This window comes from Blennius ocellaris (assembly GCF_963422515.1).
Source record: "Blennius ocellaris genome assembly, chromosome: 11".
NCBI classification, from domain to species: domain Eukaryota; kingdom Metazoa; phylum Chordata; class Actinopteri; order Blenniiformes; family Blenniidae; genus Blennius; species Blennius ocellaris.
In genome coordinates this window covers 21446854-21733309 of record NC_137660.1, presented here as the reverse complement: position 1 = coordinate 21733309, position 286456 = coordinate 21446854, and the positions used below count along the sequence as shown (strand labels likewise).

The 286456-nt window shown below is 41.0% G+C and overlaps 22 protein-coding genes across 37 annotated transcripts in view; 10 read left to right on the top strand and 12 right to left on the bottom strand.

The window, feature by feature from the left end:
* Positions 1–4496, top strand: part of LOC308136212 (uncharacterized protein) — a 12184-nt gene extending 7688 nt beyond the window's left edge. For 4 of the 5 annotated variants that reach the window (XM_080504464.1, XM_080504463.1, XM_080504462.1 and 1 more), the window contains 13 exons: positions 76–150; positions 232–306; positions 390–467; positions 579–653; positions 932–1015; positions 1103–1186; positions 1329–1412; positions 1500–1577; positions 1706–1786; positions 2027–2080; positions 2178–2303; positions 2386–2536; positions 3371–4496. In XM_080504464.1, the coding sequence (XP_080360590.1) occupies positions 76–150; positions 232–306; positions 390–467; positions 579–653; positions 932–1015; positions 1103–1186; positions 1329–1412; positions 1500–1577; positions 1706–1786; positions 2027–2080; positions 2178–2303; positions 2386–2536; positions 3371–3833 (1508 nt within the window). In that variant the 3' untranslated portion in view covers positions 3834–4496. The remainder of the gene's footprint in view (positions 1–75; positions 151–231; positions 307–389; positions 468–578; positions 654–931; positions 1016–1102; positions 1187–1328; positions 1413–1499; positions 1578–1705; positions 1787–2026; positions 2081–2177; positions 2304–2385; positions 2537–3370) is intronic. The other variant, XM_080504466.1, reaches the window with a different exon arrangement.
* A 1963-nt stretch (positions 4497–6459) lies between these two features.
* Positions 6460–17191, top strand: clpxb (caseinolytic mitochondrial matrix peptidase chaperone subunit Xb). 2 transcript variants are annotated; one of them, XM_080504473.1, is made up of 15 exons: positions 6460–6691; positions 7189–7264; positions 9118–9278; positions 9403–9517; positions 9928–10082; positions 10186–10345; positions 11446–11487; positions 12028–12204; positions 12297–12461; positions 13338–13426; positions 14008–14172; positions 14271–14570; positions 15359–15451; positions 15559–15665; positions 15755–17191. In XM_080504473.1, exons 2-15 carry the CDS (start codon positions 7210–7212, stop codon positions 15843–15845), a joined length of 1875 nt encoding a protein of 624 aa, XP_080360599.1. In that variant the 5' UTR covers positions 6460–6691; positions 7189–7209; the 3' UTR covers positions 15846–17191. The 2 variants fall into 2 exon arrangements, with proteins under 2 accessions (XP_080360599.1, XP_080360600.1); XM_080504474.1 differs by lacking the exon at positions 11446–11487.
* A 790-nt stretch (positions 17192–17981) lies between these two features.
* Positions 17982–21539, top strand: LOC308136221 (ubiquitin-associated protein 1-like; the record flags this gene model as incomplete). Its single annotated transcript, XM_080504478.1, has 5 exons — positions 17982–18104; positions 19488–20138; positions 20640–20810; positions 21230–21331; positions 21405–21539. 5 exons carry the CDS (start codon positions 17982–17984, stop codon positions 21537–21539), a joined length of 1182 nt encoding a protein of 393 aa, XP_080360604.1.
* A 127-nt stretch (positions 21540–21666) lies between these two features.
* Positions 21667–27240, bottom strand: LOC308136218 (protein regulator of cytokinesis 1-like). Its single transcript, XM_080504475.1, has 14 exons — positions 27182–27240; positions 26336–26468; positions 26129–26251; positions 25809–26042; positions 25559–25729; positions 25298–25447; positions 25064–25211; positions 24832–24968; positions 24646–24741; positions 24193–24339; positions 23999–24109; positions 23797–23901; positions 22998–23168; positions 21667–22105 (listed from the first exon to the last, which is right to left on the bottom strand). Exons 1-14 carry the CDS (start codon positions 27190–27192, stop codon positions 22034–22036), a joined length of 1809 nt encoding a protein of 602 aa, XP_080360601.1. The 5' UTR covers positions 27193–27240; the 3' UTR covers positions 21667–22033.
* Positions 27241–27835: 595 nt separating this feature from the next.
* On the bottom strand, positions 27836–30817 carry spi1a (Spi-1 proto-oncogene a; the record flags this gene model as incomplete). The annotated part of the gene is made up of 5 exons (XM_080504483.1): positions 27836–28863; positions 28972–29137; positions 30032–30216; positions 30299–30389; positions 30791–30817. The coding sequence occupies 5 exons, from the start codon at positions 30815–30817 to the stop codon at positions 28553–28555; spliced, it is 780 nt and encodes a 259-aa protein (XP_080360609.1). The 3' UTR covers positions 27836–28552.
* A 1476-nt stretch (positions 30818–32293) lies between these two features.
* On the top strand, positions 32294–33964 carry tmem276a (transmembrane protein 276a; the record flags this gene model as incomplete). Its single annotated transcript, XM_080504481.1, has 4 exons — positions 32294–32711; positions 33166–33279; positions 33421–33558; positions 33717–33964. The coding sequence occupies 4 exons, from the start codon at positions 32294–32296 to the stop codon at positions 33962–33964; spliced, it is 918 nt and encodes a 305-aa protein (XP_080360607.1).
* A 2677-nt stretch (positions 33965–36641) lies between these two features.
* Positions 36642–39729, bottom strand: fibina (fin bud initiation factor a). Its single transcript, XM_080504484.1, has one exon. It carries the CDS (start codon positions 39711–39713, stop codon positions 39081–39083), a length of 633 nt encoding a protein of 210 aa, XP_080360610.1. The 5' UTR covers positions 39714–39729; the 3' UTR covers positions 36642–39080.
* A 12816-nt stretch (positions 39730–52545) lies between these two features.
* On the bottom strand, positions 52546–86954 carry ano3 (anoctamin 3; the record flags this gene model as incomplete). Of its 2 annotated transcripts, none has more annotated exons than XM_080504472.1 (25): positions 52546–53052; positions 53549–53738; positions 53827–53977; positions 54822–54974; positions 55131–55285; positions 55550–55647; positions 55957–56014; positions 56250–56361; positions 56453–56489; positions 56625–56789; positions 57173–57313; positions 57460–57542; positions 59986–60046; positions 61072–61168; positions 61305–61439; positions 63116–63237; positions 63370–63425; positions 65820–65926; positions 66504–66638; positions 70994–71038; positions 71149–71249; positions 71348–71503; positions 71651–71781; positions 75206–75412; positions 86909–86954. In XM_080504472.1, 25 exons carry the CDS (start codon positions 86952–86954, stop codon positions 52870–52872), a joined length of 2925 nt encoding a protein of 974 aa, XP_080360598.1. In that variant the 3' UTR covers positions 52546–52869. The 2 variants fall into 2 exon arrangements, with proteins under 2 accessions (XP_080360598.1, XP_080360597.1); XM_080504471.1 differs by having other exon boundaries at positions 71651–71778.
* An 8789-nt stretch (positions 86955–95743) lies between these two features.
* On the top strand, positions 95744–100346 carry svip (small VCP interacting protein). Its single transcript, XM_080504488.1, has 4 exons — positions 95744–96163; positions 96411–96461; positions 98467–98580; positions 99285–100346. The coding sequence occupies exons 1-4, from the start codon at positions 96101–96103 to the stop codon at positions 99297–99299; spliced, it is 243 nt and encodes an 80-aa protein (XP_080360614.1). The 5' UTR covers positions 95744–96100; the 3' UTR covers positions 99300–100346.
* A 517-nt stretch (positions 100347–100863) lies between these two features.
* gas2a (growth arrest-specific 2a) lies at positions 100864–120362 on the bottom strand. The gene is made up of 8 exons (XM_080504480.1): positions 120222–120362; positions 115985–116146; positions 113116–113246; positions 108693–108837; positions 107508–107571; positions 106757–106967; positions 106554–106661; positions 100864–102585 (listed from the first exon to the last, which is right to left on the bottom strand). Exons 2-8 carry the CDS (start codon positions 116127–116129, stop codon positions 102376–102378), a joined length of 1014 nt encoding a protein of 337 aa, XP_080360606.1. The 5' UTR covers positions 116130–116146; positions 120222–120362; the 3' UTR covers positions 100864–102375.
* A 726-nt stretch (positions 120363–121088) lies between these two features.
* On the top strand, positions 121089–123144 carry fancf (FA complementation group F). The gene is made up of 2 exons (XM_080505119.1): positions 121089–121136; positions 121231–123144. The coding sequence occupies exon 2, from the start codon at positions 121404–121406 to the stop codon at positions 122433–122435; it is 1032 nt and encodes a 343-aa protein (XP_080361245.1). The 5' UTR covers positions 121089–121136; positions 121231–121403; the 3' UTR covers positions 122436–123144.
* Positions 123145–131129: 7985 nt separating this feature from the next.
* LOC308137022 (vesicular glutamate transporter 2.1-like) lies at positions 131130–141246 on the bottom strand (the record flags this gene model as incomplete). Its single annotated transcript, XM_080505579.1, has 12 exons — positions 131130–131459; positions 132074–132201; positions 132297–132407; positions 132493–132625; positions 134430–134579; positions 134669–134811; positions 135740–135826; positions 135959–136046; positions 137055–137169; positions 138103–138221; positions 139618–139873; positions 141161–141246. 12 exons carry the CDS (start codon positions 141244–141246, stop codon positions 131130–131132), a joined length of 1746 nt encoding a protein of 581 aa, XP_080361705.1.
* Positions 141247–142733: 1487 nt separating this feature from the next.
* ano5a (anoctamin 5a) lies at positions 142734–160716 on the bottom strand. 7 transcript variants are annotated; one of them, XM_080504682.1, is made up of 23 exons: positions 160536–160716; positions 157455–157522; positions 156810–156947; positions 156409–156460; positions 154164–154216; positions 153409–153516; positions 151295–151363; positions 150928–151212; positions 150626–150745; positions 150323–150438; positions 150091–150225; positions 149907–150012; positions 149759–149819; positions 149424–149575; positions 149014–149094; positions 147777–148005; positions 147497–147669; positions 147314–147411; positions 146442–146572; positions 145896–146101; positions 145612–145811; positions 144894–144999; positions 142734–144723 (listed from the first exon to the last, which is right to left on the bottom strand). In XM_080504682.1, exons 1-23 carry the CDS (start codon positions 160603–160605, stop codon positions 144493–144495), a joined length of 2988 nt encoding a protein of 995 aa, XP_080360808.1. In that variant the 5' UTR covers positions 160606–160716; the 3' UTR covers positions 142734–144492. The 7 variants fall into 7 exon arrangements, with proteins under 7 accessions (XP_080360808.1, XP_080360809.1, XP_080360810.1 ...); XM_080504683.1 differs by lacking the exon at positions 149014–149094 and adding an exon at positions 148517–148591; XM_080504684.1 differs by lacking the exon at positions 154164–154216 and having other exon boundaries at positions 156419–156460.
* A 3156-nt stretch (positions 160717–163872) lies between these two features.
* On the top strand, positions 163873–177897 carry LOC308136117 (anoctamin-9). Its single transcript, XM_080504344.1, has 24 exons — positions 163873–164178; positions 164882–164956; positions 165054–165176; positions 166203–166339; positions 166661–166710; positions 166805–166863; positions 167639–167718; positions 168986–169120; positions 169201–169294; positions 169379–169439; positions 170654–170736; positions 170853–170957; positions 171391–171555; positions 171634–171670; positions 172666–172777; positions 174031–174088; positions 174220–174317; positions 174411–174607; positions 174702–174854; positions 174934–175081; positions 175164–175280; positions 176071–176161; positions 176350–176462; positions 177364–177897. Exons 1-24 carry the CDS (start codon positions 164116–164118, stop codon positions 177377–177379), a joined length of 2370 nt encoding a protein of 789 aa, XP_080360470.1. The 5' UTR covers positions 163873–164115; the 3' UTR covers positions 177380–177897.
* Positions 177898–180017: 2120 nt separating this feature from the next.
* sigirr (single immunoglobulin and toll-interleukin 1 receptor (TIR) domain) lies at positions 180018–189266 on the top strand. 2 transcript variants are annotated; one of them, XM_080504917.1, is made up of 10 exons: positions 180018–180229; positions 181808–182086; positions 182368–182575; positions 183225–183352; positions 184079–184219; positions 184416–184559; positions 185242–185344; positions 185471–185621; positions 186028–186205; positions 188147–189266. In XM_080504917.1, the coding sequence occupies exons 1-10, from the start codon at positions 180160–180162 to the stop codon at positions 188317–188319; spliced, it is 1575 nt and encodes a 524-aa protein (XP_080361043.1). In that variant the 5' UTR covers positions 180018–180159; the 3' UTR covers positions 188320–189266. The 2 variants fall into 2 exon arrangements, with proteins under 2 accessions (XP_080361043.1, XP_080361042.1); XM_080504916.1 differs by having other exon boundaries at positions 182365–182575.
* Positions 189267–190101: 835 nt separating this feature from the next.
* pkp3a (plakophilin 3a) lies at positions 190102–207527 on the bottom strand. Of its 2 annotated transcripts, XM_080504856.1 has the most exons (14): positions 207411–207527; positions 204930–205107; positions 200519–200613; positions 199189–199961; positions 197861–197987; positions 197156–197360; positions 195717–195921; positions 194971–195088; positions 194729–194893; positions 194448–194630; positions 194207–194360; positions 193443–193638; positions 192427–192514; positions 190102–191127 (listed from the first exon to the last, which is right to left on the bottom strand). In XM_080504856.1, the coding sequence occupies exons 1-14, from the start codon at positions 207411–207413 to the stop codon at positions 191086–191088; spliced, it is 2532 nt and encodes an 843-aa protein (XP_080360982.1). In that variant the 5' UTR covers positions 207414–207527; the 3' UTR covers positions 190102–191085. The 2 variants fall into 2 exon arrangements, with proteins under 2 accessions (XP_080360982.1, XP_080360981.1); XM_080504855.1 differs by lacking the exon at positions 207411–207527 and having other exon boundaries at positions 204930–205268.
* Positions 207528–212255: 4728 nt separating this feature from the next.
* LOC308136896 (CD81 antigen-like) lies at positions 212256–221958 on the bottom strand. The gene is made up of 8 exons (XM_080505438.1): positions 221803–221958; positions 220224–220338; positions 215304–215401; positions 215111–215185; positions 214610–214723; positions 214364–214462; positions 213057–213140; positions 212256–212929 (listed from the first exon to the last, which is right to left on the bottom strand). The coding sequence occupies exons 1-8, from the start codon at positions 221866–221868 to the stop codon at positions 212870–212872; spliced, it is 711 nt and encodes a 236-aa protein (XP_080361564.1). The 5' UTR covers positions 221869–221958; the 3' UTR covers positions 212256–212869.
* A 2177-nt stretch (positions 221959–224135) lies between these two features.
* Positions 224136–230824, top strand: kcnc1b (potassium voltage-gated channel, Shaw-related subfamily, member 1b; the record flags this gene model as incomplete). Its single annotated transcript, XM_080505493.1, has 4 exons — positions 224136–224699; positions 227763–228678; positions 229311–229484; positions 230685–230824. 4 exons carry the CDS (start codon positions 224136–224138, stop codon positions 230822–230824), a joined length of 1794 nt encoding a protein of 597 aa, XP_080361619.1.
* A 4235-nt stretch (positions 230825–235059) lies between these two features.
* On the bottom strand, positions 235060–243402 carry sergef (secretion regulating guanine nucleotide exchange factor). Of its 2 annotated transcripts, XM_080505436.1 has the most exons (11): positions 243355–243402; positions 242987–243125; positions 242034–242186; positions 241799–241893; positions 241600–241660; positions 241401–241514; positions 241238–241300; positions 240707–240865; positions 240437–240603; positions 238529–238565; positions 235060–236128 (listed from the first exon to the last, which is right to left on the bottom strand). In XM_080505436.1, exons 1-11 carry the CDS (start codon positions 243394–243396, stop codon positions 235956–235958), a joined length of 1203 nt encoding a protein of 400 aa, XP_080361562.1. In that variant the 5' UTR covers positions 243397–243402; the 3' UTR covers positions 235060–235955. The 2 variants fall into 2 exon arrangements, with proteins under 2 accessions (XP_080361562.1, XP_080361563.1); XM_080505437.1 differs by lacking the exon at positions 238529–238565.
* A 2453-nt stretch (positions 243403–245855) lies between these two features.
* Positions 245856–250120, bottom strand: tph1a (tryptophan hydroxylase 1 (tryptophan 5-monooxygenase) a; the record flags this gene model as incomplete). Its single annotated transcript, XM_080505348.1, has 11 exons — positions 245856–246030; positions 246155–246288; positions 246513–246608; positions 246707–246833; positions 246919–247054; positions 247155–247351; positions 247433–247500; positions 247586–247686; positions 247772–247955; positions 248111–248245; positions 250031–250120. 11 exons carry the CDS (start codon positions 250118–250120, stop codon positions 245856–245858), a joined length of 1443 nt encoding a protein of 480 aa, XP_080361474.1.
* Positions 250121–258049: 7929 nt separating this feature from the next.
* On the bottom strand, positions 258050–263187 carry saal1 (serum amyloid A-like 1). The gene is made up of 13 exons (XM_080505261.1): positions 263078–263187; positions 262034–262233; positions 261810–261911; positions 261395–261478; positions 261209–261288; positions 261058–261117; positions 260864–260979; positions 260314–260479; positions 260109–260191; positions 259842–260027; positions 259459–259616; positions 259228–259320; positions 258050–258366 (listed from the first exon to the last, which is right to left on the bottom strand). Exons 1-13 carry the CDS (start codon positions 263079–263081, stop codon positions 258289–258291), a joined length of 1410 nt encoding a protein of 469 aa, XP_080361387.1. The 5' UTR covers positions 263082–263187; the 3' UTR covers positions 258050–258288.
* Positions 263188–267866: 4679 nt separating this feature from the next.
* Positions 267867–286025, top strand: LOC308136424 (mucin-5B-like; the record flags this gene model as incomplete). Its single annotated transcript, XM_080504761.1, has 39 exons — positions 267867–267942; positions 268020–268275; positions 268382–268496; positions 268718–268808; positions 268895–269028; positions 269271–269487; positions 269844–269969; positions 270073–270187; positions 270265–270415; positions 270519–270632; positions 270717–270786; positions 270896–271033; positions 271597–271761; positions 271846–271940; positions 272022–272148; positions 272255–272510; positions 273831–273891; positions 275038–275148; positions 275258–275437; positions 275620–275859; positions 275955–276111; positions 277151–277279; positions 277367–278089; positions 278237–279504; positions 280096–281019; positions 281145–281319; positions 281411–281658; positions 281818–282001; positions 282079–282289; positions 282407–282582; positions 283051–283120; positions 283392–283492; positions 283569–283600; positions 283702–283879; positions 283974–284078; positions 284171–284211; positions 284853–284975; positions 285060–285158; positions 285864–286025. 39 exons carry the CDS (start codon positions 267867–267869, stop codon positions 286023–286025), a joined length of 7944 nt encoding a protein of 2647 aa, XP_080360887.1.
* Between the last annotated feature and the right edge of the window lie 431 nt (positions 286026–286456).

The following is a 286456-nucleotide window of genomic DNA, read 5'->3' as shown; positions in this document are numbered from 1 at the left end:
TTGACATAAAACATGCGGTTTCTCTCACTAGTATTCAGACTGCAACAATTGAAATGTTTTAATTTGATTTTACAGTAAAACCTGATGCAGTCCAAGGCAGTGAAGACGTCAATGACAACAGAAATGTCATAAAAACAACCATGAAAAATGGTAAAAATCGATCATCAAATGGAAATGAAATAATGATATATATATACACTGGCCTTCAAACTGAATATTATCTTTGCGTAGATTCACAGACTCCTCGTCCAGCTGGAAATAGGTTTGTCGCTTCCCACTCAAGAAATGATGAAAGAGTGAAATCTGGTAAATCGTCGATATGGCACACAAACGTATCTATCATAAATTAGCACACATATTTTGGGCTTAACATTCAAATTGTTCTGCAGATTCGGCATCGTCTCATCCAGATGACACAATGACCGACAGAAAAGATGTTACAGAGAGGCCAGAAAGATTGTTACCAGGTAGGATGTGCAATACTTTGAATCATTAATGTTAAACTGCCAGCTGTTGTCACTTGTATCCACATTACAACAACCTATGTGTGACGTTTAATGTGTTATTTCACTCTACAGTCAAACCCCGTGAAAGACAAAGTGGTGACGAGATCAACAACAGCAGAAGCGTAATTAAAACAAACATGAAAAGCGGTAAAATTCCATCATCCTGTGTTTGATCTCAATAAGGCATCATCACACTTTTTTCATTTCTCAGGTTCAGTTGGGATATTCCTCCACAACTTTAATGATTCCAAAATATAAGAACTGCATGTGGAATGTTTGGCTTCAATAGTCAGTATTTTAGAAAAAAAAAACCCAGCTTAAGAACAACTCTTGAACATTTCTAGTAATAATCATCATATCTAAATGTAATAACGATACCATTTCAATGCATTCATCAGCTCTAAACTGAATCCTGTCTTCTGTAGAGTCACGAACTCCTCACCCAGCTGAGAACGGCACCGATGAGTTTGTTGCTTCCCACTCAGGAAATGACAAAAAAGCAAAATCTGGTCAATCATGAGTGCTCAACACAAATTCAATTTGCATCACAAATACAAGAAAAAACTGTTAGAATCTATACTTTATTTGTTCTCTAGAGCCGGCATCGTCTCACCCAGACGACTCCATGACTGATGGTCACAAGGAACATGTGACAGACGGGCCGGTAAAACTGTTGCCAGGTAGGAAATACAAAACTGACATTTTTTTTTTTTTTTTAAAAGAGCAGCAAACTAATCAAACAACACGTGTTAATTATTGAAACATTGCAAACATATTCTATGCAGACGGCAGCTCTTCAACTTAAATCAAATCTCTGTGTAGAATCAGCAACGGCGCGACCAGCTGAAAACACTCTGAACCAATCAGCTGCTCCTGAATCATTAGAAGACAAGGAAATCAAACCTGGTGAAAACAAACTACTCAAACTTTGACTTTGTGAAAACATGATCGCAACAGAAATACATAAAGCATGACTCTTCTTGTGCTCATTAGAGTCAAGATTGACGCATGAAGACGACACCTTGAATTTGACTGAAAACCCTACGAAAGCACCAATCACACTATCAGCAGGTGGGAAACTCTGTTCTCAATCATATGTACAAGTAACAGTAAAAGGTTAATTGATTTGTTTTGTTTCTAGCTAATTCTGCACTGACAGCCATTATTTCTATGTACTTGTGTATGTTCTTCCTTCACAGCATCTATATCTGTAAATCTGGATCAAAAGAGAAATACGGTCAATATCAGTGAAAACAATGATGACAAACCCATGAAAAGTGGTGAGTCATACATCCTTTATTTGATCATACTTCTCTATTTTTCCCACAATCAAAATTGCTACTTCACCATTCAAAAGTTCTGTGTTGATTTTGTTTCTATCACTGTTGACACTAAATATATTTGCTGTCGTACTTTTACAGTCACTTGATAAAGATCTGAGGCTTTTCATGTTGACCAACAATACAGGTAATCACACATCAGAGAATATCTATGAAAATATTATGCTTTTGTTTTTTCAGACTCCACCTTTAATGGAGCCAATTCGACAACCAGCGAGAGGTGGATAAATAGTGGTGAGAACATTTGTCAAAATCTTTATTTACATGTGTGTTGTCAGTGATTCCCGTTGTTTCGGTTGTAATATTCACTTCAGAGTTTCCCCACGTACAGATTGCTCCATTAGAACCATCAAATGTTCGGCGAAGTCCATCAAAATGCAAAGCACTTTCGGAGCTTGGATGTCCGATGCCTCTCAGCACGACGATGGTCGATTCTGGTTTGCTGAGCATTTCTCAGGTGATTCACTCGCTCATCCTGGAATTCCCACATCACGGGCAGAGCTTCGTTGTACGTCGACTCAAGTGTATTTGTTCCCTAGGTCGCACTGTGGTGGAGTCCAGGAACATTTCGTCATTTCACAGCCCGAACCAGAAAACTATAGACATCAGGATGTTCTACCAGGGCTGTGGTCACGTTGTTTATAAAGGCGCCTTTTACTTCCACAATGCAGGAACAAACAGAGTCGTGAAGTAAGTGACAAACAACTCGGTGTTCACTTCACAGACATCTTCATCTTACCACAGCAAATATATTCAAGCAAAATCACAGCCAACAGAAATTAAACTGAAAACCCCAAGTGTGCTTTTGTTGTCGGTGCAAATGTAATTTTCTTCCGCAACAACTACAAACTTGTGTATTAAGTGCAACATGAAGTTGCTCGACTGATATATTTCTGTGTTTCACAGATTTGATTGACATTTTTGAGTGTGTGAGGCATCATGCTCTCTGAATAAATTGATTGAATGGATTTTAAAATTTTTGATTGTTGATTTAAAGTGGGTGAGAGATATCCAGATATCCAACATCTGATGTTTCTCATTCTATGTCAAAAAAAAAAAATTGGAGAAGAAATAATAATCAAGAAAAGAATAAACAAAGGTTGAAATTGAGAACTGGATACAATTTTAGAAAATAAAGCCAATCTGTGAAATCAACAAAAGTGAAAAACCTCATGTTTAAAAGACAACTGGCAGTGAATCAAACATAAGTGAACATTCAAGTGTTGTTTCGAAATTCTTTCCTTTGCTTCAAAACATGTTATAAAATATACGAGGAACTGGTCTTAACTAAGGATTATATGAACATTTCCAGGATGCTCAATAAATGGCCAGATGTTGTTCCTTTAATTTCAACTTTGGATAAGTCACAGAACACAGAACCTTCCCACTCGGTGCAGAGTACTCCAGCAATACTGGGTCAATTAGTTAGCACCAAATAAACAGTTAGATATTGTATTATCATTTTATTTTCTTCTCGACTTTCCTCCTCAGCTTCTTCGTCATAAACAACGTTTTCTTTTCCAGACTGGATTTGAACACCGGCAGAACAAGTTCTTTGACGATGTCAAGCAGCAGATACAACAGCCTGACTTACCTGTTCCACAATTCAAAGACGTATTTCAAGTTCGCTCTCGATGAGAATGGACTGTGGGTCGTCTTCGCCTCAACAACAGACGACAACACGATGGTCGCCGAGCTGAATCCTGACAATTTCTCTGTGCGGTCTGTCGTCAACACTGGCTACCCAACAGCGAAAGCTGGGAACGCTTTCATTGTGTGTGGCGTGGTGTATTTCACAGATAACACTGACAGGAGGGTGACATACGCCTTCGATTTAAAGACGGAAACTCCTCTGGATGCAGCTTTTGACTTGAGATCAGCTAATGGCATCTTGGCTATGGTGTCATATTATCCACACAAGCAGCTTTTGTACTTGTGGCAGAACAGCGGTGTGAATATCTGCAGAGTTAAGCTCCGGAAAACCTAAAGTCAAACACTCCCTTGCTATTCCTGATGATGTGGTGTGCATTTTTTTTGGAAACACAGTGTATACAGTGTTCTGCAAAGGACAATATTTATTCTTATTTTTTTTTTCCAGTTCTCTGACATACAACTTGTTTCTATGCATCTATTTATCATTTGTTTTGCACATGCTGTGTGTTTGTGTTTACTGCTGTCTTGAATGTACAACATTTATGTGCACCTCAGGCAAATTCCAAAAATATAAAACCGATTTCAAGGTTGTTTTTTTCCTAGTCCTGTGCCGACCTGATTGAGCACAAGGCACAGAGAAAATTAACAAACCTATTTTTTTTCTACTTTTGCTTGAAAATTGTGCACCGGAATATTCCATTAGTCTGTGGCGTCTGTGCTTCAATCTACTCTATAGTTTGTGTGTGTGTGGCATTAAGTAGCAGAGCACTGGTACTTTATCTGGTTGGTGTTGTAGCTGTGTTTGGAATCTGTAAAAAAGGTATTTTTGTAACTGAATTAATCCTGGATTGTTTGGTGTGTAACTTCATTATATTTTAACACAACAAGTGGATTGTTTTGTGCGATTGTGCAAAGTTTTCTCGGGCCACTATGGAGTGCTGCAGAGGTTATGTGGTGTTACTAAAACAAGTCTATTAATAAAACTGAAATGTGAAGTTGATAAACTGTATTTGATATTCAGTGTTTCACTACAATCAACATTAACCAATGTAAAACTTCACAAGGAAGAAATTGGTGAAAAACATCCATACATTGCAAAAACACACTCGTAAGAACAACAGAGGGACCTGAATTCAATTGTTGATTATACCAAGTGAAGGACACATTTTCATCAAATCATAGCAGACTGATGAGACATTTTTTTTTAAGAATAGAAGACATAAAAAGCACAACAGTAGCTACACTCATTTCTATCACCCAAGATGAGGCCCATGACACAGTGAGGATGCAGGAAATCGGTCAACCGTCCAAAACAGTACAGTGTGAAAGAGAGTTTACAGGATTAGGAAGGAGTACATGAACAGGTCATATGATGATATCCATGAAGAGGAAAGGAGAACATGCAGGTGATTGGTGTGAGGAAGGGGGATACAGGCATGAGAAAAATATGACTCAAAACATTTAACTCTGTTAAACAGTTGACAAATGGAAACTGGAAACTAAATATAAAAAAAAGGTCTGTAAATGTTCAGTGAATACTTTAAACAAACTACACCAGATGGCCCAGATAGACAGAAGAAACTCTGTGACTTCATCAGTCATGGTGCAACGTTGATGACTGACTCGGTCATGGACATTCACCTCTATAATGCCTGGCCTGCTGTGGGAGCCGTTCCAAGTAGGGCAAGTAGTTTGTGTTATTCAGTAGCGTCACCACTTTCATCACACAGCACGAAGGAAGTCACATCCTCTTTTTGAAGCAGAAAATAGACTTTTTGTTTGTCGGCTTCTTGAAACCTTTTCATATATCAACATGTTTGATCCTATAGGCAGCTGAAAACTGACTAAAGAGCTTTGAAATTCTAGTCATAATATTCATTTTAACAAAGCACAATACTGCTATTCATGGAGTTTAACTTTCTTTCAGCTATCCACTGCTATTCAAAACACAAAGCATGGTCTCATATCCAGCAGGTATCCAGACAGAAATGTCAGTTAGACAGTTAGTTACTAGTAGCACTAACTAATTGTGTTACTGCTCATGTGCTGAATTGTCTGTTTGTACAGCATTCTCAATTCACTGTTACTGATACATCGCATTTATAACTAATTTACTTTAGAGTATGACTTAGGCAAAATGTTTTAAGACACTGCTGTTCAAACAATTTATGTAAATATTATAACCATTTCTTAATCTTTTACCATGAACCCCACATTTGTCTGCACCATCATTATCTGTGCAACAGCCTGAGGATTACGAGAATCAACATCCTATTGCCTCAATTATCATCTTGGGTAACTTAAAACTCATGTCACTGTGACCTCCACAATCTTCTTTAATATATTTGATATTGAGGACTCTGTACTGTATCTTTTTTTTTTTTTAGATTCTATAATACTGTTATAGAATATTACTCTCTGCGAAGCAACACAACTAAGAATTTTTCCTGGAATCCACAAAGTATTTTTTATTCCATTCTACTCTATTCTTTTCTATTATACAAGTAAAATCCCAATTTCAAAATAATTCAACAATGAGAAATAAAGCGTTTTGATCATTTTCAAACTTAATTAACTCTAAATCTGCTGGGTTTTTTAAATTTTTTTTACATACATTGTCTTCGCTGTTGGGGAATCTGGGTCGTATCCAAGTACCATTATGTATTTCAATAGTATTACAAACTATAATACAACCATTTGCACTCATTGACACCTAAGAATATTTACGACAACCACCTGAATGCAACATAACGTTTCACAATTCCATTTCAAGCGCTGCATTTTACGGGGCAGCTTGAACGCAGCCGCAGCATGAGCCTGCGTCTTCACAGATCTGTAATGATCCTGGATGGTACTGCGCTGCGTCACCGCGAACGGGGCGTCCATGTTGATAATACACTCCACACCTGCTCAAGCTCTTCTGCTAACCACGGTTACCCAAAGGGGGGAGGCTAGTTAGCTAGCAGAACACCCGACCTAGTTCATAACAGCAGGCGTTACATCACTTTGGGTCGCGTCCCACCTGGGAAATAACGGCCCGGAGCAGTAAACTCCTCCTGATTCATGTAACAGGCACTGTACCTCGAGCATGACACACTGACCTGTCGAGCTACGACAAGAGAGCCAGAGCTGTAGTGACTTAGCGAATTTGTGTGTGCGTGGTTAAGCTGTCAAGAAGCCACCGGTTTCACCGTGAGTATGAATTAGCCTGCGAACACGTTGTCCTCCCGCCGCCTGTTGCGTCGTTGCAGTGGAAACAACCGAATCCACCGCTGCCCCACTAATGCAGCAGTGTGAGGACGGCCTGCTTAACCTCTGTGTAACCATATGTAACACTGTCCGTCTGTGTGCCTGCTCGCAGCCTGCTACAGACGCTAGGTGGCTCTGACTCGGGCCTAGCTCAAGCAGCGAACAGGCACCTGTACGTCAACGCGAACCAGTCGTGCTAATTATTCTGTGTCATTGCAGCTCCGACAAGGACTGTTCAACAGCGGCGGCTCATTTAGTCTATATTTAATCAAGAGTTAATGCAGAGGTGTTGGCGCTACCTTGATTTAGGCAGTGACCTGCTAATGCTAACAGTGACGTTGGAGCGCTGACCGGCCTCTCCTGTTTGTCAGCGCGCTGACAGCCACTGATAATGTCATCAGCTCAGCGCGACGCTAAAAACTCTTGTGTTTTGCTTTCAGGATCGAGAGACAGACGAAGCTATGTCCTGTCCGTGCACCTCTGCCGCCCGGGTGTTGCTGAACACTGCCCACAGAGGTATGAAAGGGAAAGGGAAAGTACACTCTGTGCTCGCGGTGTAAATCTGCGTGACATTGCTGCGTGTGACAAGTGAACTGGGTCTAGCGCTAACCCAGATTACCGTTTGTTATGACAAGACGCGCAGATATTGTCAACAGCAGGTGGAAAAGTCATTGGAAGAGACCAGCGGCTATAGTTAGGCGCGGGGCTGTTGCGTCACATCAGCGTTCCGTAACTGGGATTGCTGTGGCTTTTGTGGGAGAAGTCCTTTAGAAAAAAACAAAAGTGGGAATTATGTAGCTTGGCTAACCTGTTGCTACAACCCCCCCTCCCCCGTAGCCCACAGAGTAGGCCCAGGCACAAGCTGTACTACAGTACATGTTTTCATACATTGTGCCCCTGGTTATAAGACGCAGCCTCTGACAATATCACTGTAATTAAGTGAAGTTGTCAATTACTTTTTGTCTTTTTCTGACACTCATCGTAAACACATGCATATTCTTTATATTCAAAATTGTTCTTTTATTTTAGTTTTAAATCTAATTGTTTGTAGCTCTCCGGACTGCTGCATGTATAAATGTACGATTTCCATTCATAATATGTGCCATTGAAAACCCACGATAGTGCTCAATAACTTGCAAATAATGAAAGTTGGAAAAGTGTAAAGGTTCAAAGGCGCTTGCTTATTACACAATTTTCTTTAAGTTTTACAGCTATAAAATCACAATGTCACAAGAGGGTAAAAAAAACCCATGTCAGACAAGCGATCACAGAAAGAAAGAGCCTGTTGAATAATATTGTGACCTGATAAACTTGAGCAACTTGTCTTTTGGGTATCTCTATAAGAGGCACTTGGAAATGACTGTGTTGTATTTGGCGCTATATAAATAAAGTTGAACTTAAAAAAAAAAAAAAAAAAAAAATTGTCCGAAATAGCACTGAGCCTGTATAGGCCCACTAAAAATGATCGGATTTCTGGACTTAATAAGATCATTCAAAGTGTTCAAGTCAATGTGATTTGCTTTTTCAGCAGTTATCTGATCATGAGAAGTTGAATTAACACACATACATTTCTCCTCAATATCGCCATCTCTGCCATTGATCTGATTACATTTGTTATTTAAATCTGCACATGTAAAACAAAAGAAAATCGTAGGAAATGGAAGTGGTGTGGTCACAAAATGAGTGGAAGACGAAGGGTGGTGCACGTGACTTCTGGCCTGAAGAGATTGTGTCCACAGACCCCCGGTAGCCTGACAGGACAGTGTGAGAAGAAATATTTAACTAATTATTCAATTAAAGTGAAGCCATTCGCCCTTGGTATGACTCAATACCCTTGTAAAAGTTCTCACTTTCAAAAAAGTTGATGACCTGTGTTTTTAAGCCCGTACTTTTAACTTGAAATCAATGAATTAAGTGTTTCTCAGTATGTGACTTTAGAAACGATAATGGTACCTATACTTAAGTGGACCACTATGTACTTCCTGTCTATTAAGTCCAGAAAGCACAGATTTTGCTGAAAGTTTACTATGTTTTGTGATTGAAGTCTTTTCCCTGATGCACTCAGCTGCACCAAAAGAGCAATTCTAGTCCGTTTGCTGAATAGTTACTCCATTCGATTTTTAAAGTAATAACATCAATCAGTCAAATTCTTTACAGTTATCAAAATGTTTTACAGAAAATGAGTTGTTCTTTAAATGAAAATTAAGTGTAAATGATCAAATTACCTAATGTTGCTGGTGAGGAACAGATGAATCAAGACATAAGAAAATCTATTCTAGGAATTGTTAGTCATTCAAGAAAATTATTAGGAGTTGTATTATGAGACATCTGATCGTAGTCATGATTGTTGTGTGTTGCTGTTGTTACAGGACTGTCATGCTCCAGGATTCAGCTGTTTTCTCTGAGTCGTCAGGGCTTTCGGGAAACTCATTTACCTTCCCGGGTACGTGTGAGGTCGTTTTCAGAGACCGCCGTCTGTTATGCCGCGAAAGATGGGACAACAAAAGACGGCGGAAGTGATACTGGGAAGGTAAACTTTGAAAGAAAAAAAACAAAAAAAACCTTATTTCATGAATTCACACCAACTTGTAAATGGATGGCAAGTTAAAACTTTTTTCTTTTTTTTTTTACACGTTAATGTTGTATTTACACAGAAAAGCATCAGCGAGGGGAAGAGACTGTCGGGATCCGGAGGGTCAGGCAAGGGTGGAAGCCAATTACGTTGCCCTAAATGTGGAGACCCCTGCACACATGTAGAGACCTTTGTATGTAAGTACAAGATACTCCCAACATTTCAGGTAACTTTATCATCCCAAACAAGCAGCAAGCCAAGAGTCTGAAGCACAGGCGAAAGAATTTTGAGGAAAAGGCACAAAAGACGACAATTAACAACTATTCCACTTTTGCTGTGAACATGAAGAAAGAACAATTGGGTTGAACAAGAGAAAGCACTGCTAATTTGAAGACTGAATCCCAAAAGAAAAACACATCAATATCTTAAGTGTTTCACCACAGGTCACATTGTGTGTTTCATTGATAATGTGCAGCCATGATTATCACTGCTTTGGGCTTCATCACCTGGACTTGAAGCCTGTCAAGATTATGTTCGAAAGTGTCTATAAAAGGTTGTTTTTCCTCCATATTTAGTGCCGATTGTTTTGTGCATTGTTCTTTTGTAGCATCGACACGATTTGTGAAATGTGAGAAGTGTCATCACTTCTTTGTGGTGCTGTCTGAGACGGACTCCAAGAAAGGGCTGAACAAAGAGCCAGAGTCTGCTGCAGAGGCTGTGAAGCTGGCGTTCGCACAGAAACCTCCACCTCCTCCGAAGAAGGTCACAACCAGGAACTAACTTATCAAAAAAAACAAAAACATTTTGCCACCATTTAGTGAACTGTGGAGATTAAATGGCTTTGTTGTTGTTTTCTTTCTTTTAGATATACGCTTATTTGGACAAGTATGTCGTTGGCCAGTCTTATGCAAAGAAGGTGTTGGCCGTGGCGGTGTACAATCACTACAAGCGCATCTACAACAACATCCCTGCTGGGAGCCGGCAGCAGGTGGAGGTGGAAAAGCAACCGTCTCTAACACCGCGTGGTCAGTATGACTGTCCTGCACCTGGGAAACACTGTTCACAGCATTTTTTTTTTTTTTTTTACATGCATTCACACCAGATATCCTTTGTACTCTGATGTGTACGATTGTGCAGTGCAGAAAAAAAAAAAGCAAAGTCCATATTGTGCAAATCAATTTGAAATCGCATACAAGGTACAGAGCGTTGAGCTGAATGGTTCAGACAGAGACGATTCATCAGATGACGAATAACTTTCTTTTAGGCTTAAGTCTTTTGTACGTATAATTTAAAGTATTTATTTCTGTCATGTAGTCAAGCTCTTGAATGAAAATACATTCACTATAGAGAACAATGGAAGAGCAGAAGCACATAATGCTGTGTTGAGTTTAACTCTGCCTTGGTGCATCTCAACAACTGCTGATATTTATCCCCAAAAAAAGAACGCTGAGTACGCAAGTCTGTTATTGATTTATTTCACCATCAACAGAGAAACATTGTTTGAGCCAACAACAGTTAGAATAAATCATTTGAGCTGTTTTAGTTTATGTCTTATCAGAATAAGAATCCAAAGCTGCAGCGCAGGTGCTGATAAAACAATAACATAAAATACAGTTGTTTTTGTTTCTTATAATTGAATTAAAATCGGGAAAACGCGTCGTTCGTTTAGATCCATGAAATATGAAGTGAAACTTTTCAAGAATTTTTTTCTTTCTGTTCTTTTATTGTGCTTCACATAATCTTTTGTCGTTTTCAGGGAGATTAGAATAATTTCCAACACACTTTCAATTAGCTGTGGTGTCGTTACCTTAACCTGAATAAATCAACTGCATGTCTAAAGCTAATGGACACAACCCCCCCTCAGTAAATCCAAACAAAGGATGCACCCATAAGGCACACGATGTGTACCACAGATTATAAACAGAGAGTTTCGTGATCTTTACACAAGCAACTGATGAAGGTCGCAGCTCAACTCCTTAGATCCAAATCTGTATTATTTGGCATTTGTTCAATGTTTACTCCACACAGTCGCACAAACTGTCTTCCATAGACTGTACTGCTAATGTCGTAAAGGTAATGTTAAGTGCTAATATTGATTGTCAGTACTTTCATCCTCTCCCTGTAGAGCTAGAGATGAGAAGACGAGAGGATGAATACAGATTCACAAGTAAGTGACTGGTCCACCTTACTGTCATGTCGTATCCAATCTGACATTTCAAGTCGCAACACTTGATCAGCAGTTTTCTGATTTGAGTTGCACAAATGCCAAAACGTACAGACCGCCGTGATTAATTTATTTTAGCCTTTTGCAGTGAGTGATTTCCGACAATATGATGTGTTATCGGACCTATTAGAGCCTTTCTATTGCAGATCCTGTAGAGGGACTATTCCACCGTAGAACAGTTTACAACTTGTGCAGAACCGAAGCAATGCGATTCATCTGACTGACGCCACAAATGATAAGATAGCCCTATGACCTACATTCAGACTTCAGCTATTTAAAATGTCGCCCTCCTCATGTAGTAACTCCACACTGTCGCTGATCAGAGCACATATATTTCTGGCCCGACGTTGGGAGGGGGGGGGTTGCACAAATGTCCACGAGCGCCAATTTGCTTTTTGCAACAGCGGCGGATTCATATGAACAGAAAGATGTAGGCTTTTCTAAGTCATAGCGGCAACGGTTATGTACGGTTTGTTGTTGCAGAGCTGCTGCAGATCGCGGGGATCAGTCCTCACGGCAACGCGCTCGGGGCGTCCATGCAGCAGCAGGCCAGCCAGCAGGCGCCTCAGGAGAGGAGGGGCGGCGAGATCCTGGACTCCACGCACACCGACATTAAACTGGAGAAGAGCAATATTATACTCCTCGGTCCAACTGGTTCAGGTTCGTGTTTCGTTGGGCGTTGCTCACGGTCGCTAACGGAACGCCACCCGCCAAGGCTCACTTCCAGATGGGTCTCTTTACATTTCTTCCAGGCAAAACCCTGTTGGCGCAGACACTGGCCCGCTGTCTGGATGTTCCTTTCGCTATCTGCGACTGTACCACACTGACTCAAGCGGGGTATGTGGGAGAAGACATCGAGTCCGTCATCGCCAAACTTCTGCAGGATGCCAACTACTCGGTGGACAAAGCGCAACAAGGTGGGCAGAGAGCCTATGTATAACAGCAGTGAGGTGTCGGCGTCGAAACCCTTCCATGTGTCTACCTCGATAAATATCTTGACTGTTTCACAAACAAGAATTCAAAAGAAGCCCCCTGTAACGGGGATCAAATCTCACCGTCAAGCAAAAGGAACCCTCTTCTTCCCATCCTCTCACTGCCGACACAATATCTGTGTATGAAAAACAAATATCAACAACTACCAGAGCATTTGTAATTCCGAGGAAATTTTAAGCGCAGCAAGAGCTTTTTTGCTTTACAGTAGTCTTCATCGCACGTATGGTAAAAAAAAACTGCAGTATTGAAAAGATGTGCCCCCCCCCAGATAACTTTCAACATCTGTCAAACTGTCACTCGTTAGGCTTTTTTGATATTTCTACAGCCAGAAAATTCTTTTTTTTTTTTTTTATCAAAGGAGAGTCAAATATTTGACAAGTTCACGACAAAGGTTTTTCTTGCATTTGAGTCATTTGAAATTCGTCCATGTCGTGTTGACGTAATGTTTGTAATTGATCTCGTCAACATTGGCTGAATTATCACATTTTGTAATAACATTTTCATATTGGATGAAATGGATCCAAAACCAGTTTCTCACCAGATTTATCTGCTGCTAATTATCTAAAATGTGCACACGAAGTATCATTTGAAGCGTTCCTGGCTGCACAGACAATGTTTGTACTCCATGTTTGCTTCTAGTGGAGATTTGTGTGACTGCATTAGGTCAAAAACTAAAGTAAACACTTCACATTCATGCAGACAAAAGTGTTTGCAAAACGGGGCCCGTTTGTGTCAGAGAGCGTTGCTACGAGCGTTGAACTTGCAACCAGACTGACTCTGGCCTCACGTTTCACCCTCAGGTATCGTTTTCCTGGACGAGGTCGACAAGATCGGCAGCGTACCTGGAATCCACCAGCTGCGAGACGTGGGTGGAGAAGGAGTCCAGCAGGTCAGTAATCAGCCACTAAATAAAATATAAGTAACATTATAATGAGGGTATTTGTGCCGGGATGTGCATTTCTAATCTGATCATCGTCAATCACCAGGTTTTGTTAGGGTTTTTTTTTTTTTTTTTTAATATATTTAGTCTTTAATGTTTCCACACATTAGGGAATAGTCCTAAACTGTGCTCACTGAAGTATTCCAGCTTTGTGACTTACCAGTGTGACGATTCCAACCTGCACATGTAGGAGAGCAGGTTTTATTGCTTTATCCATTTTTTAATAGTATTGGATAAGTTTAAATTAATAAAAAAAATATTTGGACACAAGAATCTTGCATACCACTGGTAGTACTTAGTTACTGTACTTAACAGTTACTGAGTCAATGTACTGATGGTCATATGTCTTCATCCAAAGCCCTCGATTCATATTCCAAAATGTGCTTTAATGAAACCAATGACAATAAAAAAAACAAAAAACTATTAAAAATGATACGCTGATAGTTTCATCATTCAAAACACAGTTTAACGATAACATGAGCATTGTTCTATTGCCTGTCTTGATATTGTGTTCTCTTCCTTTCTGTCAGGGTTTGCTTAAGCTGCTGGAGGGCACCATCGTCAATGTTCCCGAGAAGAACTCCAGGAAGCTGCGAGGAGAGACGGTGCAGGTTGACACCACAAACATCCTGTTTGTTGCTTCCGGTGCCTTCAATGGACTCGACAGAATCATCAGCCGGAGAAAGAATGAGAAGGTATTTCTTTTTCCACAGGCCGCGACGTGTGAAGGCTCAGGGCTCCTGCCCGTTGTCGCTCGAGCCTCTTAATTTGAGCGTGGTGCGTCTCTCTCCAGTACTTGGGTTTTGGGACTCCCTCTAACCTGGGGAAAGGGCGCCGTGCGGCCGCCGCCGCCGACTTGGCCAACACCAGCGGCGAGACGGACACGGTGGCAGAGATCGAGGAGAAGGACCGGCTGCTGAAGCACGTGGAAGCCAGGGACCTGATCGAGTTCGGCATGATCCCGGAGTTCGTGGGCCGCCTCCCCGTCGTCGTGCCCCTTCACAGCCTGGACGAAGAAACGCTGGTCCGGATCTTGACCGAACCTCGCAACGCCGTGGTGCCTCAGTACCAGGCTCTGTTCAGCATGGACAAAGTAAGATGTGGCAGTTGTCATAGTGCCGCGTTTCAGTCTGGTTCAGTCAACGGCTGACTCATTTATATGAAGTCAGCTGGGATCACAATGCAGAGCATTGTGTCGGGGGGGGGGGAATGCAGCTTCATTCACTGAAGTACCTGCAAGTCTTCATTCCTGTCAGGTTTGTGACGCCGTCGCTTCTCTTCCCTTCAGGAGAGACGCGACAAATGATGAGCTGAACCGTCGACTCACTTTTACCCGAGCAAACCATTAGTGTTTCTACATCTCGAGGAAAATATCACGTTTCCCTGAGCTTCACTCGCACTGCGTCGGATTGCTAATATTTTGGGAATAAATGGGCATTGAGAATAAAACGTTTTCTTGTGTTGCTCAGATGTTCCGACTCGGAACATCTAGTAAATGTCTGTGATGTCTGCAATCGTTACACTTTGGTTTCAGCACCATTTCTTATTTTACCACATTAAAATGTATTTATTTATTTATAATATATATTTTAACTGCCACCATTTTTGCATTGGTTTAGTTTAAAAAGTGAAAATGATGTAGTTAAAAGGTCCAGGCGAGCCGGTACTTTACTGTCAATCAGTGAACAAAAGCAGCTTAAAAGGGTGTGTGTGTGTGTGTGTGTGCATGCATGCATAAGCAAGCAGATTGGGTACAAACATTCATCAATTGATAATTTTTAACTTCATGCTTTGTATGTTTGTAAAAAAAAAAAAGTAACACAAGTACTTGTACACCCCCTCCCCTCTCCGTACTTAATGGTCTCTGTCTTTTGGTTTCAGTGTGAGCTCAACGTGACGCCAGATGCTTTGAGGGCGATCGCCAGAATGGCTTTGGAGAGGAAAACCGGTGCTCGCGGACTCCGATCCATCATGGTGTGTGACTAGTTTTATTTCCAAAGCTTGTGTTGGAGATGTTTTTTCTAACTTCTGTGTTGCCGTTGTAAAAACGAAATCTCTCTCTCTTTTTTTCTTTCCCGCAGGAAAAGCTCCTCCTGGAGCCGATGTTTGAGGTGCCGCACTCCGACATCATGGCCGTGGAGATGGACAAAGAGGTTGTTCTGGGCAAATCTCAGCCGAGATACATCAGGTCAGAGGAGCTCAGGTTCCCGCGGCGTCGTTCGCCGAATCTCTCAACTCGGTGTGAAACTTGAACTTTGGCTTCCATTTGAATTTCAGAGCTCCGGCCAAGGATTCGGCAGAGGAGGAGTACGACTCCGGCATCGAGGAGGAGAACTGGCCTCGGCAGGCTGACGCCGCTAACAACTGAATCACGCCTGACTCATTTCAACTGAAGACCGTTGCCGTCTGAAATCATTAGATTACTATGAACTTTTTGGATACCGCGTTTGGTACCACCTCTTTTATTATAGCCCCTGACAAATAAACTGTGGACATCGCTGGGGAGGTTTTCATGATGAACAAGCTGAAGAGAGCGTAACAACTTTTGGTCCTGTGCATCAGATGTTAATCCAGTAGTGGTGCACGCCCAGGGAAGACCTTTATAAGATTCTTCAATCTCTAGGGATTGTTAACATTTTATCTATATAAAGATAATGCAATTTTATTCACGGAAGTATTTGTAGCTGGTTTTCTTTTGTTTTCTCTTTGTGGTGAAGGGCTGTTAACGGCAAGGGGAGCAAATGGAACATGTCGGGATCATACTGTACACTTGAAAACATGGGGGTGTTGAGAAAGTGTAGATGTGGCGGTAACCATGTCAAGTAATGCCTTACTTCATAAGGGCATGATATTCCATGAACACATCAATATTTTGATGGTTTGTTTTTTTCTTTCTTCTTTACCACCATTGTAATAATGGTGCTCACAATGAAACGGGCTGTAAATGCTTCGCTGCGCCGCTTCGGTAGCGTTTGTATGACCCGACCTCTCGCTATGAGAACACATTGTAAAAGTAGACCGCACCAGCACACTAAATCTAAGCAGATGGGAGACGGTGAAGAAACCTTTTAAACGGCCAGAATGGTTATTTTTCAGTGTTTTGCTTCGCTTTTATTTGTTTCTAGCCCAATTCTTCAGGAGACGTTATACGTGTTCACTTCTTGACGTCTGCATGTCGGGACTGGATCAGAACACTGCTTTACAATAAAAGACGAGCAGGTCAGCCGGGTAACTTTGGAAGCGTTGATGAAGGATTGTTGTGCATTAGCTACCTTTGTCGATATTCCTGAACTAAATCACACCAGATATTCCACTTCTTAAATATCACAGTTGAAAGTAGCTGCATTAACCTTCTCCCAACTGGCTGGCTCTTTCTCCAAACCAGAATCCTTTTCCTTGTGTCTGCCCGGCTGTTTAGTGATGTAGCCTGTTACTAAACGGTATTCAGTTCAATTCTCCACCTGAACACTCTTGACTGAACCACGCTGCTGTACTCGAATACTTCACGTACGTTTTTGAGCTCTCGTTTGAAGCTAGAATTGATCTCCCTTCACTTTTCTGTTTTTTTCTTTTTAGCAAGTGTTCGAGCTGCTTTTCTTTCTCCAGAGGTCTGTTACAGAACCTGTAACCCCACCCCCCCACCACCCCCAAAGTTTGTGAAACCTAAATTGTGATTATTCAAGATGAAAAAAAATAAATAAAAGGTATATCTGTACAAAACCAAACGGTTCTTTACCTCCCAGCTGGAGTGTGGATTGTGTGCGCTTCACCGCTTTCCCGGAAGGGCTCCCGATAACATGATTCGCGACACGTGACAAACCACCGAGACAAATAAAGTAAATACCACACTTGTCACAATGTGCTGCAGTGTTGAGCTGTCAGCATTATGTAATCGGCTCATCTCTGGAAAGTATTGCGCCGTTCTTTTGTTTCCCGATAACTCAGCGTTTCTCTAATCTCATCTCTTCATTCAACTCCACGAGAGAATTAAAACTGTCTTTAATGTGTCTTTGGTTACAGATTCTGAAAAAGGCTGCAACCCCTCCCCCCCCGCCCCCCAAAATTATAAAACACACAATGACTCATTGGAAAGTGTGCGGAAGTGTGTAAATTGCCAGAATGAACAATTCTGAACACAATTGAGCTTTTCCCTCTCTTGTGTTGTAGTTGTATTTGTTATCAAATGACTTGTGTACGTGTGAAAGCCCCCCCCCCCCCATCACCTGTAGTAGTCCTTTGCAGGCTGGATTATTGCAGGCGTCTGCATGTCAGAGGCTTAGCGATGAAGCGGTTTATCACACACTGATGTCTGTAAACACCTGCGACTGATTCAGATCACTGAAGACGTGGAAGAAAAGACAAAAGAAAGGTAAGATCTTATTTTTGAAAATGCAGCGAAAATACTAAATATGGCCTGTACATCTAAATTCAGGATTTTGTTTTTATTTTATCGGGTGGCGGGATTGTCTCGATGCAGATTACTTGTGGGGGCTCCTTGCTGTAGATGAACGTTCTGGAGGACGTCCTGTTTCAGACCCTGCTGGGTCCGTTGGTGGAGGAGGTGCATCCTCTGGAAGCTCCAAACATCACCGTACCAGACTGCCACCAGATAATGCAGGACACCAAGGTCTCATACAAGTGTACACACACACACACTTCTCTAAATGGGAGTGTTTCCTTGAAATCTGCTTTTTTTGTCTGTTTATATAAAGCACAGTGTAGAATTGTAATGCCGGTTTAATATGATACCACTTTCCGTTATGTAATGCTGGCAGGAAGGCGTCCATTAGCTCTAAATGTATTCTGTAGGTGAGGAAAACACACTGACGACACTGATAACAGGTCAGGGGGATTGATGGTGGGAATAAGGCAAAACAAAAATGAATGTGTTGGTAAATGAGGGAGCAGGTCTGAGTGTTGGTGTCTCCAGTTGTGTTCAAATGAATGGCAGTGTGTTTGAAAACAAAATAGTAAATATACAACATAGAATAGTTTTCAACTCCATGCATTGGGAATGCTGCACAATCCACAAACAATAAAATGAAGAAACATGGACTGTTGGAAAAAAATAATAGTAATGTCTGCATTTTTCTTTATGAATGAATGAATGAAAGGTTTTTTTCAGTTACAGATACAGTGCAACTTTTGTGCATTCAGTTTATAGTACTTAAAAGTTTATGCACGTTTTTTTTTTTTAAGACATTTTTTTAACTGCACCAAAATGGGCATAGGCTGCAGCCAAGGCTTAGTTCTGCTTTTCCTTTAAAAATCCTTAAAGTTACCCATTACACCAGTGAAAAAAAGAGAAGTAAAGGGAAAAAACTCACAGACAAATAAAATGTAAAAGTATTAATACAAAAGAGGAAAACAAAACATAACAGAAGTCATACAAAAGAAGAGAAAAATTAAAACTTACTCGAAGTTATCCTTAATTATTTCTGATTTCATTTTTCATTGTAACCATTAATTATTTTACATTTCAATGTTTTCTCTTGAAGCACAGCAACAAGTTACGCAATTTTAAGTCGTGACGAAGTCTACAAACTTACAAACTCCGATATTCACTGTATAAACAAATCAAAAAATCGTTAGTATTTAGTATTCCTGTGGATCATTAAAATAATATTTACTCTTCCTGTGAACTGCTTCACATCTGTGTTGCATGAAGTTTAAACAACGTTCCACAATTTCCACAAGTTTTCAATAGGATTTATTCTGAGGACTGGGCTGGCTACTCCATGATGCCTGGTTCCAAGATGGTTGTTGTCTTATTGAAACAGACATTTCAGGAGCATTTCTAAAGGCAGCATTCCCCCAATCCCAACCTCGACCTAAACTGTAGACATTCTCACCGAGGGCCCAGAAGATAGTAAACATATTATTAAATGATGATAAAGGGAAGGAAAGAGTGGATTTTATTGAGCTACTGTGGCTTCAGGGCGCCTTTGTCTGCAGAATTATACTAACTTACCACTGTTTGTGAATGTTGCCTGTATTTCTCTTCTGTCAGTATGATTTCTACCTGGAGAGGTGGATTTTAAGCGGCCAGCCAGCGGCCTGCCAGGCTCCGTCCTGCCCTCCTTACTGGCTAATGTTCGGCAGCCCGCTGGAGAGCCGCAGGGTGGGACACGGGAGCAGCGACCAGTGGCCCCCGGACTCTCGGCCTCGCAGCTACAGCCTGAACTCCGCGGACGCTCGCTGGATGCATTATCGCACCGTCTCGTTCCGCATATCGGGCTCCGACGAGGAGGACGGTTACTCCGAGGACAACGAGGGGTCCTCCGCCGAAGACGCACCCCGCCGCATCAGGAGCAGGGAGCGGCCTCGGAGCGCCGCAACCAAAGACCCCGTCTGCAGGGTGAAAGACCAGCACCCGGGTCCTTCCGCTCACCACTGTAAGGCCGGCTCGCCTCACGTCCTCAGAGGCAAGAGGGGCTCTTCTCCTTCTATGTCAGAGTGCAGGGAGCCTCTTCGAGCACTGGACCAGCACCGGCAGCAGCAGGTCAGCCCCCTGCGCACAGGCCAGAAGAAGAGGCAGCGCTCGCCGGCCTTTCTGGGCAGGAAGTTCTCCCAGAACACACCACCTGCCGGTCCTCCCCCGTCCAGGGTGCTGCAGCGACCTTCGTCTGCGGGCCCGGTGGTCAAAACCCACAGGAAGAAGGTCAGTTTCTCCGACAGCGTCAGAAATCAGAAATCGTGATTAAAGAAAATAAGTACAACTACCACTCATTCGACTGAACCTTGACTGAACTTTGTTACCACTGACTTTGCTGGCGATGAATTAAAATGATAAAAATTAGCTCTTGTGAGTGATGGAAACAGTTACTGGTACTGCATACAATTGCTTTCCAATTCAAACCAATAGATTTATAAAGGAAATCATGTCGTTTAGTCAACCTCTGTGTTGCCTTTAGGCATGGGTACGAAATTTAGCCAGCGACCAAACCCTAACTTGTCCACTCTTACAAACCCAAATCTATTCCAATGAGAAACAGAGAAATCAGAGAGGACAGCAGAGGATGAAGCTTCTTGCTAAAAAAAAAAAAAAATCAGATCTTCAACAAAGCTAGACTAAAAACAAACGGCGTGACTCAATTTGCTCACAAAACAAAAGCGGCACGACTCACTCCACGCGCTGCACTCTTCACGTTTCCCCCATCAGGTCCTGACAACTGCTGCCAACCGCGGGGTTTTCTGCGACTCTGCTGCAGAACTTCTGTCGGCACTCAGCCAGGAGGAGAGGGAGCTCCTGGAGACCATCACAGAGAGGGGATACCCCCTGCGCACTGCCATTCTGGCCCTGCAGAAGACCGGCTACAGGAGTCCAGAAAAGGTGGCCATTGAAACAAACTGATATTTTCCATTTACCGTAAAAAAAAAGAAAGAAAAAATCCACGATTTTAAAGTGTTGATCATTTTGATTTACCTCGTTAACTTTTGCAGTAATGTTTTTCATGTAATAAAATGGAAATTATTTCACTAAACCATATATTTTAGGCCAGAATCTATTGTCGGTGTAATCAAAACAAGCTTTAGTCCAAAACGGTTTGAAGAGCTGACAGACCATATTTTAGATTCTACCAGATTAAACTTGAGATGGCAATGTCGCCACAACTTTTAGCATTTTTAAACCACTAAACAACGTAGGACTCCTAGTATCCAAGCAGAAATGAATCCTTGATGTGAGACAACGCGAGTGCCGACCACTTCATCCGCTATCCAGTCTTCTCACGATTCCCTCGCTCCCGACAGGTCTTGAAATACTTGGTTGCCAGCGACCGCCTGTGTGATCTTGGTTACGATGAAGCGCAGGTGGAGGAAGCCTTGGAGATGTTCCAGAACTGTGAGAGCAAGGTAAAAGCAGTGTCTCCGCACGGGGAGTCGGCGTTGAATCTTATACAGCTGAACGACGACGCTTTCGTTTCAGGCTGCGGAGTTCCTGCGCCTTCTGGCTCAGTTCAACGAGATGGGCTTCCAGCAGAGCGCCATCAAAGAAGTGCTGCTTGTTCATGAGAATCACCGCGAGAAGGCCCTCGAAGAACTCATGACACGCATGGCGTGAAACGGCTCATCGTCTCCAGAGGAATCTACAATTAGATGCAACTCTGACATGGATGCTTGTGATGCAAGGCAAAACAGGAAAAAAAAATAAATGGACTCAAATTATATATTTTTTTAAAATCTTTATTTAAAAAAAAAAAAAAAAAGCTTCTGCAAAAGAAAATGTAGCTGTCATGCCAGCTGGAATGAGAAAAACACGGTGCACTGACTTACTGCTGGAGTGATGAAACAAGATAGTAGTGTAGATATGGTAAACAGTATTTAAAAGTTCCAACCACATCAAAAATCTAAAAATTCGAGTGAAACACAGCAGCAGCATCGATAAAAGCAAACCCCAACAGCAGGAACCCCCCCCCGAAACGTAAGACAGGCCTCAGATTCAAATATTTACACTTTTTTTGTCAGGAGTTCACACTGAAGTCACGTCTTCTCCATCACAATGAAAAAAAATCTTCCCCGGATGAGCTGATCGACTCTCGGTGGAAATCCTTCTGATCACTGGTGAGTGACGGTGGAGTTCAGGATTCCTGGCTTTCCAACCGACTTTGCAGATTTCGAGAGGTCCCTCTGGAAAGAACAAGGTTTTCAATCAATTACCCTTGGGAGGACTCAACGTTAAAACATTCGTCAGTAAATTACATCTTTGTCGATACGACATGCATTAAAGTTCTGAAATTTCTTTTTTGCATCTTTACATTTCATACTTTTTAAAATTCGGATTCATTTACCAACGAGTGAATGAAGGTTTTGTTTCAGAAAATCATTCAGTGTCAAGTTCCTCTCCTCAGGTTGACACGTCACTTCCATCTCTAATCTTAACTCATTTTATATATGCTGACGTTCTTAAAAGTATGGTTTGAATAAAATTAACACTTTAATAGGCCACGTAATCTATAAAATAAAGCTGTAGATGTAATAAAGCCTGGAGGACAAACAAGCCATGGCTATAATCAAACTTAATAATTTTAATTCATTCAAAACAATGTAGACTAGACGTAAGCTAAATTATTTATTGCATTCCCTGATAAAAGAATTGGCATTCTGAATATAACAAGTAGATACTCTTATTTTGGTACATCTATGAGGTCTGATCAATAAGTGCGACAACCTTTGAGGTTTACTGTATTAAGATCTGATGTTAGACTATTAGAATAAGTGTCATTACTGTGGAGGATAGTTACCAGTTACACACTTAAGATCAGCCGATTGACATCATGCAGTAAAAAGATTATTTTTGTGCATCAGCAGATTTTCAAATGTGATTTTTTTTCTCCAGATTGTATGTCAAACAGATAAAATTCAGCTTAAGATATACAACACAGATAACAGAGTTGTATCTCTGTACAGGAGTGTCGACTACAAAATTCTCACGTTTCAGGATTCTTTTGTAAATAAAAGTTAAATGAGCCCATCATGTCCGGTGAACTTTGTAATGAAACGGATGCAAAAACAAATTTACCGCAAATTCCGAATAGGTGGCAGCAACAGAATTAAAGGTGAAGGTGCGATCTTGAGTATCCTGAGACCTTAAAGTGCCACTCGGAGTATTTCTAAGGTGGGAGAGGTTTTCCTTGTTTCGGTCTAGTGCTCGCGGGGTCCGTCCATGTCCGGCGGTGCGCAAGCCCAAACCCTTCGGCAAGAGATTGAGATAAAAAAGAAGAAAGAAAGAACTTTATGGATTGGATTTCAAGACAATGGACAATCAGAATTGGTAATATTGCCAATGAATTGTTATTTCAATCTCTGGGGATTGTTTTTAATATCATTGGTGAAGTAGAGTTTTAACAGCCTGTGTTGAGATGTGCAGCACAGAAAGGAGACAATATGACCAAAGGTGCATCTTTAAAAACAAAAAAAACAACTTAAAATATTGTTGAAAAGTCAATAGTTTTGTCAGTTATTTCCACATTTGTAACAAAGCGTAGCAAAATGTTGATATAGATGGAAATATGGGAAGGTAAAAGATCACATCTAATCGAAACTTTTATTTATGATTTATAAAGGAAAAACAGGTTTTATTTGATGTGTATGAAACCTTAAGTATACCAAAGTGTTACCGTTTGAACCAAGTTATGTGGGGAAATAAAACCATTCAATCAATCGTTTCCTCGTGCTTTAGATGCACCTGTGCATAGAAATGACTGCTTAACAGACAAGTCACCAACAGAAGCTAATATCCACGGGCCTGATCCTGGACCTGAACCGTCAGCGCGGTGAATCGGATAGAGAGTGACGGAGGAGGGCGGCAGGGGGCACACCTTGTTGGCAGACAGTGGTTTCTGATTGGAGGACATACACATGGTTCCACCCAGCCCAGAACTAAGAAAGCTGTTGGGAGTGGAGACCGTGCAGGTGCCATTCAACTTAGAGAAAAGAGGGAATAAAATAGAGAGGGGGTCATTTTTGCAATGTAATCATTGCTGTACGAGCAGTGGGTCTGTACTGGCCGAGCGGCTTTACCTTTCTCAGTTTTCCGGGCGTAGGAGTTCCTGGCAGCCGCCTCTTTGACGGCGTCCTTGCTGCCGTTCCATAAAGCATCTCCTCCTGGGTCTGCTTTGTTTTCTTCAATTGCTTCACGCGTCAAACGAAAACGGTGTCGGTGACTTTGGAAACACTTTTGCGAAACCTTTCAAATCACAGAAAATCTCACAAACCCTTTCCAGCTTCTCCTTCTCCTTCTCAGCGTGGTGGTGATCCCACTGCTGCTGCACGTACTCCAGGAACTTCTGTCCATTCACCAGGAACGCTTTGTCGTGCTCCTGCTCCCAGGCGTCAATCGTCACTTTCAGAGTCTTCTCCAGCTGGAATATTGAGAGGTGCACTACGTCAGTCTTGGACGAGGCCACTGTTCTTGTGTCGAGAAGTCACTGGAGCTTTTTACAGCTCGATGTGGTCCAAACTGCTCGACAGCCCCTCAGCACATCGTTTTAATACAATATCTGATGGTAGTGCTTCAATATTTCATACCAAAGACTTATATGGCCACTTCTCGAGGTAAATGTGTGGAACACCACTTACCCCTTTTACATCATCTCACCAACTTCATTCAATTTTCACAACATTGGCCTTAAATAAGCTCAGAGTGTAAACTCTAAATGTTTTCTCACCTTGGGCAAACTGATCTGCAGCCCGCTTCTCTGCTTTTCTTCTTTCAGCAGGTTCCCGCCTCTGTTGTTGAACCTGGACGGGTCATTGGCCTTCCTCTGAGGAGGCGAGGACACACGGTCACAAACTATAACCAGAGCGAGTTTGCTTTGAAAGAAAGCTCACGCCAAACGGGTGCTCGCGCTCACGTCAAGTTCCAAAAACAAGGTCCAGTTGCTCTGCCACTTTGTGACTCCCTCGAACAGCTCCTTGTGATCCTCGTAATACGTCTTCAGCATCCCAGCCTCAGACTCGTGGAGGGCGAGAAGCTCTTCTGTAAAATCGTCTTCAAGAAAACCAAATGTGTCGTGAGTGAGTTTTTCCCCCCCCCTCCAGTCTGGAGTCCTATTTTTAAGAGAGTTTATTTAAAAAGGTAATTACCATCATTGTAGGCAATAAAAGCTTTCTGTTGTTCTTGGCTGTAGAAACACTTTCCCCACAAACCGGCAATCTCCGCCCTGATGGCCTCAGTGAAGGTTTTCAGACTCTGCATTTTCAACAGCTCAAGACGCTGGACCTCGGCCTGGAGCTGAAAACGAAAACAACCAATTACAACTTTTTGCTGGTGAAACAATATAATGCTGCATCGTACTGAGAAAACCAGCATTTTCTTACTGCCTCAAAGTTCTTCTTCTTGGACTGAACCATGTGATCCGAGAATGCTTCCCTGTCCTCTTGTGGAGTCTGGAGCCGATCCCACAGTTCCTGGATCTTGGCGCGGAAACTCGAACAACGTCGTTCCCTCTCCGTCTTGCGCTCTTGCAACTAGAAAGTCGATACAAGAGATAGTCCCACCATCAATATCCAGAAAATGCAGATGGAATAATTTGCTACTCCTCGAGGTTTAAGTGAGAAGTTGTTGCAACGATAACAAACCTTGGCGAGCAGCAGTTTGAGAGCAGACATGTTGTCATTTGACAAACAAAATGCTTCCTCGTCCTCGTACATCACGTTGGTCTCAAAACTGGTCTCGGGGAGCTGCTCCAGGTCGTCCATGCAGACGATAATCTCCTTCTTCATGCTCACAAATTCATTGTGACGATGGTCCTGGGGAGTTAGGATAGGTTACAAATGCATCCAGAAATATGGGATGAAAAAAAAAGACTCAAGAGAACATTTGTCTCACCTTCTCTTTGGTCAGATTATCAAGGTAGTTTTTGTAGCTTTCCAGTTGCTTCAGTGAAGGGACAGTCGTCAAGTCAATGTCGAAGGGCGCGGTGCACATGACATTGCAAAGCTGGCGGTCTGTGACAGAGAGACTCTCAAGCTCCTGCAGCCTCTGCCTCTTGTGCTGCTTCATTACCTCCAGACGGGTTCGGCTATTTTTCTCCATCTGCAGCATGGTACACCCGGCCTCCTCCTGCAAAGAAACCCCACGGTGATTTGGAAGGAATTTTTGTATTCCTATAAAAGTAAACGACAACATGTGACAGGTATGAACTGTACCTCAAAATGAGGCAACTGAAGTTCACTGCAGAGATTGTCGAGTTCCTGGCGGCCAGACTCGATGTTTTTCAACAGTCGCTTCTTGAGCTCCTCTTCTTCAGCAATCATCAGGTCCAGCAGACCCTGCAGGTGAAGACGGATATAAAAAGGTGTGGTTAGATTAGCTTGGTAGAAAGCTGGTGTCTTGACAGGAGTGTGGCGCCTCACTTTGATATGCTTGTTGACATCGTTGGTTCTCTGGACCCGCTGCTCCTCAGGGATTCCAATTTCCTCCCAGATGTCCTGCAGCTTGATCAGAGCTCTGTTGAGGTAGGCCACAGACTCTGCTGCGTGGACTTCGCTGGAGGGTGAACGAGTGGGTTACTATTCTTGTCTTTCACACGTCAGTGTGGAGGTTTAACAACGGTGTTTCGGATTATACGGGTTCCCTGTTAACTGGTGACCGACTTCTTTCTGCAGCCGTCGCTGCTGAGAATTCTATTAAACTTTATTTATATATAGCAGCAAATATAACAGTCATTTCTAGGTGTTTTTGACAGAGAAAAACCCAACGAATCCACACGAGCAAGCAGATTTATTTGTGACTGTGGAAAAAACTCCCTGTAAGAGGAAGAAACCTTTGACAGCAGGTGTTTGAACGAGAATCACAAAAGTTACGACACTTCATTTTTTATGTAGTTAGTCGGCGCTTGTGAGGAGAGGTACGGCTTTCTGTCGGTGATTTTTAACAACCGATTTTAGAAGCAGCAACACTGGACAGTCGAGGAAGTCTGTCACCAGTTATCAGGGAAACCAGTTAATCCGAAACACCGGTCACATCGCACCTGCGACCTATTAACTAATATTTTCTAACTGGAGACGGACGAATTGGTGACTTTAAATGTTTGTCTCAGCAGATCAAAACCACCAATTTTAGCAAAGAGAAGCGGCAACCCTCCATCCGCGACACCACCGGTAAACGTTAGAGCTAATAGCTAGCCTCAATTCAAATCAGCAGTTGGAACAGTGGGAAGAAAACACGAGTTACACACAATACGTCTGGTACACACTAACCTCACTCTCATATCGCTGTCGCAGACAACCGGTGTGTTTTAAAAACGAGCTTCTCTAACGTGTGAAGCGGGGTTTCCCAACAGAAACACAGCGAAGACTGGGTGCTGCCGCGGATGCTGTCGTCCGGTGGCTGGTTCAGTTCGTCGACTGTATTTCAAATCTGCTGCAAAACAAATCCAGGTCTCTGATTGGACAGTTCTACTGACGTCACTGTGGGAACATCCGGGGACTGGACGGCCGCTCACGCCTATCGTATTATATATTATATTATATTATATTATATTATATTATATTATATTATATTATATTATATTGTAATTGAAGTTGAAGTACATATACTTGTGTAAAAAAAGCTTAAGTGAAAAGAAAAAGTACAGGTTTAGAAATGTATTACAGTACAAAGGAAAGCAGTTGCTGGCGATAGGTTACTTAAAGGCACATACACGCTATCGTCAAAAGTTTTGAAACACCCCAGTTTTTCCACTTTTTATTGCAAATTATTCAGTTTAATGTATGATTACACACTGATTTAAAAGCATAGAACACATAAACAATTTCACTTAAAAAAAGATGATTATGGAATCAGTTGATTAACCAAACGTCATTCTTAACATGTGACTCATCAAAGTAGCCTACCTTTGGCAGATAATAGATCTGAACACAACACACTCATTTATTCTGCAGTGGGAATAAATGATTATTCAGAAAATTATTCCAAACTCTGTTGCAGATGTTCCCATTAATGTGTGGCCCTTGTCGTTTACTTTGCTTGCACTCTTCTGTCCAGGTCACCCCAAACCAGGTCGATGGGTTTTGATTCTGGAGACTGTGCTGATCACTGATCACATCTTGACACAGCTTGGACTTATATTTTGGGCCAACTGTGTACCAGAGGGTATTGCATGGTGCTGAAAGACTATTATACTTCATTATACTTGTCTTTTTTTAAATCCCTGCTTATGTGTAGGATATAGCTGCATACATTTGGCTTCTTGCTTTTACTCTCAATTGGATATTTTGATCGTGTGTCCCCAGGCTTTGCCACTCAATAAAGAACAAAACACTTTTTAAACAGAAACACTGTAATTCAGAATGGTATTCACGCATATTCAGATAGGTACAGAAAGGTCTTGTGAAGAGAAAACTATGCTTGTCTTAAGCTAATCACTTGATGTACACTAAACACACGTTAATTTAAGAGGCAGGTTCTAATATACAAATAAGCAAACGCTACAAGACATACATCAACATTACAAATAAATAAAAAAAAGAATCAAAGAAAAGAGAAGTTAAACTGTATATCTACAGACAAAAGACATTTTGGCTTGTTTGTTGATTTGAGAGAGACATTTTACAGCCTCCATTCCCTCATCAGTGAGCATAATGACGCAAATAGAGGTTTCTCAGCACTTCCTCACTGAACTGGTAGGTCAGCTTCTTCTTTACTTTTTTTATCTCTCCAGTTTTACCGTAGTTCCTCAGAGCTCGAGCCATTTTTTGGTAGGTCATTTTCTTGCGGTTTCCTTTCTGAAGACCCCAGTGGCTTGCTAAAGCTTCCTTGTGTTTTGTGGAGAACTGAAAGATGCCCTTGTCCTGGTCCACCCACCAGATGCTGTCACTCATGTCACCGTTCCGCAGCAAGTCCAGGAGGAACTGGTACAGGCGGATTTTCTTCTTGTTATCTGCTGGGGAGAAGATGAAAGCCTTTTATTTTCAACTTTTTAACATTTTTTTTTTTTTTTTTTTTTAGGATTCGATGCTGGTGGACGATTTGTTATGGGAAAACATACTTGCATCTTTTCTGAAAGAGGAACGTTTGTAGTCTTCAAATTCATCCTCTCCCTCTGATACCTCAAACAGAGGGCTGATTTCTTTTTGTTCCTCCCCTGAGTAGTAATGTCCAGGTGAGGCTGGCTGTGGGTACTGGTAACACAGTGAGGATGTGTAATATGGGATCTGTAGGGAACATTCAGAGCTTGTCAACATCTGAGGTTTGTACAGTCAACTGACACGACCAAAATTGTTTGTGTAGCAATTATTCGCGGATTTGACATTTTCATCTAAATGTTTTCTCTGTGCTGAAAAAAGGGAAGTTGTTCTGCTCTAATAAAGTTCGCAGCTCAACATTACCAAGCATTGTGGATGACGTTTCATTAGAAAAAAACATGCACAGTCAACAGCAATGTTCTATTTGTGGTGGAAAATGGCTTGGTTATGCAACATAAATGTCAAGGTTTAATAGAGTGTTTTTATTCCAGTGGCAGGATTAAAATGATCATAGAAGAAACAAACCAAACTGTATTCTGGAGAATTGAAATGCACGGATTTACGTCTGAGTCGACAGTTCTGACAACAGAAATGTATTTTCCTTCAACAACAAATGCTCAATTTGCTCACGTTTCACCTTTTGGCTTTTTGACACTGCTTTAAGAACTGGCCAGCAAAGTAAAAGATACATTATTCAATAACAAAATCAACCATCATTAAGAATTTACCCTTCACTCAGATGATTTATTCAACTACGCAAAGCTTTGTCAAACTGTTACCAAGCTTGTCTGACGAGAATTTGAATAATTATTTATCACGTTATCCTTGAGAATATTACACTTTTGTAAATTCAAGTGTAGTCATTACATTTCCTCCACAAATGATGAAATACAATGATCAGTCAGGCTGGTGTGAGTCACATTATGTGCTTAACAACTTGCATGTTTTTGTTCCTCCGCTGCTACACACTCAGTGTGAGCCTACAGTCACACTGGGGTTGTAAGAGAGCATCACTGGAGGGTCTTGTCCTCCTCCCCTAAAGGTGTTTACAGGTCTTCCATTCCAGAGACGGCATAAGCTTACCTGTGGTGAGACAGAGAGAGGAAGGAGTGCCGGGTCCCGGTGAAGGGGCAGGGACTCCGTACCGTATCGGTAAGGTGGGACCAGTTGATGTGGGGACACGGGCTGAAGGTCTATGAGACGATTCATGGGGGAATTCTCAAAGTCCGATGGCTGAACCTGCTCAGTGTGGAAGGTCCATCGATGATCTGATAAATCAAATCAGTTTAAGCGCCTGACCATGTTGTATTGAGCTTTGTGTCAAATTAAAAGTAAAAGCATTCGTCTCACCTTCATAAATCTCCCCCACGCTGCTCAGATATGGGTACAGCTCTGTTGGTGGTCTAAAATTCTCAGGCTCACTGGAAAGTCCCTCTGAAGCCTTCAGGAGTTAAATGTGAGAAATTATAACTGAGAAAGTAAATGTTTAATTCTCTTCACATTGCCAACATGAAGTCAAATACGATCTTCAAACATTTCTTTAGAAATCTGACTTGTTCAATTGAAATAACTTATTCAAAAAAAGAATAAAGCAGACTACCACAGTATCATAGCATCAGTAAAGTACATTCAAAACCTCACTTACTAGATCCACACAAAACATACACAATATTTCCAGAACGTCTGAACCCCCACCTTGGTCACCAAGATAAGTTCTTAATTTGATCTAACCTACACATACGTGTACAAAACTCCAAGAAACGACATAAAAGAAAGTCTTCACCAAGGTCAAAGACATGTGCCTCTAATTCAAAACACAGGTAATAAAATAACAACACTTACAGGTGATATGACAAAGCCATCCATCATGTAAACAAGGCAGCATGAGATTCTTGGTTTGTCGAAGGTTGTGATGAAAATTAACTTTTTCTTATTGCTTCACAAAGAAACGCGCCGTGTTGCCCATCAGCACTGGCTTCAACAGACGAATGGGAAGTGAAACAAAAGAGCTGGACTGAATGCAGTTTACATTCATGTCATCCACTTATCGAATCAGCTAGTTCCTGATGGCCAAGTGTTGCGTTCACACGAATTTCCCATGACTCTCTGAGGTCTCTCGTGCAAAAAAAATACCCACACGAGATGTCTAAAGACGTTTGTGGAAATTGCGGCAATATCAAAATTGAGCCACTGTTGGTGGTTTTTATTTAACCTACACAGCTTTGCTTTTTGTGTTTTAATATCAGGTGAGGTGATGTAATTGACTTTAATGTCGCACCTAGTCCTTACTATCACAGATTACAGACACATTTACTGTTATTTTAAGTTGCGTCTCATACATGAGTCGCAAACCTGTAGATTTCTGGTGAGTTTTCTGAAATCTCTTTGCGGGAAAAAAACAAACTGATTTACTGGCTGAGGAGTCACACTCTCAGTCACAGTGCGATTTATTCATGTAGGATTTGTTTTTTTAAACTGGTTGGAGCCGAAACCAAAAGTGAAGTTAGGAATAGGACTTGTTCCTCTTTTGTTTGGCATTATGGCTTCATTTGAGGAAGTACTGACCATGAAACCAGTGAAAACCTGACTGAAATGTCCAGAGTCACTGTGTTAATGCTTCTCAAAAACATATGCAGACAATTGCAGTTACTTTTTGACAGTGTTTTTCAGTTATCAACTCTTTTGGCGCTTTTTTTGGGTTGGGGATGACACGAGGAAATTGATTAAAGGGCTGTTGGGATGGAAACTGACTTTACACAATCGTGCTTGAAGCAATCATTTTGGATGTGATGCAACTGTTTCCTGGCCTGAGGCCACATGGAGAAAATGGGGCTCTTTGTACAAGGCTTGGTGATGCACAACGCAAAAAGCTTCAGCTCATGAAAATAAAGGCAGAGACCTTGCAATGTGCCTTCTCGTACCAGTGACTGTTTTTTTTTTTTTTTTTTTTGTACAGGACTGCAAGTGCAAGTCTGGGGGTTTGTTTTCTGCAATATTTGCTCTGTCTCCATCTACTGGAAAGAAGGGTTGGATTGACCAGTATCTGGGCTAGACTGAGTTCAGAGGCAGAGAGGAGACAACCAAAATAGCGTGTGGAGGCCCCAAATTCATGAATCCTCCACTCCATAATTTCACTCTTTTAGGAGATGATTGACACATCGAGAAAATGGGGGCTTCAGTGACTGATCAGCATTTCATATTTCCACATCTTGCTGAATTGCCTCCACACCTTCGACACTGACAGGAGAAGAAGCAGCAGCAGCGGCGGCGGCGGCGGCGGCCAGGAGCGGAGTCCTGCTGTCCCGTGGATTTATCGCGGCACCGAGGCGAGATACGCATGGAAACATGGCTGCTATGAGGACTTTAACCGTGGCGGGACTGTTTTTGGCGTTTTGCGCGTTGGGGCTGATAGCAGTGGCGATCAGCACTAACAACTGGTACGAGACTGATGCCAGGAGGCACCGGGAGCGCTGCAAGAATTATTCCAACAAAAGGAACGACCCTGGCTACATTTACATCTCAAACAACAACCTCCCGCTCCGCATGCTGCCAAAAGAGAGAATTGTGAACAGGAAGGACACCGGCGGCAGCAGCAGCGGCGGCAGCGGAGAAATGCTGCTGCGCGCAAAGCGGCACTTATTGCCTCCTGCCCCGGCCATGGAGTCTCTCTGCAGTCGGCAATTCAACTCCACCATCACCGGACTGTGGAGAAAGTGCCACCGGGAGGGATTCGACTTAGAGACAGAGGATCTGATCTTTAAAGGTTTGGCTTTGAGGTTTTTTTTCTTTTTGTATTGAAATGTGCTCGCTTTGGACATTCATCCTTGTGGCGCGTGACAGAGGCGCTGTCGGTAAATACTTGAGCGCGCGCGATGCGTTATCCAAGGTGCTGATGCTGCGCACAGACCCCTCGAGGCCTACGCGGTATAATACGGAGTACAGTGCATTGCGCGCGCGCGCGTGTGTGTGTGCGTGCACGCGCGCGTGCGTGTGTGTGTTTAGCCAGCACGAAAGGGCGAGCTGTAGTAACGGAAGCCTCGAGAGGTGTACAATAAGCACCACCGATGGTGTGGGTGGGTGGATGGGTGGGTGGTGGAAGGAGAGAGGGGGGGAGGGGGGGGGGGGGTGCTAATTTTTTTGGGAGGGGGTGGAAGCAGAGAGCCTTGTGTTATCCTCTTCATGTGAGACATCCTCTTTTGTGTTGTTTACATCCACAGGATTGGTTCCGCGCTGCACATCAATAAAATACTACTACTCATCATCAGTCCTCCCCAGAAATCTGCCAATCAACCTGACCAAGACTATCAGGCAGGATGAGTGGCACGCGCTTCGTGAGTTGCCAAAAAGCTTTTTTTTATTTATTTATTTATTTTCATTTATTTATTTATTTTAATTCGGTTGATTTAATGTGAGACGAAGCTCCGCGTGGCCTCAACAAAAACACCGTCCCCGTCTGTTGTGCGCTTTTGCAGACCTCAAAAGGATGACTGCCAGTTTCATAGGCATGGCCATATCCATCATTCTGTTCGGCTGGATCATCGGCGTGCTGGGCTGCTGTCAGGAGCATGATCTGATGCAGTATGTCGCTGGACTTCTCTTCCTCATGGGAGGTAAGATCCACTTTACATAAAGAGCACTGCCCCGACTCGCCACAGAGGGGCAGTGTGGTCGTTGTTAATGAGAGTGCTGTAACGACGCATCAGAAAGGGATGAAAATGGGCTGCTGTCGTGTCTGACTTGTTTTTTTTTGTTCTTTGCTCCCTGCCAGGGACATGCTGCATAATCTCCCTCTGCACGTGCGTGGCTGGGATCAACTTTGAACTGTCCCGTTATCCCCGATACATGTTTGGAATACCGGAGGACATCAGTCACGGTTATGGCTGGTCCATGTTTTGTGCATGGGGAGGACTGGGCCTGACGTTGCTGGCTGGTTTTCTGTGCACACTTGCTCCTTCTCTCTACCCTCCACACACCCCTGTGGTGCACAAGCCCCGACAGGAGAACGGCTGCGTGTGACACGCCGGTGCACATCTAACAGACACCTGTCTCATCCTGAAACAGTGAAGAGCCCTGTCCCAGAGACAATTTTACCCAGGGACTCAGAGCAGAGAGAGCCTGCACGCATCTTGGCACAAAGAAAGCAAAAGGACACTGGCTCTAGCTCGTGTGAAACTGATGAAGAGGTGACATTTGACTGAAGACGATTTCAGTTCCTCTGGTGCTTTTTTCCGTCCCTCTTCATGAATGAACCGTTCAGTGTCATTGCTTGTTCTTTAAGAGGAGAATATAATAGTTTCTTCCTGTAAAATCTGCTCGTCTGAAAGAAAAAAAAAAAAGAGAAAAAGAAACCGTGGAAGAAGATCAATAGCACAACTTTGAAATCTGTATTCAAGATCAAACTATGGATGTGTATCGTCACATTTCAAAGGGCAACTGTGTATCATTATGTACTCATTCAAAACAAGATATGTACATGTACTTTTTGAATTGTATGTATGCAGATGCATTTGTGTTTATCAAGGAAAAATATGAGCATTAACAGCAAACTGTGTTTGAGGGAAATGTTTTGTTGTTCTTGAGGTCTGACTCCCCCATCGAAGTATTTTTGAAAAATAAAACAGCCATGCAAAACCATTTTCTCCCATAACGTGGTGAGCAGACATGATTGTCTGTGTTGTGTTTTTATGTTGATGACGTGTGTTCGCTGGTATGTCAGCAGACAACGAGGCCTGCGAAATGAGTCCAAAACCTTTACCGCATTATTTTAAAACAGCAGCTGAATATATTTCCTCAAGTGTTACGAGGAACTGTTTGCTATTCGCTGTTTTATGCAACCACTTCTGAAAACTTAAACATGCAAACGTCATTGGCAAAATACAAGTCCGTGACCAAAAGTGACTGACAAAGCCGACAAAAAAATAAATCGGTACAAATAAAAGAAAACCCCCAAAAGAAGACTATTTTTTTTCCCTGCATTAGAGTCAAAGAACGTGTTTTTATGAAGTTCAACAACATAAACAGTAAACGAGAGCCAGACATGGTGAAAATGGGTCAAATTGACTTTTGCATCAAAAGGATTCAACCACTGAAAACCTTCCAGAGCGATTATCTTGATAAGCCTTAAAATTCGGGCTCATTTATTGTTCCCCATGCACCCCCTTGATGGCGAGCCATTCTTACGGCTATAAATGTACTTGTCTTCAACCAAGAACCATGATGTCCAGCTGAGGTCAAGAAAGAAAGAAGTCCCAAGTTTTTACATTTCGCTTAAAGGTAAATGAAGAGTAGAGTTAGACAAGTAGCTGAATGTAACCCTGTGTGTGTGTGTGTGTGTGCGTGTGTGTGTGTGTGTGTTTTCCTGTTTATGGGATCACACTGCACGTATGGGGTCCAGCCTACCTTGTGGGGAACAGAATTTTTTGGCCCCGAGGAGGTTTACATATTTTTCAGGGGGAAAGTTTAGAGTCCAGGTTACATGAAGGGTAGGCGTTCTGAATGGTTGTTCAGAATGCATTGTGTATAAATGTGCATAAATCTCCATGCGGAGTACTGCAGTTTCTCTCTCTCTCTCTCTCTCTCTCTCTCTCTCTCTCTCTCTCTCTCTCTCTCTCTCTCTCTCTCTCTCTCTCTCTCTCTCTCTCTCTCTCTCTCTCTCTCTCTCTCTCTCTCTCTCTCTGTGATGGATTGAAGTGTTCTTTCACCTGCATTTCACTTAATGTGAACTGGGACCGACTCATGCTCAGTGTGAAACTCATTCAGATGAAGGAGGAACAGAGATAGCAAAGTATAAAAATAAATGACAGAAAAATAAACCCTGCCTTATTTTTTTTTTTTAAGTTATAAAAGGATTATAAAAATCTGAAAACTGGAAACTGGAGAGGTAGCCCTAATCATTAAAAAAACAAAACAAACAAACAAAAAACTTTTCAGGGATGCTGAGCTTTAAAGCCGGGCTATGAGGGAACAACCCTTGGCAGAGAGAAACAAACCAGCTATGTGATATATCCTGATGAGCACCGAGTTGAAAAACTAAAATAATCATGTTTGTCATTTAATGAACTGGTAATTCATTGATGACTCATTCATGATACTAAGATAACTTTCTTTATGCCCCTTCAGACATTTCATTCAATTCAATACATTTAGTGAACTATGGCATTTATTTTGAAGATAGTTTGACATATAGTAAAGCGACTGTGAAAGCAAGACTTCTCTTGCTGCAGCCCGGCGTTTGCTAACGATAATACCCAACATGTTATGTGTGTTTAATGAGAGCAAAGTTCCACATCTCCATATGACCTCACGTCGTTAAAGAACCATTTAGAATAGCAGGTGGTCTGATTACTATACATATTCTCCCAGTTCATGCTGTAAAAGTGAATTATATGTGGTGGCTTCAGAGTGTATAGTCTGAATGCAAAACCTCATTCTGTAAATTGCCTGCTTCTTTGTTAAATAAATGTAGTATAGTTTGTACATTTGGGTACACCCCTGAAAGCAAGCAGACGGCACCCTTATTAAAACTGTACTTAATGTACAGTTTCCAGGAACTTGTGTTTTATCCTTCAAATAATTCGACTTAAAGCTGTTTGACAGTTTTGCAGCACTCCAGAGGCAATTGTTGTATTTTTGTATACCCAACTTGTATTTATTGAACATCTTCACAAATATTCAACAAATTAATGGTGCAGCTTAATAAGAACCGGACAAAACCAAACAAAATCAATGCTTTCTTATAAGTAACTGAGCAAAATATGAAGTAGTTGTGGTTAAGTTTATTGTACTAACACTTTCACATCAATTATGACAATTCAGCAATATTGTGAATAATACAGAGCTTTCACCTGTAACATGTCTGTTTGTTTGTTTGTTTGTTTTAGATATGTTGCTGTATGGCACTGCTGACACATGAGTGTGAAAATGGTTTTTGGGCCTGCAGCCGAGCAATTAGGCAAATGACAAATGTGGCAAATGTCACGTTGCCCACGCAACATGTTTTTTTTTATTTTCAGGTGTGGATTCCATCTGAGGGCCTGCCTCAGAAGGCAGAGTTTTCTTAGTTTATATGGAGTCATGTGTTTGGAAACTGTCATTGAGCTGAACGGTGCCAGTCTTCTTTTTCCCCCTACAACCTAACAAGGAAAGTCTGTCAGGTATAAAGCTGAATAATAGCATTGCTGGTCGCAGAGGTAGCATTCACTGCAGTGATAATAACAGTAGGACTAGTAGCCGATTTAACAGCTGTCCTCTTTCCAGCAATAACACTACAAAGGTATGTTGTCTGGTGCTCAGCACACAAAGAGGTCGGAGTATTCTCAGGTCACCACTGGTCTACATTCCTGACCTTTCTTTGTTTGTCCTTAAAATACGTCAGTGAGCAGAGTACATTCTTGGAGCTGCATGCAAAAGGCTCAGCTTTCCGTGCTTTTTAAATGTCACAGGCTTGAATTTAATCCGTAAGAAAAATATTTCTCTATAGGTGGAATTATTAGGCTGAGCCCAAAAAGGACAAATTAATTGAGCAGGGTGGGTAGCAGTGGCATGCTCCACCTTTACTCACGCAGTGGAAATTTCAACCAGATCTTTTAATCAAATCTTAGGAGTCCTGTGTAGCCCACCCCCCCCTTATAGACATGTATAGGGTTTCTGTGCTCAGAGCTCCGGGTATTTGACGGGGTTGGTCTGCACTGTGCTGAGCTGCTGTGTGAGAGCTGTTTTTTTTTTTTTTTTTTTTTAAAGGGGGGTCCCTCAGGGGAAGCTGGACTGTGAGGAAAACCAGACAGAGGAAATCACACCCAGTTGCGCCCATCTGGCTCCCTCACATCTACACAGACATGATCTCTGTTAAAAAAAAAAAAAAGAAAGAAAGTGGGCACGATTATGGCTATTATTTTGTGGTAGTTACAAACAATGGATAGAACAATAGCTTTTTAAATGACAATTTAGAACATAAAAATACACTCATTACTACCGAAGGCATATAAAACACGAAGCTCTGCAAATTGAAACAAGCTGAAAAATGGGTTTGTGTGTGTGAGACCTTCGAGCCGCTGTTGATACTTTTATTAAAGAATTCAAAGCAACTTCCCACCGATAAACGGCGCTTGAGGAATAAGATGTTGCCTTTCAGCACAGCTGAAGAGCAACACGGAAACATTTTAATAGACATGAACAAGCTGGGCATCCATTCTATTTCAAGCAAAAATGACCTAAACTTGGAACCCCTCCAGAGTTCAACACGTAGACATCTCATATCAAATGAGAGCTCTGAATATGTGACAGACAAAAGAGTGGATAATAACAACAGTCGCAGCCTTCAAACGAACAGTATTTCATACACGAGTAGATGACTTCCAGATGCAAGTGGGAGGCAGTGACAAGCTTCAGACACCCGTTAAGCAGGGTCACTTAAAGAGATGGTCAAGTCTGCCACTTGAAGTGCCAGTAGAAAACAATATGACGTAAAGACCTAGAGGACCACTGCCAGGAATCCAAAATTTACATTTCTAAGGTTTTTCCTGTTTATGCGAGTCTCAAACTTCAAAGGGTGGTTTTTTGTTTTTTCTAAACTATGCAACACTGCATGACATTGTCCACGCGGTGTGCCTCAGGACAAGAAAAGTCATGAATTTATATTAAAAAAAAAAGTAAAACCCAACAAAATAAAAAAAACCCAAACTGGAATGTTTGATCGAATTGATGACAGAAGTGAGAAATACATTGACTTACTTGAAAGGGGAAAAAAAGGGTAACTGGGGATATGTCATAAATATTTATTTGCATTCAAATAACCTGAAACTGTAAACAACGTTTGAATCACACTGACTGACAGTTTATTTGCTCATGTGGAAAACAATTAGAGGGGTTTTATTTTCAACACTCCTCTCCCCTCTGAATTAAATCCTCCTCTGAGGTGACACAGGGGGTTCGTTGAAGACATAATTTAGGCTCACATTTCCCTTTTCCTTCCTGACTGAGAGGAATAAGTTGGTGTTTTTTGTTAGAGCTCCCAGGTAAGAAGGGGGAGATAAGCGAAGGTTCAGGGATTTGAAGTACTTGAAACAGATATTTATAAGCCACAAACTTCCCAGTTGTTCAGTGAACTGTAGGGTCCCCCCCAATCTAAAATCCACTACGATCCAGCGTTGAGATACTCAGTCTTCAGGCGGCTCAGCCTGGTGCCGTGACTGCGGATGATGAGCGACAGTAGCTCGTGTTTATCCTTCAGTCCCGTGGAGATGTCGCTGGTCTCCCTCAGCGCGCCCCGGATGTCGCTCACTTGTTTCACCACGTAGCCGCTCAGCTGCTGCTCCTCTTTCTGCTCGCTCTCCTGACTCTGTCTGAACTTCGCCTCCAGCTCCAGCAGCGACTTGTCCACGCTGGAGAAGGCCTCGCCGATCTGGCTCACCTCCCGCCGGAGGAGCTTGCCGTAGCCGTCCTCTCCGTCCAGGTCGTGCGCCGCGGTGCGGCCGACGCTCTCCAGCAGGCGCGCGGCGTCCTCCGCCTGCAGCTTCGCGAGGATGAAGTCGTCGCGCACCACCGAGTCGCCCTCCTCGTTGGCCCCGCACGGGAACACGTCGGAGAACTTGAACAGCATCTGACACTCCTCGGGGTCCTCCGTCGCGTCGTAATCCCCGTCCGGGACGAAGAAGTGGTGGAAGGTGCCGTTGGAGATCTCCGGCTGCAGGGGCCCCGTGTACACGGCCCGGGAGGACGGCGGGGACGCGACGAGGATGAGCAGCAGGAGCAGTGGGACGGGATCCATCGTGGTGCGCCTCCTCTCTCCCCTCTGGCGAACAGCATCTGGACTGAGAGCATCGGGATCCGGAGAGCCGTTTTTCATCCCGACTCATGTTACACAGTCCCCCCCGTCACCTAAAAGGAACAGACTCGTTAAAGCCAGAGGGGCCCCTGGAGGCGCCCCGTCCCTCAAGTCACTGCCTCACAACAAGCCTCTTTCATATCTAACGACGCGTTGCTACATTTGTGTCGGAGTGACAAATTCAAAGTATTCATATCAATGTCATGATATTTTCTGCAATCAAACATTTAGTTCAAGAGCTCACCGAGGTCTTTGATATTTTAGAGTATCAAGGGGGAAAAAAAAGAAAACGGTTGTTGAACTCTTCAGTTAGTTTGTTTTGTAATCTCCATTTGGCTATATTTTCGACCTCAATACTTGTTTCTATTGCAGATAAGGTTCAGTGATACAAACCGAGAAGAATTTGATCATTACTGACTTTGTCACGTAGTGGAACATTTATTTAATTGAAAATCGCTTTGACTTGTACTGCTTCTTCATAACACAATAATGGGAGGCAAAAACACAGAAGCCACTTCAAACCAATGTCGGAGATTGGCTTGGTGAGCCAAGTTTGAACCAGAATGCCTTGAAAAACTTGAAAAATGTTCACCTAAACGTTAACCACATCACCAAAGAGCCAAAAGCTCTGAACGCCGAAAGGATGGACTGATGCTGAAGTGACTTTGCATGGTCGTTCATGTACAACATAGCATTACTTAAAATTGACAACCGTCCCCTTTAAGTTATTTTTAAAACCTACAATTTAGTCTGTCTACACAGCTCCTCCACACAAGATAGATTTACACCTCGTGCCAGTCAGATCTTGTCAAGTTTCTCCTGAAAAAACAGATTGTGAGTCAGGATGAAAGCTTTTCAAGGTCACTGCAGCATACCAAACATTGCACACACAGTGCTTGGATAGTGTGTGACTATCACACTGATTAAAAGGAAATATCAACATGTTCTTGCCTCGCAAATGGTTATGCCAGAAAGATATGTTATTATTAATATATTGGCTGTTTTCTGTTTGTTTTCTAAGTTTTGGAGGAAAAAAAACCTACTCAGTTTTAGGAAGAATTGAAAGTTTGTTAAAAACAAAACACAAAGATACACAATTCAAATGGTTCATCATGTATTTGGAGGATATATTTCCATAGTGAGAGTGTAGTTAGGGCTCACTGTGATGGCTTCAGTCAGGTGATTACACTACTCACGGGGGGAGAGTCCCCTGGGCTACGATCTCCTCGACTGCACATCCTGCCTTGGATAATTACATCATCGCCGGGTGGTCTCAGATATGGCCCTCAGCGTGTCAGCAATACTCAGACAAACTAAAAACATATGGCGGGTGGTAAACAGAGGCTTGGAAACGTATGGTTTCATCCTCAGATTCAGCAAACCATTGACTGTCCATTGATTGTCCATAGTGTTTTGAGCTGCAGGGATAATGCCTTTGTTGCTATACAACGCAGATGAGAAAAGGAACAAGACGTTTCAGGGACAATACAGATCCTAGTGGATTTATTTAGACATGATATATAGATGAACAGAACAACGCGCGATTGCCAGCAGCTCGCACTTGAACTTCTGTGTACAGGAGCTGCTGCGGCTTCACTCATCTCTTTCAACTGACACCAACAATCAGAGCGGATGAAAAGCAGGGTTTAAAGGCTTTGTCAACGGGAAAGATGCGGGTCAGCAAGAGGTAAGCAGGCGACGGCACCAAAGAAGATCAGCAGTGAGGCAAAAAATGTTTTAAAACCTGGCTTTGGGGAAGCAGGTTTTAGCTACAATAGCTACGGAGCACAAAAGGGAATCTAAAGCCTGCTGAGGGGGCAGAGAGGGAACCAGAGCAGGTGCTCAGGTTGATTGTGGTCGTCAGGTGAAGGAGGGAAGTGGGACCGGCGGAGGGAAGAATTATGCACATGCTGGGTCACAGCCTTTTTGACATTTAAAAGTACAATGGCAGCCATTAATGTCTCAAGTGTTGATGGGACGGATGTTTTTAATTGAACATAATCCTGCAGGGGCTTTTCAACCGCTTTGATAAAACGTCTGTCAAGGGGTGATGACAGGGCACCTCTGGTGTGGTGGCTAGCACTTTCTCTCACAGCCAGAAGATGCCGCTTCGTTTTTGGGCTTGGAGGGGAGGGGGTTCTACCTGTGCATGTGTGGGTCTTGTCCAGGTACTCCACTTTACTCCCTCAGTTCTTTGACATGGGAGTTTTATTGTGTTTGTCCTGTGATGGTGACCTGTCCAGGGTGTACCCTGCATTCACTCAGCCTGACAAGCTTCTTGTGCGATGCGAAGTTTGGTATAACAGTGTAGAAGATGGATGCAAATAAGCGATTTTGACATTCTAACTCCAAGGTTAACATTCATGAGGCTAAAGACAAATGTAATCAAATGTGTTGAAACACACCCTACTGACTAAAGTCGAACAATTTGAACTATTTCTACCTCAAAAATCTCTATAAATTTAGTCATTTTCTGACTGGACTCTTGTGAGACATTGTGTACTCACTACTGAGAATCATAGTGGCACTGTTTAACGTATATATACAGTATATATATTTGAAAATGGCCATGCAGTCACTTTAACACACCAACCCTACATTTGAAAATAAATTGAGATTTAAGCCACGGCAAAACTCTTTACACTACTGTGCGGCCACGCCATTCAATGTAAACGTGTTTTATTCAAACTTGAGCACAAGTGTGACTAAAGTCTTTACATTCACATGTTTCACATTGGAGCTTTGGGTCATGCGAGTGCTGCGCTGAAACTACTGTTACGTTTCTAAACACAATAATGGAAACAAGCAGAGACAGCTGGAGGCTTCTCAGCAAAAGCAGACTTTCCCTGTTTCTTCTAAAGTCGCCCACCTGAATAAATACAGTGTCACTTAACATAAACACCGAGAGAATAAACTGACCGCCCCGCCAGGACGGAGCGGGGTCCTACGTGGTGAAGGCTGATGTAGCAACACATGCAACAACAAATATCACTCAGAGGGGCTGGAGAGGATGTTCATGTTGATCCTTTGCTGTAAGATGTTGTACTTGTTTGTGTGTTTGTGGACACGGAGGTCAGGGGGTGCGTGGAGCCTTTCAGACGGAGGAGGGTTTCCTCGCAGTGCGGATCAGGGGTAGCAGGAGGTCAGGGGCCTGCAGGCGGTGTGGGAGGCTGCAGAAACAGGCCGCTGACTCACAGTCTCGCTTTGTATGTTAATGACTGCACGCTCATTTCATGTTAATCAAAAATAACGATTATTAATGTCGGGGGGGGGGGGGGGGGGGGGTGGGATGCGTTCATCTGTTATCTACAGTGCAGCAAAATTAATTCATGTGCGTGACATTGACCTTCGCTCATCACCGGTTCGTTTACAGAAGGTGTCGCAGAGCGCCAGCCTCCCCATCTGCACTGATTTATGGCGATGTTTTTAATCTGCATCTGGACACAGAGGTGCTTCAAAATGATGGTGGCCATGACTTTTTGGATTCGCTTGCATCAAGCTCTGAGTGGAAACAGCAGGACGGGAAAACGTTGATGCAAAATATATTAGTGAAGAGCCAAGAGATTTTGTATCAGTCTAAGCAAACAAAAACATAGCTGAGAAATTGAAGGACGAAGCGATAACAATGACTTTTAACGCTATTTTAGGTTTCCTCTGGTGCAAGTGGTTCAAGCTCTGTGAGGGGGCCCATCTTCCCAGATTTTGAAAACTCATGATTGCCAAGACTGTTATGTATAAACAGTCTTGGCAATTATTGTTAAAAAGAACAGTACTGTGCTTGTCAGAAAAACTATATTTCTTTGGGAGTTTTGTCTGTTGTGGTTGACAGACCAAACGGAGACAGCGGAGCTATAATAAGTCTTGATCACAAAAAATACGTCAGAAACTTAAACTGTTCCCCTCAGGCTTTTGGCTCTTGGTACCATGTGCAAAGAGAAAAGACTTTATTTCAATTTCAGGCTCATTTTTCTTCACTGTTTAAAGTTTTCTCATAAGTCGTGGTGTGGAATCCTCCGAGGCGGAGGAAGTAATTGTTCCGCTGTCAGAAGCCTCCATAGATCATAATGTAATACAGCCACAGAACGTATCATTTGCAGCTATCTGCGGCATTATAATCAGTCACCGCAGGTTTCGCTCACTCTTCCTCCACATATGAAATGCAGCAGAATGATGACACTTTCACGAGCCCACTCGCTTGCCACAGCTTTAAAAGCAATAGGGTCACAATCCCGTCAGGAAAGTGGGAGCGTCGGATAATGAGCCCACTGGATGCGAACCCACTCAAGGTCACAAATGTGAATTCAAAAAGGCAAATGTGATTTTTTTCCCCCATCTAATCGTTTTATTAAGGCACACAATGTTGATGAAAAATAGCGTCATCTCACACATCTGACCCCAGCTCTCTGTGGGCAGGAAGGGATTGAGCAGTTGTGCCAAAACAATGAAAAATAATGTAACACAACAACATCTCGCTTATCTCTGTTAAGATCTTGTTTGAATACATTTCCAGTGAGGTTTCCATTGGTTTTTTTCTGAACCGTTAGGACTGTTCTGATCTCAGTTTAAACAGCGGATATTGATATAAACTGGTATTGCCTATGGCTCAGTTGTCTCTCGATCGGTAGGTTGCAGGTTCAATCTCCCATCAGTCCGTACATTGAAATGACCACGAGCAAGGCACTGAAGCCCATATTGCTCCCAATGGATGACTGAGTACTTTACATGGCTGCTGTGTGAATGTGACTTTTGGAGGCTTTTAAATCAGTGAAAAAGCATTATAAAAGTGAAGGCCATGTACCATATAATCAAAACTGTGCATTATATTGAGCACTGTGGCTGTTACTTTGTAGTGTTTACTTAACCAAACAGCTGTTGGGTGGAAACCCAATGGCAGCTCAGTCAGTCTGATACAAAAGCAATAAGTGGAAAGCAAAAACAACATCATTTTTATTTAAACACATCATTCTGGACTAAATAATTGAGTGAAAATGTGTGTGATAAATGTAAAATGGACAAATAAAATGCAGGACCAGACCATAATGAATGTTGCAGACGCTCCGCTTGCAGGCTGTAAACGGAGGTTGGCTATAGTTTTCACAAGCCCACATGAGAAAAGGCCATTTCTTGCCGATGGATCATCTTTTGACAACAAAATGTTTTTCTGTGAAAAGTCAAGAAAGTTTTGCATTCTACTTGGTATGGGTGTGGATTTCATTCTTGTGTGGGAAGTGAAAACAACGCTATATTTGTCTCTGTTTTGTCTGCTCTACTGGTGAAGTAGAATTGATCACTATGGGATTGTATGGGATATATATATATCTTTAGGGCAACATCGACAACACTTTTCCTGTGCTACACCTATTGAAGGCTGCCTTTTGTTGTCATTCCACATTTAGAATAGAATTTGAACGAAAATCAACTTGTTATTTTGACTAAAATACTTATATTTAATCTTGAATTAACCTCTATTAAAATCAAAAGTTGTTTTATTTTTTGGTTTGTTTGTTTTCTGAGGCACTTTAGAACCGTAGAAATAAAATGACACTATCACAGTTGGAGTCTCTGCAACAGTGTTTTGCATTTTGCAAATGCAAAACACTTATTCTCAGGCATGGATTCATACCAATCAGGTACATGTCACAAAAGATACATGTGATTTTGAAATGAGCCTCTTTGGATTCTGTATTTCAGTACAACAATAACACGAGAGACAGTGATCATATCTCAAATTTTACCAGAAGATAACAGGATGAAGTAAACCCACTCCGCTCACCTCAGTCCTGCAGCTTTGGCGTTGACCCTCTGTGCAGGTGTCACTTCCTTCATTCATGCGGCTCCACAGAGTAATTTGAAGCTGCTGTTGCTCAGCGGAGGAGGCCTCAGGTCACCTCATCCGCCACGGCCGTTACTCACGCTTCACATGCGACTCTCGCACCACATTTTACCACACCGCCCGCTCCTTCCAGTTGCTGTGCAAAATGTCACGGTTCGCCGGTGAATTTTCTTGTTTATCGAATAAAGTTTTGTTTTTCAGTTTTAGTTCAAATTCTGGAGGTGTGCTGTCATTTCTCCAAAAAAAAAAAAAAAATTATGTTTGGCTGGAGCTCAGTGGACAATTAGTAAAGACAAATCCAGTGAAGCGATTCAGAAAAAAATGTGTCTGTGAACAAGGAGGCACTGAAGAAAGTGGTAATTTAGGAGTTTGCAGCGGGGAGTATGAAGCGTGAAGCTGACAGTCACATGTTTGCAGTAAACATCAAACCACCTGAGTCTGGTGGAAATGTCATTACGTTTGCTTCGGGTGACCCGGAGTTTTTGACTTCACAGTGGCTGGGCATGGAAAGTTTGACAGATCTCCTCTTTTGGGGGAAGTGGTGAAAAATAATGGGGTTTAACCTCTGGAGATTATGAATGTTTGCACCATATATGTTCATATATTGTCAATATAGTATGTTGTGAAAATCTCAGATGACATCCTCAGCTTGTTCATTTTAAATCAGGATGGATATGTGAACAGACAAACAGTTGCAATGCTGTCATGGCCAGACAGTCACAGTGTGTGTCGGTACAAATTGACAGGAATCTAAGTTGTAGCGTGTGTGTCTATCAGAGTACAAATCCATCAGTACCTTTATTTTTTTCCATTGGTTAAAAATGTTTGGTATCTCTTATTTCTTTTCAGGTGCGGCATCTCCACTACGTGTAACGTTTTGACTGTTTAGTCAAAAAATGTGAATACTCAGCATAGTTTTGACCGCAGGGGAAAACAAGGCCCTTTTACCATCTAAAGCCATCTTTCAACTCGAAACCATCAGGCAGACAAACATCAACACAGCAGACACCACTTCTATTCTATACACTGTCTAGAACCCACTGGGGAAGAAAAAAATGGTTGAAATGCTGTTAAACTGACAAATAGCCCAGTTGCTGCCAAAGAAAATGTGTTTTATTTATAAGGAAAGGTCTTTTCGAACAAATCCCATTCAACACACATGATGGGGCTCAAGGCGTGGGCAACAATTCCCTGTGTGTGCATGGCTGCTCTCTGGATCTGTGGTGGGCAGTGGTGTTGTGACTCCTTTGTCCCCCACTGGCCATCCTTGGGCTCCGTTTTCTGTTTACACATCAGAGCTGTTGGATTTATGGCCAGTCTCAGCAGACACACTGATTACCTCCCTAAGCTGCACAGTAAATCTGTGCTGCATGAATGACAGTCACATGAAGGTGCTTGCAGAGAGACTCAGAGCTATACTGTCTGTGGTCTGTACCAACAGGAAGGTGGTTAAAGTCTCTGATATCCAAGGCTGTGCGTGGACTTATGTCCGATCTGTAAAACCGCTCTGCAAAGAATGCGGACGGCTCTGCTTCTGTTTCAGTGGTTGTCAAACCCAGAGGATATACTTTACTACCCCTGTAGAATACCACCTACTGGTGCTGCAACGTGGAGCTGAGCAGGAGGATAAATTGTGTGTAGAACCTGAGCTTCTCGCTTGGAGCAGATATGTAAAAACACTTCTCTGCCCATCCCCCTCTGGTTCACATCCTGTTCCCCCTTCCCTGTTGACATGGAGAGTGCAGCAAAAGGGCTTTATTTTCAACTTTAATTTGTTCGTCTGGTCTGCCTGAATCCCCTGGAATCTGAGGGTAGCAGTTTCTGAATACTGATAAATCCCATTGTATTGATTGCTTGCTCCCACGGAATCCCACTCTTAAAGGGCAGCACAGCTTAAAAAGGAACAAATCACCTACAAGCCACATTAGCATATCATGTCACGTTTGTGCAGGGTGTGATCCGTGAAGAAAACACAAGTGGAGTTAAAACAAATCGACAGATTATTAAATGACATTTAAAAAAAAACAAAAACAAATGTCACAAATGACACTGTTAAAACTAGTAATTGAGCTATAGAGCAAAACACGAGTCGCACAGGTGTGACAGATGCAAACAAATCTATTAGCATCGACCAACTTAGTGCAGTTTTCAAGGAAAAACCTCTAATATTGTTTTTCTTTGCAGCTTTCTTTTAGGCCGATTTCCAAACTTCCATTTTTATCAAAATATTTATGAAAAGTGGCTTCAAATCAGCTTTTAACTTTTAATTGCTAACATAACATCATTGAGAAATTCCAGTCCGGGTTATACAGCTCCACCCAGCACAGAAACTACCCTTTGTAAGGTTACAAATGACCTCCTCTTGACTTTTACAATTTTAATGGAACGCCTCAAAACCTGGGTTGACATCAGGGACGCTACACTTGATTGGTTTTACTCTTATCTTTTAGATAGAACCTTCTCGGTCACCATAGGTAATCATTCTTGCTCTTCAGCTCCCATTACCTGTGGTGTACCACAAGGATCTATTTTAGGTCCAATTTTATATTCTATTTGTCAATCCCTCTCGATTCTTTAATTTGACAACATGATGCAAGAGAATAACTGGACAGAAGAAAGTGTTTGCTGCAGCAAATGCCTTCCTTTTGATAAATTGCACAATGTAAAGTGTCCCATGTGCAACGCAATATCATGCGCTTGTTATATATCATATGGTCATAGAAGAAATACCAAAATGAAAAAGTAAACATTACATTAACATGTTTTTATCTCCACAGAATCAGCTTTCAGATCAGTCCAATTGGATCCTCCTATACAACTTTTGATGCTATTTTGCAAACAAACCTGTATTTCAGCGATTTAGCTTTATTGTAAAACTGCATCTATCACACCATATGAAGAGCACAAGCACTGTATGGTGGAAAATGAAGCGAAATCCACTGCCGAGATCCTATTTTCTTAATTAGACTGGTGAGAACGTAAAACCGCACGTTTTTATGCTGGTATGCGACGTCTGAGACGTGAAAGGAAATATCCATGTGGGTGTTAGGACGGAACCGAGGAAATAATTAAAGTATAGAACATCTGTCATCAGCGTAAACCAAACCTTTGCATGCCTCTTTCCAAGTGTTTGGACTTCACCGTAAAAAAAAAGATTTGTGTCAACCAACCTGACATTAATGGAAAAGTGGTTAGCAGTGAGGGCAGAGCAGCAGCGGCACCAAACAGCAACAATATGGTGGGAAAATCCTGCATGCTCAAATAGCAGGTCTGCTATAGAAACGCAGCCTCTTTAACAATGTGTTATTTGAACACTTTCTGGCAAGAAGATTTGTGGTTTCTAATAATACCGAGGGAGAAAATAAAGAAAACAGTCTCGGAGTTGGAGTGAGCTCCAGTCTGTTCCGTAAGCAGATTTAAAGCGCTTAAATGTGAAGACTTGGTGAAGATGATATCAACGCGGCTCAGAGGCCAGAGTACTGTGCAAGGGGAAGCAAAACCAAGAGAGCAGGTTTGATTTAAAAGATACAATCCATGATTTATTACAGAAAAAGAGTGATATCCAAATTATTTTATGTTACATCATTTTTATACAGCTCAGTATGTTTTTACATGTAAACAGGAACGAAGTAAACAATGTTATTGGTACACTCCATGTCACGACTGATATCATCGTATTGTACAGGTAATTCTATGAGCTAACGCCACTGTGCTTCCACGTCAAGTACATCATTGCTCAAGCACATTCCTACTGAGAAGCATAGCACAGAACAGAAAGCTTAATCCCCTTTTTCTACTGCTATTTTGTTTCAAAGATGTGCAAGGTCACGCCATTATTACTCATTATACAATACCTATATTGTGCTATTGCCTACGGTTTGAAGGCATGAGACACACACACACACATCTCCCCATCGCTGTGCAGCATTTGTATCAGTGGGAAGGTGAACGAATGAGGAGCTGTTCAGAGATGATTAGTAGCTCGGCGAGTGAAACGTCCAAGATCACATGGTTATTCATCCATTAAATTACTCCTCCCTCCTAAGGTTCAACACTTCAACTGTCAAGGGTGAAGCATAATCATGACACCCAACTGAGTGCTGTCTGGAGTTTCACGTCGTTCTCGGGCTCGCCATTAATCACACTGTGTTAATCTGTCTGGAGTTTGACGCTCTTGTTTAGAAAATACGCTTTCTGCATAAAGCTCCTGCCACACATGTCCTCAACCAGGGGTTTTCAAAGTGTGGGGGAGGATTCTCAAACACATTGTCCCTGTTTTGACTCACACTAATCTGTATTTTTGGTTGAGCACTGGACTCTTTAATCTTTTATCACATTATTATTGTTATTGTTAACTGCTGCTTGGCTCCAATAAAAAACATTTAGAAAAGCAAAAATTGTCTTTCTCCATAGATCTTTTTTTTTATTTTTTTTTATTGAAATATATTTTTCTATAGAGACTGCAGCTGTTGTCGCTGTTAAATTTGACCTTACTTTAAAATTTTAAGTATTCTAAGTTAAATACATACACTTAAATATGTTAGAACTCTACACTGTGTCAGGATTTATTCTCAAAACTAAAAACAAAATCATGCAGAGGAATGGCGGCATCCCCACGCACCTCATATTTTTTTCATTTGCTGTGCCTCTCCCAAAGTTCTTTAGTGTCTCTCTGGGGGTAGGCCCCACACTTTGAAGACCACTACCCTAAACATAGGCCGTGCCTGGTCAACACGCACAAAAAGGGGAGGTGATATGTTTAAGACGCTGCTAACAACTTTGCAGAAGTCAGCTCAGCTCAACGCACGTGTTAAGTCATGCATACTCCAAAGTACAGTACATTTATGTCTGCATCTGTTTCAATTAAAGTAGTACTCGAGGATACTAACATGCATAGATTTTCAGTGTTCACATAGCAGGGAAGATAGTCTGAAAACCTGGACTAGTTCTCCAAGTATTGATTCTCTCCCTCTTTCTTTCTTTCTCTCTCGTTCTCACTCTCTCTGTCGTTACACAGTGTGTCTCACTAACGACACTTGGGGATGCATGATCTGTTTGATACGTCACCGTTAGATTATTCAAAACGAAACGAAACAAAACAAAAACACAACAAGGTGCACATATTCTGCTGTGGATGTGCAGGACAGTCAAAGCAAAGCACTGCAGTGCAAAAAACATCTGTCTAAAACAGCAGGACATCTTTGATCACGTCTTAGAAAATATAAGAAAAAGTTGATCATCTGCAAACATTCAGAGGACACCTGAGAAATGTGGACATTGATTTGTCTGTGGGAATATGAGAGCGGGTGAGCTGATGATGTGAAATAAAGTATAAAAATGCAATAAGTGTTAAAATGTATGTACAAAAGTAGCAAAAGAACAAAGAGACGAAAGCAAATAATGTATAAACCCTGAAAAATGCTTCTTCTTTTTTTCTATCGCGCAATGCATTCAGGGGAGGATGTACAGTAGTGTTCTGCTGCATAACATGTTTACATGTACCTTCCTTTGATCAATATGACCTGTACTGAAGTGTTTATGAGTCTCCATTACCCGCCAAGCAATAAGCCGCCACATCACATCTTATCCATGCACTCCAGAACTATTCATCTCAGCATGAATGAAACAGGCAAAGATCCCGATTCTGACTCAGCCTCACAGACGGATGCATCAGTCATAGTGCCTATTTTCCTGAGTTCATCGGGGCAAAAAACATACTGCTCTAATCCACCACATCAGAAATGACCACAACAAAAAGGCAATGCCATGAGTGAGCATCGGACAAATCCCAACTTCTCAGTTTCCTCTTGAGAGGGTCAGAAAGGAGCTAAAACTTCGTCTGACCGTGTGTTCATTAAAAGACTGGAACAGAAGCAGGGATGTGCTGTGAGCGAGGAACAGTGGATGGATGTTCTTGCAAGCTGAGCATCCAAGCCACAGCTATTTCTAAGTGATCCAAGTTTCAACCACGCTTTAGGGCTTCCAACAAGCAAATGAAAAACAGACCGCAAGGGCAGAACGGAAGAGCAGATTTGTGGATCCTGCATGCGAGTATATACATTGTTCATGACGGGAGTCTCATTCCGACGTCTGCCGTCAATGTTCGCAGAGACCTGGGTAGGTCCTGTGGTTGGGACTCGTCTCCAAAACAAATCCTTGCAAGAAGCGTTCAGAAGGTTTGCAGTAAGTCAGACAATAAAAAGAGGGAGAAAGAATATTTCTTGCATTTCAAAATAGAAAGCACGTGCTGCACAAACAGGCACACGTGATGTTGGTGAAACAATTGTGGTGCGTAATCGTATTGTTACACTGTAGGCACAGTCAAATTGCGCTAAGGTCACATTTCCTCAACTCAGGACAGTCAAGCTCAGCAGTAGCACAGAGATCAACGCACAGCCCACACCGAGTACAGACACACGTGAACCAGGCATCAAGACAGGGACTTGGTCTATCAAAAGGTACAAAACAGTATGATCATGCACTTTATATGACTTTAGAGAGGATTCTTCGTCATGGTTGGACGTTAACATCCTCCATGTTTGTTTTTTATTTTTATTTTTTTTTAGTTTTTAGTTTATGAAATGTCTGCAGATATTATTCAGCATGCTTTCAACAGCAATATACAGTCACTTTGCAGGGACAGTGTCCACAGTTTTTATTTGGTAGCCACTTCACCAGAATCACTATTGCAACGAGAAAAGAAAATCTAAATGAAAGGTGAGGTGCCACCGCAGCGCTGTCACATGAACGGAAGATGTTCGCCGATGCTCGTGGAGAGAAACAACATGGTCATGCTGCCAGCGGCACCGGACTGCGGAGTCAAAGCGACGTGCTAGCTGCCACACAGAGAGAAGATTGCAGGATGGGTGCTGGAAAAGTGAACAGTGGTGATCTGCAGCCCTTGATCTGCATAGTAAACATTACAATTGCAAAGGTTTTCCCACTGAAGCCATGACACAGCACAAGGGCGACCTGCTGGATGAGATTTAGGGTGGGGCAGGAAGGGTTTGGGGCCAAAACCCAGGGCGTGTAGCAGATGGTGTGGAAGGGCGCTATGGTCAGAAGCTTGGGCTGAAGCCAGAAAGGCTTTAGGTCAATAGGGAAGATCATAAGAGGGTGTCTTTGGTGTACAGAATCAGTGAGGATAGACTCCCAAAGCTAAAACACATCAACAAGCAGTCGGACGAGGTTGTGCCTGTGAGCTGAGGGCTGCGCGGCGTGTAGTGGAGACGTGGGGAGCTATGGGAGGGTGGTAAAGTGGTGAAGCTAAGGCCATTCGTGGTGATATCGCCTTCCATTCTTCTTCCGTTCCTTCTGCAGGTGTTCCAGTTCCGCTTCGTACATCATCTCCTGCATCAGGTATTTCTCCCTCCTCATGCGGTCGCAGAGATCCTTCGGCATGTCCGGTATGAGGTATGCTATAAAGGACTTGATCCCAAACACCAGGTGCTGAAGGAAGCATGAATCTTTTATCAGTTATCATTCAGAGAACTTGCATGCTTTAGCTGCCAGTGTGTGCTGAATAATTCACCGTGCATGCAAAAGAAAATACACAGACTGCAGTACAACAAACTTTGTATGCCCCATATTGTTTTCTATGCTCAGTCTGTTTCTATCTATGCACATGGCAGGGTTGGGAGAAAAATCCTTGCTAAGAAATAAGGAAATTCTGTGTTTGTTGGTGCAAGTCATTTACATTTAAAATCTTTGTTCTGAATTTCTCAGGTTTATTTTTAAAAACGTGATTTAATTAAACCACTATAAAGCAGGCTGTCAGACATATTTTTAGCACATGACAGCACGGGAATTATTAAAACGAGGAAAAACACTAAGTGTCAAATAATATCGAGACTAACTGAAAGTGGAAAAAACTGTAAGTGGATTAAGTTTGAGCTGCTTGCTGTGCTTGTAAACACAGAGAAAGAAGTGGGGAGTGAAGACAGACCTCAAACACGATGATGAATGCCAGCCTGGCAGCCAGGACGTGCCAGAACTGCAGAGTGAACTCGTACGGCACCGAACTCCACGGCGGCGCTCTGTAGTCTCTGTACCTGCAGTATCTGGACAGGCTGCTGTTCACCAGCTCACCCATGTCGAACACGGACAGGCTGCTGTTCATGTAACCTCGCAAACACCTGATCACAAAGGAGAGGCCGTCACACAACCAGCAGCCGACGACCCGCCGCAATCACTTAAAGCGTCCACATCATTTTTAATGCTCACTCGTCCGCATGGTGGTGTCCTTTGTCCACGCAGGGGCCGTATTTGAAGGCGTAAACGAAGCGAGGGATGTAGTCTGAGGTGATGGCGATGACGAAGGCGTTGGTGATGACTGCCAGCACACCGATGCCTTCGAGAATCCCATGCCAGATACCTGCAATCCACGGGAAAGTGAGACAGTTTTGAGAGTGACCGTTTTATTGATAAAAGCCACTTGTTTTTAATGACAAAGCATGCTTAAGCTCTCTAACCATCCACTAATTAAGAGATTCATCTGTTCGAAACTAAATTTCAGTTGAAAACAATAATTTCTATTGTCCAATAACTGATTTGTGCTGATTAGCACATCTCAGCACTCACTTTGGCTCAATATTTGTTATTTAGGCTTGTGAGTAGAGTAGTTCTCCTGGTTCTCCCTCCCTGTGCTCCATTTACTTATTTCCAATAAATTATTTACCAGAATAAGACGCAACGGCATTGGTAAAAGGACTAAAAGCTTCAGCATGCACATAAATAGCCATGCAAGCAGGTAGTTTGTGAACTTAGCACATAAAATCTTTGTTGCCAGCATTGAGAATAATTATGTCGAAAAGTCATCCTTTTCTGTAATCTCTTATACTTGTAATTGTTTTGAAAATTCCAGCTTAAACCAACAAAGAAGCTTTGCCCTTTGAGTCTGTTAAACTGACACCAAACGTGTCCATTTCAGCTGAAGAGTTTCTAAATGTTTCAGGATGAATTTTTCCTTTAATTACAGGGGAATGAGCCACATGAAGCATTTGGGCATACATCACATGGCAGCTTGATGTTTGTGATCGTATGGGAAGAAGGGCTGGTCGGGGAAGCATAACATATGGCAGCACAGAAGGGTTGGTTATGCCAACATACACATCTCCATAGGATGGGCTTAGCGACATGTTAATGCTTAAAAAAAAAAAGTGTCCTTGATCTAAAAATAAAGGTGACAGTGTGTGAGTTACACAGAGTGACACAGAGACCTATATCGGTGGCTCGGGCGGGCATGGGTCTCCTCCACTGAGTGACAAACTTGTAGGCATCAAGACGAATCTCAATGATGTTGTTGAGCAGAGCGAGGAGCGGCGCGAGCGGGAACGCCGCTACAAAGATGGTGGTGAAGCCAAACTGGAGAACTGCAAAGGAAAATACAGTGTGGACCTCAGCACTGGTTAAAAAAAAACAACAACAAAAACGCAACCACGAACCAGATAATAGCTATAATTTACATGGATAATTTCATTCTTTGGAAAGGATCAACAACAGCAATTCAAAGCAGTGTGAAGGTTTACCCATTTCAAGGTATTCGTCTACCAGTCCGTGAGCATTCATCGGCTGGAGATTCCAGTCTTTGTCCCACTGTGGAAGTTGAGTTTTATTCTCTACGTTCTGTCCTCCGCCACCGCTTTTCTTCATCTTCCTACGAGACCACCAGTTCTGCAGCAAGCTTAAAAATTTAAGACGATAACTGTCAACTCAAGGCAATTATTTTTGACAATGCAATGAGCACTGCAGGAAGTGTTTTACAAGACGATTGGGAGGGTTTTTTGCAAGAGAGAAGTCTTTTCATATGCAGATGAGCTACAAAACTATAGAGAGAAACTGCATATGGTATGAAAAATGCCATTCACTCCAATCCAAAGCATTAAGAATTTAAAAAAAATTATAAAATTAAGAAAGAACCGCATGATTATCATAACTTTTTACATACGGATAACCGAGCTCCATGAAGTTGTTCCAAATCTGTTTGAAGAACATGATGACCCCCATTTGCAGGCAGAGGTCAATCAAACAGCCGCTTGGATGACACTGGGAAAAACAATATTTCAATCAAAACAAGAATAACTGAAACACCAGTGTAACATTAATATTTCACGCCTGATCATTTCAAGCAACGATAAAGCCATATGTGATCCTATTCTGTTATTTGTTCGTGAAAAACCGAAAATCCCAGTAATTATGAAAGAGATTAATGGTTCAAACGCTAACATACACACGCACAGCAATATAAAAATTAATTGCATGAAATTTGTAAATACATCCCCAAGCACAAAGCAGTAATGAGCCCAATCATCGCTACAATAATCATCTGCTACATTGACAGCTAATTGAACTCACCTCTTCCAGCCTCCATCGATTAAACAGTTTATTATATTTTCCAGGCCTGCCAGCAAACCTGAACAAATTGAGATTGGAAACATTAGTCGTGAAATTCAATCAGAAAAATACTAATAATCTCAAAGCAGGACAAAAAAGGTGTTTAAACTGCAGCTTCGTGACATTTCTATATGAAATAGTATTTTGCAAGTGGAAAGGAAGAGGAACACATTCTTGGCAGGAGGATTTTAAACACAGTCCCTCATTAAATTACTTGCAAACTGGAACAACAAAGTTTCTGGAAGCCAGCATACCTTCCAAGGAAGAAAGCGATGTAAAAAGTGGAGCTGTTTAGATTAACAAACTGGAAGAGGAACATCTTCAGAGCGAAGCTGTTCTCCCACTCTGACTCTGTCCGCGGGTGCTCTGCAGGGGGAGGCAAAGCGGTGAAAAAGTAAATGCAAGCGCAACCATTTGAGAATCAAGACATAAAAACATAAACGCATGCGACACTCACCTAAATTTGTGAGCAAATAAGCCACCTTTTCATACACCTGACAGAAGGAAAAAAGAGGGTAACTATCATGAGAAAGAGACGCAAAGAAGACACACAAGTCTGTGCGTGGTTAAACAACATTTGTTGGTACATAAATGTGAAAGTGTCAGATGATGCTTGTTCAGACACCTACCACGTTGAGGGACATGATGATCATAAAGTTGATGCAGACGCCCGTGCCAGAGGTGGCGAACTGCCAGTTCTTCTTCACAAAGTGCCAGTTGAAGGAGGCAAACTTTTCCATCGCAATGAGACGGAACACCACAACGGCAAACACGGCCGTCAGAACAAGAGAAATCTGACAGGAGATGAAGGAAGCAGAAAAGAAAATGTGAATATGAATTGACAAGTCTTCTGCTCAGTGACAGATAAACACTTCAGTTTGAGCAGAAAAGATTGTATTTTGTAACCAATAATTATCGAGCAGCAAAATAGTTCAACGTATGGATTGTGGTATTATAAACATAATGAAACATAAGGAAAAACTGTTTATGGACTGTATCTTATATGGAAACAAGAGCGATTGGGCCATCAGATGGTCAAAACTCATCATTTACATTAGTTTTCCAGTAGAGGGCGGTGTTACACCACTGCTAACACATCTTGACGATTCAAAGGTGACCATACTGTGATTGTGGTTCCCAAAGGGGTGCAGCTCATTCAACGATCAAAGGGGTTTACCATGAAGAAGATTCCGGACACAGACACCATGAGCCGGCTCAGTTTGTCTGAGAAGGGCTGGAAAGGTTCGGGCTTGCCAGAGATGGGGTTGACCCTCTCCACACGAGAGTACTTGGCTTCAAACTGCGGCCTCAGCTCCTCCTGCTCAACAACACAGATTCCAGTACGGGCCATTAAACTGAAGCTGATGAAGTGGTGTCAGTTGCAGAGGTACGGCTGCACGAACAACGCAAAACCGTGGGTTAATCAAATGATATGACAGCTATTTGAGGATATCGCTGACGTACCTCTTCCTCCTCCCAATCGATGAGATCCCAGTCGTAAGTCAACTCCGCTCGTCTCCTTTTCCAGAACTCCAGGAATACTGTGGCTGCAGAGGAGTCAGGAATCAATCATGTTATTGATCAACTTTGATACGTCCGACGCCGTTTGAGTGACTGCAGAGAGGGCGGCTCAGTGGAGTGAACAAACCTCACGGTCAGATATGCTGTGTGAAACATAGGCGGCGGGGATTTTCATAGACCATTGAAGAAAATGATTACAGCCATCAGTCCACACACTTCACTGCTTTCAAGGCAAAGATAAAGAAAAGTGGCACCAGAAGAGGGACTTTACATGTATAATGTTTGTACATGAGCCCCATTTTCTTGGAAAAAACCCCCCCCAAAAAACAAAAATCCCTGAGTGTAGACGTCACTCTGCAGGCGAGTTAGAACACACACATAACAAAATTTAGATTTTCTGTAAAAAAAAAAAAAAAACTTTTTGGTGTTGATCACAAAAACTATCATTTGAATAGAGTTACTGGTCATTTCTTTAAAATAAGCAATAGAGTTTAACGAGCAGGTGCACTGTGTCTGTGCACTGTGTGGGTCTGTCTATTGACTGACATTAAGTTCAAGCTATGTGAAAATTTAACACTTTCACTGCACATGCTCCTTATAGGAGGGATACTGTTCTCAACCGTGTTGCGCAAATCAGCACAATACCTGTTCTTGAAACAGATTAATGAAGAAAATGCAAACTTGAGAAAATGAAACAGCAGAAAAACAGCTGCAATAAACCACTGATGTGCATTTTGTTCTCATGAAGGTCAGCCGATATTTATTGAGGGACTGCAAACACATCTATGGCATAACAGAACAGAGAGAGAGACACATTGCATTAGAGTAACATATTACCTCAATTGTGTTCTCATTAACAATGTAGATAAAGGCTTTTATAAAAGGTTGTGGTACACACATTCGCAAGCAATGTTTGTGTTAGAATGTGTGAAAGAAAGTACCACTGAAAGCTACTTATAAATACGAGTATAATCATGTACAAACTGTGATGGACAGCGCTAAATAACCACATAATACTGATTCAGTCTGATTTTTGTTTTGTTTTAGGCATACACATCATGCATTCTGTTCTTCAGCTGGAAACACTTGATAAAAATTCACATGAGTATTTTAGAGCAGTGCAGCCTCATAGTAGATCGGAGATGAAGGTTTTCCACGTATTAGCATGTTTAAGTAAACAATTCTTTGGATAACATCGATAGAATGTTCGCCAACTATTTCAATAACAGTCATTTTCCCCCCAAAAAAACACTAAATATGAGGCAGTTCCAATCATTTGTTATAGGAAAAGTAATTGTCTCGTTTCATTATATTTGTTTTAGAAAAAAAATAATTAAATTTTTGGATTTTGGACAGCTGGTCAGAGAAAACCAAGCAAATCCAAGCAAATCTCAGGCTGTCAGGAATTGTAGCAAACAATTTCACAGTTCTCTGGCAACGTTTAAGACCAAATGTTTAATCACGTATATTATCTGCAGATGAATAATCGATGATGGAATTCTTTGTTGGACTCATCCTGTGATGTTCTGTGATCTAACTGAAGGCAGACAGAGGCAATAGAGAGACACTCGGGATGCACAAAGGAGCAGTGTCCTTAAAAAGCACAAGAAACCCGACATGTCACTCAGAACAACTTTGACTGCTGTTAAAAATGCTAACATTTTATTATAGCTTGTCCCACTTTTCTTTGAAACAGAGAGAAATGCAGCTTTTTCAGATGCCCACATTCATTCCCCCGGGCCAACCAATTTTTTTTTTTTTATGTCTATCGCACACTCACACGAGACCTCAAGTGCACTCTCTCAGTGGCGCAGTGCTCCTACTTCGTCCTACATTGCCAAAAGCCCTCATGCAGGATTCAGAGCTACAAACCTCAGCCAGTGCAGCTGGCTGGACCTTCTTTGGCTTTCTAGCTTCTCTTAGCCTTCGTTTAGCCCAAAACCCAGCGCACAGTGTGCCAAGAGCTCCCTCTGGCACAGGTGATTATTTCTCATGCTGGCAGTGAGATGGATCCGAGCCAAAACGCTGCACAGCGATGTTCAATCTCTACATTACAAGGATATTATTGCTGTGGGAGCCATAGCTGCAATATACCAATATCATGGTGCAATTCCACGAACCTGACGGTCGCATGATAACTCCCCTTTTGGGGAAATGCTTAATTATCTGACTAATTACTTCAGGACGGCACGGGAAGTGTAAGTGCAGATGTTCCATCAGGGAGAGCTGACCATGATTTATTCAGTGTAAAATACACTACACTGCAGAGTGAATACCTGTGTAACTTGCACTACAGACTGTTTACTGCTCTAAATTCCCCACTGAAAAGCCTAATATGTTCAGGCGAGAAAGAATTGAAGCTTGGGCATAAATGATTGCACTGAGTCATAGTCCAGGAGTGTTTGTACGGCGCAGAGAGCAAATCTCACACTATCAGTCAAGGTCCACAAAGGAAGATGGTGTGCCTACCCCAGATCGCCATGAAGATTGCAAAGAAGACCGTGCCGCCGTTGTCAAACAGATAGGTCACCTACAGATACAAACACAACTTTATTATTTAACTGGCAATTTCAGCAGCTGCAAATAAAAAATGTTGGCGCTCCGTGACGATCAACAGGTCTTCACAAATAACCGCTCATAAAATAGCAGCTGGAAATGTAATAAGACATCCAGCAGGAACTAGATAACAACATCGATGCACCTGTTCAGAAATCATGAGCTGCAGGCATCTGCTGATTAGTTCAGTTCAGCAGAAGTTGGAAGCAGGTGGGTTAGAGGCTGGCTCTGTTTACTGGTGACAAATGTGTTAAAAACCTACAAAACTCATATTTATTGAGCACACTGTATGTAAAAGTGCAGAATCTACAGATTTTGTACAGATATATTTCTGAAAAGATCAGGACGATGTGTAAGGTGTAAATTAGAACACGATGCACATTTTTGATGCCCTCAAAAAAAGGACCTTATGAACAATACTGTATACCACAAAAAAACAACATATCATTTAAAGTATTTCATGAGAACAGTACATTGTTTTGAATTTGCCGGCAACAGTGCATCTCGAAGAAGTTGGCAGAGGAGCAACACAGATCTGAGCTTGCTTCACTCAACACTACTGGCTGGTACGGAGTTCACAACCATATCGGTGAGTTAAGATTACTAAAGTCTCTCAGAATATAATAATATTCTATACATGACCCTGTGACAACATTGTTTTCATACATTTCCAAATGCGCTAAACACTTTCATGCAAATGTACAATTGTCATCATTGGATATGTGCACCGTGTTCTATTGGGAATACATTTGGGGTTCATGATATTTGCATAAGGATATTTACATATTTACACATACATTGTTAAAACCTTTTTGCATCACAGTCGTAACTTTATATTTAAACATTAACATTAAAGAGAAGATTGATTTTCTTAATACATTTTAATCTTGTGGAACCAAACTCATCAAAATACAACTTTCTTAATTCCGTAACCTTAACAAGGTTGCAGCATAAATTCAAGTTAGAAGCGGTTTGAACGAGCCTGGCAGCCGCACTCACCTTAGCGTAAACACAGCTGTCACTCAGTGTCCACGGCTCACAGGTCTCCTCACACATTGGACACATGATGGTGGTGTTGGCTTCACAAATCTCTTTGCTGGTGAGACAAAACATCAGAAAGTCACAGTGACGATCAATAACACAGCACTCATTTCAAATCGCTCCCTCTGCACTCACACAACCAGCATGTCAAAGAAAATACTCCGCTCAATCCCTTTGCTCGTGGAGCTGACCTGACTTGGCTGGAGTCCATAGTGAAGAGACCATAGAGGAAGACAAAAACGCCAACCAGAGCAGCAGGGATCAGCATGCCAGTGTACCAGCCCAACCACGCAAAGTAGAGACCGATTTTCTCGCCAAAGTATCGCCTGAGGGAGAAAAAGAGACAAGGTGGTAAAAACTCACCAATAAACCGTGTTGACAGTAATTAAAGGTCCACAGATCAGTGAGGTGGTCACGGTGGCCAGACAGATTGGAAAGCTGTTGGATTTAAAGGTCACACAGTTTAATGCCGCGGTCGCAAATCAATCTATAACTGTCTTTCTCTGAAACCACAGCTGTCAAGTTGCCCGCTGAGCAAAACACTTGTTTCAAAACTGTTCTCGTGATGCAGTTCTGTTTCAGGTGAGACGCTGGTGCGCTCAGAAATATCTTAGTAATAAAATTGTTTACACAAAACTGGATGAGTAATACACATTAAGACATTTTATGACATGGTTAGTCATTTTTTTGCAACGTGGGATCGCACACAGTCCAAATTATCTCAAACTGGTAAAGCGAGGCCACAAATAGAGCAGCTACAAAAACAACTTCAGTGCTTTGAAAGCTTTTTTTTCCTTCAGAGACACAAAGGTTTAATTTAATTATTATTATTTTTTTTTTAACATTCTGGTTTTGACAGCCATATTTGAATTTCACCTCACAGTATTCATAATTAGCCTCCTGGTAATGCACTTTCATCACTTTACGCAGAAGATTTATGTATCTTTACTGTTTAGGAACAAATGTTGCCATCCTAAATCATGGACACATATTCTATTCAAGACAATATCTAAACCACAATTTAAACCACGATTCCAAAATGATTATTATTATTATACTATCCATACAGAAAACTGAAAATCCATCAGGATAACAGTGTATGCTGGTAGATGGAAATAAACTTGTATTATATCCCTTCTCCTGTATTTCATACAATGAACAATAGCAGAGGTGGTGTGAAGTGGGAAGAGAAACTCTCCTGGCGGTTGTACGGTTGTAATCATCATCGTGTCACAGACCGAACAACACTGGAACTGCCTGCTCAGCCATGAATATACTGACGGGGATCACATGCATGCAGGATGTAATTTGTTGCTTGCTTGTGTTGAGCGATAACGTCTGAGTGAGGTGTTTTTGAGACACGATTTACAATAAGGAGGAGTCGAAGGGTTTCACTGTGAAAAGTCTGATACGTCTTTACATGAAGTCCTGGGATCGTTGAAAAGTTTTACACTTGTTCATTTGAACCGATTTTTTTCTTTAATCCCTCCTGGTAGTGGATTGGATGAAGAGCTAAACATACAGCAAGAAGGACATCCAATATATGATTAGCCAAGTATAGAGTGAACTTAACATGATCGGCTGCGGCGACCGACGACAAAACATTTCGACAAAACTTCGAACAAAATCATTCACCTCACATTTGTGAAATGGTGGGAAAGAGAAGTGTGACGGATACAGAAAATACGGATCTACCAAAGCAGCAGCAAACTATAAGTGAGTTCAGTCTCAGGTCCTAAAATAGCTCCATCGGTTCAGAAATAACAGACGCAGTCAGTGGGGAGCCTGAGAAGTGATAGACGAGCCAGCGCCTCATCAGAGGCCGGCAATCATGAAGCGCATGCAGCCACACAAATAACTGGGTTACTCTGTGCTCCATTTAAACAAACCTCACGAAAATAATTAAGGCAAGAATCCAGGATCATAATCAGGACACAGTGTTGTATGAATGTTAGTAGAAACCAGCTTGTGATATTATAAAACAGGCTTCAAAGCTGATTACCTGATGAGGTCCAGAGGCTGATATTTGTACCAGATCCCCCAGCGGGCCCAGCGCTCATACAGAAGATGCCTGTGGTTCTGGGCACCGTGCGTCTTAATAGGATGCCTGCTTTTGTAACCGCCCTGATCACACAAAAGAGTCATCAGGCTCACAATTATAAGAGAAATCTGCAGACTCTTGAAAAGCATTTTATGAATAATTTAAATCTGTGCAGTTTCTCAGCACAATTACAATAAAAACCTCAAACATCTCACCTCGTGTGGAGGAAAGGCAGCCTCATAAGTGTTGTTGCCCAATAACCGGTTGATACCTGCCGCAGGACAAAACAGGTTAAAAGACACATTAAAAGACGAACGCATAAAACAGCCCAGACACGTTAAAAATTCAGTCGCGTCGTAATTGACAGTAATTCAAAGAGAGTGCGGCGGGGCAGCGGTTAGCACCTGGTTTAACCCGGTGGGTGCTTTTCTGTGTGGCGTTTGCATTTTTCTCCCTGTGCTGGTACTCGTTTCCTCACACAATCCAAAGAGATGATCGTGAGCTGAAGTGGTGAGTCAGATTGTCTCTCTGTGCTCTCTGATGGAGTAGCTACCTGTCCAGGGTGTCTCTTCATTCCAGCCCTCTGTGACCCTTGTCTGGATAAAGTGTGCCGTGGAAATGTGCGAATAGATGGATGGATGGAAGCGACAAGCTTCAAACACTCCAAACAGCTACAAGCACTTGAAAATACAATTTTTGATCTTGATTTTTGACATTTTGATCCATGACAAACATCCAAAAGATTTTTACATGGAAAGATTTTGTTGGGAACAGCTGTTGAGAATCACATGTAATAAAAATATATTAGATGTGTGCTCATTACAGGCTTTTACTTCAAAGGTCCCCACGTAAACCTGCAACATTCATAAATTTTACTTATATATTTCTTCATCACAGTTTATTTTATTAATCATATTTATCGTCAGTATATTTACATTACATTTACATCTTTAAATTCAATATTAATTTATATTTCAGCCTTCTTTCGTGTAAAAACTGACAAGTAAAAGAGCACGTTAGACAAACAACCATCCCTAAAAGCCCCCAATCTAGATGTTTCCTAAACTGCAGCCTGGGCACTGGAGTGAACATGACAGTGATCATTTCCACTCCCTATTAATTCAGTTTAATTCAAATAATCTATAAAGCATATCCATCTTATAAGATCTAACTATCTCCAAAAAAATAGAAGAGTAGCCCACTCCAAACACAAAAATAAATAAATGATCAAACAAGCATCAAATACAAGAAAACAGTCAAGAAACCTGTATCACTTTCTTTCTTTCTCAGCACTATAATTAGTTTATAACCTTGTTTGAGCCCATTGGGCAAGAAACCTCTTTACATTATTGGTATTTCCTATTATTTTCAACTTCATTCCTCATTCAGAACCAGGTATGCTTGTCATAGGTTTATTCTGAATCTCTCAATGACGTTACCACACTGTAGGAAAACGGTTATTTTTGTATGACAACAGTGCAGTCTTGTACTTAATCATCCTTTGACTGAAACTGTAGATAGGGGAGAGCAGGAGCCAGAAAAAGATGGATTTGGAAAGGATTTTTCCTCACTTGTGACTGAGCTGATCTTATTTGTTGGAAAGCAAAATGGTCAACAGTATTAAAATATTAATGGGGAATCCGATCCAGCATTTCCAGCCCAAACTTCAATCAGCAAAGCATGTTGGCAGCAGTCAGACGAGATAGCAGAGTGGGAGTGAATGGATGGTTTTAGCGACACTGACGCTACTACAAACAGAACAGAATAACATCGCCCAGAAGGAGAGGAAAGGTCAACCTCGGGTTGGACAACAACAGCCACTCGGCGGCAGTTCATGTTTTAATCATAACACAGAAAACCCTCAAACATTATTCCTCCCACCACCCTGCTATCACTCTGGTTTTCTACTTCAATAGAAAATAAAACATGAAGTACTTCTATTTCAGCTGTCAACGCTGCAGCTTTCTCACTGATTACATTCTCCTAAACTCCATCCACCTACTTTCTTTAATGCGTCATCAAACCAAAGCTTCCAAAGGAAGCGATCCCAGTTCACTCTTGGTCAAAGTCGGGTTTCACTCACGACCGAGAGCGTTGGGAATAACACCTTATAAGTACTTCATTATTGTAATGTCACAAATTGGCAAAAATGCAATAGTAACTCAACACCTTAATGAAATAAGGTGGTTGGCCTTGTTATTTGTTCCTTTTAAAGTTAAAAACAGACTATTAAGACATTCTAAATAACTGAAAAAAAGTAAAACACACAAGTCACTTTCTCAAGTAACTTTTTTTTTTTTTTAAATGTCTCTTCTAAAGTAACCCCGGCTTTCAGTGATGCAGCAATGACCGCTTGAAAGGGCTTTAGCATGGAAGTCACATCATGAGGGGAGTAGTAAGATTTGAAATTGTGATTTTTACCATCAGTTACGTAAAAAAAGCCTCAAATGTGATTATTTCAAGGCTCTTGTGATTTGTTTTGTGATAACATTTGGAGCACACTTAGAAGTTGTCTGTCAGTATTCCTAAGTTGTTATGCTGTCATTCTACTAACGTGAGTTTGACACATGCATCACAAGATATTCTACCACTGATGGGATGCTGCTGGAAATCTTGTTCAGTACGTGAGGAATGAGGAGAGGAGGAATCAAACACGGCGCTTTACCCATCTTTAACTTTCCCTCCTCGTACTTGGTACGCTGCAGGACGTGATGGACTATTCTGCTTCTGGTGGAGTTGGAAAAGAACGTCTCTCGGTTGTTGATCGTGAAACTGTGAAAGAAAAACAAAAAAAACCCAGCAAATCCTTTAGTTATTCATCTTTCTACAATAACATGACTGTTATCCAGTCAGGGCGTGCAATGCGATCTGAGTCAATAACAATGGCGAGTTCATTAAGTTTGTGTTCATCCCAGCATCATTATGTTCACTAAAGCCGTCCAGGCTGAGACGAGAAGGACGAGTGAAAATGCTTCACTGACAATTGAGATTAAGATTATGCCTTTTATCACACAGAAGCTCAAAAAATGGACAAGAATGAGAAGGAAGTCAATTATTTCATGCTCTATTTTTACATCTTATTTATGTCTAAATTGTCTTCATTACTCTGCTGCGTGAGTTCAGGCTTTGAGCCATAAAATATACAAAACGTCACGTCACGAAATTCATCTCCGTGTTTCTACACAGAAGGGCTCGAGACGTGAATGGATGTCGTGGATGAAAGGCAAACTAAGGAATACAGATCAGGACACATATCACTAACACTGCTGGTGCAGACATCTTTATTATGCAACACTACATTCATGGGCTTCTGTCACATCGTGCTCGAGTGTGCACCGAGCCGTCTTACTGATGCATGCGAGCTCTGCTGAAAGGAGCCGTGTAGCAGTCGCTCTCCTCCAAGTCGGGCAAGGCCTCTTTGTCCAGCTTCATGGGATTTCTGGGAAGCCAGCTTTTTATCTGGCGACATCTCAGATGAAACCTGCTGCACAGGCGCACAGAGAGACGGGATTAACGCCACAGATTAACAGGAAGATTGTTTTCCTTATGCGAGACAGTGGACTTCAACCCTTTTTGTCTCCTTCCAACGTGACCACGATGGACGCAAACCGCCACTGAAAGCACGTCGACACAAACGCACGCGTCGTTTCTTATTTTCGTGCTCATGAGTCACAAGCCGCAAGATTAGGTGATCTCATTTAAAAGCTCATCTCAAATCTCATCTGATTAATGATTTAGGATATTCTAATTTGTATTGCCGTTAAAAAGACAAAACCGAAAACGCATATAAACAGCCCTGATAGCCTTGGTGATGCCGTGTGAAGTCACAGCCGTGCGTCAAATTTAGCACGAACACCCAATTGTCAGGGGCAATATACGACCAGATTATGATTCTTGCCATCTTCATTTGTTTTCACACACCCTAATTTTAAACACCAAAAGTTTCTGGATTGCCTGCGAATCTTGATGAAACGCTGAAGGAAATCATCAAATGATTAGGGAGAGGCAGACTAATCAGGGCCACCGTCATAAAAAGTGACAAACTAATAATAATATATCAGAGTGCTTGAGGAGACACACAAAGTGAGGCCGCAGACAAACATAAAGATTGCACAACCCCACACAATGAATGGGTGGAGCCTTGAGGTTAATATGCGATATGAGTTGTGGTGAAGTGAGATTAATTTTTGGGACGACATCTTTGTTATTGTGTTAAGTAGGTATAAATATACCTGTGCAACATTAAAATGAGCTTGAATAATTAATTTAAGTCGAAGATATTCAAGGGAGTTGTTTTGGCTGTTTCCATTTGAATCAATTATTAAACCCTCCTTCCATGACACCTTATCCAAATAGATGTCTCTTTGCACTCCACACAAACAGAGAAATCTGTTCTCTCTCCCGTGGCTGAGAGAAAAGAACAAGATTCACATTTTCCTCAGCGCTCTCCTTTGGGAGTTCAACATTCTGTCTGCGACTCTGCGGACATATTTCTCATGTGGTGTGTCCGATAACTGTTGTGTAATTGGTCAGAAAGTGGGCGAGGTTAATGTGGAAGATTGAACACGTACATTCATTTTTTCCATCACCTTCCAGGAGGTTTGCACTTGAATTTATGGTGACATATCAAATGACCTCAGAACTCACTTTGTCGTTGTCACCTTGAGAGAACAAACAAATCAAGTCTGTTTCCATCCTGAATATTTATCCACTTTTATGGTGGCAGTGTGTTAGGGTTCACAGACAGCAACAAAAAAAAACAACTTTAGCAAATACACAGTGGTAAGAGGTTTTTAATTTGAAGTGCATGGCAGCTCCACATCAATTGTAAAAGCTCTTACACCCATGTTTTATAAATGTCTCTATTGTTTCCCCGATTGTTAAATGTCTCCTATCCAGTTTCGGTATGAATCTTTCATGAGTTGGCTAAATACCTTGCACCCAGTTTCTGAACATTCTGTATCTCCGATATAAAGAGATGCGGTATTAAAAATGAGCTTGGGCACTAACTTCTGTTTGACTTATGCTCAAGGGACCTTGAATCTCCATAAAGAAACATGTCATGGCTGTCCGTTCAATGGTTATTGAGCTATTTTTATCTGGGTACATATTTGATCAGATAACAAGCAGTCGCTCCTTTCTCAGATCTATATCACTAAATGAAGGAGTGGAATTGGAAATGTATGCTCTGCTTCTGCTGAATGTCTGGAGAGGCCTCTGACTGATACGTGGGGCTGTGGCTCTGGACTGAACAAATATAAATACGGCTTTTGGGGGGAAAATCCCATCGTTTTCAGGGAGCACTGAATGAATGTTGCTATGAAGAAGCAGTGAGCTGTCACAAACCTGCGCACGGCTCATTTGTAGAGCTGTGGGGGGATGGCAGTTCGTGGCAAACTATTAGTAAACACATAAAGCCTATTTACTGGTCTGATATATTTTTCATTTAAGAACAGCAGCTTGATGAAACACTGCTCTGCAGAAAAGATAATAGTTCTCCTTCTTCACAGTGACTCAGATCATTCTCACACATGAGTTAGAAGTGCTGTGAAGTGCTTTGTTCTTTGCCGGAAAGGTGGGCGAGCGGTTGTGTCTGTCTGTGGGATTTTGTACTACATGTGCTGTGTGTTACAGTGTGGTTATTATTACGCATTGAGTATTTAAGTGTGAAATAATGCAATAAGTTTTCGCTTTCCTCTCCTTCAATTCTGAAATATCTTACGAACTGCAATGTGTCCTCCCACCTATTACTGAATGCTCATAAATACCCGATGTTGAAAGACTGTGAAACGACATTTTTTCCAGCAGCTTGTGTATCAGACCCATTTTATCCAATTTGACTATGTCAATATACTCAAATCATAAAATTATGACCTGCTCATCACACATCTGGATAGATGTGTTTAGCAGAAAATGTGGCAAATTGTGTTGGCAAGACAAATGGGTCTGATTATCTTCAAAATTGTAGCCTGTTGTGGAGTATTTCTTGTTTGTATTGGTCAGTATCTAGTATCTATCAAAGTGGTTTAATGAAGGAAGAGGAGCAAAGGTGGTCAAAGATCATTCATGCACATGTGCAACGAAAGCTTTCCAACAGACAAGCTATTGGAGCTCAAACCGAAGCAGTACTGATACTGGTTTTAGTAGGAATGTCACAGAATACAAAGTAAATTACAGTTTGTTACACATTGGGCTGACAAATCTGCACCTGCACAATGTTACAGAGGTGGTTTTAATTTTATGGCTGGGTCTGACGCACTCTGCCAAATGATTTTCATAACGGACAGTGAGATAGCGTGGATGCTGCTGTTATATGTAAAGCTGAAAAGAAGTCCATTCAAAGCAAAAAAAAAAACAACCCGCTGACCTCTATCATTTTCGCTGATGTTTAAATTCCCCATCATGAATTGGCAGGCTTAACATCCCTGACTCGCGGGGTTTTGATTTTTATGTAGTTCTCCATAAAAGAAATGAAAATATACGACCACCTAAAAATGAAACTATTTCAAAAGTGCGTCAATGCCGACTTCTTAAATCCAGTCCAATCCACTTTAAACCAATGTCCAAGTGAAATTACAAATACAGCAAATTCTTGTGGGAAATATCCTGTAATGCGAAGTCTGGCTCACCAACGTCATGTGAACATGTGGTTGTTAAAGCTTAAGTTGTTGTGCTTAAGCACAAAAGAAACTACATTTCTATACAAATGAACTGGAGGAAGAGAGGCATTGTTGTAGGATGATAATACCACCAGTGAGGTTTCTCCAGGCTGGCCAAAATAGCAATGTTCTACATGTGCATGCATGCTTTAGTTTTTTTCCAGGATATTTTTTTTTTTCTTTTCTGGGTCCTGCCCCTGTTACTCTAACTTGGTTAAAGGAGGTAAACAAGAAGCATTACTGGGTTAACTGAAAGAGCAAGTACACTTTGAAAGCAGCATAAGTACACACAGATTGTAGATTCCAATATTTAATGAAGAAATGCGATTTCACGGATTTTGCCCTGACTGATTTACATTTTAGCAAAACCCATGCTTGCAAACTCGAGTCTGATTACCATCCAATCCACTCAAAAAAAAAAACCTTCTGCCGGGGCTAAAGCATTCATATGCAGTGGCTCAGTAAATAAATAAAAAAATAAACATGCCTCAGAGCATAATCCAGCTGGCGTTTCACCTTAACATAATTGGCAAAACAATTTAGGTTGCACAGGAAAATAATTTAGTGAAAACAAGATTTAATCTTTTGAGCAAATAAAGACGCTATAGCCTTTGAAAATGCTGTTGTGCATTTTTCCAGTGACTTTTTTTTTTTTTTTTTTACAGACTCTTTCTGTTTGCATTGCCAGTGAGATGAAGAAATGCTGATTTGGAGTCCTGCACTGAGCCCGGACAACACTTGAGCGTCACATTAAAGAAAAGTGCATCGCTCTTTAAAAATAGTATGCAAATAAGCCTGTGCAGCACCATTTATCTTTACTGGAAAGTAGTTTATTGAAACACATAATGAAGAGAATGGTCGAATCGTATTCTGAAGAAGTTGCGTGAAGTAATTTCTTTGTAATCGAGAACATAATTCAAGTTTAAGTTTTCTCATTGATTCTGAAACAGTCTTCATAAATCGCATTGTGTTGCATCAAGACCGCGCAGAGGCCAATAATGGGTTGTCTAAGGCTTCCCCTTTGTCTCCTTTTCTCTCTGGAGTGACTGATAACTTCAATTATAAAACCCCATCAACATCTCTCCTGCAGCTGGGTCCCCATTGTTGTGCTCACAGATTTAGTTAGAGACACTGAAACATCCTGCTTCACCAGCAAAACAAATACCTTAAATCTGCTTACCTGCCCAAGGTTTTACTCTTCCAGTCTGTGAAGTAGCATTTTTTTCTGAAATACAGAAGAAGAAAAAAAAACATGTTGGAGAGGCTGACCAGCAACTTCATAAAGTAACAATCCCTCTTGATTGAAGTTTGTATTTTTCTCTAACTGCCGTTTACCTGAAAGGCATCCGGATGTTCATCTGCTCAGCGTATTTGCAGAGCGTATCCCAGGGAGCGTGGATCTTCACAAACATGATGTCATTGTTTGTCAGAGACGGCTTTAAAGTAAAAAGAGAAAACCGGATGTCAAGTGAGTAGGAAAGTTAGGAATTGAGCAAACTGAAAGGCTCTATGCTTTCACACCAAACATTTGTACCTCCTTCTCCAGCATCAGGCCCTCAGCTCGTAGATTCTTCTCAAACGTGCACCTTTTCTCCACCTGTGGACTGGATTTCTTATACACCAGGATGTAGTCAATACGCTTCTTCCCATCTCGGAAAAACAGCCCTGATGGATCGACTGGATTCTTCCCCTGCAGCAACAATGATTGAACTCTGCATTTAAAATGAAGTGGTGCTGAACACCCCAGTGCTACGTTCAATTTCCCCTCAAACCCTCTTTCAAATGAAAGAAAATGAAGGGGGTGAGCTGAGATCTGTTATTTCTGTGAGTCTGGTACCTGGAGGGAATCTGTGCGTGCCTCTAATTTAGCACGGGTGACAGGCTTCTGCAGCAGGAAAGGCTCGTCTGCTTGTGTTTCACACGTGCTCACTTCGGTCTCCTCCACGTAGTGATCCTTGCCATCCTCTGCTGAACACAGACAGAAGAGCGATCAATGAGGGAGTTATCAAACTGGGGAGCAACCACACAGTATTCTATCTGCATTATGTCCGAGTTGTTGCTCTGGTCAATATTTTCCTTACCTCACTGCCAGCCATGAAACCAGATCTGAGGTGAGTCAAAATTAAAGTCATTTAAAATTAGGTTCAAGCTTCAGATATAATTTACCCGCGCCGTGTTGAAAGAGTGAGAATTTCTCTGTCTTCCTTTCTCTATCATAACTTCTCCGCTTGATGTGCACAAACAGAAATGGTGTGAGGAAAAACAAACAGCCTCCCAGGAAGTCATTTTTTTCTGACAGTGTTGTGACAGATCCAACTTCAGATATGAGCGTGCTCCTGACAAACAATGACTCCTTCGTGACAAAACATTTGGAAGCTTTTGCCATTTTTCAATGACATGTGGATTTTGTTGTTTTTCAAAGAAGAAAGTCAAAATTATGGTATAAAACAATAAATCTGTGGGGCTAGAAGAAGACTTATTATGATATCCTCTTCGACTGATGCTGCACTCTAATTACATGACATGGATTTTCTCAGTGCAGCACAAATTACATCCACTCTGGGATGTGTGGGGCAAATTTGCTAATTTCTGCAATCAGATGTGTCATACTTCACCACCATAAGAGCTCCAGGTAACTGGAGACTGAACTTTTAATACTGCTGTGCTGAAAGGAGGCGTAATAAGTTAAAATGAGATAGCCTCAACATTAGCTGTGATGCAGTTGCAGCATCGACATAAACATCAACCTGCTTTAATAGGAGGTTTTTTTTGCTGTATTAATTTTTTATATTTCATCTCAGTTGTGTTGTTGCAAGCTCTTCCCCATTTAATTTGTTTATCAATCAGTCATTAAACTGACCCTCACAGCTAACTGCATGTATAATAAATAAAACTACATTATACATTAAGAGACAATTAAAAGTAATTGAATGAGTCATATACATTTTTTTTGTAATTCATCTAATGTTCATTGAAAACTTTACTGTTTCTATCAGCAAACTTCAGCAAAGTTTTAAAAGTAGATTCTTTAAAAAAAACCAAAAAAAACTCAAGTGTGTTGATTCACATTTGCTATCTAAATAAAGATGGCATGATAACATCAAGAGTGATTGAGGTCACAAAAAGATACTCAGCTCTGACAATTCAAAAACAAACGAAACAACACTGAACCACAATAAAGTGTTTAGTTTAGTGCCACAACCACAAGTTCACAAATCTAATCCAGCATGTCTAGGAAAACGGGGCGAATTGATGGTCGTGATACATCTTCTTTACAAACATCAGTGTAAATTTCCTCGACACAGAAAGTCAATATAGCCCATTTTGAGTTGGAGATAAAAGTGTCAACTGTGCTAAAGAATGAGTAAGAAGTCTGAACATGTGGTGCTGAAACACATACAAAGAGATCAGATCACACTGTGTTTTCGCTCAGAAACACAATTAACAACTCACAAAGGAAACAAGACACTGAAAAATCAAATATTATTGAAATTATTTCAAAGGTTCGAAATGAAAGTATCAACTGTACCTGGGAAAGTCTCCACGAGATTACAGTCAGTGGATAATAAGGAAGCCTCTATACCATGATTATAATGTCAGTGTGCAGAGAGGTTTTATGCAAATGCTCACAATGTCATATCAGATTTTCCTAATTTACTCATTTATGGATTATCAGTTTAAAGAACAGCGTGAGCTCATCAATCAAATGCTTTCTTTGTGTCGCAGATAATGACTTTCATATTCAACTTCCATATAACAAGGATAAAACACAGACATCTGTTACATTCTGGTTGCCCCAGCAGTGATTCATCCACCCTGACAAACACACACCTGTGGTGGAAAACGGGTGCTGGGTCGTCCTACATCCTATATTAGCAACCCTTGCCAGATGTTTCATCTTCACTTTCTCCTCTTGTCTGCTTCCGCCTCAGGCAAGAAAAGAGCACTTTCCTGTGCCGTGTCATTTGCATGAAAATCCCATATGTATATTTCTGTCCCCCATTTTGTACTTGACAACAAAAGAAAAGGATCGAAGGGTGCTTCAAGTTCAGAAAGGCGGCAAAACATAAAAGTGCTGCTGCATAAAAGTGTTACGTGATGAGACTAAAGTGACGCTTTCATTGTGATAAACCCTTGATGTCTTTGATGATATAATAATTCTGAATAATCTCTCGCTTTTATAAAGCCTCTTTATGTCCCCACAATGTTGTTTTTTTTTTAACTCTTTCAGCAGCTCTGAGCCTCTGAAAGTGCAACAGACAGCTGTGAATTCACACATCATCTCCTAAGTCTCCTTCAGCACAAACGCAATCTGCGCAATCAATATTAGACTCAGGCCTTAAATGTCAGCAGGATTAGGAAAATCTGTGCAGGAATGAGTTTTGCTTCTGTGAAAGCAAACTCTTAATAATTATTAGTGTGTGAGCAGGATGATTACATGCATGATTAAGACAATAATTCAATACAGGCAGTGATTTAAAACTCGATTTGGGTCCAAAGTGCAACGTATTCTTGATAAAATGTAAACAGAATCGATCATTTCTGATTATGTCGGAGACTTGGTAATCCCTGTAGTGCAAAAGGGTTACTCCTCAGTTTCGAGAAGAATTTGAATATTTTAAATACATGGTGGGAAGAAACTTAAAAGTGTCCCATATCTTCACAAAGAATCACACAAAGTAATTTGTTATAAATGTTTATAGTTTTGTTGACCTGTGTTAAAAGAAAATGTGTTGGAGTTTGTCTGTCTGTGCTGTTCTGTACGTAAATATACTGGAATTAGCAGGATTACCAGTCATCCTTCAATTTTATAAACTCAGTATTCCACCTGTCTTCAGTCCAATTAAAAAAAAAGCAGATTAAATGATAGAGGCTAGAGACATTGGATATTAGAGACATTCTTAAAAAAGAATACCACAAACCAAAAGAGAAGTAAAAAAAAAACTAAAGACAAAATAGCTAACAATATAAACAGGATTTTAACTGTCCTTTAGTGACCGTATCTGACCATGGTAAAATATTTTTCAAAGCTAAAAACTGAATTGATCCTCACTGTGTCATACGTGGGCCTTACAATTCACAAATAGTGTTATGCTTTGTCTCTATGTCTTTTTAAAATAAGATTCTTCCATCCACTGTATCTGACTAAGACATTTAACTTCAATACACGTAGAGTAAAAAACCAAAGCATGCACTATTTAAAACATATTCCTAGTGTAGCTGCCAAATATATTTAAAATTACACAGAAATCCAGTGGCTACGTGTCCTTTGAGGAACTGTCTCAAGCCATAAAACTTACATATCTTTGGTATTGAGGTGAATATCCAAAGTGAAGCATCTGAGCCACTGATGGATACAGGAAGTCCTTCAAGTCTGTACCAGAGGACTCACCTGAATGTGGAGGGAGGAGGCTGCAGGACGTGCTGATGCTCTGACTCAGACCCTCCACCTCTGGTTTGGGCTCTGGGCTCAGAGGCACCGAGAGGAAGTGGTTGAGGTTGATTGGATGAGTCTGACTCTGGGCCAGGCAGGGCAGGCTGCGGCGAGACGGCTTCAGGCTCTTCTCCTTCAGGATCTCGCTGATGCTGGTGTGCATGCCTGAAAAACAAAACAAACAAAAAAAAAACGTCTCGTTTGACTAAAAATGTACAAGTTTACATAAGAAAAAAGAAACAAAACTACTGTAAATGAGAAAACTGTGAGTTAACAATGCTGCACAAAAAAGGAAATGCATAATTTAAATGATCTTATCTGTTTGGTATATGATGAATAACCGGAAATAACAGTCAAGTCTCCTAGCATTTATGTCTCCTCTTCGCTGGTTCTAAAGACTTGATGTTATAGCTAACTTTTATCATTCACCCAATTTTCGGGATGTTGAGAGAATAAATCACTGACTCGACCCTTGAAGAAAACGTTATTGTGCAAATTAAAATGTGATTTTAGCACTTCTGTGCAACACTTGATTATTCAGTAGCTTCATCATATTATATATTTATAGAAAAGCACATTCAAGCAACAGGACTGGGATGTCACCGCAATCACCACACACAATAAACACCCATAACTGTGTATCTCTTTCTTTTGGGTAACAGTCACATTTGGGCTTTATATGATTTGCTTGAAAGTAGCAGCATGTTTGAACAAAACAATTAATTTTTTATTGTCTGTTTGGTCATCTCTGTTGGCGATTTGACGACATTCTTTGGCGTCTAATTGTCTCTATATTGCCAACCAATGCATACTGCAAATGAAAGGCACTCTTCGTAATGGAAATGAGAGAATGTACGTATAATGGGGGAAATAAACCGTATAAACTTGTTTCCAGAAGCAACCCGTTCCGTGTGTAGGTGGGAGACGGCGAGGGAGAGATCCCTTCAGTCATCAACGAGCCGATCCTGTTACAGGCTACAGTGCTGGTGATAATATCTGTCCTTCATAGTGGAGTGCATTAAAACCACCAGCACTCCCACTTCATCACATTACAGTCCCCTCAAGGCATGCAGCACGATGGTGCATCACACAATTACACTGCACACATGCACTGGGCAGCACTTCCACCAATATCACCAAGATGCACTCTCATTAGCATGTCAATGTTTATTAATATTGCGAGAGGTCATTTTAAGGTTCTTACACATGAAAGAGATGACAGATAATGGAAACAATACTGGGATGATGAGCTGTAAAGAGAGTCTCAGAGGTTAATCACGAGGATGAACGTCCAGCAGTTATAGCGGGACGTCGTCCCCAACCTTCAGACCAGGCAGCTGCTTTACTGCCGCAGCGTCTTCAGGCATATTTATTCATGAAATGGAGACGCTCCCCTTTAAATGGGAACGTGACTTACTTTCTTCTCCACGGAGGAATTCTCACCGTGACCTTCCTGAAACATTGAGATCAAACATGAATTGATAATTCGCTCAGCACCCTGAGGTCCCCGGCGCTGCCAGCCAAGCAATAACTCATTTTTTCTGACACTGATCTCGGAGGGATTTCCCGCCGCTGTTGGGTGAGAATGGAGCCACTTGAAGATCCAGGCTTCAAGACCCAAGGGAACCACCAAGCGTTCTATTTATTTCCTGTATTACCCCGCAGATATGAAATGAATGAAAGTTGTGAGCTTCTGCTCACATGCGTGATGAATATTCGTGAGCACAAAAAAAAAAAAAAATCAGTTGGATTGGATGTGTATTATTTATCAGCCTGAAGCTCAAAAATTGTCTTTTCAGAGACAAATGTCTTCACATGAGAGTCTCTCGTATATGAAGATCTGGTTAGTCAGCAGTTTTAACAACATGAGCAAAGTGTAAATAGATCTCGTTATTTATGTCCTCTATTTTTTCCCCCGGTGCTTTAACACAACATAAATATTCGGTTCCTACTCATTTCTTCAATTTCAATAAATCCAATAATTCATATGTGCAATGAGCTGCAGGTTGTTTAGCCGTTAGTTTGAAAACAATATTGCTCCTGTATCTGCAGTGGCATTTCAGACAACACAAATTTTATGGTCCACCGAGCAAGAGGGTTTGTTTCTCTCGGCTATGAAATGAAGCCTCGGCAACGCGGTTTGCTTTATGACTGAGTAAATCTGTGTGATCTGGGAGCTGCCACTGAAGCGGCCAGAGGCCCTAAAGTGCCATCATTTCATGGTCTCTGTGGATTAACCCAAACAGCCGAAGAAGCCTTGATGCATGCTTATCTAATACAACCATCCATTAAGAAAACTCAACCCTTGTCTCTGTTATAATTATTGATGCACAGAGATTGTCTCCTGACATATATTTGATCAAAAAAGCGCATGGAGTGCTCCAGATATTCTCAGCAGATGTTGGCAAATCTCAACACGCCTGCGATGATACATAAGAGGTCCACTGGGACGCAGCGTGGCGTTCCCAAAGGACTCAACGGTTAAGATAAAGCCACAATTTGGGAGATGTATTGCAAATGCTGTGCGGAAATATCTTAAAACATGCAGATGGAAAGAAATTTTCTTTTTTTTCCCCCCCAAGTCTCTCAGATTTTCTGGGTAACAGCGACACGATAACAGTTATCAGACAATCACAGGCCTGCTTCCAAGTCTCCTGGTCTTATTTTCCCAGGCAGGCAGGCTCATTGAACTGTGTCCCAGTGCCAGAGCAGTGGTGCGGGTACCTTCAGAAGATGCTTTGTGTAAGTCTATATAAATATATAAAGGGTTTCTCTAATGTCAAATCCCTTGTTTAATCTCGCTGTGCTCCGGCTAAAACTGGTTTATGAGGAGAAAGTTAATCCTGTGTGTGTGTGTGTGTGTGTGTGTGTGTGTGTGTGTGTGTGTGTGTGTGTGTGTGTGTGTGTGTGTGTGTGTGTGTGTGTGTGTGTGTGTGTGTGTGTGTGTGTGTGCTGCATGTGCATGTGTCCAACTCAATATAGGAGTCACTGTGTATCCATGGAGAGGTGTGAGGCGATGCTGTAAAAAACACCTTCAAACTTTCCTCTGCACCAGCGTAGCACAGCGCTGTGATGACGATCCCGCGTGAGCGCTCACAAACACCCACTCAGGCTCATGTGACGCGGTGCTGGGCGAGTTTCAGGGAAGGTCGTGATCTGGGATTTGGATTTCTCCTGTGCAGCCTGTCCATGACGGTCGACTGATGCTGGATTAATGGATTTTTGTTGGTCTGTGCATGTGTGTGGGTATGATAATGTACACACTGTCGGGATTGTACACTGTGTACTTTACTCTCGCCTGAAAATATTTGTTGAGCAAGTCAAGAATGGAGGTGGTTCATCAGTTTGTCATGCTTCGCTTGATTATTTCAGTCCTTATGTGATTCGTCTGGCGTATTTGCTGGCAGAGCCGCCGCTCCATCACTCTGTGTGAAATCGACTTGGAGCCAGCTGGAAGAACAAACATTTAATTTCATAATTGCCATGGGTTTTATAATATGATCACTTCAAAAGCTGTCAGATATCTGAAAAAGTAAAGCGACATGGTTGAATAGAGCCGAAACTATCAATGGTGTGTCACATATTATTTTGGGTGAAACTTGTCCATAAACACAGTGAAAGACCTGAAGTATACAGAGTTTTCTGCAAGGATGTTGCACATAGAGAATTCAGGTCAGTGGGCTGTTTCCCATCAAGACTCCATGTTTCCCCATTCTAAAATCTCAATTATTCATCCACGTTCAGCACATAGCACTTCGATCATCACAGCTTTCAGCTGAGGAGCCTTCTGCATGGACTCATTTTTAAACAGAGCACACATCATAATTTTCATCTTAAAGTAGAAACCATTTGAGGGGGAACGCACTGCAGTCTCAGGGAAGCACAGCTGCAACATCGCTATGGTAGATTCACAAAAATTATTGCACAAAGCCAGAGAGGAAGGTTCAGGCGAGACCTACTGATCCAGGAAAACAGCTATGAATAAAACATAGAAAAATATTAGGTTTAGAGTCAATCCATCATCGACGAGTAGCTCATCCAATTTAGGATCACGGTGACAATGGGCGAGAAGCAGAGTACACGCAATTTAAGTCAAGACATAACCACACACCCACACAAATTCACTAACCTTACGGGCATCTTTGCACTGTTAATGTAAGCCAAAGCAACCTGAGAAATCCGTGAATATACAGGGAGAACATGCAAACAGCACACAGAAAGGACACAACCCAAAACTCAAAGTCTTCCTGCATTGAGGCCAGAGTGCTAAAAGCTGCATCGTCATGTGGCCATTATTTAAAAAAAAAAAAAAAAAAAAAAAAGTTGTGAGTTAATATGAATATTAATGTTGTTTAAAGGTCTGTATTATATATGAATCTGCATTGCAGTGAAACTTTATGTTACGATATTGAAGTTTGCCTTTATTTCAGATAATGTGATCTCTTTGTTTTCTCTTGTTTTCACTGTCGTGACAAACATCAATGTTGAGTGTTCCTCCTCGTTGTTGATATTGTGTTTCTTTACTTCAGCCACACTTCAGGTGTTATTGCCACCAACAGATGGGATGCTGCCTGGAAACATTGCACCTGAGCCTGCAGAGTGAAGCCATTTCACTCAAGGGGCAAAACCTTAAACAGGGGCCCTCTGCAAAGATTTCTGGTTTGTTTGTTTTGATCGAAACCCTATTGTCTAAAAACAAACCCTGATTAGAGTTTTCTGTGAAAGGGTTAAGGGTTGTTTTTGCTCTTTTTTTCTTGCAGAAGTTTCTTGGCTCATGCATCATCAGATTTGACATTTGCAGTTAAATGCTTCAGGGGCCAAATGGGAATGAAGAGATACACCTCCTCCAGGGAGCGCACAGAGAGTGGAAATCTGCACTCTCGCAACAAGTATTGCCAAGCTGGTCAAATGAAAGTACCTTCACTCCATTATATAAAGGAGCCTTGATAGTGTCAAGTGGAGTTTAGAGAGTTCTTAAGATCAGGTTTCAAGGGAAATCGTGTCCGTCAAAAAGGCTTTTGGGTATTTACTCAGAATGTGAAACATCCTGTACATGTTCACCTAAAAGCCAAGGAATTTGTGCTGCGAGTCCAGTGGGCTTCACTCAAGTGTTTGTTCAAGAAGTGTCTGACAAAGCATCGCGCCACAGCCGAGCTCATCCTGAAACCCTTTCAGTGTCGTGATGTGTTGAAAGCCCAGCATCACTCCCAGAGGTAAAAAAAAAAAAAAAAACACAAAAAAACACCACCACCCAGGGACAAAAAATACAAAGAGAACAACATCTAACTCCAGCTTTAAATATCCATTTTGAAATCAGATCTTGAAACAAACCAAGTAGACTGAGCCTTCAAACGACTGCCCTTGCTTCGAACATTATACATTCAATCTCGACCCATGAAAGACGGCTCATAGAGAAGTCAGAGGAGACGGAGCGGTGGACACCGAAGGACTCCACAGAAGGTGAAAGTGCTCTGAAAACAAACACCTGGACGACAAAGCCAAATCCACCGCCGAACTCGACCTGGACAGGGGTAAAGTTTCCATGGTGGCACAGGCACCTGCTGCCCCTTCAAATCTGATCTACCCCCAAATGTCATTGAGTCAAAGTGAAGTCATTCATTTTATAAAGCTGCCACTCATCATTGGATGATAAAAACAACACTCAAACATAGAAGTAACTCAAATTATTTCATTTTCCAGTGGGCGCCTCATTGTTAGTCACATGAACCAGTTCAGATTTGGAGACAACAAATGAGTGAACTTCTTTTTTTTTTTGTAGCTCCAGTTAGATTAATTATGATCCTGTTAAATGGCTAATTATGACAAGATCAAATAAACCAAGTCACCAAGTAGAACCATCCAACTGGATGTGGATCAGCCCCGACACTGAAATCACACAGCATATAGCAAATGTACTGTCAAGCCACATCCCTCCCAAACACAGTTTGCAGATTGAGAAAAATGGACATTTAAAGCGCTCCTCATTATTCCTCACAGTGTTTAATGTTGCCCTAACCTGAGGGCTCTACGCATAATGTGAGAAGTCGTTTTCTACTTCACCGAGCACTGAAAAAATAAGTCTGTGTTACACCCTCCAACAGTTCATTCAGATGGCTTTTAAGAGAGACCAAAAGAATAGAAAGATACAAGGGGAAGACAGTCACTGCAGAGTTTATTCACTGCAGCAGCTTCCATTTCACTAAGTTCGTACTAATTTCTATCCTCTTAGTTGTATCCCAGAAGACTTTACAGCTTCTCGATGGTTAAACGTAGTGCAGTGGTTTGTTTTGAATGAATACTTCTATCGATACCCAGCAACAGATCCTATAAGCTGTATTTGATGCATGACACTGGACCGAGGGCATTTTAGTACAGAATTGCAGTTTGAACCAAGTTGTTATTCTCTAACTTTTGTACAGAGTGTGTATGAACTCATACTCAAGTACAACTACAGTTACATTGCATTTCTTAGATGATTAAGTATATAAAATTACATTTTTTTTTTTTTTTTTAATCAAACAAATGTCGACGTAAGGCCGGAATTTTCGAATCAGATTAACCCCATTAAATGACAAATAGCAGTTTGTTATTTTTAACTGCTATTTGACATAGCGGGCATAAGCATTGGCCAATTATGATTTAATACTAGGAAAGTGGAGCACATGTTATAAATCATGAATAATGCAGAGTCAAAAGTACTCATGAGAGCACCCAAAAATACGATTTATTGGCAGTAATTTAAGCATTTTAGTCAATTCCACCCCAAGTAAGCTTCAACAAAAGAAAAGTACAAGAATTCACCATGCATTCATTCTAATGGCCACAATTATAACGTAGTTAAATCTGTTGCCAAAGATTATACTTATTAAGTTTTATTTTCATTACACTGTCACTACAGTTTTGGAGCTACAAAACAGCAAACTGGTGTTGCATTAATGAGAAAAAAAATAATTTAGATTTCAAATGCATGACCTAGAAAATAGAAATCTGTGCCGATTAGGTTCTTGGGGCTGGTGGACAACACAACAGCAGGACCGAGGAGATGCCTCTCTACTGTAGAAACAGTTTCCAGGCACTCCAAGCGCGTTTCATCCTCCTCCTGGCAGCATATCAAACAACATTTACACATGGCCGAGTTCACATGGAGTATAAAGAACGATATTTAGCAAGCACTGAATAAGCAGCTCCTATGGTGAGCACTTGAGATGCAGCGGTAACAAAACTGCAGTGTTTTGTAGGGACTGCATGAGCAAGACGCAGAAAATATCTGAATTCTTGCTTTGTTTCATTCATCTGAAATACAGTGTTGGATTCATACGACTGAATCGAACTCAGACTGGTTAACGGGTGCCAAGCTGACACATAATGCACATTGAAAATGTTGCCAGCTTCCCAGAATTTTTCTTTCTTTTTTTTTTTTTTATGGAAGAGAGGTATTATAAAACTACAGGGGCAAACAGTAAAAAAAATCATAGTAAGAGTAAATATAGCCACTCATCCTATGACCACAGGTTTCGGCTTCAATGTATTCTAAAGAAAATGTTGACAATTTGATTATTTATAACTGAGGAAAAATTAAGCACTGCTTTTCCTGAGATTGGCCCTACTCAGGTTCTCACAGCAAATTCAAGTGAAAAACATCACATTATAGTTGAATATTTCAGATTTTTAAATGACCACTTGTCATATGAAAGAAAACTGTCAGAGAAGCATATCAGAATGAGAATGTTTTAATAATATCAGGAGCGACTAAAGCACAGCTGATGGCTGTACTTAAAGTCACTTTAAATTGTTTCTTTTCCCCGCCAATCTCTAAATAACATTGCTAAACTAAACGAGTCCTTATTATTAATCAATATGCATTTTGATGAGTGAAAACATACTGTATGTGATATATGCTAATGCAGCTGTTTGATAATTTTAATTGTTACATGAACATCAGTGGTAATTCAGATCATTCAGTGAGGATAAATAAGAGTATTTGTTTTAAAGTTGAATTTTTTTTAATAGATTTTTATGACAGATCAAAGATGAAAATGTTGTAATGAATTACATCCAAGTGAAAGTGCTGTTGTTAAAAGATATTCAAATATAGCTGCAAAACACACCCTTCTCAAAAACTACTCAAAGTAATATTTATTCCTGTAACATTTAAATGTACGTCGGGGAATAAACTCAGTTTAAGTGTAATAAATGTTTAGTAAACTTAGTACAGACAAAAAGCCGACAAAATGACAGTGTTGTCATTTGCTTTGCAAAGAAATGTGAATCATTGCAGGGATTTTCTCAGTTAAAAGAATCAACTTATTTGCAACACAAATGCACTTTGTGATTTTTAAATTAGCTTAAGCAAATTACATGGCGCTCGATTGCACACCAGTAACAGTAAATTTACCCACATGAAAAGAAATACCCAGAAACATTATGATGATTTGGGTTTGGCTTCCTGCCGTTTCGGTTGGGGTTGATCTGCCGCGAGATTAAAACTACATTGTGATATGAGGCGCTATGAAAACCAAGTTACCTCCTTCAGTGGTTTTATATTAAGCGTTTCAAACCACCGAAACTGTGGATTGTCTCTCTGATAAACAGGTAAGAAATGCATCAATATGAAACACATAAAAAAACATCTGAAAAGTCTGCCACGTGCAGCTGAGCCAGACTGCCTGTCCGTGAACACACCTCAGGGCAGATGGCACTTTTTTCCCGTGGGTTCAGGGTTTTTATTCAATCCTGGCACAACCTCTGGGGTTGCGTCATTTGAGGAGATTAAACATCTTACTCCGTTTTAAATCTGCATATTTCGCCGTTGCTCCAACGTCACACTATCTTCTTACGCGCACTGATCGTGTTTGTGTTTTGTGCTACGTCACAGGATTTTCTGCAAAGCCTGTGCTGCATCGACGCTTGGCCACCGCGTGAGGGGAGGCCTACGGACGGCGCTGCGCTCAGTGTGCAGAGTGAACTTCAGAGAGGCTTTTGCACAATATCAACAGGCTGTGTGGTAAAAGTGATTAAATATCTCGGCGCTCCAGGAGAGCTGCTTGCATTGTTCATATAGCCTAGCAACAAAGCAACCACGGACTATTTAAAGACTGCAAGTGTGTAAAAGCTGAGGACTGCCAGACTTTACTCACACATGCAGAACAAAGGAAGCCGTTTTGTCATTTTCTAAACAAGTTCTTCGTGTAACTCTCTCATAAAGCCACTTTCTAAACGTCTATCCGATGTCAGCCTCAAATCCTACAGCGGCCCGTTTAGATACCCGATATGTGGACTGTATGTCTGTTCTCTCCAAATCTGTCCCAAAATTAATGTCTGTATCTATAAAACCATCTGCCTGCTTGCATAAGAGGACAGGTGGCCTGCCTCGGACTGTGCAAGCAAAAGGTTTACACGCACGCATGCACGCACGCACGCACGCACACCACCCACCAACAAGCACAAGCACAGAAACATTTAAAGGCCCTCGTTTCTGAGCTCCAGAGGGATACTGGGTTTACAATTATTATTTTTTTTAAATCACTAAATCCACAGGGAAGATGAGCTCAACATAAAATATCGACTCCCCTAAAAACCATAACATGGGTTGTTTTGACGAAATGGTGCACAACAAAGTACTTAATAACGTCGGTAAAAGCACACGGCTCTGCTGAAGGCTGAAATCCGTGACGGCAGAGGTGGGTTACGTTCAAAACCTTCTGCAGAGCATTCACCGTGTCAATACGTTTCAACAACATGTCGCGTCGTTAAACTGAGTTAATGATCCGTCTTGCGAGAGAAAATTTGAGATTCACTCAAATCTCAGGAAGTCTTATCAGATGGTACTGAGTCATTTTTGTTTACAATTCCAAGTGTGCATGTTGCTGCTTCTGACGACTCGTGGTAAAATCTGCCCATTTTCTAAGTGTCTTGGTTCGGTTGTTAAGTAACAAAAGTTGAACGAAAGCTGCAGTTCAACCTAATGGAAAAAGCGTGGCGGAAAAGATTTATCTATCAAACATCTTCTGATTGGCTTCACGTTTGACAATGGCTTGGCTGCAGAAACACTGGAGACGCCCAGACACAAATCTCTATCAGCGCTCAAATGGCGAACAAGCATTTCCAGCTCCAAGTCATTAAATGCTGGTTGTGTTTGAGAAAGCGCCGCATAATATCTAATTTTTTTTTTTTGCTTCAGCAGGACTTTAAGAGCCAGAACTCACCCCACTTTTTTTTTTTTTTTCAATTTAACGGTGCACTTAGCACTCACTAAAATATGAAGTAGGCCCTCGAGCTTGTTGTCGTATAAATCAGATGTCGTCTTCCACTGCACACAATTGACTGAGGTGGAATGGTTTATCTTTGAGTTAGTCTGATATGTGCATTTTAGGAGTATTGTGAGAATTTAATGTGGGCTCATATGAATATGGGTTAAAGCAGAGGATGGAGAATAATTTTTTTTTGCAAATAGATTTAGTTATTTTCTATGCTCAAAGAGAAAGTGCACGGTCAAAGCCAGAGATAAACTAACAACCTCCTCCTGAGACAGTTCAGCATCCTCTCATCGGGAGCCAGAGGATAGACCTTCTCTCTCACCTCCTCCAACTACCTGAACACAAAGAGGTGACTGCTCCCTGTTTATGAGTCTGAGTCAGTCTGGGGAAGAAAAAAAAAAACACCTTCCTTCACAAGGCTTCTAAATTTAGACCACCAGAAACACAAAGGAGGAAAGAGAGACTAATTTTCTCTGAGGATCCCCGTCTCGGTTCTAAAATAAACGCTGGTTATACAGTGTCGTGTCACACCACTTTGAAACAGGGGATTTGTTTGAAGTTGTGAATAAATATATGTACAGAGACTTTAAAACTACAGTTTGCTGCAGTCTCTAAAATGCACATAAACACCCCCACACACACACTTATGTAAAGTGGATGCTGATCATCTCTTAAGGACTTTTGCAATAGAGGAAAGGCATTTTCCATTTCACTGCTTTACATGAACTTTTAACAGGCTCAGATCATTTATTTATTTTCTATTACAGTCAGGACCTTAAAGGCTGAGTGCTGCTCTCCCTGACAGGCTGCAGAGCAGGCAGAAGGGACTTTACCTTCAGCACAAACTATTTCACATCGTGCAGCTGACAGCGTTGTATGGAGCAGCTTGTTTCTCCCCTGAGAACACAGCATAATGCCAGTGATCACAGCCTCTTTAAGCAGATCCTTGAAAGCTCATGCATAGAGGCAATGCAACATCAAACACTTCTCAGTAGCTTTGCATGCAAATAAAGATAATGCTCTGTGCACCATAAGATTTCCACTTTGTTAAATGATTTTCGAAGAGCTTGTGATTTTTTACTTTTTTTTTTTTTTTTAGATAGATTTAAGCGATTTGTGATGATGAGAATTACAAAACAACCCATGCACCTTGGATTATGCATGCCACTTTGGTTTAATTGGACCTTAATTGCAACATCAAGTATGAAATCACAGTGGACAAGGGTTGACACGAGAGTCTTTCATCCCGTGAGGCTGCGGAGCCCCCGACTCTGCGTCACGCCTTGTCCACGGAGCTTCACCTTCACAACACGCGAACTCCTCCACAAGAACACCGACAAGTCTCCGCGCACGTCCAATCCCCCGGCCACAACAAACCACCGCCGGTGGCTGAACCTCCACCAACCTTTCTGCTGCTTGAAGGACTGGATGGAGCCCGAGTGGTGCACCATGGCGGCGATCGGTCGGTTCCGAGCTGGTTCTGGTTTTAAATCCCCGGTTCGGAGGAGCGGAGTGGGACAGGACGGGGGGGACTGTGGTGGGCTTGTGTCGGTGCTCCCTCTGCTCCCATCCTGCCAGGCGTTCTGACGGGCGCTGCGCAAACACCAGCAGCAACACCTGTCTCAGCTCCGCATGCCCCCCATCCCTCCTCCCCCCTTCCTCCCCCCTCTGCCATCCACGGCTGTTGTCATGGTGACGGACGGGAGGGGAGGTCCGGAGATGGACACGTCCTCCCCTGTCCTTATTTACTGGCTCCAAATAAGCTGTGGGAGATCACCCGGGCTGTGGACCGACAAGGGCGCACGCGGATCCGGCCGTCAACTCTCTCAGTGTGTGTGTGTGTGTGTGTGTGTGTGTGTGTGTGTGTGTGTGTGTGTGTGTGTGTGTGTGTGTGTGTGTTGGGGGGCAATAAGTAGGAGGGAGGATTTTGACAATATAACTAAAAAAATTTTGGTTTTGTTTTTACATTTTATTCATTTATTCCACTTGTTTTGCTGGTCTGTTGTTTCATTAGATCAGGGGTATCAAACATAAGGCCCGAGGGCCAAAACCAGGCCACTCATGGCTCCAATCCGGTCTGGAATGCCAACAAAATGTTTTCTTTTCTACATAAAATCAACAAAAGAGGAGCCAACACAACACTGAGACCTGAGCTTTTACCAATTAATATGTCTTTGTATTGTTTCTGCTTTCCATATGTATTCTGCATCTTTTGCCTATTTTGCCATTTTTGTCATGCATAGAGCCTGGTGGACAGTCACTGTATTACACTCTATGTGACAAATAAAAAATATAATCTAATGTATCATTGAAATTGGCTTCATGATGAAATTGCAGTAATTTGCACCAGTAATTATTTGGTTTTGTATATTCTCTGCACCACAACAAAGAAAAACCTTAAAGTTTAAATTCACTGGCACTATATTACAGGTCCAGCCCACTCAAGATGAAATTGGGTGAGAGAGAGAGAGAGAGACCCTGTAGTAATCTCATGTCAAACTGTTTGAAATGAATCATGACAAATGCTGTATTGATGAAGCTTGATTGACTGATTGATTAAGTTCTTTAAATTAGCTGATCACTCATTGTAAAGCAACACCAGTAAGGATGTTAGTTTAAAAAAAAAAAGTATAACCAAAAAGCAACTTGTATCCCTGTTTAAGCCGTTACACACTTATTTTTGAATTCCAGATTGAAAATCATTCCAAAAGTCACACAGAGTCCTGATCTTTCCAGTTTTTCCCCTATTTAAAAACCCATTAGTCTCTATGTTAATGGATGAAATTACTACAGGAAACAGCCTGACCTAACTTACACATTAAAATAATATTAATCACAAATAACTATGGACTAAAATGCCAATATAAGTATAATGGTTCATTTGACTTGTTCGAGGTGGAACCATTGGCTTTGGCAGGTGCGTTAATACTGTGAGCTTGTGAGGAAAAACTCCAAACAATCAATACTATCACTCACTACTACAGAGCTCACGGCACAACGGCTGACACAGTGATGCTGGGGATGCTTTGTTTGACAAGAAGGGTTATACCAGTCCTGAAAACACAAGCTGAGCAGGACGGGGAAATTACTGCCGTCATTAACACTAGTTGACTATTTGTCAAGAAGACTTTAATGCAGCAAATGTGTTTGGTTGTAGTGGATTTAGAGGAAAAAGAATACTGAATCCAAACAGTTTTATGAGAAAAAAAAAGATAAACTTCTCCCTCTGGTTTACCCCTTTGTTTTCTTATAATCCACATGTTTTATGGTTTGTTTGTTTATTTTAAGTTATTTAACGCTTGACCAGGCATTCACTGGCAAATTTCATTGCGGTTTTTGGTTTTTTGACAGGGTTTAACATTTATTTGTGACCTGGAAAGGAATTAAACAGGGTGCACAGTGTTGTTAAAGTCACAGAAGAGACAGGTTTATGAAAGAGATAAACCTGCATCGTTCTTATGTCCCCAGTTGCACACAGTATTAACCAAGCAGAGAGCTTATCGTGGTTTATCTGCAAGGTCGCTGGATCTTGTGTCAATGTCAACCACACAGTGACTGCAGCAAACCTCCAATCAGGAGATTGAACCAATGAAAGACAAAGTTCGCTTTCCCTCTGTTTTTGTTTTTTTTTTTCCTTTTTAAGCAGAGAGACCAAGCAGACCACTCATCTGGTCAGTCTTCATCACAGCACAATAACACAGTTTGCTCCACAGCATCCAATTCTCTATATCATTCACTGTCTGTGTGGGTACTCTGAGAAGCTGTCTGGCATCTGTCAAGAGATGCAAATACCATCTGCTTTCTTTCAGCTCAGCACGCCTCATCTCCTCCCACTGTTTGAGTGTTTATTGAGGACTGGTATATGGCCTGTGAGTGCAGGTCTCTATAGCACGTCAGTGAACTCACAGAATCCATTTCTCCTCAACTGAGCTGGCTTATAAATAAATAAAGAGCTCTGATTAAGGTCAGTTGCTTTTAGAAATGCACCTCTTCTTTTGAAAGAAGAATAAAATAAATAAATACATAAATGAAATAGAATTGCACCTCTTCCTTCCCTGGCTGTTAGTTTAGAGATGTAGGTCAGATGGCTGAGCTGCAAAGGAGTTTTGAGAGAAATAAGCTACTGCCACCTTGTGGAAGTACTGAGCTGCACCTCACCCATCCATCCGTCCTGTGAAGGCAGGGTACGCCAGCCCATCCCAGGACAACCACATGCAATCCCCAATCGATCTCAAACACGTGTAATCATACATGCACAAGGAGAAAACAGAGAAAGGCTCCAAGTTTGACATTGGACTCGAACCGGGGATATTCTCACTGTGCATTGAGAGTGCCAAGCACTACCGCCTCACAGCCTCACAGCTCCTCACCCTTTGCATTAAAATGTCATTGTATCAATAATAATCCAAAACTGGTGCTTTCTAGAAAGCCAACTCAAGTATTTGCACCCAAGTGGCTTATCCATTTAAAATAATGCAGGAATCAACAGTTACATATCCCAGTCAAGAGAAAGGTCAAAGGCAAGCATGGAGAGCTTTAATTACATACAGAGACAATCAAAGTAACCTTCTCAAATATTCAGCACCGCTCCTGCTGCATAAATAGGCTCTATATTTGGCGGCTGTTCAAACAATCAAGGAAGTTGCTCCTGAAAGACAAAGCACCCATGTCAACTATGAAATGTTTTTAAAAGGTTAACTGAAGGTCCAAACTTTACTTTACTTTACTATTCAAACACTCCGTAATTTGTTGCTGAGCATCAAATCAATGGATTATTAGTGTATAAGGTAAGTTTACATTTCATGTAAAAACAGACAAAATGCACAAAACCTGAAAAAGTGAAATATAAATGAGAAGTTTAAAGTCACTAAAGGTTTGTGAGGTAGCCTCTCCTATTAAAGCACCAAGCAACAGAAAAAAATAAAAAAATAAAACCCTGACGTAAGAAGAAAGTTTGTGGGGTATTCTAATATTGTCAACCCAGCAGTAAAGATGACATTTGATGAGTAGTGATAAAAGAAATAGCTTTAAAATTGGCGGCCGTTTTCAGTTCATGTTGATGATGTCTGACACCCTGCATGACGTCATAGTTTTACTGAGTCTGCATGAAGAGGAACACAATCATCAGATCCTAAGTCATGGGCTCGGGCCCCACATGAATAAGACTGAGGGCTGAGCTCACCCGAGTGTCCGTCGCTGTCTGTGACTCCAGAGCGGGAACTGTTGCCGAGTGACGAGCCCCATGATGCTGAGTGACTGATGGCGGGATTGATGGACGTGTGAACATTGGCTCCAGAGGAGTTGGAGGCCTGATTCTCCAGCAGGGGCAACGACAAAGAGTTGTCCTGATGACATGATCCTGCAAAACACACACACACACACACTACTGCTAACTAAAAGTAGAATTGACTAATTAATATATATTAAAACAAGTGCTATAATGTGGAGGATGTTTCGTGGCTTCGTGGCGAACTGGTCAGGGAGTGAATGTCGTGGTGTGCTCAGATCAGGACATGTTGAGGGTGATCACAGCAGACCAGGCTGCTACCGATCCTCTCGTCTTACTGCACTCATGCATTTTTAACTCCTCTTTCAAATTCCTTTTTGTCTCTGGCACTTGACACCAACGAGGACCAATAAAGCCCGTGGCGTTTCCAAACCTCTCTGTGCACCACTTACTCTCACAGACACAGCAAACAAAAAAACACTTGATAATAACAAGGGACATCAGTTTACAGAGGAATAATATTGACCCATTTTCTAAGTTGTCTTGGGGCAAAGTGCAATTTTTGAGTTGAGAATGAAAAGGAAATACACATTTGCAAAATACACCCCCACCCTCCAACTGTCCCTGCTCTTTTTCTCTCCTTCATGGCTCCCTGATTCACCCCGAGGAAGATCTATAGTCCAAATTATGACTTCATAAAATCACTACAAGCGGTTAACAGCTTTGATATGAACAGCAAAATGGTTAGTAAACACTTTACTGATCATAAATACAAATGTGGTTTGAATGTAAAGACCTTTTTTTGGCACCTGGTTGATGCCAGACTTTATTAATAATAGATTTATCCTTGAAGCGATCTCTAAACAGGAACATTTTAGTGCGCTGGATCATGTGACCATGTGGATGTTTAGAACAAGAATGCTGAGCACATTTAGAGTCTAGATAGCTAAAGGCATGTTATAATTTTAATTCATAAATATTTACCCATTTTGCATGCGAGTTGTAGTAATTGCATGATTATGTAATGCTGCAGCCTCCATCCTGAACCCTGTTCAAGTCACTGCCGGGGTTAAACAAGTCAGTGAACAATAATGTGTGTAATACGAAAACATTACAATCCACAGTCTGAGATTTTTACTGAGCGTATGCTGATGTGTACACCCTTTCCCTCATGTGTGCACTCGCCCTCGTTAAAACCAAGAGGAAGAGCCAGAGGCCAGCGCTCAGAGTCTAAACAACATGAGTCGCCAGCGTTCAGAGTTTAATCTCACAGACGATTCTCCACTGGTTCATGAGCAACATCCCCCCGCAGAATCTCTTCTCAACACAGCGCATTGGGGGGAAAAAAAGGTTACTGCTTATTTTATTTTTCTGAATTCCAAAGTTGCATTCAGACAAATACATATATAGGTTGTAGGCGCAAAAAAGCTGCAAAATATAAAAAGCCCATTTGAGATAGGAAAGTGATACCTTGAAGAATGATACGTTTCAGTGTGTGAATTCATTTGTTTTTACATTTGTATGTAAGTGATGTGCCACTTTTATGCTTTTCATAGAGTTTTATCATTATTGTGTCTTGGTGTCACTGTGCTGTCTGTGTGAGGGTTCTAATAAAAACTATTATTTTGGAATTTGGCATATCCTTTAGGTCTTCATATCTTGTCACTTCAATGTGTTGAAGGCTCCTTTATTTCTCCCTGCAGCGAAATGCAACCAAACTAAATGAAACAGAGAAGAGTGGAAATCTGATGTTCTTACTGAGTATGTTTAATATATCTGGTAAAGCTTTAGCATATGTGATGTTAAATATTAATAAATGTTTATTAACTGTGGTGGACATTTTTGGCTTATAATGCAAAGTTCTTCATTGTCTTTCTTCTGTGTGGAGTTTACACGATCTCCTTGTGCTCGTGCGGGTTTTTGTGCAGTTTCTCTGATTTCCTTTAAGTTCAAATCCATTTGAGTCTTAATAGCTTCTCTGAATTTCCTGAATGCATGAAAGCGTATGTTTGTCCGACATAATCAGCTGTGACTGGTGACGACTCGAAGTTGGATAGTGATATGGATTGATAGATGAATGGATGGATGGATGGATGTACAACTGGTCAGGGGGGGAGGAATGAAAAAAACAAAAACTGAAATGTACCTGTGTCCATTAAAGCTTTCCAGGCTAAGTGCAGTAATATGCTGTCCAGGAGTCTCCAAAACTACGTTGACATTAGGGTAGATCGATTGATGAGCAGGTACTTCCTGCGTGAACTTCCTGGAACATTGATTACTTATTTAAACAAATACATTTCAGAGCCCGGGGTCACTAAATTCCATTTTCAAGTAGCCATACATCTAAGGTGAGATGTCAAGGGAAGTGTGACTCCATTAACCAAATAAAAATTTAATTTATATGAACTTAAATGCACCACAGACAGTGTGTCTGGTAAATAGTGCTACCATGGCTAAATTACTACTTTGCATCAAATGTCAAAAGTTTTTAAAAGCTTTAGGGATGCTATAATACAATCAGTGTCGGAGCTGAATGTTTGGGACACTTAAATGTCAGCGGCTGATAATTCGCAAGCAAATGTGTTTGAGTGCAGGCAGCGTACATCTTCTCCAGTTGTTAACTGAATAAAAAGGACATGAGTGTTTATCACCTTAATATATGTAAGCTATAAAGGGGGCGGAGAGGGCATTTCTGGCGCATTGTTTCCATTCCATGAGGACTACTCTGAGCGAGGGGGTGTGCCTTCTTATCTCTTAAACAGCTTACATTAGTGAGCACAGATCACTTAAGGCTACATAAACGTTTATATCAAATCACAAAGCACCCTCTCTAATACAGTGAGAGCGGGCAAACACTGAGTTTCATCTTTAGAAAAGTTTTTTTTTTTAAAACAACAACTCAGAAAGTAATGACAATTAGAACTCAAACACCATCTTGGTGTAAATCAGCACACATGTGCGCAACAATTTTATTTCTATAAAAAGTGTGATTTGGACTCCCTGCACATTGCTATAGTTTCTTCTTTCCTTCCAGATGATTCAAAGTGAAGCCCTCAATAAACATCATAAATGCAGAGTTGTGGCCACTTAATGCCACTGCTGGCAGAGCCACCCCGTCGCTTTTTGCCCCTGCAGCTCCTCTCGCACATCTCTGTGCACCACTAAATATTATCCACATCACTTAACTCAGATGGAAACACTGTCCTATTAGCCATCAGAAAAAATAACCATTTTCATCTGTGCCTGAGGCAGATGACTTAGAGCAGCTAATAAAAGCCACAACTTTCATGCATTAGCTACCTCATTAAACTGAATGACGCTGGACATGTTTGTTGGATTTCCCTATAAAACAATCACGCTCTGCATCCGTCGGTCTGCGGCTGATCACTGAGGTTTGCGGAGAGTTTTCCTGAGTACCGTTCGAACATGACAGTAAGAACAGCAGATTTAAAGAAAGTGTTCCATAAAATCAGTATCATTGCTATTACACAGGCCTTAGCACACAAGTCTGTTTTATATTTACAGAAGCAGTCGTCAGTACTCTCCATAGATGATGGCTAATGTGGCATCCCTAACTTGTGTCTTCATTCATTCACTTTGTATTGACCGTCATTAATAAATGAATCCAGAAGGGTCAATTTTCATCAAGGAGACTGGGAGTGTGGTCCATACATACTGAAGCTGTCTGCAGTAATCAGTCAGAGACAGCCTTAATAGTGTTTTGCAGTTTTATAGTTTTTCATCCTGCCCACAAGTGCTTCACCATTATATAGAATGCATTAATACTTTTTTGAAAGTGGCATAACAAAGGTCTAAGAGGCAGCATATCAAATGATTAGTTCACAACTTATAATCAAACATAATAAACATAATAAGCAATATCAATAATAATTATTTCACAACAGCTTATAAACATATGAGGAACACATTCAGGCACAATACATTAGGAGGAATAATTATGTAGACAAAATCAAGTATACAAAAGATATGGGACATTTTATTTAGCAACGAGCAGCAGCATCAGTATCATACCAGCGCCATGTGCTTTCTTCAGGAGTGAGTAAAACGTACCTGAGGAGGTCCCGAGACCTTGGGACACAGTGACTTCCATGGGATGCACAATGCTCACCCCTTCAGCGTGAATCCTCCCATCAATAAGCTTCCTAACGATCACTTGTACGACAGCAAAAGCTGTGCACGCTCATGGACCTGTCATCCCACAGTGCAGCACTTTTCACACAGCTGTGAAATAGCCCAGGCGCTGCAGCCAAGATGAATGGGTGGAGTTTGAAGGGTTGTCAGGTGAAGAAGGGGCACATTAAACTCTTAGAATATTGATTGTAGGGTATTGATTAGAGGGAACTGCCATGTGGAACATCACTCATTTCACGTGCCGGGGTTCCTCATTAGGCTGACATCAAATTACAAGGGGAAATAGGCTATAAAATATCTTAGTAGAGCTGACTTGATCTGGTATCATGGAGGTTAATCACACTTGTGAGCCAAGTGGTTATTCAATGTTTTTACTAAGGAGTTGACAATAGGCATGTTTCCACACTGTGCGCTCTGTTGGCATGTTTTGATAAACTCAGATCGTGTCTTGCATTGAAATACATGTTTGAATTGTGCTAACTGATTTCAATGTAACCGTAAAAAGCATGTAGTGACAGCAGTCGTCAGTGTATTATATTGTTGCCATAGCAATCTTTGATTGATACCGTCTTTGGCCGCAGGGTGGCAATGTTGCACCAGCAACCAGGAACCAGACTTGACATGCGTCTGTTCAGTGAGTTACGTTCAAAGGCACTGTTCGCAAACGTTTCCGCGATTGATGATAAAAAAAGACTTATACGGCATCATGTGCTTTAAGTAATTATAAAAACAACTAATTCATGAGGATTTCACACTGTAAGTACGTATTTATGCCTGAAGATGTCGATTTATTTCGCGTCAGCAGCGTTTGTGAACGTAACGCTCTTGAACACGCCCTTCAGTCAAGAGCTGTCAGCCAGCTGCACTCCGACCAAAACAAAACTCGGTGGAAACTAGCCTACTCCCTTCAACACTGCCGTCTCCTCCCAAATGCCTCGTCGTTTGAACAAGAGGTGTGAGGACAACTATGTTATTCTATGGCTTAGAAAAGCAGCCAGGCTTGTCGTGCTAATTTAAAACGGCCGTTTAGTTGCGCTTTGCTAACGTCTTCGTAGCTAGCCGGAGCCGCTACCAGCTAAAGGTTATGTCCGATGAGCTAGTAGCAGCCTGTGGGAGTAGAAAATATCGAAGCGTTAGCCCAGCATCCTCAGACGAACCCGAGAGCCCGATAACTTATTTCCTGCGTTGCCTTTTGCCGCCCGGACGGAAACCTTCAGCATGGGGATGTGCTTACCGTGCTTTGGCGGAGCCGCGGACGACGTGGTGGTCACTCCAGACCCCGTGAGTCTGTTTCACTGCAAACTTTTACAAACGGCTGTGTCACTGCTCCAATCATGGCCTCGCTTGTTATCCAACCTAAACTGAGCACAAATTTAAAGTTAAATATATAAATTGATGTTATTTTAGACCGTGCTGGGTAATGTTGGGGGTGGTGAACATGTCGGCTGAGCTTGCAGGCCCAACATGGTCCACCAGGCAAAGGCAGCCGTTTTCAGCTCACATCTTTTTTTTTTCTTCATATTTCCAGGACACAAGACGGCGACAGTTAGCTGGAGCCGCCGAGAAACGACAAAAGGAGGTGAGTCAACAGTGGCTGCACCTTATTGTTCATCACGTGGACGATTATTAGACACATCGAGGTCGATCTGATGCAGGACTCTTTATTAAAAACGGGGCGTGTCGCAGGGAAGCGGTCTCCTGTACAGTCAGTGGCGTTTCTATAAGTACATACTTGGTGGGGGGGCGTTTTTATTTCAGGTCTCGTGACAACAGAGGTCAATGTCACAGTAAAGCACATTGTGAGAATTATAGGAACCGGTCATGTGAAAAAAAAAAGTTGAGCACTCGGGAATAGCAGATTTAAAAAAAAAAAAAAAAAAACTTCAGTCCCTGTCACTTCCATTTCATTCTGGATTTCCCAAGTCGACCTGTCTGCAGGAGCCCCTCTTGTCAGGCTTTGAAAGGAATGTGACAAAAAACATAAATGATCCTTATAGTCACTCATGGTGGAGAGAGTAACTGCAAGCACCATTCATTTTAAAGGTGAAGGCAAAAAAAGGAAAACGAGGGACTCAAACCTGCGTCTCCTATTCCGAAGATGAAAACTCAACCAGGAGACGACAGGCCAAGTGACACAACCACGAGATACTTAGAAAGTCTTTGACACTGTGTCACTGGGTTTACCACCACTTCCCCTAACCCTAAATCAGCGTCAGCCAATCATCTCTGAGCTCCTAACTGGGACTGTTGTTCCTGAGATGAAATTTAGGACGAAACCCACACAGTCATCTGGCAAACAATCAACACAATGGCCACAGATGTGGCCCTCGCAATGACAACAATACAAGTACACACAATAAGTAGATTAAAATCCAATGAAATACCGTTAAAAAAATCTGATAAAAGAGAGAAAGAACAGCAAATAAAATAGCAGAATGTTAAAGAGCAAAGACAAATGTGCGTCACAAGACGGCACTTAAAGTTTAATGGGAGTTTGAGTCTTAAAGAGAAGTCAGCCGTGCAGGCAGATTATCGTCACGGTTTAGAGCTTCAAGCCAGGAACTCTTCTTTCTGCGCGGCTTCATTGCTAACTAGTGTTTCTTTAATAAATCCACCTCAATGTTTAAATCCCTTCAGGGCCGAAATGTTAACGCAAATTTAATCTCATAGGCCAATTCGTTAGGTACACTTGTGAACCAGAGGCATTAAGGATGTTCCAGCCACACCTATAGAGGGAAAGAGTTGAAACCTGTCCATACGATGTTGACCAGCCCAACCCGATGGTGAACTCCACTCAAAAATCGACATGTCATCAAATTCAAGCTTTAAAGCCATCAGGCAAAACTCATTATTATTTAATTTGCTGAACATATTGTTACTGTTTATTCAGGTCTCATTAGATTGCACCAGTGTACCACCATATGTATGCATTAACTTAGATTTTTTTTTTTTTTTTTTTAAAGAAATAGCTGGAATTGTGAAACATATGGGGAATAGAAATGTAAATTAAAATGTGTATTCATTTTGTGTTAAGATTACGGAATGTCAAATGCTTGATAACTTTCTTTAAAAAAAAAAAAAAGAAAGCTTATTAAAGGCAGGGCATATTATTACATTGTGGTGAGTGGTTTTTGTATCGTACAGAAAAGGCACGTGCGCACCCGTAAGAGCCGCGCTAACGTTGTGTTCAGGTAAGGAGACGTGGATCGAAACTCGCCCGGGTTTATTCTTTGTAATGCAGCTCTCACTTTAACTACCACAATTTCCTGCTCTCTGTCACCGTGTTCATCAAATCTCCCGACAGCCTGAGTCGCACCCTTCCCACCACTGGAGAAACGAGTTCTGAGCTGTAACCCACCGCCAGGTTTCAGTCCGCAGCACAGCACCACCACAAGAAGCTGAATTTGGTGGCTGAACGTCACGAGCTACGAGTTGTGACTGAACACGTCTGATGGTTTTGCTGAAGTGATGAATGTTTGCATGCTTTTTAAACAGTTTGTTAATATTCTGTAAATGAAATGAAACATTTGAGACACAAGCTACCGCCTGATCCTGTCCCTCTGTGTTTTTTTTCCCACCCCCAGACAGCGTACAGGGGGGTTAAAAATCCAGACGCAGTCGAGAGGAAAAGGAAAAAACAAGAAGAGGTTGAAAAACAGGCGATGACCACTTCTGTTTCTGGTGGCGGTGGATTGAAGGTTAGTTTGTTGTTTTTGTTGGGTTTTTTTAATCCATCGAATTGATATCTCGATACGCAATGGGTCTGAATATATACTTTATGCTCATGCTATGTATCAATCCCAGGAACACCTAATTTACTTAACAAGGAAGGTGTCGTATGGCGACGAAGATCATATCCTCAACGGTAAAAGTGAACTTGATCATGTAAAAACAAATAAAATAAGTTTGTCTGGTGCCAGCGTCAACGCTAACTCCTTTAAGCTTTCTGACTCGAGGCTCCAAACTCTGGCCTCCATTTATGAACTGAGGTGCTGCAGCATTTATTGGCGAGGGGAAACCACATTAACACCCACTTTAGGCCTCTTGCGGCACACTTGAAGCTTGCCGCTGCACTCTCACACGTCCAGTTAAGCACATGCACAGCGGCCACATCACCCGGTCAGCCCTCGCGTTTCTGCGATTAATATCTAGACAAAAGTTTTCAGCACTTAAATAATTTAATTACTTTCCTCTACCAAAGGGAACGAAGTAATATCTCCACTATAACTTCAGGGGAAGTTCTCCACTTTATTTTCGGTTCAGTGGCACAAGAAGGTGCTGTAATGGCGCCACCTGGAGTTTAGAAACGTCCAAATGAAAATATACATCAGTATAAAAGGACAAAAAGTTGCATAGTGACCACGCTTCTAATTGAAAACGTGGGTTTGCCTTGTTTCCACAGTGGCAGGTCGGCTGAAGCTCCTGACGGTGACCTCCGCTCCCCTCTGAGACCGCGCCAAGAGTTGCTGCGTCATGACTTTGAAGACGTCGGACCTTTTGGCCGTTTTAATTCCCTTCTCGCCCGTTTCCACGGTGTCACACGTTGAACCGCTACAGTCTTTCTGACTTCATGTAATTAATGATTTCAGACCGTTTACTTCTGACAAAACACAGCAGTACTTGCCAAGTTTCTCACGCGCCAGTTCAGACGTTTGGGCGGGTCGAGGGTGAGTCGGTAAAGTGCAAGCGAACATGCACTGCACTGTTTTAGTTCCAGTAGTCGACAGTTGGGCAGTGACTGGCATTAGACTGTCCGGAGGAACTTTTTTTAATTTAAGATATTAGTTTCAGTGTTCCGTTGTTATAATTTTTTTTCTTTATTTTTTTCTGTTAATGTCCACAATTTATTCCGTGTGACTCCTTCAAATACCCGTTCGTTATGAAGCATCATGTTAACACAGCTTTACTTTTCCCAGGGCTTTGTCTTTTTTTTTTTTTAATTGGCAATGCAAAGATGAGTGCAAATGGTGCATAAAGGTTTTTTTTTGTTGTTTTTTTGCAGTCAGTGTAGTGAGCTAAATGTATTTAGGGATATTAGTTTTTACACTCATCTTTATCTTGCTTCAGGGCCCTTTATTTAAAACATTTTTGAATGCACAACTTCAGTTTGCTGCTTTGGTTTACAATGTATGAAGAACACAGATTTCATGGCTGCTTATTTAAAATGAGATTAAAAAGTGTGTTTGTAAAATGCCACAGTATGATCTGAAGCTGAAGTTAGTCACTTCTTTGCACACGGACCTTTGTGCTGAACTTGCTTGCACCGTTGTGTTGGGTGAGTCATTTCAGCTGTAGAGTTTACAATGAATGACGGAAAATGAAGGAACACGCGTTGGACAATATTTACCTGCTATTGGAGTGCATTTCTCAAAGCCTTCTCTTGATCTTTAAGTGAATCCGGTGCTCTCGCTTTTTTGTAGGACAGAAATCTAGCCAATGGTATTTGCTACAATAAATCACATTTCTGCTACGCCTGTGTGGATGTCATGTTTGGAATTAATCTAGTGAAAATTCAGTACAGTTAATACTTGAATTTGAGTGAAATTATCAGTGGTAGAATTTGTAGGACACCGTCGGGATACTTAATGAAACTTCGGTTTTAGATTTGTTAAATAAAATAGCAAATCCTTTTGAGTAGTTTTTTTTTTCTAGTCATAAAAATAAAGAATCCTGTCTCAAAGTATTTTTTTTAAATAATTTGTTCCCATTTGCTGATAGGCTTTAATCTTAACAATTAGTTTTTCTAAAAATAAAATAAAAGCATAAAATTGTTTTAATTTACACTTTTTTTTTTTTGTTAACCTTTTTCTGTACAGGTAATCTTTTTGAGGCAAATGTTCTCTGAAAAAACTATTTCAATGATATTTATTTTTGGGCACAGGTATAAATCCCACGATACACTCATTTGAGGTGTAATAGTTCAGTCATTAAGCCAGTTCTGCGTAAAACATTTAAAAAGATAGTTGATATTTAAAAATGTCACATTTTGAGAATTTATTTTAAAAAATGTATCTCAAAAGAGGATCCATTTACAGGCTTACTGGTTGCTTGACACATTTACAAATCAGAGTATTATTAATCCGTGTATAAGGTTGAATTAAAAAAAAATGTAATCTTAGTTACAACAACATGAATCAACAAAACCAAGAGATTTCTTTCTCACGTTTAAATGATTTCACGGCCTCTAGAGGTCAGTCAAATATAACAAACTGCAGAACAACAGGGCCTCAGATCTACTGTAGGCCGAACAATGACAAGTCTTAAACAATATGTGTGGCTATTTCTGCTCTCACAGCAGAATTATAAACACATGAGCTATTCTAAAAATGTTATTGAATAATAATGAATAATAGTGTAGAGGATGCGTTGCATAGAATTACAAATTAGTACATAAACAATGACAGTTCATTTGGCAGCTCACTAGGAAATGACTGAAAAAGAAAAGGCCCCATGTTCTCAATAAAGTGAGTTTTCACAATAATGTTTATATAAACGGTATAATGGAACTTGGTGGGTTTTCTGGTTATTCTCAGGTTGAGGGGGCGCCCTCTCATGGAAATCATGCAACAAGGCACGAGTATGTTTAAAGAAAGGGGAATTTCTATTTTTCATGTGCGCACACATGCATCTATTGTTCTCAAAAAAATCTCATTCATAAAAGGTGCTGTACTCTCAACAACTTGCTTACTTTCATTAAAAACGTGTTTTCAACATGTACAAATGTATACTGGAGGCCTGTATGAGTTACAATGTCGGAGAAGAAAGAAATAAGCCGAGTGAAACAATACTTGATAAGAAAATCTACATCATCCGACTCACATTGTAAAGATCTGTACACATTTTTTCAAGTGTTGTATAAAACTAAATATGTCTCAATATTAAGGGCATACCGGTGTGAGTCCAGCCTCGAACTTTCACAAAAGAAACAAAATCATTGATGTTGCACAGCTGTGCCCCCATGAATGATTGATTGTTGCTTATTTTTTTGTAAATCAAGGGTTTTCAATGTGTGGGAAGGCGACCCTCCCAGAGCTTGAACTACATTGTGCCTCTTCCAGCAGGTAACAATGTTGACAATACTTAGGATCAACAGGCAATAGAAAAGAAAAAAAATCTTCTGAAAGTGTAGTTTTTGTACTCAAACGAATAATTATTGATTCACGCCGATCATTTCAAATCACCGAGATTGCTTACAACGTATTTAATTCTAGAAATGTGTGTTTGATAAGATGACTCATAGTTTCACCTATGTTTTTTTTTGGCTTTGTTTTTATCATAATTTCTTGTCAAGAAAAATCACATCTGGAAAAGGCACCCGACTCCCAGATTTCACTTTCTTCTTCATCCACCTGAATCTCTCAGAGGTTGGCTTTGAAACCGAATGATCTACAGAACCAGGGCACGCAAGACAGCCACTTGCTCTTGCTTTGGTAAGAAGCCCGTATGTCATCCGCTGTGTGTTTACTTCAGCGGCGCTTCTCGTTCTCACGTCTTCACTTCTTGGCGCGGCAGTGAGCTGCCACCACCAGGTAGGTGTCAGCGGTGAGGTCCTTGATGTTGGGGGATTTGCTGCCGATGGGCGACGTCTTGCCTTCGACCCGGGATATTTGGAGCATGCGGCACGGGTCGTGCTTCAGCAGGTAGCTCTCGAAGGTCTCCCATCCGCCGCCGACGCGCACCATCACGTGCTTGTTGTGCAGCATCTGCAGACGGAAACAGGATTACGGCGTCAGCTGTGCAGACGCGGGGGAAGTGAAAAGGGACCTTTGATAGCTGCTTCAGAGCTGCTCTGGACGACTAATGTCATTTCACTGATTGAGGCTTTCAGGTGAAGTTGAATGAACAATTAAGAGCGGCTTTGATGTGAGAGCTCGCCGACTGATGTGAGGGGCCTCACGGTGGAGGACGTCCCTGGAGACGAGCCTTCTCCAGTCCAGCACTTTAACGCCGTTTTTCAGTGGCTGCTGACGGACAGTCTTCCATCTTAGGCAAAAGTCGTGTCAGTTCACCGCTTACAAACCTCATAGGAAAATTTAATATTTCTTAATAACTTCATTAGGGACACATGTGTGGCCCTAATGTGTGTGTGTGTGTGTATGTGTGTTTCTGTTTCTTGATATATTAGCATCAAATAATTCCACTGGCCACAACCGGGCACATTCTCAAGGCTCGCTACTATGGCAACAACATCACCCATTATATGAAAGAAAGGAATTCGAAGGATGTATTGAATGATCAGACATTTTCATTCCCAAGACGCCATGCACCCAAAACGTCTGCATCACTCTGAAAGCTCCTCTTACCAGCATTTTACTTCATTATCGCTCTGTGGAATTATGTTCAATCAAAACAGTCGGAATTATTTATTATCTTAGGACACAATATGAATCGTCACAAACAAGGTAGAACGACACTAAACGCTATAGTTTGATAAAAGGGGTAAACTCTCAGAGGACACTGTGGCCTTAGTATGGTCAGTTATGAAGCCTCCTGCCTTTGGGCATCATAACATACAACATTTATAAGCCTCTTAAAAGAATCAATGCAGGGGGCAGTGGCAGGGCAGCGCCTCCAATCAGCAGCACCGGGCCTCAGGCTTTGTGACTGTGGATTTAATGGACCTGTGTGCTGCAGAGGGGTTTCAATCACGCTGCTTTGGGACGACACCCTGGCTGGACTGAAGTCCTTCCTCAGCAGCCCAGACAAGGGCAGAGGCCCGAGGCCGAGCTGGGACAGCACTCCTCGCAGAGCCTCTGACGTCTGCCCGCCCCTGTCGCTGAAGCTACAAGCAGCTCATTTATTCCAGGAGCTGAGAAGGTCAGTCCTCTCCGGTATTACAGCTGATTGTGGAGCGGGACTTCTATCAGATGCACGTCATTGTTGTCCTCGCTTACAGCAGCTGCTTGCAGACAGTGGGCGACCTCACTGTATTCATGCCTGCTCGGTAGAAGCAGCTGCTTGAGAGCAAAACCATGTGAGGAATTTTAATTAAAGCATCTACACTGTGAAGAGAGCTGGCTCGGAGACAGAGGAGAGGAGGTTTAACACTCGCTTTGTTTGGCCAGATCAGAAGCTGACTCTCACGTGCTGTTATTCGACAATATCCAGGATAACATGAGGCAATACACGTGCATATCTATGTGTAAATTTATATTAAAGGTGTGTACTCTGGCTGTACATGGACTTAAATGTAATCACAGGATTGGTCAAGGGTTTCTCGAGGCTGTGGTGGTCTAAAGATTGATAGAATAACACGTCTCTCATTTGCTCTTAATTTGTTATATTGGTCTTATGGACTAAACTATAATTGCATTGGCACATGAACGAGAGTGACGCACGTTTACGTAGATAGATCACAGTGAACCAACACTTCTCATCATTTGTCCTTGGTTGCTCAGCAACACAACAAAAGACTAAAACATTCAGCTGAGGAAAATGCATTAAAGGATGGAAATTAACCAGAAATCTCACTGAAAATGCTGTCAAGTTAGAAATGCGAGCCTTGGCGTCTGTGGTGACCAGCTTTGTTCATCTTTATTCGCCTCCCAATGACCGACATCTGATTCGGATTAGACTCACTGGATGCAATATGGAGTGCTGACGGCAGAGGACATCCAAGAGTAAACTGTGCCGTGTGCTCTGCACATCCTAAACATACCACCAGCATGAATCACATTCTTGGAGGTGTGAATTCTGGTTGTGGGTTGCCAAGTAACCAGAATCCCAAGGGAACCGATGCTCCTTCTCTAATCTGTTAGCCTCCATTTATGCTTCTCCAATGCCTTCCACTCACAGAAAGTGGAGTCACATTTCCTGTACTAACAGATTTATTGTGATTGCGAGGTGCAGAGCAGGCAAAATGGTGTTTGTTGTAAAATTAGAATACATTTCAGTGTATGATAATAGCTATCAAATATGCAAGTGTTTGTTCCCTGTTTCTGTCTGGGAGAAAATGGAACCTCATTATAGTACTATGACCTGTAAATGACAGCTCACAGCGAATACGGGTTCTGCAGAAACAATGAATGACTTCAATCCTGAAGCCAGCCTCAGGTATCTGCATAACGCTGCATAGTGTTTATACTTGGCCTCGCAATGTGATACTGATAAAGCCATTAAGTGGACAACTTCAATTCTCGAAAGGTCTGAACAATATGAGTAATATGGTGCAAGACACTTTAATGTAGTCATATTTTATTCACAGTGCTAATTTGGAATTTGTTGATAACAACATAGTAAAAACAAAGTGCTGGAGGAGCATTTTGCAACCAGTTGTGTTAGTTACAGGTCATTAATATGACTACGTTTTAAAAGAAAGCTTTACACAGATTAAATAAATAAATAGATAGATAGATAGATAGATAGATAGATAGATAGATAGATAGATAGATAGATAGATAGATAGATAGATAGATAGATAGATAGATAGATAGATAGATAGATAGATAGATAGATAGATAGATAGATAGATAGATAGATAGATAGATAGATAGATAGATAGATAGATAGATAGATAGATAGATAGATAGATAAATAAATAAATAAATAAACAGAAACTATAGACCTGTGTTATGGAGACTAAACTCTGTCAATTATTAGACTCAAAGTTAAAAAAGCAAGCAGGCCTGGTGGTGTGAAGTTGGAAGCTGACGTCTTATAAAGTAGTACAAAGGATTAATGCTTTCTTACATCTTACAAAAAAAACAACCTTCCATATTTTGTTTGCGACAATGCTGGAACACATACTGCACTCATCAAAACAGTATGGCCTCATGGTAGAAGAGTCTGGAATCAAGTGCGCCGTGGCATTAAAATGACAGCGTAATGACCTTTAAATACTGACAACTCCCAATTGTTCACTGTGATTTTTGTCCAAAGAGCCATGACTGCATTCTAAAAAAGCTAGTAGACATTAAAAATATCTATAAAAAGTCTGACCCTGAAAACTTTAAGGGGGAAAAAATAGTTATACCTTACACTGGCCGAGGAAGCAAGAAAAAAGCAAAATATAAAAGTTTTGAAGAGGTCCCTTTGTAAGGATCTAAAATCTTTCTGCTGAAAAACATAATCTAATTCAACATGGACATATTTTAATTTCCTGCCAGATCATCCACACAGTGCAGATCAGTACTTGTTATTGAGTACACTTCACCACATTGCACAGGGACACAGTTTCTTCTAAGAGGTTCAGAACATACATTTTCCTGTAGACTGTACTGAACTATAAGTAATATGTAATGAAGGTTATCATGTAAGCAATCTAAGAAATGAGCTTCAGAACAGAATCTGGGTGAATATAGTATGTCAGAGAAATTTACAAATAAAACTGCTTTCATAATAACATCTGGACAAGGACAGACTCAAAATAATCATTCAGTTAATTACAGTCTTTAACACTCCATTCCATTGTTAGTTGTTTTTATATGAACACCTTTCACAACCAAATTATTCACAATCATATGATGTTTACTCCATCAGATACAAATGTCATGCAATCTAAAAGAACCCGTTCAGTTTGACATTATAAACTACAATTTGATGTAATATGATGCCATCCCAATTTATGACTGAACACAATACGATACCGTAAAACACGATACGCAACGACGCAATGTGATGAAATGCATTCCAATGTGACGCCATATGACACCATTCAATATCACATACTCACCCGAATAAAGAGCATCTTCTCCCCGACGCGGTATCGACCCTGTGACTGTCTCTCCACGCAGAATTTATTCAAACACCGGCAGGGTGGGTCATCAGCGATATGTCGAACCTGTGACACATTGAAAAATGAACATCTCACAGACGATTGCTCTCTCTCATAACCAAAAAGTAAATTTGAACGAGAGTTGAGCACTATTCACTTACAGCATCATCCAACAGCTTCCCTGTGCTTTTTTTACAGGAAGTGACTTTGGTGGGAGTCGGGGACGGGGAAGGAGACGGAGACGGAGATGAAGAGGGAGACGTGGGGGCGGGCTGAGCTGGGGATACAGGTGAGGGAGGAGGCGGAGGAGCCTTCTCCTCTTGTTCAATCTCCTTCTCCAATTTTATCAGGCCGGGAGGCTCCACATTGTAGCTAGAAAAGGAAGGCAAAGGTCATTCATGAGTGAGAATTCAAGAAAGTAATTACAAAACAGGACAAAGACGTACAGCGCTGCTGTACAAAAATCCTCCCATACGTTCATAGTTTTATATTTTTTCTCTTTTTTATCAAATAACAAAGTGAGGAGAAGGACAATAATCAGTGTTTGGTGACTCGTTGCCTTCCAAACACATTTCTTTCTCCTCAGTTTTTGCAGCGATTCTGTAGTGGAGTGCTTCCAAACATAGACAATAAACCACAGCTCTCCTGTGGATTCATGCTTTATAAAGTCACTCTGTCTCTTTTTGCGACTCCAGACTGACTCCAACTTGTATGAAAGACAGCCATACTGTCATTTTTATAACTGGTCTTCTTTACTCTAACGATAGTTCCTGGTGACGCTGGTTGTGTGTTCAGTGTTTAGCCTAACAGATGAATTACTGGTCATTTTTCTTAAAGGCTACGTGACATATATATTCTTTTTAAATCCCATACCTGCAGTAAAGAGTAAATATATAAAAAGCAAAAACGTACCGTGATGCTATGCGTCCCAGCTCTAAAAGACAGAGGCACACCTCTCGAGGTTGTTTGTGAAGAACTGCAAGAAGAGATCAAGAGCCAACGGTGAGTGATTGTAATGAGACGTCACATTTGCAACAAGACGATGAGAGCAGATGAGTGGCCACATGATGGTGACATGGGAGATTTTAAAAACTACGTGGTGAACTTCATGCATTCACACATTCTTGTGCTCTACAATCCTCTCCATCCCATGTTCAATGGAAATGAGCGTGAGTGTCGTTCAGACTTGGGAGGTTTTAACTTGGCAAACGTTAGATTGGAGAGAAACAATGGGCACGAGATGTATGATAAATGTGACAGAGCACAACATGCATTGAAAGAGAGGGGATTCACTGCATGATAGCAAACCTGGTGTTGTTACATCTACAGCTGAACTGACATATCTACTCAGAGAAAGACAGAAAGAAAGAAAAGACATCCATCAACTGTTTTGGTTTGGGGATTTTTTCAAGTATTTTCACAGCATTTGTTTTTTTTTATCATAGTCACATGTCAACTGCATTTGAAGGCCATTTCTTTAGTGTTGATATCAGACTTAGCCTTCAGAAATGATTAGCATACTTTCAATTGTTCCGCTGTGGTCGACCGACCTTATGACAGAAATCATAGGCATGTGGCGTTATTGAGGTATTTTAGTTCCCCACACGGTCACATACAGTAAACGAGAGTATAAGGATGAGTGCTGTAGCTCCACAGCTTATTCACTGAAATACCGCGCTTGAAATATTTGCAGTAGATTAGAGAAACGTGAACAGTTAATGAGGAAGAGAGAGAGAATCATCCCAACTGAGCCAAGGAAGACATCTGCATAACGTTGGCCTACTTTCTTCTATCTGTGCTCCCTTTTGTTTGACTTAGGATACTTTGTGTTGGAGCACAAGATCTGCTTCCTGTCAGAAGGAGCAGCTCCCTGCTGTCCTCAGGAGCTTTGTGCAGATATCAAAGCAGGGCCTGGCAGATTTTTGGGTGAGCCTCTGAGTTCAGGAGAAGGAAGCAGCCCGACATGTGTGACACTGTACCTGCACAATCAGTCCATTCATAGGCGAGAGAAATCTGAATCCAGTGGCCCGGCAGTGCCACGGACAGCCCAAGGTCGACGGGGCTGTATCTCTCTTGATATTCTTGCTGCAGACTCACCTAAACCTTCTGATTCAAACAGACACGTTTCTCCAACCCCAGCCTCACGGCACCAGGCCAGGAAGTTGGCTGTGTTGTCTCGTGCAAAGAAAGAGCCAGACGGAGCGCTCCGCCGACATGGTATCCTCCGACAGGGAATGCTCTGCTACAGAGAGACAAAAAAGTGAGCTCACAAAAGTTATCTTCAGATGGAGAAAAAGAAAAACATACATGCACACAAACTCTGGAGAGTCAGGATAGTCAGAATCATAGGAATCATCATGGAAATTAGTGGGGACAAGTATGTTTGCAAAACTATGAAAATGTGTATTAAAGACTATAATGGCCATTCTCCTTCACCTGCTTCATAATGTTTTGGTCTGTTCATACGCTTTCAGCACCTTCAGTGTTGGTTTGGTGGCTGGTTTGGTTTGGAGATTAGTACATTTTCTGTGTGAAAGAAAAACATTGTTTCTGCCCCCAAATACTTTTTGGATGGTATTTCATATGTAACGCCAACTTAATCAATTTTATTAAGTTTATGATATGAAGGGTCTTTTCGTCTGCTGCCTTTTTACAGGGGTCACCACAGCAAATCACTGCAACTGGCACTTGGCTAGTTTGAATGCCAGATGCCTTACCGAGTGCAAATCAACGTTGAAACAATTAAGTCACTATACCGTAGATTAAACCGTAGATTTCTTGGAAAAATGGTCAGCACCATTATATAATTTAAAAACCTTTAAATCCCGAAAGCACTTGGTTTCATAAAATATAAAAGTTTATGCCAGTTGTAAAGCTATGAAGTTATCGGATTCAAGCCTGAGTCGTCATCTATTGATAGACACACCCCCCCCCCCTCCCAACTATTGGGTAACATTTTTGTTCATGAATCCAGTACAATGAAATGAGATTTTGGCACTCGGTTTCAACATTGTTGTAAACTTATTTTTCGAGGAAACCGAACAAATGTCAACCAGAGTGACTTTTTTTTTCTTTTTCAGCCATCAGATTTTCCACCAAAACATTGAGCCACAACAATTTATCAACACCAATGTCTGGTCCATCTGCCAGGGCTCTGGTTTCAGCGGAGAATCAGGAACATTTTCCACGCAGATCAATATGCGAGGTGACGCGCGGGAAAACTGGGCTTTCTTTACCAGGCTTTCCATGATTTGGGATCAGATGACATGCTTATGGGCTCCAGCCCCCACACAGTCTTTTTTGGGGGGAGATTTATGCGCCTTGCTGTGGTTTTATACAGGATATGTGCGTCTGTGCTTTGAGAAAGGTGCAATGAGCTCATGCTGGAACTATGCAACCCTTTGTGGGTATTTTTCTTTTCAGTCCAGGCTCTCATTTTTTTCATGTTTTTTTTTTTTCGTTTTTTTTTTTCAGGGCTCATTTGTGTCACTGAATTACTTTGCATTCCAAGTGAAATTACATTGGCAACTGTGCCTGAACTGCTTGATATAAAAGTTACTGTGTCTCTTGCAGCTTTGACAAGACGTTTGTGGGTTTAACGAATGCATTACCTTTTGAAAACATTATCTTTGAATCATAATCGATTCCTGTCATTATTATGTCATTATATTATCTTTTTTTTCTGCTTTTGTTGTTATTTTTGGGGTGTTTTCTTTTGAGAAATACATTTTTGTCTCCATCCTCCTTATATATCTGCTGGATATAGGACATCTGTTCAAAGTTACACTCTCAGCAGCAGCAGATTTTGCATGAAGGCTTAAATCAGATAAAACTCATCTGACTGCTTGTACAGTCTCCCAGTAATCCTCTTGATTGTCAGGTATGCGCCAAAGTGTCAACAACTGTCAATTCCACACCACGGGTTAAGTATAACCTTTTCAAGACGCCAGCGATGCAGATTTAGTTAACTCTGGAGAGATCTTCTGGCTCTAAGCTCTGATTCCTCCACAGTGGTGGTCAGGTTGTCTCCTGCTTAGACCCCACAATGGCCCATTGCTGGCTGATTGGCTCCAGCAACCAACAGCCTTGATGTGTATAAAGCTGTTTAAAAGATGGATGATCTTTGGTTAAAGTGGACCACAAAACACCCACTCTCTGATTATCTGTCTGATTTTGTTTCTAATGGGAGACGAAAGACTGTTTGGGGTTCCCAATGTTGATGGAAGGACTGCAATAAAACCACATTTTGTATTCACGTTTAACTGATGAGCAATGGAAGCAGTAGAAAGAAAACATAGTTTAGATATTACTTAATTTGTCTATTCTATGCGTTTCTTATTCAAATGTATTTTCAAAATAGGATCTCATCTTTTTTATTTTCATTTGCTGGATCTTCTCATGGCAGTAAACCAAACAAACAAATCCCCAGAAGTGACATTTGTTGATTCTAAATGCTCACATTCCAGTAATTATGCAGTATGCTTTAACAAGCAATCTTATATTGCAAAACAATTTACATCATGTAACCTTCATACTTCATAAGTTACTACAAGGTACACCCACAACTACAATTAGAATTCATAACTTTTAAACTCCATTTTTGCACCCGATGAGTTTACATATTAAACTGAGAAAAAAAAGTCCTGCTTTGATTGTTCCAAGTAAGAACACTGCTTGTAAATATCCAGTTGTTGAAAAGTACTTTGTGATTACTGTATGCTTAAGTAATTCAGAGCAACACTGTTATTGGTACACAAGTCGAGAAATAAAAACTAATAAAACTAGATATTTTCAGAAGTCAACTTTTTCTTTATAATTTTAGTGATGAATGGCAGTTGCTGAGATCATTGCACTGAACTGAATACAGGACAGTGTTATGACAATAAAAGACAGATGATCTTCACTCACCCGTCATTGATAATGATTGATGTTAACACAAACAGGAAGATGTTAAGCAGACAGCAACTTCAATGTGACTTATCGTTTTTCTCCGGTGCGATCAGTTTCAGTCTAGTCTCACCAGACGCCGCATCAACTTATCACGATGCCTCACCACAAACTCCAAGTTCCCTTTCAAGTGGTAAAACGTAACAGTAAACAACCAAAAATAATTCATATTTCACAGCTCATTAAACTGAAAAGGGTTGAAAGTGAAAGATGAGAGGCTGAAGTTTGTATAAAACGGCAATAAATTATGACTAATTCACAGCATCATGATGCATCTTGGTTGGACATCAAAGCTGGAAGCGCTTAACTGCCTCTGCACTCCTCCGCACACTCGCTCTCTCTGTGTTGGTCCACACAATCAATAGGCTATTCTATTCCAGTAGCTCCTGTGCTGTCCCACGGTCATTGACCTCAAGTATTTCCTCACATCTGTGCTGCTGCTTTGCTCATACTGAGATCAGGAGACCCTCCGTCGTCAGCACAGTGATGCCTCAGTGCAAATATCAACAACCCTCACTGACGGACCGACAAAAGAGTCTTTCGCTTCCCAACAGAAACATGGCCGAGTCAGAGGAACCATATCATCCTACTGAATCCCTGACGTCAGGGAGTGTTTGTGGGATTTTACAGATTCATCATATGCAGTAAGACAAGAAAGAAATTGTTTATTTTTCTTCGAATATGACTGAAGACAACAAACCGGTCCAAGATTAGCACCAACATAAACAAAACCAGATGGATTTGCACTCTGTTGCTTTGTTTTCTTAATCACTGGCCCAGAAAGGATTCATAAAGTTAATCAATCTTGTGGCTCACAAAACTTGCGATTTTTATGTACTCCTCCCAATTCTCACAAAGGATGTGGGGCCCCATCAGTTAATTTGTCTGTTGCTGGCCTTATTCTTTCTTTCTTTCCTTTCCACTAGAGGCTGCAGGATCCCATCCCCCTCCCCACTCTTTGTGCAGTCCTTTTTATAAATTGTGGAGGTCTTGGCAAAGTGTGAACTCATGGGTGCTGCTCATCCCACAAAACCATCATCAACTTCACCTTTTTTTTTTTAAGTTTCCAGAGTGTCTCGCAGACTCTCAAGTACTTTCCAAATGTCAAGATATCAAGATATGTTTCAGTTGTTTCAATAGAAACTGTGCTAATGTGTTTTTATTGATCTGCTTACTGGGAAACATAATATCACAGTGGAGCTGTTTCTGGTCTCAGTGAGAATCAATCAAGGCTCGATAGTGTTTTCACGAAGCCGCTCGGTTTCAAAAGATGACAGAAAAACGCTTGTGTTTAAACGGTGATATATGCAGCAGTGAATAAAAATGATTTCAAACATGAATCTGAGCAGGGGACCTGCTAAAGTAGTTGAGTTCAAAATGATTGTCAGTCAATCAGATCTAATAAGTCACAGCCCAAATGACGTTTTCCCACTCAGAATCAATCCTCTGTGAAATCATTCAAGCTGAAAGTTAGTCTGGGAACACTTTCAGTCCGGGTTTAGCTTCCAGATTAATGTTTTCACTGTAACATGTATCATGCCAGACTACTGCAATCGTCCCAATTCCTCTGTACCTTGCTGCTGCCAGGGGCGGGCAGGTCTCCATTGCTTTGCCTGAACTTCCCCTGCAGTGTCTCAGCCAGCTGGCACAACAGGAAGCCATTGTCTAACCGATCCATGAAGCTCTCAGCAGTGATTTCCAGACCTGAGCAAGGGACACATAAAGACAGGAGACAGCCCACGACATAAATCCATCATAAAATGCTCATTAAAAAATATAGAAAGTATAAGGGAATAAAACTTTATCCTCAGTCTACTCCCAGTTGAGGCTGAACTTGGTGCAATGTTGTTACCTCTCAGAAAACTTTTTTTTTTTTTATGACCGAGCCTTGACTTCACTGCTGGGTTTGGGCAACTCTGTGGTAGCCACCTGAGGAAAAGTTATAGCAGGATTTGAGAGAATCTGTGGGGGGGATTTCCTGGTGGTGCAGCATAGGATGGCCGTGACAGGGACACCTGGTGGTGGGGACACAGCGTCTGCGCATGATAAGGCCTCTTTGCCCTGCACCGCTGCAGAGATACGCTGGTGATCAACATGTAGTGTTCAGTTGACTGGCTTCCAGAGGACCATTCTTTCATAGTTAGATCATTGTGAAATAGGAGGTGGTGGCAGGGGGGTGTCTGTGGAAAGAAACTGCAGGGAGTTTTTTTTTTTCATCTCTTTTCTGTGTCTTATAGGAGGAGGGGTTTGGGGGGTTCAATGTTTAATGAGTTCCAAATGTTGCATTTGAGCCCAGAAAAGAGAGATTGAAATCTTGAGAAATACTTAAAGAGTTTCTCGTTTTACGCTCACAGTCTACCCTGCGGCCCTTGCCTTGCTCTGTGTGGATAAAATACATTCCACAGGGCTCTAATAGACATATTCAAACTATCAGTCCCTCAATCCCTTCAGCCTCATGTCTCAACTGTATTGTTACTCACCAGTATGCACTGAAATACCTTGTTCCAGTCCATCAGTGAACCACACCATTCCTCCCACCTGAAGCTGTCATTAAACACTTCAGCACCTTCTTTCTGTCTTTTAAACGCACTCGGCAAACAGAACGAAAACCAGTTCAGCACAGCCTCACGAGGTTTTCATATCCTAGATCAGCCACCACAGAAAACCAGAGGTTTCCAGAGCAAACACACAGCCCGCAGGGATAACAGGGAGGATACCGGTGTTGTTTTAAGAGGTCCACACACAAATAGGAGTCAGTTTCAGTAGCTTAAGTGGCTTCCAGTTGGTTTTAAATGAACATCAAACTGTAACCTTAATAAACACCCCTTCTTAAATGCAAATATCCATGAATCCAAGGCACTATTTCAAGAAATTTCACCCGCTCTTCCTAAGGTGTATAATCTTTAACAAACCTTGAGCTATAGTGTTTTTAATAACACAATAAAAAGCGATATTCAACTGAAACACTGTTATTTTTGGCAGTAATGCCTTGCTGACTAATTACTATTATAACATTTTCTGCAAACATAAATACAAACAAACAATGTAATGAAACAATAGAAGCAGTTGTAGAGTTGCAGAGCTGTTGTCTCTCTCTGTCCTTCTGACTGAACCAACTGTTATCTTTAGCATGAGCATTATTTCAAGCTCCTGTGTTCAGCGAATTAACTGGTGCATTCACATATTAAGCTGAAAACTGAAATTGAAACTTAAATACGGGTCACATGACAGCAAGAAATGAGCTCCAAGTCAGCTTCACAAAATATGCAGATAATGACAAAACCACATTTTCATCACCTTTATAAGTCAACAAATGAAATCTTTGAAACTTTTCATTTTTCTCACTTAAAGTTCCCAGCCAATCAGATGTAATTCCCCTGAGAAGTGGGAACTTTCCTATTTCCGAGTTCCCCACAAACACACCATCTGTTAAGATTTAAGATCTGTTAATGGAAGTTACAAGACTCAGAAGACATCAGAATATATTTAACATTAACTTCTTTCCATGGTGCCTGGGAGTGCATTAACATAAGTGTTAGATCATAACATAACTGCTGGTAAGTAAATTCTCTTTTATTGAGTTTTTTTGAGCTCCTTCTCATTATACAAGTCATTATTACATTTGGTGGAAAAATTGTTTGCTACTGATTTTTACACGGCTCCTTTGTAAATATCTATCAGCAAATATATCTGGCAAACGAAATAAGTGTAAAAAAAAACCCAAAACATTATTCCCAGTTGGCCTTGAATTGCTCCTCTTTGTTATTGTCACTTCAGATCAGAACACGTCTCACATTAGCTTTTGTTGAAGAAGCACACGGCTCAGTTTGATTTATTTTGCAACTGCATCCAGCACAGTGCTGATGTTGCATCGCTGCTTATTCTCCACCACTGGCTCTGCATTATTCAAGGCTAATGATGGTCATTATTCATTTAAGGTAAGTCTATGGGACAATGTGGGAACACTGAAAGTGTTTTACACAGTCTGGTGACTTTAAAATAGTTTGGAATGAGATTCAGATTGATTTCAGTCATTGGCAGAAGTGTTCGGATCAGCAGTACCACTTCAATTAATGATCAATGCAAGACAAGGAAATCTTCTGTTTAAAAGGTAAGCGTGTCACCATCTGCATTTTAGTTCCCCTCACCATAAGATAGCACACCTCTGAGAATTATCATTAATAACACCTGTTCCCAACCTCGACTCCAGGTCTCCCTTGGAGGTGCAGAGATCACGCAGGGTGACAGAGGCGTTGGCCGCTTTGAGGTTGTGAGAATTTGATTTGCACATGTAAATGAAAACCATATTAACACGCTTCATTTAATCTAGATCAGACTCAGAGAACTACCATTTGCTTTAACTTTTGAAGATTCGTGGCTTTTTGCACATTGGTGAAAGTGCGTGTGTGTCCGTCTGTCTGTGTAGTTTGAATATGGCGTACCGAGCATATTATTGAGCCACAGGGCCAGGTCTTCCTTCATTGGCAGCAGACTGGCTTCATGTCGACTGGAGAGCCACTGGTGGTACTGCTGCATGTCCGTCAGACCGGGGCCGCTGGGCTGTTTGGGGCTCAGGGCACTGCACATGGTCCCTTATTGATGGCCTACAGGTAGAAAAACAAGCAAACAGACATAATTATACAAACATACGTCATCTGAATCTGGATTAATAATGAAGTTATGTGGCTAATACAACACAACTGATTGTGTTAATAAGTCAGTAGAGAGACATTTTCCTTTATTATTATATATAGACCTTAAAAATCATATTCCCTAACTATTAAAAAATTGCAATAGGCTGTTTTGTGTATAGGTTTATGTGTAGGAATATCTGTATGTGTTTAGAGTATAATTGCATTACATGCATATGTAACATTGTTACATTATATCTGTAGTGCTTAAAAAAGGGGGACAACTGTTTTTTGTTTTTTTTTAGCAATTTCAAGAAAAAAAGTTCAGAAACATTTCAATTGTATGTTTCAGATAATGTTTTTACTCACAGTCGTATACATCAATATATTCAGGTGACAATCAAGTAAAACAAAGACAGGTTTTTGATCCTCATATATGGTGTTGTTCAGTGGCAGTTGCGATTTAGGTTCCATATTGTCAAAAGACTAGAGGAGAGAATCAGACTAATTCAGGAGAAATGAGATGAGAGTGTCTTTGTCCTCTTCCTGGTGTGGATTACAATCCACCTGATGACACTAGACAGCGCCACTTGTGTCCACTTTTCCAGGGGACAACAGACACTGTTATATACCAGGCAGACTCATTCAGTGGGACTGTTATTCAACAAACGCCAGGCACAAACAAAGAGCTCCTTCAGATCACTCTGCCCACCACAGTGCAGTGTATTAGTCTAGAACAATCCACAGTGCAGCGGGCTTTACATTACAGCCTGATGGATCGATTGCATTTGACATAAACATTCAAAGTGATATTTAACAGCCGTGTACTTCCTGCAAAGTGAAGTCATTGAGTAAAGGAGACATTTCTCACAGCGTTTTCCAATATTGGGCGACGTCGTGCCAAGCATTCACTCATTGAGTTGTAATTTGAAAATCTTTCATATTTCAGTCCACTGTCACTCCATTAACGGATCTGCTGCCGAGAGGAGTGAGTAATCGACAAACCAACTGGGCACCAGATGTAAGACCTGCACCAACAGCTCTGTAACTAATATCCACTGTTCAAAGTATACGCTGTGGTTACACGGCCTTGGTGAGATTATATGATGAAGCCAGTCAGGGTATGACTGCAGAGAGAAGAGATGGTGACATCGCAAGGACAGAAATTATTTTATTTAATAGCAGGATGACTGAAAAAGCTGATGTACTCTGTAAAACTGTACAAGGTTGTTGTTCTTCTTAAAATATAGTGTAAGCTGACTTTCATATATACCGTCTTAGACAAATGAAGACACATTCGCTTGTGGATTTCACTGTTAAACTGTTTTAGTTGCAAGAGCATAAAAATTTGACTAAATTAACAAAGTGCAGATCATGTTAAATCACTTCAGCAGATTACTTTTTTTAAGGAATATTTCATATTCACAGAAGTACCATTTAAGTTTATATTTCATGTACACTCTTCTATTGAGATGAGACCTGACTTATAGTTAGTACAACTAAATCTTTTTAAAGTGTAGTTAAAAAGTGATTACACTGACATAATACAACAGACTAAAACCTTTTCAGTAAATAGGAAAAACACAACCTGTAGTTTGCAATGAGACAGACTCAAAGACCCTCTGAACAATTTTGGAGGGATATTTGATTCCATATGTTTACATATTTCTGGTGAGAATTCTCTAAAGTACAGTAGACATGTTCCTGATTTGATCAAGACTTTCAGTAACCGAATACTCTCGATGTGCTTTTCACAATTTCACATGTCCCAACCAATATGTGATGCCTCCACCGATGTTGGTGCAGAGCAAAACAACATGCAAAACAACATGCAAAACAACAAGCATTTCTGTTGTATGCAATATTTTGTAACCTCTTCAAGTGCAGATATTTGACAGTTTCACAAGCAAAGAAACTGAGGAAATTTGATGTGAAAATATTGCAGTACTGAATATATGAGATAATTATTTGGCACATATCAAGAGAACATCAACAAAGGCACAAGATATAAACTGTGGAACTTTATTTCATGGAGGTTTTTCTGCCCGGCACACTCAGGGACGCCTCACTTTAAATAGCAGGCAAATAGCACCAGGATATTTGATGCAAATTGCAAGAAAAAGCATTTTCTAACAAGCTACTGAGCAATGGCTGAATATTTCCTCTGAAAAATGAGGAATCTGACTAAAGGGTTGTAACATTACAAGGTCTCAACTGCGTCAGCCATGTAACAGAATCACACTGCACTGCAAAAATCCAAATATCGGGACCTTTATGTCCACCAAGGTCGTCTTATCTTCATGAAAGACAGGTATGTGCTATGTACACACACACACACACACACACACAATAAACTTTGGAGCTCAGCAATAACACAGAGGTGCGACATTCACACATCCACAGTGGTGACGAGTGACGGACAGAACAAGGGCACTGGGACAATGTCTCACCCTCTCATACAAGCTTATTCAGTGGCGCAGTGCAAACATGGGTTTTTTGTATAGTTGAACTCTCTCTGCTTTACATCTTTTATATTCCCTTTTCAGTGTTGCTCAATGCAACAAAACACAAATCTCCAGACTTGTCATTTTGATTATTTTAGGAGAACCTGAAGTATTCCAATTTTTTTTTCTTAAATAACATTTAAATGCATTTAAAGGGATTGTCTCAGTGCCTAATGACTTATTACAAAATAAAGAAAACTGTGTAAAAACAATGAAGGAAAGTCTTTCCATATGTTATTGATGTACTATTTCCCTGTCGGTTTGTTTGAAGGGATCAGGCACGTCAGGAATAAACATCTGGGTGAGTTTCCTTCCCTTTTTCTCAGGAAACATCGAGATACCTGCTCCCTCTCACCATACTGTAGCCTGACCTCTTCGACTTCAGGCGCAAACCCGGCCAACATCTTTCTGCTCGACTGCATATACAGTAAGTGTAAGAGTCATTTTGGGAATCAAGTTGAGAATCTGCTCCTTACATCCTGGAATTAAACCGAGATAGCTTTTCTAGCCTCAAGGTATTCAAATAATTCGTGCTATAAATATAAATTTCCTCAGTCTAATGGGCCTCATGACTGCAGTAAAGCATCCTAACATGCCACAGCTGGCTGCAGATTGCTCCAGGAAACAAGTATGGATGGGAACTTGACTGCTGAATCCCATCAATTACAAAACACAAGAGTGGCTCTGTGCTGCAAACTGTCGGCTTCGTGCCTTTCTCCTCCACAAAAGTGAACTCATCTCAGAACGTTTTCTAACAAATAAAATCATTGTTGTGCTGTTGTGTTGTGGGTGGGACTTGTACCCAGGTATCACATTGTATCAACAGCAGCGGCTGTCAGCAAAGTACAAAGTCCACAGCAGTAAGTAAGCAAACATCTAGATCACTTGACCAAACACAGAAGACTAAAAACAGCTTATTTGCATAATTGTAATATCAACTGACATCAGACATTATGTGGAGTGCATAAATGTAGTCCAGTATAAGTGACTTTAAATCCCCTGGGTTAACTCAGGTCCACATGTGCTGTATATATCCCATATATTTAAAAAACAACATGTAATCATGTTCATCTGAATGTAGTGCATCAACATCATGGTGGGTTGTTCTATTAAACTAATAAAACAGCAAATGTATTTTCATTTGCAAGATAATTTAAATATTTCTTTATTTATTGCAGCTAAAAACAAAAAAGCAATTTAACACAAACGGGATCAAGCGAAGCTGCCTGATGTGATTGTAATCCAGCTGAGTACTCATTGATTCAAACCAGAGCTGCAACTGAGGCAAAGATGTCATATCTGAGTGAGTGAAAAAAAAAAATTTCAATGATATCCAGGTTTTAGATAAACTGAAGAATAAACCTTTTCTGCAAAGCGCGCGCGCACACACTGCCCCGAGAAGAGCAATGAACTTTATAAAGTCCCTTCATCTGCAGAACACAACCAAAAAAAGCTTAACATGCATGGCACTCCTAAGAAAGCCAGACACCAGCGAAAATGTCTTGAATGAAGTCAGGGGGAAAAAGCTTGGGATGTGTGCTCACCCTGGGGGTTCAGCTCGTTCCTGCGCACCTTCCTCTCACTCGTCCTGAGAGCTGCAGACTCCCGGTTTTCATGCTTCTCTCCGGCGCACCGACGCACAGGTTGGACTCCGAAACTATGAAACCAAAGCAGCACGAACCGAGGAGGTGTTTCCCTCAGCGAGAGATCTGACTGCACACATACACGCATACGCACACGCATACGCACACGCACACAGCATGCCGCTGCAACTGAAGAAGATGATGATCATGACGCTGATGCATGGTGATGGGACAGAAGTTTGAGTTTCACTCCTCCCAGTGTTAATCACATTGTATGTTTCTTACCTGGCCAAGAAATGATGTGCTCTCAAATGCTTTATTATAATTGTGTTAAAAAAAAAAAAAAGATTACTGTGCCTATGTAATGCGATCCTCGTGAACAGCTCATACCCGTCTATAGATTGCTGCGTGCACTCATTCTTTTTGTCTTTGGTTTTGTTGTTATTATTAAAATCTTAGGGTTTTTACCATTATATTCCCCAAAAATGAATGTTAAAAGTTTAATTTCCAAATAAATTAGATATGTTTTATCTGATAAAAATGTCTCTTTATTTACCTACATGGCATTAGAAATCGGACATACTATTATTTGGGTTCCAATGTGTTGAATTATGCTGTTAGAATTAAAAGGAGACGCAGTTTTTTTTCAGCAGAAAACAAGTCAAGCGAGACTTAATGAATAAGCCAGTGATTGTGCAGAATTCCAGACACACAAAAAAAAACATCAGGAGAAAGTTATGCTCACGTGCTCTCCCTGCTCTGAATCATACGTCACTGTTGTGGCCGGAGGATCAAACTGCGCATGCGCAGTGTGCAGCGTCAGCAACAGCAGCGGGACGCTGGGAAACAGGAAACTACGGAAACTGATGAAAACAAGTGAGTTTGCTCAACAAGAGTTACTGTATCTGTGGTAATGTGATGTTATCCGCTCGTTCACGTTAAGTTACGTCCAGCATTGTGTTTGTTAAAGGAATATTAGGGATAAACACGCCACCGGAAGCCTGCTTTTTGCCGGGACTTATGCCGTCCTGCTGTCGAGATGCCTCTCTGACCTGGACGCCTGGACTCTCCTGATGTTTCCAGCGGTTCTCTTGCAGCAGAGGGTGGGCCTGTGTGCGTGTGTGTTGACCGGGTGTGTGCCACATGGAGGCGGTGCTGAAGAACCTGGCTCACACGGCGGAGCTGCTGGCCGTGGCGGCTCACAGCGAGACGGTGCAGCGGTGGGACCAGCTGACTCTGTCCAGGGCTTTTCACTGGGCCCGCTACTGCGAGATCCTCTTCTCCAGGTTCCACACCAACCCTTTCATCAGGACACTGATGGAGCAGCAGCTGCAGCTCACCGGGGAGAGTCTGCGAGCTGCCATCCCGGCTCACACCGAGCTCTCCTTCCTCGACCTGCCCCGCTGCCAGAACCTGCTGCTCATCGGACTGCTGAACAATCCCGACCTGCCCTGCTCCGTCATGAAGGTACTGTTTGACCCTGCAGGTCCTGCACACACCCCGCACGGTGAGTACGAGGACGTCACCGGCCTTTGCAGCCACATCATTCAGTGCAGGTCGGCCTGTAAAGTCCTGAGTCCTCTCGCCAGCCGGTCCGCTGTGGGTGCTGATGCTGAGGTGCAGGGCGGGATGCTGATGGAGAGGCTGGATGCTCTGCTGAGTCGAGGCGGCGACACCCGCGGAGCGGAGCAGTTTTTAGACTCCGTCCATCAGGGATTTGAAGAAGCGGAGCAACATTTCTGTCTCGTCATCGCCGCGGCTCTGCTGACGCGGGCAAACCCAGCTGCACAGGCTGCTTCGCAGGCTTTTCTCTTGGCCTGGCTGCAGCGTGGACACGGCGTGCTGCAGCACTTGTGTTCGTCTCTGCCTGCCGCGCTGCTCGCCGACCTGGCGAAAGAACACCAGAAGTTCGGCGACGCATACTACAACGTCCTAAAAACGTGGACCTCGGGCATGGAGTACGACGTAAATGACGGTGACTGGGTTCAAACTGGCACAAGCTGCACGGTGACGTTTCAGGAACTGACTGGACGCTTCCTCGCCTTGTTCGAGTCCTGTCCTTCTGTGAAGGCGAATACAGAAAACCAGCTGCACGCGTGGAAGGTTTCTGATGGAGACTTTGATGACAGAGGTCTCAGTGTGTGGGGAGACCTCCTGTTGGCATTAAACAAGTGACTGTCAAAGTTTGAATATTGATGTCGTTTTAATAGCTAAACACAGTATGTAGAGCGAAGGACTGCTGTGAATGACGCTCACAGTCAGGTTGTGTCCACTTCTCTTTAGACGGTTGCAGTTTTGTTTCTGCCACATTTTATTGAGGTCTCTACATTGTTGGCATACATACATACACACATACATATATAAGAACTTAATTCAACTTTCAAAAGATATTTGTATAGTCAGGACAGTATCAAAGTTTTATCTTGGTATAGAACTCAAACCTGGTTTCATATCAGCATTAACAACAGTCCCTACAGTATCTTTTGTTGCGGAAACTTCAGTCTTAAAGACTTTCGATAAAATGTGCAGGTTTTTTTTACAAGGTGTACGCAAGCACTGCAGGTCAGAGAGAGAATTGTATTGAACTACAGCCTTTAAGACTTGATTCGTGTGCAAAGAAAAAGTGAATAATATGAAAATGTGAATTGTCTTGTCATTTATTTTGAAACATGACACACTAAAAAAGCTTCAATTCTTGACATGGTTATGGTCAAAGCAGTGGCGAAGAGTCTGCTCTGTTCGAGTGCGAGGGGCTTTTGTGTTTGGAATTTTTATGTTCTTGGAAAAGGCTTCAAAAAACAATAAATGCAACTTTTAGGGAAGTTTCACTGAAAAAAAAAAGTGCAATTGTATTTATTTATTTATTTTTTAAGGTGAACGTGAATCCACAATGATCCAAAACATTAAATCATACTGATGTGTTATTTTTATGGTTATTTCTGAGGTCAGATATACAAGATATAGGAACATCCCTCTGAGCAGTAATAAAATTGCAGAACAATGGGACGTGGTTGATGCTGTATTTGCTCCAATTTCTGTTTTCTTGTAAGAACATTAAATACCAAAGAGGTGAACATTGCAAACTTTGTGAACAGACTTTGAAATTAATTTTCCGTAGCGGTGATATTTAGCCGGGACTGATTTATAATCATATTCACATCAATGTTTGAAGCTTGAATGTTTTTATTTTGTACACGGAAGTCTGTTCTATTATAATATATTTATTAATTTCAATTCAAGAAGAACTTTCCCCTTGCAAGACAAATAAGTGTTCATTATTTTGGCTGTTAGAATAAAAATCTGTTGCAGCAGACTTATTCTTTCACACTGTTAAAACTTTGCGAGACATTTGCTGTGTGATGTTGGAACGAGATGATTTTGAGTCAGTGAAGTTGGATATTTATTGAAGTGCACATCTTGCTGGGTTTGGACAGATGGCCGCCTCACATGCTGCGTGTAGGCAGCAGCAGCAGCACATGACCGTACTGAAATAAACTGAAAAAGAAAATTGTCAGGCAGTGACTAGTTTATTATTCTATCAATGGGTCTCTGTTGATTTGAGTTTTATTTGTCATTGGTTTCATTCTCCTCACAACATACCGGTAATAGAAATGTGTTGTTTAAAATGGTCACATAGGAGGTCCTGTTTTAAATGGTTTCTGATGAACTGCTTAACAGAAAAAAAAGCTATTTGATTGCTTAAGGTGGCATAAGAATAATAGATCAAATCTATTTTTTTAACTGCACAACTAAAATGATTTTTCAGCTTCTCTCACACCGTCTGTCACTGAAGCCTCCTGTCGCCCTCCATCCAAAACCTATAAATTTTGATTGGCTCGATGCCAGACATGCGACTCCACTGCCAATTCTCCCACCTCCGGCTTTGCCCGTGTGTCGCAGCACCTCTGCGGCGAGGGATCAATTAGTCAGATCGGGGTGTCTTCAATCGGGTCCTCCACAATAGGCGCCGTATGACATAATGCCGTCAGACAGCGGATTAGAGACCGACCATCGTGTGCAGGGGAACACCAACACAGCCACGGCTCGTTTAACACACCACGAAAGCAATTCACGTAGGGACAGATAAGGGTCACTGGGTAAAGGGCAGCATGTACACAACCAATTTATTCCCCGTCGATGAAGAACATATGCGTCAGGCTGGATGGAAACCAACAATGAGCGACCTGATCCAGTGTGATGAATACATTTGAATAACTGGTGACTGATTAATTTCAAACATATATGCAGTTTTTTTTTTGTTGTTGTGCTCAACGAATAAATAAGAAATATTGCCCTCTGTGAGCAAGGGAAGATCACTTCCGTATGTATATATCCCCTGGGAGTTTCCACAAACTGATTTTCTTTTATAGATTCAGTGGTTCTCACTCTTGTTCAGTCTTGCACATCACTGACAGGAGGGAGAACCGCTTATCAAGAATCATGACCGCCTCTTTTTTTTAAGGCGCCATGCTATTTGAAGAAATGCAAAGCAACAGTCACTTTTCTTTTACATGAAATTCCTTAATTTTTCCACCTTCTATACTGCTGCTATCATTTCTGGGTCACGGGGCCCTGGAGCCTTTCCCAGTACATGCTGGACACGTCAACAGTCCTTCACAGGGCCCAACACAGATTGACTATCACACAAAGATTAAGAGTGGCCATTTCATTTAAAGCACACGTTTTGGAACTGTGGGAGAAGATGCTGACTAAACATAGAAAGGCTCTTAAACATGGATAACCTCTTGATGAACAAAGACTGCAAATCACCATGCCACCATGCAGCCTGATGAGAAATTATTAAAATCTTAATGTGCATTTTCACTTTAAAGAAAACTTTGTGTTCAGTATTTAAATCCAGTGGGAAGTAGTCAGCTGCTCTCTGCTCTCACCTACGGGGGAAAAGTGATTGTTTCTTTGTATAGAAAGCCGAAGCTACAAAGTGATAGAATTCTCATAATGAAGTACTGAGGCGACAGAATCCAGACAACACGGTGGTTTCAAAGAGTGAATTTAGTGTGTTTTGTGTCTTGACTCAAGTATATTTCATCAGCAAAGTAACAGCAGGTTTGAATGTTAAATTACAGCAGAACCCGACTGTATTGGCTCCTCTCACGTCTCGTGCCTCCTTTGTTTCTCATTCCATCCGGCGTCATATTGTTCTCAGTCAGTGTGTGGTAACAAACTGCAGTGAGACGTGCTGAGGGGGCTGCTGCTGCTCTGCGCCTTCTAAAGGGTCATGAAGGATAACATTCATTAAAACTCGGAGCCAGCCACCATCTGGTGGTGTGAATAGGGAGTCCTTTGAGGGGGAGGAGGGTGCAGGAGGGGTAGATCCCTCCCTCGACACGTGCCTAAGCCGCTCGAGCTTGGCTCTCGTGCCCCGGTGACGGATCACAGAGGCAGGGGCACCCCCTCTCTGCACACCTGAGTCCCATTCGCTGCAGGCGGATGATCATTGGATGAAATCATCAGACGAGCGACGAGGCACACACAGACCTGTTTGGGTTTGTTTCAGTGAAGCTTTGAATGACAGATTGTTTTAAATATATGTGTTTACTGTATGGTGCAGCTTTTTTTTTTGAAAAAAAAAAATGACACCCCCCCCAAAACAAAATCTGCACTGTCAGATGCTACATTATGGTGCTGGAGATACAGAAACAGAACGAGCTTTAACTTTCACTCAGGAAATACATTTTAATTCACTTTGTTTGAAGAAATAAAGCTTCTTTTAGATTTTTACCTGTGTAGAGATGGATAGATAGATTTAAAAAAATAAGATTTAAAGTAGTAGCTCAAAATTGATCCTTGCTCTCCAACAGGTGAAAGAGAAACACGAAGCACAAAGCCATAAAGGTGAAAACCATATACTCACTATCTGCAAATGTTATGCTGATTTTCATCTATGTTCCTGTCAGATCTGAGCTTATACTTGCCCGCGCTGAGAGTGTAGTGCGATTTCTTATCATCCTTTGTCTGTGTGTGTGATACTCAACCACCATGTATGAAGGTGTCACCCTGATCTGATATGGGGGGAGGGGAAGTGGTGGGACTTGTGATAGATCATCTCAGATGAAACAGTAGGAAACTGGGTCTGTGCAGGAAAAACCAATTGAAACTAGCCAGCTCTTTCTTCTGATTCAGCTCCCATTCCTGATATATGACATGCCTGACAATGTCGACCCTTTATGACCTCACACTCTTTCCCAGCCTCACGAGTGAGGTGCAAATTCCCGTTCGGTGTTAATAAATGTTTGAGTGGCACTGGGGAATAAGCACAGATGAACGTGGTGATGACACACATCTCGTTCGCCTGTCATAAAGGAGTTGTTGCATGCTGACTGGCACACCGGTCAAGGCAGAGGTTCGCAAGTTGATTTGTAAATACTGCAATCATCCTGCAAGAAGTAATTTCAGGGTGTGTTGCAATGGCGGATGAAGGATAACTTGTAATTCAGTGCAAAACCAATTTGGTTCTGGCAGGCTCTCCATTAATAAAGCAATTAACAGGGGAGAAGAAGGAGGTGTGTGTAAATTCAATTGCCCCCGGGCGGTGTAATGTCATGCTGGAGGGTGTCATAAAACAGTAATTACTGCAACACTGCTTTGAAATTTTGGGCTGTAATTACTTGATCTTTGAGCGTATGAGGGAGTTGAATTTCACATGGTGAATTAAAGAACACTGAGGCGGCGGTGTGGAAATATTGCTGTGGATATTTCAGTCTGTGGACTAGACGGAAGAGGAGGGATCAGGAGGATAATTGCATGCAGGCAGAGTCCCAAGAGAGGCGTGCAACCCCGTCATCAAACACTCATTCGGGCTGGGCCTCATCCCATTACAGTCCCCCAGGAGCCAAACTGCACCTGCCCCACAGACTGACAACTACTCAGTCCAGGCTCACCCGCTCTCAGGATTACACAACCGCACAAACATCTCAGTGACTGAGCTTGAGATGCTGCAAACATATACAAAAAAAAAGGGTTGATGGCGCACCTCCCCGCACGTGACCGCGGGGAGGTTTTCCACCAATGAACGAATTGTAGACGCTATGATTTCGCCCAATTATTCTGCCTCCTGTGAGAGGCACGTCACCGGCGTAACAGCCGTGACCACTCCGGCTGGTTAGGCATGAGAAAACATGTTCCACGTGAGTGGTGACACAATTGTGTTTTCTGTCAAATTAACATGTGCAGCGGGTGGGAGGCAGTGGTGAGCGTTAATGGTTTCTCCTCCTCAGCTGGGCAGATAATCAGGGGTCGAAACTGAGATTTATTGTAAGTGCTGCCTCGGCTGCTGCTGCTGCGGGGGAGGATGCAGACACGGAGCTGCTTTCTGTGATCGAACCATCAGTCAACACAGTGAAAGACTACTGTAAGTCAGACTGTCCATCATGTACATTAAACCAGCAGTCAACACCTTAACACCCACCCCCACCAACTCCACACCTGTCCGTCATTCCTTCATTCAGATGGAAGGGGAGTTAAAAAAAACAAAAAAAAACCTTTCATATGCTAAACTTGGATGCGGTTTCTTTCAGCTGTGATTCACCTTGCGCTGCAGTCAAAGCACAGCGGGAGAAAAAAAACATCCGTTTTAACGGGCGACCAGCTGATCACATTGACAGCAGTGTAATGACGGACCTCGAGATGCTGGTCAGACTTTTAATGATGGACACACACGTTTCTGCCCCTCATGACTCATTCCCACCTGCAGAGGCTGAAAGACTGAGTGGGAATCACAAGCTTTGATGTATCCAGTCTTACTCACAGCCGGGCTTTCTGGAAAATGCTCAGAAGGGATGTGCGTGCGTGTGTGTGTGTGTGTGTGTGTGTGTGTGTGTGTGTGTGTGTGTGTGTGTGTGTGTGTGTGTGTGTGTGTGTGTGTGTGTGTGTGTGTGTGTGTGTGTGTGTGTGTGTGTGTGTGTGTATGGATGGACGCCATTTTTATCTGAATTATTTAACACAGTAGTGATGGGCAGCAGTTTGCCGAGCTCCAGAGCGATGTGTTGGACATGTTGCAGGGAGTCAGCCGCAGTCTTTTTTTTTTTTTTTTTAACCTTGGTTACCAGTTTACGTGTATTTAAAGTTAACTGAATACTGTGAATTGTCCACAGGTTGAAATGTGTGTGATGTCTGTCGCCTATGTTTTCAGCTCAACATTCAATTGATGCACTAAACTTGTAGTTTGTTCACCTTAAAGCATCGTCACATGAACAAGAGGGTTGTGTTGCTGGATATTAGCACAAGTGTGATTCCACCGTAGAAGATAATAAGTCAACAGCACAACTTTGAGTGTGATATTGCTTTGACACAACAGTTGTAATAAAAGTATTTCTTGCTTGACAGCAAAAACAATAAAACTATGATTTATTTATTCAATAACTTGTTTTGTCTCCAACAAAAATTGAAGCGACACTACACCATGTGAGTGTAGATTTGACCATTTTCAACGTATTTCAATACACTGTGGCTCTCCAACGTCCACTGAGTGAGAAAGATAAATAATTACTATTGTTTTGCTGCATTATGTATAAGACTATTAGTATTATGACAGGAAGCTTTTCAGTCACAACATTTAAAAGAGGTTTAAGTTAGAGTGATACAGCTGTGAACTGTGTTGTGTAAAAGATTATGATGCATATTCTTGCTCGTTGCTCTTCGGCAATATTAATCACTGATAACAACAAAAAAAAGCATGATAGGAACTGAAATAGTCGAGTCATCAGCCCCTTCAACCTGAAGGTAAACTTACAGGTGGAGCAATTCTTTTTAAAACGCTCATGGATTCTGGAGTTAAACAATATTGATTTGCGTCGTGGTGAAACTTAACAAAGGAACCAGGTCGATAGCTGAATTTGTTACATACACCACTCTCAACCCGGGGAAGGGAAAACAAGAGTGTGTGTTTTGGATGTTTCACATTTTCACAGTGTTTCTTCTTACAGCAAAAGTGTCCGATCTTTCATTTTCTTGCAGGAAAAAAAAAAAAGGTGTTGCCGAGAGCTTTAATTGAGTCCTCACAATTTTATACAGCGACATGGCACCTTGGCAGCTTTTTCACTACATATTAAAGCCACAAGTCTCTGTAGAGGCAGACAGCGGCTCTGGCTTGTAGCCATATAAACTCCTGTAATGGCATTAACATTACTGCTCCTTCCTTCTTTTACCAATTACCGGGCTACAGGGTGTAGCACTTCCCCTGGACTCCAGAGACCTCTGCCATTGATTTACTAATGAGAAACATAGAAACAATAGGAGATGCTTGGCAGTGATTGGAGAAGGTGTTTAACTGGTATGTGACCTGTCTCCAGTCTGTGAGAGCTGCAGTAAATCACATTAGCAGACAAGATAAAGATGACAAAAATCACACTTCTTTTTATAAAATGATATGAGTATTTTTTATAACACTTTTTTTTTTTTGACATCAACATAGCTCTTCATTAAACACAATATTTGAAGCCATAAAATCACATTTATCAGTTTACATAAATTTCAGGCACAGAGCCATAGTAGCATCTTTTGGTCATCTTAAACATTCTTAGATATTCATTTTTTTTTTTTTAAACATCCTTGCAGATTTCGTACAGCAAATAAAGAAAAATGTTTAAATAGCAAATAAAGTGAAGTGGAGGAACTGGAACAGTCCATGTGGTCCACTCAAATGCAACAATATCAATATGGCAATACATTTTTGCAACTTTTGGTGACGATGACGACAACCAAGGAACACCAGGAGATCACAAAACTTGGTTGTTCACACAGAGTACTGCATTCCTCGCCGTCAAAACGCAACAACATCTCCTGCATCATGAGCACTAAAGCTGGATTCTCCAGACACTAGTAATTTGTTAAAACACACACCTCAATGTTGATCATCACATGACTCCAAAACAATTACAGTTAGATACAGCAAGCCAGTGTTACGTTACAAAACAGGATGTGATGGGTGGCGGCTGGTACACAGAATTTATTGCAGTGCACACCAAACATCAATAAACAATGTCTTCAGAGCAGTTGCCTTCCAAACTTTTTTGATTTGTCTCACATCATGACCAGAACCTGATTATTAGTGTAAATTTCATTATTATTATTGTTATTATTATTATTGTTATTTATACTGGCAGAAGACATTTATCTAAGAACAAAGCAGTCGGCCGAATGAGGACAATCAGTGACTGTGAGGCGGCTGCATTGGAAACATTGATCTGAGCAAATTCATGCAACAAACACACACTAAAACTCTACGGTTCAATTTCACTCACGCTATTTTTGTCTTATAGTGTATTACAGGTCTTGCTTGAGAAGAGGACCTTTTTTTGCAAGCAGACATCTCCCTGAAGAGGTACTGTCCATGAAAAATATGGCCTTTTATATTAATGTTAACACAGATCAACGACCCAAAATCCACAATAGTCTCACAGAAACAGTATACAGGTATATACAGTACATAAAACACATTTGAGAAACAGAATATAATCTTGTTTGTAGAATACTTTTAGTCTCAGTGCAATCAGAGTGGTATTTCAGTGAAAGACCCTACGTGATGGTCAACTGCAGTGTCATCTGGCTCATGTTGTTCAAGTAGGTTGATGAGGTCCTGGTGCCTAAATTGTACAACATATAGATCTGCAGTCTGCTTTGCAGCCGCTGCCTGCGAGATGACGTCCTACAGTGTGTGGATGTGATGAGAGATGCAAGGAGGATCTAATGAGGATTGTTCTGCATTGCAATCAACTATTTCTTTACATTGGCTTTTTGATAGTTTTACATGAACACACAGAATGGACTATCTATCTAATATAATGCTTATTTGTGCAATCCATGATGGAGAGCCTGTTTTTGGAGGCAAACTCACCACAACTGTCTGGTTTAAGAGTAGCCACGCTCAGAGTACATCTTTCCTGCTGGCTCCTGCACGTATTCCTCCGTCTTATCCCAGTCCTGCACCCAGCCTCCGTTCAGCTGCGCCGTGGCACCGTAGCTTTTCGCGGGGCCCCCCATTGCGCCGTAACCCTGCGTGATGTCACCCGTCTCCTCGGCCAGCTCATCCTCCTCTATAAAGCCGCATTTCTCTTCGCTGGTCTCCTCAGGGTCGGCCCATGGCTGTTTCTCCCCAGACGCAAAGAGCCCATAAAATATGACGCCTCCGTAATGCACCAGGGAAGCAATGAGGAAGACGTACTGCCACTCCTCCCGGGTCTAGGAACAGAAGAGAGTCAACATCAGGGTGAGTCCTAAAGTAAAGGCCATGAATTATTAACTCAGTCAGCCTCTGGCACATGACCCCACTGTATGATGATGTTTAAAATATAAAAAAAATCTATAATGTAGATATAATTGAAATAGTCTTCAGTGTGACTTTTTTTGTAATTTAGTTTTTCTCATCTCATCTCATCTCATCTCATCTCAGATGGTAGCGGCATATAAAAGAGCAACGTCACATGAATTGCATTCAAATTCCTCTTGATAGAAACACGTTGAAGTGGTATCTGATCTAAGAGATCTGTTTATATTATTTGTAACACCTACACATGCAGTTAACATTAAGAACTACTCATGCTTTAATGATAAATCACGAGTTGCTTCAACTAACAGATGACAGTCTTAAATGCCGATATTTTACATCTGCCCCAACTTTCCTCCCGAAACTTTAGTTTTCTTGGAATCAGGACTTGAACAAATGTCATTGTCACTTCCTGTTCCAAAAACTTACCGTTAACCAGTAAAGACCATTTGGATTTGGAAATAATTCCCATGCCACATTTCAGGGACTTATGAATCTGCATTATACTTTCCTCCATATCAGACCTTACCTTGTTCTTTGTCATTGCTCCCACAATAAGAGGACAGACCATCCCGGACAGGGTTCCCACTCCGTTGGATATGCCCATGAGGATGCTAGCATACCGGGGAGCAATGTCTAGGTGGTTCACATTGAAACCTATAGAAAAAAAAGTGAACGTTGAGTTTATTTTTTGCGCTTCACTGAATTAAGACGTTACGAAAGAAACAAATGCCCACTACGTTGGAACTTACCTGATATTGCAAAGCCACTAAAACCCACAGCCAGGATGAGGAAAGAGATGGCCACCCCTTTACTGTGAGAGTAACCAACAACTAATAAGAGAGTAGCCTCCATACCAAACCCTGAAAACAAGCAGGACAAGATTTAACTTATTTGAAGAAGTTGTGCCACAAGTCAAAGTCAGAAATGGGTCGATTGTATCCTCACCTCCACAGTTCATGATTTTGCGAACGGTGGTGGTGGACATGATGTTGTGGGTCCGCAGGTAGTCCGCTAACTGGCCTCCTAAAGGCACGATGATGGTCATGACCAAATGAGGAAGAGCCGACACTATTCCAACCTGAGAAACCACCAGATACTTTTCTGAAGCAAATGTGACAGCTACGAAAAAAAAACAAAAACCTGTCATAACAAAAGTGATTCTGTCAGCCTTCGAACAAACATCCCTCTCCGCTTCAACCTCTGACTCTAGTACGACATGTGAGCAATAATTCACCGGAGTAATAACACAAACTCATCCCACAGCTGGATTACACCTGTCACACCGGCTTGAGTCATGTCTTACACTCTCACTAGAGAGCAATGGGAGAATTCGTCACTAACCTGCCTCTGTTTGGATTGGATGCCACATTTTATGTACAAGATAAAATCAGCTTAGCAAACTCCAGTGCTTTGAAAAGCACAACACCACAAATCTTGTTTGGTGAATAATTTTGTGTCATCACCAATGTATCAACCCATTCTCTTGTTAAGAATGTCAATATTCTTTATTGTGCAGTCCATAAAAGGTAGCTAGAAATCACATAGATGTAAAAAAAAATATATTTTACAAGATAACAATATTAATTAATTGAGCTGTCTTTTGTTCTACTTGAATCAAGTAAGGGCTCTTCAGGGCCTGAACTGATCAACACCCGGAACCAATCCATCACAGGGTAAATCACAAATATCAATCCACTGACGCTGGATGTAGCGTGAGTATGAGAATTTGGAGAAAACCTACAAAGGCACAGGGAAGATAAGCAAACTCCACATAGAAATGATCCCAGGAAACAAACTTGTGTCACTATTAGGGGAGAGCGTAACGCACGAACGAAAAATGTTCTTGCCATTGTAACTTGGACAACAGAACGGTCTAAAGTCCTGCTGACATAAAATCTTTAATGTGAAACTTCACCACCGGTCTGACTATCTTTCAACAAATAAACAAGTAATATCTTACAGATGCCCATTGTTGCTTTTAACGATACGTTTTCGTAGTGAACGTTTGTATGAGGTATCATGAGTGATGTAGAAGAACAGCTACAATATTCTGCTACGTTCACAAAGGCCTTTGTAATGTACAACAAAACATTTGTAAATTTTTACTATTTCGTTGATCATAATGATACATTGTTCTGCTTGATTACACAATGGTATATTAGTTTCGCAATCGTACCTCACAGATTGAAGATCTTAGTTCTCTTAGTGAGACTAGAGGCTTGTCTGTGTGAGTTTTCTTCCAATTTCCAAAGACTATTGGTTATCGGCAGTATTGGATCGCTCTGTGTATTCCTGGATTAGCTCAAGGTTGAATGAAGGGTTTATAAAAGCTGCTCAGCCATACACAATCAGAGCAGGGACAAGTGACGCACGTCTATCCCAGACAACCCCAGTGAACCATTATATACTGTCATAACTCGTTATTGTGACACCAACAATATTCATAAAAAAAACTGAACCCACCAAGCAGAAACTTTGTTTAACCACAGGTAGAAATGAAGAGTCCTCACAACATTACATTTAAAATGTTTGTGACAAAAACTACAATTTAAGTTGCGTTTATTTTCTGGTTTGGTCTCCAACACATTGTGATATCAATGTCTGTCTCTTCAGCTGTTCATTGCTTCACCATTCAGCCTCTAACTGCTATTTAGTGCTGAGCTTGTGTCATGTAAAAATGTTTTTGCTATTCCTGTTTGAGGAATGAATAAATAGTTTATTACACTATTTATTATTTAGAGTAACAATTCTATTTCAAACTGGACTGTCACAGTGTATAACTGATCCTGACATCAGACTGCATGTTTATTCCATATCGTTCAATCTAATATTAGACACTGCAGAGTATAGTTGTTGTTTGTTGTTGTTTTTTTCAGTTTTACCTTGCTGATCTCAAAACCAAACACTTCTTCAAAATACGCCGGCTGGCTGATGAGAAGCAGATAGAAAGTCCAGCTCCTGCAGAAGTTGGCCACGATGATTGCATAGACAGGCATGGAGGTGAAGAATTTCCTCCAGGGGGTCTTGAATTTCTGATAGAACACGTTGAAAACACGGAATTACTTGGTGTTCACCCCCTGTGGTGCTCTTACACTTTAAACAACACAAGCCAAGCACTCGCCTCCATTGCACCCATCAGCTGGGCGCTCTCTCCAATGCTCTCCTCGATATAACGACGCTCCTCATCGGTGATGGTCGGGTGCTCTGCTGGGCTCTCGTAGGACACCAGAACCCAGAACATGTACCAAATTATCCCAACGCATCCTGAACAGATAATAAAGTTGGGCAGGAAATCAAGCCACTGACATGAAAAATGTCAGTTTATATAAGTGTTGATAATGACAAATACATTGTTTGTAAAAAAAAAAAATAAAAATAATAAATTGCATTAAGGATTGACAAACATCAACAATCATTAATTTAAAGGTCTATTGTAAGTATTATGCCTGGGTTTTCAATAATTCAGTATTAGCAAGATATTCCAGCCTTGTTGAAAGGTTGGAAGAAATCAATACAGAATAGAGTCTAACATTACATAAACAAACAACATGTTTTTTTGAATAGAAGGATCGTTAAGGTAAATAAAAGTGTGTACACATAGCCAAACACTTAAACAGCATATACAATTGATGAGTATATGACAATAGTGAACATTGAAAGATATTAAAATGTCCAGCAAGATTTAAAATGTTATAAACACATCACATTGCACATTAATATCCTTCAAACATCCAACTGGCTGGATAAGATTAACCCATTAACAACTGAAGGCACCTGGATAGTGAAGAAGAAAATGGGTTTAGATAAGCTGGAATAGAAAATCATTTAAATATAATTAGGAACATATATGCCCACTAAGCATCACATTATTATGAGCAGATACAACGCAATGATGAAGCCTAAAACTGGATGATTGCAGCAAAATGCTGCAGTGAAAGCAAGCGACCTGAGAGCCTAACAAATTCAGCCAATGTACACTGTGGGCTTCAGATTGTGAAAACACACACGCTGCATGCTGTCATTTTACTGGCCTGGATCAATTGATATCAGAGTGGGCTGTTGGTACCTGCTGAATTTAAAATGACATTATTTATGACGTTTCATCATTGATCATTTGCTGAAAAGAGGTTGTGTTCATTTTCTGTCTTTCACCTATATATCAACAAGAAAATCTTGTAAAAATGTCTCTCACCATACACATAGAAGACAGAGGACCATCCTGTGTACTGGACCAGGATTCCGGCCAGAGGCATGGCGATCACTGCTCCAGCGTATGATCCTGGACAGGACAAATATCGATGGCCAAGCAGAATGTGATTTTGTGCTGATTTATTCAAACCACATTTTTGTCCCAAAGTGTTTGGTTACATATGTGCTGTGTACATGTTCCCAGATTGTTGCATTTTTGTACCACAGAAGGAGATGGTTGCCAGACGACTTCTTTCCAGTGGTGGAGCCCATTTACTCCAGATCCCATGGCAAGCTGGATAAGTCACTCCCTGCACATGCAACAAACAAGATTACAGTAAAAATGTAATCCACCAAGATCATTTTCCATCAAATTTGATATATTTGTTGGTATTTGTTGAGGATGCTTCATTTCCTCATCTCATCTACACACACGTTTATTTAGACATTTCCACTACGTGGGATTTACCTAATGAAAATAAACCTGGCATGATTGACATCGTCACTTCTTATTTGCTGGAGACTTTCAGGACAAATTGCCATTAATAACAAACAAACTGACATGCATGGAAGCTGACCTTTCTAATAGAGACTAATGACTTAGTTGTGAGTCGCAGCAAATTCAAGCCGACTACCCTACTCATGAAAAAAAACAAAACACCTCAGCTGCTCCCATTAAATCTTCATTACGCACTAAGTGGCATACAATCAACTATTGATAGACACAAATTGCTGGGGCTTGCATTGGGAGACACACAGAAATGCTAATGTTTAATTTGTTGCAATAAGTTTGTGGCGCTGAAATCAAGCGAGACGATGTCTCTCGGCGGCCACGGGCAGCTATTCAAACAGCAGTATGCAGCGAAACAAAACAACAAAAGAGGATGACCTTCAGTCTGGTAATAGCATTTCTCGCTCTTTCTCTGAAATGATGTCCTGTTCATTGGGATCCGCCCTCATCAAGTGTTTTTTTTTTTTTTATCTCTTTTGTTCAATGTGTTGTTGAGTGAACATGGAGCCATTTCAGCCTGTCAAAGACGTACACATAAGCCCTTCTATTCAGAGGTGTATGTTGTGTACTAATCTGTGTGCAGTATATTGAAAGGAGGTTCATCATTGTGGGTCCTGGTTTCCAGCACAAATCCAAACAGAAAGTGGGAGGGTTTACTATGAGCTGAAGGTTTCTGTAAAACACGCCTGAACACAGAATGTCAGGACAATTTCATTAGGGATCAGGTTTGGCTCTCAGCTTGATAATGAAGCATCGATTTTGAGTGTTTTAAAGGGCAAAATCTGACAGGCAAACCATGCAACAGTACCTCCACCAGCCCTTGTAATATCCTCACAAAGATGACAAATCCAAAGTGCACCCGGGCAGCAGAGGGAATGAACATGTTCAGGGTGGATGTCAGCACGATGGCAGCACCAAAAACTCTGCATAAACAGTGTGTTGGAATCATTTGTCAAATTATCGTCAAAACACAGTCATCTTCTCATTCAGAATTCAACATGGCTATAATCACAGGCACAACAAAGACATTGGACCCTTGAAACGTTAGCATTGGGTCAGTGTGATTCTTTTGCACAAGCTGGAAAAATAAACCTTCATAATGAACAGAAACCAGCACTAATTGGATGCCAGGCACAGAGCACATGCAGTTTTTCAGTTTCTAGGGGAGTGAGGAGAGGAGGTGTTTGCAGCAGAAGGCATCAGTGGGCTCAGCTGACTTGGCAGGTTCAAGCTCTTCAAAGATTTGCATTTGATGTAGACTCATTTCCCCTTATATTAAAAAAGAAACCCACTCTTAACAAGTCTGTGATGTTCATAATATAAGAACTGATGCTGTGATATTATTCTAAGGACTCCCTCCTTCTGTGGACTTATATTGAGACAATTTTATTGTTAATTTTAATTTTAGATTTATACTTATGATCCTTTTATTATTTGGAATCACTCTTTGTCTAAAGGTACCCGACTAATCAGCAGTCAGAATCATAACGCGCCATGGAGGATGCACGGTCATTGAAGTCATACTACAAAACATATTACATGACTTGGAAGCACATTTCACACCGGGCTTTGGCTGGTGTGGTTGCCATGCCTCTAAACATAAAGGATTAGACACGGTCCTCCCCTGGGAGCTCATTAACATGAGGAGGCACGCCTGCCGGGCACCAGCCAAAATCCCCCCACCAGTTTATTCAAACCCAACAGATGAGCAGAAATATCACATCTCCATCAAAAAAAACATTAAACAGGAAAGCTATAAATACTGTCCAAATTGTGCTCCCTCAGTTAATTGCTTTATTTAAAAAAGAAAAAGAAAGAAAGAAAGAAAGAAAAAAAAAAGCGTTTATTTGCTTTACCTGTTTGCAGCGAGTCTTGAGGAGATATACCCCCCTGGAATCTGTGTGACTATATATCCCCAGAAGAAGGAGCCGTGGATCATCCCCACAGTCTCCGGGCCCCAGTTGAATTTCGCTTTCTTTCAGACACAAGAGAATAAACACCATTACCTTTCAGTTCAGGTGCTTTATACATATAGTCGTCGGTATATATTTTTTACATATTGCACTGGTCAGTTAAACTTAATTCACCCCTCCCCAAAAAAATCAACAAAATTGTCATCTAAAAAGAAAAACATATTTAGGTTCTATTTGGGAAACTTAATACACGTGAAATTCAAGCTGAAATCCACGTGTAAGCAGAGGCGGATCTTTATCGTGAGAGTTGGAGGCATCCTTCTGATTGGTCAGCCTGTGTGACGTCTCACTATATACGTCCTACAGAAGGAACTAAAACTCAATTCCAGACTAGATGGATGTTTTTCACTCGGATAAAAAAACTGAAATAAATGTTAAATGTGGTCATTGACAACGCAAAATGGGTTACTTGGATTGGTTGTTGGACTGAAGAACTCGATTTCGAATACAATGATGTAACCAAGCAGACATGTCCAATATTGAAGTGGATAGAGAAAACTAAACAAGTCATATGGACCTGCTTTATATTATCAAAAAGAAAGAAAAAAAAAAAGGGGGGGGGGGGGGGGGATTTCAACAATACAAAATAGGGGGGGGGGGGGGGATCAAGATTTATATTGGGGATGCAGTTTCAGCTCATTAGCGTACCTCTGAAATTCTTATTGTCAATTCCCAGCTCCCCAATCATATCAATACACTGGAGGCATCAGACCAAAACCTTCATGTAAAAAACAACGACAGCAGCAGCATAATGGAGGTCATCCATGAAACATAGCAGACGGTATTACTTGCCTGGATAGACAGAAAGTTTTGCTCGAAAATCTGTGGGAAGATTTTACCAAATAAATTAAAGTATTTGGTGCTACCCTATGCATTAGTGGCTGAGCCAATGTTAAGATTATTTCTAGTATTATGTCTATTTGAATACTCAATTTGAGACAGCTTTAAAAAACCATAATTAAAAAAAACGAACTGATAAATAAACATAATTTTGTTGTGAATACATAATGTAAGTCTTTATTGATTCATTCATCTGTTTGAATTGTGAAAGAATTTGCTTTTTGTTTCAAATACAGAAATAAGTGTTATTGCAATTATTAATTCTAAAGAGCCTAATTAGTATTTGTTTATTTATTTATTTATTTGCAATTAGGGGACTACCCTAATATTAATTAAAAAAAACACATGTTTTTTTGTTCCAATTTCAAAAACAAAAAAAATATGGATCCACCTGTTTCAATATGATCACAATTTAATACGTCACGAAATAAATCCTGAAGAAAAACTAACATGCGGTCTCATTTGAGTATGGAAGACGTTGTGACGTGTCTAACGCGTGCCGTGGCCCGGTCCCCGGGGGTCCCTCGTGCTGTGTAAGGAGGCGGAGACTGCAAGCACCTCTTTAATGATGATCTTGCCGTTTTGATGAATCGTGCTGTTGTTGACCATGCTGACGATAGCCACACCCAGGTTACACCGGATCCCGAAAGAGATGCAGAAGCCGAGCCCACTCAGCATGGCGATGATGTATCTGCGCGGGAGCCCGAAGCACGTGCAGTCACAGAGGGGCGGCTTCCGCTCCTGGTCCTCGCGGGGTCTCCCATCCTCCGTCAACTCGATGGCCTCACCTGTTTGCTGCCGCTTTTCAATCCTCCTGCACGACAAGCCCATTCAAAAAAAAAACACGCACCTTTTACACTTTGGAATGGATGAAATCAGAATACAGGACCTGGATTTCGTTGGTTTATATATATATATAAAAAAGAAAAATAACCTCCACCTCATGCTTACATAATGTGCCTTTTTGAACATGCACAGTATCGAACGCTATTTAGAGAGGATTATAGTTCATTTTTTATATTTAGCCTGTTAAACTCACACCTCTCTAAGTTATATTATTTTAATTTGGCACGGGGCCTTGAAAGCTTGCAGGATTCATACATGTTTTGTCTTTTCTCGGGTAAACAGAACAGGCTTCATGGGAACCAGCGAGAAAACGACCTTCATACCGCATTGCAGCACTGTCAGCATCACCATTGTTAACAGTTAATATTTCCCATTTTGTGTGTTGTAATGTAGACATCATGAATGTGGCGCAGGAATTCCGCCTTGCTTCACTCTCAGAATCTTTCTGAATTCTCCACAGACTTTGAAGGTTAATTTCTAAACTGAAACGGAAAGGCCTCATCCAGTGGTTTAACAGGCCCGCAACATCTGAAAATGCAACCTACAGATTTTTTTTTCTCATGGCTTCCAAGTCACGTTTTCCGTGTTGCAGCATCCAATTCAACCACTGAAAACCTTTTCTAGGCCGTAAATTTGAACACAATCGACGCGCGCCCCGTCGGAAGGTCACTTAAGACATGGAAATGAAAAGTCTCAATTTTCCAGTTATTTATATAAAATTCGTTTTGCTGTTCAATGATCATCATTTATTTGCTTTTGTACAAAGTGTAATCCATGTGAAGCGGGTCTAAATTCAAACTGGTGTTCTGTTGGCATTGTAGTTATTCGTTATGGACCATATAGAGGTATTTGTGAAAATAAATAAGATATGAATTAATATGAATGTTCATCGATCTTGCATTAATACAGACGAATACCTAGGTAATAGATATTCTCCGACCTTGTGTCACGACTCACTCTGTTTCATTAATTATTAAAAAACACCCACAGCTGCTGGTGGAGGGGACTGTCCTCCAGGGAAATATCTCATCCTTAAATATTCCGGCCACACGACTCTGCTGTCAGGATCCCGACCGTGATTTGAACAGATCTCATTTTTTATTTGGTTGTAATGGACAAATACATTTAAAAGCCAACGCACATTTTGCACGTTTTTGATTAAACAAGGCGAGCATTTTCTATCTACTATTGATCATAAATTAATCCTGCCATCAAAAGAAAAATATATCTATATATACATTCATTCTTCTCTTACCTGTATAGACCCCCGAGGGCCTTTCCTGCCAGTTGTTTTAGCCCCTCTTTAGAGGTGGGGAGAGCCTTCTCCTTGCCTGGCTCCATATTCAAATCCTCGTTAAAAAAAAATTAAATAAAAATCTATGATACTATAACAAATGAAAGTGCAGCAATAAAGAGCATATTGTAGAGATAATAATCCAAATGGTAAAGGCCTCTTTCCTTTAAGCAGAAAACGCCTTGATGTGCAGAAAGAGACGAGCCCGAAAATGGAGATATTGGGGAACACGTTCAGTCTGAAAGGGCTGGTTTCACAGTCACAAAATAGCAGTGAAATAAGTCCGCTTTTGCCTTGCGCAATGTTAATCCATGCAGAGCCATTTTAAGATCCAGCGCGCGATAAGAAAAGAACAACGCAGAAGATGAGACGTTTGAAAGGTTTTCCCCTCAGAAATGATGTGTGGAAATCGAGGGTGTTGGAGGTCTGGAGCCGGTGTTGGGGTTGGTGGAGCTCCTGGTTTTAATCTGAGGTGGGGATCTCCGGTGTGGCGGCGGCAAGGCGGCGGAGGAGGGTTCAGCACCGCGGACAGCGCGCAGCTCATCTACCTGTCAGCGGCTCCGCGCAGCGCCCCTCCTCCCCGCGCTCCTCTCCTCTAATTCAATTACAACCTCAGACCTGTCACCCGACGTAATCGCCACTTGTATCCCGCACATCCCCGCAACTAATTCCTGATTATTGGGATGGTGAAGTATTTCACCGTGATCTCCGGACAGTTTATTATCACTTGCGGCTGCGGACACAAAGCAGCGACTTCCACCGGTGCACGCCCTCCTCGTTCAGGTTATTTCTCCTACTGTAACCTGAGGCACCGATGGAACGGAATCTGTTGAAAAGGACAAAATACTCATGATACTTAACTAGATTCATGTTGGAACTGTTTTCATTGATAAAAAAAAAAGAGGCTTGCTTTGTGGACGCATCATGTGCAAGCAGACTGTAAAGTACAGTACTCAGTCAACCACGCAGAGGCGGTGTTGTGTCAGGAAGTCCAACCTCGCCTGATGAGAAACGAGATAGAGGAAACTGGAAACCTTTGTTTCATGTTTATTCATCAGATTTCAAGCAATCTTTGAAATAAAATCAAACAGCTCATCGGGTGTATCTATATGCTTAAAGCAATCAGTCCAAAGCCAAAGGACTACATTCAATTTAACACAACAATTCAATAACAAGATTGCAATAAGTCACCATATCCAACAATCAGTAAGAATAATACATGAGAGTGATCCCTTTTCCAACAATGGACTTACTTTTGGAGTAAACATCAGAAACGTTTAATTTTCAAATGGTTTGCCACTCTCACCTCAAAAAGGTTGTGAAAAGGTTGGAGGCTTGAATCTGAGCAGGTCTGTGTGGATGTTCTCCCGGTGGGTTTTTCCTCCCACAGTCCAAACAACATGGACGTAATAACTGGTGTCCCTCAATTGAATTGAATTGAATTGAATTGAATAACCTGATGTATTTAAAGTTACAGTAAATTCAACCTACCTGTACCAGAGTGTTGCCGACAGGCCAACGGTCACACACATGCTCAAGTTGAACAGGTAATTAATTTATTTAGGAGATTTTTCTTTGTTACATTGTATGTGATACAGGACAATTACAAAAAAAGAAAATAATAGTAATAACAACATAAGAACTCAAAGTATATAGTAAACAGGTTCCATTTCCCCCCGGAAATGATATAATATTGTAACTAAAGTATAACTGAAGGGAACATACACAGGGTTTTTTTTTAGAAAAGAAGCTCAATAAAATAAAATGGCAAAGACAACTGATCATATGTATTAAGGCATCGACAGGTTGTTACTTTTGCTGAAGGCAAACTGGGGTAGGGAGGTGCATTTAAATATCCATATCTAAATAGATCTTGAACAGATTTTGTAGCACAACCAGTCAGCTACTTAAAAAAAACAACTTTATATAATATATATTTCTCACATATGTCTATCCATTCTAATAACTGTGAAATGTCCTTCATATAATCCCAAAACAAATACACTACATCTTAACATTTAAATTGAACCTAAACATAAAAATGCAAAGTGGGAGCTCCTTCTTACCAGCAGTATGTCTCATTCTCTTTAAACGGACAAAGATTCTCACACAATGCTGCTTCAAAACACTGATTACGAATACATAGTATCATGACAGCAATTGGTTTGACAGGTTTACATCTTGGTAGTCATTTCTCATCAAGTGCTTTTGTGCAAAGTCCAAAAAAAAAGAGAAGAGAAAACCCAGAACGTGTATCTTTCCGTTTCTGCACACAGACGCAGCTGAGGAAACCAGAAGCACACTCACGAGGTGATGGCTGACGGGCTTTGCGTAATGGAGCAAACATAGTTCAGTAGGTGGGGAGCAGCCTTTCATTAGCTCTGATGTGTTGGTAAACATAGGCACATTAAAAAGGGATCTTTTCACTCTCATTCTCCTCTCAGCTGCAGGAAAAGGACACGCTGTCAACGGTCAAAATGCAGCAGCTGCTGCTGCTGCTGCTTCTGAACAACTGGCCTTAGCAGGACGCAAGTCTGTCCTTACAGTATAAACAGCAGCAAAGATTTATCTTCATATTTAAAAAGCTACTTCACATGCCTAGCTTTGGCTTGGGGAAACTGTTGGGGTTAAAAAAGGGCAACAGCAAAATGTGTACATTTTGGTGAGGGAGAGGAAGAATTTGGTAAAATTTAGTTAAATCTCTGCTGTGAAATCAATGCGGAGAAAGAACTAAACCACACAAAGCTCAGATGTGCTACAGTAACTCTCAAGCCATTAACAAACATATTGAACTTACTTAGGTTTTATATGACCCAGCAAAGTTTCATGTATCTGCATATATTGTACAAATATCAGCCTCCACATTGGAACTATTGCCATGTCACTGGCAAAATGAATGACAACTGTGTGATATATTAAGGCCTCTCATCTTTGGTTACTCATAGTGGCACTTTAAATAAATAGTGTTGCATTAAAACAAGTGTCAGCCATCTCGCCGAGACACAGTGTGTAAGATTTTCTCTTTACAGCATTTTGTGATTACCTACGGCACAATAACTACAACACAGAAAGCGAGGAGCCATAAATATGACGGAGTGATTGTAATTCAAGTGCGTCGAAGCTTCAGCATGCATGAAGACTTGGTCTTTCACCGCGAGAACGTCCACTGAGTCATGTGTGTGTCGTGATCTAATCCACACAGAAAATACAGTAAATGGGTGGTCAGGATCAGAATATACAAGCAAGGAAAGCTACATCACTGAGTCAGGCTGATTGACCAGCAGCTTGTTGGGCTAGAGGCACTCTGACAGCACGTCATGCTTGGATAAAGACGGGTAAATCATGGGCGTGCAGGTACACTCCTCCTTGTTTTGTGAGCCGAGTTGGATCTTCAGCTTCTCCACCTCATAGTTGTGGAGATATTCCTGGACCAGGTAACGTTCTCTCTTCACCCGAGCCCTCACGTCAGAAGGAACGTCAGGAATCATCCAGGCCACGAAGAACTTGACCAGGAACACTACGTGCTGCGAGGAAAATAACGGAATGTCATCAGTCACGGCTACTGAAACACAACTGCAAAACATGGGATGTGAAATCTGTGCATTTGTGTGAGAACACCAGGCTCTGGTAATGCAATAATAAGCCAAGCCACCGAAAATAACTAAAGGATGGGAGAAGTGAAGGCTGATTTTACCTCCATTATTATAATGAAAGCCAGTTTGGCAGCCAAGATGTGCCAGAACTGCATGGTGTGGGAGTACTGCTTCTCATGTCCTGAAGGATAGCGGTAATCACGATACCTACAAACACACAACATAACAGATCAATTGGACTCATGCAGGATTTTCACAGGTTCACACTGAAAGCTCAACATCACTCAGAGTCACGATAAAGTCTTATTGTACACAGAATTAGGAATTCATATTTACTGTACTGGATATTTAAATGTTTACTGCTCATACAAGGATTATTTATCGATCATTTTTGCAAACAAAGCCACACTGTACAACGCAGGGGCTTTATAACAGACTATTAAATCTCTGTTTTATCTTTTCACACTTCATAGATAATTATGTTTAAAGCATGCGAAAGCTAAGTACATGAGCTGGACATAGCGGGCTGGTGTGAATACAAAAATAAAAGACAATACTGATTTTTACAAAAGAGTTTTAAAGCTTAATACGTTTTTGTCAAATTTCAGAGATTCTTTTCAAATGAATTTCTCTTAAAAAAATGAATGGTGTTGTACATGCAGCAATACATGCATTTGTACTTAAGCCTGCACTGGGGTCTTCACTCAGACAGTAATTGAATGGTAACTTTTGTATGTAACTTTTGAGGTGAAAAAAAAGGTGTGATGGATGTTTGGACTGACTCCAGATGGGAAAACACACAGACTTATGAGCACACACCTGCAGGAAGTGATGGAGCTGTTAAACCAGGAGGGATTCTCCTCATCATCTGGCCTGTTGTGAAATGGGATCTGTGAGATGTTGAACACAGACAGGCTGTTGTTTATATAGCCTTCCATGTTCATCTTGCCCTCGGGCTGGTAGGCATACATGTACACAAGACGAGGCATCATATCAGACGTGAAGGCCACGATGAATGCCTACAATGGGGGAAAAAAAGAAAAATCAGCTTATTTGAAACATGTTTCTGTTTTACAGTATTGATAGCAAAGACAAGTACCCACATTTGTCACAACAGAGAGCACAGCCATCCCATTGAGAATTTCCTCCCAGGCGCCAATACTATGAGCTTTGGCTGCCACGGGACGTCTGAACTGAGTGGTGAGTTTCCAGGAGTCCACTCTGACTTCTATGATGTTGTTGATGAGTGCCAGTAGAGGAGCCAAGGGGAAGGAGGCCACGAACAGTGTGATGAAACCAAACTGGATTACTGGAGCACACAGAGAGAGAAAATGTTGGAAAAAAAATAAAGGGGCAGTAAAAGACAAACTGCACCATCTGCAGGATGATGGCGCTCAAGTCTTTCTCGCTGGCTTTGTTTGAATGTTTTAAACTGCATTTAATCTATGTTTGTTTTTATTCACCTATCGCATCACTCTTGTCATCTGTACATGTGTGTTAATGTAAAGCACTTAGATTTACCTTGTTACTGAAATGTGCAATGCAAATACACTTAGTTTGATCCACTTATCCACCCATCCATCCATCCATCTTTACCAATTTCTCAGTATGAATGTGTCGGATAGATTGAATGAGCCCAGCAACTTTACCCATTTCCAAATATTCGTCGAAGAGACCCAGCTGTCCAAAGCACTGCAGGTCGTGGTCCTGCTCCCAGCGGCTGTACAGACTCTCCGGGTGGCTTCGTGCCTTCCTACTGCTCCACCAGTTCCTCATCCACCTGAAGAACACACGGGGGCGACAAAGAGCAGGTTTTTATTCTCATCTGTTGTCCTATTGTATCAGGCCAATGACTCAGTGTCTAACCTTTTTTTTTTTCAGGCAGTGAATGTTGTAATCTTAGTTAACCATTGCCTATGATTATGGGTATTCAGCTCTGCATATTTATTATATTTGTATTGAAAGCTATCTCCGATTAGTACTACTTATTTATGGTTTCTCTGATTTTTAGTTATGGATTGATTATACAGAGACCATAAATATAAATACGAGTCATTAATTTCCACATGTATGTATGTATGTATGTATGTAGGAGATCATGTGTCGACTTTACTTAAATCACATTAATTCTTGACAGATTTTTGGCTGTTGCTCGTGATAATTTTTATTTAGTCTTTTTAGGAATAAATGACACATTGAAATGAGGAACTGGACTCCAAGTAAGGCTTAGTGAATTCCTAATTACATTTCTTAATAAAGTTAAAGATTAAATTTGGATAAGAAGGGTAAATAAGATAAAAAGGAACCACTTCATGCTGGAATAAATGAGGGAAACCTTACAAAGTACAATTCTCAAATTCAAATGAGAATCCGGAATCATGCTATAAGTTAAATTATTCTAACAAAGAAAGAACTAAATTGCATGGTGACAAAAAGGACCTGGGTGATTGAAAAGCTTTAAAAAATGTGAATCTGTGCTTATGCTCTATGTGCAGATAGACTGCGATGGGCGAGTACTCACGGGACCAGAGCCTCCTGGATGTTGCCCCAAACCTGTTTACCAGTCATCACTATCACCAGCTGAGTGGTCAACTCAATCAGACAGCCACCAGGATCACACTGAAGGTACAGGGAGGGACAAAGACGGTAATGAAAAGTCAATTCAAATTCAAATTGGGGCTAAATCACAAGTCAGATTGTGTACCTCTTCATTCCTCAGCTTGCTTCCAAACATGTAAGCATAATTTCCAGGGTAGCCAACAAACTTGCCCTTGAAGAAAGCCACATAGAAGCAGGAGGAGTAATAATTGACAAACTGGAAGAGGAACATCTTCACTGTCAGTTTGTTTTCATACTCCAGGTGGGTCTTGGGAATTTCTGCCAGACAGGAAAAACACAACAGCAGAACGATTTTAAACACGTTTTCAAAGTTTTTAGGACCTAAAACACAAAGGCTGGATTCATTATATTGCTCTGGGCCTCACCCATATCAGTGATCCAAATAGCAACTCGTTCATACATGAGGTTGAGGATCATGATGATTATAAAGTTGATACAAGAGGCAGTAACAGAAGTGGCGAGCTGCGGTGTGATGTAGGGGCCTACCACCTCCAGCTGGGTGGTGGGATTGTCCTTCATGATGCTAGCAAAGGCCGCATATACCGCCAAGCGGTACGCTATGACCCCAATGATGCAGGCAATGATCAATGAGATCTTCGGGACAGAGAAAACAGTGACAACATGAAAGAAAATCCACATGGCACAAAAACACCAGGAGACAGAAATACACAATGGAGACTCCAAACAATCAACGCAAGTTGATGTGTGCGAAACGCAAGCCAAGTATTTTTGAACTAGGAGACATTCAAATGAAATGTCATGCTCAAAGTGTGTACACATGCGCAATTAAAAACAACAAAACAAACTATGTACATGTTTGTTTAACCTGTCACATGTTAAAACAAGTGAACAGTAACACATTTGTGGCTTGTATGTAATGAACTGAGTCAATAAGATTATTTTGAAACCGTATTATATTCAGAAAACACAGAGTTTGTCTTGTTTCCATCTCTTTTAGTTTTGTACATACAAGGCCCAGTCTTACGGTATTACTGACCATCATGGAGAGCATAATTAAATTCAAAGAAATGGCACAGGGTGAAAGGATACACAGAAGATGAAACTACTTTAAACTTATGAAGTGTAACAAAGATACAATGCTCACCCACAACAGGACGGTGGCTCCAGACAGACATGTGCGTGCACACTGGCTTGTTATTGGTAAGTAAGGCTCCATTTCCTAAATCATGAGCAAGCAAAGCATGGACACAGGAGTCAGTCACCCTTTGTTATATCCTGAAAAGAGAGCTCTATAAGGCCAGCTTCCTTTAATCACCTCTTGTCCCATCTGAGGTGGAGCTAATAAGCCAAATTAGAACTCTTAATGAGCATTTGTGTCATTCTCAGTCCAATTCTTTCATATATTGGTCTCCTAATTTAACACGTGCTTTACCTGAAAGCCCCCCCCCCCCCCCCCCCCCCCCCCACCCCCCACCCCACCCCCTGCGAATTGTAACCCACCAGGGGGCAAATGTCAAACGCGGTAGAGAAGGAAACTCGTGCCTCTGAGCCTTTCCAGAAATGTCTTGTCAACACAAACTGCCACTACACAAAAGTTCTGTCCTCATCAAGCGGGCATTCCACACTGAGCGCCACCCTTACCCAGAGGAGCACGGTGGCCCAGCACACAAACCATTTCCCCAATAGATCTGTAGCAGTCCTGTCAAGAACCAACTCTGCTTCCTAAAGATGGGTGGGATGTGGTCATGGCAAATTACAGCATTCGGTTACCGTTCATTTAACAAGTCCGTGTCTGTTAAAACCTTTTTTTTTTTACTGCCAATGTAATGAGCAATACTGCCTGGATCAAAGAGTCTTAATTCAAACCAGCTTGTCTGGAAACGGCCTGATGAATGTGTTCAACCAACCTCAGCAATACAAGAGAAGACCGTAATCTGTGATGCAGTCCTATCAATCAGTGACGTTGCCCTGTGTGGAAGCTACACGGATCCTGAGCTGTATGTTAGAGCAGTATCATACAGTGTATTAGTATTTCATGAGCACACAAACACCTGAGTGATTCGGTTCAGCTTGCGGTTGGTGCACTTGGTCTCATACTCTGGCCGTAGCTGAAGCTGCTGTTGCTCCTCCTCAAAGTCGACCAGATCCCACTCGTACTCCAGACGGGCCTGCCGCCTCTTCCATAACTCCAGAAACAGCGTCACTGCAGAGAATAGAGCCAGTTTGAAAGGAATGCATGTTTTTTGATACAGTTCATGCCAACATTCAAGCCTGAAAGCTCCAGGAAATTAGATAAGTAAAAAATATGATACTTCTACTGGGCCCACTAGAGGGTGCACTGGTTCCCAAAAAATAGTAAATCGCCAGAGCAGAAGTCTTTCCTTACCCCAGATTCCCATGAAAATGGCGAAAAACACTGTAGCCACATTGTCAAATAGATGCGATTGCTGGAGAAAGAACATTTAAAGAAATAGTGAGATCTGTGATCACTCTTTACACCCCGCACTTGGTGGGCACCATCTAAAATGACTCACCCACGATGAGTTGCATGTTGTGTTGAGTTTCCAGTAGCCGCATTTCTTGTCACAAAGTGGACACATGACAGTATTACCTCCGACTTCATCGCTGCATATTTCCTTGCTGAAAGAGGAAACGAAGGGTATCTTCAATAAAAATGAACACAGGCGAAAACAGGCTACTGTTGTAAATACAACTCACCTCCACTGGTTGTCGTCGTAGGTGAGAAATCCATAGATAAAACAAATTGTCCCCACGACTGCTGCAAACAACAGCATCTCAGTGTAGAAGCCCAGCCATGCAAAATAAATGCCTATCTTCTCCCCGTAATACTTCCTGTTGAAGGAAAAGCAGAAAAAAAAAATTCTGGCTGTGATTTCTGCTGACGAGATTAAACGCAGAACAGATAATAGGGCTTGTCCTGAGGTCTCACCGAATGAGGTTGAGGGGCTGCTCCTTGAAAAAACAGAAAAATCGGGCCCAGTGTTTGTAGAGGTTGTATCTCTCACTTTCACAATTTACATCTCTTGATCTTGTCCAGTATCGAGACTGCAAGAACACAGAAAACGGGATTCGTTACCACAGTGTCACGATCGTTGTAGTGCTTCACGCTCTGCAATTTGCAATTATCTCCAACAGGATGTTTATGTTCGGGGGTATGAGCGCACACTCCACTAAAGACAGTGTTTTTCCCCAGTGATAAAAACAGGCCAACAGTTGAACATGAGAGGCTCACATCATGCAAGGGGAAGGCAGTGGTGTAGGTCCCGTTGTTGAGTAACCTTTTGATTCCCTTCTTCTCTCGGTCTCCACAGTCTTCCCTGATGTATGAACAGCGAGACAAGATGTAGTAGACCTGGTCAAAGCGAGAAACATAAGATCAGAGGTTCAGCTTTGGAGCTTACAACACTTTACCAATAATGGATAAACATGTTTTTGTTTTTTTTATAAATGGACTTGCCTAACTCAGTATTTAATGTCAAGGGAAGTTTAGAATTTCAAGGTCCCAAAGAAGTTAAGACAACCAAGCGTGCTTACTATCCTGTTGCGAGTCGAAGGAGGGAAGAACGTGTCTTTGTTGTCGATGAGGAAGAAGTCAGACTTGCTCTTGTCAAAGGGAGCAGTGAAGTAGTCCGGCTCAGGGTGCATGATGTGCTCCGGCAGACGAAAAGGCGTGGAAAGCCAGTTCATGGGCATCTCGCTGTTGTCTGGGATGTCGTTGACCTTGAAAGGAACTTTGATCTTCAGCACGTCCGCATAGGTGGCTAAAACCTCCCACGGAGCGTGGACCTTCACAAAATACGTCTTTCCATACTCCGACTCCTGAGAATGAAATTATTTTGACTCAGAAATCTTGTATAACGTCTTCTGGAATATGATCAATTCAGAGAAAAGGGTCTCCTACTATTTTGTCCTCCGTCTCCAGCTCCAGGCCAACTTTCTCTAAATTGGCCTCATACACCTTCCTCCGCTCCTGAGTCAATAGAAGAACGAAAGCAAAATATCACAGAAAACCTACATATAATACTGTATGTTTAGCACTCATGATGGAACAAACAGTTGGCATATCTATGCACTGAATGTGGGTTCATGGAAAAGTTTCTTTCAGGAGAGACAAAAAAAGGAACCGTGACACTTGAGCAGAGGGACCAGTGGCACTGTTCTCACTGACGGCCAGTCTGTGAGGTTTTAGTTCCTTTTCTCCGCTGAAGCATATTTCTGGTAAACGGCACACTGAGACTACCTTTTACGTTGGTGACGTTTTCAATTCCCTTCTGGTTTTGTTGTGTTCTGACCTTCCCATGCCTTTTTCTTCTCACAGAACAGCAAAAAACTAAAACAACAACCATAACAATATGTCTGTTTAGTCTCGAATATGCAAGCATTGTAAGTTCACCCCAAACTGTTTGCTCTCTATCCCACTGTCCTTTTCCATAATTTTGCACAATTTGTGTTTTGGATTTAAACAAAAAAAAAATTTACTTGCTCTGGGATTAAAATTGATTGACTTTAGAAATGCAAAGTGTTTTAGTGGTTCAGCACTCTGAGGGAAAGTCTCTGTATGTGTAAGTTACTCTGGTAAAAAAAACCCACATATTTCAGGTTAATTAGCAACTGTAACCAGCCCACAAGTGAAATATGTATCTGATTATCTGTATATCTGTGTTTGCCCCGTTATGGACTGGTAAAACAAAGGGACATAGAAGACAGATGGAAGGACTTTAATAAGTGAGAAAAAATAAACTTACAATAAAAAAGTTAAGTAAGTATATGATGTGATCCGGGAAAAACATAGGTGAAATAATTTATATGAAAAGAGCATATTTACTCAAATGATAGTTACATTTGGGAAAAGTCTGAATGAAAACAAAATACAATACAATAGTTACTCTAGCCACAGGTATGGATTTCATTAGTAGCTGTCATGAAAGTGCAAATAGTTGCTGAAAGTAGTTTTGCAGCAAAGCGGTACGACAGTAGTTTTCACGAGTGACTGAATTGTATGTAGCATTATAGTGAAAAATGACAAACGAGAGCCAGCCTCCTTGTTAGAGCATCGATTCAGTACCATTTTTAACGACACACAGGAAGTGGCCTCTAGTTTGCCCTCCCTCAGACGGTGGAAAATATGAGTGAGGTTGTGACCGTGCCGGAGGTCTGGGTGTTGACTCACTGACTGAAACCGTGGGCCAAATGTGAGTCGGCTGTGTTGTCATTGCCGGGGTGACACACACGTGTGAAAGCTAACGGCCCAGTATGAAACAAATAAAGTCTCTCAGCACTCAGTAGTGGACAGAAAGAGATGAGCTGCAATATATCTTCACATAGAAATGACCTTCCCAGGAAAAGCTTGAGGGGATTACTGAATAAAGCTGACAATACAACTTTATCTAACTTTATCAGTGCTGAGGTATTTTGGGTATGCTGCTGACTTACAGTGAACTTAGAGGATATCCTGCATGAGTCTGTTCTTGTAAAAATCAAGACGTAGAAATAATGTCAGCTTTCCTTTGTGCAATATTTACAGATGATTTATTTAGCTGGTAAAAAATATGATTTATTTCAGCTCTGCTTTACAGCATACAACAGCAACATACTCAATATTGACATATAATTTCAATATATAGAATGGAAAGATTTCCAAGATTGACTTTTTAACAACTAAAATCCTACATCAGGAAGAAAAAGGGACAAAGTTCCTCCCCCACTCCAGAAACTAATCTCATCCCTTCCCAGACAGCACAGATAATCATTACTAAAAGAGGGGACGTTGCATAATTGTAAACATAGGTTGTAACAACTTTTTGAGGCGTGTTGCTGCTTCTCTACTGGGAATTAAATACGGGTTTATGAGATTTGCAAATCGTTGCACTCGTTTGCTTTTTTTTATTATTTACATTTGACACAGTGTTTCACCTGCTTGGAAATTGGGATAGCAAAAATCAGAGAAGTATGAAAAAGAAAACAACAAACAAACAAAACACACATGAAGAAACATACACCAAAAAGACTGCTTACCTGTTTTCTCTCCCCATCTTTATCGTCAACATAGGACAGGACAAAATCAATCCGGCGCAACCCATCGCGGAAGAACACAGAGTCTTTGCTGTACTGTTGCTTATCGATCTATAACGAGACAGCACAGAGATGGAAACTGTTAGACAGGTGAACGCAACACAACATCAACAACTCTGTGGATGCGTTCAGCACAGCATGACAGTCAAACAACGGAAAGCGTCTTGGGTAAAAAATAAACAAAACAAACAACACATCCACTGCCACAACACACTGCACTGTCTAAAACACAAGTGATTAATATCAAGATTTCACTCCAAACAACATGCTAGATTAATATAATCTCCTCCAACCAATGTGTTTCAATACTGAGGCCCACTGATAAGATTTAATGAAGAAGATGTGAACAAATGTGCTGCATCTGAGACTCAAACCAAGGAGGTTCATAGTGATAAGACCTGAATGGCTGGTGGCTAAAGAAAATTCCAAGTATGTGTGTATCCATGGACGTGAGCCCTGCAGCAGCCACAGAGCTGACAAAGATGGAGAGAACAGGAATGTTTAAAGAGAGGAGGAGAAGACATGGCTGCGCGTTGTCAGAGCTGCTTCAGCTGTTCAGAAAGCTAAAAATAACCCTGCACAATGTACTTCCTTTCACCTCGTTACAGTAGCTGCCCGCGCAAGACCGCGGACAATAAAGTGAAATCAATTATCACAACAAACACTGAATCATCCTTCTCGGCCACATGTACACGTACTGTACTGTCATTGTCCCGTCCAGAGATTTCCCCGTCCATCAGCCCAGCGCTGTCTGGGAAGGGAGGAGAGGAAGTGCACTTTATCTCCATGGCCCACTCCCTGTATGGTTATGATGCATCAGCGGAAAGGCCGGCTGCCCAATAGAGCAAAACTGCCTTTCTCCTGGGAATGGAGTCCGGCCTTGAAAGCAGCGCTTTCTCCCTCCTCTGATCTCGTCCAAATGAGCTCCAGCCAGTCCACTCACCTCCCGGGATAAGCACCGACTTGCTCAGTCATGCATAACATAGAAAAGAGGAGTAACAGGAGGAGAGGCAGAGGAGAGTCCTGGAGATTACATCAGCACGAGGGCTTTATAGCTGCTGCCAGCAAGCTAATCTAATAAGTGCACAGCATCAGGAAAAGGGGAGGTGACGCCACTGTGTTGTTCAACCCTCATATTTGAGATAAAACCTTTGAAATGATCAAATCAAGAAATCTCTTCAGAGACCAGTAAGTAAGTCAACTAAGCAAAGCCCAATCTGTTAACAGCGCATTATCTTACAAACTCCACTGGACTCCGAAACTTATCAATTGAACAATCCGATAACCTGAGCTAATCAAAAACACACGTAAAGAGTCTCAAACATGTTACATAAGTCACCAAAGTCATCCACGACCGTGGCAGCGACTGTACCAACTCAAACTAAACATGGATAGTGTGTCTGTTTACAACGTTTTACGGTTTACTTGCTCTAAATTCTGAGAACATGGTAACAACTGGTCTGCATTCACCTCCCTGACCAGATCGGACCGTGATGATCATGGCAGGGTGGGTTCCCCCTGTTGCTGCCGGGACTCTCTAATTTGCGGTAATTACAGATGTGCCATATGGAATCAGTGCATCTGCTGAGACCTGCCTCTGGTCAGGGAAACTGCAGGCAGCCACAGGTCTCTATACATTTACTAACTAACCCCTAACTACAGGGCGTTTCAACTTGTGTTTGGTTAAGGAGGATAAATGTAGAACATGATGACAATGTCTTTCAAATATTACTCTTCGTTTTGGAACCAACTGATTTTTGATACACTTTCTCATTTGAAGGTTACAGTTATAATAAACCGCAGATGATACATTTTCTGATGATGATACTTAATGGTGTTCCTATGCAAGATAATTGGGGGGGGGGGAACAGACATTGCTAATACTTGGACGTTACCAACACATAAATAACCATCCAATATGTTTATGCATTTAACTTGGTAATAAATAAAATGATATGATCTCTTTTTGTTTTGTTTCAAAAGGTAGGTAAATAAATGTCAGTTTCTGTATTACTGCACAATGTCTTCAATGTAATCACTGTTACTATTGATTTTCCTCAATCATACTTTTTTTCCAAAAGAAACCAGTTTGAAATAAAAACAAAAAACAAAAAACTAAACAAAACAAACTATATCCTCTGGATAAATTCTTCAAAGTTTTAGCTTTAAATGCGCATAAGCAAAGGACAACGGCAGAAGAGAGATTAACTGATGTTACACGAGCATGTTCTTCAAACTGCCTGATGTAACCTTACTCTTGGCTGAAACATAACATTTGCCGTTCTTTTCGCCATGAATAGAAGCATCTAAGTAAAGAAACGTCTTGATTATACACTTGCCATTAAAATGGGTCACACACTGTGTAAACAAGACCACATTTAAGAAAGGTCAAAAGAAGAAGTCAAGCACATACCATATAGTTACGCATAGTCCTGTCATGAGCACAGGGTTGGGCTGTGATTACTGAATATACTGTGTATATCCAAAGCAGACACACAGACTCAGATGCACACAGCAAATCAGACAAACACGGTGTGTGCGTGTGCGTGTGCGTGTGCGTGTGCGTGTGCGTGTGCGTGTGCGTGTGTCTTCTCATTATGCTGCAACACCACCCGGCCGTTGCTTTCTCCTCAGTGAAGCCGATAATAATCACAGGTGAGAATAAAGCAAGTGAAGAGGCCTGTTCCATTTTTAATGACCTTTCGAGAAAAATAAACATGTAGCTCATGTCAGTATCTTTCCATTACTCTCCAAATGAACAAATAGCGTGCTGATCAAAGGCCAACAACCAGCTCTCAATTTAAAAACGTGTATTGATTTGCCTGACATTGACGCTCTGGGTGTCTAAGGCTGGTGGGAGAAGGACTCCACACTGAGCAGACGAAGGCTGCCAAGCAGGCAAACATAAGCACAAGGCTGCATCACATCACAAGCCTGTTTTACCATGCCATACCCGGGAACGAAACTTCAGGAATAGTGCCCGCTTTCTCGAAAACTGTGGAAGAACCGAGTTGACAATGAGAGGAGCCCAAAACCAGGGCAAAGTCAACAGCAAACGGCTAAAACTGTTACCAAAGAGAGGAAATCAAAAAGGATAAAAAAAAACAAAACAAAAAAAAAAAACACTAACTTTGGGTTAAGTCACACACCTTTCCAGGTTAAAGATCAGATAAAAAAAACAACACACCACAGCAGTCAGACATGTGCGCGGACATCCCAGGGGTGTATCGGAGATGACACACACACACACACACACACACACACACACACACACACACACACACACACACACACAATGAGACTGTGACAGCAGCATGCATCTGCTCCTCTGACTGGCGTCTTACCCCAGTCAAAGCATTGATTCTCTCAAAAGTGTGAGTCTCAAAGTGTGGACTGTCGCTGTGGTCGGAGGGGGCCAGGGAGGCCAGGCTCGAGTTGAGAGACTCACAGGTCTCTCGACTCACATCGGGCGTTAAGGGACACTTTAGGCAGATTGTAAAAGAGGGAGAACACAGGAGCATTAGACGCATCTCTCACCCGTACGTAATATCTAAATGGACAAGCGAAGACTGAGAGGAGACGGTGGGGTTCCTACGATTCACTCGCCTGCCTTGCTTTATTGAGTGAGTATGAAGATTAGGTGGTGAAGACATCTAAATAAAACTTCACGGACTCGTCGCTCCAACGTTTACAGATTGTAAGGAAGAGACGAGGATACAGTGATGTCAACAAGCAATCCGACTTCAAAAGTTCAACATTAACTTAACTTGTATGAGGAACAAGTTTCCATATATTTGAATATTTAATTGATAATAAAAAAAATACGTAAAGTTAGCAAAAGTATGGACAAGCATGAAAAAGGAAATGTAAAATATAATGTAATACCAAACCATTCTTCCAAATGACAACAACAACAACAACAAAGTAAGAAGCAGTGTTTTTCTACCGGGATAGTGAATGAGTCAGCGTGTGGCGAGTGAGACGTTTACCTCTGATTGTTCAGGCTGCAGCGATCCTGCGCTGGGTGACACGTGTTGATGATAACCATTAATATCATCTGCAAGACAATGAGACACAAAAAATTCAAATTAAAACCTAAATTGACATCCTTATGCTGCCACGGCTAAAGAACAACGAGAACGGGAACCCGGTAGAGTTCATACCTTTTGCCAACGCCACATTTGTCGCCATGGAAACCAAAGGATTTACAAAGTTATTTGATCCACCAAGTCACAGCTTCCAACATTTGTCTTTTTTTTTTTTTTTTAATAATTCCTTCATTTTATTAGTCTTTGACACAGATGTACACACATTTACCTCCCCGATCTTTGACCCCCTACTACATGATTTGTGTGGGAAATTTTTCCGCAGTTTTTTGGTGATTTATTCAGTCTGGGTTTGAAGATCACTTCAGAAAAAAATCCCTGTCGTATCCGAACCTCGCTGAGAGGATAACGTTTGTCCGTGACTTGTCCCTATGGAAACGGTTCAGCAACCAGGTTACAAAGCTTTCTAGGAGATGCATTACGAGAAAATTACAAAAATAATTTAGCATGAGAAGATGGAAAGAGATGAAAGGGACAATTTTTTCGCAGTTGCATAGTTTTTGGGGGGGATTTCTTTGGAAACTGTTAGCCGTTAACATCCCAAAACCTAATCGATTGGTTCTCGATAACAAATCAGACAATTTTATGCATTTCGGTTGAGCCCCACTTTCGCCAGCAAAGTTAATAAGCAGCACAGATTTGTGGCTGTAAAGCTTCAAGCCTATGAACAGCTGCCTTAGCGAAGAGGGGAGCACTGACAGGCAGTCGATGTTGTGGTCTATATTTGTCCCACATTTGGTGGCGGCAGTCCCACAGAGACGACTTCACCGGGAAAGAAGAAGTCACAGTAAAAGAACACACCCAGCCATGTTGCTGCGTTTGCTTGCCGACATGAGTGGCAGGAGGAGGCAAGACAGAGAAGTTTGGTAAATCCCACGAATATGCATGAAACTGAAACCAGGACAATAATCATGTTTGAAATTTCACTTTTCCTTGCCACCCCATGCCAGTCGAGGACAATTGTGACCATTCAGAGCATGTTCTGAGGAAAGGTTTTACATAAACAAATGGCAAGACTGATGGCAATGCAAGACAAGTAATCTTGGTACTGCCGCTGCTCAAAAAAAAAAAAAAAAAAAAGGGAAAACTTTCCACCCCGTGTCTGTGTTTTGAAATAGAAATGCAACAGGCCTAATTGATGGTCTCTCATAGGTTATATTTAGTCTGGACGCCGCACTAAAAATGTGCTTATACAGGCCTGAATCAAACATGCAAAACCTTTTGTCCACACTGAGTTAACTTTGTGTTTAGAGGGGAAAAAAGTCAAAGCTGCTCACAAATTGTTGGGTTTTTTCTTTCCAACTGCAGAGCTTTTTCTTTCCTTTTATGCTGTTGTATAGCCATTCTTTCAACAGTTGCAGCGTGGCATGATTATATTGCTTTGATTTAGGATGTGGAAGTTTAGTGGGGATTATCCCTCACCAGTGAAGAACCAAATGAGAAATCAAGAGTGCAGTCAGTTTACTACAGATCTGGAATCGAAGTTAGAATGTTCGGGCAACCTTTCCATGTTTTGATATTCTTTAAAAACAAGTCATTGTTTAATCATCACATTATCACAGCTCTCAAACAGCTGAACATATTTCTGCACAGTTGGAAGTTTGTCACACCGAGAGTTCTTACTCACCAAGCAGCCTCCACAGTCAAGGCTTTGTTCAAGACTGAGCAGCTGATCACAGTGGAACTGCCACAAGGCCGATTTTTCCTTTTCTTTTTTTCCACCACAGTAACTCAACACACATCTATTATTAATGCAAAAACATTGATTTACAAATGAGCTGTACTGACATGAGCTGGCAAACCCTGCAGAGCACTTCAACACAATGGAATGGTTACCTTTTGAAAATAACAGATCTTTCTTGCGCTACTTCTCTTCGGTATCAGTGTGGAAAAAAAAACTTTCTTTCATACATAAACACATGGGTGAGCTGTTCTAATTTCCTGTCACAGGAAGCAGGTGTCCCACTGTTGCAGAGCAGCAAGTTTCAGGTGCATGTACACCTGTAGGTCGGCTCGCATCTGACATGAAGGTTGAATCAATGTTCAGTATTGTCTCAAAATACGTAATTCATCTACAAACACTTATGTAGTCTACAAGCAAGTCTGTCATCAAATTGTAGACGTAACGTGCACCTCTACATTAGGATGATTATTATTTAGAGTATGAAGTTATGTTGTCATGTGAAACACGGCTCCAACTGTTATCACAAAGCACATTAAAGCTGATCTTCACCTTTCTCTCTCAGCTAGAGTGTCATAATGTGAAACTCATGGCACTGCAGGTGAAATACTAAACTTCCACATCGATTGGTGCTGGTAAATGCTGCTGGAGAGCATTCAGAGAGCATTCAGATTTCATTCGGCGACACATTTTTCAGCCATAGATGGTTGAATAAACTCAGGCCCGTGTGGTGGTGTGTGTTTGGGACCTGAGAGGCATTGAGGGTTTGTGCTGGGGGATGAAGTGGCTGCTGTCTGTGAGTGACTGGGAGTTTCCAGTAAACAGGCCAGCTGCCTGTGCAGTAAGTCACTGCTGACTGCTTGAGAGGAAAACCAGACTAAAAAAAAATATCATGGCTTTTTTTAAAATAACTCCCTTCATCATGGGAGATATAGTTAACATGTTATCTGTACAAGTAAAAGAAACAAAGCTCAATATTTTAAGCAAACAATATTGCTTGTCCTGTTTGATTTGGGAGGGTTTTTTTTGGTTGGTGATTGTAAGGTTATGGCATTTTCAAGCACATGCTCATAATGAAAGTATAAATGAAATAGAAATACTAAAAGATTTGAAAGCTCTTTAACTAAAAGCAGCAGATATTGTAAATTACAATGATTTAGTCTTACGCGGTTTCCTTGTGTATTAATAGAACTTCTGCTGTAAAATGAGATTCTAATTTTCTTTTTTTAATGTACTTTTTGTTGTTGCAGTGTTCGGTCTGTTTCTGGCTCTCAGATACTCACCGTTGAAGGAATCTGTCGGGCTCATCTCTATCAAACTGTCGTCCCCGTTTCTCCCCGTTATTCGGTGCATGCTGAGGCAGCCACGCCGTGTTTTCTCCACCCTGGCCGGGCTCTCGGTGCTCGGTGCTCGGTGTGCTCCTCCTCCGTTAGACTGGGCTGAGTCTCACCCCCGGTGCGCTCCTTCGTCTCCTGCCCACACCGCTGGCCGCTCTCTGCGGCATCACTGCAGCCCGGATGGGGGGGCGGTGCGCGAGGGGAGTGTCTCCGCCCCGCCAGCCAATGGTCCGGGCCGAACGGGTGACGGGCAGCAATCGTCCGCCATCAAGCAGCATTCGGAATAAAACGTGCACACAAAGTCTGAAGGCAAAACATTTCGACAAGTTTTTACCCTTAAAAATCTAACTTTTACCCTTCAAAATGGGGATATGAAGTCTTAAAACGTGTCTACTTTTACTGTACAGAAGTTGCAATAATTAAGTTTAACGACTTTTTTTCTTAGCATTTTCCTTTTTTTTTGTTTTGGAAAAATGCATTGTCTTTAGTGAGATTGACCATTTAATTTTAATGATTTGTTTCATAACCGATTTAACTTTAGTCTTTTATGACGATAGCAGTTTCACAAGATATAAGTTGTTTAAGCAATGTAGATGCTGGTTAAGCCCTCCATGCTCTTATTTTTTTAAACTGCCTTAGATTTGTATGATTACTCTTTTGCTTCATAACCCGTGTTTCATCCAGAACCTTTTTTTATTTTTACAGGGAGACTCACAATGAGGTCTGCTTATCACTGGGGCCAAGGTTGTTATGACTTCCATTGGGACGCCTGTAAGTGGTGACCTTCAACCCCTCATAGAAAATTATGGACCTGTAACACAGTGGCTTTGTGGTTCTTCAACTTACATGTAGAATGGACAAGGGGAGGCCTCTGTAACTGTCTCACATGTAGAATAATAATACGGATTCAGTAATGAAGGAGTGACTCTAAGAGAACAAGGACAGGGTTTCCTGAGTCTCTATCTGCCCTCATAGTGTTTGCTTCCCTTAATACTTGATTTGGTTAATTTGTTTGGCCAAATACAAATGTTAAACACCCAAGAGCACACACTAGGGAATAAAGAGCCATTTAACCCATTCATCTCCAGAGTTGTATTACACTAGTGGGGCCTTTTAAAATATGAGCGACATTAACACGCATCAACAAGAGCCATAATTTTCAAATTAGAAATGCGCCTTTGCTTGAAGTTGCTTGTCTTTTTCCTGGGCTTTAAACTGTATAGTCAATCTTGCAGCAGTCATTGTGATGTTTAGTTTATTCTTGAGTTTTGTTCGTACAAGTCCTCTGGTTGGCATCTCTTCTTAATGTCACGGGGCTGCATGTTCCTCAATGACAGGGAGTTCAGGGAAGAGTCTCTGTGCTGCTTCTTGTGGCTCCTCCCAGCCTCTCAGTAGTGCTTCATCTCCGGTCAAATTTAGCAGCAGGGCCCCCCTCTGATGCCCTTCTAGTGGTTTACACAGTCCGTTGTGGGTGTAATTATGTTATCCTCCTCTGTGGGGTGTGGCCGCGTACAGAAATATAGCCACTCATTTTCACGACCACTTTTGCTCCAGCCTTATATCGCCTCTTCTCCCGGAGATGTAGGTCTTCTTGGGTGAGCACGGCAGTTAATGTTTCCAAGGCTAATGGTAAAAATCATCTGTAATAACAAGGCAGAGAGGGCCACCCGTTTTGACGTGTTAGGCTACTCTCCCTTTTCTTTCAGTAAAGAAAAAAAAGATGGAAAACTAAAATATCTTCTGGACTCTATGGTGGGAATCACATGTATAATAAAAAAAAAAACTTGCATCCATCCGCTTACTGGAAGAACCTCTGTGCCTGAACCTGCTGGTAAATGTCATACATACTCTGTGGATATCATGTGTGTACTCTGGGCACTATGAATTATTGTCTCTGTTTGCCCTGTGATGAACTGGTTATCTGTCCAGGATGTGTCAAGTCCCTGGTGTTGGCCCCATTCCCATGTGACCCAACTCACAATAAAGATGAAAAAAGAAATGAAAATGTAAACTTCAATCAGCTTATTTACTGTGTTCTAACAGTGTTCAAGGTATTTAATTATTTATTTACTCCATTGATTGAATAGGCCTTTTTATGTAACTGGTAGATCTACTTGCACACAATTATCAAATAGAGCACAGTTTTGCTTCACTGGTAAGATGGAATTGTCCCACTAGTATGCTATATTAGTCTTACTATTTGTGCAGAAATATTTTATTAGTTTGTGTAGTCGCACACAAGTAATGTGTAATTGCATACTAATAGTGTGCTCCTTGCAGAGTGCAATCACATACGAGCACAACCAAACTCTTTACATGTTAGATTCAAAGGTTCACTAATAAGACAATCTTTCATCTACTGGTTACACTTGTAAAAACAACAGCATGTTTTTTGATGTCCCTAGTACTACTTGTAAGTTGTAAGAATCCCCTTCTTGTGCTACTTGTAGAGATTTTGCCACTTAATAGTGCTTTTCAAACAAATTTTGATTCTGGTGTGATGGAAAACACCTTACTAGTAATTCTAGCGAGGTGTATATGACCTCACTAGTGCCAGCAAGGCCTAAATGTGCTACTAGTGGATAGTTTGGGCCTTACAAGTAGTACTAGTGGGCATCCTTGTTGTTACTAGTAGTGCCAGTAAGATAAAACATAATCTACCGGTAGCACTAGTGGACATTTTGAACCATAACTGGTTGAATAAACTCAGCCATCTGTTCATTGAAGTAATTAAAGTAGTCATTGACCAAACAACTTTGAAATTCTTTCTTTTAAATTTTTTGTTAAGTATTAAATGGCCTCCACAAATGACAAATGCAGTCTTGAAAGCATTGTATAATAATGTATCCCAATTACAGAGGGTGATAAAACAAACAAACAAAAGATACTATTGTAGTAGTAAACACTGGTTGAAATAATAAAAAATAAAAAAATACTCATCGATGATGCAAAACAGATTTCTTTCGACAATAAAATGCAATGTCATGTAATAAATGCTCAAACGCCTTGCCAAAAAGGGTCCGTCAAGAACTTACGCTGTTCTGCAGCATGGTCCCTGAAGCCAGGTGTTCTGCTGCCACCTAGCGGCAGGTACACCGCACTACGCATTTCTGAGAAGGAGGCAACAGAAATATGTCATTCCATCGCACCTGACAGGTCCACCAGACACAGTCCCTGTTCGTCCGAGGCTGCTGTGCCTGACAGTGGACTCACTTCTTCTCTTTCCACCGCCACACAGCCGGACTGACTTGGAGGGAGAGAGAGAGAGAGAGAGAGAGAGAGAGAGAGAGAGAAAAAAGCTCGAGGAAAACAAACAAGCAAAAAAAAAAAAACATAAAAAAAAAAACAAATTCTGTGACTCTTGCAACAGGTGGAGTCGCTTCTACATACCACTGCGGGTGAAACAACACCACGATTGTTCCCCAGAGGAAATCCGGAAGTTGGCTTCTTGGTTTTGAAGAGCCCTCGAGCCGATTTACAGCCGTTCATGTCGGGAATCGGACCGAAAGCCCGCGGGAGCCGGTGAATGGTGTCTGGAGGGGGTTTTCTGCGTCGAGCTGGCTCGACCATGGCCGGCCACAGGAGGCAGGTAGGGGGGGATCCGATTCATAAATATTAATGCTGCTCTCACTGTATCGATACCCACTTCCACGATGGTTTTTTTTTGGTTTTTGTTATGTCGTCAAAAGCCTTGCGGTTGATCATGCCTGTCAGTCCCGCACTTGTCACCGCACCGCCGCCGGAAACCCGCAGATCCACAACAAACCAAAGCACGACTCCGCATTAATGACATGATCGCGGTTTGAATGGGATGCGTTGCGTGTTGGCTCTCTTGTGGTCACAGCGCTCATTCACACTGTGCGTTCGGACCTGCCACACCTTCACTGCCGGCATGTAACGCAAATTGCTTCTGGCCGTGCTGTGGATTTGCCACACTGCTGAGATTATGTTAACATGCCATGCGGTTCAGTCAGGTGAGATTAACCCTCAGCAGTCAGTGGGTGAGTCAGAATGACCTCAGTTTCTTTTTTTAAGCTCAGAGGTATTCACTGACACACCTGCGTGTTATAGTTGGACGGGATTCTTTCGTGGATAGTGACCTTTCTCCTGATTTCCACGTTCATACCCTCATATCAGTGGGCCTATCCCTGGAAGACAATCATCTCAAGCAGTAAAATCATTATCCCCTTTATGTGATTTCGAATGTCTGTATGCCATGTCTTAATGATGTGTACATCAACTGCAGTTGTGTGCATGACCTCTCTTGTTGACGTGTTGTGACCATTTTGCAGCCCAGCATTGAGCTCCTAGAATTCATGGGAGTGGTGAGGGAGAATGGCAACGAACAGTCCTCACTCCCGCCTGTGGTACGATCACTGAAAAAGCCTTCTTTATGTGCACGCTCGCCACTTGCCACTGTCTGAATACACAACTTAAGAGCGAAACGTTTCCGTCACTTCACAGCACACGCCACTTTCTTATGACTATGTCCTGGTTGCCAAAACAATTGATGACCGGGAAAGATCAGCGTTCAAGAAACAAGTTGAATACATCGATGAGTTGAAGAAGAAGAACTTCAAAGTCACAGTAAGTCTAACCCTAACCCTCCTGACTCTCATTGGTCCTGTCTTTGTGTTCAGATGTCAGATTATAACAAGAGTCCATCTTAAATTTGGTGTGAGAGCAAATGTACCATGAAGTGGATTTAATTTGACTTAACTGTTATACCACTCTAATCACACTTTACACCATACCATCACATTCACCCATTCACTCACACACCAATGGCGTCAGCTGCCATCCAAGGTGCTCGCACGCCATCCGGACCACCTTGGTGTTCAGTGTCCTCCCAAGGACACTTTGACACACTGATATCTGGATTGAATATCGAATGACCAACTTTAGACCTGGAAGACAACCCGCTCTTGCAAACTGACCCGCAGCCATTGAGCACTAGGCTCATAATGTGAAATTTGTGCATGTTTATTTATCTTTTCCTTAAAAAAAGAAAAGAAAGAAATGTTATCTTAACAACAGTGAACTATTTTGGTCTTGTTTCTCATCTTTGAAGCAGTTTTAAACTACTAAATAGCTACAACAACACAGGAGAAGCATATAAAGCAATGTAATGAAGTATGTCCACGCTAATATGAGTGTCCAATTAACCTTTTTTTATGAAGAGAAAGAATATACTTAGCCAACATAAGCAAGATGATTAGAAAAATAACGAAACATAAATTGGACATTTGAAAAGTATTATTTTTGTCTTTATAGTTGAAATATCAAAGCGAGATGGGCATCATTGGCAGCCTTCATTTTCTTTGTCCTTTGGGTGGCCTTCCCACGTTTAAGTCAGAATCCATTGTGCCCACGCTGAAAATTATTTGGATCCTTTTAAATCTCATTGCGCTTCAACGTGAGAGCGACATGTCCAATATGCCAGTTTTCATGGCTTCAGATTCTCCTCAAAATTTGTTACTTTCATTTTGATGATCTTCCTAGCGAAAATCGTCAAGACCCAACTAATACAATGCAAACCAAACTAGCCTGCATGGTTTCACACTGTGGTTCAAAGATGACACGCTTCATCATTTGTTTTGTTGTTCCTCCTAGAAAATCATCGATGACGATCTTGTCTTCTATGGGATCCAAGCACCCAAAGAAATATTTGAGAAGTACAGGTATCTTCTCAAAGTGTCTGATGCCTGCAATTGGAGCTCCGATCAGAACATTGTACCTCTCAGTACGAGGTAAGCTACGTCTGTATGTCCCCGCAGCTATTTTTGGCACCTAATGACTGCTTTTTTTTTTCTTTTTTTTTTTAAAGCAGTCATTATTGTCTTGTGCAACAGATTAAATCATCAAAACAGATTCATTGTTTATATTTGTAGATCAACATTTTCCCTCCAATATGTATTGATGCAGATTAGATCTTGTGATTAATATCTCAAGGTGATGCTGATTTTGAAAGATTGATTGAAAAAAAAAAACCCACAACTGAATGAATAACATTTGATTATTGACGTTTTCTGCGAGATTTATTCTGAACTTGGATATTGATCTTGTTTCAGGATTAGGATTGTCCACTTCATCATAAACCACACTTACACTCGAAACGGAGGTGAGCGACTTATAGAAAACACTGTGTTGAAGACTTCAATTTAACTGTGAACTTCAGGTTCTATGTCATTTCTTTTATCTGGTCACTGTTACAGAGAACCTGCGGGATCTGATGAAGGCGAACGTCTTTGAAGCAAGGTTCTGTTTACATGAGGTAAAACCCCTAAATTACAATGTAAATACTGCCGTGTTCCTGCCTGTTTGATGTAATCACAACATTTTGCTTGATTATAATGTAGGTTTTTAACAAATCACAGCTTTTTTGTCAAGTTTTACTTTCATAATCATACAAATCAACAGCTATAAAATTACCAATTTAATCACATCAGTCAATTTAATGAGACATAGTCAATCACAAATCAGACTCAATATTTACTGTTGTTTTTAATTCTTACCGACCCTACAGATAGGGGCACTGTTACTATGTGATGAGTTTCAGCTTTTTTGCACGGGAACCTCACAGTTTGCTTGTTCTCAAATGCCTTCACAATTACAAAGTGAAACCTGGCAGTAGCCTCCCAAAACAATGCATGCGTGAATGCCAAGAAGCTATTTGTTCACAGACACTCAGTGCGAGTCACATTAATACGATGAATCATCCAGGGCAGGGAGTAAGTGGGCTTGTATGTGGGCTTACACTGATACATATGTGAACATGTGAGCAAATGTATTTCTCTGTTTTCCTCACAAACGAGTAAAATCTCAATTCCCCACAAGCCTGACGTTATAAAATGAGGTGGTATCCCCTTACAAGTTACAAATGAATCAGCTGAATCTCTTTTAAAATGTCAGTAGATTGTTATATTTATTTATTTATTCATTTTTACACGGTACTCTTTTGAACCCTGCATAACTGTGTTAACCAGCCTACACAAAGCGACTCTTCATGTTGCAGATTCTCTTTGATTTTTGTGTGCTTCTGTTTCCAGAAAAGAAAACAGAGGGAGCTGAAGGAGAACTGGGCACGGTGGACAGCCTGTCTCCAAGGGCAACCCATAACTGCCGTCAGGTTTGGACCACAACAGCCTTTTTTTATTACTCTGCTTTCCATACAGATTTGCAGTTATGGCAGTTTTTTTTTTTTTTTTTTTTTCAGAAAATGAAACGATAGCAAATGTGTCGCCTACACGTTGCATTTCTAATGCCTGCATCCATTATAGTGCGAAGCTCTTGAAGCAGGCAAGAGTTCAAGTGTCTCTGTATCTGGGAAGCTTGTGTGCTGTGGATGTAAAGCAAACATGTATCATTCTTTTAGCTTTCCAGGACAAAGGCAACAATGCTTTAATGCACGCTTGTTTTTATAGACTCCTTGCAATGCCAAGGATATCATTTGACACGTAAAAGCTTGAGTCGATTTGACAAAGTAATGGGAGAAGATACTTAAGTACTTGTTGCTGTGTAACTGTTGTGCAGTTATTTGAAGTACTATATATCCTGAAACCATGCAAATAAAAGCATGACTCTGTGCAACCTCTTCAGAACATACAAGTTTGTCTTCTGCTTTTGTATGTTCATGAGAGTTCATGTGTCCATCAGGTTTGGTTTCATTTCAATTGAGGAGCAAATTGTAAATCAGGGAGGGTGTTTGCCGCTTCTTTTCTCAGAGCATAAAGGAATACATGTTGAGAGCCACCACTCTAGAGTTGTTTGTACGTGATACTGTACATATTTACGACCGACCAATATGGCTGCCCAATGTATCGCAGATGTGTTGTTTTAATCATACAAGATAATATACATATCGTGAAAGACTAACTTAACTGCCATCAATTATGTTTCCATGCACTGTGTATTGATGATGTGCTAATTCAAAATGGCTGACTTTGAAATATAAATGTAAAGTACAATTCCTTTGCAAAAACTGTTCAATCAACTTATTGGCAGGGAAAACAAGAAACAACAATCCTGCTGACTACAAGGCATGGAAAACAAACACAACCCAGTCACAACTGTTGCGAAATTAATGGCAAGAGAAGGAGCACTGAGCTGTTACCTTCATCTACTTAAGTGTGCATTGCAAAACTTTATCATTTGCGCAAAACAACATTGTTACATATTACACCTGATGTTGTGCATTCCTGCCAGATAATGAAGAGTCCTATGCGTGAGAATAATTCATGTTGAGGTGAATACATGTTTCAGGGTCAGATGGTAGAGAGTGTTAAAGTGAGGGTTAGGAAAGTGGAGGCTATGGCTGAGTTAAGAATAAATCAGCAGTAAATTAATAGAAATGTAATATGAACGTATATGTGTGATTGTATGTGTTGTCGTGTCAGGAATTACTTTGGCGAGAAGGTGGCCTTGTACTATCTGTGGTTGGGCTGGTACACGTATCTCCTCATCCCGCCTGCGTTCATTGGGATCATCGTCTTCCTCTACGGCCTCAGCTTCTTCAGCACTTCGCCCCTCATGTAAGTATGTCCACCACCAGTGTGACTGAAGCACATTTCACCTGTAACAACCGACCCCCCCCCCCCCTTGTCTTTTTCAGAAAGGAGGTATGTGAGGCAGACACAGTCATGTGTCCACTTTGTGACCACGGCTGCAAAGTGTGGCATCTCTCGGACATCTGCACATACGCCAAGGTACACGAGTACATTTACTGTTACAACGCTGAATGGGATTATTGACTGTCGGTGCTCACAGCGCAGCTCTTTCTTTAACCGCAGGTGAGCCTGCTGTTCGATAATAATGGCACAGTGCTTTTTGCGATGTTCATGGCAGTGTGGGGTGAGTTTTTCTACACTCACATTTCCTATTTCATTAAAAAAAAACAAAAAAACCCACTTCACTTACTTTACAAAAAGACATAATAACTAGAACTGCCTACACAGGAAATGTTGAGGAAACAAATCTTTATTCTGCCCAAGCACCGCTTGTTTGATCTCAATGTAATTTTTCTTTTGATCAGTGAGACTCGCTCTGCCAACGATATGCCACATCACTGACAAAACCTACACCTCCTGGCTACTTGCATCTTAATCAGCCCCCAGCCATCTGGCCGTGGGGGTGGTCAAACAGTTCTCTCGATAAGAGAACATGAATGAGTTTCCACTGCTTTATTCAGCTTTTCGACTTTGATTCTTCAGTTGTTTCTGTGAACGTTTGAACGCTGCTCCCAAACCGGCTCTCGTCTGCAACTTCCACTGTTTGTTGAAAATAAGGATATAAGCAGTGACCTTTTTTTACTTCAGCAAAGTGACGAATCAACACAGTTTCTGGACAGTTCACAGCAATAACCACCGTGAAAACATGAGAAACAGACAGGAAATGAGTCAGGGAGGGGTGAGGTGCAGAAAGTGAAAGCGTGAAGTGTGGGAAAGTGGACAATTTTAATTGTAGGACAGAGTGTCTCCAGCTGAACATGAGTCCCTGTTAAAAAAAAAAAAAAAAAATTAAATACCCAAAACAAAGGAAAGTATCATAATTTCGAATCATTATTAACAAGTGCAACTATGTCGCAGTGCAGGTTGGTACTGAGTCAGCGGATCATACGTCTGGGGCTCGGACAGCAGTCACGATTACTAAGAACAGTGGGTCAGCGGGCAAAGATTGGTGCTTATTGTCCTGCTAATAATCTTTTCTAAACTTCAAGAACAGAAATGAGAGTGGCTTCCAGTTATATTAGAAGACGGAGTGATGGCAGTGATAAATGTCCAATTTTTTAGTGGTTAACGTGAAGTGAAAACCCAAGTTTTGCATGCATCCGTTGTCAATGCATCATTTCTAATAGAAGCTTAAGAGAGCCAGTCTGTTGCACAACTTGGAGGTCAGTTTCCACAGTTGCACCGTGCAAATACTGCAATTTTTTTTATCAATAAGTAAATAATTATTTACAATAAACATAAAAGAACTTGTTCGTACATTAATATTCCATTCTGCACAGGGCAACAGTTCATCACAGGGCAAATGCGGAGAGACAGAAATGTGTGTTTTTTTTACAGCAACATTGTTTTTGGAGTTCTGGAAAAGACATCGGGCCTCCTTTGTGTGTGAATGGAAAGTGTCTGATTGGTGTGAGGAGGAGGTAAGATCAGTTTTATGCATTATGTCCTATTCTATGGATACAATGGCTCTGATCTTTGAATTTGAAGGCTGAGTTTAACACCCCCCCCCTTTTTTTTTTTTTACATCTAATCACAGGAGGAACTGATTCTGGAAATTGTGACCAATGCCAACTGTCAGCCAAAACCTTTCAAGCACTCCTATCTGCGCAGCACCCTGGTATTGATCTGTGTCACATTTATGGTAGGGAACCTTGTGTTATTCCTCTGTTTATTCATATTGGTATCCAGGGTTGTTTTTACTTTATTGATCCAGCTGGAGCTTCATTATAGGTGTTGCAGATATGATTGTAACAAAGAAAGAAATATACTTCAAGGAGTACATTTTCTAGGATCAGTGTGCTCCACTCTGTTAACTGTAGTAACATTAGGATTCAGTTGTTCTTGTTTTAATGGAGGCTCACACCATCAAATTAACATTAATAGGCCTGTGAGCAGGAGGCACCTTAACCTGGAGTTCAGGCCTGGAGCTCACTACGATCACTGCTGGGCAACTTTCACCGCAAAAAGTTTTTCATTAGTTAGTTAAATGTATAAAATGCATGATCAATTAGTAAACAACATGTTTGAAGGCAGAAGTGCGGTGACTTCAGTGAGTGTGTTTGTTTTCTCTGCAGATAATGGTGATCATCGGCCTGACGCACGCCTTGGTGGTGTTCAGGGTGATCGCCGCAGGGTTTTTGGCGAAGGAATCAGGGGACTTTCTGAGCAGCCACTCCAACAGCGGCGCAATGATGTTGGGAGCTGTCCTCCATTACATCATCATCACGGTCATGTCGCGGGTACGCTGGGGTCTCAAAGTGTGTCTCTACAGTTTATTTTTTAATCCTCTTACCGTGGTCATGTCCTTGTTTCTGCAGGTCAACCGGATTGTAGCCATGAAGCTTTGTGAAATAGGTATGTTTGATGTATCTTGCCCTAGTATTTCCTGTTTTCTTATTCAGGTGCAACTAAAAAAATGTAATACAGTTGGAAAGACAACTGTTTAACAATTGTAAAACCGGGAAACACACCTGATGTTGTGAATTTCACTGATATTTTCTTTAGTTTAGATTTTCATGAGTGATAAGCTAAAACGATCAGGCATGAACCAAAAAAGGCTTGAGAATATCACAATGCATGAGTGTGGAGTGGAAGTTTTAGTTTGGGGATTTTATTGTTTTTACTGGGCAAAATGTACTTTTCCACTGTTTTCAAAAAAAATTTTTTAGATACCCCTGTAGTGCAATGAGTTAATGAAATTCAAGTTATTGTAAGTCTCAGGCATGTAACTTGAACAGGACTGAGGCTTTAAAGCATGCAGTCAGACAGAAAGTTGAAACGGAGAGATAACAAAGAGATAACAGAGGAGCGACACACAGACATGTCCTCTGCAAATACCAGCAGGCTATTTAGAGAATTTGTGTAAAAAAAAAAGAAAATTCACAGCAAGTTCTTCGCAAACAGGCTCTTTGCATGCGTTCTGCTGTGACTGCAAGGTGGCAAACATTTTGTAAGATATACAACTCATAAGGAACCACACAATAAAGCACTGAAACAAAGCTGCCACAAACGATTTTGTCCCTCCGAAGCCTTGATAGTCACGCACGACAATGAAAGTTGTTCTCGTGTGGACCAAAGTGTTACTGGAGGACATTGGAACTAGGACATCGTATATGAGCAGCTGTAAAGATTCGTCAGGTGATATTCTGAGCCTCAATGAAGGCGATGCCTGACAGGTTGCACACGTTTCTCGTCGTTGGACTTTGTCTGAAAACTGCAGAAGAGCAGCAGTTAATGTGAATAACCCGATAACAAATAAAACAACCTTATCAAATTAAGTTTGGAATCATTGCTTATGTCCTCTGAATCCTCTCACTGCACTGCACTGATATCTACTCTGTCTTCAACAGAGGAAACAAGGTCGTTTGCCGCTACAGAGAAGAGTTTCACAGTCAAGATGTTCACCTTCCAGTTCTTCACGTATTTCTCCTCGCTCTTCTATGTGGCCTTTTTCCTTGGCAGGTGAGAAGAATTGTGGAAAAGCTCAATATAAAATATTCATTGGAGTGTCTTATAAAATGAGCTGTCTCGTTAAGCCCCTATCTCACTGGGCTGCAACAAATTATGAACAGAATGTTTCTAGGTATCTCAGGACAATTGCAATGGTTGTCAGATTCCTTTTGGGACCTGCAGGCCCTCGCAAAGTGTACCTCAACATTTAAACAGTCTACTTCACTTACTGTTTCTCATAAAATAGATTCATAGTCACTGTAGATATCTCAAAGCATTCTCAATTTAGTTTCTGCAAAGTGGGAGCACTTTAAAGTCCCATATCAGGAAAATTCACTTTATAATGGTATACTAACAGTAATATGTGCCTACATAGCCTGTGCTTGAGGGCCCCAGAAGTGAATAAAGTCTATCATCTCCCTCTCTTGCTTGCTTCACCTTTTCACGAATACAGGCAATTCAGAGATTTTCCCCTCATGATGTCATGCAGGGAAATAAACAGTCACTCTCGTAGTGTACACTCACTTTGACTCAACCTCGGTTAGATAAAAACGTACAAACATTACTTATATACTGAATAAATTCTGTAGCGTATGAAAATGTGGAACTATTACCCTTACAGTGAGCATTAGCTCGCATTAGCTACTTGGTAGTAATTGTAACAACCCATACGACCAACCAAGTAACATATTCAGACAATGTCACCATCTTCAGGAGTCTCTCCTTCTGGGTCAGATTCTGGATTCAAACTGGTATGGTTGAATAACAGTGTTTTTACAAGCCTTCGTGATAGATCCACCGAAAACATTGGTGCATTTACCAGGAAGCTACATCTTCACCAGGGTTCCCAGATCTGACTCACTGCCTCCAGACATAATGCAACATAAAATGTACCCACCTCAATAAAACCAGCCCAAATCTATACCTCTGTAGAAACTGTAGAAAGGCCCTTTGTTTATATCATTGTGAATTCACTATTGTTTGGCATAATTGTCACACGAGTCTTTCTGAGTTGGTTGTTGTGAAACAATTTTTTGATTTTTATCTGCGAGTCTTGTGTGAAAGTCGAAAGAGAGTGCAGGGTTACATGCATGCAAACCCCAGGGCATCATTTCTGTAATGTTTGTGCAACTTAATCAAAGTATTAATTTAATGTGATTCCAAGAAAAAACACATTTTTCATAGTCCTTGAAGAGGTTTTGCAGCCCAGTGAGACTTTATCTTGATTTCTTAATAATGGCTTGATTTTGTAACACTCCTGACAGGATAAATGGCCATCCGGGTGAATACGTACGGATTGCAGGAAAATGGAGGCTAGAGGAAGTGAGCAAATATGGATTTATAACCTAAATTTCACAACTAAATGAATGATTTTAGAACAAATGTACGTAGACATGAAGTTTGAGACCTAAAGCCCCTGACACTATTCAAAACCTTTACTGTGATTTGTGTAGTGTCATCCCAGCGGCTGCCTCACAGACCTTTTCATCCAAATGACGATCATAATGGTGCTAAAGCAGACCATCAGCAATGTCTTTGAGTTCACCGGCCCGTGAGTATCTAGTCACCATGCAGACATCAGAATCGACTTTTCCAGCTGCGTGTCTGGGTTGATTGATCCGAAGCGGTTTCTTCTTTGCAACAGGTGGTTCTGCAGATTCTGGAAGAGAAGGCGAATCCAGAAGCTGCAGAGGAAGTGTGCCCACTGCTATCTGAAAGATGAAGCAGAGGCCAAAGAAGGCACAGAACTGTGTGACAACTGCAAGCTTCGAAACTGGCACAGTAACTACCGTCTAAATGATGTGGATTCGTTCAGCCTCTTTCATGAGTTTCTGGAGATGGGTACGTACAAAGTTTTAACAGCAACACATCAGATACTATACTGACAATGGACCGGCATTTGGACAACAACATTGTGTGTCATTATTTCTTTTAGTTATCCAGTTCAGCTTTACCACCATATTCGTGGCAGCCTTTCCCCTTGCCCCCTTGCTGGCTCTCATTAATAATGTCATTGAAATTCGCTTGGATGCCATTAAAATGGTCACTCTGGAGCGCAGAATTGTTCCCAAGAAAACCAACGACATTGGTGAGCTTTAACTGCGACAAAATCTTTGAATATTATGTAAATGGCATATTGTTTGATTGTCGCCGTTGCTTGTCGCTAGGTGTGTGGATCGATATACTGGAGGCCATTGGTGTCTTAGCCGTTATTGCTAATGGGCTGGTCATTGGCGTGTCCTCGGACTTCATCCCTCGACTGGTGTACCAATACCGCTACGGACACTGTGCTAATGGCACAGCAACAGATATTGAGTGAGAGGTCTTCTGTAAACTTCCCAGCTATAAACCTGCCATCTGTTGAAAGACGTGTACACAGACTGTTCTTCTGTTCTAGCTGCATGGTTGGGTACGTCAACAACAGTCTCTCAGTTGCACAGCTGGATGACAAGAGCAATGCGTTTTCCCCCAATCAGACAATCCCCATTGATGGTCTGAATGTCACCACTTGCAGGTTTGTTCCTTTTTTTAATGATATTTATTATGTCATGTTCTCCATTAGTACCTCTAGCAAGGATGGGCAATTTCTCTTCCAGAGGGTCCAAAAGACAAAAAAAAGACTTCTCTGGAAGTCCATGCCTTGCATTTCACTCAATTCTGCCTATGGTGTAATCAAAGTTTTCCGAGTGTATCTGATTATAATAATGATGGTTCAAACGATCTTCAACACAACGAAGAAGGGTAAAGATAGCCTAGAAATATTAAGTACATACACTTGAAAAATAAAACAACCATCTTCAAAATAAGGGAAAGCAGTGGTACGATATGCATCATGTACTCTGAATTTCATTTTATTCACACTCTCTTTTTGACCCCTCACGGGCCGGTCAGGGACGGCCAAACCACTGGCTGTGGCTGTTGCAATGACCTGGTGTGACCTGAGGCCACATTTGTGTCTATTCCTTTGTGATTTTTTGAAACAGTTTGTGTACTTCTGTTTCCAGACAACAGCATCACCTTTTCTCAGTCATGTATTTGTGCAAACACAAATCTGCAGACTATGATACAATACATTGATAATTGATCTTGAAACACCTGCAGAAGTTCCACTGTTATCCTGCTAGCATTGCACTTGAAAGTAAAGTTGTGCTGCTTTTAAATATAGTTGACAATTAATGAAGCTCGTCCTTACAATCACATGCTATGATATATATATATATATATATATATATATATATATATATATATATATATATATATATATATATGTATAACACCTGTTAAATGCCTCATCCTCTTCACAGCTACAAAGATTACAGGAACAAGGACTACAGTTTTAAGCCACAGTTCTGGCTGATTTTAGCCGTGCGCTTTGCTTTTGTCATCCTCTTTGAGGTGAGTACTATAATACCTTGATAACACAAAGACGCCACATTAACACACTCTCCTAAAACGCTTCATAACCTCACAGTGTGTTTCCATCTCGGTCCATTTTGAAACTCTGCATGTCAGGGTCAAGTTATGAAACTGTTAAACGGAGTAAAAACACATTATTTTCTAAACATGGTCCTCTCTGCTTGCAGCACGTCATTGTCATATGCAAATTCATTGCAGCCTGGTTTGTACCCAGCGCTCCCATGCAAGTGAAGAATGACAGACTGTTTGATAAACTCAACAGGCTGAAAGAGGAACTCAGGTGAGTCTCAAATACTTTGAGGTTGCACAGGCAGACGTGGTCGACTGTTTCAGAGGAGTCTCTTCAGCTTTTCTTAAATCACAAACACTTGGGTTGAATCATCAGATTTAGGGTCATACCATGATATTTGAGCAACATTTGAAAACTATAATTAATAACACATCTATTTGACATGTCGCAATATTTGAAAAGTGTTTCTTTTAGTCGTTCCTTCATCTTCCCCCTCACTGATTCCACATGGGATCATGGAGGCAGTAGGGAGGGACCCCCCCCCACCCCCAGACATCCCTATTTCCCCACCGAGTTTTCTGAAGCTTTGCTAGATTGACTCAGTGCAGAAAGATATCATGTCCCCAGTTGGAAGTGCCTGGTACACCTCCAGCAAAAAGGTGACCTTCATCATCAAAATCAAACTGCTCATACTGGCCCCTCTCAGTGCGGAGGAGTCTTTCTTGGATGGTTGAGCTCCTCATTCTAGCAGGAATTGAGACACACCACCTTGTGGAGAAAACAAATTTATGCCGCCTGTGTCCTCAATGTAATTCCTTTGGTCATGGTCCAAAGTTCTTCACCTGAGGTTAGGATGGGATTGTAGACCGAGAAGTGAACAGAGATCTTTGTTTTACAGACTCTTCAACACAGAAGTCTGTTTTACTGTAGTTGTCTGCCCCAAACCACAGCCCATCTCCTCAATAATAATAACCCGGAGATACTTGAACTCTTTAACCTTGCGTAGGATGTCTGACCGTGTTAATGGCCCCAGTGGATTCGCATTTGTCTGTGACTCATCTGGAATAAATAAAAAAAAATATGCAGAATATACTAAATAATCCTCTAATTAGACATGTTTAACTGAATCCTGCTCATTTAAATGATGTGTTGCTGTTGTTATTTCTTGCAGGTCATTTGAAGTGTGACAGCTTTCAGACACTTTAATGGGACACATTTTTTCCCTGAGAATATAAACCCAGTGTTGCCTTTGTGCGTTAACGTGTCGAGACGATCGCAGTGCTGGGTCGACTTCAAGGCCATTAATTATCACCCTGAAGTGCTCAGATGGAAAGCTGTAGCTCTGGTTCATTGATGGCAAGCAGAAGCTACTGAAAATGCCGACTTTCTGGATTCTCAACTCTAAAAGGAACTGTGAAGATGGAAGAAGGTTTCGGCACATAACAAGTGTACAGTGACAGATATTACTGACCACAGCTTTCATGAGATTATTCTTATTCTATATTAAGAATGCACCCATAGCTTGCTGTTGGATCTTTATGTTTGTGAGCTGTTTTTGAACGTCTTATTGAAAGCCTACAGATAATTTATACTGCTACCGCAAACAGTTTGCTGATTGTGTTATGACACTGCCTTATGATGTAAAACAAAAATATGCTGTGATGACTGTGGCTTTAATACAAACAGAATCTGTGTCTTTTTTCAATTCGACCCAAGAATGTTTTGCATTTTATTATTTTATATTATTCAATTAAAGAGGAAACATTTGACCTCATAAAACATCTTTTAAATGTAACTTTGTCCAAGAAAATGCCTCTTTTGACTTTTCTTAAATTTACTATGGCACAAATTGTCAATTAAAAAACGATTTGTGCCAGTTTTGCGAGCCATCTTTGTTAAAGTTGAGTATTTTACAAATACAGATGCACCTAAAAAAATTGAATACAATGCTTTCCTTGATTGAATCCAAAAATGTATCAATTCTAAGCTTATTATGCATGAACTGAAATATTTAAAGCCTTTTTTGTTTTGTTTTGTATCATGTAAGCTTAGAAAACAAGAAAATCAAAAATGTCTCAAAATATCAGAATATTTCATGAGGTCAGATATTTTGATGTTATTTTAATAGCGATCCATAGTTCAGACTAATAAAAATTAATAAAAGTCTTGGATGCTTTCAGATTTATGTCATAAATGTATTTAAAAAAACTGACCAATTAACTTTTCACAGCTATTTGAATTGGTTTTAACTCCAGCTGAAGATACATTACTGGTTTGTCTCATGAGTATTATAATTGGATTTAAAAAAAATGTAATAGTGTTTAATGAAACTTTTACATTTTGTAATAGTCTAAAACTCACACACCAAGTCACTTAAGGCTGCAATAAGCCTTTCTTGATTCAGATATCGATTAACAAACATATCTTTAATATGCATTTATCTTATAAAATGCATGTAAACCAAAAATGTAGTCAAAGTAATCTGGCGGAAATAATAGTTAATGGTAAAAAATTATGTATTTCAAGGCAACAACAGGTATGGCGTCCGTATCTGGGATCCTTTTCTTTTGCAGTTTATACAAAATAAATTCAAGCTTACAGATTTTATGTGCTGCTGTTTCCCATGCTATAATATCACTGCTCTTAAGTTTTAGCAACTGATACCTCAATATGTACAACGTTAATATACATATTTATTTGTATGAAATACTGTTGAGCACATTAATGAATAAACCAGAGCAAGCCATTTTAATGTTTCTTTTTTTGTTGTTTTGGATTTATGCACATGAAAAACACCTTGTAGTTATGTAGTTTCAAGTTCAATTATTGTATTTATTGTTCATGTGATTTATTTCAGGTATGGGGAGTTTTTAAACATTTTAAATTTGTTTTATTTCATTTTGCAGAATGCACATACAACAGGTTCATTCACAAAAAGACAAGGCGTGCTGCAGTGCCTTAAATAAATTAAGAGAAAAAAGTAAAAAGAGCCAACAGAAAATGGATGACATTAATTCTCACAGCACCGCGAGAGGTGGGAAATAACCAAATAAACATATTTGATCATTTCCACCCCAAATATCTGTAACTTGATTACTATAATTTATTTTCTCCCCCCTCCTGCTCTCTAAATTCGAGCACAAATACTTTTTTTTCCCACTTCTCAAAACTGTAAATAAAAGCTTTTTGTAATTGAACAAAATTGCAATTTACAAACTATGTTCCAGTAACATTGTTTTACATTTCCTGTTAATGAATAGACAATCATCCCACAATACATGACAACATATTTACATAGAATAACAAAAAGATAGAAAAGCAATAAGCGAGAATAAACAAATAGAATAGTTGACATAGTTTTACAGCATTCCTTTTCTCCATACATTTCAAAGAACAAGAATAGTGGCATAGTTCCTATTGAAAATGTGGGTTTGTTTTTAAATATCTATTTTGTGGATATAGAATGTTATGTGTTTTAATTGCCAAATCATAAATCGAATTCTTTTAACGGGTTGACCAAATAGCACATGTTCTTTTTTTATGGTCAGAACGATTGTGAAATTTGCAAAACAACCCCAAAAGTCTACTCATTTACTCATTTACAACAAAATTTACAACAAAATTTACAGTAAACAGATGCTCAGGAGTTTTCCTGTCTTTATAGTAAATATAGTAAATAAAGTAAATAAAAGCTGGTGCATGAAAACTTCCGGGAGTTTCACAGAAACGCAGGTGGAAGCCGGCGTGGAGACCACGTGACGGCGGGCCAACCAATCACCGCGTGGTATTCAGGTGTCTCCAGGTGCAGTGCAGGAAGCTCACTCTCCTCCGTCTCCTCCGCCGCTCTGATCGTAACGAAACAGTAACAAAGTAACAACAGGTGGTCTCGCCGTGATGTGAGGAAGCTGGACGTCTTTCCTCGGCTCGTTTCTCACGTGAGGAGGGAGAACGACGCACCGTGCGCCTCATGGCTCTGACTATAGCTGCTGTCATTCTGCTCTGCTGCGGGCTGCGGGACTCCACTTCCCTCACAGTCGGTAAAGATGTTTACAATTACACTTTATTTTCTCGGATATTTTTTTTTTTTAATTATTATTAATGAGTGTGTTTGTAGATGTTACATTCTTTTTTGTTATATTTGTCCAAAACTAGTCGGTCTGCGGTTTGCTGAGTGTGTGTGTAAATACAGGTCAGTGCACATGTGGTCACTGGGTCCAGTCCAGGGTCACTCTGTTACCAAACTTTATGGTTTTGTTTAATTTTTTATGTAACAGGGGAGGTTTATTAGACACTAAAGAAGAGTAGGTCACACAGAAACCAGAACGCACGTTTACATGTGTGACTTGTTGGGTTAGTTCATGGACTCTGTGAGTACATGCTCTGAATATGTTGAAGAACCGGTCGGGCTTTAATGGGGCATTTTCACATTAATTTGTTTGATGTGTTAATTTCTTCATTGAGGAAGGATCAGATGGATGCAAGTTGCTTCAATGGTGTCTGCTGCTCGGCATGGAATATTATGCGTCAGCAAAGCAGGCGTTTTGTGCAGGGTCTGTCAGCGTGAAAGAGTAAACAAGTTCACATTTAAGCACCATTAAACACCACACTCTTGGCCAAGAGATTCCCTGACGCCTGACACTGTGTGCACTGGTCACATCCACAGACTGGAGCCAAAGTGGCCTGTCAAACTGTATTGACGTCACTTCTCAGGATCTTGTGCAAATGATCATTTGTAAAACACAAATCTTAATTGATTCCATCTAGTTATATAAATTTTTTAAGGCTACAACCCTTTTCTTTCATATTTGCAGAATTAATGACTTATACATCAAATACAATGGGAAATGAAAACCGTTTATAACCTTTTATATTTTAAATTCACGTTTTTTTTTCCAACTTAAAATCAAATATTTAAAGTCTATTGATTCAAGCCACAAAAACAATAATAATAATTAAAAAAAAAAAATCCAAGCTCTGATGTGTTTCCTATGAATATGAGCCAGTTATCCCAATTGAAATGTTTTCAAAAAATGCTTCATGCGCTTTAGTGGATATGTTCAGAAAGTTAAACTCGTGATTGGAAATGTTTATGTATGTCGATGCACTTGAAAGTACTTTGCTTAGAACAATGACGCCTGTCTGGTGTGTACACATTAATGTTTAACTTCTTTACAATGAAATCCACTGTGTATATTTACATTGCATGTTTGAAACCACAGCATGTTTGTGTTTAGTGAACATTCAGACCAAGATGGGCTTTTAGATGACTGATTAGTTAATAATCAGGTTTGTAGAGAACCCAATCATTCTCCCCTGTGAAGCCGAAATAGTTTTGCTTTACTCTGTACTATTTTGAGATACTGCATTTTCGATTTATCTTTAATTATCATTGAACTTTTAACTTTTACTTTTACGAATGTAACTTTCACTGAACTTTTCCAATATACGTTTATATGTTGAGATGAACCAGAAGGAAGCGCAAAAAGAGCAATACATACTAAATGTGCACAGACGTCATGAGTTCGAATATCAGGACACGTATATAAATAGAAACCCTCGGATTGTTGCGTCCTTACTGTCAATAAATACTGAACGGAACTTTTCTGTGATTGTAGGTCAGGCTTGTGTGGATGAGAGCAGGTTTAAGGAGCAGGTGCTTTCATTGGGGAGGGAGCAGCTTCCATATAGACTGCAGTGTCCTCTGGGTCCCGCACTGCTGAACGGTCTCCCCCAAACCCAGCTGAGCTGGCAGAAAGACTGTCAGCCGCTCCACGATCAGCAGGGGAAGACCTTCCTGGAGTTCGCCACCCTCGGCTTAGAGGATCAGGGAAATTACACCTGCATTCAGGACGGTAACGGCACGTCGACATTCACCGTGCACCTTATAGTTAAAGGTAAGTGTTATGCGCACGTGTAAGTGCAGTTAAATCAAATCAAACCTGATACTGTAGTTGTGTGACTCAGATGGAAAGCTGTTATTTGTCTGAAATAAACTTGGGAGTCGGTGTTGGGAAGTTGAACGGCCAGTTGAGCGGACACACCTGCCAGCGGGCGTTTTGTTTCAGCGTGCCTCCTGACTGCAGTCTCGAAGTGTTCTTGGCAGTCCTCGTGAAGGCTTCTATTGTCTTCAGCTCCTGCATTGACCGCAGATAACAGTGGCATGTCTTCACAGCAGAAACTCAGTGCTCCAAAGCTCCAGAATTTAAACCAAAAGATGGCCTGACCAGACTCAGGAGCAATGTGGGGTCCGCCGTGACCCTGAACTGCACTGCCCTCCTCCACTGGGACCCGTCGGAGGAGCAATGCGACACCACGCTGCAGTGGAGCAAAGCTGGGCAAGCCCTCACCAACCACACGCTTTATCCGCTGAATACATCTTCATGGTGATTTGACGTATTAGTTTTCCATTCTTGAGTGTTACCTGATGAATGTCACTTCTTTACGCCAGCTGTTAAACTGTGTTTTGGGATATTGGATTGTATCAGGCAGTGCTACGCCCTACAGGAGGTGCTGCTGTAATTGTATTGCGAAGTCATTGAGTAAGAATAAACTGTAATTTAATCCCTTAAACTATTTTAGAAAATGCTCAGGGACTTTCTGTGACCTCAGTGAAAACTAATTTGAATTCCCTGACGTAAATGGCTTTTATTTTTTGAAAACCAAATAGCTGATCAAAATACTGCTTTGTTTTCCTGGATGTCTGCAGAAACCTTTGGGTTAACTTCCTCAAGTAAAAGCAAAAGTCACTCAGCTCACGTGGTTTGAGGCTGTTTCAGGACAGAAAGCATTACGGTCTGAATGAACCCAAAAAGTCGAATTACAGAAGTCTAACTTTTTGCCAAGTAGCACACAAGGCAGAGCAGCAAGGACTTTTTCTATACAGTGTTTGGAGAACAAATGTCACCTTCCTTTTGGAGATGATCAGAGTGAATTAAACCAAGTGTTAATGTCTTCAGGTTGAATTCATACTTGGATGTTGGGAAAATGTTATTTTTACCATTTGTAAATGGGGTCATTTTTTTGGGTTCTCAGGTCTCCTGGTGCAGGACAGCTGATGGTACAAAGTCTGCTGGTGGTCTCTCTCAGCGAGCTGGATGACTTTGGACTTTACCGCTGCTCAGTGAGGAACGTTTCCTCAGACTTCAGCATAGAGAACTCAGGTGAGACCATTCAGGTCAAATGATGGGTCCCTAAAGGTTTGTTACACATCTCTGAAGATTAAAGAATAAAGTGGTGAACTCAAACCAGAGAACATCGGGAGAAATACATGGGAAAGCAGTTGGCCTATATTTCATACAAGAGTCGGACAGCCATATTGTCTCAGCAGTCCTGTAGTTTTCCAAGTTGCACATGACTGAACACTGAGATGCAGAACTGAACAGCAGATGGCAGAAATGGACAGAAGGCATTGGACGTTCGCTACCTAGTTGCTTGTAAAATAGCCTTAACATGAAGTCCATGTGAAGCGGCATGCTGAAGGCTGCTGCCAAGGGAGTGACGGGCTTTTAGAAACTCTGTGGGAGAGAGAGCTTTTCAGATTGTGTTTGTTTAGTGTCATGAAATGTCAGACTACTCATCATGACTTATGTGAAAATGAGCTCATTATACTGAACATTGCCAGAACTCATTTGTTCAAGTCTAGATTTATTTATACCCGAATGAAAGTGCCATTTTTATATTTGCAGTTACAAAATTAAGGTCGAGTCTGCCAACGGACACGTTGCAGAATTTCTGCTTTTCAACTTATTACAGTGGGAGCAATTTAAAAATGCACAAACGTGTACATGTCATGCACAAACACACTTGTCCCGGAATTGTCGTGTTGCTCAATAGTTGTTGGTGTGATTGTATATTTATTTCTTTTTTTGCTCTGCGTATGCGTTCAGAAATCCCCAGCCATGCAGCTGCCGTGGTCGCTGCAGTGGTCCTCCTGCTCCTCCTGGGTGTGGCTGCTGTCGCCTACTCCAAGTGTCACCTGAACATCAAGCTGTGGTACAGGAACACCTATGGAGACTATGAGCTGAATGGTGAGCACTCTGCCGAGGTCTAAGGAAGTTCCTGTATGACTGTTGACTGTTCCGTCTTTGCCGCGTCACCAATTTCACCACACATAGATTTAAAAAACACAAAAAAAATTTTTTAGACGACTATACTATGTCTTCCATCTTTAGTTACTTATCTTTTTTTTACACCACCTGTATGTTTGTGGCTCTGCATCCTCAGATGGAAAACTCTACGACGCCTATATCTCCTATGTGAACAATGACTACGACCGCAAGTTTGTAAACTTTATTCTTAAACCTCACCTGGAAAATCAGAGCAGGTACAAGGTGCACCTCAATGACAACGACGTTCTTCCCGGTGCAGGTAAGATTACTCTCCACACTGCAGTGTGACTCTCTTATTCTTATATTTTTCTTATTCCAGCGCTCGGTTTTATAATACTGGCTTTTGTATTACTATGAAAAAAAAGTAATGATATTAAATGTATTTATCGTCTGAATGCTTCATTCATTTACCCTGAGGGGAAATACCACTTTAAAAACACTCACATTAATGTCATCAAGTAGTATTTCTGAGTATCTTTATGGTTTTATTTACTTGTGTCATTTTACTAGTACTTGTATACAATGTTCGCAATGTAATATGATTTGCTACTTTATTTCTCTTCCAGAGTTTAATTTATTCTTTCCAGGAGAAATCCTGCTTTATCCACAGCTGTTTATTATTTTGTATTTCTACTCCATTGTTTTTGTCAGGAATGGGCATTTTGTACAGGTTTCAAATTTGATTTGATTGCCCGCCATCGACAGTGCTATGAAATGCAGTTAAAATCTAACAAATGCTGTTAATACATTTTTTGAGAAATGTATCTAGGACCTAAACTTGAGATTTTTTTTTATCCTACAGTGCTTTTATTGTATTTGAGTACAATGCAGATAACGCAATAGTGGTGGATTTCTACACCAAAATATTCTTGCTAATCCACTCAACTTGAGTTCCAAATGTATTGATTATGCAGCAACAATATTGTCCGTTCTTTCTCCAGAACCTTCTGCAGACTTTCTCATGAACATGAGTCGCTCCCGTCGCCTCATCGTCTTGTTTTCTTATGCTTACCTTGAGCAGGACTGGTGCACTCAAAACTTTAGGTGAGACACACAAACACCGTCACATGCCACATTAAAAACTGTTGCGGCAATGTTACAACTAACCACTTGAGGTCAGTGTGACTCGCATCATGTGCGGCAACGTTTTCTGACAATGAGGATTTTTAGACAGGGCTTTCTGCACTTGTTGGAGTTGTGTCCGCGGCCGATCCTCATCATGTTGGACGGTCAGTCCAAGCGAATGACGGCCGACGTCAAGCATCTACTGGATGAGAACCAGCACCGTCTCACCATCCTCACCTGGAAGCACAACTCTGTGGTGAGATATGTCACAAAAATGGGATATTTCCTGTTTTTTTTTTTTACATTCTCACTTATGTGTTTTTTTTACTAATCCAAACATGGATCTTTTTTTTCAAACTAACTCAATCGATTCATAACATATACAGCATTTGATGTTGATTTAAACTTCCGTTCATTTCTCAATATTTTGTTGAACTAGATTAACCTAAAATGTGTGTTTTTCTTGTAAGATGTCAATTCAAACTTTAATTATAATTTTGATGCCTGTATGTATGTACACATATTTTTTTTCTCCTCAAATTGAGCACAGCTAACTTTAAACATGAGGAGCAACATTAAAACTACTCCAGACAAAAATCTGCTTGTGAAATAATAATACATGTAGAAGGCTTCCTCTTATGTCCACACGCGTGTGTCCACAGACTCAATCCTCCGTCTTCTGGAAGGAGCTTTCTTTAGCGATGCCGCGCAGACTTGTCTTCCACAGTGAGTCTGCAGGCGACCCTCAGACTGTGCTGCAGGACGACAAAGACCCCATGCTGACCCTTGACCCTGATTACCTGGACTGCCGCCCAGACTCCAACAATGCCGGAGACCTCGGTAAGAACAGCAGTTGCTTGATGAGCAATCCAGTCGTCATCTGCCGAACTCTTGGCCCATTTTCAATCCCTCACGTCACAATGACTGTGACACACTCCCAGGAGTTGTACAAGCGTCACTAAATTAAAGGTCACAGCAGAAGACGCCGACAAGCAGGCGACTGCTGTCAGTGTGATTATTTCCCGCAACTGAAAATGTTGCTGTATTTTCCTTGAAGAATACACACAGGTGGTAATGCGATGATTTCCAGCTTTTAAATCCTCACAACAAATCTGCTGTTTTTGAAAAAAAAAAATGGTGCTACAACCTGTTAAACCTCTCTGTCAAAACTGATTCTGGCTGTCTGTCAGTTCTTTCATTCATATTTAACGATCATCACACTTTAGTAATACAGTATGTTGATATACTGAGAAACAGTTTCGGTTAAAATTATCTCCAAGTGTACTAATATTTCTTCCCAAAATGGTTTAACTGGCTTACAGTCCCAGGTTGCATTATGAAGTCAATATGATTATTATTTTTGCGTTCTGCATAACAGTATTATATCCACAGCTTTTAGTTACTTTTCCCCATTTAGTTTCCTCTGTGGTAATTACATAGAGCCCTGTGTGCAGAGATTTCTCACTTTCCAACAGCAAACAGCTGTTTGTGGTGATAATTGTTTTAGGAGTGAAGTTTTATGTGGCGCAGCCTCTCCATTTATGTTTTCACATAAATTCTGAAAACTTTGATAATATATTAACATACTCATCTGAAATGCCATCGACAAATGAAAGTGAGACATAACTGTTTTTAAATATTTGACATTTAATGTCCAGACAAAGTCCTGTAGCTGTATGGTCTAGTTCTGACTGATCCAGATATGTCGATACTGATCAATATTTGGCCTTTCTCTCATGTTTTTTATAGATCAAAGGGGAAATTATAAAATATTACAGGCTGTGTACTCAAATGTGGTTTATCTTACTTGGTGTGTGACTTGTTTGACTTGGCAAACACTAATTCAACCCACAGTTAATCTTAAACGTTGCAAACTGGAACAGTATATAACAATATTAACAACGTGAGAGTCTGGCACTTTGCAATGAATGTACAAACTTCTAGTGGGAAAAGCTTGTTGTTGATCCCAGTGTTCAGTGTTTGCCTTGTCTGGTGTTTTCACGGTTCATATTTTCCCCAGTCTCCGTAATGCCTAATGTGCATTCTGTTGTGTTTCCCATTTTATTTTGAACACTGGTGTCATGGCTGTGAAGTTCACTCGTTTTGCCAGTCGCTTTTCACTGTGACGACCTCGTGTCCCACCCGAACCTACATTTACAATCCCAACTTTAAAGTACTGTGGGGTGTGTTTGTGTGTCCATTAGCTGATTGAGCTACCAGCTACTATTCCATCATGAAATAATTGTTTCCAGATTTACTCTCAAAACAGAATAGGATCCAGCCTGTGCTCAGTTTTTAGAAAACCTTCCTGTTGACTTCCTTGAAAAACTGTTATCTATAATTAATAATGCCTTGTATTTTAACTTAAGTCTACACCTGGATCCTCCTTCTTGGCACTGTCACATCTGATCACATCACAGTGACGATGAGAGTTGAAAGGCCCAGTTGAAACACCAGAACTGCCCCACATCATGTTAAGATGGTGCATTTGCAAGAATTTCCCCATTTGCCAGATATTGTTGTTTAAAAATAAAAAAACCTGAATAATGTTTCCACCACTTCTGTAGCCTCAAAATGTGATAAATTATGACAAACAATGAAATCGAGCAGGCAGGAGATCAAAAAAGTAATTTAATAAACTGTTGAAACAGAGCTGTCTTGTCACTGTCATAGATACATTTTTCACAAAGAATGTTAACTTGATTTCTTTGTTTCAGAGAAAAACAGACGAGATGAGATACTTGAATTGAAGAACTAATATTTCATGCTTGATATTTTCAGGTCTTCGGCTCCCTGTGTATAAAAGTCTGGCCTGTAAAGCTCCAGTTCTCCCTGCTGCATCCATCCCAGCAACTGAGCCCAGACCCTCCGACATCGACGTGTCAGACCTCGGATCACGCAACTATGGCGCTCGCTCCGACTTCTACTGCCTGGTCACAAGAGAAGACATGTAATCTAGTCTCCTCACTGCTGATCTCTGAACATGAACCTGACATGGAGTTCCTTTCTTTGTATGCTTCATGTAGCTGATTATGTTTTTCTGTACCTGTTGTTTTTCCAAAATCAAAGGGGTTTCTGTTACTTGGCAGAATTAGATTTTGATTTTCTTTGTGCGCATTTACTGCTATGTACAATGTTGTGTGAAAGATGTTGTGAAATAAGAAATGAAGAGAGCAGCTGTGTGTATATATAAACATTAACAAGCCACTCCCAAGTACACCTAGACATTCACAATGTCATCAACAGCTCTGCTGTTAAGTTTAGTTTTTAAGCTGTTTATTGTTGCCTGAATGGTCACTGAAAAATACAGACTCAAATCAACAAATGGTTAAATTTAAAACCTCTCGGTGGTTGTATGAAGTTAAACTGGATGTTTTAAAGGAAGAATTCATGGCAAAGCTGCTGTTTTGGATATTTGATTGTACTTAAAACATTGTGTGTATAAATGGGTGCATTTAAAAAATACATACAATGAAAAAAACTTTTTTTTCAGACTTAATTTCAAATAATGAAGCTTCTATATATTTGGAACTCGAAGTGTTGAATCATATTTGAAATATTTTTTAATCTCTTGATTGCAATTTAAAGTCACTTGAAACTTTTCAGTCCATAGGTTATGAGTGTATAAATAACCCGCCAGTCACCATTTCAATGATAAACTATTTGCTTTTACGTCCACTTGTATTTTTACAATGAACGTTCACAAGCAACATCTCTTTCCCCAGTCCCCAGCAGAGGGCAGAGTCTTGACAGATGAGATTAGACAAGAAGTTTTGCTGCTTCAGCACTTAATGTCCACAATGAAATGAACACTGACAGTTGGAAAAAGTAAAAAAAAAAGTTCAGTTCCTGTAGTGATTTTCTGCAGCCGTGCCAAATCTACAAGACTGATGTTTCTGTACAGGTGTGTGATCAATGAGTAACAAGGCCCTGCAAATAAAACCACTGGCCAGTTTGAAGAGACTGCTGATCTTTGTCCTTGTGGAGTTATCATCACCTGCAATGAAATGGGAGCCTAAATAAGGGCGCAGCAGGGAAGGTCAATGTGGTGGTGTATGTGTGGGTGTTGCCGAGCAGTGAGGCGCTGAGAGGAGAGCCGACACACCTGATGCCCATCAATGTGTAATTATGTCTCTCCTCCCTGACAGTAGCGGCTGGGAAGGCTTTAAAAAAAAGGAGGGGGGGTGGCCGGAGCCTGGATAGGCAACATCAACTTGTTGTGGTTAAAATAAAGAACTGAAAAACAGACGCTGACTCTGCATCAGTGTAACACCAGACTTTCGTTCTCGGATCTACTCGCACACAGATGCAGAGTCAGCTTTTAAGTTCTTTATTTTAACCACAACAAGTTGATGTTGCCTATCCAGGCTGGTTCTGGAGCCCCCCCCCCCCCCCCCTTTTTAAAGCCTTCCCAGCCACTACTGTCAGGGAGGAGAGACATTATTCCACATTGATGGGCTTCAGGTGTGTCTGCTCCGCTCTCAGCGCCTCCCACTCTCTCTCTGCCATGCCCACGCACACACCACCAGTCTCACATTGTTCCTGTCTGAGCAGGAGCAAATATGTAAACAGGGAGAGGCCGACATTTCACCACATTAATGTCACTCTTACTGCAGCAGACACACACACACACACACACACACACACACACACACACACACACACACACACACACACACACACACACACACACACACACACACACACACAGAGAGGAAGCGCTTATAGAAAGGACATTGTTTCCAAATGTGTCTTTATTTATTAGCATAAAATATTCAGATGATACATCTGCTTGTGTACAAGAGAAAAGCTCAACAAAACAGCCATTGTCTTTAAAAACCCACACACAAGCACAAGGTCACCGTTTATGCAACAGAACAGTAATTATGACATTTCCAATGATCCATTTGAATAAACTTCACAAAAACTCAAACTTTGTTTTTTCTATTTCAAGGTCCAGTCCTAAAAGGTTCTAAATCTGCCATTCATAAACACATACACATCAAATACTTAAGTATTGCTTTTATTTGTTTGCAGAAAAGCTAGAAAAGTATATTTTCACCCCTGATTCACTCGCATTCTCACAAACGAGACCAAATAATTATACATGAAAACATTTAGTTTCTTTAAGACATAAGATTTCGTAACTTAGAAAAAGCACATTTGTAAATACAAAAGTCAAGTGTGCAAGCATGAACCCCCAAAATAAAAGTTTATACATCCAAATCTTGGGTTTACATTCAAATATAACAATATGGTATGACTTTGACTCATATGAACAGTAACCTCAACTACAAGGTACTAAAGTATAAAATACAACTTCTGTGTGAAATAAAAATCAATATTTACAAAAAAAATGCCAAACAAGTACCACTTTTGTTACATTCAACCTTTAAAAGAGATGCAACAGTGACGTGATAAGGCACACATGTCCACTACAATGCCAATCCACTAAGAACACATTGCCCTGGCAGAAAGAAGAAATTCCCTGATTATATCCTCAACACACAAAATGCAAATGGCTAAGGTGCACACTTTTTCAGAGTCCATTGACAGTTCTGGATCCACATTTTGCTTACTAATGTCCATTTGCATTTAAAACACAAAGGGAAGAGGGTGTGTCGCGTTGAATCGATCCGCTGTCCCTGGTGTTCCCGCTCTTATCACAGAGTACAGTAGATAAACGACCGAGCCCCTGTTATCTTTGGAGTCCGTCTGCTTTAGATGATAATGTCTGTAAAATCCGATCTTGAAAACCCTTTCTGCGACACAAAAGCAAAAGCAGTGTCAGAACATAACGTGGGCATGGACGATTAAAGAACTAATCACATGATTTATTCAAGCAGTTACATTATTAACGGCGAGGCGGATATTCCACCTGGAGGAGATGTCGAGCTCGCAAAGATAAAAATCCTGTTTGCTTAGACACACATTTTTGGGACAAGTTCTATGGCGCCCACACCTGAAGAATTACATTTGGAGCGGCGAGTACGACAAGCATTCACACATTTTTTCGCTCTGCTTGGGCTTGTTCATTAGGAAACAAGCAGAGCGACACGCCCTTGGGAGTGGCAAGTTGTGATCTGTGGGGTGCTGTAAAGTTACCTGATCGTGTCCGAGACATGGCCCTGCCTGAATGTGTGTGCGTGCGTGCGTGTGCGTGTGTGCTGAAAGGGCAGCGGCGTGAGCATGCGCTTTGAATCTGTACCACCCAACTGGTGAGGGGAAGTGCACAGAGTGAGGACAGTCATCTGTCTCTCTCACACACCTCTGCTCAGTCACTCTCTCTTTTTTTTTTTTCATACTCAAACATGCACCGACACAGGAATGTGGGTGGGGTAGTGTGACGGGAAAGCTTTTCCACTGTGCTTGGACTTTTGCGTGACAGTTGCCTCATAAGAATCCGAGTCGTTATTCCCGCTTGAAGGAGACAGAACTCGGCTCATTGTAGAGCCAAAGATTAGAGCACGCAGTTGTTTTTTTGCGTGAGAAAGTAACATCAGAAAAATCGGACGTACTTAAATAAATGAAAGTCTTAATTTTGTAGTTAAGGGGGGAAAACACGCCATCATTTACTGAGTCTAAAAGACTGAGTGTATTCTTAAGTCCAAATATTCATATTCAAACCATTTTAAATATAGTAGCTCTGTCTTCGCTTTGCTTTCTGAATAATTGTCTGGCTTAAACACATTTGCACACACAGTCAAGCACAAACACTCACACATACGCCCAACATGCCAATGGTGTCTTACACATTACTCATGTTCTGCTCCTTAAGAGTTTTGTTTTTGTTAATATTTTTGTAATAAAAACTTAGAATTGGTTGACTGTCACTTTCATATTTCCATGTATTCTTTTGTGTTTCTTCTATATGTTTGAGCTCTTATTTACTTCTGAAAATGTTATTAAGTGGAGGCCTAAAATGAGCCTTCTGGACGTCTCGCCTCTACACAGTTGCACACTTTGTGAGGCCTCACTTTTTTTCTTTTTTTTTTGTTCAAATAAAAGCTAAGCTTCAACATCATCAATCATGTGTGTGTCCGAGTTGTGCCGTCTCTTACCTCTTGGTACTGTTTGTGCAGCTTCTTGTAGTTGAACATGTTGATGAGAACTGTGGCTGCTGCTTTGGCTGCTTTCACTTTCCCAGGGCTGAAAAAGAATTTCATCGCAGGTTAACATTTGGTACACTTTGTGAGAGAATACAGGATTTATTCTTCTCTCACATATGTTCTACTATTAGTCTGGATTATTTGAATGGATTTCACAAGATGAAAGCAGATGAAGGTCTGCAAACAAGCAATGTGGAACTGATCCTACTTACACATAATTAATAACATTGGGATTGCATACGATATTTACAGTAATTTCAGGGCTTCATCAAAAAATGGTCACAGATAATCTTTTCAGATGACAAAAGCTACTACTCCATTATCTTGTCTCTTCAAACTCACCAGAATAAAAAAAAAAAAAAAAAAAAGAACTAATTTGACCCAAGTAAAAAAAGGGAGCTGCTGGTTTACCGCTGATTTGGTGGTTTTGTTTGTTACTTTCATTGTGGGAATTTGCATCGCCACAATAGAAAAACAAACAAACCAATTGGGGCTGAAGAAGAACAGCAGTTCAATCTGTTGGTTTCTACAAGGAGCCGCTGCCACTGAGAAGACTGACTGAGCTTTAAATAATCCAAAATATCCTTGAATAATGAAACATACACAAAAATATGTGCATCAGGTGTGACGACACAACACATCCAACCAGTTCGGTATATTTCCTTTAGTAGCTTTTAAAAGTGCAATGAAGTCTCCCACTCGGCTGAAGCGTGTCATGAAGACAGAAAGTATGAAATAAACTTTAGCACAAAACAATAAGTTAGACATCTGCAGGAATAAAATATAAAAAATAAAAAACAAAACAATGTTTTTTAATTTTCTATGTATTCCGACAGCTGTCAACAATTTTTTTATAATGTGAAAAAATGTGGCATTCAACTATAAATCATGAGGGAGAGGAGTTTATCCTCCCTTGATTTAAAGAAAACAAAACCCTAGTATGTTTGATAACGTGGCATGTTACTGACCTGTTGTCATGCGAGTTCTTGATGCTCATCAGTTTGCTCAGGCCATCAAAAAAGGCGATGTCTCTGGCAGCCAAAGAGCTGGCGGTCACCAGATTGTTAAGAACACCACAGATGTTGACCACCACATCGCTGGAGGGCTTCTTCTTGTATCCATCATCAGGCAATTTGGAAACCAGGGTGTTTACCGACTTTGTAGCTGCAGAAAACAAGACGCATTACAAACATATGACTCAAGGCGAAATAAATAGTATGTGAAATCAACCGGAGGTCAGCATTAATTTGCTGTCAAAACTAAACTACTTTACCGCATTTACATGAGAAATGTTTTCGCTGTGATCTCTCACAGCATCAGAAAAATGGAAATCTAAAGACATTTCATGTATGAACTTTACTGCTAAGAATAAACTTATGATTGAAGTACTGGGTAATAATTCCTCTGGTGATAAACTATTATGTGTAATATGTGAACGTGCAGGAAACAAACATCTTATCAAAGCAAATGTCATTCAAATTCAACATCATATACAGATGCATACACATAACTGAATATTATTGTTGTTCGTTTCATGAATTATGATGATTGTGCAAAAATCTGAATGATACTTGACACTTAAAATATTGCACTTTATGCATGATAAATTGAAAATTCAGTTTGCATTAAAATATGAGAAAAAAAAAAGATTTTTCCATTGTATTCAAATTTTCTGAGCCGCACATGTAAACTGCAACTCAGGATTAGAATTTCCTCTAAATTCAACACTCACACATGTCGTCCTTATTGCTGGAATGGCGGGACAGATTTCGGAGCAAGCCTGTGAGAGAACGCAGCTCGAGATCACTGTTGGTGCGCATGAGGTCGAGCACCACTGGCAGCATGCGCTCCTGATCCAGAGCCACGGAGGCCAGCACTGAGGCCCACTGCAGGATTCACAGACAAGACGGGTCAGTGAAGCCACAAACTGAAGGTGCTGCACTGAAACGGAGCCCGACGAAACCTCTGCTTACCCTCGAGTCTCCGGCTGTGACGTTCTGCAGAGCTCCGGCGGCCGCCTCGCGGGTGGTGCTGTTGATCTCACAGGTTTGCAGGACGCGGTTGTACATGCCCACGATCTGAGGGTGCCACAGCCACTCCATGCCCTTCGGCACTCGGGACACTTCAGTGAAAGTGTGCTGACTCATGCTTCTTTTCTGTCGCGTAAAGGACGACACAAGAGGGCGGAGGTCAACACGGACGTCTCGGCCTACGTGCATGAGAAACTGATTGAGTAAATGTGAAGTGTGCGTACATTTTTGGCCTTCCTGCTCTGAGGAGTAAAACAGCCGACGACGCCATTCTTTCCCGTGTCCTGATCTCTGGTCTGTCCTTCCAAGCGCCGCGAAGCAGATGGAGGAATCTCATTGTAGAGCTGGTAGGAGAGGTTCCTCAAGACGCACACAGCATTCTCCACCCCCTGAGACACAAACACACACATTAATGAACGCACGCTCGGTCAGATTCAAACATGCCTGAAATCAGCTCTCGTCTCACCTTTTCTTCCGTTTTGTTCTTTTCAATTGAGCCCTTGACGTAGTTCACCAACGAGTCGACCAGCCCCTGAGTTTCTCTCATCATCTGACGAGTCTTCTCACTCACAGAGCTCAGATTCCTGGACACACACGCGCACACACAGATTTAAAAAAAATGAGCCAGAAATAACAGCGCTGTTTCAGGCATGCGTGCCAATGCTTTGGTCCGATGCAAATACAGAGAAATGACAAAACAGAAAAAAGCCACAAGGGCAGAGCTCCTGCTAGGTTAATTCCCAAGGCCCTGGGTTGCTGGGGTGGGGTCAGGTTGTGGCTGGGCAATTACCAAATTTAGGATCTTAAAACTGTGAAATATGTGTTTCATGCCAAAACTGATTAGCATGACATATCTTTCCTGGATTTACAAAACATTGTCCCACTTCCAGCACATCTTCGACATGTTCTGCTTCCTCTAGACCAGGTGTGGTGTTTCAATCGTCAAATGTTGCAAATATTACGATGTAAAACTGGCGAATACAGACGGTGATCAGCGCAGAGCCACAGTAACTGGGAGCTGCCGTGACACATACAACAATAAAGGTGTGGTGTGAAGTTTACCATCACAAAGGCTTCCATTTCTTTTCGAAACAAGTTCACTGAACCGAACTACATCCGTGGGAAAGAAGAAGGCGGCCTGACTAAAGCATGAAGTGTCACATTTTAATCAATGCGCTACGCTGCAGATTCAGATCATAACTGAACCCTCACCTGAGGCATCCTGTGGTGTTGCAGAAGATCTCAGCCTCAGACGGGGATTGATTGACACCCCCGAACTCCCCGTCGCTTATCTTCTCGGAGTCCTCCAGGTCTCCGGCTGACAGAGGGATGAGGATCTTATCAGTGAGCTCAGGAAGCGTCTCTCTGGCCAGTTTCTCCTTTAGGTTGTCTTTGGATGAAAGATTCCACAGGATACCTGCACAAAGGCACAAAGAGACTTAGTGACATTTTAAATAAAAAACCTTTGGGGAAAAACATTTGTTTTCTTTTTGGCACTGAGGTAAATGAGAAAACTGAATTCCTTATGATAAGTTAGCTTAGCACCATATAACCTTCCCATTTCTTCTTTCTTTTGCTGTAAGTTGTCCCCAAAACTCGGACTGAAAAGGTGTGCAGATAGATCTTCAGGTAAAACAACTTTTAAAAACACCCAAGGCTTCCTAAAACCTCTGCAGTCCAGGTGATCTGGATGCAAGTGTCAGACATAATCATGTTTAACTGTGTCTCTATAGAAGTGTTACGTAACCATGTAAAAAAACAAAAAAAACATACAGTAAATAGAAGTACAAGTACAAGTACAATATAGTACAAGAAGCCTGCAGTATTGAGGCACAGGAGTGTAATAGTTGCAGGCATTGTCTTATCTGCATGTTGTTTTTGTTTTTCTACAGCTTTCCATTTTGATTATGTGACATAAACATACCAGCATACCAAGCCCCGCTTTTTCCTACTTTGTTTTAAACAAGTTTTCATTAATGAGCATTAATGGTTGGACTCGTGGTTGACAGTTGCTGAATTTACAATTTCTAGCTTTTGATTTTAATTTGTTTTCTGTCGATTGAGACTGCGCTTATACTGCCACAATGAGTAGGCTCTATGAAGTTTGAGAAGCGCCTCAGAATATCTATGTGACGTGTTTGTAACTCTGTCTTTCCAACACAGAAAACTACTTTCTCAAAGGTTTTTTCACTGAACTGACGTTAGACTTGCAGCGCCCTAATGAACACAAATCAAAGTCTAACAGCTCAATGGGAGTGTCCACAAAAGCCTTTCTGAAAAGAAAAAAAAAAAAAAAAAAAAAAAGGAGTGCCAGATAGTGTATTTTGGGTGCCCAGGTCCAGACAGCTCCTACACACTTTCCCCTACAGCTCCTGTAAATGCACCCTATGGAAGTGACAGCGGCTCCGCCTCCTGCCCTTTGTGCACTCACTGTTCTCCTGTTGGCTTGAATGATATCGTAGTCAAACGTTACAGTTTCATCCAAGGATTTCAAGGACACTCAACATATCAGGTTGATACGAAATATAACCAATGTGTAGATGTTTTGTCTAGAACTACAAGATAGAGTCCATTGGGGCACAGCAGCCAGTAAAGCAGAAGCAATACAAATACAGTTTTTATGATAGTGATATTGGGGACATCCTCCCTACCTGTGATGTTTTTTCTGAGCTCATCATCCGGCTCACTGAGCGCCTTCACCAGCTCCGTGATGCCGCCCTCTTCGATCAGAGCCTTCTTGTTTTCCATGTTCTCATAAATGAGGTTGCGTGTGGCGCCGGTGACGTAACGCCGCACTTCATGGTTGTCGCTGTTGAACAGCCTCACCAGATCACTGATGCCATTCAGCTGACGCACCTGGGAAAACAGATTAACATGTCATTGCAGTAACCGATTTGGTGAATCTATTTTGGTAAATTATTATCAAGTTTTGGCATGCGGGAAACTTGTTCGGCCTGAGCCTCCTGCAGTGATCTCCATGTTTGGTATGTATTTGTAGATTACTGGTGAGAAAAGCCAAAGTCTAGGATAGGTGCAGTAAATAGTTTTAATATTTTGGAAAATTATGTTTTTTTTTTTTTTAAATCAGCACTCTTGTTTGCTACAGTTCGTCTTCTCTTCAGCACCTATACAGGTCAGACTCCAGATACAGACAGATAAAACAACCGCAGGACTCCACCACAGAAGAAAAACTGCGGCCAATTCACCGTCACCAGAAGTGGTGACGCAGACATGTCGGGGAAAAACTGTTTTTCAACCTTTATGGCTGCGTTCATCAATGAGGGACAGCATGTAGGAAAAAACAAACAGAAGAATGGAACGGAACGGAAACAAGTTTTATCTGAAGTTTGAAATACCTCGTCCTTAGACTCGCTGTCATTGTAACACTGATGCTGGATGTAGGCGGCGCCCAGGACCTGCAATTCAGGGTCATCGAACTCCCTCAGGTTTAGCACAGCTGTGGCCATGTCCAGGGTCGCGATCCTGGAGAACCAGCAAAAAAGAAGCAATTCATTTAATGATTCTCAAACAAATGGTACATACGTAATTACTGTATATTTGTAGTTATGTTTTTAGCCACAAAACATGTATACTGCTGCATTCCTGAATAAAGATAAAAGTGGCTGTAGCAATTTTCCATGGATGATTTGTTGCTTGTGTGTGAAATTTAACTGAATGGATTTCTTCCAAATCACACAGCACTTCGCAAATCCACTCGCCTAACCATATGCGTGTGGGATGTGTGAAATGCAAGGCCTGAAACTCAGCAGCCACACCCTAAACCAGTCCTGCAACCATGGAGCCGACTCCCAATCTATAGCTGTTAGGAAATACAGGACTCATGTCCTACACACTCCCCTCGGTGAACCCTGTTCTGACACCGTCATACTGATTCCTCACTTGTGCGAGAACTTCAGTGACTTTTATGAAAAACACGAGTTATCATAAATGACTACAGAGCACTATTTCTGTCACCTCCCACCTCATCCTGTCTGTTCACACACAAACAGGAAGAATAATTTCTTAATGCAGTGAGTATTATCTCATCAGTTAATCAAATCAACACTGCAGTGTACGGTGTACTGCTTTCTACTGCAGAGGAGCTGCTGAATACATTTTGTTGGAAGAGGGTACATGTGTTTTTCCTGACTTGAAACACCAACATGCACATGAAAATCCTCGCCAATGAAAATGAACATTCAGTACCAAGGTAGGTCTCATAGTTATGATTCTATTTGTTTTAGAATAAGGGAAGTACAAATGAGACACTATACAAATGGTGGACTTCCAAAAGCAATACAGGCTAGTAAAGCCATTCGCTATTTTGGCAGTTTGTTCTTCGGTTGGATTTGAAGAAAACAAAAATAAAATCAGATTTGATCAGTCTTCTTGGAGGTGGCACAGTGCAATGGTGTTTAACATTCTTCCTCACAGCAAGAAGACACATGCTGGGGTCTCTTTAGGGGCGTGTTACATGTTCCTCCTGCGCACGAGTGGATGTATGGATGAACTAAATTGCATGTATATTCTACCATGAACCATGATGAGGGAGAGCCAGTTTGATCAGATTTTGTATGACACCATGTAACATGGACAATGCTTCAAAAAACTCCACAGTCTTTGGTAAATTATAAAATTCCCGCCCAAAACACACAAGATTTGAGCATGTTTGAAAGCATCTCACCCGCTGAGGTTGCCAATGCTGGCTCCCATATCCATGCCTCTGCCCACGCTCTGCATGCTTCTCACCGACATGGCTCGGGAAATGGTGCCCGGGCGCTGCATTGACAGGTTCCGCTGGGAACCAGAGTTCATTGTGCCAACAAGGAACCCTCCGTCCACTCTCTCTCCACCACCATACATGCTGCCAGCTGAGGACACCTGCTGCTGCATGTTGGTAGACATCGAGCCCATGCTCATCCGGTTGGTTCGGTTTGTGATCCTGCTGATGGTGCGCTGGGCGGGACCTTTGTAGGAAGGCTGCTGAATGATCTCCGCCATTCCTCCAGCCATTCCTCCGGCCATTCCTCCTCGGGCATGAGAAAGAGTGCCACTGAGAGATCGGCGCATGGGTGAAGACACGGACATTGTGCCCCCTCCTTGCCTCATCTGAGTGGAGTAGCCATTGAAGGCACTTTGGGCATACTGGCGGTTAAAGGTGGCGTCACGGTCAGACATCATGCTGCCGGCATCACTGTTGTCCATCATCCAATGATTCCCCTGCGACACCTGCGGCCGTATCGACTGCATGGTGACCATATCACCCGCTGCCTCCATTCGGCTTGGGTGTCTCATGCGCGTTTCTTCATAGTAGTAACTCCCACCTCCTCCACCTCCTCCACCTCCTCCACCTCCTCCACCTCCTCCACCACCACTCATGCTCATCCGGTGAAACTGACCCATGTCTGGACCAGCTGACCGAGCACTGAAGCCGGCCCTCTGGGATACACGTGGGCCCTGAAGAGAAAGACAGGCGAGATCGTCACGTGTTGCCAAACAATTTCCAAAAACGAAATTTTAGGTTAAAACTTTTGTGCGTCACTACATTTTTCCTTCTTCTTTTTATTTTTAAAATATGTTCTGGGGAAACTTTCAGAAGACAACTGAAATTAAAAGAAAACACGCCTTCAGTATGGTTCCTCATATTACTTCCTGCTACACCCTGAGCTGACCAGAGACTTTTAAAATACAAATTCAGCTCACTCTTGCGTCAATCCAATCTTCAGTGACACACAGCTAGGCTTTCCAAGGAATCTAGAGGGAGCACTTGAAAACTCAGAGCTGACCTCGTCTCAGTCTACTGTGAAATACTACACATGCTGTGTCCTACGTGACAAGCAGCACAGGGTCAGCAGCAGCAGGAGGCCATTTTGAGAATAACCAACAACCAACCACCCCCCCCCAAAAAAAACAAAAAAAACCAAAACACGATGCATTCAACCATCACCTTGCTGATTCACACCAAATGTGTGACTGCATGCCGAGACAGAAACGTCTCTGCTGTAGTTACTCACCATTGTTTTGGCGCCACTGGAGTACATGTAGGATGACTTAGAGCTGAAATTCGGGGTAAGGGTTTGATATTTCATTGTCGATGAGCCACCATATTCTGAAAGAAAGCAACACACATTCATGCAGTGAATGTTTGTTGAAATACATTCCTATAACAAGGCTGTAAAAAGAAGTAAACCCAGTCATAACTTGATTAAATTGATTTATTCTGATTTTTTGGCTGTAAAATTGTTAAAAATGCACAGCAAATGAGTGCTTCAGTCCCCTTCTCCGAGTTAACTTAAACATCTTAAATCAAGCATTCAGTGCTGCCGGGTGTCTTTTGATTGTTCTGGAAAGCTCGCAAATGTATGACACACCAGTGAATCTTGTCTGTGATTAGACTGTTTCCCGCTGAAGACTCAGGGGAAATGTAATGACTAGTATGTGGGCACCGAGCTCTATTTGTCTACTGTTTGGTAGTTTCACATTTTTACAGATACCATAAACACCCCTGGAGTTATTGTAATAAGAAATATGTGTGCCAATGTCTATCAGCAGCATCAGGACAAAAATGAAAGAGTAGAAACTGTTTAGCACATCTATGTGACAAGCATACATTCAAACTTCATCTTCAGCTTCCGAACTAACAAACACGTTGGGCGAAATTTAAGCTCATGAAAACGTTTCTGTTTAAGTTGTAATAAATCTCTCAAGTGTAGTAAAGGCGAAATGGTCCAACAGGCTCTTACAGAGACATTACGAATACAGCTGGAAGCAAAACGACTGCTTCTCACTCCGGCTCTCTGCTCGACGTCTTTTCTCGGCCTTTCCTCTGAGTCGACACAAACACCAGGTTTCAATCTTGGAGGCGGCCATGTTTTTGCCTCTATTTAGCGAGTTCACAACACATTAGGGCAAATACAAGAGGTCAGGCACAAAAACCTCTGAAGCAAAACAATGGATGAACCAACTATTTTTGACTAAGAGGTTAACTTAAAATCTTTATCTACTAATAACATGTGAGGTCAGTCTCATGTGGATAAAACAGCACGAAGCTCGTACTCCGCTTTGCTTCAATTACTGTTGATTCACATAAAAGACATAAATGCAATTTCTTTAAACACTGGATGGACTCTATAACAGGATTTCACTCCTCATTAATTTTTAGCAATGATTTGCATAAGAAACCCGGCAGTGTTAATAACAGGTGTCCTGTTGCACCGGTGACTGGACGTTTGACAGAATGTCAAGTCTGTGAATGCAAAACCTGACCAGTCATAGGGCCTGATGTCTCTGGTTACCCGTCAATTTACATTAGACACGCAGAGAAACTATGATGGCAGCTATGTACTAAAACATTCACTACACCAAGTCTGCCAAAACAAATATCAACGTCAACTAAACGCAAAACAGGTCAGTGACAAAGCTATGTTAATTAAGTAGTACCTGCTACGAGTGCAATTATGGTCATGGCGTTTGTCATCACCGTGCCACAGATCTGAGAAATAGCTTTGCACCCTGTCATCTATTTTACTGCGCGAGTGGCCAGAAGAACAGAGTACGGCCGAAGTCAATTTGACTGTCATTTGACCATGTTGACCTGCTTCAGGCTACAAAGGCAGTTAACACTGGAAGATGTCAGATTGCGTGTAGAGATGAATGGAAAATATTAAAATGGTAAGAAATCTTTGAAATTCAGCAAAAGCAGGCTTGTGCGTGCACACGTTTGCGTGCCGCCGTGTGAGCGTACCACGCATGTGCTCATGCTGAGCCTGAGAGACGTCCCATATGAGCGGAGAGGCGCCTCCTTCCTGCTTTGTTTGTGCAGAGCACACAGAAATCCAACCAGTTTGTGCCCTCCGGCAGCCTCCGCCCCCTTCCATTACACCGCCAAAAACACCTGAAAGCCACAGCCTTTAGGACACACCCTGAAAGCTCCTTCAGAACGCAGCTTTTTTATTCTTTTGTTGACTTTTGAAAAAGTGAACTTTGATCACAGCGCCAGGATTCCTTTCTGCTGAGACTTGTCCACTTATGATCACCATTTAGTCAGAAATACATAATGGAGGACATCTTTTTTTGCAGAATCAACTATTTATTATCAATGTGTCTTCAGCCAAATGCCACTGAAACTGCAAGTTTTCCTGCTGTGTCAAATGGCTACTTCTCCTGTTCAGACTCGAAGTTGTTCATTCACATGAAGTCTTAAATCAAAGCCCAGAGAAAAAGACGATTGGGGGCACAGCAAGCGGGAGTGCAATGAGGGGCAAATGAAAGAAGTGAAAGGCAGTGACCTGATTAGCAGGCGTGTTGTATGTCCTTGTGCATACCAGCCATTAAAAGCAGCACGAACAGTATGTTTGCCTGTTGAGGCAGGTATTGTTGGTGCCTCTGGGAAATACCGAAACTAGAAGAGTGAGAAAAAGCTATTCTTCCACAGCCCTGAATATAGAGGTCGCACGAACAAAGAACTAACGCGGAGTTGCTCGGCCTGTTCCCTGCAGAGTGGTTGAGGGATGTAAATTATGGGACACAGAAGCATGTCTTGAAGCATCAAGCGACAGCGGCAGGCAGGTGCACAAAGTAACAGAAGACAACAGCGGCCAGTGTGCAGCTCTGCCTTTCATTCCTGCTCCTTCACAGCACCGAAGGCTCAAATTCGATGCGACTACTGACGACATAAATTCCCAGCACTCCAGGAAGCGTTTTTATTTCCAGAGCACAACTTTCACTGCTGCTCACATACCAATCCCATCTCGACCGTGTCGTGTCTAGTTGCCAAGATCGAGACGGGCAGGGCTCAGCCAGACGAAGTCTGATGATGTGACGTGTTTCAGCAGACAACGCGACAGCTGGTTCTCACAACGCCGTCACGTCCCAGGTATCTCCTGAACCCTCACCTCTTTAAGCCGAGTTAGACCTGAAACCCAATCCCACAGAGGGAGGCTTTCACCTTCGTCCGCTATCGGGAAACTTCATGAAAGCAGCACTTGTTTGGGCCTGTTACACATTAACCGTTTTCTCATGTTGCAGAGACATGATGTAGGGCAAGATCACTGCCACTGCCACTGCCACTGCTTGAGCTTAGATCATTTTAGGACAAAGTTAAAAAAAGAAAAAGAAAACCATAATGGCAAAACAAAGAGAATCCTCCAAATCACTCACACTGCCACACGCATCAGTTCTATTAAGTTAGACTTACTGTGTGAATTTGAAAGTGAAATTGTTTAGAAATAGGAGTCCAGTAGTGAAGGAATGTTTTCAAAAAGTATTGAAAACTGGTTATATTGCTTGGATCACACTCCAGTGAAAGTGTTTCTCAAAACACAAAGTGAAAACTATTCTTCTCAGAAACAACTCACACTACTTGTTTCGTTATGAGTGTCAGGCCTTCGATTGACTGTACTAAACCTCGATGTTCAAATCACATTTCCAAAACAAACAGCAAATATATAGAGCTTGTTTTTTTTGGTTTTTTTTCACTGTCTCAGCAGTTCCAAAGCAGGTTTACATTGTTAATCGCTCTCATCCATTCACACATACAGACATTCACATACCAATGAGGATCGGGGCTCAACTTGCTCAAGGACACTCAATATTTGAATAATTTTAATAATGTAAAGTGTCTTTGAGTGTCTAGAAAAGCGCTAGATAAAACCAATGCATTATTATTATTATTATTTGTGCAAAGCCAGGTGAAGAATCAAATCTGAGACCTTACGATTGACAGAGGACACGTTCGACCAACTGAGCCACATCTACTCATTGAGTATGAAGATTAATGATTAATGGAAATGTGAAGAATGTTTTGTTTTCTTTCATGACATTAACTTTTTGTAATAATAACTGTAAAAGTGAGTTAATGGAGCAGCTAATAAAATGAAAATATGTTGAAATAAATACTCCCAGTAAATTCTGTAAGTCATGTAAATGCTATGTAACAATTTGTTGTCCCTTTATAATAACAACAGTCTATTCAATGCTGGTTTTATGGTCAGCTGAAATTACTGCAATCCATATTTTACCAGTGCAAACTCAAGTTTAACTTTCTAATCTCTACATCTATGAACAATTGTGTTATTTGTGGAGAAAACAGAGCTTGCAGGGGGGTTCACTGTTTGGGAAATACATGAGGATCTTGTTTTCTCTTCGCCTTCTATTCAGTATCACAATAAAGTGGACAAACCTCCCACACTTGTGTTTTAATATAGTTTCTTGCGTAAGGTCAAGTCAAACACGGTTACATAAATGTCTAGTGTAATAAAAAAATTCAAAAAAAGGTGCAAAGTCCATTCTAGAGCTTGAAACAGGTGAACAGTTATTCCTAATAAACCTTTAATAATAACACTACATCAAAGTTGCTTCATGAAGCCGTGAGTGCAGGAGTCGATGGTGTATCACCCCGAGGTCAGAGACTTGGTTGACGTTTACCTGAAGTGGCGTACTGTGAGGCCGATCCATTCTGACGCGGAAGTGTGGACTTCTCCGCCAGGCGCATCTGGATCTGCTGCTGGAGGCGCCGCGCTTTGGTCCCCTCGTCCGTGAAGGAGCCCGCATTCCCGATCTGGACGTCAGACGGGAGGGCGTAGGTGGTGACCGAGGTGTTGGGCTGTAAGGCAGAGAAGAACGTGGTGTCTGAGGCCATGGTGCTCATGGTGAAAGAGGCTCAAGAGAGAGACCCGGAGAGGCCAACTGCGCTTCGCTCCGCTGCGGACAGACTGCCTGCGCGCTGCGTCGAGGCTCCGCAAACTTCTTGTGGAGGGGAAAGGAGAAAGAAAAAAACAACACAAACGCACACACCCACCGAGCGTTAGAAGCCGCGCGTCCGCAGGGGGCGGGGCGTGACGGAGCGCGCAGCAGAGCACCTGACGCACAGGTGAGCGTCACGAGGGGCTGATCCAGAGCTGCGTCAGCGCGCTTCTCATATATTTTAGGACCAAGCTCCACCTGGATGTGGCGTTTACGTTCAATTTTGTACTTAGAAAAGCAGAAATATTTATCTTAAAAGGTCTGTTTTTGTTGTTTTCTTGTCCTCAGTGGTAAACGCATTTATTGTTTTGAAACTGACGTTTAAGAATACTGTATTTGGTGACAACCCATCATCCATCAAGTTCTTTGAGCTTAAAATAATTAATTAAGCTACGTTTGACTTTAATTTAAATCATTAACTTAAGTTTGAAGAACTTGATTCATTTAGGTGTTACCAGTTGAAGCAATTAGTTAAAATGGTCCACGTATTTTCTTTTTTCAGTGTAATGAAGACCTGTCGTGGTAAAATATCCTTATCCTTGAGTGAATATTCCAGCTTAGTAGAATATAAAATACTCAATTTCAAGTAAATGTTCTATTCAAGCCAGACACATAAATGTTGAAAACGCATCATTGTGATAATGTAAGACCAGCCATGCTGGTGTGGCTTTTCTGAATGACACATTTGTACTCATGACATCATGAGATACATCATGAGATCATTCAGCATCATTGTGTAATGAGCCTGTTGGAGGTGGAGCCCATGTCAACCACAAGTCAGCTTCATGTTTTAGACTTTCTCTGATTTTTGTGGCCATACAAACTTTCACTATAATGAGACTATATGAGCAGGTTAGATGAACATACATTGCAAATTTAACATCAAAAGAGTTGGGGTTTTTTTTGTTTCTTTGTTTGTTGTTAAACAAAGCGTCACTTTTTAGCAGAGCTGTTGACAGATCATTGAAGTTTGACATTTGATCCTGCCTGTACACTGGTCTTTATAAGAAAACCACCCGTTCAGTCTCCAGCAGTGAGATTTATTGCCAAAGCTTGTCATTATCCACTGAGTCAAATATGTTCCTGAAGGTTACCGAAGCTGTCAGATTGATTCAGCACTCAATATGCCATTATGGAATGTTAACATATTGAATGCTCTCTGGCCTGCTTCACACTCTGGACATCACTACACAACTACACCACACAGGCCGAATTGGAAGTCGAGAAAAGCATTTTTTCATTGTGATGTTTGAGGTGTGCCCAAGTCAGCTCATGATCACGGCTCAGTTCCACAACAACACCGCTTTTCCAAAATTTGGGTGAAAAGATTTAAAGCGATGTTACTCATCTCCGTTTCTGTTGTCTGAGACTGTTTTGATGGAGGCACTTCTCGGGAAATCTATGACTTTGTGAACGTGCCTTTACATATGCTGGCATGGCATCAAATCCTGTCTTAAATGATATTAAGTACGAAAGCAGGACTGTTACCAGGTGTGGCTCGGCTGCACTCTGTTATTAGTCTGGTGCCACACCTTACGTTTATCTGGTTTGTTTTATTTGAGCCTGGCAACTACAGTATGAGTCACTGTATCCAACACAAAGGTGATAGACATCATGGGAGCTGTGCATGGTCTGCACTACATGTCTGTAGCAGCTACACCATCTGGTTTACGACATTTAAAATCACATATTACTGTAATGCTAATGAGTCTATTCTGTTTTAGAATAAACAACCTCTTCTTTTCAGCTTTTCTTTCTGTGCTTCTGATTGTCTCTGATTGTTATAAATAAGAATATACCACAGCAGTCTTAAGGTTATTCCCTCAGCCAGTCATTTCCCTGGGGGAGATTTCATTTCCCTAACGCAGTTCAAAGTGAATGGGTTTTACACAGAAGCGGATGCAGCGGGAGATGTGTGGAAACAAGACCTCCTTCCTTCGTTTATCAGCTCAGAAGACACCTTTCACATGTTTCCTCAGACTCCTTCCACACAAACTTGACCTTCATCGTCACAGCAGCGTTTTTTGAGCAGAAACAATAAACGGCGTCCGATCCTGATCAAATCGGCGAGAGAAAACGCTTTTCAGAAGTAAATGAATGAATGAATGAATCTATAGCTGAAGCCGCACTTCAGTGAAAATGATCACAAATAAATTTACTTACCATTACCACTGAGCTGATGGTGGATGTTCTTCTCTCTCGGAAGTTGTTGACCTGCTCTGGTGTGACCTGGTCTGATCCGATCTGTTGGGAGTTAAGCAATATTAATAGCAAACGTCCCAGTTGCCGCCCTAAAAAATTACGATTCCCTTTCTTAGGGTAGTACGGGACATCCACAAAACAAAGAGATGAGTCAAAGCAGAGTATGACACCACAGGGTGTGTGAGAGAAGAAAGGGGCAGCCGCTCTGACTGTGACAGGGAGGACAAGAGTAAAAAGGAAGCTTTGACTTTATCTGCTGAGCTGTTGCTTTTCTCCTCCTGTGGAGTTTTGCTCTCGTAAATTGCTAAATATTCTTCAACTTTTACTTTGCCATTTTTAAATGAGTTACAAAAAACAACACATAGTAAATAAAAAAAATATGCACTGGGGAGATATTCCATGTTCTTTTCTTCTTCTTCTTTTTTTTTTTTTTAGGGTCCTTGAGACTGAGATTAGTCAATTTCTGCTCTAAAGCATTTGGAAAATGCAAAAATGTACTTTACCTTGATGCAACAACTTGTTGATGATTCACACAGTCGACTTATGAGAAAATCTCAGAGCAGCTGTTCTGCTGAATTTCTAACAGACAGCTACACGCACTGAGTGACATAAATCATCCTCAGGGATACTTACTCACACTGTAAGAGACATTTACAATAAGTTTCACAGCAACTAATCCTGAAACATTTTCTCAGTAAGTCAGGTGACGATGGGTGTTACCCGTACACCTTCTCACAGCATTTTACTGTTATCATGAGTCCATCTCTGGTTATTTGAGGTAACAGTGTTTTAACTGGAATTCGGAGCACAGTGTGTGTGTGTGTGTGTGTGTGTGTGTGTGTGTGTGTGTGTGTGTGTGTGTGTGTGTGTGTGTGTGTGTGTGTGTGTGTGTGTGTGTGTGTGTGTGTGTTCTAGTGGAGGAATGGGGGCTCGCCAGTGCAGTATTTCAATATATTTCGGGTGAACAGATGCTTCAGGGTCAGACTACAGTTAGGATCCAATTGATGTTAAAAATCTCATTATGACACATGTTCTCATTTCACCTATTAAAACACATAACACAAGATCAGAACAGAAAAGGGGCCATATATTACATATTAAAAAGAACAGTAGAGGGATGCTTGCAATAAATCTATATTTTAATAATTGTAAATTGCAAGTATTGTTTTGTTAACTTTTGTTCTGTATTGTATTGTTTTCACAAGGAATAAACAATTTGCACAATTTGCTGCTTTTTAAAATTCAGCTGCGTTTTCATGCACGTCTTATTTCATATAACATGAAATAATATTGCAACTGAGATGTAGTTTCAAAATGTAGTTCCACATGCTTGTTTAATTTTGATGACTGGATCATTTCATATGCCAAAATTACTGCACAAATAATGGTAACCGTATTCTCATATTTGCCTTGGTAGGCTTCCTGTATTTTGCCATGCTCGATAGAAGATATGGCAACAAACTTATTGACTCAGCGAATTAGCCACCTACTGTTGAAGGGGTTTGATCTAATAATGCCACATTGATTTTTAAAATAAAAAGATACAAAATGTGAAGATACCAGATGTCACTGTCATCAAAGACAGGAAGAAGTGAATATTTCAATAGCTTAAGATTATGTAAAACACAATATATTTCTAAAATGAAATCCAATTTGCACTTTTTATCACTTTGGAAATAAAACCATACTTTTGCCAACTATGGAAATTGGTTTGAAGGTGTTCAATCCTCAATGTGCTAAAGTTGTGCTGAAACAATATTTGCGATGTCTGTAGGTGGTTTCAAGAGGATCTGGGGGTCTCCCGATGTCAAACCAGTGAAGGAGAAAGAATGTGGCTGCATGCTTATCTCACTGGACAGAATATAAAGATGTCTGAGAGATGCCAGAGTAGGTGAGAGTGATGTTCTCCAGGGAAACCAAACAGCTTAAGTTGGACGCTCAGTGAATTCGACTGATTTGTTTGCCAATGTTCTACACTGAATTTAGCCAGCCTATATGTGATTGATGATTGTTGATCAGAACCACTTGTGCTGCCTGAAGGTATTCCCATGAAGCCTGAGGCATTCACATGTCTCTAGAACAGCCTCTGGCTGCAGGGACTTGCTTCCATTTGCCCACAGGAGCTTTGGTGAGATCAAGGAAGGTCCAGTTTACAGTCGACCCCCTATTTCATTGCATTGTTCAGAGGAGCATCCATCCATCCATCCATCCATTGGCTACCGCTTTATCCGGGGCCGGGTCGCGGAGGCAGCAGTCCAAGCAGAGTTGCCCAGACTTCCCTCGCCCAAGACACTTCCTCCAGCTCCTCCGGTGGCACCCCAAGGCGTTCCCAGGCCAGCCGAGAGACATAGTCCCTCCAGCGTGTCCTGGGTCTGCCCCGAGGCCTCCTACCGGAGGGACATGCCCGGAACACCTCCCTCGGGAGGCGTCCGGGGGGCATCCAAAATAGATGCCCAAGCCACCTCAGCTGGCTCCTCTCGATGTGGAGGAGCAGCGGCTCTACTCCGAGCTCCTCCCTGGTGACTGAGCTCCTCACCCTATCTCTAAGTGTACGCCCAGCCACCCTACGGAGGAAGCTCATTTCAGCCGCTTGTATCCGGGATCTCGTTCTTTCGGTCATGACCCATAGTTCATGACCATAGGTGAGGGTAGGAACGAAGATCGACCGGTAAATCGAGAGCTTTGCTTTTTGGCTCAGCTCCTTCTTCACCACGACGGACCGATACAACGTCCGCATAACTGCAGACGCTGCACCGATCCGCCTGTCGATCTCACGCTCCATCTTTCCCCCACTCGTGAACAAGACCCCAAGATACTTAAACTCCTCCACTTGGGACAAGGGCACTCCACCGACCTGGAGGGGGCAGAGGAGCATTGTCTCAGTAAAGCAGGAAAGGTGGCTTCCGGATGCGTGTTGTTGTCTGAATTTATAATTTCACACTGTAGCTTTAAGATTTTCTTCAACTGTTACCATGGAATACAGATGAAACTCAGGCACCTTTCCAAAACCAGGACATAGATAAGATCATATCTATTGCGCAACGTTAACCACGCAAGTGACCATATTTGGTAACTTACACACTTCTTCCTGTTTGCTCCAACCTATATGTAAGTTAATGGCGTTGACAGAAGACACGATTAAAAGATGGTGCTCAACGTTGAGATCGTAGGATTTCTCTGATGTTTTTTTTCCAGACAAGCCACCTGACTGATGCATTCAGGGAAGATTATGACAGCATGCTTGATCACAGTGAAGACATAATCCAAGTCTGTGTGACAATTATTATTCTGATGCCTAGTTCATCTAGTCAATCACATTGAGAGTTCTTTTGCTTTATGGTCATTCGCATTATATTTTATGACTATTCAATTATGTAATGGATGCGGCAACAACAAATCCATAACATTTTTTTCAGAAAAATGTTATGGTCATGTTATGCTCATGTACTCAATAGTTATAGATCAATATTTGGGTAGAAATGGAATGTTGATGAACGACTCAGTCATTTGAACGGCTCTTTTAAGTGAACAATGAGAACCGGTTCACAGTTGCGAGCTGTTTGTATGTGCAAATTGCCCACGTTGCCTTCACTTGAACGACAAAACACATCTCTGAATTTGAGGTGTTCACAGTATGATCCAGTGGCACCGCCAGATGTGATCGTTCCCAAATGAGCCATTTGAATGGCTATTCCATCTCTTTATATATGGGTGTTTTTTTGGGTTTTTTTGTGATTCTTTTATTTTTCCCCAAATAGCTGATACGAACATCACTTCCATTTTGAAATATTTCAGTTAGCACTGTATGAAGGGATCTACTAACACAATAGAGCAAAGTCAGTGGAAGCTCACAGGAGCAGCCGCCCATTTCTCCACCTGCGTTTCCACCCATCCCTGCCCATGAAGACTACGATCGACATGTCTGAGCTTGTGGAGTGCATCCTGAAAGAAATTCAAACTTCGTCACATGTGACGTTATTGCGCAGTTTTACGCACACGTGCTGAGATGAGAACAAGAAGCTGTTGGCAGGCCACACGTGTGCTGGGTGTGTCTGCTGCTGCCTCCACCATGCTGGAAATACCAGTCTGGTGACTTCTCAAGGAGATCCACTGTGCTGCAGCCTGCCCCACACTGCCCCCATGCGGTGACACACATCAATGCCGTCAACGTTTCGAATTATGTGTATTCAGCTTCTTTGATAATCTCAAAAAACAAACCTAATACTATTAACGACTTGGGATCCAGTCTGTGGAGGGTTTGCATGTTCTATCTGGCCCTATGTTTTTTTTATATTTGATACTTCATCCACACCTATATGTGCATATATCTATTTCTTCCTCATGGTTTAGTTGAATGTATTTTATATTGCTTGAATCTTTAGCTCATTTATATTCTAAACATATTGTGTTGTACTATTCAGTGGGACCTGTGGGATCAATCGATATTCAATCAAATACTGATTCGATCAATATGTTTCCTCCCACATGTGTACAAGGTCAATAGATGACTATAAATTGCCGGTAAATGTGAATGTGCTTCATGACATACTGGGATCTTTTCCACAGTGTCCCTGCCTTCACTACACCAGCTCCCCACAACCATAGGTTGGATGATGTGACATAAAATGAGACATTAAAACTAAATTGTGACATGAAAAATATGATTCTTCTCAAGTTTTCATTTTTTTCCTGCATAAATTTGCTAAATAATCAGATTTTTTTTAAAAACCTACACAAAATATAGGAGAAATTGATTAATCTAAGGAAACACAAATCAGAAAACAGTGTTACAACAGAGAAGGCATAATTTATTAGCATTCTTAACATCTTTCAAGAGAGGAAACAGTTGTTGTTTTTTTCCGTACATCAGGAGTGCTTCTCTTGTTAACCAAAGTAAGACAGCACGAGATGGTTCATCAGACTCAAATAAGCGATAGGCAGCTATAAACATCCTCTCCGACTCCTCTTCCTAATCATTAATAGAGCAAGACAAAACATTTTTCGACACCACTAAAGCCCTGACACTTAAATAACACTACCACTGCAGAGCGAGATGCTAGAGAAACAACCTATGAGGGAATACTTGGACTCTCCTAAGTGTTATTAACACTTGACAAGTATATGTACAATTTATACATCCGTAAAAAAGAGAATTAATCACCAACAGAAAAACATTTCACATCATACAGTATGTATAAAAGATTCATCTTGCTGTATGATAAATAGAAAAATATCGCATCGCGAGAAGTTACTTTGAAGAAATGATAATGAGAGATTAACAATATCCAACTAAAACCCTAACCTAAAATACTGAAGAAAGCTCCATCTCGTGCTGTAAGCTTGAAGAAGAGGAGCCGCTGCATAGAAAAACAATAAAATAATCCCTACACAGGCTCACGTTGCTGCTCATTCGAGTCTTATTATACAGGGCTGTTCCGGATCCCACAGCAGAGCACCATGGTGAAGATCATCTCAAAGATCTGAAGGTTGAAAAAGGAGATTGTGACCATTATGCCTTTGTTCCAGTAACCGTGTTGCACCATTTCCCTGAAGTTTAATGGAAACTTGATGTGAAACATCCATCTGCATTTTCAGTCCGACACTCACCATTATGACAGCGACCACCAAGGCAGCCAGACCAATCAGGTAGAGCTTCTTGGAGAACAGCTCGATCAGTTTAAAGTGACAGCTCTGAGGGGGAGACAGAGACAGAATGAGGACACAGGCCACACTGCTGCGATGAATAACGCATTCAAACATTCACACATACACGGGAGCGAGTTACGTGCGACTGAGAACAGAGGCTGCTGTCAAAACTGGGTGCTAAATGTCTGTTTGTACGTCTCTGAACGATTATTCATATTTTATGACATTTGACAGCAGCATGAATACAAACGACAAGGAGGAAAAACATTATTTTAAAATATTTTGGTTCCACATAGTGCAACAGTGTTGTCGGAATACACAACTTTTTCTTGGAGTAAAATATGCATCCAAAAGATTAAATCACAGTCTAAATTTTAACACAAGCTCTGTCCCATGTAAGGCCAAAGCGGACTAATGAAAATAAATTCCCTGTGTGAGATATTTTATTAACCTTTAGAAATATGGGACATGAATGCTCTAATGCCTGGCGGCGTGAAAACAACGACACTACATCGAGGCAGGTTATTGTGTTACTGTGTGATGTGGGACTAATACACCACAATTCCATAATTCTGTAGAGCAAGTGTAACATATTTTTTTCAACATAATACAATAATACAGTGCATTTTGTTCTCTGTATTTAACCTTTAACCATGAAATTGAAGGAGCAATGGGCAGACACTGTGTAGAACAATGGGGACCATTTAGGCATCAGAAAGATCAAGAACAAGCCGTGGCTTTCACTTTATCGACTGAAATGCTTTGCCACTCCAATGAATTGAACTGTTGGTTACAAGCCAACATTATAAAGTTAAGTCATAGAATTTATTATATCCCTGTTAGACTTAATTGTTGATATTTGTCATACTTTAAATGCATTTTCTGCTACATATAGGGTGCAGACGGGCCCTGAGGCTGATTGGCTTGAGCAACGTTAAGGGGTAAGTTGGATTAATACACAGAATTTAATCTCTGTCATTACAACCCACAGTAAAAATGTCAGAATAGTTAGCTTAAAATAGCAATTTCATGCATTAAATATGACATATTAATAATAGTTTTCCCTTTTCAAACCTACTGATCTTTTTTCTTAAGAATACTGATCTGTTTGTAAAAGTTGTTGTTTAATAGCAATAAGCTAAAAAAAAAAACCCAAACTGATTTGTCAAACAAAACCAGAAAAAAAGACTTTCATACCAAAAAGTTTAACCAAAAATGAACTTATTCGCTGTTCTTATTGTGCATTACACCAAAAAACTTGCATGTACTTGAGATTTCAGGAAATCCTCTGCCGTCTTTCGAGGACACAAAGTGCCGGTGACTTGTTTAAAGAGCGGGGTGTCGTCTCCTTTTCCACAGCAGTCAAGCTGATGAAGAAACCACAGACCAGTGATGTCAATCACTTCACAACATCAATGATTAATATTGTTTACAACTCCTTACAATCACAAAAAAAAGCTAAACTAAACTGAACAAGAACTAAAGTATCCCTGGAGGTTTTCATTGTGACGTACCGTCGTGTGGAAAACATCCAGCACCTTGATGGCGGCGTCTTTGCTGGGAGACCCTGACACATCCACCGCCTTGATGTACGCCGAGTCGTAAAAATTGATCAGCTCTTTGGAGATCTGTGGACGGGCGGGAAACAGGCAGGTTTTCGAGAGATGCAACAACAAACAGAGGGGGTTCACAGAGCAGTGGTGGAACATCAATAAGAACACATCAAACATGCAGCGAGGTGTGTCTGTGTGTGTGTGTGTGTGTGTGTGTGTGTGTGTGTGTGTGTGTGTGTGTGTGTGTGTGTGTGTGTGTGTGTGTGTGTGTGTGTGTGTGTGTGTGTGTGTGTGTGTAGTACTTATTTATAGTAGTGTATTAATCCCCAGAGGGGAAATTCCTTTCCGAATTGACCCATTCGGTAGCAGCCACACAGAGCAGCAGCGCTCAGGGGGAGCTGGAGGGACCGAGGGTCTTGCTCAGGGACCCCCAGTGCATGTTTTGGTGCGTGTTTTACTCACAGTGTCCCTGTTCATGAAGCCCCAGATTGCTGCAGCCACTTCACATGCAAACAGGATCACCAAAAAGAAGAAGAACTACAGAAGAAAAAAACGAGAAAAGAAAACATCAAGAATTCATAGATAACTGAAGATTTAATTCATAAGGAAGAGTTGCCATTTTTTAGATTAAAGCTGCACAGTTGAAAATATTCACCGTTCCCAGCAGGCACTGCGACTCCTGAATGGCACCAAAACATCCTAGGAAGCCCACAAGCATCATCACTGCTCCAACAGCTATCAGTATGTACACACCTGCAAAAAAAAGAGCAGAAAAATGCCCATCAAAGAAGCACCTCAAGAATAAAATGCGGTTTTTCACCACAGCAATGTGTCCAAGGCACCACGAGGGGGCAGCAGTGTAAGGGCTGCAATTGCCTTGTTGCCCCCGTACTGATCCTAACATTGTTTTGTAATGGACTTCCTGGATGTTTTTCCTGCTTTCCATGTAGAATGACATGACAGTACTGACATCCTGAAGATAAACAGCTCCCGGATCCTGAGTGAGGGAGGTCCATACAGCAGCCCCCAGGAGGAAATGCCTACAGGACGTACCCCCCCCCCCCCCCCCCCCCCCCACCCCCTCCACTCCCAACAATACCCCTCAGAGCTGACCTCTGACCCCCGGCGTTGCCTTTTCCCAGGAAACAGAAGGGATCATGTCAATCAATAGTCTCCCTCCCGAAACACACACACACACACACACACACACACACACACACACACACACACACACACACACACACACACACACACACACACACACACACACACACACACACACACACACACACACACACACACACACACACACACACACACACACACACACACACACGCACACACTTATGTCTGACAAAACAAAGTCTTAAAATATTTCCTCCCTATTTGACAGCGAGTTTTGCTGCAAACACAAATGTACTTTCCCCCCCACGCTTGCAGTTATTTTCCAACTGAGCAGCAAACAGAAATGTGAAAATGTGCTAAAGGCTCTAATACAGCAAAACGTCAATGCATGGCAATAAAGCTCCAGTTACGGCGGAGGCCTGCGTCACAGCCTCAGCAGCTGAGAGGAAAATGGTATGAACTCGACAAAATGGCAAATATCTATTATTCTAACAATCAGAAAAGGGAAACTAGCTTTCATAAAGAATAGTAGTTTGTTTTAAAAGGATTTTGTTTTATAAATACAGACATGTATTATTGCAGTCTGCTAACATGAGGCTAATTGTTTCTAAAAGTGTTTTAATAATTCGGACCACCTCAGATCAGGCAAAGAACACAGCCGGCACAAATTCCTGCAATGTAGTGCTTTTTGTTTTCCTTAGAGCAAGTACAGGAAGGGTTGGTGAAGGACAGATAAGAGGTTGCGTTACTCCACTCAAACAGAAAATAAAGAAAAAGAATTATCTGCATGATTTAACTGATTGAAGGAGATACAGTTCCCCACGGACTGTGGTTTGTTTGAACACGATCGCACGGCTTCTGCCCATTCACAGTCTTAGACTGCTTACAAACAAATCCATCAGTAATTCGCTCACAGTCAACTCATCCGCAGCTCTGTTGTGTTCAAAATGTGGTGACATGTAATACTTGATTTACACTGGAGCACAGACATTATTAAACACCAAAAGAAGACTTTTCCACCCACCCCGTAATTGAATTATATTGCCGTGTCATATCTCAAAATAGTTGGGACAGTTATTTCTGGAAAGAAACAGGATCTGATTGGAAAAAAAATGACTATGTGAGCTTCAGTCTTTAAACTATTTAAAATTTTTTTTGAGATTCTTCTAAAAGGCGGAGACATTTTTTTTTTTATCCCCATTTATAGCTAAATGCTCCTCCTTTTTTTTGGTATTACTGCCATTTGTTGCCCCGGTTTTTACATGTTGTCTGGCATCAATATTTACTTTATAAGTAAAATAATACTTTATATAATGATACCAAGTCATACTTTTATCATTTGACATATTGCCTATATTCTAAATAAACATATGCATATGAATTAGTTTTTTCCCCATTAACCACTACAACCTCAAAAGGATATTTCCAATTAATCTGGAACTCCTGGATGAAACGATCTGATAGGATGTAACTTTACGCGCTGATGTTTCCACCGTAATAAAAGATGTGGCTTCGTTTTCTGCCACTGCTTTTAGTGAGACGACCTGGGAACAGCCCGTTACTGGATTTTCTATTCTTGTATACAAGTAAAATGCACGGCGAGCCCCTAATGTAGTGTGACAGGGCAGACTGAAAAGGGACAGACAGTAAGAGGCTGTGACTGCCCTGCAACTGCAGGTCTTCAACACCTCACTTTATACCTCATTTATCACACACAACCATTCCCCGTTCGTACAGCTGCACTCCCTCTGTCGCTACTCGACACCCCCAGCCACCCTTTCTTTTTCAGGACTTTGTTGTACTGAGAAACGGCTACCAGGGCCAGCAACCTGGCAATGCGGCAAAGCAGACATTATTTCCACTGCCTACCATTACTATGACAACACCCTTTGAGGTTTGAAGGCTATTGAGACCTTAAGGGAGACGGACGATTTGAAGCCCCCGGGGAAGTTCATTTATTTCTTGTCTCGCAATGTAATCTCCAAAATGGATTGGGGGGGGGGGGGGGGGGGGGGGGGGGTGTTGAGCACCAGCTAAAACACCTACTTGGACTTCTCTCTTTTGCTTCTCAACCAGAGTCTGAAAAAAAAAAAAGGAGCCATGGCTATACTTCAGGCTGTATGGTTGAAGCTTGAACACTAATAAACTGAGACGAATGTAGATAATGAATTCCTTCATTATCTATTCTTCTTTATGATCATTAAGTATTTGTATCTAAGTGTGAGTGGCACAATGATACATTATAATCTGACTATTTAAAAAAAAAAAAAAAAAGAAAACCTCTAAAAACGTCTGCCTGCGTTAGCCTGTGACAGACAGGTTTCAGGTCCTGTCTTCACCTAATGTCCAGCTCCTGTCATCCTAACTTAGATTAGACTACATGGATCAGATAAACACAAACTGTTTCCAACTTGTTTTCATGCTTGTACAATATTTTAAAGAAATTGTGTGAATGTCCTGACCTGCTCCTGAAATTCTGTATAGGGAATAAGAAAGGTATTTTCTGAGAAGTTTTGTCATTTGTAATCTGGCATTGAGAGAGACTTGTGTTTAAGACAACATGAGGTTGCCAACAGAAATAATCATGTTCCCTTATCTGTGCTACTGGAGCCCGGCAGTCGGTATTTGTTAGTGACAAAATAAACAGTTAGAATGAATGAGATTTTAATACCTGATTGGCCTTTGTTAGCGAGCGTTCCCATGTGGGCGACTTCTGTTTAGACAAAACTGAACAAGTACCAACAGAGCAGGTTCCAGCAGATGTGAAGCCAGGAACAACTTCATTTTCACAGCCTTTCAGCTGTTTGTGTTTATTTCCCTTTTTTATGATTATGCAGAAAAGCCACTGCATTATACATACAGTGTACAACATGTTCTGCAACTCACTCGCTGCGTCTCCTTCTGTAAGTGCGTTACAAGCTGCCCAAACTGACGAACGCCAACAATAATGGTGCAGAGGTAGGAGCATGTGTATTTTCAGTCTTACATAAATACCACTTTGGTGTGCCAGCATGCTAAAAACATCCACTCCAAACTCTAATTTGAAGGATAATGTGCAGATGTACGAGCTTATTTGAATTATGCATGGGCGTATGTTCAAGGGACACAGAGTTGGGGGGGGAAAAAAGACATTCCCCTTGATCTTGCTTGGGTGGGCCTCTCCTGCCGCCCTGCCTTTAAAATCACGAGTGTGCCTTTCCTCTATAAAAAGCATGGGCTTGCTTTTGCTCTGTATACTTACCAAGGAGAGAGTATAGGAGAGCAGCAGGAGCCCAAATGTAAATTAATGGGCTGACTAGAGTTCGCCACCACAACAGACCAAGAGCACTGGCCTTTGAAATGTTGAAGTAATATCATGTATCGTAGGCTTCTGTGGCCAATCTCTGGCTCTATGGGGGCAGTGAAGAGGACTCGAGAGTGACCTATAATTTCAGTTCAAGTTGTGAGACAAACACGGAGAAAACCGACACACAAAACCCAAACTGCAACACACTATTGCAGAACTGCTGAAGATTCCCGAGGACCAAACACTTCAAATGTGAAGGACAGGCGGCAAAAGACATCTGTATTTGTGCACCATCCTGAAAAATGGATTTCTCAGAGCACAGACACATCTGCCTCGACATCTGCCCGAAGCATCTGGCCTGTGACTTGAAGAAACATTGAAGACGGAAGTTTATGTCATAAACAGGTATAATTATGCCATCTGACCTACAGTGTGTGGTCATCTGTGAAAAGGTGACTCCTCAACTCTGTTGCGGATTTACGTAGATCCTGTTTCCTGGTCTTTTCTTAGAGTCACACCGTGCCTACTATTTCTGTCCGTTTCTTGTAGGTAAGCAGGTATTTCTATGAATTGGATAACTTCCATTACAGCGGTTTAAAAAAAAAAAAAATGGCTTCACATGATAAATAAGGAATGAAGGGGGAGAACACATCCAGAAGGGAGATCAGTCTCAAGGAAAACAGGCGCACACAACAGGAAACAGGAGGGACACATGATTATATATGAGCAGCTTACAGGAGGGGGAGGCAAGGGAAAAAGACAAACTTGTACAGCAACTTTAAAATAAATCCTCATTGTGTTAAGAGTATGATCAATGTTTGTAGAACGTTTACCAAAAAGATGAAGCTTGGGATATCTAGTGTCATTTTGTGGCCATTGTGTTTCTCGTTTTGTTTTTTCTTTTTTTATGGTTTGATACGTTTTTGGATGCTGTGTATGCTGAAATGGTAATCTGAAGTGGTAATAATGGAAATCTGTGCTTTTTAAAAACCTCTCCGATTCTGAACAGACATAACAGTAAAAAAAACAAAAAAAAAACAAAACAGTGATGCCATTGATCCACAAGGCAGATTTTGCTAAATGAATTCTGTGTATGTTATTATGGACTTCTGACCGACTTCAAACAGCAGTGAGAAGAAAGGTCACCGAATGACTGATACTTACTGATATAGAAGGTATTTGGTGCCTGGTGTCCTTCAAACTGAAGTATGAGGAGGTTGCTAGTTTGACTGTCATGGCGTAACCACAGGGCCACTCCTAAGATCACGCCTCCGGCCAGCTGTTCCAATGAGAAAAAAAGTTTAATTTATCATTCTTTGATGGTGGTCACACATCCGTAGTTAGAAACCCCAAAGAAATGTAGAAATCAAAATAAGCTACTATCAAGATGAAAGACTTTTTGAAATGAGTCATTATTGTGTTTTTGATCTGACGATAGCAGGGAGTCGTAGGTGGAGCAGTTGTGGCATCTGAGAGGGAAAGAAGAGCAGATTCTACAAAGATCAGTCTACCCCTTTCTATCGGTTTTTATCTCTGTGTCTGCTGCCAAGCAAAGTAAGGACATCCTGACACCTCGGTGACCTCCACCAGAGACCCTGACCTGCTCACAGCTTTGTTTAAAGCCAACTCAACAACTTTGTTGTTCAACTTTACCTCCCAGACAAAGCAGAAATATCTTGACGAGTGTTATCACTCGAAGGCTTTTGTACCAAGAGGCCAAAATTAAGTGTAGTTTTCTTGTTCTCATGCCAACGCCAATGTTTATATGAAGATATCTGCACATGTTTTTGCCCTGACTGCACCCCATTGTTCTCATAGAAACCGGAAACTGAATCCTTGACGTGAAAAATAGCGAAACGAGGAAGAGAGTGCTCAGAGTCTCTTACAATGACAAGCACAGCAGCAAAACGAACAGAGGAAACGCTCAATCATGTGTGGTGTGTCCAGGATATGGTGACTCTACGTTCACCTAAAAAAAGAACGACGCTTTGGAATCAACAAAAGACTGATCAAATGTACAAAGTTCACAGATGAATGCAAAAAGGGAATTGACACAGCAACAGGAAACCCAAAGCTATGAAAGGCCGTGTGAAAGGTAGACAGTTGCAACTGGCTCCCGCCTGTAATGTACAAAATATTTATCTTGATGAAATATACCACCAACATGTGAAGTGGTGAATAAGGATAAAAGTAGGAAACAATGTATCCACATGGGAACAAAGAAAATATCAGGGAACCAGATCTCCTCATCCCCCATAAACACTTTTTTTTTTTTAAATGTGCATTAACATGGACACAGGCAGCATGGTTTAATTCAATACAGATGAATCTGATAAGTTCAATGAGTTTTATGATGGATGAAAAATCAATATGACATAACCAGAAAATATGTTTTTCTTTTACAAATTACAGTTCCTCCAGTGCATTTCCCCCCATCAGCACTTCCAGGACCCTCACACTGGTGCTACCGTGGTGAAGAAGACGCATGTGCCTGTTGTGAGGATGGATGCTGCTGTGCTTCCCCAGACAGAGCAAAGCCAGACAGAGCAGCATAATTTATACAACAGAGCCAACTCCTCCAGGGTTTATTATTTATGAATCTTTAGTTCTGAGCTGCACACATGGGTAAACATGCAGCTGCGCACACAAAAAGACAAACTTTGTTTTTTTCCTAATCGAAGCAGAAATGGCATTTAGCCGCCAACACAGACACAAATTCAGAATGAAATATGTTCAAACTCACCCAGAATATAAAATTAAAGAAGAATAACATATATTTAATGCATTTCGTGCATCCTGCCACAGCCATGTTGTCACTTCTTTATCAGCCCGTCCTTGTGGATAATTTGTGAGAGCAGTCGACCTCCTGGGATCACAAACACACAGTCCTGCCAGTGGAGTCCGTTATTTCAGGTCAGTTGGACTATAGACGCGTCTATACAGCAAACTCCTCCTTTATAATGAAGAGTGAAAACCGAGACGGAGAACTGCCCACCGACTGGCGCACAGGAGAGGGCTGAGGGCGCAACAAGCCCCCCATCAGAGTGCTGGGAGCATAAATACAGCTCTGCAATGTTTAAAAAAAAAAAAGAAAACATTGGAGGATTTTAGATTATACAGTATGTGGGCAAATTTAACCCAGCGCTGTTCTTGAACTTAGTGAAAAGAAAACATGTTGAAGAAAGAAAGAAAGAAAGAAAGAAAGAAAGAAAGAAAGAAAGAAAGAAAGAAAGACAGATTGTATTGCCCGAAAAATACATCCAGAACCAGCAATATAAATAACCATAAGAAATATTTCATCTTGACACCAAACCAGTGACAAAATCAAAACTCAATATGTAAATGAGCAACAATTTTCATCTTTTCCCCGAATACATTTTTATATTTTTATTTAAAGGCACCGAACTTTGAGTCTTGAACAGATGAAATTCAAAAATCCATCATCATTTGTTCACTGCAAACGAAGAGAAGAAGGAAAGCATACTTCGCTTTTATTTTTCTCTCCAAAAGATTTAACACTTACAGCATTTCTGTAAATGTTGTTTCTGGGTTATTTAACGAGAACAAACGTGTCAATCGAATAAAGAAAACAAAAAACCAAAACCAAAAACCAACCTCTTAGCACTCAAACCAAAACACTCCCAAAGCAATAATTCGGTGTTATATTGCACCGACCAAACAATCATCAACACATAAATTAAAAGTGGAGATAATATGTAGAAAGACATTGCGCCCTCTGCTGTTAAAAAGGACGAGAGCAGCGGGCTCGTTGGCTCATAATTACAGATCAAGTGAAGCAGAGAAAAGAGGGGCAGACATTAAATTGTTTCGACTCCTTGTATCGAAGCACTGGGGTTTTGTGTCCCACTTGAGAAATGTCGACAAAGACACGAAACATTGCGTTCATACATCCGTAAATCACGAGAGTTTGAGAGGGTTGAATGATGACCGTGTTTTTGATGTTATGGGCGGATCTGCGCCTTCGTGGCTCCAGAGTCACACCTTCCCCAGCCAGCTGTGCGTAAAGATGATGAGCCCCCTCCTGAGAGTGATGCAGATGATCACCGACCACAGCCCAACACAGAGAGGCTGTGGACTGAGTATGCAGCAGTGACAATTTCTTAACTGTGTTGGTTTCACAGGCTGCATTTTTTTAAAATTATTATTAAATAGACGCAGGGTCCTCCACTGGGCATGCTCCATGTGATGTGAGAGGAGAGGAGCTGGGCGAACAACAGGCAGTTGTTTGGGCGGGTTTTTGTTTTTTTTTTGTTTTTGGAGGAGGTCGATCTCCCTCTCATCGCTCTCATCTCTTCTTTGTGAGGCTGCAGCGCAGAAAGCAGGGCTGTCTTTCTCCTCAGACAGACGTGTATGACTGACAGGGATGGGTCTGTGACTGGGTGACAATCTTTCTGCTGAGACAAAGACCTGCTGTTCAGCGTTAGAGGCGGTTGAGGGATCAGGGCTGAGTGTGAAGGAGGTGAGTCTGTAGGCAGCAGCAGCAGCAGCAGCAGCGGCAGCAGACGGACGGAGGCGCTCCGAGTCTCCATCAGGCGCTGTCCGCTCAGCACCACCGCAGTCACCTTGCTGTGAAAGTCATAAACCTGCTCAGGACTCAGCTCATCAACCGCCGCAACCTGGTGAGTCCAATGAGCTGGATTTATCTCAGTGTCACAGAGAAACCTGCCGGGGCTATGCCCCTTTATCTCGACATCTTGGATTTACAGACGATGTGACGTCCATTCTTAATACCATGCCATTGGCTGCGATCATTTTGGATTTCGATTATATATCGTCCAGCGAGTCTGGCAGCTGTACGCTTTCAGGAGCCCTCAGTCGTGTGACAGGTGCTTGCAGAAATCACAGGGTTTAAGGGGGGGTGTAGCCTGATGCGTAATCAAACAGGTCCGATTTCTTTCACAGTTTGGTGATAAACGAGAGGCTGCTTTGTGCGCTGCTCTCCTTTTTGTAATTGTCGCCGTCAATCTGATCACTTGTGTGCATTTAGTTGCACAGTGCGCAAAGACTTACCATTGCGATGAAGGGAACTTATTGGAGAAATGCATAAGGGACGCAATGGGCCTGAGCGACGACAAGGATCGCATTGTGATAAACGTGGGAGGGATCAGACATCAGACATACCGCAGCACCCTTCGCACCCTACCTGGCACCCGCCTGTCCTGGTTGGCCGAGCCTGATGCGCCCAACCACTTTGACTATGATGCCAAGATCGAGGAGTTCTTCTTCGATCGCCACCCTGGCGTTTTTGCACATATCCTTAATTACTACAGGACAGGTAAACTGCACTGCCCGGCTGATGTCTGCGGGCCCCTCTACGAGGAGGAGTTGGCCTTCTGGGGCATTGATGAGACAGACGTGGAGCCATGCTGCTGGATGACCTATCGCCAGCACCGGGAGGCAGAGGAGGCCCTTGATAGTTTCAGCGGGGGTGGGCTGTTAGACCTGGTGAACGACGAAGCTGAGCCAGAGGTGGAGCATGCCGAGGATGATGTGGATGAGATGACTCGGAGGCTGGCACAGGCAGACTGTCATGACACCAGGAGCGGGAGCCTGTGGAGCCGCTGGCAGAGACGCGTCTGGGCTCTGTTTGAGGACCCCTACTCCTCCAAATATGCAAGGGTGAGTAATCTTTTTAAAGATACTCCCTTTTGCTGGATTATATAAGTGTTTATCCGATTTGTACCAAAGAGTTTGGCTACTAAAAATGAATTTATTAGCTCAAACGTGTCTTAAAATCTTTAACTGGTTTGAAATTAGCCAAGCTGACTGATTCTCCTCCTTTATGGAGGAGCCTTTGATGACCTTGAATTTACACTCCCAGGGGTTTCCACAGCAGGTCGATATGAGTGCATCAAGAAAAAGGAGAGGGGATGAACCAGAGTCATAGGTTGGGGGAAAAAAACACACACATACATGGTAAACATTAATATCAACAATCTCTTACTTGCTAGAGATGAGAAAGAAAGTCAGTTTGTCTCCCACAGGTCTTGTGATTGATTTTTATGAGACACAAGGTTCCCAGGTCTGGCTGGCTCTTTGCTTAAATGGGCCAGCGACACATTAGGAAACCAGATCTTTGGCACCACCATCATTGTTGTGGCAGACCTCCAGAAAAGAATGAGGTTGCTGTTTGAGGGGACATTTTTTAGTCTTTGTCACGGGCACTTTTCCATCCAGAGTAATGTAACTTGTTGGTGACAACGAAAGCGCTTTACACCATGTGATTTTTATTTATTGTTGTTGTTTTTTTAACACAAAAAACCACTGTGCTGCATGCTGCTTTAACCGCTGTAGCAGTTTGATAGGGGTAATTTGCTATCAGGCCTCATCCAGCAACAGTGAATGTTACTGAGATAGTGTCACTATTTACAGCAAACATGAGAAATAGAAAGAAAATATCCCACATTGGTCATTCAGCATTTCACCTTCATTATGTCGGAATATAAAACCCCGGCGCATAAACCTCAGCCGTGCCCTACATTTGAAAATGAGCACAAAACAAACTGAGCAAACGGGATTGACAGCACTCCACCAAGACTGGCAAGGAGATTAATTAGAAGTGAGCTTCAGACTTAATTACAGACTCTCTTCGGTGGATACATCAGTGGAAAACCCTTGTCACTGCATATCACTGTAGGCCTGTAGTTTGCCAGCAACAGTGAAAATTAGCCAATAATGAGCAAACAGTCGTCGCCTGCCACCCTCCCTCTCTCCACACTTGACTGTCACAAAGATACATCATTAAGGAGGTGGTCTGATGAGATACAAATTTATTTCAACAATTTGAAAGTTTGTGTGTCGGGGGCATTAATGGTCACCACTATAGTGGTTTAAAATAATTACTGGAATGTGAGTAGTATTGATGTGTGATGTGTTTATTTTCATGTAGTCATGCCTATAAAGCTATTTGAGATGTGTTGTTATATTCTGCAAAATTTTAGTAATATATTTCACATTGTTGAAATGTTTTGACCTACTGTATAAAAAAAGTAGGAAAAAACCCAACAACTATGAAACCAGCAGGTGATTTAAATGACTGTTATGTGTTATTTGTTGAGATCAGAGTTTCAAGTGTGGTTGAACTGAATAGCATGATACTGCAAGAAGTCCTTGTTATTTTGTACAGTGCACGCTGTAGAGGGGGTGGAGAAAACAACCATATTACACAATCTGTTGAAACCACCACTTATTTATGCTCAAAAATCCTCTTGAAATCGCTCTTGTATTTTGTCAACCAAACCTGGACAGTATCAACCACACATCGCTTATAAAAATGAACTTTGATTGCCTTCAAATATTACTGCTGTTAACAATCTATCTTAATGTTGAAATGTTAAATATGAACATGTATGCAGTCAAATATTACTGTACAGTGATCCATTTGTTGTTAAAGATTATACATTTTTGGGATCCTCATTATGAACTGTGATGTCTGATCTGATCAAAGCGGACAGCCCATCTCAAGTAAACATTTGGTTCCCCTTTGGCCCGCATACTGACTTGAAAGGGAAGCAGACATTCATAAGAAGTTATTTCCTCAATACGAAGCAGTGAATTGCCAGTGATGAGCTGTTATGATGAGGGCCTGTTTACCCGTTTGTGCTGCACGCCATTGACACACTGTGAATGAGCATGACTGACAGAGACGCAGCGTTTCCTTTTCTCAGTGGAATACACAGATTACTCAAGCCCAGACCTGCTCTTTCTTAACTTACAACTCCTGTGAAGTTGTTTATTATTCCTCCCTCATGTTTAACAATGCCGTGCATTAGTTTGAGAGGGAGTGCAGTCTCTCTCTTAAAGACTTTGTCATGCATGAGCGAAATGCTATCGATCCAACTTCTGCAATTCAGAGAATGATTAAGTACCTTTTCTCGCTTCCTCACTGCTACTCTGTACACCATCTCTGATCTATTTACCTCAGATTATCATTGAAGATAGTCACAATTTCCTCCTTCTGAAACTACAGTATGGTCAGAGGAACATGAATGCAGGGTTTCAGTCAACCCAGCGGGGATACTGTCTCTGTTACACCCATGTAGTGTGCATGAGAAAAATCAGAAGCTAAATGTGATGAAATATGATCACCTAGTCAATACCTAATGAAAGGTAAAGTACCGGTACTCTTTTGCCACTAAGAGAAATATGGGTTTCTCATAGAAGGTTGTCCTAAACTCAGCTGTCCTCTCAGCTTGCTGTTATTCCCAAGGGTTGATCATCTGCACAGCGTGACCTTGTGTAGGGGAAGGCCTACTGTTTTCATGGTGCTGGTGAAGGAAAGATCCCCAGCTAAATTTAGTCAAGAGGGTTGACCCTGATGGCCCGTTTGCTCCTTCTGTTGCAGGCGCTTTATAATTCTGCATGTAACATACAGTTTATAAAAGCAATGACCTTGAGGTACAGTAGAGGGACAAGAAGGAAGCTGACATCGATTGTCCCTTTCACAATGACACTTCAAGGCGAAGACACAGGGAGCGGAGCATGGTGGTGCTGAGGCGTGTCTGCTGCTGACACTGTCAGACTAGATTCCATTTTCTCATATAATAGGTTGAATTGCATTGTGTCTGGGATTGGCCATCAAGCTTGGTTACCTGCATATATTACTGTGCTCATTCCCCTCTCTGTCCTTCTCCTCTCTCCTCTCCATTTCTGTGTTTGCACTCCATATATTATCCTCCTCAGTGGGTGGCTCTGGCCTCGCTGTTCTTTATTCTGGTGTCCATCACCACCTTCTGCCTGGAGACTCACGAGGCCTTCAACCCCATCATCAACCGCACCGAGGTGGAGCTGGTGGACAATGTCACGGTGGAGAACATTTACCAGGAGACGGAGACTGCGGCCTACCTCACCTATATTGAAGGCGTTTGTGTAGTGTGGTTCACTTTTGAATTTCTAATGCGAATAACTTTCTGCCCAAATAAGTGTGACTTCATTCGGAACGCCTTGAACATCATTGATTTTGTGGCCATCCTGCCCTTCTACCTAGAGGTGGGCCTCAGCGGGCTCTCGTCCAAGGCAGCTAAGGACGTTCTGGGTTTCCTGAGAGTGGTCCGCTTTGTTCGGATCCTGCGTATTTTCAAGCTGACCCGCCACTTTGTGGGGTTGAGGGTGCTGGGCCACACTTTGAGGGCCAGCACCAACGAGTTCCTGCTCCTCATCATCTTCCTCGCCCTGGGTGTCCTCATCTTTGCTACTATGATCTACTACGCTGAACGAATTGGCGCTAACCCCAACGATCCTCGAGCCAGTGAGCACACACACTTCAAGAACATCCCCATTGGATTCTGGTGGGCTGTGGTTACCATGACGACCCTTGGCTATGGAGACATGTACCCTCAGACGACCTCTGGTATGCTGGTTGGAGCCTTGTGTGCCCTGGCAGGCGTGCTGACCATCGCCATGCCCGTCCCTGTGATTGTCAACAACTTTGGAATGTACTACTCCCTGGCCATGGCAAAACAGAAACTACCAAAGAAAAAAAACAGGCATATCCCACGGGCACCCCAACCAGGTTCTCCTAACTTCTGTAAGGCAAGCATCAGCTCCCAACACCCGAGCCCTATTGCCCATGACGACGTTTTCGAGATAAAATTTCAAGGTAAGAAATACGTGTTACACCCTCTCTGATGTACTGTTGAATCATTACCTCTCAGTTCTCCAGAAATAGGGGCATTACTATTCAGGTGTTTTACTCTCTGTCTGTTCCCATACTTCAATCAGCTGACGATTCAGGCACAAGATTAAACAAACGAATTTCCCACCAAAAACAATCAATGAAATATGTGATGAAAAGCACATTTGATTCTGGATAGGAGAGAAGAGAGATTGAGACAGACCGTGAGAAATCCCGCTATTGATTTTGTACTTCTTAACGCCGTGACTCACTCCTCCTCTCTCTTAAGACTAAGCGGGAGTATGTATTTGTAACATTTAGAACTAGGTAAGTAGATACTTAGAGTCACTTGATGCCCCTCTGGAGCCATTAGTGCAAAGGCCTTCAATTTAGTTTCGAACACGCATAACACAACAGCGCTTTCATAAAACATAGAAATATAAACATAAGGCAACCGCTGTCAAATGTGTGTTAATCCCCAGGTGTATTAGTCTGTATAGTCAGTCATATATAGTCAGTTATATCAAAAAATGCTGAATTGAAATAATAAAATAAGCTGGTGTATGAAACAAATTTTCTTGTTTCTTTTTTTTTTCTTTCATTGATTCTCTATTTAGATTCCAAGCTGAATGGTGAAGCAGCTAATGCAGCGTTGGCGAATGAAGATTGCCCCCATATAGACCAGGCCATATCTCCAGAGGAGATCTTCAGCCCCAGCGAGAGAGAGCGGCCCTGCTTCCTGGTCACCACTGCTGAACGCCCCAACCACACAGGGGGCAGAGTGAGGAGGGGTACGTACAGTAACAGCCAATCACAGGCCCCCCTGAGACACTGACACCCTGTAGATCAATAGACAGGACACTCTCTTTTATGCCTATTTGCTGAGTGTTACACCTCAGTAATTAACAGGCAGGTATACACACACACACACACACACACACACACACACACACACACACACACACACACACACACACACACACACACACACACACACACACACACACACACACACACACACACACACACACACACACACACACACACACACACACACACACACACACACACACACACACAAACAACAACAAACCTCTTATTACAAATTGCACACACTTTAACAGCAGCTGCTTGTCCTCACTCAGTTATTATGCTGGGATCTGTACATATTTCAACTCACAAAAACATATTGTTAGGACCAAGCACAATCAACCATAAATGTCAAGTATGGTCCACATCTACATAATATATTTTTTGATACCATGCATAATGTAATATCCTTATTTATTTACTAGTAAGAAAGCTATTTTCGAGATTTATATGATCTAGAATGTGTTGTTGTCTTACACGAGTAAGAAAGTATTTATGTGCTACACGTGTACCATGTATGTATATGTGTTTTAAAGATAAATACCATGCGGGATCCTGACTTATGAGTACATTGCTCTTGACCATAACAGTGCATGAAGTGTCTTGCTGTTGGGTGCTATCAGTATGGTGAAGGAGCACAACACAAATGAATGAAGGATAATATTTTTAAGATTAAAAGTCAATTACTGATTTACCAATATCTATACTTTAATAATGGTGATTAAACTCCTTTTTTTTATGCCAAACAATTTAATTATAATATTCAAAGCATTCCTCTAAGAAAATCCTCAAAGCCTCCAACTGTATGCAGTTAAGAGGCGCACAGTGTGAATTTCCTCCTGCAGCTGAGAAAACATTCCCTACCTGAGGTGCCTACCTTTCTTAGTCGCTCACAGTGTTATACTCCAAACCATTCCAGTACCACCCGGTGCATGCTGTTGTACTCCTGATGCACCCGCATGGAGAATAATAATCTGTCTGAAGCCTGTGTTGACCTGTTTCTTTGGAGACAAAAACAAGAAAGCAACAGGTGTAGTATTACCAGTGAGGACCACCAAAACATTTTGTCATGGATTCAGTGCTGCGGTGTACTCAGAACGTTCTCTGTTTTTCAACTGAAGGTTATGAAAAGCCTTGGAGCCTTAACAGCATGTCTGGCATGAGCGGGGATGCCTCTGGAGTGTCCTCAGTGTCCGCCCTGCCCTGCAGCCCACCCTGTCTAATGCAGCACTCACATTCTCCCATCCCATCCATTATGTAGCATGGTTGAGTAGCAGACACAATGCCATTGGAAGGCCAGTCCACACTCTTCTAAACGTTACCGTCAGACTTTGCTTTTACACTTGCCTTCGCTCCTGTTTTGTTTTTTCATCTTTACTTTATTTTTTTATTTTTTTTCCTGAAAAAAAAAAAAAAAAAAGATTGTACTTAACTGTGCTTATACTCAAGCTTCCCAAGTGTTCTCCTTGGGTGTGTCATCATATTGTAGAGTAGAAAGCATTGGGACATGCCACTCTGCATGGGTCACCTCAGATGCAGACAAAGCACGGTTCTACTTTTAGCACAGGCTAACCCTTCTCTTTTCCCTGTGTTTACATCATTGCCTGTTGCTCTGTTGCTTTTGATCTCTCATACTCCTCTGCCAGTAACCTTTATCTCATTTGCTTTTTATAATTTTGTGAAAGAAAATTTCATAAAATGTAAACCCTGCTGGTAGTATGGTGGACATGGCTTTTAAACATATCCTGAAGCTGTTAAGGGAACAACTCTTAAAATGCTTTGCAAAGTAGACGCGTTACCATTTTGAAATCCAGACTCAATGCTACCCGAGGAACCATTGGAAAAAAAAAAAAAAAAAAGAAGATATTGAACGCCTTGTTCATGATATCCAATGCAATATGGAGATGGAGACGATTTCTTTGACACCAGTGATGACTACATCTAATGTCAACTGAACTAAAACTGTTTATTCATTTGCATGAACTGCATGAGAAATTATGTTCAGCAAGAAGCTAACTGTATTGCAGTATCTGTAAAGAAACATTTTACTTTCAAAAAGCTCTCAAAGCTTTGTCATTTTATGCATTTTGGAACAGCTTTACCAGAGACTTGGTCACAGCAGAGATGTTTATGTAGCCACCATTTTTTGCCTTTCCCCAAATTCATATATTTATTTTCTTGCTATTATTTGACTGGGGCCTCCAACCCAAAATTGATTCAACTTGAAGAATTATAAAGCCAACCGATGCTGTTATGAGCATAAATAGTTTTTATACAAATATATTTACTGGTAGTTTTTAAGCTGTTTAAATAGTCTGCAGCAACTTCTTTTACTGCTGTGCTGCTAAATTAAGAACTCATGAATTATGAAATATGGTGCCTTCATATCTGGTGAGGCAAAGTAAAAGCGAGGAATATACTGACACAACATTACAGAAGTTCTTCTAGTGTAGCATTCTTACACTTTATACCATGCTCAGAACAGTGTAACAGACACTTTATTTTAAAATGGGCACCTTGAATGTTTTGCACCACCCTTGAATCCTTAGTCATATTTGAGGAAAATAAAATCCCTCTTAATTATTGATCCGCCACTGAACATGTAGTACAGTTTAACATTTAGATGTAGTGACATACAGCACAAAGAAAAAGAAAAGAAACACCAACCTCAGATTTTTGTATAATAAAGCACAAAATATTATGAAGGGGGACCAAGCAACTTTCCAGAGCCAAACTATAACGACATAGGATCAACATGAGATGTCACGATGAATCCTGCAGTATGTATGTCTATTGATCTAAAATATCAATACTGTTACTGTTACATGGATTGATCTTAACCCAATAATTATGCACAAGGTTTTCAGGGCACTTTAACAAATTTCAGAAATGTTGATTTTTAGAAAAAAAAAGATATAGTAATTATAGCAAGTCATCTCTTATGTTTTGTTTTGATTCTCAGTGAACAGTTTTACATTTTGAGTCATGTCTCTTGTGGTAATTAATGGTCGTTATATATTTAAGGAAAAAAAAACTTGTATAGATTTGATGTGAAGAGATGCAGGTGAATTATATGCTCATGCAATTCAAGTGGAAAAAAAAACAAGTACACTAAGCTATAGTGTTGTGGGTCTACTTGGGGAAAGGTAAATGCATGTATTTTACATTTATGCAACAAAAAAAGTATTGAAATAAAATATGTAAATATAAGTCCTTGCATGTAATAAATTTTATATACAATGAGTGTTTAGACTCCGGTTTTTTTTCAACAGCACTGCATACATACATCTTTCCTTTCCCACTAGCTCATGGCTAGTGTTTTCAACTGCTGTTTGACCCTATGTGTACCTGTGTCTGGGTCAAAGAGAACGTTAGAGAACGAGTTGACTGTGAGAGCATGATGCAAAGTTTACAACCGCATGACAATGACTGATATACTGTACATCAACCTGTACGAAACAGCATGATCGGGCATGTTTGATTAACCAACTCAGAGTCCAACATCTGCACACAGACAATACATCGGTGTCTGACGCCTTGGCTAAGCATGGGAATTACATGGTAAACCCAAAGTTTACCATGAGGAACTAATGGAGCACATTTTCTTTACTCTTCAAGCTAGTCTCATTTTGCCTCTTTACCCCCCATCACCGCCATCATTTCCACCGTTCACATAATTTGTGTAATAATTTATTTTTGTTATTGTTTTTTTTATATGTTTATAGAGAACCAACGACAGCACCGGAGCAGACAACCAACAGAGTCAGTTTGTGTTATGAACCATGGTGTACCAACCACTATGTGTATGACCCATAATGGCCCATCACCCACCTGATAGCGCTGTAGCATTGTTGTGTGTATACTTAGCATTTTTAAATGGGTGTGACAGTGACAACCTGTACATCACAAACTCAGCATAGATGTAGCACTGAGGAAGTTTTGTTGTCAAGCCTTATGTAGCTCAGTATCTGTGACTGGTTACTGTGTTGTAATTTGTGTGCCTATTTTTGGTGTGTGCCAGTGCTGTAAATATGCTTTTTTTGTGTGCTGAAGTTGTGTGTACCAATGTTTTGAGTGATCATCAAATATCTGTGTGCTTCTTCTGTTGAAAGGAAAAAAAATGTTGCTCCGACTCTATACACATCCTCTCCAGCAAAAAAAAAAGAAACAAACAAAAAAAAAACAACAACAACAAAAAAAAACCAACTTGCCACTTGTCAGCCACACTTACCAGTTGGAAACAGATCGATAACTTTGCACTGTCATGGTCACGTTTTTTGTAGACTTTTTGCACAGTTTTGCACCAGTGAACTTTTGACATTACTTTGGTATGTTTTCATGCATTACATAGATAATTTCCACAATAATACTAATACTCATAATGATAATAATAATACTCCTAATTATAATACTACTACTACTACTACTAATTATTATTATTATAATTATAATAATAATGGAAAAGGGGTCCATCTTCAGAAAAGACCACTCTAACCTTATTATTGCTTCATTACTATCGCAAGTTGTGCCGTTTAAAATTGGTTATTAATGTAGATAAAATTCAGGATATTGAAAGAGGAATAATAGTCATCATTATTGATTGTTAATACATCTTTACAAGTTGCTATACTTTGTTTCTACAAAGACAGTTTATAGATCAAATACATAAATCCATATTAGTTAGGACATTATTCTGTTGAACAGAAGTAATAGTTTGACAATCATTTGTAATTGGATTCTTTGGTTTATGTGCACATGTAAATTGGTATATTAGTATGTCATACAAACTAATGCCAAATCATTATAATTATCATACTGGACAAGTGCCTCTGTTATGCAAATTCTTGTTACATTCAGGAGTATAGCTTGAGCTACATTCTAAACCAATGTACATGTTATGTTAAATTAGCCATCAGCCACCAGCCACTGACAAAATGATGAAGCTCAGTATTCAAGCATATGAACACTGGAAGGACCCCCACCGGGATCAGCTTCTAAAAGCTAGCGATGAGCAAAACTAATTAAGACAAATGACAACTGAGTAAAAGTTACAGATCCAGATTGTTTGTGTGGAAAAGTTAGTGAGAAGGGACCAACTTTTTTACCAAACAACTGCAAACACACTGCCAACAACTTGCTGAGATCTGCATGCAGTCAGGTGACGCAGATATAATTCTGCCAACAGAGCTGATCACAAAAGGGGGGACAGTGTGCTTGTCATTGTTCAACACAGATGAAATAAAAGATAACCGCAGGTACTATCTTGAAACGGACTCAATAATGCAACTAAGAGGCAACTATTGTGTGCCATTTAGTCAGATTTACAGAGTGTGTGTTTTGAACACCATGCATTTTGTGATTAGTTCTCTCAATAAGGTGTTCAGTGATCGTTTTTATTGGTTTGTTGTTTAGGGAGTTTTTTGTGTCTTTTTTGACCAACCGAGTTCAGACTTGTACAATAAATAGTGATAAACAAATAAAAATCACAGAAATCAATTTTTCAATGAGTGTTGGTTTATTTATTTTGTTCCAAAATAATCAAGGTAAAACCTCTTTAATTTACCAAGCATAGAATTTCAGCATTTGTTTTCCCACATTTGATTTGCATAAACCACAGTAATAAAATAATGAAACTCTTGAATTAAGTACAACAATAATAAACCATGAGCTTTCATTAGTCTTGACATGGTCTTCGACCAAAGCCAGAGCTTTATAGTTGCAACCAGTCCGCAGGTACTGCACTGCGGCTGTACACCACTTATAAATATGTAGGCTGGGTCACCCACGAGAGGAGTCCCCTTTCATTATGCATTAATGAAGTATGAAAGCACATTAAAGAAAGTGACACACACTGGAAAGAATATAAAGAGATGGACAGGTGAAATTTGTATGTGTAAAGGGTAAATCATAAGATGTCAGATTTTCAGTGCGACGCACAGAGATTGACTGCCTCCTGACACCCAAGATCACAGCAATAAAACTGCTGACATGTGAAGATAGAGCTGTAGCAGGAGTCCAGCCCATCCCTCACACAATTTCTAACAGCTTCATCCAGGAAGACAAACATCATAGTTGAACCTGCAGCCATTGGTACAGCCATATCAATTGCCCTTATCATGTCCATCAAAGTAACGTGCTGGCCGGAGAAATGATGACCTCTGGCACATGCAGCATAACTCAGCCTGGGTCCAACAATACATACAATATTTATGACAAATACAGTCTGTTCAAGCAGCCTGGATGATCTTCTTTTGAAGGCAAAAGTGACTGGACACAGTTTAGGATACTTGATCACAAGGAAACAGAAATATGTTGATCCTTCAAATAATCATTATTTCTTATTTCATAGTGTCTGATTGCCACACTGAATCAAAGTCACTGCTCTGCTTTATTCAGTTTAATCCTGAGCCTGTTGTCACGGTGCTCACTGCCAAGGAGTGTCCGGCTCCACAGCCGATGAGGAGAGGTCTCAGACCAGACACGAGCTGTGGCTGGAAGACGTCTGTCTGTAAACTGTCTCCACACATGCCGTGTTCATTCCAGCCCCACGAGAGGAGACAGCCTCCTGAAAAGAAGAAGGGTCAGGGGTCAGTGAGGCTGGAAGGAGAGCGTTAGGGCTGCTGCGCTGAAAGGTTGGAGGCTAAAATTAACAGCCTAGATTAAAAAAAATAAAAAATGGAGAGATGGGCACAAAAACAAAGAAGAAAAAAATAGAAACATGCCATCGTAATCGCACCCGCACACACACAATCTGTTCCCAACGTTGACAGTTGACCAATAATGAAGAATCCCGGCCCTTCACAGCTGGGGAGCTTGTTGGTGGGTGTGGTCAGGTCTGCATCACCGCGGAGACACGTGCCATGGCAACACAGTTACCTAATAGGCTCCATTGCCATGGCAACAGAAGCGAGCTTGCTTTCTCAAGGGTAACACATCGTCAAGCTTTCCCTGTCCTGCAGTCGTGTGCCTTTCATGCCATCGTTTCATTTATTTCATCAAGGGGTTCCTTTGTCTTCCGTCTTTTCACTGTCAGTCTCTGAATGTCACGTTGGGATTCGAGAACAGACACGCGCATATGTTTTCAGAAGGTAACAGACCAGGATATCATGCCAGCAGCTTATGTCAATGTGACAGTCTGCCAGATCAGGCACACGCATTAAAGACACACACGTAGCCTTGTTCGTAATACACTGCATATATTTAAACCTGAAGTGTATTTTCTCAAAGTGTTTGACTCCGTTTTAACTGTGAAAGTCATTCAATAGTGACATTTTGTCTGTAAGAAATTCTTATTTTGGTGCTCTGCTGTATTTCATGGACTCACTGACTGGAGTAGTGCACATCAGTGTTTCCATGGCGACCAAGTGCCTTCACAATATTCTGCACACCAAATGGAGATGAATCCAGAAAAGCAAACCAAAAATACATGTCTTTTGTAAACAAATCCTGCAATTGTTTCTTCACCACTTGACAAGTTCAAATTTCACACCTAATTAATGACACCACAGAGGGACACAATGTGCGGGGGTTGGATTTTTTTTTTCTTTCTTCTTTTAAATAATGGCATGACTAGCATCGTTCCACAAGTACAACTTAAAGTGAGATCTAACCTGAAGTTTTTGTGCTGCTACAGTCCCCACCAAGTGAAAAATGTTCACATAAACACATCTTTCCTCAGATTGGATGAGCTGTGCCCACAGAGTCTTTGGCCCATCTCCCACTACTGACCACCAGTGATGAATTTCAAATATGAGGAACCCTGCCTCAGGTGCGAATGGGCAAGGGCTGTGGAGGCAACAGATATCATGAGCAGCGTGCAATGCTCTCCGTTCCTTTCCGCCTGACCTACTTCAGCACCAGAAATAGCCGCACTCAGGTCTCTGCTTCCAATCCCGTTTTGCTATTTCACTGCTCCTGCCACCACGCTGCAGACAGGAGGAGGAACTGAGGAGATCTTGGTGGAGGAGCAAAATGTTTGAGGCTCACATGAGCTCTTTCTTTACTGATTCCCTTTTCTCAGCCACTAACTTTTCTTCCCCAGTGACAACCACGTCTTGAAAGAATTGGCGGTGTGATGGACAATCATTATAATTTCTTAATTATAATAGCATGTCCGTGACCCTTAAGTCAGATGGTCAAAATGTGTCTTGAAAGCATGTAAAAACAATGGAATGCTGAGCTTTTATTTCAGTGTTGATCTGCGATATCTATATTCATGCTGATGTTAAAAAAAAAACAAAAAAACAAGAAAAAAAGAAACTGGGCCAGTGTTCAAAATTTAATGCCAAAGATCTTACTTCCAAATGTTTGTACAGTTATTTGGCGACAATAAGAAAGTATAGGACTTTAGGCAGAGCAAGAATAAAAGCACTTTTAAAATCTCTTTAATTCCAGGGAATCAAAAAGATATTTTTGTTGTTTAGTTTTCGCTGGTATGTGCACAGCTACAGTGTTTCTGCTTAGCTTTCTTTTTGGGAGGCGTATGAGGAGATTTCCTTTCAAACATCTGACAGGAAAAACATGCTTGTAATTGCGTGGTTGATTTGGCTCCTTTTATACAGGCCTATTTCGCATAATTGCTTTTGTAAATGATACTCATCTATCCGTGCTATAATTACATTTTGATGTCAGCCACAGAGCGATAGGCTGACCTCAGAAATCCTCAACAGTATCACCAAGATTAATTTTTCATACTCATATTTGAATTTAACATAGTATCAGTCGCTTTCTGATCCTTTAGTACAAAGGAAAAGACTCGGGTGAAATAGTTTAGTCCCACCTTTGTGTATTCTCTTTTCCTCTTTGTAGTTGGAGTCATGTCAGGCCGGAGAGCACGTCTCATAAAGTTTTAACTTTCTGTTCAGTGTCTCATTAAAATCATTTCCTTCAATGGTATTCCTTGTTTATTTGTGTATGACATTTACAGTGTGACAATTAGTTACGATCACATTGGTATGACACTCACCCACAATGGCAAGGTTATGCTCAGATCCACAACTTATCTGTAGAGAAGAAGATTTCAAAAATATGTATAAATAACCGAGGCGCACACAAAATTTAAAGCTCAACTGTGGGAACTGTCATCTCAACATATGCATGAGAAACATTACACATTTCAAGGAAGAACTACAATGCAGATAACGTTGGCAATTTCCATCCTTCAAACGTTTGTACAACCAAACCGTTGGTAAGTATTTTGTCTGTAAATTAATTACACACAGAAACAGGAGGAAGGAGGAAACCCAACTCCAGGGGAAATAGAGGAGTAAATGTAAACCCCGCCTTTGTTGAGCTAAACCTTTCACAGTTTAATGATTTGCTCCCTCTCCCTTTCCCTGCCTAACAGGGCAGGAATGGAGAGAACTTATTGAAATGCTAGTTAATTATTGATCTTGAAACAAAACCCTTTGGATGCAGCTTTAAATAGGCAGCCCTTCATTGCTCAAACAATATTTGCTTCCCGGTGCAGTTTGAATTGCTTTGTTGGAGCGCACACCTGTGACAAGCCGTGAAAAGAATCAGCCCTACTGATTGCCGGACCACTGACATACTGTAATTACTTTTTCCAGCAACGTACTGAATAAATATTTACTCAGCAGTTCCTCCATGAACTCATACTATGAGGTGGGCTGAGAGAGATTTACGGCCCACGACACTAATTCATCTTGCCTTTACACATAGAAGTGACAACGCTTTGACGTGCGTCAGTGTTGCGGCAGTGATCTGTGCGCAGACGGAGAATGATCCGGCCCCCTACCTTTGCTCGTCCCTGACATTCACGTAATTGGCAACGATTTCCTACAATAGAGTTGCCGTTTAGACTGCAGGTTAACTGCTGCAGTCCCGTGATACTCTCACGTAACTGTCCCCAAGGGAGAAGGAAGCACAGCCTTTACTCAATGGAAATGGTCGTCTTGCTTCTGGATAATAATGGCAGAGTGCGTGTGCACACTCGCTATTGTGATGCTGCTCATTAGGAACCTTCTCTCCAGGGGCACTGTGGATCATTTCATGCTCAATGAGACTGAGCTCTGTTTTTGGTTGTGTGCTGCCTCCTGCTGGTGTCTCACAGACCTCAACAAGAAGTCGGTGTCCATATTTATGAAAAAAAAAAAAAAAAAATAGAAGATGTGATCAAAAACAGAGGCTGCCTGGATACGGTCACATAGAGAGGGAGCAGATGTCAGAGCAGCATTCACATCTTCAGACAAAATGGTTGTTATCCCAGTATATTTGTGAGGCTACGTTTTGTTTTTTTGTTTAAAACGATAAAACACATGAAAGAAATGGCCATTTTAAGCATAATAAACCATGTTGAGTAAACTGAGAAATCATTCTGAATTTGTATATTTGATTATATAGAGATATTATTTTGGTATACAACAAACATTTATTTTCATACAGTGCAGGAATAGTTTGAATGCATCAAAATGACAAGTTCTGTTCAAATAAACTTCAGGCATCATAAAGTATGTATCCTCTTTTTAAATACTCTAAATTAGTAGTTTGTTTTAGTAGTACTTTTCATAAAGAAGTCACACACTGCTTCACACAATATTTAAAAACTGGAGTACATAGGACTGATTTTAAATTCAGATTAATGGACTAAAGAAGGAGAGCAAAGGAATAGGGTTGCAGGAGTTCTATTATGGTAACTATTATAACATGTGCTTGTCTGTGTAATGTTCAGTCAATGGAAGTATTTAAAATTGTATCCTACATTAAATTAAAAAGAAATACATAGCGCTCCCAAAACTTATTTTTCCATTGTTTATATTTGGCCAACCAAGGAGATGCAGATTCCCACCATGCAGACATATAACTGTAACATAATTTAGCTGTTTACAAATAGGTGGAAACACAGATGTCCTACCTGTGTGGCTCCACAGAGCTCTTTAACCTCAGCAGGTATGCAAACCTTCAAGCTGCCACCGTCTGCTACAGGGCCTGCTGACTGCTGCTTCGAGTCCGTACTTGTTGATGCCCGTTGGCCCAGCTGTCCATAATCTCCTCTGCCCCATGTGAACACCCTGCCGCTCTCTGAAGGAAATTACAACCTATTCAGACAGAGCAACTGTCCCTTAAATCCCACTAAATAGCGGTAACCGCAGCATGTATGATGTGCGTTACAGTGTCTGCACACCTGTTTGAGCAACAATGTGTGTCCAGCCACTCCACACATTATTGACTTTCTCTCCGTCCATCACAGGTCGTCTCAGGACAGTGGGAGCTGGAAGAAAGGGCTCCGTGGTGGCCAGCTGACCATGCTTGTTGCTTCCCCACAGGAACAAATCACCATCTCCTGCACACGCACACACAGAGGACAGGACAGGAGGACCATTACTCTTTATACTGCAGAGGCAGCAGCAGAAAAGCAATTGAGGAGCCCTGGTCAACTAATTAAGAGGACAGAAAGGATGTCAGATTGATTTATGAACATGATGTTGAAGACAAGTCACTACAACACATGTAAAAGCTCCCTACGGAAAACAAGAACAAACACATAATGGGTCTGTTAGAAGAATATAGCCTCCGCCAATCATGTTGCTTCTCTAACATGCAACGTAGTCACAGTATTTGCTTTGAAATCAACTGCGAACATCTTTATATCTGTAAAGAAAAAGGTGCAAGCCATGTCTATCAAAGGTAACATTCTGTACAGCGACTTTCATACCTGTAAGGCACGCACAGTGAGATGAGCCTGCCGTTACGAAACGTGATATCCTGCGATCCAGGCCTGCAACATAAACACACTATAAATAACCACAAATATAAGAAAAAAAGACAAACATATACAAATACATATACATATACATATAGATGCCAACTTAACTTACCCGGTACCAGTGAAGGCTCCTTCGAGCTGAGATGTGGTGGAACAGGGTGTGGACTGAGAGCTCTTTTAGCATGACTGAAAAGACCCAACCCCCACTGATAAACGGTGCCAGAGTCTGAAAGCCAGAGGCAAGATATTCATTGTTTTATTAAAAGTAAAATGAAACCTGGCAATGTGGACAGTTGATGGTGCTACCTTACCAGTAACAGCAAGTGAATGTCTCAGTCCTGCTGCTACACTCACTATTGGCTTCTTTAGACTCTGGAAAAAAAAAACCCACAAAACAAAACAAAACAAAAGGTTACAAGTGCTTTGTTCAATCTGATGAAACTGACCAGGTGGGAGTTGGTTGAAACAAGCTCGACACTAATGAAGCAGGTTCAAGAAAATTGTGTTCACCTCCACAACGAGCAGCTCTGCAGAGTGTGTGACTGTCTGTCCAACACCCAGTTGACCAAATGCATTTGATCCACATGCCAGTAACTGACCACAATCTGTTCATGGGATATTAAAATGAGAAAAGAAAATATTCTGTAAGTAAAACACGATAATACCATTTGAATTTCCTGTCATGAACAATCAACTTTAAGGATAAGGAAAAAATAAATACTTCCGAGTATTAGAAATTGCTCACCACTGAGAAAGAGAGTAAAATCCCAACCACAGGCAACATTTGTGATTCTGCTATTCGGCACAGGGCAGAGTTGAAATACTAAGATGTCAGTACTGTGGCCGAGTCCCAGCTGGCCTTTGTGATTCTGACCACACACAAACACTTCTCCAGTCTCTGTCAAACACAAAAATGTAAAGCTTTAGCCTGGCACAAATTTTATAAACTGAATACTTCAAAAAGGAGACAAAAATGTCATCAGATTGAGAGCTGATGACCTTGCAACCTTAGTTTATGTTTGTGGGCTTCACTCTGTTCAAAGTGTACAACAGCATTCATCATCATTCAAAAAAACCGGAGAAATTCAAATGCTTGACAGACAGAGCAGGAACAGTAGCTTTCACCTCTTTCAACATTCTAATATGAGGTATAAGTTTCTTGAAGAAGCACCTCCACAAGAGTTTGTGTTTTTCATGTGTGACAAGCTGCAAGAAAATGTTATATAATTTGATGTGGCAACTGTTTCTTGTGTCGACACCCATCGATGTGCCATTGAGATAAGGTACAGGCACACTTTGCTTGAAGTGACTTGAACTTCTTTGTACATCCAGAAGTGACTTTATTCTTCATACTAGATTCATCAAGTTACAGTTGGAGCATTCAAGAGCCATTTCAAGGTGTTTATCAACACTGTATCCATGCCTCTTCTTAACTGCTTAATTCGGATGGGGTCGCGGGTCCAGTGCGGCGAGGAAATAATCTATTTTCAAGAAACAATGATCATGACCTGGGCTTCTTTAATCAACACAGCATGGAGCGGAAAACACAAATTACATTTTGAAAAACTACGGTAATCTGTTTGTCTCCAGAAGGAGGCGCCAGATGATTGACGAAGGAGTCACGTACACACGATAAGCATAAAATGGGCAGAGAGGATTATTGACAGTTTGTTTTGGGGCATACACACACGACCGTACCGGTGATCACCGCGGTGTGTCCTCCGCCGCCGTTGATCGCCCGGATCGCCCGGTTCTGCAGAGCCGAGCTGTCAGAGAGCCGAGGCATGGACTGATCCTCCACATCCCCCTGTCCCAGCTGCCCGTAGCTGTTGGCTCCCTATCAGAACATCACATCAAATGACAAACTGTACCGGCATTAATCGCTCCAGGAGCTCCGGCCACCGTCAGTCCCACATCAGCCACAGGCTAAGCTAACGTTAGCAGCAATGCGCAGCGTCGCTGTTAAAGTGACACTTTACGACTGGAAGACGGTACCAGGGTTGATTAAAGTAAACAAAACGGTGCAAAGTATTCGGAAAAGTTAGTGGTGGAGAAAACTAACTTACCCAAGAGTGTAAACAAAAGTCCAACTGGGAACTTGTTTCCATGGAGCGTGTAGGTGTAGGATTTACGACAGTGTCGTAAATGAACAACGACAACGTGTGAAGAGCGGAGAGGTGAGAGATAAAAGTCAATCCCCCACAAAAGGTACTGTATGATACCTTGTTTTTAAATGGGGGATGACACTGATACGTTTCCATTCCAAAGTTGCTGTTTTTAGAGCTTTCAAATAACGACAGTAGAGGCTTTATTGACTGACGCTGCCTGCTGTCGGTAACGTATGAGCTTTGCCGCCATATTGGATGAGGACTGACTGCGCCTCTCGTGCATTCACTTCTATGGAGATAAAACGTCCAAGTGATATTAATATAATAATAAGTCATTAAATGTGTGACACATTTTCACACAATTTGGATTGTAACAAACTACAGAAATGTAGTTATGGTCAAGGTCACCTTTTTACATTATAAGTCTGGCCTTTCAAAAAGAAAAAGTAAATGTTTGAGAATAGAATAGAAAAGAATAGAATTGAAAACACCTTAGTTGTTCAGGTCACCACACAGCTCACAACTCCTTAACTGACACTCTTCACCTCAATGTGTGTGTGTGTGTGTGTGTGTGTGTGTGTGTGTGTGTGTGTGTGTGTGTGTGTGTGTGTGTGTGTGTGTGTGTGTGTGTGTGTGTGTGTGTGTGTGTGTGTGTGTGTGTGTGCACACATGCAAACATGGTAAGATAAGTACATTAGTATATTTTTTAAAGAAACATCTTGATTTAAAATTTTTCCTAAAAGTGAAATGAAATACAGTTCAAACTTTTTTCCATTTAGAAAATTATTCTTAAAACTTTAATACAAGTCCAATATGTGTCATAGCTAATGAATATGCTTGTCTTTTCTCACTAATACTAAAGTTAAGGAATAGACTGAGTACTACTATTTAAGGGGTTATAGTTTTTTGATTTTCATGTTTCGTTTGTTTTATTTTAGATTTATATTATTCTCATAATTTCCATTTTTTGTAATGCCACTGTTATTTGCATATAGACAATGCTGTAAAATGTAATTCTCACCAGTACAGATGGTGCTTTAAAAAATACAGTAAACATGCTAGAACATGAAATATGAATTAAAATTAATATTAGTCATAAGTTAATATAATACTCTAGTTTTATGAGATTACGGAAAGGATTTCTCCATAAGAGTAATAGAACTACTAAAAGCAAAATAGGTCTCTGGTGATTACATTAACAAGTTAAATTCTATCAAACAAGTCTTTGTGCTCGGGCAGAACGTCTACAGGGATTTTTGATTCTATAAGTCTCTCAGATCAAATTCTCTGAGATACTACATTTCCAAAATGTAAGATTTTAATAGATTTCTTTGTTTGTGAAGTACTAAGTCACTCAGCAACAGCATACATTCATCCTACACTTGTGATTTCCATCTTAAGAACAGTTGGGTGCTCTTGCCTCTCCTATTTTAGTGTCATTTTTGATTCTGTACTAATGTGTTCAGATCAGAGAAAGTCTTATTCTTGAAACAACAAACTGAAATGGCAGGAACTGACTGAACATCAGCATTATCTTTTCTTTCAGACGCTGTCCTGCTTCCATATGTTGAACAACAGCATCATATTAATGAATAAATATCCACGACCTCATCATCTTTTGGAGCACATAAAGAAGTCACAAGTCAGTAAGTAAAGGCACATTTGACATGCTGTGAAGACACAGTGAATGTTTTTATTTTATGATTTTTTTCCTCATACATTGTCTAATTTTTTTTGTCTATAGTTTTTTACAGTAGAAAAATAATGTTTGAATTTTCAGAGTACTGTAGGTACACTCACTTCAAGAGCAGGTATTTAAAATCATGACTGAAAAATAAAATGCGTGCATGGACCAGATCTGTCATAATCAATCATGAAAGCATCTCTATAACGCTAGTCAAAGTTTTCACTCTCATAAGTTCCCTCAACAGCACAAAAAAAACAAAACATGATACATACATCAAAATGAATACAAAGAAAGTACATATTATACATATCAATAAATTGTGGAAGATTAAATATAAAGAAGATGAATTAAGTGAGTTACAAAAAGCAAAGAAGAATCACAAGATCAAACACATTAGCAAAGTTAACAACAGGAAGAAGGAGCCACATATGTGTTTGTAACAGTTTGACTTTCAAATACCGTGAAAGTACATTAATTATTTGTATCACAGAAGCTAATAGAAATGCGAGAGGGTGTCCTCGGATGAAGCAGTATTTGGGGTTTGTGAAATTTACTGAAATTGGAGGCTAAACATGACAAATGCACCTGCAAGTAACACAAGCGAAACACCAAACAATGGAGACAACAATGCACTTTGCCGAAAAGTGATGCACATTCATTGTACTGACAGAAGGGTGAAACACAAGCAATATCTGAACAGTGCTGGGAAATGACACAGCCAGCGTTGATGGGCTGTAGGCGGATGACTTCAAACGAATTGTGGGCAATCAGATCAGACGCCCAGCTGTTTGTTCAGCCGGCTGAGCGCGTCACCGACGATGTCAAGCTCGTGTCGAAGCTCCTCCACCACGCTGTTGATGCTGGGAGTGTCTTTTAGCACGTCCACACTCTGGGTGTACGGGTTGTAGCGCACTGTGAAGGGACGCTTGATGGTCTTGGCAAACTCCCTGATGAAAACACAAAAGCGTCACTGAATAATGTGTACACATTCAGAAAACAACGTGACAATTGGCAGGTCGTATTTATTCAACAAATACTGGATGTTTTATTGTATCAGACAGTGAAGCGCACCTCATCTTGACCTTCGCCTCCTCAAAGCTGTCTGACACAAAGTAAACCTCCTGAAATGTTGTGATGATGCATTCCTGCTTGGATGTGACTTTTGGGTCAAATGGCATTATCCTTGAATTGCCAGAGAGTGCATGCTGTAAAATGAGAAGCACAGTACAGATTACAATTAAACATTATATCAGGGAATAACAAGAAGCTCACCAACGACAGATATATTTGTCGTCCTCATGAAAACATTTAAAGAGGTGTTTGCAGTTTTAAGTTTGATATATTTTCCAGTACATGACACAAGATGGAAGAAAAAAGATTGATTAATTGTTAATGTACAGACTGTATGTACTTGTTAAATCATGTTTACCTTCAGCTCACTGATGGATGACAGCAGTCCGGCTCCATATGCTCGCAGCTGTCCCTCTTGTTTGCATAGGCCAAACTCCACCGTGAAGAAATAACACTGTAACAACACACATCATGTTTTTTGTATTGTTCACAATAAGATACCTGTTCAATAAGCTTGTTTTATGTAAATTGGGTTCTAGTTGTGATACTCACGGTGGCCAGTTTCTGAACAGAGTCATCTGAGGCTCCCAATGAAGCCAGACCAATCTCTTGAGAAAACTGAGCAAAGCTGGGCTCTGCCAGCAGTGGGACGTGACCGAGCAGCTCATGGCATGTGTCCCTATACGATACAAAATAGCACATTATTAGGCCTGTGATGTTGCTAGAATGCCACACAATCTTTTGTCATTGTGAAAGTTACTCACGGCTCGGGCGTGTACAAGGGGTCGGAGCTGTGCCGCACATACTGGGTACAGTGGAAAACACGGAAGGCCAAACCAGCAAGGAAGTCACGTGGCGACAGGTAACCTGCTACAGGCCGGATCATAAATCCAGTACGCTCTGAAAGCATATATAGGTTGTTTGTGAGTGATCACATCTTCACAAGTAAAAAAAAATCACTGTATTTTAGATTAAAAAGGAATGTGTTGAGGGAACTCACCCCTCAGGAAGCGTGAGACGTCTTCCAGCTGAGGGATGTTGTCCTCTCGACATTCACAGTATTTGGACAGCAGCGGCAAGTTTTTCAGATATTCCCGGCAGGCGTGGGTGGGATACAGCTTGTTGAGCTCCCTGTAGACAACTCCCCAAGTCTTCACTTCCTCCTCTGTGAACTCAATACGAGGAATAGGATCCCCACTGCAGCAAGATAGAAACGTCATCATGGTAAAGTTAAAAGTGTCTTTTCTAATCAGTCATTTGAATGTACGCAGAACTTACTGTTTGTAAGCCATGGCCAGATCAGCAAAGTACTTTCGTCTTTTACGGTAGACGTTGTCCTTGAACCCCTGATAGAGACAAATATAACAATTAAATGCCTCATATTTAAAACAGCTTGTACTTTGTAAGTGAGCCAGCAGACTGATAACATACCGGATGGTCAGCGTCCAACTCACAACCATACATCAAGACACGATTTGCACATTTGTCCAGGTCTGAAATCTTCTTTGGGAACCAAGGTACGTTATACATCTCTGTTCAGGAAAGAGAATTGTTTACAGTAATTCAGGTCTTTTTAAACTGTTGTTTCCATATCTTTTTATTTGCTAGTTTTCTCACCTTCCTCTTGTAGACAGGAGTTATCTGGGGGCTCCATGTCAACCACGTTTACATGCTTCCGGAGCAGCTGAATTATCTCGTTCAGTTGTTCGTGGTTGCTGTCACAGTCCACATAAATTTCAAACTCAGAGTTGCGTCTCTTGGATTTTCTAGACTCTATGTGAACAAGGTTCACATGGTTTTCCTGTAAGACACGAAAGCACAATTTAGTGTTACCTTAACCAGTTAAAGAAACACACATATATTTATACTTAAGATATGAGTAAAGAAAGATACTCTGATAAAACAAATGTGAACTGCTTTTATCCATCAGAGAAGAGGAGTGAAGTCTAAATGCACCTGGAAGAGTTTAAGTGCCTTTACCAGTCCTCCAACCTCATTCTTGAGGGAAAAGATGATCGTCGCTCTCTCTTTCTCTGATGTGTTTTTCTTTTCTGTGTTTTCATCAATTTTGGTGAAGGTTGATTTGTTTATCTGAAAACAACAATTGAAAACAGATTAAACGTTGGTGACATTACATGAATGCACAGCTTGTAATAACTTTTTCCGGTCATTCAAAAATCCTCTAGAGGTTTTGCTTTATGCATCATTTGCATAGCGCACTCAGAGAGGGGACTCGCAGCCAAATCACGTTTTGCACTGTGAAAGAAAAATCAGCTGTTGCAAATACAAATGCTGCAAGATTGAGATTAGTGCGCGCCGGAGGATCACAGCCCCGCTCTTCCAAATCAGCACCTCGGACAGCGCTCTCACGTTGACGCGTGTCTGGTCTGTGTGCGCTGCTCACGCCAGGGGAAAATTATTTTAATCCTGCTCCAGATTTCAAGAGGACTTTTAACATGACAACACACCTCGAGTCTGTGAAACCAGCATGTTTTAACTTGCTCGAGCCTTTTCTATAGCACTTTCACCCGGAACATGCAACGAAATGAGATATTACGCACACATACATAAAACTGTATTTGTAGTCAAACGCGTGGAACACATATATGAAGGCGTGATAGAGCAGCAGGCCGCTCAATTACATTCTTTTCAGTGATTTCCTACCATATGTCGCCCTTTGAGCATCGTGTAGACCGCACAGCAGAGCAGTTTTCGTTGAAACCTGGTTGGGATCCCTGAAAGCATTAGTGCGTGCGCTGGATCAGGACGTTGGCTAGGGTCAACTCTTTGCGTCTCGGTTTAACGAAGATGAACTTGTCTCTGTCTCAAAGGATCGCCTTAAAGCAATCTCCTTTAAAGAGCGGGGAAGCCTATTATTAGCCCCCTGCATGGTGAAATCTGAGCAGACATTAGACAGCTTTTAATCAGCCCGGCACGCACGTGGGGTGATTTGATGTCCTATATTAAGTCTGTTTGTTAAAACGGTCTCTATCAAAGCACGTGTCGTTTTGAGGGAATTACACGAAAGGATTCAATCAAAGTATTTTAAATGTATGTTAACTTTGTGAACTTGTTTCTCGTTTGTATCGTCGCGTTTACTCATCTGCATTTATTTTCTTATTTTTTTTATAATGGGAAAATTGGCAGCATTATTATTTGTGGAGCTTGATATAATAGACTGTATCCAAACATCACTGTTAATCACTGTTAATCCAGTCAGAGACTTAATCCATATAATTTGTAGATTTGCTTTTCAAGTGCATAATTTTGCGCTCATTGTTGGCAGCGTTCATTTAGTTTAACATTCACTATGATTTAAATTATATACTTTATTCAAATTGTGTTTTTTTTTATTTACTATCGTACTTTTGTCAATTTTTTAATGTTTTATTTTTACTATACAAATCTAAACGCCTAACTAAAATATAAATTGTGAAAATGTTTCTACAGTATATATGAGGATTAATTATTCTCGCAGCACAGTTTTTTTTTCTTGTTTCTAATAATAGACAGACACACATCTCTTTTGTCGTTTACGATAGAAACGCGAGAGGGATGGAAACAAAACAACAAGCTGAGCGAAGACACTTTTATCACATGGAATTCGGACGTATCTCCTTCCTTTAACCCTCTTAACCCTTTGACGTAAATTGGCTTAAATTAATCTGCGATGACGACCAAGTGAATGAAGGCTTATTGATGAAGATAACCCGGACCGATCTTCCCACCATGTGTTCAAAAAGAGCCCCGAAAGAGATCACATGCAAATAGATAACCTCCCATCTTTACAATTAAAGTCACACATTAGTATTCACTTTAAGAAAATACAAACTTTCAAACACGCGCTCTTCGTTGTTTTGCGGTCAAAGCTCTTACCTCGTTGTTGAGTAGTTTTTCTTCAAAGCCAATGTTCATTGAGTCAAAGGACCTTCCTCGGCGTGGTCCCTCGATTTTGTTCGAGTACATGATAATTTTCAGCTGTTTTTATTCCCTCTTATAAACCCTCTAATCAGATTTGACGCAGCTGATTAATGTTCTCCTGGGTAAAAGTGGGTTGTCTACCCCGAGAAGCAGCGCTCATTGCTATTTAACCACTCACAGAAACAGGAGGGGGCAATAAGCTCACCCACAGCAGCAAATGGAAAAAGAGCAGCACCGCCCACCTCACGAGGGGGAAAAGGCTTCCTTTTACTTCACTTAAAGGCCTGAAGCAGCTTCAGTAAACTCGATCACGAATTCAGATTGTATTTAGGGAATAAGATGAAATGCTGAATATTGAGATGGATGCTGCTGATTAGCCTCTTTTGCTTTGACAAAGCATGTCTTCCTCCCTGTCAACATACATTCAGCATAACATGATTTGCAAATATTAGGAAATTGTGCTTTATGCAAAGTCTGCCAAAATTCTTCATGCTTCATATTTATATTTGTATTTATTTCTTGAGGAGAGCTGCTCACAATAATCATGAGGCTTAATTTTCTTTCACTGAAAATCTGGTGAGATAATTAATTTAGAGCTTTAGAGAAAAACTGGTGAGATGTATATTTGTGTAATTTTGATTAGTTTATTAATTTTAAATTAATATTATTATATTTAAATTGTATACAAGTATGTTTATTTATACTGACTTTACTATGTTGAAGTTATGAAAAGCCATTTTTTTTTCCTGCTCAGGTTCTTTGTTTTCCATATTTAACATTGGTATTTGAATAACTGCCCTATAAGGGGTTAAGGAGACAAGGTCAATGTTTAAGAGGATTCAAATGTAGCCCACCTGACTTCATTGTAGGGATCCAAACCTGGCCCCTTTTTAAAATCCACCCTCTGCACTGTAAGCACCTCAGGGTTGTCGGCCTGCACATGACAGCGAGGGGTAATCTACATTTTCTTCTTTGTTAAATGGCGGTCACGCTTTGATAAGATCGAGACAATCAGTAGAAAAGGGTTCAGGGGCCTCAAGACAAGGGAGCAGTGAAAGACCTCATTACTTCAAACAGATCTCTAAGCTTTAGTCACCTTACCAGGAGGACAGGTGAGACGTCTCAGTCTATCATCTTAGCCCCTCAGAGCTCTAATGCAGAGGTTGATGCATGTGGCTGATGCGCATGCTATTTGTCTCAGGTGGTCCTGGCCTGTGTCACTCGTGATCTGGATTGATGCTTTACACAATCCAGGAGGCAGTGAAGGGAACTTCCCCTTCTGACAAACTGATGCCAGATCTGCTCTCAGATCTGCTCTCAGACTGCGGCACTGACTAGCTGGCAAAGCATCACAGCAAAAACAGACGTTCATCTAAAAGGAATAGTTCACCATGTATTTCCTTGGCCTACAGTTGATCCTGCGGATGGGTTTACTGTTGTTCACAAACATGTCTGTTTGTTACTGCTGAAGGATGATTCCTAAAAGGTGAAATTTACCAGACGTCAGATCAGAAGAGAAGGAGTGAACATGGTGACGTGGCTGCTATCTTAAGCTCCTTATCATTTCCACCTATGTAAACCAAGAATTTCTGCTTCAGGGTGCAAACACAATCTACATTGCCTGAGCAACACAACAAAACAAAGCAACAGTGAGTGATTTACACAGCTGAAAGATTTCCTTGAAAAACAAGAAAAAGTACATCCTATAACACCACACATCATAGTGATTGTCAGGACTCAACACACATTATTTCTACAGTCAAATGAACTATCGAATAAACAAAACATGTAAATAAATACATTTGAACATTTGACTCTACCTGTTCACAGTTTGAATAAAATGAGTACACATACATGATGTATTTGTATGTCTTTGTAGTAAAACTAAACAATATTCATTATGCTAACATTTTACTCTTTTTACCACCGTAGACTTAATTTCAATATGACATTTTTGTTAGTTATTTCTAAAACTAATATTCACTTTTTTAAATTTCATTAAAAAAGTCTTTATTGTGGAGAATAGAATAATTACTTTCAATTACATTATTACTGGCAACCATAAAAAATGCCCACAGAACATTATTGTTTAAAGTTACTGCTGGGAGCTTTACAATGTTTCTAAATATATTTTACCATCATCACTTTTAAACTGTTAATACTGTGATCACATTTTGGATCTCTTTGCTTGAATCACGGCCATACAGTTTGAGAAAAAGGTTCCTTAGGTGTATGTTCTTTTCAATACCTCCGTTCTAATGTATTATTTCTTCTGCATGTCCTCCTCAATGCATCTGTCAACCTCCTCTTCTTTCCTTGCAGCTCCATCCTCTTATCATTTTCACACCAAAAAGCCTAACATGATCTGTCTGCCTATCTAATCTAGTAATTTTTGAAGCAGGACCCCTAAATGCTTACTCACAGTGAAAACGCTGTTTTGGCAGGGGTCAAAAAGGAGCCTGAACAAGTCAGTTTGTTACCCAGGTCTCTCGACTATCTGCACTGTGTGGCTGTTTCTGGGTAATTACTTTCGATGATGACTACTGAGCACATCAAGGTAATGAGGTTCTTCACAATCCCAGCATTCACAGTATGAACAATTTCCCACAGTATATTGTACAAAATGTGCAACATTTCGTATGCAAGGTGCAAAATAGATATTCTTCAGGAATAGAGGAGGTAACTTGTCTAAGAACACAAATCAATGAACAAGATGCAAAGTGAATGAACAGAATCAAACTCATGAATGAGCAGCTGTCGCTTTTTTCCACACTGAAACTCAAACTTGAGTTAAAATAATGAGACCTAGTAGTGTTTTTCTTGCAGCTGCTGATAAGACTCTTACTGCTTCTTTGCGGTCAGATAGTCACACGTCCCATGACTGTAACCTAACCTACTTTTGAAGACTCCCACTGTGGGAAGCTGTCTGAAGGCTGAGGAGCTGTCCAGGTCAGTTAAGTGTCTTTCAATCCTGAATTGACTCTTTTATCGAAGGAATGCACAATGACTTATGACATTTTTTTTTTGAACAAGCTCACCTTCAGGAAGTTTGAGACAGACATGTGTGATTGTGTAAGAGCTGCACCAAAGCCAGTCTGTCCCAGTTCTGTTCACTTCAATCAGAGGGATTTATTCATGTCTGAGCATCAAGCTACAACAGATCTCACAGGCTTATCTCACCCATGGCACTAAGAAACTGCCCAACAGCAGCATTAGACATGCCACCTGCTGATGCACTGTCTGACCCTACCCCCCCTGCAGACCTGCAGGGCAGAGGTATTGAAATGTATTTACACGTGCTACTGTTAGAAACACTTAACAAATATGTAACAGTCACTGAATGACACGGCAGACAAGGGTGTAACGTTAATAGTGCACTGGCAAATCATCATTTTACAGGGAATAATACAATAGTAATTGTGTTGTTGAATTAAACCCGACATCGATGAGCCTGGATGTTCTTTATAAGCATTAACATCGTGCTTGCAACTTTCACTGTTTATCTGATCAATTTTTTTTTTTTTTTTTTTTTTTACTTGGTGTTCTATCATTGACTTTGATGTGAGTCAATTGCTACGTATGAGATTGAGAAGTAATTTACAGTATTGTGCAAAATATTTAAGTTGGTGTGAAAAAAATGCTACTCATCCATAATTGCTGGCTCAGTAATGGCCTGGAGGATAAGAGAAGTGTCCCAGGTTTATATCTTACGGCCGACAGAAAAACGCTGTGGGTCCCTAAACACACCTCATTGATCCTTTTGTTGCTACAGCAAAATATTCATAGAACTGTATGTGTCGTAAAGCATTCGAAGTGACTCAGTGAGATAACTGATACATCTAACCATCTCTTCTATAGCACATTATCCTGTTCAGTGTTGCAGAATGTTGGAGGAAACAATCGCAGCTGAAGATGTAGAATCTGAAGCATCCAAATCAGATAGATTTATGTAGACTTGAGGGTAAATTGTGTTCACAACAAATACTGACTTATTTCTTAATTCCATTGCAATTTTCAATTTGCATTAAATGGATAAAAACAACAACAACTATTATGATCAGCCTGAAATGCAAACAGGAAACAGGAAAGTGTGTATATTATTAAAATATTAACATATGCATTAAACCTTACTGGAAATATGAACATTTGCATTTAAAATAAGAGGGCTTATGTCAATTCTGAACTTGTATTTTGCAGATTTTGGTATTTTATATTTACTTTGCTTAAAATAAGCAATGACTGTTCTTCATTGGGATGTCTGACCTACCTTCCTATCCACCTAATAATTATCACAGTGTTTGAATTTCCAGAAATTCAAGGTCTTCTAAAAGCACTTCATCAATAGAATTCCCGTCTTTTCCTGATCCCGAGCCTTGTTTGAACAACTAACTAATCAGTTCAGTGAATGGTCTGCTTACGTGCACTTCCTGCCGTCTCCTTAATTAGCTCCAATTCTTTCATTGCAGAACAAACAGCGGCATATGCCACGTGGTGACAGGCCTCAGTGTACACAAGAATAGGACAGAGCTGCACCCGTAAACACCTGCCACAATCAAGATAGGTGCATTATACTAGATGCAAAGAATTATAATTTTAAAAGTACTGTGTTTAAAAAAAAAAATACTGTGCTTTTTCACTTGGAAATCTTTTCTTTTGGATTGTCCATTTTTAATGATCTTGAACAAATGGAGTTGTATAGTATGCACTGGCTGGCATTCATTTAACATGGATACAAGAAAATTTTTTTCTCATATTGAGGATTTAAAATAGAAATCACAATCAAAACTAGCTATTTTACGTAGCAGATATGTAGAAAGAGAGACACCTATTTATATATTTACACAGTAGTGTTGATTTATTTAATTGTATTTCATGCACAGCAGGGATTTGTTTCTATGTGACTGAATGCCTACATCTTTACGTTCGGAAATCCAGTATGTAAAATATGAGGGCTGGAGACATACATTGGTATATCTGTGAGTATGTCATGATATAAATATTTCTTTGTGATTTTATGATAGTTAATGCATTTTCTACATTTGGAATAAACTGCTAAAATTACCACTGACTAAGAAAAGAGTGTATAACATCTTTGCTATCTCGTTTATTGTTACAATATCCTATCAGACAAGCTGGCTGAGGAAACAGAACAGTGGCTGTTATAGTGAATGCAAATATCAGGATCACGATGTTTGTTTTTAGAAGTGGTTAAAGGTCAGTGTCTTTGATGTTCAGGTACTATACAAGGGGAAATGTCTATTGACATGCGATAGAAACCCAGGGAACTCAGGATATGAGCTGAAGCTGAAGCTGAGGCTTCGACGACACCAACTGGCCTTGTGTGTCTTCATTAACACGCCTTGACCAAGTGGTTGTGGACAAGCTGAGCCTTGAAATCACAAGACGGAACGTGACACTGCACATGCATTCTTCACTCCTTCATTATTACTCCTGCTCACCCAGCAACAGCAGCAGCAGCAGGGTCAGACTTTGTTTCATCTTATGAAAGGTCATTCCAAGTCCTTTGGTATGACGCAAGAACTGAGCAAAATGTGGTATCTTCAGGAGACATGGCTGCTGATGTGCAATGACAAACATTCATCCTGTCTGGTCAATTCAGTCTCTTAATCACTTTGACTGTGGTAATCCTAGAAAATATCAAAGTTCAAGGCATATTTTTATATTCTTTATAAGGACAATGAATGGTCTGAAAACAGGATTTAGAACAAGGATAAGGAGGAGTTTAATGAAGAGTCAAAGGAATGACAAAGGAAGGAAAATTGACAAGTGATAGATTACATATTATTGAGACAGGAATTATGGGATTTGATACTGTTGCATTTGTATTTGTAAAGTATATAAACTAAAGTTTATATTCTTTATCATGTTATAAGAGCATTTTGACCGGATGTACATTTTCACATGAGCGTAAGACAAAAATAGAAGATGTTTCACTGTAAATGTCAAGTCATTTTAGAGAACAGTGAATTGTGTGGGCAGAGTTCAACAGATGGTTAAATAACTGGCATCCAGCATCAGCGTCAGATAAACCTGACATGCCTCGGCGCCAATGATGTCCATAATGAACCAAGCACACCAGGAGCCCCTTGCTATGTTGTGTTCATGGAGTCAGATCATATTAAGCTGTCAGTGAGACTGGCAGGCCGAAAATGAAGTTTGTCAGGGCAACAGCAAGCATCTGGGCTTCATCCTGATCTCTTTGACATGGCATGCCCGGGAGCGAGGCCTGAAGACAGGAGCAGCCAGCAAAGTGCGAGTCACTGGCCACGAGCAGTCTTAAAGGCCAAGCACAATTGCGCCGTAAACATTTCCAATGTAAACGCAACGTGACTCGCGGATCAAGGCATTGTTCACCTATGTGCATTAAGGGTTCAGTCAAAGCCCACATTGTGTCGATGCGCAGCATCCTTTAAAAGACTGCCTTTTTTCCCCATAGGGAGATCGCCGGCCCGTGTACACTCAGGCCATCTGAGGATTTCCATTAGAAAGCGTGTTCTACATATCAATCCAAGCTTTAATTAAAAAGCTGCTATATTCAGGGTGCCTTCGTAAGCTTGCTGGAAATGCGCAGGTTGTCCTCCTCTTCTCCATGAGTGGGCGAAATGGCACATTTGGAAACCAAATGAGTTCATTGTTGCCAGGCTTGAGCCTTTCATCTGATTTTATTGTCCTTACCGAGTGACTGTCACCCTCTGGTAAACACTTGGTGCTGTCATCAGCATTACCACCATTACTCACATGCTTAACAAGGTGGCTCAATGCGCAATCAAATGCAATCCTATCGCATTAAATAGATAAAATAGCTCCAAGAGTTATTATCCAAGTATTTAATTTTGAAAAGCTTTCATTGTAGCCTGTTCAATCCCCCCACCCCTCCCCCCCAAGAGAATGATCCTGGGGGGGGGGGGGGGGGGGGGGTCTTGTAAAAATTCTTAAGTGCATACAGGTGATCTGAGTTTCGACAGCATGTGCATTAACCTTCTACCATACAAGCTCCGAGTAGCTGCAGTTCAGAGCTGCAGTGTCCTGGCAAAACGTATGAACAACTGTCCTTACAGAACATCTCAAGATGAGCTGTTGTCAGTATAACTACAGCGAGTGGCTTCATTGGATTCATTCATTCAGCCTGGTAGCTTCGCCTCATGGAGGTCAACAACTTGCTCACATACTGCTGTTGAAGCCTTCAACCAGCCTTTATCACAAGTCAGTCAACATAACATAGTTGGTCACTCTGGCACAAATGCCAAACAAAATCTGTCCCACATATTCACATACATATGATACCCATGGAGTTACTTGGATCTCAAAAGACCTGGTAGTGACAACCTATTAAATAGATTCATCGAATAGCAGCCTACATATTTTGCTCTGGTGTTCATCCCACAAATACGTCCTGTATAAATGTGGCACTATTCAAAAAGAAAGTAAACAGACTTTCTCATTGCCAGGAGTCAGTTACAACAACAACAAAAAAATACGCAAACAGTGAGAATTCCATGAGAAAGCAGCAGCTTCTTACCGTGAACATTATCTTTGTCAACATGTTGCATTTATAACAGATCAACCGTTATATATTTTAATGATTTCTTTACATAGCTTTTCTAGCACCTCTGTGACTGGTCAATAAAGACTTGAAAAACAACAGTGCGATTTTAAGTTAACCATTTAGTTGCCTATATTTGTGACTTGTAAACATGCAAACTATAGGAGAGTTTGACTAATTCTGAATATCTTTACAAACCAAAGCATGAAGCCTTACAGAAAACTGTGCTTTGTATAAAAATGTTACAGTAACAGATTCAAAGTAAAGTAAAATTTTAGTTCAGACTTTGAAGTTTGAATCACTTCTCTGCAGTTGTTTGTGCTGTTTACCGCTAGTAGGTACCTCCGCCCATGAGAATAACAATCCATCGGAACTTAGTGGGAAAGATTATCTTTAATGAAAGCCTGCCAGTAACTAAATACAAAAATAGTACTTTGAGAACAATTACAAACACAAACAACTTTGTTTTCACGGACTTCAGTTAGGAGCATCAATTTGGAGGTGACTGATCCCTTTTGTCGAGCTGTCTTTCCAGTGGAAACGCAAATAGTCTGAGTTGCAGCAGGATCTTTGGAGATGAAATACGGGCGGCTATAAAAAGCACACATGAGAGTCTGAATGAGTGCTGAACACTGATCTGGGGGATGCCTCAGACAGGAAACTGTCTCCTCAAAACATCTGCCAATTGGGGATCAGTCTCTGACAACATGGCCTGCAGGTGCTGAAACTGCAGAAGAGGAAGAAGGAAAGAACGGAAACACAATGTTAATTTTCCACAGGAGCTGGTGGTACATGGCAGCAGTCCATCACACATCCTGACTGGACATAACCTCCAAAATCAATCTTCAGAAGCAGGCATCAGTTTGGAAACTGTAATCTTATTTAAAATTTTCAATCAACTGCTCTATCTCTTAACTCATCAAATTTTAGAGATATTTAAAATGTTACTTCTGCAAAATTTCACGAAGCTTAAACTTGAATACGATTCACATTGTTTGCATTGTCCCAAACATTAGGATTCAGGGTTATATTTGAAAACAGTTTTTTTTCTAAAAGGAAATTCAACATGTTTTACATTATAAATCTCTGTGCCCTTAACTTGAATACAGTACAACAGAATATTAATACATGAATGGAAGTACACAGTAAACTAAAACAGAGTCCTCATTATTGAAGTATTTGTTTTGCCAGGGTTTGACGATGAAATATTTACATGTTTCTTTGTATTATATTTACAAAGATTACATGAGTAAATGTTTCTCAAGCCATTTTTTTTTTTCAATCAGGATGTTGCACATGACTTTTTTCTTCGAAGCGTTTCAGATTAAGACTCTTAAAATGACTGCTTTGTCTCTGCTGTCAGGAGACATCTGTGCCCATCGGACACGCGACCCCTCAGTTAAATACATTGTGGTCGCTGTTGTAATTCTATGGTCTTCAGCCATCACTGGGTCTGTGTAAATGAGTAAATGTGCACCTGCACACTGAAAACTCACTTTGAAAGCTCTAATTTTATTTAATCCCTCACTGAATGTAATATTTCACAATGATCACAAACTAAAATCCAATTACCAAAGAAATTACTTACTGAGGTTTTAAAGTCTGGAAGTAAAGTTGCTGCAGCTGTGAGACAAGTTTTCTCTGTCAGGTAACCTTGCTTTACCAAATCTACAACTGTGTCCTGCAAAAAACAAAAAAAAAAATCAAATCAAATAAACAACAACAAAAAAATGTGTAACTCAGAACAATGTTCAGCATTAATGAATTGTAAAGGTTTTAACAGGGAGAAGACAAGCCAATCAATCCTTGAAAACATTACCTTGGGGATATGATTGCAGAGGTGGCCTAAAAACTCCGCTGTAATCTCTGCGAGAGTCTGAAACTGTTCATCTTTTGTGTCCTCTTCGTTTGTGGAGCTTTCTTTGCACTCAGCGTGGTACTGGCACACTCGCAGGAGGGTCCCAAAAAGAGGTAGCACTGGAGATAGACGCAGTGCATGCACGACATAGTGAATTATTCTACGTGGCTAAATATTGAAATGAATTCCTGCATATTCTAAATAGACAATATCCTTAATTTTACGTCTACATGGCAATCACATGTTCAAAAGCATTAAGAACTTCACTACGGGCCACATTTGTCATTATTTAGTTTAGAACTGAAAAACTGTAAGTACGGAACAAAAAAAAACAAAAACCTTACTCGTGTCACTCTTGTTGCATTGCTGATGCTGACATTCACAAAGAGTCTGCAGCACAGCGAATGATTGAACCAAAATGCTCTTCTGTTCATACAGAATAACTGGAGGGTCGCTGGGTTGGCAGAGCTCCTCACACACAACACCACTGACAAAGTCCCAAACCATTCGAGTCGGTCCATCGGGGGAAGCTACAGGAAACAACAACTCATTTTTAATGAAGTGACCACACCGTAGAACACAGCTGATGAAACTTCAAGAATTGGCCTCACCAAAAACTTGAATGCCCTCGTCTATAGTGGTGAGGAGTTGGAGGATGTGAAGATAAACCTCGACGCTGGTCAGATTCTCTGACCTGTGAAAACAATTCAAAGTTGTCGTCAAGAGTTTTGTACTTTGATTGAACTCAGGCCACCATATTAGGCGAAATGGCTCCAAACTACAAACAATGCTTCTTATTCACTTTCAGCGTCCCACCTCAGCTGCTTGGCTGCTTCAAGAAGGCACAAGGTCACATCCAGATGGCTTTCACCATCACCCTCCTTCTCCTCGCTTGGCTGAGCCGTGATCCAGGCCTTCATCAGCTCCTCGTCCAAGTCAAACAGTTTGTCCACCAGCTCGCCCACCCTCTCAAGCAGGTCAGCTGTGAAACACATGACTTCCTTAAACCCCTTGTTGTGCTCGAGTTAGTCACCAGTCTGTGATAATCCATCAACAAATACCCCTCTGAATTCAAAAATAGCTACATCAATTCAAAATCACTTGCTCATAACACAGAGAGAAAGTGTAAAAACTGTTGCAAAGGTATTGATAAGAGGGTGGTTAAATGGTGTGACACAAAAAGGATGCGTCATGCTTCTTAAAGTCAAAATCAAATGTTCCAGTTTTCACCAGAAAGCAAAAAATGTTGTTAGTCGAAAAGACAATAGGAGGGTTTGTTTGATAACACCTTTACGATGCAAAGAATGAACTAAAAGTTAACGATGAAATGCAAGCTATCAAAAAGAAAGAAGTAATGGTAAAGTACTGTTGGTGGAGCTGCACATGATGAAGCAAAGGTTGTTGCGCACAGATGTGTGCTGTCGTATCCTCTGAAGCCACAGGGAGCAGACCTCTTTCTGAGACATGCAGGTCAGCAGCAATCTGTAAATATCGATAAAGAAGATGAATATCTCGGTTTCAGTTTAATTGTGAATTGTTTGTCAAAAATGCAAATGTCACCTGCTTGTTTCCAGAATTGTGGGAGGATCTGTATCTCCGAGGAGCAGCAGCAGCACAGAACTGTTGGTACACAGGGTGTTGCATTAATAACAGATGACTCATAACAACCTTTTTTTCCCACGAAACCATAGAAATAGTGACATTCACGCACCCCAAGTCTTCATTTTGGCTGAGTGTAGCACAAGATTCAGGAAAACATGCAATGTTCCCAAGGATTCCTACACTGATTTCCTAGTACCAGAGAAAAACATTGATTGTCTCAAGAAACAGAATTTACATACGTATTTTGTGATTATATTCTGGTGTACAATCCATGAAACTGGAAGATTTGACTCACTGTGAGACGTGGACAGCGAGATTTGGCTATCACTCCGAGAAGAATGTCTGTGGCTTTAAATTCTTGCAGAAAACCAGCCACATCCTATACAAAGGAGAATTAAAAATCAGTTCATAAGCAATTGAGCATGTAGCCTTTAATATAACATGGCTTAAATGATTAGTAAAGCTGCATTGATGACAGATAATAGACAACATGATCTGCTATCTGGGCTTCATAGAACAACTTTTTAGAAGTCCTGATGTATTTTTTTTTTTTTCAGATCATTTACCGCACAATAAACAACTGACTCCATCAATCCACTTCCCCAGTCCTGGATAAAGCAGTATGATTAATGAACATCAGTTTTCAAACAAATAGAAAAGCAGGAGCACTGTAGATCAATCAACATGCAGCAGAGATGAGAGACGAGTACCTTGTCCATCGCCATATCCCAGACTTTACATAGATCCCCCTCATCATCATCAGAGAGCTCCATCTGACCATCAGAGTTTTCTTCTGACTGCTCTGTGACCATCTGTAAGACACAATTTTGGGGATACACATCACACTCAACTGCCATTTCTGCACAGAATATGTCAATCCATCATGTAAGTTCTGAAGTTCCACTAATATAACTTTTGAAAAAAGTTTTCCTACATGGATAAGACGAGTAAGGGTGCTGAAAAGCCAATGTTTGCTGTAAACTGTGTCTCCGATGGCATCAAGGTCTTCTTCCTCCACTCTGTTGGCGGCGCCAGGGGGTGGTGACGGGTTACGGTCCATTACGGGAGACTCTGATCCAGTTGGAGACGAGGAGATCTCTTGTCCCTCTTGTTCAGCACCCTCAACACTTTTGTCTGAAAGGGAATAAACAGTGGTGTGAAGTACAGTCAGTAACATCAGGCATTAAGCACCAAGCGTCCTCATAGCTGAAGTGTTCGAAGCAGAACAATGTGCAGGTGACAGGAGTTTAATAAATGACTGAACAATGTGGCAGAGCATCACCCAAACTGCAGCTCTCATGGGCTGTTTCTGCACTGCAGGAGTGAAGCTCAGGTTAACGACTCAATTTTTACAGCACCCATTAACTCATATGGTTATGCACTAATTTCTGAGGGTTTAAGGTTGAAATGCAAACTATGACTTCACGTTTCAGTGAGGATGGAGACAAAAATTTTATTGTGAGCCGAACTGATAATATTTCGAGGAATCCACAATGAATGCAACAGGAAAACGAACGTATTATATTCAATAATATGTTGCTATTGACGTCTTCGGCTGGCGAAATAAAGGCATTTCTTGAGAGGAATCAAGATAGTGCAAATCGGCAGAATATCACGCACACAGCTTGCTGGTTCAATCATTTTGTTTACATATAAAGTATTAAGCAAATCCCAGTAATCCCCGTAACTCTTTTCATCTGTACTTGCTCACACAGACTGTGATCATTAGAAACAAACTGGCGAATCTCGGACAACGAACTCACTCATAAAAGACCTCTAAATATAAAGTTCAGTAGACATTAGCTGTGACACACCGACACAACCAGAGATGTAAAACATGTTTATACCTATATGGACACAACAGCCAAAGCTTCCAAATGCACCACAACTGTGCAGCTTCCGGCCTTTAGTCGGTCTAATAGGTGATTTAATGTCTCACAGCGGCCGTCAAATTCGGGTCTGCAGCGTGTCAACTCACCCATGGTGCAGTAACTATCTGGACGGGATAAGATGGGGGATCAACGCATGTTTTTCACTCTTTTGAGCGCACCGCAACATTTCAAACAACCTCCATTTGGCATCAGTGCTCTGCTGCGCATGTGCCAAGAGGGCGGCCGCATGCAGCTGCGCAGTCGACTCGAGTTAATCTGAAGATACACAGCGCCCTCTGCAGGACACAGTGGGATCTTCAGGCGTATTGAAGCCTGGCAAGCAGCGGATTTAATCTGAAGGCGTGAAGCAACTCTCTCTCGCTCTCTCTCTCTCTCTCTCTCTCTCTCTCTCTCTCTCTCTCTCTCTCTCTCTCTCTCTCTCTCTCTCACACACACACACACTCTCTCTCTCTCAAATGATAAATTTTTATTCTTGAAAAGTAAACGACACAATACAAATTATTACACAAAAACATAATCTACACAGTCACTTCTTTTAAACCAGGCCTTAAACCATTAATATCTACCCAGACTTTCCAATAAACAATAGATTTTAATTCTTTTTAAATTTTTTCCCCATAAAGTGCTTTCTTTGTTTATTCTCTTTTTTGTGTCTTCATTTCACAATCGTTTTGTTCGAATGTTTTACATATTCATAAATCGTCTAAAAGCTTCTTAATCATCTTGTTTTACTGTGTTTCCTTTAGTTCCTGTGAATTCCCTTGTGTCTGAATGATGCTATAGAAAAACATTTGTATTTCCTTACAATTATATCAAAACCTTCCGAAACTATTGACATATTTATGACCAAAATGTTTTGTTTTGCCTTTTTTTGTTGTTGTTGCCCTTGTCCTGTTCGGCAGCTTGGGATAACAATATTATATGATTGAGAGCTTTCCGGTGTCAGAACAGTTTTTGCCCTTGCCACAGAAGACACTTGGAGTCTCCCCCTGTTGCTCCCTTTATTTTTGTTTGTTGTTTTGTTTTGCCTTTGTCAAGATTTTACCTTAGGTTGTTTTGTTCATCATAAATCTCAAGACATTGTCATATTCAAAGATCCAATGCAAAAGGATATCGCAATAGACATTACTAAGAGGCAAAAACACATATTGGATTATAGAAGGAAGTGCAACTGGCAACAGTTTTGTTATTACTGGGTCATTGTTAGTTTTGTTTTAAACACATTCCTCCACCTCATAGTGGACTATCTGGTTTCCTCCTTGGATAGTAGAACGCAAATATGGAGTCTTGTATGTTTGTCTGTCTTAGCCGCATTGCTGCGAACACGCATTTCGCCCACGGGTGTGGTGAGTTCTAAGGTTTCTGTTGTATCTGCTCGTACAAATGTTGATTTTAATGATAACAAAACAACTCAACTCATCTCAACAATCAGAGATCCTCATGCTGCAGAGGCTGCAGAAAGAACTTCCATTTCTCACGTTCATTCCCGAAACAAAACGTGAGTGAACTTTTCAAACCAAAACCATACAAGTTCAGAAGCTCTTCTTTTCAATTCAACATTAATTCTGCTATTTTGTACATTTTGGTCCCTAATGGTTTTAAGCCCAAGCATTTAAACTCATCCAACCATAATTTTCCTTTACATACAGCATAAAATATTAAAAGAAAATCCTTGGATACAAGTTATTGGCACTATCAGTGGCGAGCTGTGAAATAGTGTCTCTGTTCAAGCAATGGCAACAAATACTTATCATTTACTGAATTCTACCAAATTCTTCATTATAATGTGGTATATACTTTAAAATGTTTTAAAAATCTCAACAAATGTAAAACACAAGAAGAGGAAAAGAGAGAGGTAATGTTACAGCAGTACATTTAACCTCTTCAATGTGTTTTTAAGGTCAAATGAAAGCTGGTGTTGAATTGTATTAAGTCAACATTTCAAAGTTCCTTCTAATCAACAGTGTCTTGAGATAATTTTTTTGTGTACGGTCCTCCCTGGATCAACACGGTATGCACTGTCATACCGGAATAATGAACAGACCTTTCTCATCGTGCAGCTGTCCTCCGATGGGAGTGGTGCAAAGCCCTGTTTGCTCTTGGAGGAGCTGTCAGAATGATGGTGCACACGTTAGCACTGTGCCCCACAGAAACCGCAGAGTCTTGGTATCTTTCTGAGTGGAGAGTGCATGTTCTCCATGTGCTTGCAGGGGTTTTATCTGGGTTTGAGCTTCCTCCCACAGTTCTCTTACAGAAGGCCAGATGAAAAAGTTCCAGTTCCCCTTGATTGATGACTGGAGCTCAAGCCGAAAATCTCTGCATGTATAATTGTGGACTTTATATTTGTTTTAGAAGATTATTTACAGTTACTCTAGTACGTTTATTCATGTATAAGTAATGTTTTACAAACCGAACATCTTTGAACAGCTGCTGAAAAAAACAAGAATTATATTAAGAGTTCTGTCACTGTTTTTGTAGAGTGAGGGAAGATAAACTGACTGGCATGAGTGTTTGAGAGGAGGAAACATTTGTTTATTAATGTGACAGTGCAGGTAGAAGGCGGCACTGATGGCAAATGTAGCACAGTCATATCAGTTTTACATCTTGTACCCGGTGCAATTTAGATGATGACGTGGGCACTTTAACTTTATTGAAACAATTATTAACCTTGTAGTATAACTTATATGTTATGTTTAATATAGAATTCATAATTTGTTTTGATCTTATAATTGCTTTATTGGACATATTTTTGAGTGATATTTAATTTAACTTCTTCAATGTTTCCTGGAGTTTTCCTTGAGTAGGCTGACCTCTTATTGATTAAACACATGGATGCAAGGATGGCTTTTAGTTAGTGCTTTGTATTTATCATTGTGTAATTTTCTCACTTTAGTTTTTATTGCTTTTACTCACTTTTCCAAAACAAACAGGCCGAACAGAACAGATGATCCTGAACAAATGTAAGGGAGGTTAACATAGTAAGGTAGAAATAGGAGATATAAGAAAAAGAACAAAACCTAAAGAAAGAAAAGTAAAAGCAAAAGGGAAATGAGAAAGAGGAAAGATGTCAAAATAAAGGTGAATATCCTGTTGGGATATTCATTCTACTTTGTCCATTATTTTTGCAGTTTTAATCTTCTGTGTTGATTTGTCTTTCAACTGTCTTTTGCTATCCGGCTTCCTGAAAAAGTCACTTTCTTCCACTTATCTTCTTGTTGTGGTGCTCATCGTCTCAGTTGATGTGTCAGTTTTCATTGTATAATTTTATGCTTGTACATTCACTTTATTTTTTCTCCTTCAACAGGGTTTCACTTATTTTGTTTAGCTCTATTTAATTTTTTATTGTAATTTTAATTGAATTACTGTATTCCTTTAGTTATTCCTTTTAAAGTGTATTCTAATGTGTGTGTGTGTGTGCGTGTGTGTGTGTGTGTGTGTGTGCATCTCCCCTTTTTTATGTATGTTAATTATTGTCAGATCATGTACAGAAAATATGTACATGGTTATTTACCCTCAGAGTGGAGTTATTCCAGATTAAGTAACGACCAGGTGTTAGTATGTTCAGGGCTCACATGTCATCACCTCTCTGTCTGATATAATCTGTAACTCTTAATTTAATGGATGGAATAGTTCAGAGCCACACTGTGGTGTAGCACCTCGTCTCTCTGTGATTGCACTGTGATAATTTGTAAATTTGTCCAAACTGAAATGTACTTTCATCAATAGTCAGAATAGATTTGATCCAGCACCATTAAGTATTACAGAAGATGGACATGTTTTTTTTTGTTTTTATATATATATATTTCTAGTGACAAGATTTGTGGATTTTCCATATTTTCTTTAATTTCGAAATATGTGGGATACTTTAAACAGAAAAGAGCAAAATGTTAAGTTTCATTACATATTTTTAGTTTTTGTTCATTTTTGTCTTTGTGTACAAACCCCATACCACCGAACCCACTGTATTACACCACAGTACACACAAAGCTGTAGATCAGAAAAAAAATACTTTTGTCAGTCCTCGTCACCTACTGTATGGGCCATGTATACCCAAATACACATATATACCTACTTATAACTCCTGCTCTATCCAAACAAAACCTTTTTCTGCCTCCATTTTTTATAGAAACCAAGGTTGTTCCACACTATAGTCATGATTTTGCAAAGTTGGTGAAGGAGTGTGACAGTGTTAAGGTCATCTGAAGGGAAAGTGATTACCTGGAGAAAGAAGTAAGATCCTCACTAAAACCACTGTGGGATGTTTGTAGAGGAGATGTAAAGCAGATGGCAGGCAATAGGATGCAGGGTTTGTCCCAGGCATTGCTTCACTGTGCACAGGTTTGAGGTCAACTTTAGTTCAAGTCATGCACTCTAATTCATCACTTCTTGACTCCTTTTAAACAAACGGTCACATAGGGACCTTCAGTACCTCATTTCTTTTAATGAAAGTCATTTTTTGTAAATTTTTTCAATTGATGATTCATTTGTCATCGCGATTTCCTCTGTGTTGGTAATATAGACGCATACAGTATCTCATCACTTTTCTAAGTTTAATCCATAAAGAAAAAGTTTAGAGCAGATGATCAGAGTGTCAAGATAATAGTTTTATTGCTGCTTATTCTTGGAGACATAAATTCCTAATTGAGGTTCAAGCATATTTGTTCAGTGATGCGATAAGGAAAGTGGAAATACAATTTATATGGGACTTGTGAAAGGCGTCTGACATTGATGAGCGCATGTTTGCGATGTCTTGGCCATAAAACTTAAGGTCCTGTGAAGACAAAGGGTGTGATCCAAAACTTCCAGTATAAATGGCTGTGAACTGCAGCCTCACCTTTACACTTGCTGCAGTGACAGTAACCCCAAGTGGCAACCATGGGGTGGACATCTGTGTGGTTGTGTTTCCTTGTTCTGACTGTCATCAGTGTCGGCGACATTCAGGCGAGACTGGGTAAGGCTTAGAATGATTTGGATACTGTTTATGCTGTGAAAATATTCATATTATCTCATAGAGGAAATGTTTTCCAGTTCGCAACCATGTCAGCAGCATCTGTAGCACATGGGGCAGAGAGCACTTCAAGACGTTCGACGGTGATGTGTACCAGTTTCCGGGTACGTGCGAATACAACCTGGTCTCCGACTGCCATGAGTCTTACCAGGAGTTCTCAGTTCACATGAAGAGGGACAGCGATGATGGAAACCCAACAGTCAGCTATGTGGTGGTCACCATCAACGACTTTGCCTTCCACATCGGCAAGAGTCTTGTCACTGTGAACGATGAGCCGTAAGTTTGAAAACAACTGTACAATACCTGACCGCAAATTTCTTAATGTATGTGCAACATGATTAAATTATATAGTCCCTCATTTCTTTTCTTTTCCTTTTACCAGTGTCACACTACCATATTATTATCATGGGGTGCAAATCGAAAAGAATGTGGTCTACATCAAACTCCAGTCCAAAGTTGGCATCACTGTCATGTGGAATAATGAGGATGCCGTCATGGTAAAATAAAACAAAAACAAACAAATCAAATTCTGTTGTAAAATTGCATTATAAAATATTTAGGCAGGTGTTTTGAATATAAGAGTGACACATTTCTTGTCTTGCAAACGTATAAAACAAGATTTGTGCATTTTGATTTATTTTATATATTTATTTTATATATATATTTGACAATGAGTGAATACAATTATTTTAAAGCTTGACTTTCTTGTGTGTTTCAGGTGGAAATTGATAATGACTACGCTAACCGTACATGTGGACTTTGTGGAGACTTTAATGGAATTCCAGTCTATGATGAGTTCATTCATGACGGTATAAAGTTTATTTATTCTTACTGTCCTTTCAATCAGCCTTCTGCTATTTGCGACATGTGATACTAGAAATTTTATTTTGAACAGGCCGTAAAATCAACCCAACTGAATTCGGCAATAAACACAAAGTCCATCGCCCTAATGATGATTGTGAGGACCCCTATGAAGAGGAAGACGAGTCATCAGAGGCTCAGGCTTTGCCAGATCCATGCAAGGAGTTTGTAAGTTTGTTATTCAACTGGTTCATTATTACCGATGTAGCAGTTTCTGAACTTAGCACTAAGATGGAAAGGCAACTTTTTAGGGGTAATTTAAGTTTTGTTATATCAGTGCCTCTGATAAGTAATCCACTTATTTATAAAAAAAAAAACCCCACTCAATTCTAACTAATGCATATATCCATACTGTATTGCATTTTTCAACCAACCACCGACCTCTTTTGTCTTTTTTTTTTTTTTTTTAGCAAACCACATGTGAGCAGATGCTGCGTTCAGAGTCCTGGAGCTCCTGCACCGCCCTGATAAACCCTGAACCATACATCCAGGCCTGCATGCAGGACATGTGCGGCTGTAACAACATAACAAAGGATTTCTGTGTCTGCAGCACACTGTCTGAGTTCTCTCGTCAGTGTTCCCATGCAGGAGGGAATCCCCCCAACTGGAGGACACCTCAGTTCTGTGGTAACGCTTTCTTCTTTGTCTCTGGCTTTATGTTTTGAAGATGTACACTGAAATGGGTTAGGTCAGAACCTTGTCGAGTTGATAACTTAAATGTGAAATGGCACTTTACTTTTGTTCTTTGAATGGTAGAAAGACATGAGAAGCACAGATATCTGCGAACTGCAGTGCCACCTTCATGGCTCCAAGCATAAAATCAACTTAAAAGCAGAAATGTTTTTTAAACCATAAAATAATAATAATTTTGACATTGGAACACTAAATAGGAAAAATCCACAAAGTTGCTCTTGTCATCATACATGATTACAAATGACTATTTCATCGATCTATTTCCTCATTCTCATGCTTTACCTCCACAGCTAAACAGTGTCCCTACAACATGGTCTATGAGGAGAGTGGTTCTCCCTGCATGGACACTTGCACACATCAAGACACAAGTTCACTGTGTGAGGACCACAAAATGGACGGCTGCTTCTGTCCTCCTGGTTGGTACTCTACATATATTTCTGTTTTTCTGTTTTGATCTTAATAAAACTGGAGTTTCCTGGTTAACATATACATATACATAAATAAGCATGCCATTTACAGGGACTGTATTTGATGAAATCTCCATGAGTGGGTGCATCGCTCAGTCTGAGTGTCAGTGCAAACATGATAAGATTTACAACGCTGGTGAGATTTACAGACAGGACCAGGAGGAATGGTATGTCACATGTTTCTGTAACATATATTTAAAAGTGTCTTCATGTACTTAACTGAAACCATTTGTACTCTCTCCAGTACATGTCTCGATGGCAGATGGGCCTGCAAAAGTCTTCCAACACCTGCTTTATGTGCAGTTGAAGAGGGTTCACATGTCACTACATTTGATGGGAAAGCTTACACATTTCATGGAGACTGTTACTACACGATGGCCAAAGTAGACCGGAAGGTTGGAAAGTCATTGCCTTGCTGAACTAAATGGCATAAAATCCACAATATACAGAGCTGATGTCTCATAAACTGAGCAATTTATTCAATTAATTGTGTTCCAGGATGAGTCAAGTCCAAAATTTACCATTCTGGCACAGCTGATGCCGTGTGCACACCAAGAGTTTGACACGTGTCTCAAGACCGTTAAACTCCTGCTCAACAACGACCGAAACAATGTGAGATACATACTATGGTGTCATGTTAAAGGTTGACATTTTTTTTGTTGATTTATTATTATTAATACATGAGTTTCATTTCAGGTATTAATGTTCACTGCCGGTGGCACCGTAAAGCAGAATATGCAGACACTCACTTTGCCGTACCGCTCAGGTGAGTCAGACAGTGAAGAAAACTCTGAAGGAAACATGATGATGTTGACAATGTTCACTCGTGCTTCAATATCTGACGGTACCCTTTCTGATTTTCTGCCGCCTTGCAGGAGACATCAGCATTTTTCATGCCTCATCCTTCCACATCTTGCTCCAGACCAGTTTTGGGTTACAAATTCAGATTCAACATGTTCCCATCATGCAAGTCTATGTCAAACTTGATCCGAGCTACAAGCAAAAGACACGAGGTAAGATTTATATTTGTTTTGATCATAAATAATATGTCCAGATTAAAATGTCTTCATTAAAATCCTGCTAATTCCAGGCATAAAGAACTACCATTAAATGATGATTATAAGAGTGATGCTGATTTATAGTAAACATTATTGCTTTTTCGTAGTTTTACACTTTTGAAATTGCCTTTGTGAATCCAATTCCATATTAACAAACCATGTGGCCTGGGTAATTTGAGGCGAGTTCAGGTCCCTTGTAGAGGATTTATGGTTATTCAAAGAGTCCAGATTCTGTACAGGAGTTTCCAGAGAAATTTGCTCGTATGATGTTAAAATGTTAGTTAGTTTGTAGTGGAGGATGATCTCAGATAAAGCAGGAACAATAAATTGCTGTACTTTTCTTAACAAACTCTAAAGTAGTTTTAGATATAAATATTTGTGACTGTAATTCTCACATTTCCCCTTCCAATTTTGTCAACCAAACCCAGAAAGATCTGCATCAGGTTTCAGCCAATATTTGTGGATTCAAGATATGTTTTCTCACTTTAAAGATTCTGTAAAATTATTTATTCCTTCAGGTTTATGTGGGAACTACAACATGATCCTGTCTGATGACATGAAGACTCCTCAGGGAATCGTTGAAGGAACTGCTGCAACTTTCACAAACTCCTGGAAGGCTAACCTAATGTGTCCGGACAGAGAGGAGAGATTGGATGACCCCTGCTCCTTCAGTGTGGAAAATGGTGGGAGACGTGTTCAATCACTTTGTTTACTCACAAATTTTTGTTAATTTATTAATCAGAGTGCTACATGTCCTCTTTTCTCAGAGCAATATGCGAAACACTGGTGTGCTTTGCTGCTGAGTCCAAATAGTACATTCACACAGTGTCACTCAGCAGTGGATCCAGATATTTACTACAAGGTACAATGAAAGCTTCTTGTCTGCCTCTCACTGAGTTGGATGGGACTGTCACTCTCAAAAACAGTGTGTTGTCTTCTGCAGCGTTGTACTTATGCCAGCTGTAACTGTGAGAAGAGTGAAGCCTGCCTGTGTGCTGTTTTCTCCTCTTATGCACGAGCTTGTGCATCGAAGGGAGTGATGCTGCCTGAGTGGAGCGAGACTGTGTGTGGTAAGAGTGTCTTTCACTTCGTTAAGATACTGCTCAGTAATAGTTGGACATCTTCTCTTTCATGTTAGTACTAAAACTCTGTACACTGACACTGTCTACCAAACAGATAAATACATGAAGAACTGCCCAGCCTCTCAGACCTTCTCTTACAACCATCAAAGATGCCAGATGAGTTGCAGATCTCTGGGCTCAAAGCAGCAGAGCTGCAGCTCTGACTTCTCTCCTGTTGATGGCTGCTCATGTGCTGAGGGTTTCTACTCAGATGACAATGGCATCTGTGTCCCCATGACAAAATGTCCCTGTTACCATAACGATGTCTACATCAAACCTGGGAAGTCTGTCAGCATCAAAAATGAGCACTGGTGAGTAAGTTCAGGAATTCATATCAAGTATCCAAGACTCATGACTTAATAGCATTTAGAGCCGCGAAATAATTTGTTGTTAATTATAATGTTGGTACGATTTCTAGTATGATAAAGTAAAGAAAATCCTATAGTACTTGTGCCAACATGCCAGATTCACTGTGATGGAGCAAGACTGAGGGCAGTCCTGGTCTAGAAGTTGGAGAGAGAGACTAAAAGATTCCTTATTTCAATCACATTGAAGGTTGCATCAGCAGGACATTGCCTGGGAAACTTGTGCTAAACATGCAGATCATGAACAATTGTGGTGAACCATCATGTGTACGGCAGGCTCAAGCAAATCAATAGTGTCAATCTTACAAAACATTTGGCGAAAACTGCATTTACAGAAAGTTTGTAAAACTTAAAGTGCAGAATACAGTATAATAATTTTACATCAAAAGCTTAGTTTAGAGGAGAGCATGTGTCAAAAATATCATACTGTGATTTTGTTCTGTGTTTATTTGTGACGCTACTGGAATTACAGAATTTTCAGTATATGAGCAACTTATTTATTACATATCATATCTTTGGTGACTTTTCCTAGTGTTTGCACCAATGGAATGCTTCATTGTCATTCTTGGAGAGCCCGCTCATCAGGTTAGTTTTTGTTTTTTTACCTATAAAAAACAAAACCGGCTTGGGTTCATACAATGGGTGCTAAAGCAGTTTCTCCCTTTCTCCATTCTTTTGTTAACAGATTGTCCTGACCCCAAAGTGTTCTTCAACTGTTCAGGAGCAGGGGAGCTTGGTCTGCAGTGTGCTCGAACTTGTTCAAATCTGGATAGCGATGATTGTGTAAGGCTTTGACATGACATTCTCGAATGAGAAAAGTACCACAAAACAATTATCATGATGATAAGATCAATGATAATAATAATTTAGAAAACAATTGGTACATTACTAATAGCTAAAATGACTACAATGAAATAAAATAACAAAAGTATTCAGTGGGCAAATGCAAAATGAGTCAGTTCAGAACTTGTAATGGTGAGGCCAAACTGCTGTTGTACAATCTGATGAGGGTGGAAACAAAAAAGAATCTGAGTCTTACAGTGCTGTGCCTGGGAAGGATGATCTGTTGACTACAGCTCATCTGGCACACGGATTTTGTCCTTTACCCTCCTTATTACATGGGTCACATTTATTTCCTTATGAAATGGTGGACTATGTTTTACATTAGTCAGGATGTACACAAGAGTTTGTGGACAGTTTAAAAAAATTCAATATATAATGGTGTACATTTGTGTTTCAATCCATGTGATCTTTCGGTTCTCTCAGGACTCCACAGAGTGTGAATCTGGCTGTCGGTGTCCTGATGGACTCCTTGAGGATGGCAAAGGTGCCTGTGTGAGAGAGAGCGACTGTCCTTGTCAGCATGATGGCCGTCTCTTTGTCAAGGGAACCCAAATCCATAACCAGTGCAACACTTGGTATGAGCATGTCTTACACAGATACTCATGTAATCGATCATTTATTTATACTGCCTGTCTGTTTTACTCTTGTAGTGCAACAGTCTATGACATTAAACCTTTTCTAACATGTCTAGTACCTGCAAAAGTGGAACGTGGACGTGCACAGAAAAGAAATGTCCAGGAACTTGTGTTGTTTATGGGAGTGGACACTACTCTACGTTTGATCAGCGATCTTATGGATTTCAAGGAGATTGTTCTTATATTGCTGTCAAGGTAAAAACTGTTTCCCAAATCATCTATAGCACACATCACCACAAGCTCAGATGTGTCAGTTCGGTACATTTATTTAAAAATGTCACATAAAAGTTCAATAACAATGGTCAATAATTAATGCTTAATTAAGTACACAAAAGAGATTTACCACTATTTTCATAGTCAATTATATATTTACGTATGTTACTTATTTTTCAGTCTTTCTAGAAAAATTGAAAAACTGCTTTATTTTATCTGAGTTTTTTCTAAATGACATTGTTTCATTGTATATTGTCATTACTGTTACAACAACAACAAAAAATACCAGGACATTGTTTTGTATTATAGATATGGAAACAATGTGAAAGATCATACAAAGCGTCTTCCAAATAATGAGCATAGAATGTAGACGAGACAATTTTGCACTTGATGCAACAATGAAGTAAAAACCACGCTGAAGTTTTCTCTGGACATGCACGTTTCCACTGCAAAGCACTAGAAAATGCTCTGTCACCAGAGCTTTGTTATGTTCTGTTTAAAGAAGAGTTTACAAGCAAGATTATTTTAGTCCAGGTTTTGAGGTAGAATAAAATATTTCAAACATTTACATCTCTTCTTGTAATATACATTAAATGGCTCATTTTGGGAGCAGTAATGTGAATACTACTTACAATTTTGTAAATATGTGACTTATCCCTCAAAAAGTCCATGAATGAATATAGTGGGTGCAATTTACTTTAATTGTTGACATTATTTTGACTGTGATCAGAACCCATTTAAATCAATAAAAATATGTCAAAATAACATTTCTCTCTTTTAAGGACAACTGTGGGAATAAAACAGCTCAGTACAACTTTGCAATCATCACCGAGAACATCCCATGTGGCTCTACAGGCACCACATGCTCCAAGACTGTCAGGATCCAGATGGGGGTAAGGACTTAAGCTAATACCTGGTGCTGTCCATACCTGAAGCATTATATATAAGAGAATACATGAACCCTCATGGCAAGCTACCGTTATCTTGTTTTCTTCTTTACAGAATAAGGAAATCAAATTTTTTAAGAATAAATATGAAGAAGAAGATCTGGAACATGGCCCTGAGATCAAGTACAGAATAAGAAGAGTTGGCTTGTACATTGTCTTGGAGTCCGACATTGGGGTTGCAGTGATGTGGGATCGGAAAACAACCATCCGCATCCTGATGGAACCACTGCATAGTGTACGTCACACTGCTTTCATATAATGACAGGAAGAACCTCTGTGTGCTCTTGCTTTCTCGAATGATTGTTTTCTTCCATCCTAAAACTGATAAAACATGATGAAGATGCACAACAATCATTTTATGTCCGTGTGTGACAAAATGTGTCAATAAGCAACAAACTCTTTTTTTGTGCCATTCAGGGAGAGGTGTGTGGTCTGTGTGGCAATTTTGATGGTGATGGACAGAACGACTTCACTACCCAGGGTAACATGGTCGTCAGCAGCCCGTTCGAATTTGTAAACAGCTGGAAATTGCACAGCTCATGTCCAGATGTGGAGGCAAATGTCAGCCCCTGTCAAGCAAATCCCCATCGACATCACTGGTCAAAAATGATGTGCAGCATTATAACTGGACAGACATTCAAACAGTGCCACAAAAAGGTAACAGTGAGAATGAGGTTTTGATGTACAGCTCCTGGCTGACAATATAACAGATACTCTTAAATATCTCTCATTCATTCTGACTTTCTCTACAGGTTGATCCTCTTCCTTTTTATGAAAACTGTGTGAAAGACTCATGTGCCTGCGACTCTGGAGGAGACTGCGAGTGTTTCTGCACTGCGGTAGCAGCTTATGCTCAAGCTTGTAATGAGGCCGGAGTCTGCGTTGCATGGAGGACTCCTGACATCTGCCGTGAGTACACAGTTGTACTTGAAGCTTTTGGTTTTAAAGCATAAAGCACTGCTCAATATGAATGTTTTATAGTTATACCTTCCATTATTCCTTACTTTTTTTGGTCAAAAGCTAAAATATATGGAATTGACCAGTTTAATACACCACCACACCCAGCAGTGGTAAAACCCACCCTACGATATTTATGTTAAAATATCATTCCCATGAAACAATTCATATACAGTATAGATGAATGAATCAATAAATATCGCAATTGCTCTGTTTTGCAGAACCTCAATTTTAAGAAGGTGGATGTGTGAATTTTTTTTAGAATGTAAATTAAAATAGGGAGTTCTTTTAAATGACCATTAAAAAAAACCCTGTTTTTATCAAAAGTAAAAACACAAATAACATAACAGATTAAACTGTCTTAATACAGAAACTATGATCTTTTTAATACCTTTCCAAAATGTTGGTATAAATAGAAGGGAAATCTAAGTACTAAAGACGAATGCTTTAGCAAATAGATTGCACTTCGGATGTGCATGTGTTTTGTAGCTGACAAGAGCATGAGAACAATCTGTAGCACTCCATAATACAATCGTGGCTCATTATGTGATAAATGCTTATTAAACTAATAGCTAAAATTTTAAAAAGGTTCATATTATAATAATCAGCTGGTAATGTATGAGATGTTATCACATTATGAGTTGCGACTGACATCACATGCAAACAGTGTTCTATATTAATTTATGTAATAGATTTGCATGCATTAATGCTCGTGTTCACCATGGAGAGATAGAATGGAGTGCTGTGCCTCCACAAGCACAACATGAAATGCGATATCATTGAATTGGACGTCTTGGTGGAGGAACTAATAAATCACTTTGGAGTGTTACAGCACTGCCATGGGTATATAAGATTCCCATTAGTCTCAAATGTGACTAAAGATTTTGTCACTGACTCATGTAAGGATGTATGAGGATTACTTGGAATTTTAGTTCACATCGTACTTTCATTGTTAAACACTTTCATGAACTTTGATTTTTGTTTGTCCCAGCGGTTTTTTGTGATTACTACAACAACCCAGAAGAGTGCAAGTGGCACTATAACCCATGCCATACTGCGTGCTACAAGACCTGTTTGAATCCAGAAGGAACCTGTATAAGCCCTCTCCCAACTCTGGAAGGTCAGAGGTCAACTAAAGTCAAACATTGTGGTCTTGTGCTGGTGGTGTTCAAGAAGCAGTTTGATGTTTTGTAATGTGCTTTGATAGGTTGTTACCCCGTATGCCCAGAGGATAAGCCAATATATGATGAGAGTAACCAGACATGCGTGGATGTCTGTGAACCAACCACTACACCACCACCCACAACTACGACTCCATCCACCACAACTCCATCCACAACTACTACTGCTCCACCAACAACTACTACTGCTCCACCCACAACCACAACTCCATCCACAACTTCTACTACTCCATCCACACCTACTCATTCTCCATTCACAACAACTCCAACTCCATCCACAACAACTCCATCCACTACTACTACTACTCCGCCCACAACCACAACTACTCCAATTCCATCCACAACCACAACAACTACAACACCACCCACAACTACTACTCCGCCCACAACAACTACAACACCACCCACAACTACTACTCAACCCACAACCACAACTACTCCAACCACAACTACTCCAACTCCGTCCACAACAACTCCAACTCCATCCACCACAACTCCATCCACAACTACTTCAACTCCCACCACTACTCCCTGCATTCCAGAGTGTGCTTGGTCAGACTGGTATGATGTACATGATCCAGCTATTGATGACAGTGACTGGGAGACATATGAGAACATCACAAATAGCGGTCAACAAATATGTGAAAACCGCAAAGAAATTGAGTGCAGAGCAACTCTTTACCCAGACAAAAACTTTGATGACTTTGTGACTGAAACCAAACAAGTAGTAACTTGTGATTTAAGCTATGGTTTGATATGTAGAAAAAAAGACCAGATACGACCTCCACGAAAATGTTTTGACTACAAGATCAGAGTATGTTGTGATTTATGCAATCCATCTCCAACTCCATCCACAACCACGACTCCACCTACTACTACTACTACTACTACAACAGAGCGTCCAACAACTACACCTACTGAAACTACACCACCAACCACAACCACAACTCCACCTACTACTACTACTACTACTACAACAGAGCGTCCAACAACTACACCTACTGAAACTACACCACCAACCACAACCACAACTCCACCTACTACTACTACTACTACTACAACAGAGCGTCCAACAACTACACCTACTGAAACTACACCACCAACAACAACCACAACTCCACCTACTACTACTACTACTACTACAACAGAGCGTCCAACAACTACACCTGCTGAAACTACACCAGCAACCACAACCACAACTCCACCTACTTCTACTACTACTACAACAGAGCGTCCAACAACTACACCTGCTGAAACTACACCACCAACCACAACCACAACTCCACCTACTACTACCACTACTACAACAGAGCGTCCAACAACAACACCTGCTGAAACTACACCACAAACCACAACCACAACTCCACCTACTACAACTACTACTACTACTACAACAGAGCATCCAACAACTACACCACCAACCACAACCACGACTCCACCTACTACTACTACTACTATTACTACTACTACTACAACAGAGCGTCCAACAACTACAACTGCTGAAACTCCACCACCAACCACAACCACAACCACAACTCCACCTACAACTACTACTACTACTACAACAGAGCGTCCAACAACTACACCTACTGAAACTACACCACCAACCACAACCACGACTCCACCTACTACTACTACTACTACAACAGAGCATCCAACAACTACACCTGCTGAAACTTCACCACCAACCACAACCACAACTCCACCTACTACTACTACTACTACTACAGCAGAGCATCCAACAACTACACCTGCTGAAACTACACCACCAACCACAACCACAACTACTCCAACCACAACTACTCCAACTCCGTCCACAACAACTCCAACTCCATCCACCACAACTCCATCCACAACTACTTCAACTCCCACCACTACTCCATGCATTCCAGAGTGTGCTTGGTCAGACTGGTATGATGTACATGATCCAGCTATAGATGACAGTGACTGGGAGACATATGAGAACATCACAAATAGCGGTCAACAAATATGTGAAAACCGCAAAGAAATTGAGTGCAGAGCAACTCTTTACCCAGACAAAAACTTTGATGACTTTGTGACTGAAACCAAACAAGTAGTAACTTGTGATTTAAGCTATGGTTTGATATGTAGAAAAAAAGACCAGATACGACCTCCACGAAAATGTTTTGACTACAAGATCAGAGTATGTTGTGATTTATGCAATCCATCTCCAACTCCATCCACAACCACGACTCCACCTACTACTACTACTACTACTACAACAGAGCGTCCAACAACTACACCTACTGAAACTACACCACCAACCACAACCACAACTCCACCTACTACTACTACTACTACTACTACAACAGAGCGTCCAACAACAACACCTGCTGAAACTACACCACAAACCACAACCACAACTCCACCTACTACAACTACTACTACTACTACAACAGAGCATCCAACAACTACACCACCAACCACAACCACGACTCCACCTACTACTACTACTACTACTACTACTACTACTACAACAGAGCGTCCAACAACTACAACTGCTGAAACTCCACCACCAACCACAACCACAACTCCACCTACTACTACTACTACTACTACAACAGAGCGTCCAACAACTACACCTACTGAAACTACACCACCAACCACAACCACGACTCCACCTACTACTACTACTACTACTACAACAGAGCGTCCAACAACTACACCTACTGAAACTACACCACCAACCACAACCACAACTCCACCTACTACTACTACTACTACTACAACAGAGCGTCCAACAACTACACCTACTGAAACTACACCACCAACCACAACCACAACTCCACCTACTACTACTACTACTACTACAACAGAGCGTCCAACAACTACACCTGCTGAAACTACACCACCAACCACAACCACAACTCCACCTACTACTACTACTACTACTACTACTACTACTACTACAGAGCATCCAACAACTACACCTGCTGAAACTACACCACCAACCACAACCACGACTCCACCTACTACTACTACTACTACTACTACTACTACTACAACAGAGCATCCAACAACTACAACTGCTGAAACTACACCACCAACCACAACCACAACCACAACTCCACCTACTACTACTACTACTACAACAGAGCATCCAACAACTACACCTGCTGAAACTACACCACCAACCACAACCACGACTCCACCTACTACTACTACTACTACTACTACTACTACTACTACAGAGCATCCAACAACTACACCTGCTCAAACTACACCACCAACCACAACCACGACTCCACCTACTACTACTACTACTACTACTACTACTACTGCAACAGAGCGTCCAACAACTACACCTGCTGAAACTACACCACCAACCACAACCACGACTCCACCTACTACTACTACTACTACTACAACAGAGCATCCAACAACTACACCTGCTGAAACTACACCACCAACCACAACCACGACTCCACCTACTACTACTACTACAATGGAGCATCCAACAACTACAACTCAAGCAACTGCTGAAACTGCACCACCGTCCACAACCACAACACCAAATACAACACCACAGGTCATCAAAACCACTCCAACTCCCTCCACAACAACTACAATGCCACCCACTACTACAACTACTGCACACACCACAACAGCTCCACCTACTACATCACCACCATCACCATGCCCTGACTGGAACGTCACAGTAAGTTTGTTAAAGTATATCTCACATGCTTTTATCAATCTCCTTTCCAGATTCTGTAACATATTGTCTTTGCACTTGTTCACCTATAGGTTTATTTTCTTTAACCTATTTTCTTTTTCTTGAAGTATAATGAAACATTCTGGATTTGTGAATGCATCATGGCTAGATGTATTGAGAATAATACAATCGAAATTATTCCATATGAATGTCCACCCATTGAGGAAATCACTTGTTCCAATGGCAAGAAACCAGTTCTTGTTTGGGATGAAAACCACTGCTGTCAACAATATGTTTGTGACTGTAAGTTTATATATGTATTCATGAGATGTTTCATATCCCTTTATGGTTTCATCAAGTTACTTTTGAGTTTTCCTTTGACTTTCTTCTCTAGGTGTATGTGAAGGCTGGGGAGATCCTCATTACATCACCTTTGATGGCTTGTTCTACAGTTACCAAGGAAACTGTACTTATGTTTTGATGGAAGAGAAAACACCAAAAGCAAATTTGAAGATTTATATTGACAATGTCAATTGTGATCCGACTGAAGATGTTTCTTGTCCGCGATCAATAATAATAGCGTACGGATCGCAAGTTGTCTCACTTATCAATCACAACCTCATCGGAGCAGCAGAGTTAGAGGTAAAGTTCAATTTGTATTTTCCTTCAAGTTTCACTGCATGAACAACTGAACAACTCCCCAAATCTTAATGATGTATTTGTTATCGCTGTTGATAGATTTCTGATAATGGACTATAGATCATTTATTATTCAAATAATGATTATTTCTGTTTGTTTTAGGTACTACAAGATGGAAAACCTTTGAAGCTACCTTACCTACATCAAGGCACCAAGATCATAAATACAGGAATTAACTTGGTTTTCGAGATCCCTCACCTCGGAGTGGTCATAAGTTTTGGATTGACTGGTTTCAGTGTTGAGTTGCCTTATAAATTCTTTGGCAAAAACACACAAGGCCACTGTGGTGAGAATTTGTTTAAATTTGCACAGTTTTACGGATTGTATGGAATAGGATTGAAATTTGTATATATCTGGTTTCAGGAACATGCAACAATAACCAGGCGGATGACTGCATGGTACCTGGAGGCCAGCTGGTGGAAAGTTGTGCAGTCATGGCTGACTATTGGCAAGCTAATGACATTCACCAGCCCAACTGCCCCAAACCACCTCCTCTACCCACCAGTATGCCTACACAGACACCAACTTTGGCCCCATGCAGACCAGACTCCATGTGTGAAATTCTTTACAAGAGGTACACAGTCTATTCCACTGCAGAAGTTCACTGCCATCCTCATAATGAAACCACATTGAGGATAAAGCAGTTTATTATTTATTTACTGGTTCTGTTTGTTGACCCTTTCTTCCACAGTCCTTTCACAGCATGCCATCCCTTCGTGTCACCAGACAATTTCTACAAAGGCTGCATTTTTGATAGCTGTCATATGTCCAATCCTGCAGTGGAGTGTACAAGTTTACAGACGTACGCCGCTGTCTGTGCTCAAGCTGGCATTTGCCTTTACTGGAGGAACCACACCACACTTTGTTGTAAGTAACGGACTGCAGTGGAGAGACAAGCTTTGAATAGAACCTATTTCTGCATATTACCAACATATTTCTTAATTTCTCCACTATAACAATAGTAATAAGTGCTTAATATCTTCATCTTCGCAACATTTCTATACTTTGCATTATTTTCTGTGTGTTGCAATTAGCCTATAGTTTTGGAGTAATAATTTCTAGGTCTACTGGATACCTTTAAAAATGTATTCATATTATCTTTATATATGTATCATGTAAACTAATTGATGCAGAGGCTGGTCAGTGACATCTGAAGGGCCATATGTTGCTTTCAGGCCAAATGATTCCCAGGCCTGGTTTTTATAATCAGACCAATGTGACACAAAGTTTCTTTAACTATTGTAGTGTTGTCACCTACTGAACATTGTATTTAGTACGTTTCAAGTCACAAGGAGAGGCTTGTTTATATGCATGCTTTTTTCTCTACAATGGCAGCAAGTGACTGTCCATCAGATAAAATCTACAAGCCATGTGGTCCAGCAGAACAGCCAACTTGTGAAGACAAGTAAGTTTATACCAAAACGGAGTGTTTTATTGTTTTGGTTCATTGTGCAATTTTTGGATTTCCTAACACGTTGTCTGTATTGTAAATCTGTGTTGATGGTTAATATTTTAAAAAGAGTAAAGCCTTTAAGATTAACAGTGTAATGCATCTAAAAGGCATAAGACAACACAACAGTTATTTACATCCAGCAATGAAAGTTGGGCGACCAACAAAGTTGGCCAAGAAGGTTATCTTTTCGTTGGCATATATTTATTTATCATCTCACTTTCAGTCCCTATGAGCCAACTATGAACTACACCACTGAAGGCTGCTTTTGTCCTGATGGAACTAAACTTTTCAACAAGGAGTCTGGAATATGTGTTGAAAAGTGTGGTAAGTGCTGTTTTTTTTTTATCAGACTATATTTTGTCAATGAGGAAATCTCATTGACTTTTTAATTTTCCACCAGGATGTCTTGATCCTGAGGGAATCCCTCGTGAGGTGAGCTGTGGTCTCTGTCGTGAATTTAATAAAATCCTTCACTGTACATTTTACCTGCAAGAATAAATGTTTCGGTGTTGTGAATTTTGTTTTCTTTTCAGTTTAATGAGAGATTTGAATACAAGTGTCAGGACTGTATCTGTGAGGAATCCACCAAGGCTATTACCTGCAAACCGAAGTTGTGCCCATCAATACCCACCCAAAACTGCACTGCGCCAGGGTTTGTCCTCGTCAACCAAACAAGTCCATCAGATCCCTGCTGTACTGCCTTCGTTTGTGGTAAAACATCCATCTTTAATACTTACAATCAGCTTTTGCTGGTGAAAACTATTGAACTTGTTTCTGAATGACAGCTGTTTATTTCTCTCTGCAGAATGTAAAAGTAGTACTTGCCCCATCATTGACATGAGCTGTCCAGTTGGGTACAAACCATCTGTCAGTGTTCCGGAGGGAAAATGCTGCCCAGAACATTCATGCGGTGAGCTCATGAATTCTAATAAGACTTAGCCAAGACTTCATCACCACAATTGTACTTTTATGTAACGTATGTTCTAACTTGTTTTTCCCCAGAGCCTAAAAGAGTTTGTGTACACAGAGAATCTGAATACCAGGTAAAATAAAATGTCTCTCATACAGTTAAATACTTTCTATTGCAGCAGTTCAACACAGGGGAAACAAGAGTCAACGTCTGCCACATACTCTCTTTAATATTCAGATGACAGAGAACAAAGTATTACTACTTTTAGATAATCTTCAAGTGAATTATTTTTTAATCTTGTGTTTGTTGATTAACCTAATTCTCTCCCTTAGTAAAGTGGATGCATCCAACTTCATTTTCCACTGTCAGCATTATTTTGATCCCCTAGTTACATTGTTCTGTTCAACACTCCTTCGGTTGTTAGTACTATATTTGATTGAATGCTAAACACCTTAAATAGTGAAAAACAAAACACTGTTTACCAGTTTTAATCACCACATTATGTGATTTTTGTTTTATTTTGATTTTCAATGAACAACAATTTAAAACATCATTGACACCAAATTCAGGACATAAGTGTATTATTACACTTATTGTTGTCTTTCAGTTCTTAGGTTTATTTCCTTACAACTCATGGCCTGTAAACAAACATTGTGATGAATCAGATGAACCGGAGCCAGTTCTCTCCTCCGTGAAACCACTGCAGCTGGCTTCTGGTTCTTTATAACTTAAAAACATAATAACAAGCATATTTTCCATATCTTCCTTTGCCAGCCTGGTACTTCTGTTCCTGCACCTGAATGCCAGGAATGTACCTGCACCAATGAGGTTGACCCCAAAAGTGGTCTATTCAAAATACGTTGCCAGTTTCAGCAGTGTGATCAAGAATGTGACCCGGTAAGAACAATCACAGAAATCATACTTGAAGTATGTTCATTGTAAGGGCAAACATGGAACCTTAACACCTTCCATCTCCTCTAGGGTTTTATATATGAGGAAAGTGTGTCAGACAAATGCTGTGGGAAGTGTGTCCAGACACATTGTGTCACAAGTGTCAATGGCACCACCCAGCTCTTGAAGGTAAGATGAATCCTCTGTGTTGTCTGTAATTCCAAATAATCCATTTCCTTTCATCCTAAAGCCATGCATTCCTTTTTGTCTGTGTGTACTGTTGCAGCAAGGAGAAGTTTGGTCACCACCTGGAAATAGGTGTGAATATTACACCTGCATTAGGAGTACTGGAACATTAATAACTGTTAATTCAAACATTCTCTGCCCACCATTTGAGGAGAACAAGTGTGAGCCTGTAAGTATCACCTTTTGACAAACTGAATTAAATATGAATGGTACAGATGTTGAATGGGTGTTTCTTCTTCTTTAGAACACAATTCAGAATTCAGCAAATGGCTGCTGTAAAGTTTGTAAGTATATATTTATCACTTGCTTAAATAAAAAAGAATCATATAAAATCGAGCTAACGAGGCATCATTTTTTCAACAGGTGTGGAAAAGGAGAAGGGCTGCAGGTTAATGTCTGGGAAAACCATTGTTATGCACAAGAACTGTCAGTCTAGGGAAGAAGTTGATATGCCATATTGTGAAGGGTCCTGCAACACTTTCACCATGTAAGAACCATTGACTCAGAGACACAGGAAATATTAATGAAATATTGTTATTAATATGAAGTTTGTCCAGATTGTGGCTTCAACAACAAATCATGTTTGTGGTTTTCTTCAGGTACTCTCAATCAGCAGCAGCTCTTCAGCATTCTTGCTCCTGCTGTAAGGAGACACGGTTTAGCAATCGTACCATTGACCTGCTCTGTCTGAATGGAGAGACGATCCCCTACACCTACATGCATGTAGAGCAGTGCGGCTGTGGTCAGAAAGACTGCACCAGGACTGCTGCTCACGCCACACGCAAGAGGAGAAGCCTGACCCTCATCTAACGAATTAGTCTGTCATCCCATGAACAGCTGTGAAATGACAACATTATATCTCCATAACTTTGTCACAATCATCACATCTCCTACAAACGATCTGGTGTTGTAGAGAGACTATTTATCAACTGATCAAATAAAAAGCTGCAACTCAGTTTATGTCTTCTCTCTTTCATTTAATCATTTACGGCAACCCAACATTTCATCTAATGAACTGTCTTCTTTATCCTCTCTTTTTCTTAATGAGAAGAGAAAACTCTGGTGATGCTATTTATCTTTGAAAAAAACAGTCTTCTCAACTTCATTCAATCATGTTGACCAATTAGTTGACATAGAGAGTCTCATTACGAACAAGGACTTTCTTTCAGAAAAAGAATGATACCTAGGATCTGGATCGAAACACCATGTTTTGTCAATGAAATCACAGTTGCAAATTAAAA

Bases quoted from the DNA above. Each gene is read 5' to 3' on its own strand.
- pkp3a (XM_080504855.1), bottom strand. From the start codon at position 205,152: ATGAGCACCATGGCCTCAGACACCACGTTCTTCTCTGCCTTACAGCCC. The intron at 200,614-204,929 runs GTAAACGTCAAC...GCTTTCTTTCAG, and splicing joins CTCACAGTACGCCACTTCAG to AATATGGTGGCTCATCGACA. The intron at 195,089-195,716 runs GTGAGGGTTCAG...GTGTGTGTCCAG, and splicing joins AACACCACAGGATGCCTCAG to GAATCTGAGCTCTGTGAGTG.
- fibina (XM_080504484.1), bottom strand. From the start codon at position 39,713: ATGGATCCCGTCCCACTGCTCCTGCTGCTCATCCTCGTCGCGTCCCCG.
- clpxb (XM_080504473.1), top strand. From the start codon at position 7,210: ATGTCCTGTCCGTGCACCTCTGCCGCCCGGGTGTTGCTGAACACTGCC. The intron at 15,452-15,558 runs GTGTGTGACTAG...TCTTTCCCGCAG, and splicing joins GCGGACTCCGATCCATCATG to GAAAAGCTCCTCCTGGAGCC. The intron at 15,666-15,754 runs GTCAGAGGAGCT...TTTGAATTTCAG, and splicing joins TCTCAGCCGAGATACATCAG to AGCTCCGGCCAAGGATTCGG.
- gas2a (XM_080504480.1), bottom strand. From the start codon at position 116,129: ATGTGCAGTGCCCTGAGCCCCAAACAGCCCAGCGGCCCCGGTCTGACG. The intron at 106,968-107,507 runs GTACGTTTTTGC...TTCCTTTTCTAG, and splicing joins CTGGGACGCATAGCATCACG to CTACAATGTGGAGCCTCCCG. The intron at 106,662-106,756 runs GTAAGTGAATAG...AATGTGTCACAG, and splicing joins GGAAGCTGTTGGATGATGCT to GTTCGACATATCGCTGATGA.
- LOC308136218 (XM_080504475.1), bottom strand. The intron at 24,969-25,063 runs GTAATTACCTTT...GTTTTCTTGAAG, and splicing joins TTTTATTGCCTACAATGATG to ACGATTTTACAGAAGAGCTT. The intron at 24,340-24,645 runs GTGAGAAAACAT...TCAATATTCCAG, and splicing joins TGCAGATCAGTTTGCCCAAG to CTGGAGAAGACTCTGAAAGT.
- svip (XM_080504488.1), top strand. From the start codon at position 96,101: ATGGGGATGTGCTTACCGTGCTTTGGCGGAGCCGCGGACGACGTGGTG. The intron at 96,164-96,410 runs GTGAGTCTGTTT...TCATATTTCCAG, and splicing joins TGGTGGTCACTCCAGACCCC to GACACAAGACGGCGACAGTT. The intron at 96,462-98,466 runs GTGAGTCAACAG...TCCCACCCCCAG, and splicing joins CCGAGAAACGACAAAAGGAG to ACAGCGTACAGGGGGGTTAA.
- fancf (XM_080505119.1), top strand. From the start codon at position 121,404: ATGGAGGCGGTGCTGAAGAACCTGGCTCACACGGCGGAGCTGCTGGCC.
- LOC308136117 (XM_080504344.1), top strand. From the start codon at position 164,116: ATGGTGTCTGGAGGGGGTTTTCTGCGTCGAGCTGGCTCGACCATGGCC. The intron at 166,340-166,660 runs GTAAGCTACGTC...ATCTTGTTTCAG, and splicing joins ATTGTACCTCTCAGTACGAG to GATTAGGATTGTCCACTTCA. The intron at 175,082-175,163 runs GTGAGAGGTCTT...CTTCTGTTCTAG, and splicing joins GGCACAGCAACAGATATTGA to CTGCATGGTTGGGTACGTCA.
- sergef (XM_080505436.1), bottom strand. From the start codon at position 243,396: ATGGAAACAAGTTCCCAGTTGGACTTTTGTTTACACTCTTGG. The intron at 241,894-242,033 runs GTGAGCAATTTC...TCCCATGAACAG, and splicing joins TTTTACTCTCTTTCTCAGTG to ATTGTGGTCAGTTACTGGCA. The intron at 241,661-241,798 runs GTGAACACAATT...TTTTTTTTCCAG, and splicing joins CAGAGCTGCTCGTTGTGGAG to AGTCTAAAGAAGCCAATAGT.
- ano5a (XM_080504682.1), bottom strand. From the start codon at position 160,605: ATGCACCGAATAACGGGGAGAAACGGGGACGACAGTTTGATAGAGATG. The intron at 151,364-153,408 runs GTAAGCAGTCTT...CTATTGACTCAG, and splicing joins AAGATGGGGAGAGAAAACAG to GAGCGGAGGAAGGTGTATGA. The intron at 150,013-150,090 runs GTGAGTTGTATT...TTCCTCTTTCAG, and splicing joins TACGACGACAACCAGTGGAG to CAAGGAAATATGCAGCGATG.
- sigirr (XM_080504916.1), top strand. From the start codon at position 180,160: ATGGCTCTGACTATAGCTGCTGTCATTCTGCTCTGCTGCGGGCTGCGG. The intron at 182,576-183,224 runs GTGATTTGACGT...TTGGGTTCTCAG, and splicing joins CCGCTGAATACATCTTCATG to GTCTCCTGGTGCAGGACAGC. The intron at 185,345-185,470 runs GTGAGACACACA...GAGGATTTTTAG, and splicing joins TGGTGCACTCAAAACTTTAG to ACAGGGCTTTCTGCACTTGT.
- LOC308136896 (XM_080505438.1), bottom strand. From the start codon at position 221,868: ATGGCTGTGGCAGGATGCACGAAATGCATTAAATATATGTTATTCTTC. The intron at 214,724-215,110 runs GTGAGTAAAACA...GCCCGTCCACAG, and splicing joins GCTTCATGAACAGGGACACT to ATCTCCAAAGAGCTGATCAA. The intron at 214,463-214,609 runs GTACGTCACAAT...TTTCTTCATCAG, and splicing joins TGGATGTTTTCCACACGACG to CTTGACTGCTGTGGAAAAGG.
- saal1 (XM_080505261.1), bottom strand. The intron at 261,289-261,394 runs GTGAGTCAAATC...CTCTGGTACTAG, and splicing joins CTCGCTGTCCACGTCTCACA to GAAATCAGTGTAGGAATCCT. The intron at 260,028-260,108 runs GTGAGGCCAATT...TGTTTCCTGTAG, and splicing joins CGAGGGCATTCAAGTTTTTG to CTTCCCCCGATGGACCGACT.